This window comes from Schistocerca cancellata, chromosome 1 (assembly GCF_023864275.1).
Source record: "Schistocerca cancellata isolate TAMUIC-IGC-003103 chromosome 1, iqSchCanc2.1, whole genome shotgun sequence".
NCBI classification, from domain to species: domain Eukaryota; kingdom Metazoa; phylum Arthropoda; class Insecta; order Orthoptera; family Acrididae; genus Schistocerca; species Schistocerca cancellata.
In genome coordinates, this window is record NC_064626.1 from 1,060,925,860 (window position 1) to 1,061,214,217 (window position 288,358).

Sequence of the window (288,358 nt, forward strand, 5' to 3'; positions counted from 1 at the left end):
ACACGTGAGTAGCATCTGAATTTATGTTCAAGCACGCATTTTTTGCTGTGTTTCCTTATTTTTATCCAATTCTTCTGTAACTAAAACTCACACTGCGTGTCAATCGTCCGAATAACACCATCATTCACGTGTTCCTGATTTAGAAGTGTGATTAGGTCTTCGACTGAAGTTCTAATCTTCCTGATGAGCAAAGATTCTTTCGTAGCTATAATAATCTAGCATCAGCGCAAGTTGCGGATAATAATTCATTTAAGTGAGATATGAACGGGTGTGCGGCGTCCTACATGTCGTTGCTAGAGAAGAGCTGTAGGATAAGTGTGGTTTCAACACTTCTAAAATGAGGAGTATGAGACATGTCAAATTTAATAATGCCTAAGAAAATTAGGTTGCGCTACCGCTATTCACGCGTAAATTATGTTTGCTTCACGAACCTTTTCAGAGAGCAAATGTAATTTAAAACGAGCTCGCGGCGCCGGGTTTTTGTCACACTGCCTTTCAACTGAGCGGATACAAATTATATTTCTTTACCAGAAGACCCATGTGGCTTAAGTGTCAGCGTCAATTCATACCAATTCGTGTTCTTGCTCTTAAGCCACGATTTGTGAAGTGCTACTAATGGAATTTGCAAGAAGTAAACGATGTGTGAAACGAATTTTTTTTGGTATGAAGTGATGGGATTCATGTTGTCAAGTTTTGAAAGCTGACAAAAGCTCGACTAGTGGATTGTGCTTGTCCCGTGGCCGCGTCGTTGGCTGATTGGACAGGAACGAATAGCTTTAGACACTCAACTTTTATTTTCTTATTCTTTCAAATACTATTAAAGTTCCAATTTTAAACAATACAGTCGTCGAGCTAATGGGATTAATTTGTAAATACAGCTACGAAAATTGAAGGACTTATGCTAACAATATAGAAGTAAATGGAAAGTGGTGATTTTGACTCTTAGCTCCTTTGTTTCATTTGATGATTAAACACGTTTCTAAATGGTTTTACTCACAAGTAGTTAAAAAGGATATTATTCTTTTTCCGTTATTTCCAGAAGTGGTTGCTGTATCAGTCAGAAATCGATATCTGATGCGCTACTACAAAAATTTTTTAATTTATGGCTGAGGTTGATACTGTCACAATAATTTTTGAAGGAAGGAGTGCACATTAGATTTCAACGTCTTTCTGGCGAGAGAGGCAACAAAGATGGTGCTGAATGTCGAATTGGTGAAAGCTGAAGAGGGAATTCGGCCTTTATTGATATAGGGAAATCTCGGAAAACCTAATTCTGGATGACTGGATGAGCACCCTATCTGCCGGCTACCCGAATACTTGCAGGTTATTTTGTTACACCATCGTTCCTCTCCAAATTTTTGCGTAATTCTATGCGATACATGTGATTAGGTTAAATGTGCAATCATTTCGTGTATTAGTTCTGCTGATGATGTTCAATAGCTCAAAATTTGTACTTCTTTATAATTTCAAATCATTTTGAACATCAGAAGAAACTCTTCTATTCGTACGCGAGTATGTGGAATGACAGGTTGGAGAGGGAGTGGGGTGGGGGAAGAGGTATTTGCATATATGTATCTCTAAGGAAGTTAAAGGTACGACAGAGGCAGTTCTGACTAAGAGTTTCAGACTGAAAAAAATCCAGTAATGGGCATAGGATTTGTCAACCTAGAAAAATTAAACAACATAGAAAGGTGCAAGATGTTCCAAATTCTGAGAAAAGTAAGACTAAGCTATAGGAAAACTTTGTTAATACAATGTGTGTAAGAAACAAGAGGGAACAATAAGACTGGAAGATTAAGAACCAAATTCTCGGATTGAAACGGATGTAAGGCAGGCATGCAGTCTTTCGCGTCTGCTGTGCAGTCTACGCTGACAACCAGAACGTTACGATCACCAGCCTAATAGCCTCACTGCATCCGTGCCACCATACGTGGCTGCTGTTATCCTTGCCAAAAGTGAACCTTCGGCACGGATAACAGAGGCGACGCGCCGGGGCATGGAAGCAATGACGCCTTGGTGGATTGCCGGAGGGAGTTGGCACCACATCTGCGCACACAAGCCACCTAATTCCCGTAAATTTCGGTCGATGAGCTCTGACTCCACCTTCAGTCACATTCCAGATGTGTTCTATCGTGTTCAGATATGGCGAGTTGGGGGGCCAGCACATCAAATGCATCTCACCACTGTGTTCCTCGAACCATTCCATCACACTCCTGGCCTTGTGACATGGTGCGTTATCTTTTTGAAAAATGCCACTGCCGTCAGGAAAGGTGATCGTCATGAAGTGATGTACGTGGTCTGCAACCAGTGTACGATACTCGTTGGTCCCACTAGACCCATGGATGCCCACGTGAATGTTCACCTACTGCAGCCAGTGCCAGCTTGCCTCCGTCCCGCAGTGCAAGTGTAAGGACCTGTTTCCCTTGGTGATGAGGGATTCAGGTCCTCCCATCGGCATGATGAAGAGGGTGCTGGGATTCATCAGGCCATGCAACGCTCTGCCACTGCGCCAACGTCCAGTGCCGACGGTCTTGTGCCCATTTCAGTCGTAGTTGCCGATGTCGTGGCGTTAACATTGGCATATGCATGGATCGTCGTCTGCGGAGACCCATAGTTAGGAGTGTACGGTGCACTGTGTGTTCAGGCATAGTTGTACTCTGCCCCGCATTCTGATGTTAGTTCCCCCCGGAGTTCGTGGACTGCCCTGTTTTACAAGTCTGCCCAGCTTAGCACGTCCAACATCTGTAACGAAGGTGGCTGCCGTAATCCACGACGTCTGGACGTGGTTTAAGCCTGGATTCGCCTCGTTTGAAGACATTAACCACAGCACTCCTCGAGCACCCGAAAAGTCGTGCAGTTTAGGAAATGCTCATCGTGTCGATCCGGGCCATCATAAGCTGCCTTCGATGAACCAGGTAGACGGCGCACCTTCCCCATTCTACACACGAACAGCATACTCACTGATTCTACATGCTCCACGCGCGCGCCGCGTGTATGTGTATGTGTGTGTGTGTGTGTGTGTGTGTGTGTGTGTGACTAGCAGTCACTCCTCGCCAGGTGACGCTACTATCACCTGGACGGTCTTATATCGGTAGTAGGTCGGTGGTCATAAGATTCTGGATGATCAGTTTAAACACCGAAGAAGCAAACCGGAAACATAAAAAAGTGATGAGAAGTGGATGAACGAGAATAGCGAGAAACTTACCATCAAAATTTGTGAACGCAAAGTACTTTAAGTCAAGGAATTCTGCTACCCTGGCAGCAAGAAACCCGTGAAAGACGAAGCAATGTAGTTAAAAGTTGACTAGGACAGGCAAAGAGGATAGTCCTGGCCAAGAGAGTTATATTGGTGTCAAATACATGCCTTAATTTGAGGAAGAAATTTCTGAGAATGTACATTTGAAGTGAAGCACTGTTTGTTTGTGAATCATGTACTAAGGGAAAACTGGAATAGAAAGGACCAAAACGTTGAAATGTGGTGCTACAAAAGAACGTTGAAAATTCGCTGGACTGATATGATAAGGACTGATTGGGTTCTCCGTAGTATCGGCGAAGAAAGGAATATATGGGAAACACACATAAGAAGAAAGGACAGGATGCTAGGACGTCTGTCAAGGCACCAGGGAATAAGTTACATGGTACCGAAATCAGCTGTAGATCGTAAGAACTGTAGGGGAAGGCGGAGATTGGAATACTCATTGGGGTACCAACTAGTGGCATTGTTGTGGCTTAATATACGAGGGTAATCCCAAAAGTAAGGTCTCCTATTTTTTTATAAGTACATAGACCTGTTTATTTCTAAAATGGTTTACATCATATTACAGCTTGGACATTTAGCTAGTTTTTGACATAGTCACCATTTCTGTCGATGCATTTGTGTGGACGTTGTGGCAGTTTCTGTATGCCCATGTCATACCAGCTCGCCACCATGCTGTTCAGAAAGTTATGAACTTTTTCTATCAATCATCTCGTCGTCGGAGCTGAATCGCTTTCGGGCCAAATGTTCTTTTAACCTAGGGAACAGGTGATAGTCACTGGGCGCCAAGTCAGGACGATGGGGTGGGTGGGTGATTATGTTCCACTGAAGCTGTTGCAGGAGAGGAACGGTTGGCCGAGCGATGTGTGGGCGAGCGTTGTCGTGGAAAACTTGTACGCCCTTGCTCAAAATTCCTCTTCTCCGGTTCTGAATTGCTCGTTTGAGTTTTTTCAGAGACTCACAGTACCTGTCAGCGTTAATTATGGTCCCAGCGATTCAGCTCCGACGACGAGGTGAAAGAAGAGGTTCGTTACTTTGTGAACAGCATGGTGGCAAGCTGGTACGACATGAGCATTCAAAAACTGCCACAGCGTCTACAAAAATGCATCGACAGAAATGGTGATTATGTCGAAAAATAGCTAAATGTTCAAGCTGTAAACTGATGTAAACCATTGTAGAAATAAACAGGTCTATGTAATTATAAAATAATAGGAGACCTTACTTTTGCGATTACCATCGTATTCGTGAGGCTGAAAAGGAAAATATTCTTCGGCGGCATAGAAATACCAAATCAATATAAAGCACTGCTACCGGTATGTAGCTGAAGTAATAGACCAGGCTGGCAAAATACATATTCGCATAAAGTAAATAGTGACGTAAGAAGAACACTATCGCCTGCAAATACGACAGACAGCTACTCATAGTGTTGGGCGTCACCAGTCACATGGAAAGCAACTATCAAGAGTTCACAGTCTATGCGTAACCTAATCATGCCCAACCAATCTAAATACTTAATGGAACATAAACAAGCCAGCATCATATTCTAACTACAAAAGCTGAACTGAAAGTACGTGAGCAAACATTACCATATTTATGTATAAAATAAACCAGTAGATTAACTAGACATATAGGTAAGAGTGACAGGAAATAATAAAGCAAGCTCACATGTACACACAAAACACAAACACACATACACACACACACACACACACACACACACACACACACACACACACACACACACACACACACAGAGCGAGAGAGAGAGAGAGAGAGAGAGAGAGCGAGAGAGAGTGAGATGGGGGGAGGGAGGGAGAGAGAGATGCAATGGAGAGGAGCACAATATACGTTCAATAAAGAGATCGAAGGACATGATACAATTCACAGAGAGACACCAAACCAGTGGCGTTAAATCAGCAAACAACAAACAACAGGTAGGCTCTGATTACGTACGGTAACAACGCTGGACACAGAGAAGATATTCTACTATCAGATATGGTCTGTATACAATTAACTACTTATGATAAAGAAATCGGAGAAATAAAAGATTATTACCGATAAATGTAATCATTCTAATATTACGTCTGCAACTCTACATCTCCATCTACATCCATACTCCGCAAGCCACCTGACGGTGTGTGGCGGAGGGTACCTTGAGTACCTCTATCGGTTCTCCCTTCTATTCCAGTCTCGTATTGTTCGTGGAGAGAAGGATTGTCGGTATGCCTCTGTGTGGGCTCTAATCTCTCTGATTGTATCCTCATGGTCTCTTCGCGATATATACGTAGGAGGGAGCAATATACTGCCTGACTCCTCGGTGAAGGTATGTTCTCGAAACTTCAACAAAAGCCTGTACCGAGCTACTGAGCGTCCCTCCTGCAGAGTCTTCCACTGGAGTGTATCTGTCATCTCCGTAACGCTTTCGCGATTACTAAATGATCCTGTAACGAAGCGCGCTGCTCTCCGTTGGATCTTCTCTATCTCTTCTATCAACCCTATCTGGTACGGATCCCACACTGCTGATCAGTATTCAAGCAATGTGCGAACAAGCGTACTGTAACCTACATCCCTTGTTTTCGGATTGCATTTCCTTAGGATTCTTCCAATGAATCTCAGTCTGGCATCTGCTTTACCGACGATCAACTTTATATGATGATTCCATTTTAAATCACTCTTAATGCGTACTCCCAGATAATTTATGGAATTAGCTGCTTCCAGTTGCTGACCTGCTATATTGTAGCTAAATAATAAAGGATCTTTCTTTCTATGCATGCGCAGCACATTACACTTGTCTACATTGAGATTCAATTGCCATTCCCTGCACCATGCGTCAATTCGCTGCAGATGCTCCTTCATTTCAGTACAATTTTCCATTGTTACAACCTCTCGATATACCACAGCATCATCCGCAAAAAGCCTCAGTGAACTTCCGATGTTATCCACAAGGTAATTTATATATATTGTGAATAGCAACGCTCCTACGACACTCCCCTGCGGCACACCTGAAATCACTCTTATTTCGGAAGACTTCTCTCCATTGAGAATGACATGCTGCGTTCTGTTATCTAGGAGCTCTTCAATCCAGTCAGTCTTCACATGTTTATCAACACGTTTGAATTTTTTTCACCCAGATACACAGAGCACTTAGGATAATTTGCACTCACCAATTGCTGACCACCTGAGAGGGCAAAAGTATCACCTAACAAACAAAGAGACCTATGTAAGAGTTCTTAATATCGGGAATACCTTGTACCGCAAGGGGCAAATCAACATAAAACTGTAGGACTGAATACATCCACCTTCCAATACTACACTTCACAAGACAGAAGAACTAGGAACAAAATTTATCAACGTCTTAGTCACGCCCTGTCTTTTCCCACAATACTAAAGACTCGTTCATGATTGTTCTTCATACATACCAGTCACACATGAAAATGCAAATAACACCCAGTAAATATATGTACCTTTGGACACAGTTAAAGAAAGGAAATATCTAAACGCATAAATTCAATTCTTTCCTTCTCTTATTTCCAAACATACTTTGTTCATACTGGTTTGCCTTGGAAATCTCACCCATTAAGAGAGATTCATAAACGTAGATGCGAGTATCCTATTCTAATAAAAGGGCAGTTAAGTCGGAATACGGTTATCTACAAGAGGCTGCTCGTTATAAACTTGCAGAAACGGTGGAACTACCACCGTACGTAGCATCTAAACTACTGAGAGACTGACAACCCAATTAACTGAAACTCTGCCAGTAAACCTAAAGAGCAGTAGGAGAGATACAGTCTTAGAGACTCGTTCATTTGCAGTAAACTGATGAAGCCTTAGAGTTTATGATAATCACTTGCAGGATAGTACATTATCGAATCTATATTCTTAACGGTTGCACAAGCATTCCTGTACTTCACGAAATGTGTAGATCAAAGGCGCACCAGCAGTTTTGATAGTTAACAATGAAAGAAGTTGTCCTTCCGAAAGTAATTCCAAATGAGGTGTACTAAGCCATTCGAGGTCTGAGGGAAAGGAAAACGTGTTTAGGTGATAACGCTTTGACAGACACAGTTAAAGCTGGAGAGAAAGTTAAGTAAAATGCGTATCCGAAATCGCTTACAAAATATTTGAAGATAAACGGAAACATACGTAACATGGAACCATAGATTCCCAACTTTCTGTAAATCATGTGGATGAGATTCACTAAAACTTCCTTCAAATGAATCAAATAACATTGTATTTCAGTTATGCAAAGTAAAAATGCGGTTTCAGAAATGTATTGGGCACAATGGACCATTTTCAAGTCATAAATGCAACAGCTGTAGTTCAAGGTAAACGATAGGAATTACTCGATTGTTTCGGATGGAAGATTTTTGAAAGGTTTCACTAACTTTCATTACAATTTACATTAACAGCCCTTGACAAACCAAACATTAATTCAATTTCTCAGTCCACTGAACTAAGTACACGTTACAACTATTGGTACAGTTAGCCTTCATCTGTGAGAAATTCAGAATTCATGAGCAGGCAAGGAGATTCTACATCGCGAAAATTATTTTCATTCATACTATAGGACGTTTTCAAGTCATTAATGTGGGTAATGAAGAAAGAGTTCGTCTGAGTGGAAAAATAGATTAATGTTTACAAAAAAGTTTTCTGGGTATGGTACTGGGTCATGTTGTATAAAACTACTGCTGGATAAAAACCAACATTTCGGCCACGTTTGCAGCGGCCTTCTTCTGTGTCTCCATTGAGAAGACTCAGAAGAAGGCTGCTGCAACCGTGGCCGAATCGTTGCTTTTCTCTGGCAGTAGTTTTATTGAACATGACACAGTCACATACCCAGAAAACTTTTGTATCGACTGACTCTGGCCACGAAAGCCTGCTCAATTACATGAATGTTTATTGTTTGCCTCAAGTACAGACTGAATTCAATATCGGAGAAACTAGTAAGTATCTTCAAAAGATGGCTTCAGTGTAATTTACAAAAGACTAAAATAGTGTATAAATAATGCATAAAAATATAACTGATTAGCAATGAATTCACGTAATCAGTTCATGTGTTCTTTTGTTTTTAGGCTTCTTTAGGTTCACCACTAGAAGAAGACCAAAAGAAATAATGATAAGAGTGAAAACAGAACGGAGTGCTTTAGGTAAACTAAACAGTATTTCCGGAAGTAAAGTTTCGGACGTGTTTGTGAAAGAATGTTTGCAGTCTCTTGTGCTAGATGCCGTGACATATTGCAATAAGTTACGGACATTTCGCGCATGAACCATTCAAGAAATGACCAACCGTATATGCTGATGATGGGAATTACTAATAGAGTCAAAAAAACCATTGGACGAGATTAGGATGAAAGACTGTTTTATGACTGTAAAGAAAACGGTAGTGACGTGAGTGGGGCATATAACCAGGCAGGAGGACAGTAGATTGGTAAAGGATGTTATTTTCAGTTTTACAAGTGATAAGAAATCAACGGGACAACGATGGAAGGTGTGTAGCTATATGGCGTGTATAGCGGAAGACTATAATGCATATAACGTCTGAGGGAGGTATTTAACCAGCAGTGAATTGCAAATGGATAATTATAAAGATGTTAAAACTGTACTGGGCCACTCAGAAGGCTTGTTTCCGTTGTAGATCACCAAACAAGTTGCCATTACAAGATACACAGCCTCTAATTACAATTAAACGCTTGTTTACCAATGTTTACTCTGCGAAGCGATCTTCGCAGATCCACTGACAACACCCACTTATTTGTGAAAGTTACTGCACATGGAAATAATGGTTGAATCACTACAATATCGGAATGTGGGGATAACAGTGAAATCGAATTAAGTGATTAAGATTGCAGAAAGATGGCAGTGCCCTCTTTTGTGCGTATGGACAGCCCAATGTTATGCCACGCCAAATTGGTGGAAAACTGTCGAACAAAGTGGAAACGTGCAAGCAAGTCTAGGTATGCCTGATTAATGTCAAAGAGTGAAATATCAGAATGAGAATTCTCTCCACAGCGGAGTGTGCGCTGATATGAAACTTACTGCCAGATTAAAACTGTGTGCCGGACCAAGACTCGAACTCGGAACCTTTCACTTTCGGGGGAAAGTGCTCTACCGTCTCAGCTACCCAAGCACAGCTCACGACCTGTCCTCACAGCGTCAGTTCTGCCAGTACCTCATCTCCTGTCTTCCAGTTTTCACAGAATCTCTTCTGCGAACCTTGTAGAACCAACACTCCTGGAAGAAAGGATATTGCGGAGACATGGCTTAGCCACAGTCTGGGGGATGTTTCCTGAATGAGAATTCACCCTGCAGCGGAGTGTGTGCTGATAAGAAACTTCCAATCGTCCATGAGTGCTACTTCTGCAAGGTTCGCAGAAGAGCTTCTGTGAAGTTTGGTGGGCAGGAGCGAGGTACTGGCAGAATTGAAGCTGTGAGGACGAGTCGTGAGTCGTGCTTGGGAAGCTCAGACGGTAGAGCACTTGCCCGCAAAAGCCAAAGGTCCACAGCTCGAGTCTCGGTCCAGCACACAGTTTTAATCTGCCAGGAAGTTTCAGTGAGATAACATTAAGTGAGTGAATGCAAAATGTAGGATAGAATGATTGGTCTCAGTGAAACGGATCTGTCACACTGGGGCATTGCGGCTTGTGTTTCTACGACAGTGATATGTGTCTGGAACCAGTGGGTAGTGGGGGTCGTAAACAATGAGGAGTGGGTGCTGCTCTACACAATGTGACCATAGTCTGGGATGCCTGCCATCTTGCCTGCATGGCTTTAAGGGACACGGGAGTTTTGTCAACAGCGTTATCCACATGTTGGAGTACGTGTGTAGAGACGCCTACGTCGACGGTTGGACTGGTGCCACACAAGCCATTATGTCGGCTTTCATTGACCAGAAACTCTCATCGCCTCAGACTGAAAAGGGAAAGTGATCGCCGTTACTGGTGTTCAGAACTGCAAAAAGAAGTGTTTTTAGAAGAATCACACTTCAAGTTGTTCTAAATTGATGGCCACGTACGTGTTACGTGGTACTGTGGTGAACCAAGTGGGGCTGTCTACAAAGTTGACTGGTATAGCGGACAAGTGGGGGGCATCGTTAGCTATTACGTGCAATCTTGTCTCCTACTTATTGAGGGCAATCTGAAATGCAAACCATTACATCTGGGAAGTCTTAGTCTGAGGTATTGCTCTTCCTAAAGGCATTTTATGCCATATTTTAACACAACAAGGATTTGCCAATGTGGCGAGGAATGTGCAAGCCTTCTTGAATGACTGCAAATTTACCCTACAAGTCATCCATCGAACATTTTTGGGACATGGTTGTTCAGCAACTTGTTCATTCTGGTCCTCCTTCAATCACTGTCGACGGTTTATAAGTGCGCCTATCAACCAAGTGGCACTGAGTTGCTCAGCACTATATCTAGGCCCTCTTTGATTCCATGCCATGAAATCTAGAGGCTCTGATTGTACAACATGCAAGCTTCACACCATACTGCATTCTTACAATCAGAGTGCATGTACAGTTCTGTATTTCTAATCTGTTGTGTACTGCCGTGTCCCCAAACTGAACACTGGACTCGCATTCGGGAGGACTACGGTTCAATCCCGCGTCCGGCCATCCTGCTTTAGGTTTTCCGTGATTTCCCTAAATCGCTCCAGGCAAATGCCGGGATGGTTCCTTTCAAAGGACACAGCTGACTTCCTTCCCCATCCTTCCCCAATCCGATGAGACCGATGACCTCGCTGTCTGGTCTCCTTCCCCAAAACAACCCAACCCAACCCAAACTGTAGAAGAAATTCCATTGTAATCACAAGTCTCTTTCTTGATGTTCCATTTTTCACAAACAATGGTGTAGGTTAGCAGTTGTGTGAAAGCGGAACCATGAGGCTGACTCGTAGCTGCTGACCTCAGATACTCGGTTTTGAGCTGTGTGTATAACCAGTCTTTCCTGTCTTTCAGATTTCCATTGTAGCTCACGCTTCTTGTGTAAACGTCTGTTCGTAAGCTGTGATTATACAGTCCAGAGAATTTGAGTTTTTCTTGACGTCAAATGTCGAAGCGTCATTTGTATTTGTTTTCTTTCCAGAAAGGCTTTATCACGAGCAAGCATTCCCACTAAACGATGTAATGAATCGTCTCGGTGTACAACTACTGGAAAAAAGGGGCGATCTGTACATTTAGCAATGGAATAATGGAATAATGGAATTAGCATGTTGCTGACGTAACGAGTGAAATGATATAACAGCTAGTGGATGAATTACCAAGTGATCAGAAGTCAGTAACATGCAACATTGACCATGAATATGAAAAGATGCCATCGATTCTTTTGACTTTCTTCATGTGGCTATAGTCAATGCCGGCATAAAATTTAGCAAAATTAATGTAGAAGATACAATGAGTTTAAAGAACTTTAAGGTTTTTAATACTGCGGCCTCGTGTTGACAGCAGCTGTCGCCATTTACATACCAACAGTTAGAAATCATACGTCTTACAACTTAAATGGATAGATGAAGTAGCACATATGTCTGCAAAGGAAACATCTAGGGGTGCGCACCGTGAATTTTAAAAATTAATCAAAACTATCTTATAGTGTGTTAAACAATGCGTGGTTTACCAGTTCTGCCCGCATCTCGTGGTCGTGCGGTAGCGTTCTCGCTTCCCACGCCCGGGTTCCCGGGTTCGATTCCCGGCGGGGTCAGGGATTTTCTCTGCCTCGTGATGGCTGGGTGTTGTGTGATGTCCTTAGGTTAGTTAGGTTTAAGTAGTTCTAAGTTCTAGGGGACTTATGACCACAGCAGTTGAGTCCCATAGTGCTCAGAGCCATTTGAACCATTTTACCAGTTCTTCCGTCGTAAATCCACATCAGTAAGAGTATCGTAAATTTTTTTCTGAAAATACTTGTATCTAGATTTATGTGACGTGTACGTTATGTTGAAAAAATAATTCATACAAGATTTCACTGTCGATAAGCAAAGGAGTAATGCAACACCAGCACATATTAAAACCAACAGTAATCGAGGTTTCTATAAGGTGAGTATATCTCAGATTCTGGACGTATCCCTGTTAGAGGTGTCACATTCACACGAAGATTGCATAACGAACGGTGTGTCTTGTACTGATATTTCTTTTTTCCTGCGTAGTGCATCATGTATTTTTCTGCGAAAAGTGCTTTGCATTACGTTAGCCGTAGCCTAAGAACCTCTAAGGTGCGCTGCTTCAGCGACACGCAAAATACAATCAGGGGAACAATGAGAAACTGACAGTGCTGGTAGCGTAACAAATAATATTTTTTTTTGTTTTTCCTTGTGAAAGGACATTCTCGGAGACTGTGACTCAAATATCAACGTGCGATTGTGACGCTGCCTTTATTCGTCACGAACACGAACTACTAAATAGTTTTCAACTGCGTTGGTTTCCTCCTGAATGGCTATGCTAAACGTATGGTTCTTCAACGTATCTCCTATAAACACTTTGTCATCAGAAAGAAAGTTGCTTTTCTTTTTTCTCTTCATTATGAGGAAAAGGAAATTCTGACCGCCTTAGGGAGTGTTTGCACTTGGTGTATTCAATTTTAGGCCCCTTTAAACGTGGATAAATTGTAAATAATGTTCTTTAAAAATTAAGAAAACCTGGGCAGAGCTTCTTGTTCAAATACCTAGGGTGCACTACATGTAATGAAAACGTAAATTAAGCCGTCAAGTAGGCAATGAAAGACATATATTTCTTGCAAGGATTTTGAGAAATTGGAGTGCTTCGAGTAAGTTCAGTGATGTTTTGTTAAGGATCACAGCAGTAGAGTTGTAAGGGAGGAAGTTTGGATACTTAAAAGGTAATCTCTGAAAGCAGGGCGACGCTGGTCTCTCTCTCTCGTAAATCCGTTTCATGCTGCTGAAGATTCCTAGTCTGATAAAGATTTTTCATGAAATGTGTTGAATATATGTCTGAATCGCGGCATGCATTGAAATTCTCGAGTTACAGTACCGTAGCACACCGCTTAAGTGTTAGAGGAAAAAAATGCACCTAAACTGGGCAGCCACCGAGTGGAGGCGTATGTTGTCCGAAAAGTCTCCATTTATTCTCATTTCATGTGATGTAAGGTGCTGTGACGGCTCAGTGAGACATTTAAATCTCATCGTATGAATTCTAAATACATTCGATGAAAGCGAATAACTTGCCGTCAGTTGTGTTAGGTATGTATCTACTACCTATTGGTCACCTACACAAATCTGTGCCGAATCGGAACTTGAGTCCAGATGACCCGTTTTGAGCCTTCGCCTTAACCATTAGGCTACCTGTGCACTCCTCCGGAAAGCGAGCAAACTTCCATTAATGACAGTGTCTATAAAGCTATATCTTAGTCTCCTAGATTCTCTTACATTCTTCCGGACGAAAACAAATTTTCATATGTCACCAACAGGAGGTACATCTATACCTAACACAGCTGATGCAAAGTTATTAGCTTACAAGGAATTTATTTGGCATTAATTTCGGAAGGACGTCTATCGTGAAAGTCTGTCCATCTAGACATGCAAGTAACGATCAATGTATAGAGTTGTTAAATCAAGCTGGAAATAGTTCTGTGGTATTTTAGAGACTTTTTCAAACAATGACTTGTGCTCTCTCATTAACGTGTCCGTGAATATATACCAGGATGTTCATTTCAATATCGTGGTGATCAAGTGCCGCCCTTTCGTCGACAGCTCGGTATGCTATGGATATTCCCTCTTCTACGATGACAACAGCCGACTACACAGGGCTGTACGGAGACGTATCTCGTTTGTTGAATCAGGCAGCATATCACTTCTCGAACGGCCCGTTATACAACCAAATCCCAGAGAAAATATTTGGGACTATTTGGAACACCAAAAAAATCGTGGAAGTCACCATACCCGAAATTTCACTTCGGGATGATAATCATTAATGAGTGGCTTCATCTGATTATGACATACCTGAAGAAACTTTCGGAGTTTCTTCCTCCGCTGAACTGACTCCATTAAGAAGTATACAGGTACTAGCGTGATCTTCTAAGAGGGCGGTAATAATGTTTCTTTCAGTGTGCTTATAAGTCCAGCATTGCACTGGAACATGTCGCGGAAATCGCCCGAAGATTCTACATTTGACCAGTCAATACGCTAGCGATGGCTATCACCCACCCATATAGTCAGTGGCATTTCTGATATCTCGACGGCTGAATCCGAAGCAGAGACATGCATACCACAAGACCAATCAGCACGAAATAGTGTCGAAACGTTGGTGCAAGCAGGTTCATATCTTATTACAGTTCTCCAACGTCGATCTGGCGGTGTGGAAGAACTTTAGGGCTCGTTACAGTGCTTGTCCGATTTACAACTTGTCCAGTAAACTATAGAGTGGACCAGTATTCAACTTTACCGTCCGGATGTCAAGCAAGAATATACCAACATGGGCGCCATTCGGCTGATTTCTGGATACCTTGGACGACTACATTCCGTCTTAGTATAAGGGGCGTTCAAAAAGAAACGAGCCGGAGGCATAATACTTAAACCAGTACTTGTATGTTAGAAGCATTGACCCTGGCTGTTGAGACACTTGTCCCACTGTGAATGGCTGTCTCATAAAATTCCCGAGGCTGCGATGTTAACCACTTCCGCACACACGACTGAACGTCGTCGTCCATTTATTAGAGTGCAGGAAAGGTAATTCTGACGTTCTTCTTTGACCAAGATGGTCCCCTTCTGATTCACTTCGCCGGCCGGGGTGGCCGAGCGGTTCTAGGAGCTACAGTCTGGAACCCCGCGACCGCTACGGTCGCAGGTTCGAATCCTGCCTCGCGCATGGACGTGTGTGATGTCCTTAGGTTAGTTAGGTTTATGTAGTTCTAAGTTCTAGGGGACTGGTGACCTCAGAAGTTAAGTCCCATAGCGCTCAGAGCCATTTTGAACCATCTGATTCACTTCCTGCAGCACGGGACATCAATGAATGCCCAGCGTTACTCGCAAACCTTGACCATCCTTCGCCAAGCGATCAAATGAAAACGACCAGGCAATTTTACCCGTGGGATCATTCTGCTTCACGACAATGCAGAGCTTCATACAGCAACACAGTTTCGGCACTCCTGCGGAAATTTAAATGGGAAGTTCTCGGCCACCCACCATACAGTCCGTACCTCTCTCTCTCTCTCTGTGATTGTCATTTTTGGTCCCCTTAAAAAGGCTCTGACGGGCAAACGATTCACCTCGGACGACGACGTCCAGCTGTACGTGCGGAACTGGTTCACATCGCAGCTTCGGAAGTTTTATGAGACAGCAATTCACCGCCTTGTGTCACAGAGAGACAAGTGTTTCAACAGCCAGGGTCAGTACTTCTCACATACAGGTACTGGTTTCTGTAATTATGCCTCCGGCTCTTTTCTTTTCGAGCACCCCTTATATCTTGCTTGGATGGTAAAATTAAATACGGATCACCTCTTATCCTACAAACAGAAGCGTTCATTTGTCAAGATGAGAAGAACATATCGTCTCGCGATATTGCTGCTCGAGTTGGCTGGGATCCTACGGCTGTGACTAGCGCCCGAGAGGACCGACATATTGATCGCTCAGCCGTGCAGGATCGTACAGCCACGTCACGAATCTTTATTCAGGGAATAAACTCGTTTTCAGCAAGACAATGATCGACCCGTGCAGTGCGACGATGTATGGAGTACCAAGGACGTCAACAGGGCAATCATCGTAGCTGCTTCACTTGAGGCCGCTGCAGAGGGAGGTGTGCCCACAATGGAGCGTCCAACGACAACACTGGATGCTGGAAACGCACCATGTTGTCTTTTCAGGCTAATCATGATTCCATGTTCTACATCACAGTAGATGTGTTCATTTGTGGAAACTCCGAATGCAACGAATCTTGCCAGACAGTGCAGCTCATCGTAAAACAGAGTGTGAGTATGGGCGGCCATTGAGTTCTTCAGCTCTGCCTCCTACTGAGAACATCTGACCACGGGTTGTCTAGGGACTATTGCGCCACCACTTGTCAGGCAGTGCAACTGATGTCACTGACACCGACTTAAAGCAGTATGCCATGACATAGCCAGATTTTTCATTCAGGCTCAGGTGGGCTCGATCCTGAGCCGTGTTAGAACCGTTGTTGCTCCCAGAAATTGGACATCTATCAACAACATTTATCTCCTTGCAAATCCCACACATCACTTACTACTGCACTTTGCAAGGTGCTTAAAAAAGTATATACCTATCACAAAATATCATATTGTCAAAACTATCGACCGCTGCGGCACGACACCGGTATCGGAGGAACGAATACATTGTCTATTTTATACTCATTGCTGCCAAATGTCGCTTGTCTACCGCTTGCTTGGTTACGGTTACATGAAGTAAAATGGCTACCCGCAGCAGAAATAATTTTGTGTTCTAGAGTGTGAGAAGTGTAGGTCCCTGATCGCAGTGCAAGGGGGTTTAGGTTGGGTACCACCATGATTCACTATGGGTGGAGCATTGGTTGTCTGTTTACGAAGTACGTGTACGTAAAGGAAAAACTCCTGGCCGCCTCGTGTGTTCGACGAAAATGTCGCACTAATTCAAACCGCTTTCCAACGTAGTCCTGCAAAACCAAGTGGTCGTGCGAGTTGGGAGTTACAATTGCCTACAACAACGAGTAGACATGTTTCGAGACGTCTGTTTGTTATTAAGCCGTACGACTTGCAGCTGTTACAGGCTCTAAGTCATGACGGCAAATGCAAACGTGTGGAATTTTCTAACGAGCTTCAGAATGCTATTGACAATGATAATTCTTTCGCACAATACATCGTGTTTAGTGACGAAGCGAGAACCAGCCTACTTGGGAAAGTGAATAAACACAAACTTCGAATTTGGTGCCTACAAAAAACACATGCAAACACTGAACATGTACAAGATTCACCTGAAGTCAATGTGTTTTCTGCGATGCCCCACTTATCTGTTTAAGGTCCATTCTGCTCTGATGGAAACACGGTTAACGGCCATCAGTATCTTGCTGTGTTACAAAGCAGTTGGTTTCTGAGGCTGAAAGAGGACAACTTTATTTTTCAAATTTGAAAGAAATTCTACCGGCGACTTGGCACTTCTCAGCTGCTCTCCACCGTCAGAGGATCTCACGCCCTGTGACTATATGGTGTGCGGTTTCATTAATGACTATATTAATGTACGAACATCACCACAGAAACCAGAAGAGATGAAGAACAGGATCCGTACTTACCGGAGCATGGGAGGAATTTTAGTAGATGTGATGTTGTTCATCTCGCTCGTGAAGGACATATTGAACATCGGTAATTTAAACTTGAGACATTCGTAAATATGTGACCATAGTTTCATAGTTTGTCTCACAGTTCAGTAAAGATGTTCAATGAAAATATGTATATTCTTTTTGAAACACGCTGTATAAATAAAATAGGTTAAATTTTTAAACTCTATCGTCCATACTGTTGCAACAAATAATTGATTTTGTTGAAATCCTGAATACCTAGTACCGATTTTCCACAACAATATATATCTACTAGTTCAGTGTGAATCGACTTTCGGCATTATAGGTCATCATTAGACAACTTAATGCTAAATAGATAGCCCACACAACATCGGCGAGAGTTCATAGTTGTAGAAAGTTCAGTTGCGATTATCTATCGGTACTTAAAACACAAGAATAATCGAATTCGCAAGGAATCTCTGAACAAATAAATCTTACATTACTTTATACTCAAAGATGAAACGTATAGGAATGTATAAGCAGAAAGTTTTGTACAAATGAGTTATGGCACAGACTACAATGTTATATGGCATAGTAAACCGGCGAATGTCAAGAAGGGGCAAAAGGAAGGGGAGACGGGGGGGGGGGGGGGATTTGAATAAATAAGTCCATGCGTTCATGGAATGTGGGTTCGGATAGTTACAGCAAGCATATTATCTAAGGGTGAGAAAAATATTAATTGGCTGCTAGTACTTTATTAAGAGTGAATAATGAAACTGCGTCTGGTCATTGACGACCAGGACAGGATCCTTTGATTGATTATATTAATAATCGTAATTTCCAATAGTGCTAGATTTCTGTGTTTAGTACCTCTATCAAGAACATCACATTTAATATTGTAACAATTACAGTTGTTCAATGCTTGTTCAACAAGTGTGGAATACTTCTTTTTCAGTTTCCTTTCACGCTCAGTCGTCCTACATCACTGGCCTGCATACACTGAAGCGCCAAGAAACTGGTATAGGCATGCATATTCAAATACACAGATATATAAACAGGCAGAATACTGCGCTGCTGTCGGCAATGCCTATATAAGACAACAAGTGTCTGGCATAGTTGTTAGAACTGTAACTGCTGTTACAACGACAAGTTATCTAGATTTAAGTGAGTTTGAACGTGGTGTTATGGTCGGCGCATGAGCGATGGGACACAGCATCTCCGAGGTAGCGATGAAGTGTGGTTTTTCCCGTAGGCCTATTTTGTACCGTGAATATCAGAAATAAGGTAAAACATCAAATCTCCGACATCGCACCGGCCGGATCCTTCAAGAACTGGACGAACGATGACTGAGGAGAATCGTTCAACGTAACAGAACGCAACGCTTCCTCAAATTACTGCAGATTTCAATGCTGGGCTATCAGCAAGTGTCAGCGTGCGAACCATTCCACGAAACACCATCGGTATGAGTTTTCGGAGCCGAAGGCCTACTCCAGACTGAACGACACAGAGCTTTACGCCTTGCATGGGCCCGTCTAGACCGACATTGAACTGTTGATGACGGGGAACTTGATGTCTGGTCGGACGAGTCTCGTTTCAAATTATATCGATCGGATGGATGTGCACGGGTATGGGGACAATCTCATGGATACATGCAACCTGCATGTCAGCAGGGTACTGTTCAAGCTGGTGGGGGCTCTGTAAAGGTGTGGGGCGTGTGAAGTAGGAGTGATATGGGACCCCTGATACATCTAAATACGACTCTGATAGCTGACACCTGCACAAGCATCCTGTCTCATCATCTGCATTCATTCATGTGCATCGTACATTCCGACGGACTTGGACAATTCCCTCAGGACAATGCGACACTCCACGACACTCCATACGTCCAGAATTGCTACAAATGGCTCCAGGAACCCTCTTCTGAGTTGAAACACATCCGCTGGCCACCAAACTCCCCAGACATGAACATTATTGAGCATATCTGGGATGCCTCGTGGTGTGCTGTTCAGAAGAGATCTCCGCCCTCTCATATCCTTACGGATTTACAGACAGCCCTGCAGGATTCATGGTGTCAGTTCCCTCCAGAACGACTTCAGAAATTAGTCGAGTCCATGCCGCGTATTGTTGCGGCACCTCTGCATTCTCGCAAGGGCCCTACGCGTTATTAGGAGGTGTATCAGTTTCTTTGGCTCTTCAGTGTATAATAATTTGCTACAAAAATTGTATGAAATGTCATAAATTCCAGTCTCCTTCAGGAACATGCCAATGCAACTATCTCAATTATTTCAGTTGTGGACTGCCACTTACGGCGATGCGAAAGTAATGGCAACACAACACTCGGTCCCCGTGTGGAGAAAATGGAATCCGGACCCTTTTTTAGGTAGGTCTTCATAGGTGCTTGGCAACAAACTAAAAACCACGAAATATACTCCAGATTGTTATAATACTGTGAATACTCTTGGCCATATTCTGTTCATGATTAAAGACAAGCACGAGCTGTACAACAATGGATTTTATAGCATTTCCTGCAGTCTGCGTGGTAAATTATGAGTAGTTCATTAAAGTGGGGCTATAACTAGTAGACTGACTATGAAAGGAGACTACTCGTATAAAAGAAAGTTTCTACTACTGATGAATATGCTTTGAATGAATGTTATCATATTAAATGTGAGGTACTAAAAGCAGAAAACTTAACATTATTTGAAACTCTGGTTATTAATAAACTGCAGTCAAAGAATCCTGACCTGGACCTTATTGAGCGAACACTGAAGTAGTAGCACCCATTTAGTATTTTTCGGACCATTAGATAAAATATTTCTTATCACTGTTCCACAATCCTGTTCCATGGACTCCATTCGCCCCTATTCCTCTCCCCCCCCCCCCCAAACACACACTTTTCGGTCAGTTCATCACTTTCCCCAGCTTTTCACTAAAACGTAGTTGCTTCTACCATTACTCACTTGTACGTACGTGTTTTTGGCTCAAATGGCTCTAAGCACTATGGGACTTAACATCTGGGGTCTTCAGCCCCAAGACTTAGAACTAATTAAACCTAACTAACCTAAGGACATCACACACATCCATGCCCGAGGCAGGATTTGAACCTGCGGCCGTAGCAGCAGCGCGGTTCCGAACTGAAGCGCCTAGAACCGCTCGGCCACAACGGCCGGCACCTATTTTTGGCTTATACATTCCTGTACGTTTAATTCTTAAGTGTGAAGTAATATTAGATTTATTTGTTGACAACTTCTTTGGAAATTACATTGTGTATGGAAAAATATCACATGTCTTTGAGAAACAATCTTTGTAAAGCTTTGAACTCTCCCTGATGTTTTATGGATTATCTGTTCAGTACTAAGTTATCCGATGCTGACGTAGAAGGCCGAAAGCCGATCCATAACGAACAATTCTTTAAATATTATTGTGATACAGCAATACTGAGTATTCATGTTTTTAATATGTCTATGTTCCTACAAATACCGACAGAACAATCCATAAATATTATCAAAGAATTGCACTTTATATCGTGGAAACACACTGAAAATCATAATTTAATCCGTAAATCTATGATGGTGTTTTGTCTAGACTCCGGAACACATTTTATCTCGTTTCTCGTTAATGGTAAGACAATCGATTAGGGTCTTCTATGCAAATTTAGAGCTAGCTGCTGTGGCAAATCTGAGTTACGAACGTGCCATTGCCGTAACCTGATACAGACCGCTCGCCTCCCAGGCTGTAGAGGGATACTGATATACCAATTACGGGGGACAATGCGGGCATCGTAGCATGGGGGTGACAGTAATGACCAATTTATAAGCTGTATCAGCAGGCAAGCGACAAATCGCGACGATGCGGTACAAGAACACGCGGCTCGACTTGATATTACGTCTTATTCAGTAATAAGAATGCATTGTTGCTCTTTGTACATTCACCATATGGCTTAATGAAAGTTATAGCATATATTGGTATGTGCGTATGAAGAGGTACGGCAGGAAGGTGTGGATAACTCATCGAACGATGTGACTGACTCTGTCGCAATAGATCCATACTCTACGAAGCCGATTATGGAGTGCCAAATTCTGTGGTTGGTTATTTAAACGTGACATATTCACATTAAATGACGATAAACAGAGGCGAGAAAAAACTGTGTACTAGAGTGCAGCAATATAGCTGAAGATACAGGGTCTGCCACGAAGGGGTTAGAATAACTCACGAAGTATTAACGACAACCTGATCCAGCTGCGATTATGTAGTGTTCTCATGATTATTTTGTGCAACCACTCGTATGTTTTTCTTTTGTTTGTTGCCACTTGGTAGTAAACACATGGAAGTTAGTAGCAATGGTAGTTGGTAGTAATGACCCGGTGGATGGAGACTTGCCTTGGAGCAAAGAAAGTGGGATGTAAAGTGTTACTGGAAACGTAAAAATATGAAAGAAAGAAGTGCAGAGACGATGACGGGCAGAGTCACGTGTATCAATGAAGAAATTACGCCACAAATTTGAGAGGAAGGAAAGTGTGCGTGATCCGAACAAAGCCTGGTACGGCAGGAAGAAATCGTTAGCGTACGAAACGTGGGTGGACTTGGTGGTGCGGATTTTCACAAGATCCCCAAAGAAAATCATACTACAAGCTGCTCGTGGGTAAGATGTAACAAATCAATTGTGCACAGCATTTTAAGGAAGCAAAGTGGAAACTCTATGTTCCCAGGTTGCTTAGCGCGATAGATGAAGACAATTTGGTTAGGTGCCGAACAGTTGACTGATGTCAGTGTTTGGTGTGATGAGACGACATTTAAACTGCAGGGAACCATCAATCGCTATAACAGTGTGTACTGGCGAGAGATAATCCCCATATTAAGCTGTTAATCTTCCTTGGTCATCAGAGTAGTGTGGTATATCTGTCTGAGGACCTGTAGGGCCATTCTTTTTTGTAGGAACAGTGACAGGTCTAAAGTATCTCATCATGTTGCAGGTACGAATTGTACCAGTTGTTCACTAACTGTACCAACTTCACAACCGCTTTTTTTCAACATGACGGTGCACCGTCACATTACCATCATGAAGGATGGCAATTCCTGGCTGAAGTATTTGATGAGAGGTGAATAGGCCGACGAGGAAGTATTGAGAGTCCACCCAGATCTCCCGATCTAACGCCGTTAGACTTCTTCCTGTGGGGAACTCTGAAGGACAAAATCTACGCCACAAAGTCACATACATTGGATGACATGAGAGAGATGACTGGACTGCCTGTGAATCCATTCCAGTGGCAATCATAAAACACGTGTGTTGATCTATTCCGTTGCGTTAGAGATACTGTAATGCTGCGAACTGAGAAAATTTTGAAATTATTCTAAAGTAGAACACCATAAGTAATGTCTTGACCACATACGCGACTTAAAAATTCATAGTTTTTTTTTTCAAGTTACTAAAATTCAGACTGTGCAGAGCCCTTTGTGGGACAGCCTGTGTAAATCGGATCAGATGCAACATACACAGAAAAGGAATCATCTGTAGTGAAATTAGTATTAGATGAAAAGTACATAAGTAAAGTCGTCGGTCACAAATGTACGTGCAGCATTATGACACACAGTAAGCTTCGTCTAAGGGCAACCAAAATTATATTTTCAGCACATTAACGAACAGGACGTACATTATAAACCAAGATAACACATGTACATACTTCTTAGAAGAATAATTAGAAAGGAACCAGTTTTCGGATACATCGAGTAACAGAAGCGAATTCTGGAAAAAGACGCAGAGTCTGATGAGGAGTACTTTTTTATTATTCTAATCAACGCAAAGTTAATTTGATTGTAAAGCTTGTTCTCTTGCACTTGAACGAGGTGAGGTCTTACAATTGTGCATTCCTGTCACGAAAAGCTTTGGTGTTCTAGTCTGCACAAACGCAAATTCAGGAAAGTTATAGCCGCGCGGGGTAGCAGCGTGGTCAAAGGCGTCTTGTCACGGTTCGCACGGCTCGCCCCTCGGAGATTCGACACCTCCCTCAGGCACAAGTGTGTATGTGTTATCCTTAGCTTTACGTTAGTTTAAGTTAGATTAAGTAGTGTATAGGCTTAGGGACCAATGACCTCAACAGTTTCGTCCCATAAGACCTTACCACAAATGTGTTGAGCAAGATGTTGCTCCGGCGTCGATCAATAGAGTGGTACCATGCGGCCGTACGACCCTCCCATTAAAGTGGCGTAAGATCGTCGCATTGATCGAACATTATGTTAAAAAATACTTTTTTATAGCCAGAAGAGTGGGTAATAATGTGATGCATTGGAATCCTGAATAAAACCAACCTGCTTTCAGAAAAAATGTGTTGCTTTACTTACAGAACGCCCCTCGTATGTACTGTGATGGCGTGCTGCTTTCGCAGCTGCGGGCGCAACTCGGTGACTGTTTGGTTGTAGTGCTGCACCGTGTAATGTGCAAACATGCTCTGAGTGTAGCTTCTTGTAAAACAACGTCCTGGAAAGAAGTCTGGGACTGCTAAGATACGCCTTGTTTGTACACTCCTGGAAATTGAAATAAGAACACCGTGAATTCATTGTCCCAGGAAGGGGAAACTTTATTGACACATTCCTGGGGTCAGATACATCACACGATCACACTGACAGAACCACAGGCACATAGACACAGGCAACAGAGCATGCACAATGTCGGCACTAGTACAGTGTATATCCACCTTTCGCAGCAATGCAGGCTGCTATTCTCCCATGGAGACGATCGTAGAGATGCTGGATGTAGTCCTGTGGAACGGCTTGCCATGCCATTTCCACCTGGCGACTCAGTTGGACCAGCGTTCGTGCTGGACGTGCAGACCGCGTGAGACGACGCTTCATCCAGTCCCAAACATGCTCAATGGGGGACAGATCCGGAGATCTTGCTGGCCAGGGTAGTTGACTTACACCTTCTAGAGCACGTTGGGTGGCACGGGATACATGCGGACGTGCATTGTCCTGTTGGAACAGCAAGTTCCCTTGCCGGTCTAGGAATGGTAGAACGATGGGTTCGATGACGGTTTGGATGTACCGTGCACTATTCAGTGTCCCCTCGACGATCACCAGTGGTGTACGGCCAGTGTAGGAGATCGCTCCCCACACCATGATGCCGGGTGTTGGCCCTGTGTGCCTCGGTCGTATGCAGTCCTGATTGTGGCGCTCACCTGCACGGCGCCAAACACGCATACGACCATCATTGGCACCTAGGCAGAAACAACTCTCATCGCTGAGGACGACACGTCTCCATACGTCCCTCCATTCACGCCTGTCGCGACACCACTGGAGGCGGGCTGCACGATGTTGGGGCGTGAGCGGAAGACGGCCTAACGGTGTGCGGGACAGTAGCCCAGCTTCATGGAGACGGTTGCGAATGGTCCTCGCCGATACCCCAGGAGCAACAGTGTCCCTAATTTGCTGGGAAGTGGCGGTGCGGTCCCCTACGGCACTGCGTAGGATCCTACGGTCTTGGCGTGCATCCGTGCGTCGCTGCGGTCCGGTCCCAGGTCGACGGGCACGTGCACCTTCCGCCGACCACTGGCGACAACATCGATGTACTGTGGAGACCTCACGCCCCACGTGTTGAGCAATTCGGCGGTACGTCCACCCGGCCTCCCGCATGCCCACTATACGCCCTCGCTCAAAGTCCGTCAACTGCACATACGGTTCACGTCCACGCTGTCGCGGCATGTTACCAGTGTTAAAGACTGCGATGGAGCTCCGTATTCCACGGCAAACTGGCTGACACTGACGGCGGCGGTGCACAAATGCTGCGCAGCTAGCGCCATTCGACGGCCAACACCGCGGTTCCTGGTGTGTCCGCTGTGCCGTGCGTGTGATCATTGCTTGTACAGCCCTCTCGCAGTGTCCGGAGCAAGTATGGTGGGTCTGACACACCGGTGTCAATGTGTTCTTTTTTCCATTTCCAGGAGTGTATTTATGGGACGCAGGAGGCGTTGCAGCGTACGCTGTAATAGCTGGCGTAATTGTGTCAGTACACACCGTGGGCGTGACAAAGCAAAGTAAAAAAAAGCTTCTTTTCGCTAAGAACTGGAATAATTTTTTTATTCAGTGGTTCTTAGAGTTCGTTGGGTACTAATAAATACACAAATTCAATTGTATCGTAACACAGAGTATACATTTGAATAGGACAGTTTTCTGTTTCTAATCCATATGCAAAATATGCCTTGCCGAACAAATTAAATCGTAATTTGAAAAGAAAGACAATCATCGCGTGAAGATTTGAAACATGTGAAGTAGTTCAAGCTGCAGCTGCCAGAGGGCAACACCTAATGGTTGGGTAGCTTGCCAGTGTTGTTGGTAGATAGTGTCTTAATTCCCGGATGTCGGTAGTAATCATAGAAGAAGGTGTAATTACTAACTTTTAAAAGCGTATTTGTCTCCTGATGGCTGTTGTATGTCCAGATTCAGTTTGTTCTAAAACGGGCAGTCACATAAAAACAAGACAGACTATATAACGAGCATTGCACGGACGTTGGTAACCATTTAAGACTCTAACTACTGAAAATTAGATATTTGAATTATCTGTTTTTTGTTAGATTACTGGACATTTTTGAGACAGAATGTTACGTACGTTAACTGACACGTACTGAGTGGTTTCAAATGGAACCTCTGAGCATGAAATGTCGTTACTTTTAGTGGTAAGATAAAACACAGATCCCCCCCTGCAGGTAGGCATAGGGCTACTCGACAGCGAACAAACTTCCATCTGATTCTGTGAGGTTCCTTCTTTCTGATACAGTGTACACAGTGCCTTGAGGTGCCACGCATTAGTAGATGCTTTGCTTCTGTTGCATGTTACATTTATTTGCCAATGGTTCTGATGATGTACTTGAACGTCCAGGACTTTCTGATTAATCTGGAAAACTATTTGTTACAGAATAATATTCCCGAATCGAGATCATTGTCTTCAGCCAACACATCATCTCCACATGCACTGATGTTCTCAATCTGTGAATCTGCATCACAAAAAAATCCCGTCCAAAAGCGCGCCATAATTTCCTCTTTCTTCGTTCTGCAAGAGCACATCGTGTGAAACTGTCAGAGCGAGTCACATTGCCGTTAGAGCCGCAGTGCTTTCAAAAGGAACCCACCACAACAAATTCGAAAATAAATACACAAATTCAATTGTATCGTAACACAGAGTATTCATTTGAACAGGACAGTTTTCTGTTTCTAATCCATATGCAAAATATGCCTTACCGAGCAAATTAAATCATAATTTGAAAAGAAAGACAATCATCGCGTGAAGATTTGAAACATGTGAAGTAGTTCAAGCTGCAGCTGCCAGAGGGCAACACCTAATGGAGAAGTAAAGTGTGGATACAGATGTAGCTTCTGCGCATTACCCACGAAATGAGTAAATCCTTGGTAACTTGAAACAGAACCACGTCCTCTGAAACGGGCATCGCAAGTAAGCGTGTTTATAGGAATGTCCTCTGTTGAGTGTCAGGAAGGAACAGCACTAACATTAATCGGTGTGTCATTTGTCAGTTAGATGTGCTCGACGTGAGACAGGCGAGTCGCACGCTAAAGCGTTTGTGTGTGTGTGTGTGTGTGTGTGTGTGTGTGTCGGAGTTCACTATTGATGCCGGGAAAGATGTACACCTCGGCATAGTGCGGTTTTTGAATACGGGAAGAACGTCAGGAAATGGTATTCGTGCCAGTGTGTCTGCTACGAACGGCGAACACAATTAGAAAAGAACGAGTGTGTTTGCGTGGAATACATGATTTTAGGTCGAGTGTCACTGAAGGATATCAATCGGTGAGGTCAGGCCCATCGTGCCATTACACCTTGCTTCATGGCTGCAATTGATGCTGTCGTCAGAAATGAATGGCGGCGGTCTGTGGAAGACATTCGGCCCATCTTGGGCATCAGTCACGGTTCCGTTCACGCCATCAAGACAGACGAGGCGTGATGACAACACTGAAATGAAACTTCCTGGCAGATTAAAACTGTGAGCCCGACCGAGATTCGAACTCGGGACCTTTGCCTTTCGCGGGCAAGTGCTCTACCACTGAACTACCCAAGCACGACTCACGCCCCGTCCTCGCAGCTTTACGTCTGCCAGCACCTCGTCTCCTACCTTCCAAACTTTACAGAAGCTTTTCTGAGTCGTGCTTGGGTAGCTCAGTGGTAGAGCACTTGCCCGCAAAAGGCAAAGGTCCCGAGTTCGAGTCTCGGTCCGGCACACAGTTTTAATCTGCCAGGAAGTTTCATATCAGCACACATTCCGCTGCAGAGTGAAAATCTCATTCTGGAAACTGAGGAGCTATTTGACTGAGAAGTGGAGGCTCCGATCCCTTAAACTGACATGCCCCTCCCTATCCGAATCCAGTGACGCCTATGAACTGAGGATGACACCGCGGGTGGTCGGTATCGTTGGGCCTTCATAGCCTGTTCGGGCGGAGTTTAGTTTAATTTTTATTTTAATTATGATAAAGGTTACGGATATGAAAGTAGCTAGGATGATTGCAGGTACTAGTAGATGGGAACAATGGCAGGAGGGTGTGCACAATGAGGAAATCAAGGAAAAACTGGGAATGAACTCTATAGATGTAGCAGTCAGGGCGAACAGGCTTAGATGGTGGGGTCATGTTACACACATGGGAGAAGCAAGGTTACCCAAGAGACTCATGGATTCAGCAGTAGAGGGTAGGAAGAGTCGGGGCAGACCGAGGAGCAGGTACCTGGATTCGGTTAAGAATGATTTTGAAGTAATAGGTTTAACATCAGAAGAGGCACCAATGTTAGCACTGAACAGGGTATCATGGAGGAACTGTATAAGTGGGGCTATGCTCCAGACTGAACGCTGAAAGGCATAATCAGTCTTAAATGATGATGATGATGATGATGATGATGATATGATAAAAGTATCATCTTGATCGGAGGCATTTTCGATGTCTTTGAATAACCTAAAATTCGTCCTTGTGAACCACAAATGAAGCATGACAATCAATGTACTTTTGCCCATGCAAGTACATAGCCCACAGCACTTGGCTTTAGATGTTACTGTTATGCGATTTAGTTTGTGTAACAAGGGAGTGTGTTTTATATTCGCAGATCGACTGCGTGTTGAAGCTTCATTGCTATGTGTCGATGGAAACCCTTTGTTTAGGAACTGGTGGAGTCCTCAATCCACCTCAATAGTGGTGCAATATGATGTTTCATGCCTGTTTTGAGTAGTGTGAAAATGAAGCAGAATATTCTAACCACCCACTTCTCTCACTTTTTCGTAAGATGCGTCAGCTAGTTTCTCCTTTACAATTAGTCTCCCACCAGTATTTTTCATCATTAAGGAACAACATTCTTTATAACGTGTTCGATGTTGTCTTGTTCACGCAAAGAGGACGGTTGTATTCAATAATAAATTTCGTAAATTTATAAAATTCGTTTGTTAAGAGTAACTGTACCTGGAGCCACTTTCTCTCCTTCTTCTAACATTAGCTCCTCATTAAAAAAGTAATGGAAAAGGTCCTGAAAGCCACTAACATTGTTTAAATGATCTCGTTCAGATAATCCAAGCCAACCCCTATATGTAGTCTGGTTCGATGAAAGCTTGCCTTTCCATTGCGCATGAGTCAAATCAGGATTCTTTCCTAGTTTTAAATCCCGGTTGAACAGAAGTCTTCCGAAGTAAGAGTGATTTCAGGTGTGCCGCAGGGGAGTGTCATAGGACCGTTGCTATTCACAATATATATATATATATATATATATGTTTTTTGCGGATGATGCTGTAGTACATCGAGAGGTTGTAACAATGGAAAATTGTACTGAAATGCAGAAGAATCTGTAACGAATTGACTCATGGCGCAGGGAATGGTAACTGCTTGTCAGTGTAGACAAGTGTAATGTGCTGCGAATACACAGAAAGAAAGATCCTTTATCATTTATCTACAATACAGCAGGTTAGCAACTGAAAGCAGTTAATTCCATAAATTATCTGGGCGTAGGCATTAGGAGTGATTGAAAATGGAATGATCATATAAAATTAATCGTCGGTAAATCAGATGCCAGACTGAGATTCATTGGAAGAATCCTAAGGAAATGCAATCCGAAAACAAAGGAAGTACGTTATAGTACACTTGTTCGTCCACTGCTTGAATACTGCTCAACACTGTGGGATCCGTACCAGACAGGGTTGATAGAAGAGATAGAGAAGATCCAACGAAGAGCAGCGCGCTTCGTTACAGGATCATTTAGTAATCGCGAAAGTGTTACGGAGATGATAGATAAACTCCAGTGGAAGACTGTGCAAGAGACACGCTCAGTAGCTCGGTACGGGCTTTTGTTTAAGTTTCGAGAACATGTCTTCACCGAGGAGTCAAGTAGTATATTGCTCCCTCCTACGTATATCTCGCGAAGAGACCATGAGGATAGAACCAGAGAGATTAGAACCCACACAGAGGCATACCGACACTCTTTCTTTCCACGAACAATATGAGACTTGAATAGAAGGGAGAACCGATAGAGTTGCTCAAGGTAACCTCCACCACACACCGCCAGGTGGCTTGCGGAGGATGGATATAGATGTAGATGTACCCAAAAAACTATTTACCCTCCCCCCACTATCAAAAACAGCTGACCCCTTATATTACATCCATACGTAACTATTGAGATATATATAGAGCCCATCACGTGAAAAGCCAGCTTCATCAGTGATTAAGATACATGCTAAGGAAAATAGAAACTTGGCATAGTACCCTAATATGCGTTGACAAAGTAACGCTTAGCTGAAAGTCTGACTCGTTTAGTCCTTACAGGTGTTACAAGTACAGAAGATTTCCATGCAGAAGGTTCCAGATCTACATGTGATTGACGTCTTTCTTTCCAACAGTTCTCCTTGTACTAGATGATGAAGTTTCATCCACAGTACACTGAGCTCTCAAGCTCAGGCGTTATCAAATAAACCTTCTCTCGCAAGTGTCGGCGGAGTCGTATAAACGTCCTTCCACAAAGTAACTGCCTCCAAGGTTAACGCTCAGCATAAAGATAACGTGCTGAGTCTACTTTCCCAACTGCTCGGCATATCTGTCTCATCGGGCATTGAATATATTATTGTGCACTGCTGTAATGGAAGCTGCTGTAAAACGAACCAATTGCAGTGAGAAGGAACAAAACAGCCCATGACTGATTTTAAATAATAGAGTGAGTGAAAATACGTATTTTACGGAAATTACACAATCGGTTGTTATTTTACTGTTTTCTTTAGATGTGACTAATGTTACTGTTTTATCTACTTCGACTAAAATTTAAATATTCCTTTATGGGAGACCGTGTCCTGATTAATTAAAACCACTTCATTTCATTATAGCGAGTCAACCATTTTTAGATCATTTTTTGTAAACATCAAATGTGCTGACTCTCACATAGCTGCTTTGAGTGCCACCTATATGCGCCCTCTGCAGACAATGTATGCAAGGCTCATACCACTGCTCGCCCGTATACCGCTGTAAACTCCTTCCGTGAACTTAAGGAGGCAACACGAGGTGTTACGTTTAAATTTGTACACTTCTTTGGTGTGCACGGTCCTACCATTGCACCATCCTGCCCTGCTGTTACGAATTTATTAAGGCATATCTCGTTCAGTTTGCTAATTTATTCGCCATTCTATCCCGCAATTACACAATATTATATTTTCTTTGACCAAGATTGATCTGACTCTATGCTTCAGTGTAGCACAGAGTTCTTTTATGATTTTAATTCGTTGTAGCAGGAAAATTGTAACGTCAGTAACAATTCCTAATTCACATTTCGAATCGTCCAAGCTACGAACATTCCTTAAATTTTGTTTATTTTGGTATCCCATAAATAATATGAAGATTCCCAATGAAAGCGAACACTGGCCGAGCGGTTCTAGGCGCTACAGTCTGGAACCGCGCGATCGCTACGGTCGCAGGTTCGAATCCTGCCTCGGGCATGGATGTGTGTGATGTCCTTAGGTTAGTTAGGTTTAAGTAGTTCTAAGTTCTAGTGGACTGATGACCTCAGAAGTTAAGTCCCATAGCGCTCAGAGCCATCTGAGCCAAAGCGAACACCATTATTAATGAATAAATTGCAACTAAGACTGTTCTTACATATCGAATTTATATGACGGTACTCCAGACATGTAATCCATTTGTATGTCCATGCTTGCACATTTGACACTTCTTCCATGCCGCCTTCTTGGTGTTGTAATTTTAATGGCCAAAAGTGTGAATGCCTTATACATACGAAAACACATACTGGGAAGATAGAGCAGCGGGAGCAATGGAAACCAAATTTTCGATTGTGCTGCATGTTTGTTCCTTTATGTTATACGAGAATAGTGTTAACTTTATCTAGCTTTCAGGCAATACATAATTATTATTTGTGGTACGACAATGAAGTGGTTATTGAAATTCAGATTTACTTAAATGTTGTACATGTGAAAGGATTTTATTTAATTTTTAGTGTGATACGTGAAAGATTTTCATTAAAAGTTTGAAATAGTTGTAGAAGTATTTTTTAAAATAATATTATTGTGTTTTTCAATATCTGATGTTTGACTAACTTTCCAAAGTATGTTTATTACATGTTAGTCTCTTATCTGTTATTTTGTTAAGTTTTCAAAGAAAAAAATGTTAACTCATTCTGTGGACTGGAACATAAAGGCAGTTTTTATTTTGTTGTTTCTGTTTAGTTGTTAATATAATTCCCTAAAGAAGGAAAACGAAATTTCTTGCAGAATAAAAATTTATCACTAGTTTAAGTAAAGGCATTTGACAGATTTTCATCCCTTGAAATGGAATGTGAACATGTAAATATAATGAGATTTTATATAAAAAAATGTGTATACCCAATTCCTGTAGAAAAAATAGTGGTTAAGAGGACAAAAATAAAACAACGGTTAAGGCGACAGATCGCTATAAGTGAGAAGTCCATATTCCAATACAAGTCAGGCACAAAGTTTTTTATTTCCCAGTAGGTCGTACATCCATACCTAATACAGTGGAAGCCAAGTTATTCGCCTTCAGCGAATTTATTTCCAAATATTTCAGACGCCTGCCTTTCTTCAACAATGTCTGTTGACCCAGACATGTAACTAAATATTTCTGAACATGAACTGTAATGACGTTCAGTAGCAAGCTAAGTTTGTGTTTTCTGAATCCCCTCCTTTGTCTTTTATATATACGTATGTGCAGGGCGCAGAGAACTACTGCCAAAGACAATCGTACCTGCGAGCCCACGATGAACTGTTTGCTAAACACGTTTCTCGAGGCAGCGTCTGAATTTGCTGTCTCTACGAGCGGCAGTTGGCGCGAGCTAATATGATCTGCCGCTTCAGCGAACCGTGTTTTCGCTACAGGGAGTTAACTCGTCGTCGCCTGGTGACCGCCGACTGCGTCAGCTCACGGATTACGTCATATTAACTCTAAGACACGAGAGACGCCTTGAATTACACTGCCGTGCCGTTTTGAGTGACCGAGTCACCATTATACACTGAATTATCCCTTTGCTCTTAAGGCGATTTCAGACGTCAAGAGTGCACAGCGCGTAATAGATCAGCTCCGGTGTTGTCTGTTCCCACTAAAAGGCTCACCTGACATACAGCTTTCTGTGATATTCGTGATAAATATGTGAGCTTCGCTTCGTACGTGAAGGCACAATTTAGCTCGACAACTTGCTCAGGCACTGTGGTCGATCTGTTGACAGAAATTAAGGACAGTTTGGGAGATTAAAAAAGCTACGTGAAAGTTTCCCAAGTAAACAGTACTATTCATGGAAGTCTTCAAGTACAGAAACGAGAAGTTCGCTTGTTCGCTTGATCAGTTAACGTAATAGCACTGAAATGTGTAGCAAAACGTCACCTAGACAAGAGGACGCTGTGGTTGCTGGTCGTACGCTCGTAAGACGCTGTAAATGACAAAGTACTTAGAAAGAAAATAAAACTCGAACTAAGACTTAAAGAATTTAGATGGATTGTGGACTATAGAGGTTCTGTAAACAGAAACCCATAGGTCACCAGCTCGCATCCTGCCCGGAATACATTTTTACAGCTGTAGCTCGGAAGGACAGCTGATAGACAAAGCAAACGATTGTTCTTCGTGCGAAATTCTCCTTCACCGTATTGAATCTTCACCTGGGCGACGGTCAACGCAAGGAAGAGCTCGAAGCCTTTACGTGCCATGAGATGATTATGATGAATGACTGAATATTATTACAGTAATTAGTTATACTTTGGTCACGATACAATTTACATGTATGTTTTGCACTACTGGAAGTTTCTAATACATGGCACTATATTGTACTCTGTGGTGACAAATAAATCACATTGAAAAAAATGCGCTTGTTTGACTTAGGTGTGACCTCCTATGACTGACTGACCCGACCACGACACATTTATGTTCCCGTAATTATTTGGTGGCACACGCTGATAAAGCTCTATACCTCGAATCCGGTCGTGCAATAAATTGTGAAATTACTGGCAACTGAAGCAGATTTTTATCCTATAAATAAGTTCTTAAATTGCGGATGTACCCCAGATTAAATGTTTTGTATAGAATGGAAGCGATCACGTTTCTCTGCCCACATTGTGTAGTAAATTGTATGACAAGGCATGGAGAATAACAAGGGATGGTTTCCCAACGGATGAGGGAGACGCTGAGACACAGGACACTCATTCGGGATGCATGCTGACCAAATAAAGCCTTTAAGATAGAACTATGGCTCAGGAAAGCCTCGTGTTCGAGTGGTGGAATTCTCCTCCTCGATCAGAATTATTTAATGGTACTAGCGGTGTCAAGCACATACATCGACTCTCCATCTTCCTGACGTATTTCGGTTACCTAGTAACGAAGCCATTTTGATAATAAAATCGCCAAGTTATCAATTTATTTTAAGGAAAGAAGTTCTTTGGATTTGGAACGAGCTTCTCACGACACCAGGCCGGTATGATGGGTGGATGAAATCATAATTTACATTCCGCGCGAAATTTTCAATTGTCTTTTTTTACAATTTTTCGATTGTGCAACATCAATGCTCAGCGAGGGTTGGGAGATGACAAATGATACCTAATTTCAGCAGTCTTCGTAGTTATACAGGAAATGCCAGTAACAGTTTCGTAAATAGGAGGGTGGTTTGAAAACTTCTCGGAGCGGAATAGAAAAAAAAAACTTACTTCCATGAAAATTTTTTTATTTTGCATTCTCCTTGTAGATTAACGCACTTGGTCCAGTGATGTTTTAGTACCTTGATCCCATCTCGAAAACGACCTTCCTCCAGGCCTGCAAAATAGTTGTCAACTCCTGTTGTCAGATCGTCGTTTGAAGTGAATCTTCGTTCACCAAGAAAAATTTTCAGTTTTTTGAAATGATGGAAGTGTGTCGGAGCCATATCAGGTGAATAAGGCGGGTATGACAACAATTCATACCTTAGTTCGTCTAATTTTCCATGGCGACGGCACATGTGTGCTGGCGTGCACTGTCTTGATGGAAGATGACTTTCTTCCCTGCTAAACCTCGCCTTTTGTCGCGTATCTTTTGTTGCAATTGGTCGAGGAGGTTAGCATAGCATTCTCCAGTAATTGTTTGCCCAGTGGAGAGATAATCTACAAACAGAATCCCCTTTGCATCCCAGAACACCCATGCCTTTCCCGCCAAAGGAAATGTCTTTGCTTTCTTTGGTGGCGGAGAGTCAGCATATGTCCACTGCTTTGACTGTGTTTTGCCTCTGGGGTATAGTAGTGCACCCAAGTTTCATCTGTGGTCACAAACCGGCGCAAAAAATCTTAATAATGCGTTTTTGATCCAGTGTCAAGGGTCGTTCAAAATGGTTCATATGGCTGTGAGCATTATGGGACTTAACATCTGAGGTCATGAATCCCCTAGAACTTAGGACTACTGAAATCTAAGTAACGTAAGGACATCACACACATCCATGCCGGAGGCAGGATTCGAACCTGCGACCGAGCGAGGTGGTGCAGTGGTAGCACACTGGACTCGCATTTGGGAGGACGACGGTTCACTCCTGCGTCCGGCCATCCTGATTTAGGTTTTCCGTGATTTCCCTAAATTGCTCCAGGCAAATGATGGGATGGTTCCTTTGAAAGGGTACGGCCGACTTCCTTCTCCATCCTTCCCTAATCCGATGAGACTGATGACCTCGCTGTTTTGTCTCTTCCCCCAAACAATCCCAACCCCGAACCTGCGACCGTAGCAGTCGCGCGGTTCCGGACTGAAGCGCCCAGGACCGCTCGGCCATCGCGGCCGGCCCAAGAGTCGTGGGACCCATCTTGCAGATAATTTTTTCATTTCTAATTCTTCAGTTAAAATGAGATATACCCTTTCAGATGACATCTGGCAAGCATGATAAATTTCATACACTTTCAATCGGCAATCCTCCATGACCATTTTGTGCAGTTTTGCAATGATTTCTGGAGCTGTGACACATCTTGGCCGACCACTGCGCGGATCATCATCTAAACTCTCCCGACCAAATTAAAATTGGCTTGTCCACCAGGCAACAGTTGAATACGAAGGACCGGAGTCCCCCAGTGTATTCTGGAATTCGGCATGAATGTTCTTTGCTCTCATGCCTTTCTTCACCAACTACTTAATCACTGCTTGAATCTCGATTTTTACCATCTTGGCAAATCACTACGCGGCAACAACAACAGAGCCACGTCACCGTCACAGCTCCCTTCCTAGAGCACTGATGTGGCGCATGTTTACAGGCAACAGTCCAATGAATATCACGTGAACAACTCGTTGCTCTAGCGCTGACCTCTTGTGGTGATTCCGAGAACTTTTCAAACCACCCTCGTATTTCGTACATTGAGTTCTGCATTGTTACTGTTAAGGCATTATCAAAACCAGTTTCGTTACGAAACTTGTTTTCTGTACTTCTGCTCGAAAACGGCTAGAGCTCTTTATTCCAATTAGTAGGAATATCTGAGATTAGTGGAAAAATTATAAATTTTACCAAAGTAAAAACCCTACCTCGTTTGCATGCATTTCCATCAACACAGTCAAGGGGCTTGATATTATTATGTAGATTTTCTTGGCGAACTGACTCTTCTCGAGTATGCAACCAGATAATGTAGTCATCATCAAACATTGTTTCAGTGGCCCGACTGCCCGCCTTCTTCAGGTGAGTATAGTGATGCACAATCTCGCCAAAACGAAGTCACGCACAGAATCGGCGGCCCCCTTGTATACTGCGGCTGTCCTACAGCGCCTGTGCGAGCAGCAGTTCTGCTGCCATGAACACAAGTGAACTAATGGAGCACCGGTGGAAGAAATACGCAAAACCATATATTGCTAGCAGAACACTTATTAAAAGAATCCACTCATCGAAATGCAGAGCGTTGTTGTTTCATATCACATAAAATTGGATCCAAGTCTTACTTAAAAGGAAACCCTTATCCCTATTAATAATATTATCAGGTACTTGAATTTCAATAGATTTCTTTAAAACACATTTCCAATAGTGGGAAGAAGGAGCAATAATTCGTGTCTTATGATGCGGCAACGTACCTCCGTCTTTAAGACAGTGTTTTTGCCACTGCAGTTTTCTCTGGCTGGAGCAGACGAGTGTAACGATGGTGCTCTACATATAGTCATGAGTAGCACAGTCTAAATAAGCCATCCCATAATGACAAGAAATTTTGTATACTCTGGATTTTCTCTGTCCCAGATCTTACTTAACTGATACAGGAAGGGCTCTAACCTTAGCCGGCGGCGTAAATACACATTTGATGTCATACCTTCTCAAAATTCTTGAAATTTTCAAGGATACACTCCTAGAAATATTTTTAAAAAAAGCGGTAATTTTCCAGTATCCTCTGATGCTTTCGCTGGCAGTCTGAGCTGAAAAACACGACGTACTTGTTAGTCAGGATAACACCGCCGCTTATAAGTAATTTTAACCTGGTCCAGTTCCAGTACCAAATTTCCTGCATCAGAAATGGAACAGTCTAGCTTCACAGAAGGGCGCTAGCCCCCGAGCGTTAGAGTGGAGGATGACAAGCTAGCCACATGAACATACTAATCAGTATGTTTAAGTTTACAATATACACTGTGTCCCAAAGTCCCTTCGCCATTTCTGGGGACAAAAATATCAAAAATGGGAAGTTTTCATCCTGTTCAACTTGCATCGTGTTTGATGCTAGGATGGAGACAGTTAAAATCATCTAAGAGACGATTCAAAACATCTGCCCCAATAGGACAAACCATGAAAGAATGACCAACTTCCCTCCAAAAAATATCATCCTCCATAACAGTGCACGGGAGCAATGCGGAGTTAGGCGAAGAGAGGCTGCGCCATTTCCGACACGTGAAATTTGGTACAGGAATTGGGCCTCGTAGAAGTTGCTTCTGTGTGGAAGAGTTATACTGATGAAAAACATGTGCTGTTTTTCAGTTCAGCCCATAGGGAAAACCATCACAGGAAACTTGTATAGCTGCCGCTTTTCACCTTTTTCTGGCAGTGTATCCTCGAAAATTTCAGGAATTTTAATAAGATGTGACATCAGGAGTGTATTTATGCCACTGGCTAAGAGTCAGGCCCTTTTTGGATCAGTAAAGGATTATTTTTGACAAACCATCTCTGCTATATCAGGACCGACGTGTAGAACACAAACCTTACCCTCGTTTGCTACAGCCAGAGAACTCAGCAATGGCACAAAACTGCTTTAATGACAGATACAATTATATAATGAGACACAAATGATCATCCTGATTTCCACTACTGGAACTGTGTTCTAATGAATCTACTGAAATTCGATCATTTGATAATATTATTAATAGGGACAAGAGTTTCCTTTTAAGTAGCGTGTGGAATCTGATTTTATCTGATGTCAAGCAACAACGTTCTTCACATCGACCAGCGGATTCCTTTAATTAGTGTTCTACTAGCGATATATCGTTTTGCCTATTTCTTCTACCGGAACACTACTAGTTCCTTACTGCTTGAGGTCAACAGCACTGTTCTCGCACATGCATGGTGGTCCAGCCGCAGTGTATAATGGAGCACTCGATTCTGTTGAAATCTCAGTCCCAGAGAGATTATGCGTCAATACACACACCTGAAGGTGACAGGCAGCTGGTCTCCTGAAATATTGTGTCAAGATGACTGCATTATCAGGCTGCATACAACAGAAAAGTATCAGGGGGCTTGATAGGTACACAGGTGCCAGACAACAAATCCAGGTTATGGGTTCGAATCTCCGGTTCGTTCTACAAGTTTTTTACTGTCACCATTACTTTCATCTCTGCTAATATCTTGACAATTTGGAACAAGTGATGGCGTAGGTTTGCTATATGAATCGATTCCTGTACGATTAAGCCATTCTCGCCTTTCAGGGAGCTCCATTAGTCAAAGTAGTTGTAATCATCATCAGTTCTTTCGTACAACTATTTATTCCCCCCCCCCCCCCCCCCCAAGCGCTGAAATCACAGTGCTTTTCTTACGGGTGACTGAGAAAAGGATTTCACACAAACTTCTGCTCAGAATCGACAGGAAAAGGAAACAACCCTTTTCCTTCAGGCGTTGTATCCTGCACAATTCGCGGTAGAAAATGACAGTTCTTAGTGCAACGATCAAAAGGACTAGTTTAGTGACCAACATGGACGCTGCTTACTCCGACAGTTGATTCGACCCCTCTCAAAGGTCATTGTGGGGCTACTTCCGCAATGAAAGTGATCGCACCCTTTTGCAATGTAGCGCGGGTGCAATTTTTGCACTCACGGACAGTTTTGTACCACTAGTGCAATCACATCGACGAAATCTGAACGTGATCCGAAACAACAAAGGGGTACTTACGCTTTTTTAGCCATCATATTTTGCGCACAACTGTGGCATAATGAACGTGGAGGTCGGTAGGTGGTGCGACATTGACACAAGCGTTAATAAAAAGGCCAAATACTTTCGGTGACTCCCACGCACTTTTCTGAGAAGAAAATAATCTTAGGAATCTAAGGGGTGTCAATGGGTTATCTGCCTGCAGGCGCATAGGACTGCTTCACAGGTTCCCATGCCACAGGAGTGCGCGAATTATGAGGGCTGAAAAAGCATAAGTAGCCTTTGGTGCTTTGGGTCACGTTCAAATAGATTCTGTAACTGAACATTAGAGTATTGCTTCACGACAGTGAGGTCATTTACATACCTTGCAACTGCATACACTACCTGGTTAACTGTGTTTCACACGGCACAGTATGTGTTCTTTTCTCTCGCTGTTGTAAGGAAGGAAGTGTAAGATGTATTCTTAACAGACTCCCATACTGGGAACGTGGACGTAAGGGAACAGATTCACAAATCCTTCTTCGACATCCTGGGCAACCTCCTAGTGGAGGTGGTCGGCCATTCATTCCCTTCCTCCGACCTCTTGTAAAGTGGCAAGAATGTATCTGTACCGTTTGGACGGCTGTGATGAGTGTTTGCACAGAGTTGCGGTATGTTTTGTTGTGGATGAAGGAAAGGGACATAGCCTGCTTCTCTTGCGTAACACCAATGTGGCCGCAGAGATTAACGTTCCCATTTGACGGACGGATCACCATCAAAACTGTCGCATGCACCCATTTCATGAGACAGTGCTGAGATTTTCGATATTTAATCCAGAACTTTGCTGCAAAGTCTGGTGATCAGGATCTCTACATCTTTTCCCCCTACCAGACAAGAACCAGCAGTGAACAATTTCTAATTCCAGGGTTCGAACCCGCACCTCTCCCAAAAAAGTTCCATCGCATAAGCGTGCGTTAAAGACCTCATTATGGTACAAGGTGGATGTAAGAAGACACTAAACTGTATCTAAGCACTCAATAAACTGGTTTACCACATTGACCATATGTAAAACGCAGGTCACCAGGATCAGAATACAAACTCAAATGTCCATTGGTTTAGTTGCATTGAGAATCTACACGTAACGCAGTGACCAGTACAGAGATTGCTGTAGTTCGAAGGTAACACTTGACGCTTCGATAAACTCGAAGAAATTGTAACTAACTCTGGTGATATCAAGTAGCGTACTGTGTCTGTCGATACTACGCTGATAAATGCTTTTGTGAGAAAGATACTAGGCAGCAATCATCACAGCGGAACTGATTTTAGGAATACATATAAAAAATTGATGGTATGATATTGTTTTTCTCGCACACTTACTTCAGCCCAGGCATAAATACGTGTGTGTTTTCTCACATGCTCTCTCTCTCTCTCTCTCTCTCTCTCTCTCTCTCTCTCTCTCTCTCTATCTTCGCGTTTGTGTGTTATATATATCACCTCACATATTAAAGCTTCCTGCGATGCAGTTATACGCCGCATTTACAGGGTCAGTAAACTCAACTCATTTATATTACAATTCGATAAAAGACCAAGCAAAGTAAGGTTATAACATTTATTTTTCCAATTTCTTGTTTACATGATTTATGTCGTTATCCATGGGAGGGGGGTAAACAGTTCCAGCATTCGCCTTACAACCAAGGAAAACCTCCCGAAAACCTTGGTCGGAACTGAGGTTCCAGCTGTTCGTAGTCGCCTAGGCACACTGCGCGGTGTCGCGACGCTAATCAGCCGTCACGTAGAAGCGTCGCACAGCGGTGCGTTACAGACATGCGTATTTGGTAGAGTCGTCACCGATCCATAGCGTAGTATCGCGCTGTCCAGTTCACTTCAGCGGGAAAACGCAACACGGGGCAAAGGCAGCTAGATTTACACGAGGAGAATCTTTTACATGAATATAGGCAAGTTAAATCCAGAAGCTCTGTTTGAGAGCACTCGTCCGCCGATTTTCACATTCGAGGCTCATCAGATCTGCGGTTCCTCACATCTGCGGTTCACACGCCTGCACGACTACACATTGGCAGCTTTCCGCATCCTTTGTTCGACACACTTGTCTGGGACTATTGTTCTGTGACGCCGACATGCCTGGTGACTCTCCAGCACATGTAGTGAATCTACAGTACCCGGCCTGCGCTTCATGCCCGCGAGACTACGCTATCCGTCCATTCCCCAATGGGCAGCCCCATCAGTGTGAACTGCAAAAGACTCTCCTGTGAAAGTCCGACGAGCCGTTCACCATGGCGGCGCAAGGTATTCTGCAACTAGTCACATAGTCATATAAGCACATGGAGAAGTGTCGCGCTATATTTATAGGCTTATGCCATTGCTGTGCAGCGCTCTTCTCCGGGCCAAAACAACACACAAGCTCGTAGACACAGAGTAGGCTCTTGGGCGTTTAGCGTAGGCTCGTGGATGCTTTGCGCAGCGTATAGTCTCGGCTGCGTAAACTCGTGGATGCGTATTGCACATTCGCAGACCGCGGACCACTGGCAAAGATTCTCAGACGCGATGCGTGGAGTCCCCGAACTCTTGATTCACAGACATATAGCGCATAGAAACATAAGTGCGCCAGATGTGCAGTCCTAGATATGTCTGAGTCACAGGCCTCTAGACACAAAGGTAAAGATTCACTGACATACTCTACCGCACTCGTATGAGTCACAAAATAGTAGTGCCAGACAGATGTGTTAAACCTTAGACACGTGAGGTCGCCAACGAGTAGTCATGAGACGTACATATGAAGGGCCGCAGATATGAGGAGCTGCAGAAGCGAATTCGCCTACGAACTCGTTGAGCCACAGATAGGTACACTCACGTTAGAACTCGCAGTCGCCGTCACCCCGTCTTGCGCTTTGCTGCTGCTGAACTGGACTGAATTTCAGTGGCACCGCGTCTACTTATATAGACACTGCGCCTCTGTTGACCGACCGTTTCCGAGGAAACCGCATGCGATATTGTTGCTTTGCCGTCCTGGTTGCGATATTATAATAGAGTGTAATTTGTTTCACGTGTATCCTCCTTATAACACCTTTTAACACATAACTATCCCAATATTTCCGAGAACGCGGATTTTAGCTGTTCAGAAGGTTTAATTGTCAGTAGCGATTTACAGTCCCAAAGCAATGGCGAAAACAGCTTATTTAATCTTGATCTTCTTTGCGATTTTGCTACAGCCACTAGGTTTTTCACGCCGAAAACAACACATCTTCACCCGCGCTGTTCTCAAATACTTATTATGTGATTGTTTTGAACGAGGAGGCGGCCATGACTCGGTTACTACTGTTTGTGAAGTAGGATATCCTGTCATTATTAAGAATATTCCTACAATCTAGCACTCCGCTACACGCACAAAATGAACAATCATCTTTTAGTTACATTGAAGTCGGTAGCTCGTTACAGGACGAACACACTGTAAACGTAGACACGGATTTATGTCTAATCGTGGAAAACTTTTATAGAAATTTTCCGTATGTGAGATAGTAGTGTATAATAAGTCAGAATGTTAAGTCCAACTCTCTACTATCGAAACAAATATATTTAGTTCACACGCAATGAATGGGACGAAGGATAGTGTTTGCATCAAATCGCCAGAGATGAAGGCTAATCATTAGGCAGATTACCTGCCCAGAATACGGGATATTTGGTTTTTTACATAATTTTTCCTGAGTTAGGTCCTGTATTTTTGTACGGCCCTGCAGGAGTAACGAGAATATCGTCAGTTACTGTCATATGTTTTGGAAAATTGAAAATTTGTGGTAAGGTAAAATTGCTGAGGTCATCGATCCGTAAGCTTACGCACCACTTAATTTAACTTAAACAAACTTACGCTAAGGACAACCGACACACCCATGCCCGAGGGAGGACTCGAACCTACGACGGTGGGGTGGGGGGGGGGGGGGAGCTGCCCAGACCGCGACAAGACGCCCTAGACAGTGCGGCTATTGTCATATGATTTCTTTGATGTCTTACGGAAGTGGTATAATAGCTGTGAAATAAATAACGTCGTACGCGTAGGTTGTCCACAACCCGTCGACGACAATTTACGTCGCAATTATGAGCGTTGTGTGACAGAAGGCGTGGTAATGTGATGCAGAACTGACAGAGAATAATAATTGTCGGGGCCGAAAAACCGATTTCTAATAGTAAATCATGTTACCTATTATATGACATTATTGGTGTGCCAGTATACCACGTCTTCCAGGAGGATGCCTGCTCAAGAACTGTATCATGCCACAGACGCAGGTGGCTGCAATGTTACCACGAGGAAATCTCTGAATTGGTTGACACTGGCTCCTGTGGTACTTCCAGAACTCATCATGGAAGATAATACATGATAATGTTCCAACCGAGCGTTGCATTTTCCAACAACTACAGTCCATGTTTCGGCTTCAGGATTTGAGGAGCGTCTGCAACATCCAGTAAGTCTAGGGCGCCGTAAATTGCTACCACAGAATTGGCAAACTAGCATTTAGTAGTCTGTAGGAAGTGAGTGACCTGTGTGTAAGTTTATAGTACCGTGTATCTTCTCATACATTCCAAAGACCTGAGAATCCCCTGCCAAACAGCTTAATGTCTTTTGAACACCCGACTGGGGGAAACATGCAGTCTAGTCTCTGGTCATAGAATTGTGGCAGAACACTATGCAGAGTAAAGAGTTTATCTGTTTACAGCAAGGAACGCAATGTTAGATCAGCATTCTGATATTAATCCAAATGGGTCGAATAACCTTACCCACATTCTGAACAGTTGTGGAAAGTAATCGAGACATGGTGGCAGAACTAAACTGTGAGCCTTGATGTACAACATGTTTGGATAGCTGATTCTGGAAGAACAAAGCCCACCAAAGGCAAAGTTCTGGTTCGAGACCCAGTCTAGCACACGATTTCAATCTGTAATAATATTTCATATCTGTTAACAGAATCTTCCGTCGGTTCTTGGTAGAACAACATTGTAATAATAAATGAAAAGCACCAGTTTGCTTTTGTTCTACAATATTATTTTTATTGTTAACCGGTTTTCAGCTTACAAGGCCATCTTCAGACATTTACTGAGTATTATCACCAAAGAAGTGATAATATTCAGTAAATGTCTGAAGATGGCCTTGTAAGCTGAAAACCGGTTAAAAATAAAAATAGTATTGTAGAACAAAAGCAAACTTGTGCTTTTCATTTATTATTATTTCATATCTGTTCTATGAAGTGCAAGATTGTTTCCTAACGTGACGAAAAAAGTATTTCTGAAATTAATGGGTAACAAAGAACGGCAAATTATAGTTTTCACCTGATAAATTGCCTAAATTGTACTTTTGTTCTTATTTAGTAGCCCGCACATGTCAACAAACGTTCTGACTTTAACGAGAACCGATATGTCAAAACATTTATAGATGGCCACGTATATTAGGAAAGTTACCTAGCTATTTTAGCTGTAAACGAGTCTGACATATCAACGGCGTCAGTGTAGAAGTTAGAGATCATGATGTCATCATAGCGAAGATGGATACTGAAGTTAATACATACATCAAACAGTAGTTTTTCTGGAAAGAGCAGATGTGCAGTTATTAGCATCCCATTTAGATACTGAATGGGCATCATTTAGTTCCAATATGAAGGAATTATGGTCAAATTTTAAACGAATACAAAATCGAATTTTGAAGAAGTATGTGCAAAGAAAGTGGATTAAGGGCGGGAAAGATCCACCGTGACTTAAAAGAATCGAAGAATGTGGAAACAACGACTAATGCACTATTTGTTTAAAAAATCAAAAACAAATAAACGCGCAAATAACGGTTGACACAAAGTTGTAGTAGGAACTCGTTCTAGCCGGCCGCGGTGGTCTAGCGGTTCCAGGCGCGCAGTCCGGAACCGCGCGACTGCTACGGTCGCAGGTTCGAATCCTGCCTCGGGCATGGATGTGTGTGATGTCCTTAGGTTAGTTAGGTTTAAGTAGTTCTAAGTTCTAGGGGACTGTTGACCACAGATGTTAAGTCCCATAGTACTCAGAGCCATTTGAACCATTTTTGAACTCGTTCTCGGTAAAATGATCGACGCGCGATACATACAACTGTTGCCGGCGTACCTGTATTACTCCGAATTACGATGCAGTATCTCCGCGGACAGGCTGGTTGGCGACATAGGGAAGTTTGGGACTGGCTGAGAGTCGTGCGCGGATAGCAATACGGTAAGGCAACCGCTCGCGAATTTTCACTGTCGTCATTCCTCTATACAGCGGATGGTTGTCCATATTCGCAACTGAGAATACATTTCACGTATACTTTAGAGGACCTGAGAAAATTCTGGGCCTACGTAAAATCGCTAAGCGGGTCTAAGACTTCTCTCCAGTCTAGACGGTACGTCCCGAGACGTTATCTGGAAATTTATATCTTTTGACTGATGTAAGGTATTCCTCCTCTACATGGCTTTCGACCTTTTCCATCGTTATTGGAATGTCACTTTCGTAAGTACTGGTACAGCTATAAATTGACAGAATTCGAGTTGTGTTTCCAGTCTCTTTTCACTTTACAGGTTGGGTTTAATTGTTCCAGATATAGCTGCGAACTTGTTTAATTGTTTATCGTTGTCATAGTAATAACTGATATCACATCATAATTGAAAAACTTGTTCAGCTGGATTATTTAGAACAATTATCTTTGATCTGTTAGACTGCTGCCCTAGAAATGCTTAGCCTTACTTTATCTTTTGAAACAAGTAAGTTTCACAAATAGTTCAATGGCTCTGAGCACTATGGGTCCCTTAGAACTTAGAACTACTTAAGCCTCACTAACCTAAGGACATCACACACATCCATGCCCGAGGCAGGATTCGAACCTGCGACCGTAGCGGTCGCGTGGTTCCAGACTATAGCACCTAGAACCGCTCGGCCACCCCGGCCGGCTAAGTTTTACAGCTAATTCAATTTGTTAGCAGCGAATATTAGCCTATCTTCTGTCTCGTCCCTAATTGAAACATAATAAGTCTCAGCATTGGTCTGCCGTCGTCAGTTTTGACTCCTTTGCGTTCATAGGAATTTACACTTCTTTTAAGTTCTCATTTATGCAGGATGTCCCAGCAGGCACAGTCAATATTCAGGAATATGACAGGAACGTTAACTTGAAGCAAGGAAACTTCATATGGGCATATGCACCATTATGAAACGTTTCCGAGGTAGAACACCTTCAAGGTACATTTGTGTTTCTGGATAGTTGCACTCACGAAAGTCTCGCTCGATTGGTTGGGATACTAACAACATCATCAGACCTTATGCCATTAGATTTTTCTTTATCGAGTTGAATGAGGTCTGAGATCTACAAAGGATGGCGAAAACGTGTAGTGAACTGCTTGGTCACATCACGAATGCTGCTACCATCGTTATGGTACGTCCAGAGGCACTCACACAAAAACACGTTCTGCCTGAGTCGACAAATGCAATGAAGCTGACGGTGAGACATTCGAATATTTACTGTGAACTATATAACAACTACAAATTGACGCATATGATAGTGCTTAGGGGTGAATATGTTAAAAATACGTATTTTTCGGTTGATAAAGTGCATGCTGCGATGTCTAAAAACTGTTCTATGTGTGTAAACCTTGCTATGTGTTGAATAATGCGGGAGATAAATAAATACTAACGTAAAGAAGTGTTCTGTTTCGGTAACCGACCGTTGTGGCCGAGCAGTTCTAGGCACTTCAGTCCGGAACCGCGCTGCTGCTAACGTCGCAGGTTCGAATCCTGCCTTGGGCATGGATGTGTGTGATGTCCTTAGGTTAGTTTGGTTAATGTAGTTCTAAGTCTATGGGACTGATGACCTCATATGATAATCCCATAGTACTCAGAGCCATTTTTAACCATTTAATTGTGAAGAATAAGGCATACTTCGATATGAAGTTTTTTTCTTCATAGTTCCTGTCACATCCCTGAATATTGACCATTCCTGACAAAGAAATGAATATAGTATCAGAAAAATTGGATGATTTATTCAAGAGAAAGAGCTTCACAGACCGAGCAAGACAATAACGCGTCGGTCCACCTCTGCGACTTATGCAAGCAGTTAATAGGCTTCGCACTGATTGACACAGTTGGTGGTAGCCCCTCCTGAGAGATGTAGTGCCCAATTCATCCAATAAGCGCGTTAGGCTTTCAGAATCACGAGTTGGTTGAAAGGCCTCGCCCATAATGCTCCAAAGTTTCTCAACTGGGGAGAGATACGGTGATCTTACTGTCAAAGCTAGATTTGGCAAACACAAAGATAACCAGTAGAAACTCTCTCCGTATGTTGGCGTTCAGCTCTTACTGAAACGTAAGTCAGAACAGCTTCCCATGAAGAGCAAGAAAACCGCAAGTAGAATATCGTCGACGTATGGCTAAGTTCTAAGGGCGCCATGGATGACATCCGAAGGGGTCCTGCTATGAAAATAAGTGGTTCCCCAGTCCATGTCTCCTCGTTGTCTGGCCGTATGGCTGGAGACGGTCAACTTGGTATCCTACCGTTTCCCAGGGCGGCTACAGAAACCTTTTTGGTCAAGAATCCCATTTAGTGGAGTAAATTGTCTTCAGTGACGAGTCCCACTTCGTACTGAGCGCCAATGGCCAGCGAAGATGTGTCTGGAGACGCTCCGGACACCGATGGGATACCAGCCTGACTTTTGTCCACCATACGTCCCGAAACCGTGAGTGATTGTCTGGGGTGCCACTTATTCCACAGTACCCCTTCGGTTGTCATCAGCGGCACCCTTACTGCACAGCGGTACGTTGAAGATATTCTACGCCCCATTTTGTTGCCCTTCATAGCAAGCTATCCTGGGTGCACATTTCAACAAGATAACGTCCGCCCGAACACGGCTGAGTTTCTACTGCTCGTCTTCGTACTTGCCAAACCCGACCGTGGCCGGATCTCCCCCCAATTGAGAACGTCTCGAACGTCTTTAATCAGCTCTGCATTTTGATTGTGTAACGTGCCAACTGGAATCAACTTAGCGCAACGTCCCTTAGCTTAAAGTGTGTACTGTGTTGATCAACTACGACTTGAGTCACAAATATTACGGAAATGGAAAGTGCTATTGAGGTGTGGTTTCACAGAATACGTTGGTATTTAGGGGATCGTGTTGTTAGCAAACACAGATTGTAATAATACTTCGGAAGAGATTTTTTTTTACAAACATATATTTTTAAATGAAAAAATGTCTCTTCACATTCAAAAACAAAAAGTAGCATTTGTGCATTCAACCTGTGTAGTTGTTACGTTTGCTTACAGTGTGCTAGTGTGTACACTGAGTACATTGCAACTTGCTAGTCAGTTAGTGTGCGACAGTCATAAATGGCTCTGAGCACTATGGGACTTAACATTTGAGGTCATCAGTCCCCTAGAGCTTAGAACTACTTAAACCTAACTAACCTAAGGAACCGGCCGGTGTGGCCGAGCGGTTCTAGGCGCTTCAGTCTGAAACCACGCGACCACTACGGTCGCAGGTTCGAATCCTGCCTGGGGCATGGCTGTGTGTGATGTCCTTAGGTTAGTTAGGTTTAAGTAGTTTTAAGTTCTAGGGGACTGATGACCTCACATGTTAAGTCCCAAAGTGCTCAGAGCCATTTTAACCATTTAACCTAAGGACATCACACACATCCATGCCCAAGGCAGGATTCGAACCTGCGACCGTAGCGGTCGAGCGGTTCCAGACTGAAACGCCTAGAGCCGCTCGGCCACACCGGCCGGGTGTGCGACAGTCCAAGCAGTACAACCTAAGTGGACGATGGGATTTTCCAATGTAAAAAAAACCGTTATGTTCATGATACATGGAAAGAGTAGGAAGATTGCAGTTCGTTCTTGTACGGCGCGTGCGGCATATTATCCCAATAGACGTCAACCATCTAGGCAGTTATTTGTCTGCTTCTTCAAATAGTTACGTGAAAGTGGTAGCGTGACACCAACACAACGCAACAATAGGAAACAGTGACGACGGAAGAGGAGAAATTAATGTTCTTGCTGCCGTTGCAGTTGATCCACACGTTAGCTCCCACTCAATCCCATGAGGAAGTGGCATGAGTCGGGAAAATGGCTTACACATTCTCCATCAACATAGCTTCCATCCCTACCATATCTCTCTCCTCTACAGCTGCATGGAAAAGATTATGGAAATCGTGTTAACTTCAGTCCATGGGCATTACGACAGGATACTCCAGATGTATCATATATACTGTTTAGTGATGAAGCCACTATATCAATCATGGCCAGGTAAACAGCTGAAATGTGCACAAATATTCTGTTGGCAATCCCCGTTGGATTCGTCAGGTGGAACGTCAACGTCCGTGGAGTGCAAACGTCTAGTATGGGATAGTGAACCATCAGCGCATAGGCCCGTTTTCCATAGACAGAACACTGGACGCGCACAGGTATCGCAGCCTCCTAACGTACCATCTTCCACGTGTACTAGAAGATGTTTCTCTGCATATTAAGAGGAACCTGTGATAGCAACATGATGGCCTACCTCGGCCGGGCGTTCCTAGGATTTGATGCCTGTAGACTTTTTTCTGTGAGGAGAGCTGAAAGACTCTGTTAACAAGGGCATGTCAACTGCACCCGCTATTATGCAACGACGTATTACTGCAGCCTACTCTCACATCTCCGATGAAATGCTAGCCGTGCACGCTGTTGTTCCGTAACAGACTGCAAGCGCGTATTGCCTGTGACAGAGGTCATTTTGAACACAACCTTAATGGTCAATTGTCTTGTTACTGGTCTATGCACTTGTGTTGTTGTTTAGTGTATGCTACCACGGTTATTGTAAAAGTGTCGACGTCAGAAGTTTTCAAAATAAGTTGTATATTCTCACAGGAATCCTGCAATAAACACTATTGACATCCAAAATTACCTTACATTTACAGTATTTTTTTCGTGTCAGTAGGCATTGTTGTGTTTTAAAAAGTGTATGCTTTCACAAAAAATAACTTCCTATATGTTATTGCAATCTGTTGATTGGCTAACAATACGAGCCCCTGACTACCAAGTCATTAAGTGAAAACCGCACATCAATAGCACTTTCATTTCCGCAATATTTGCAGTGCAAGTTTCAGAAGATTCACTCCGTATAACGCGTCAAATACTCAGGCCTGTGAGGCTACGCAAAGCCATATACGAGGTTCCACTGGTTCCATGGGATATGTGGTATCACCCAAAGGCACCAAAGACTACGTGAACATCATTGCCGAACGCTTGCATCTGATCATGCTTTATGTTTCCCCGAAGATATTGCCCCCAGGATAATTATTAGTCCCACAAAGTCACATTCGTGCAACGTGGTTTCACCAGCGTGATACTGAACTCAGGTTGATGTTTTGACCATCAAGTTTGCTAGATTTGAACGCGATGGATCACATCTGGGACGTTATAGAACGGTAACTGCGGTCATACAGTATACTGGTCCTTAATTTACGTACCTCCTTGACTTGCGCGTCCACACATTGTGCCAAATAGCTCCGGAAACCTGTGAAGGCGTTATCGAATCCACGGCATGTCGATTCGCTGTTATATTGTGTTCGAGATGTAGACCAACACTCTATTACGCGAATGGTCTCCTTGTTCTGATTTATCAGCACATACAGGTTGAGATGGAGGAAAGTCAAATCCTTTGAGCTGTAATTGTATTGGTGATTCTCAACAAAAACTTCAAATGAAAGTATGCCCTTTTCTTCATCGTATCCTACATAAAGCAGTTTGGAAACGATGGGCTTCTGCCGCATGCCTATCTTCACCCGCACTCACAAGAAACTTCAGCCAAAGCGACTTTAGCCGACGTACATAGTGTTGTCTTTACTGACTATTTCAATGCGCACTTCACTTGAGCATAATGGGGCGACGAGTCCTACAAGAGTTGTTTCTCTTGGGGTTTGAATCGGTCGCTGTGGAATCACTTCTTTACCAACGAGGTCATTCGAACTTACTCCATTACATTACAGTTTGTGGGGTTGACTTAAGAGTGAAGTCTGCAAAGCGTCAAGTGGACGCAAAGGCCGGCCGGAGTGGCCGAGTGGTTCTAGGCGCTACAGTCTGGAGCTGCGCGACCGCTACGGTCGCAGGTTCGGATCCTGCCTCAGGTGTGGATGTGTGTGGGACTGATGACCTCAGAAGTTAAGTCCCATAGTGCCCAGCGCCATTTGAACCATTTTTTGGGACACAAAGGAGGAACTTCTAGCTCGTATTTTACAACCGTTTCCTCAAGGAAAGGTCCGTATGAATGAGCTCAGATTGGCATCACAACAACTCTCTACAACAGCTTCAAAATGCCACGCTGCTTACGGTGTACATTTAGAACATCTTTTGTGAGTAAGAGTACATAATCAAAGAAAACAGTAGATCATAAAATTTCATTCACTATCACCTGCATTTGTCCTGTTCCCCGTTGTTTTCATTAGTTTCCTCCGAAAGTATTAAGAACAGAACATTTATTTTAAATGACGTCCTTAAAACTAAGTACCTTTCCTCCTGACTCATCCTTTCTAAGTTGAATAGGTGGGAGGCTGCAGCGCTATCGGTCACGTTGATCGGTAAATATTACTTTACCTCCAGATTTTGATAGATCAGTCTTTATGTGGCAGTTTATTAAGTAAAATAAATGTTGTGCAACTAGGGCCTCTCGTCGGGTAGACCGTTCGCCGGATGCAAGTCTTTTGATTTGACGCCACTGCGGTGACTTGCGCGTCGATGGGGACGAAATGGTGATGATTAGGACAACAGAACAGCCAGTGCCTGAGCGGAGAAAATCTCCAACCCAGCCGGGAATCGAACCCGGGCCCTTAGGATTGACATTCCGTCGCGCTGACCACTTTTTTTTTTTAAATTATCTTCATTTTGTTCGGTATTGTTGCTTGCGCTTGGTCTGGGCGGACGTCACAAGAGTTCTGCTCAAGTTGATCGTTGATTCCTTGACTTAGTTTTTTTACATTGAGCACGCAGCCCTCTGACCGAACACGCTGAGCTACCGTGTCGGCTGTCCCAGTCCCTGAGCGGAGAAAATCTCCGACCCAGTCGGGAATCGAACCCGGGCCCTTAGGATTAACATTCTGTCGCGCTGACCACTCAGCTACCGGAGGGGGGGGGGCAGTTTATTAAGTGATGAAGGAGCGGAATCTTGAACTGAAGCCGACACTGTAGAAATTTTCGTACGAGTTAAACCGTCGAGAAGAAACAGTTCAGATAACGTGTGCCATTCCAGTCCATACGGTTAACATCTCTAGCACTACAGTACTGCTTTCTAACGAAGCATGAATTAAATTATTCCGCAGATCAAACTCAGCATCAGGCACGTGGAAGACCACAAGCACAAGCTATCTTAAATGTCAACGCTATCTGTGTACTGTGTGGGTCTACAGCCCTCTTTCAGCGTGCAGCGCCCGAGCGGTGGCGGCTGGAACTGTGCTAGTGTGGGGGAGATTACACACGTGGCCGCAGCGCGCGCAAACAGCGGCCGTGTGGTGTGGCGAGGCCTGGCGGCACGCGGTGTTTGCTGAGCGGTCTTTACGGGGCTGTTGATGCCGCCCGCACCTGTGCGTGCCGCGCGGCTTTGTAGCGCTGCCGTGCCGCTCCGTGTAAACAGGACGCGCGTCGCCGCCAGCAGTCTTTCTCTGCTGTGTTAATGATAAGGTAAAGACAGAGAATGAAGGGTCTCTCTCTGAATACACGAGTAATTCACGACTGTTGCACCGCAGCTCTGCCTCTACCAGCAGAAACTTCCCGTGTCCGACTTAGCAGGAGAATTCGTTGCATGCTGATGCAAGGAACTGCAGTACAGGAGTAGGTCTGATGTTGCTTGAGTTACAGCTATAAGCAAATTACGCTGACACAGAACAGAAATCGCTACACCGGTACGTCACAGCCAAGAATGTGAAACTGTTTGTACAGAGGTTTCGGCAGTGATGTGTTGGTTGGCCAACGACAAAGCCTTGGGTCTGGGTTCCGTCGTGATTTGGGAGAGAGAAGTGCCACCGTTTCAGAACCAAAATCTCCTAAGTATCGGTTGGTTATCATTAAGATGCAGTTACTGACAGGTATCCAGTGTGGGCTGTAATTTTCGTAGGGCTGCAGAACGTTGTACGTATTGTAATGCATTAAAGCGGAACGGATTTACGCTGGAAAAAAAATAGTTCCAATTTTGGCCACCAGGTGCAAATCCGGCACGTTGACTCCAAGAAAGAATGCAAGAAAGACACACAGATAGTTCCCTCGTGTAATAGATTAGGAACGGAACGTGAGATGAAGAAGTCAAAAAAGTGGGAAAGGCATATTGTTGATTTTATTATTAACCGCCACTAACACAATCTGATCAATATAAGCACTGGAGACGTCGACGAGATGATGCATCCATAAAACGACGCGATGAAAAGTTACTTGCAGCAGTTCCGGTGGAACCGAGCAACCTGATGCTCTTACTGGCCTTCAGATAAGGCAGGAACCAAATGTTCCCGTTGTCGTTCTTTTAAGTATCACCAGAGCAAAACGTCACGTGGATTGAGATCAAGTGATCTTGCAGGCCACGCATATGGGAAACCTCTGAGGATAACATATTCGTGGAAGCTTGAATTAAGCAGATCATGCACTGGACGAGCGACATGAGGCGTTCCTCGATCTGGCGTGAAAACTGGTTCGCACACAGTTGCGCTCTCCGAACGCAGGAATCACATCTTGCACAAGGAAGTTTCGATAACGTGGACACGTCACAGTGCACCTCCACATTACCTCTGGGAGTATTCTCTTAAAATAAGAACGGACCGAGAGTAAAAATGCTTCTCGATCCATAGCACACAGTCACGTAAGGCGAGTGCAACAGCTCTTCGTACACGACACGCAGTTTAAGAGGAGCCGGAGGTGGTAAAATCCAAAAAATTACGATTTGTTTTCCTACTAAAAATTAATTGGAACATTCCTCTTTAATGTAAACTTTGAATTATTGTTCTACTCGCCCTAGAAGTGGAGTTATTACCATTTTCCCCCACGCCTGCAGAGGAAAAGGGCGGCCACTGAATGCATCTAACACCCTCTCGTGACTTCCTGGCGCACTGCTTGGGATTTTCTCGGCCTGTTACGCATACAGCGCCTTATGTTACGCATACAACGAGTGTGCAAGGGATGGCTACATTGTTTTCTGTGACAAATATTACCCGTATTTCCTTACAGCTTACTCCTATTTTCCTGAGAATTTCGAACATCTTGCAACATTTAATATTGTCGTACACTTTTGTTCTGGTTACGATGCCACGTTTTAGTAACCGTGTATATACGAAGAGGAAGAACGTAGGGAAAAGAAAATTAACACTAATACTAAGTTGCGATACTACAATGAATAAGAGCGCGGAACATCGTCTCTTTGCTGTTTACCGTTTCGAATTAGTTCAGTGTTGCGCCTGTTGTTGGTAGTATTATACTTCTTGTGTAAAGCGGGTAATATGCAGTATGTACAAGAATCAGGAGGGAACAATAAAACCAATTTTTCATGTCTTAGCACAGCCAGAATTGTTACACAAATGTCTACACGGAAAGACGCACAATCCTAATGAGAGCGTAAACAATTTGATTTGGAAAGTGATTCCTAAAAGGGTGTTTGTAAGCGTAAAAACACTGCACTTTGGCATTTATGATGCAATAGCAACCTACAACCAAGGGAACAGTGTGAAGTGTGAAGTTCTGAAGGCATTAGCATTTACAGCTGGGGTGAACACTGTACGAGCACTAAGAAATATTGACAGAGAAAGGATAAGTGGAGCAGAAAGAAGAGAAAGGCATACAATGCATGATGGAACAACAGGCCAGAAAAGAAGACAGAAGAGGAAGCTTTTGGAGGATGAAGAAGAAGACCCTGATAATCCATCCTATAGTGCAGGAATGTATTGAGAAACTTTGATAGCCATTTCCCGTAAATTAGAATTTTTCGAATATAAGGAACATTTTCTCAAAATCCACTCAAGCTAGAGAGATGAAATTTTTATACAGCACTCCTAGTGGTCAAACTTACATTGTAACACAGACATTTGGCAATATGTTCAGTAGTTTAATATCAGTTTAATTATAAAGCAATTATTTGTAAAAAAATTGGGTCATTAATAAAATAATAATTGGAAGGAAACTAGAAAAGATACTCCAAAATCCGTCTGTCATAACCGCAATACTAAACCACTCTATATGTAAAAAAAATTCCAATTTTTCTATTTTGTAGTTTATTCGTAAATGTTCCTCAAACTTAGTGATTTTAACATGGGCAGCATAGGCACCTCCGGCTCCCCTTAACGGTACCAAAAATTTCGCAGTGGTGTAAAATGGGCCTCGTCGCTCCATAGAATATTGGCCGACCACATGTCATCAGCTTCGATCTGTGCCAGAAACCGAAGAGCCAATTCATAACATTGTTAAGGTTCGTGAGGTTCCAGTTGCTGCGTTATCTGGACCATGTATGGTTAACCATGGGATGGACAACTCCGTGGCTCTGCACGAGGACTACCAATATGCGCGGCAGTTGCTGCCTGATCAGTCACAACAGCAACTTCGTCAATGATTTACACCAGGATAGGACACCTTGCTCTTCTAGGTGCCACACCAAGCTCACCCTCATTTTCAAATTTGATTCTCATCTTTTTCAAACCATTTAACGACACGTGGCCTCTCCTCAGACCTTTAAGTCAGCAATACTCTCTACCGTTCACATAAAACAGTTTCACTATAAAAAATGCACTGTCTCTCTTCTCGATAGGCACACGTTCACTCACATTATGACTTGTCAAATGACAGTGAGGTTGTCGTACCATCATACAAACAGTGTACAGACCCAGATTTGTACCTGGTGACCAAAATTTGAAGTAATTTTTACCAGAGTGGCCAAAATTTGAAGTAATTTTTGCCAGCGTAAATCGGTTCCACATTAACACTTTAGCATAAATACCAAATTTCACTACCATACGATGATTACAACCTATACTGGACATCCATGAGCAGTTGCACTTTAAATGTGACTACCCGTTACAACCAAGTTTAGAAAGGCTATTTCAGCTGCCCCAACGGGAGTTCTACGCCAGTCTACAACTAAAAACGGATCAAAAAGCCGCCATCGCTGGACACTGTGGTTCTGTTAGCTGCGATAAATGTGAATGTTGGTGGCTTGGTACCTTTTAACCAGCAGGCCATTTGCTGGCTAGCGTCCACATTCTTCTGGCCATGTGAATCCACAGTTGTGTCTACTTTCCTGACATCATCACCCGTGCGGGTGAACTGTGTTGCTCTCCCGCATCACCTATGAATGAGGGCAATCTCTGGTCTCCATCGTTGCGTGGTGGAGAGAGTTGGGGGGGGGGGGGGGCGGAAGAACTCTCTCTAGTTTATATTTTTAATATAAATGTGTTACTTTCGAAACGCTATGCCACAATACTAACGTTTTATAGGTGACAAAAACAATTCATTATATCCCTGAAATCTGAGGATTATCTATTCTATGTATGAATAAGAACTTCGTAACCAAGATTCTAGAGGAGGGGGGTCAGGGATGGCGCCCCCCTCCCTGTGCCACCTTGCAGACGCCTATAGCCACAGACGAGTTCTGGACGTTTCTCTATAAAAAGAGCACAGCAAGAAGTGGAAACATGTTGATTTGTATCCAGGAAAAACACCAAAGGCAAGGTGGTAATGCTGAGTGTTTTTGTGACTTCCAAAGTATGGTGTCAACAAATAATGTTCGTAAGGCGCAAATCTTTACGGGAACATGCTGCCGGATCTTCTGAGCAAGTTACAGGAGACTGTCAAGACGAGGCGTCCGCTGAACCTGTCCAAATTGATGCTTTGGCCCCACTATAACGCTCGAGGTTACGCTGCACAGCATACAGTCACAAGTGCTGCTTCTTTGGGCTTCCAAATTTGATCTCATCTCTATATTCGGCTGACATAGCACTTAGTGACATCTTCTTGCGATGGATGAAGAAACAATTGTGTGGCAGCCATTTCCGGGAAGACGACGATGTGATGTTCAAGGCCGAACTTCTACAGCCAAGACCTCCGACAATCTATACATCTTTTGGAAAGATGTGTAACATTGTAGGGTGAATACGAAAAAAAAAATTGAGACTATCGCCAAATTTCCTGGTCACAGCTCAATTTTTCGAGTTGGTTATTGAAACTTTATGACCACTCCCATAGTGCACGCAAAGAATGTATTAGCAAGTATCAAAAGTGCAAGTAACGAAGTGCTTTTTGTATGGGGAAAATTATTACATCCAAATTCTACTGTGTGAACTCAGGTACAAGACAGCTGATGTTAGGTATTTTCTTAGATACGATTTAACCTGAACTTAGAGTTTCCTTTTTTTTATCCCATCGCAGTAAATACGTAAACAACACTATGAACTACAAAAGGGTAAAGGTAAGTAATCAGTGAATTCGCTGTACATGCTTTCGATAGCCGACCATTTCTAAGAAATTTTTCTACTTTCAGAACTATTATACATGTGGAACTGAAACATTCACAGGGTCTAGAACGTATGACTTTATTGGGTGCGGTCAGAGTGTTTTCCTTACTGGAGGGACAGGAACGGAGTTCTGTTACCCTGTATCTTTTCCTATCTCGTGCTGATGTTTTCATATTCCCTTAAATATTGCACCTAACATGCCCTGTAACCTGCTCTACATATTCCAGTCCTTTTCTGCACCGACTTCGTTTATCTTCTACTGCTCCTTTCAACACCAAGTGAAATTTTTGTTGGTGCCGCAGCAGCTGTCTCACAATCCGGTCTCTTCTTCTGTAAGAATGTTCCGTGGACTACGTTTCTTATGTATACTCTTCAGTATTACGTCTGCCCACATGAAAAATGCTTTCAGTTTCGTCTTCTGGTTTCCTACGGCTCACTATTATTTTGTGTAAATGATGTTCTCCAGTTGTATATATATATATATATATATATATATATATATATATATATATATATATATATATATATATATAAAACTGGAGAACGTATATATAGCCGGCCGCGGTGGCCGTGCGGTTCTGGCGCTACAGTCCGGAACCGCGGGACTGCTACGGTCGCAGGTTCGAATCTTGCCTCGGGCATGGATGTGTGTGATGTCCTTAGGTTAGTTAAGTTTAAGTAGTTCTAAGTTCTAGGGGACTGATGACCTAAGATGTTAAGTCCCATGGTGCTCAGAGCCATTTGAACCATTTTTTTGAACATTTATATAAATAAACCAAGAATTCCTCTCTTGTGACAAACTTGTCATCTTAGAGTCGGAACAACACCATATACTACCAAGTATTTGTTGCATAAATTCCAATTTCTCTCTTGCCCTACAGTTTTTGTCTTCTACAATTCCCTCTACAACCACGGATGATACTTCCTGAGGTCTTAACAAATATCCTACCATTCTGTTCCTTATTTTCGTGTTTTCCATATGTTTCTGTCTTCGCCTTAAGAGGAGGCGTAATTTTCAACGTCCATCTACAGCACCATATCTTAAACTCTTCAGTTATCTTTTTTTCTACTCCCCCACTGTCCATGATCCACTATTATACAGCGCTACGTTCCAAACGCGTACTCTCAGAAATTTCTTGCTTAGATCAAGGCCTGTGCTTGATACTAGTAGACTTCTTTTGGACAGGATCACCTATATTTTTCTTCTTGTGTTCTTCTGTTGTACTGTTTTTATTGGGCCCTTCCTGGTGCTTTAGTTTTAATGGCCAGCAGTGTAATTCTTCAACATAATCTCCATACACTTTCTGTACTACATTTCAGGACAGATACTGTCTATCCTACAAGCCCTCGACATCCCTTGAAACGTGTCCTCTTTTCCTTTTACGTGTATGAGGTTTTCCATTTGCAACTTGCACAGTTTTACAGCATACCTTTGCCATAGACAGATAATGGAAACATTCTCTTACCGGTTCAACAGAATTGACATGTGTAATGATGCAGAATGAAATGTATTATTTTAATTATTGTTTCAATAATAGTTATGACCTCATATTAATTAGTTGGTTTGCTCAATAAACGTGTCGTATGAGTGAATGAACCGTATGTACTAATGAATGGTAAGACTAAAGCCAACGACAATGTTCATGTAACTGTTTCGTTACATTACACTTTTCTTTTATACTTTGTTACATTTACTTCATTTAGTCAAAGATGTAACATTCCTTTCAATTATTTTTCACTTTTTATCAATAAGGCAAAGTGTCTTTGTGTTGATCCTTAAATCCATTTCAAACTACATGAAATGATTTTACAATTCGTCTCGATGTTCGAACTAGAAATTTCTATGGCCGATTTATCTAATAAGGCTTTCTAGACGATATTTGCAGCAAGAGTAGGTGTAATCAAGAACAATATTTCGGAAATTGCCATCTTGAGTGCTTTCAGACTTGGCTGAATAATTTCACCCATGAAAGAGAATACAATCACGTTCCAGGAAACGTAAGTAGAGCAGACACTCGTCAGTTTATTAGATTTATGCTTTTATCTACGGTTTCAAAATAGAGAAGTAAAAAAATAAATGCTGGAGAGGTAGCTGAAACTCCCATTCTTTAGTACATACAGTACACCTTGCAATGTCCTGTCGTAGCTGCCCTTGGCGCCCGTCTCAGAGTCAGTGAGAAAAAAATGTTAGCTCAGCGAGAAAAGCTGTATGCGATACCATAAATTTAATACATCAGATTAATAATATTATATGTAATTCAATTAATTCTTTTATTATTTTAATTTATTAGTACGGAATCTTTTTTGTTACTTTGTATTTCTTTTTATTTGTCTGTTCATCTCATCCTGTAGATTAAATGCCAAAAACATCCTAAGATATCTGTCTCTCTTTTGCAGTTCCGTGACGCGTCAACGACGCCGCCACCTGTAGCAGCCGAGTAAGTGAGAACTATTAATTACTAATTTCTTTGAAAATATTGATGCACTAATGTTCTGCTTCACAGAATGTCTAATCTTCTAATATTCTGGGTTGAATATCGAATAAAATTAAATAAATGAAGATGCAAAGAGTAGTCATCGCCTTATCCATGTAAATTACGCATTAGAGGACTCACTTTCACAGTACCTTTGCTGTGCGATTACTATATACAGGATATTTGTTGGAACTATGTCTTCCAAGTAGTGATTTGAACAAGTACACCATATATTCTCAGTAAGTTCAATTATTTTTTTCAATCTGAAATGCAACGAATGGCGAAATGTAACAATCCGTAATGCTGCTAGATCTCACATTTTTATCTTTCGTAGTTTCTTCGTTTGACATACACATGGCCAGGGTCTGCTGAAATTCTTCTTTTAATCCCATCACGGGAAAGTGCAACATCAGTCTCGTCCAGCAGACGACAGCGTATACGCACGTTTCTACGCAAAGTACAGGGCGGTCAGAAACAGTCTGAAAAATGTGCGTGTTGCAAGATAGATTCTGCTGAGAAATAATTGCTTATAAAATAATTCGACACGTTGCGTTTCAAAGTTATTTATCACTGAAGTTAGCCATTCTGGCCCTTGCCTGCGCAAATTCAAACGATCCGCCACCACGTACAGTGAGAGTCAGTTGTTCTGATTGTATAGATGATAACGGACGAGACTGCTCAGCCTTTGGCACGGGTTCGATCTTTAGCGCTGTCCCATGACTAACTTACCTATCGCTCTCTTGTTGGGTTTTAGGAAACCGAAAGAAGAATACGTTTGGCGGCACTGTCTTTGGAAGGCAGATTGAATTTGCATGCGCAACACCCTGATTGGCTGATATGGATACTAACTCGTAAACGATACAACGTATAGAATTTTTTTCCTGACATTTGTTTCTCAGCACAACCCGCCAGCAACACCCTTACAAACATTTCATCTTGTTTCTGACCACACTTTATATTGTGCGTTAATGAAATAGAAAACAGGTTAGTGACTATTAGTTTCTGAAATATATAATAAAAACGTATATATTATTTTCCATGTTTCTGGTGAATATTATCGCTCGTTAAAACCTTGACACAAATGTTGCTAATAATAATAATAGTCATAATAATAATAATAATAATAATAATAATAATAATCTATTAAGATTCAAAAACATGAGGATACTTCTAGCCCTGTAGACACGTTCAGAGTACCAGGTGGAAGGACTACTCATAAACACGTTTAGAGCCAACAGGGACAGGTACAAAGGCGCTCGCGTTAACACGTCCAGAGCAGTTAAAGGGTTAGATAGCACCAATAGCCATGCCTTTTCATTTGACATTTTACTTGACTGTATTTACTTACATTAAGAATGAACTGTCTGCTCTACCAATCGTAATCAGTCACAAGTATCAAACTAAGACATATTTCAGCTAGAAGTCTCTGAGAGTGTTCGTCTAGACCTCAGCATTTTAAGGACGTGAATCATGGAGTTTAGGAAAACCAGAAAAGAAGGAAACAGAGGCGTTTTACGTGTAACATTAGACAAGAAAAAATAAGTGAACTGGTAAAATAGGAAATGAAGAAGATGTCCTCAGAATCGGCAAGAGAAGAAATATCTAGAGACTAGGAGACAGATGGGGCTAAAGGGAGACTTAGAGGTCAAGGATTGTAGGGGGAGAACAAATAGTGAAGGACTTTGCATATACACGTACGTACTACTTTGAGATGAAGAAATAGACATAGGAAAATAAATATTGGCTTGCGCAAACTGCAGGTTTATTTCATAAAATCTGATCGCAGAATAACATAAATCTATATTTAAAGTTGTAGGAGTCTGCTCAGCTTATTATTTCGGATGCTGACCACAGTGACACGATCGTCACTGTGCAGTATGCCAAAGAACCAGTATATGGCGCCGTTAATTTCAATGTATACAAAAGAACCAATAGATTTCCTTGTTACTGTGCGTTACTTCAGTGACACAGATGTTTTCGCAACTTTATGTCATGACAGAATTAAGTGTTGCAATTTAACCTTTACAAATACATACTTACATTAAATTTACTTAGCCAAGATATATCGATTTACTGATTTCACTTTTTGTATTAAAACCTTAACCGAACTGCTATGCTTCTTTCGAGAGATTATACTTATATTTCAATTCTTGGCTGGGAAAAACGAATTCATTGATTTTGCTTTGTGGTTGGGTACTCATTACGTTTTAATTTGTTTCGTTTATGAATAAAATGTCTAGAATATGGCCGTCATTAGAGTAGGACGGCTAAAAGAATGAAGATTATGCAGTCTCAAGAATCCGATGACGTTTTGGGGTGAGATTTTCTGCTGCTCAATAACATCAGATTTTAACTTACTCTTTGGAAACTACTTCCGAAAGCAAGACGCCTAACTCTGATTGTCAGCGTCATGCATTATTTCGCTCCTCACAACATATTCTAAACAAGTCATTCAAGCATATACAGGGTGGTCCATTGATCGTGACCGGGCCAAATATCTCACGAAATAAGTGTCAAACCAAAAAATTACGAAGAACGAAAATTGTCTAGCTTCAAGGGCGAAACTAAATGGCGCTATAAGGCCCTGCCATAGTTCAAACGGATATCGACTGCTTTTTTATAAATACTAACCCCTATTTTTTATTACATATTCGTGTATTGCGTAAAGAAATATGAATGTTATAGTTGGACCACTTTTTCCGCTTTGTGATAGATGACGCTGTAATAGTCACAAACATACGGCTCACAATTTTAGACGAGCAGTTGGTAACAGGTACGTTTTTTATATTAAAATACAGAACGTAGGTATGTCTAAACATTTTATTTCAGTTGTTCCAATGTGATACAGGTACCATCGTGAACTTATCACTTCTGAGAACGCATGATGTTACAGCGTGATTACTTGTAAACACCACATTAATGCAATAAATGCTCAAATGATGTCATTCAACCGCAATGCATTGGGCAATATGTGTAACGACATTACTCTCAACAGCGAGTAGTTCGCCTTTCGTAATGTTCGCACGTGAATTGACAGTGCGCTGATGCATGTTGTCAGGCGTTGTCGGTGGTTCACCATAGCAAATACCCTTCAGCTTTCCCCACAGAAGGAAATCCGGGGACGTCAGACCCGGTGAACGTGCGGGCCATTGTATGGCGCTTCGACGACCAATCCGCCTGTCATGAAATATGCTATTCGATACCGCTTCAACCGGGCGCTAGCTATGTGCCGGACATCCATCATGTTGGAAGTACATCGCCATTCTGTCATGCAGTGAAACATCTTGTAGTAACATCGGTAGAACATCACCTAGAAAATCAGCATACATTGCACCATTCAGATTGCCATCGATAAAATGGGGACCAATGATCCTTCCTCCCATAGTGCCGCACCATAAATTAACCCGCCAAGGTCGCTGATGTCCCACTTGTTGCAACCATCGTGGATTTTCCGTTGTCGAATAGTGCATATTATGCCGGTTTACGTTACCGCTGTTGGGAAATGACGCTTCGTCGCTAAATAGAGCGCGTTCAAAAAATCTGTCATCGTCCCGTAATTTCTCTTGTACTTAGTGGTAGAACTGTACACGACGCTCATAGTCGTCGCCATGCCATTCCTGGTGCATAGAAATATGGAACGGGTGAGTTGATGTTGATTTAGCATTCTCAACATCGACGTTTTTGAGATTCCCCATTCTCGCGCAATTTGTCTGCTACTGATGTGCAGATTAGCCACGACAGCAGCTAAAACACCTTCTTGGGCATCATCATTGTTGCAGGTCGTGGTTGACGTTTCGCATGTGGCAGAACACTTCCTGTTTCCCTATATAACACAACTATCCGGCGAACGGTCCGGAAACTTGGATGATGTCGTCCCAGATACAGAGCAGCTTACATAGCACTAGCATTCTCAACATCGACGTTTTTGAGATTCCCCATTCTCGCACAGTTTGTCTGCTACTGATGTGCAGATTAGCCACGACAGCAGCTAAAACACCTCCTTGGGCATCATCATTGTTGCAGGTCGTGGTTGACGTTTCGCATGTGGCAGAAAACTTCCTGTTTCCTTAAATGACGTAACTATCCTCCGAACGGTCCGGGAAATTGGATGATGTCGTCCCGGATACAGAGCAGCTTACATACCACACGCCCGTTGGGCATTTTGATCACAATAGCCATACCTTTTCCGCAATTGGTAAACGGTCCATTTTAACACGGGTGATGTATCACGAAGCAAATACCGTCCGCACTGGCGGAATGTTACGTGATACCACGTACTTATACGTTTCGACTATTACAGCGCCATCTATCACAAAGCGAAAAAAGTGGTCCAACTAAAACATTCATGTTTCTTTACGAACTACACGAATATTTAATAAAAAATAGGGGTTCATATTTTTGAAAAACGCAGTTGATATCCGTCTTACCTATGGCCATCTAGCGGGCCAACCATAGCGCCATCTGGTTTCCCCCTTCAAGCTAGACAAGTTTCGTTGTTTGTAGTTTTTTCGTTTGAAGATTATTTTGTGAGATATTTGTCCAGTCCACTATTAATGGACCACCCTCTATACTTAATACTACCCGTGCGAAACTGAGGCTGGTCGCTAGTAAATAATAAATTTCTACAGCTAATGACAAACAGTTAATTCTGTAATATTGTTGGCCGGCCGCGGTGGTCTCGCGGTTCTAGGCGCTCAGTCCGGAACCGCGCGACTGCTACGGTCGCAGGTTCGAATCCTGCCTCGGGCATGGATGTGTGTGATGTCCTTAGGTTAGTTAGGTTTAAGTAGTTCTAAGTTCTAGGGGACTGATGACCGCAGCTGTTAAGTCCCATAGTGCTCAGAGCCATTTGAACCATTTTTTAATATTGTTGTTTCAGTCTTAGCACAAAATATAAACCAAAAGCGGTACACTGACTTCATGCAAGGATTCTCGTTTTGTGTTGGCTGTAGCCACAGTATGCTATGCACTTTCGATAGATATTAACATTCTGCATAAGTCGCAATTTGTTTCGTCTGTGGTAGTACCATTCAGTTATCACCTGAATGTGTCCTAATTTGGGTTCTTGTTAAAATAAAGAATATTTTGCAGAACGTTAGGAAAATGCCATTTACTATGAAAATGGAAAATGTGAGAAATATAGTTATGATGTTTCGTTTGTGGATCATGAAAACTTTTGGAAATACATTATTCAAAAATTCAAGTCGCTGTACCCAGATAATGCTCTCAGTTGGGAAACATTTGTATACGATAAATTCTGAACTGGAGTGTCATTACACTGTGAAGAAGAAAGAGGTGCAGGAACTGGCGAAGGTACAGAAGGATGCATGTAGAGAAAGCATTTTCTGTGAATGTTAAGTGTCCGAAACTGCGTGTTGTGGCAAAAGGCGGGAGCACAGGAGAGCGGGGTCGCCGCGGGAATTGCTTGCAAAGCAGCCGCAGAGCGCAGGCAGGGCCCGCAGAAGCCATCTCGGAGAATGGAAATATTCCCAGCCGCCCCGGACACAATAGCGTGCACAGCCGCAGTCGGCCGCAGCCCGGCCGCATCGGCAGCAATCGTCCGCCGCCCGCCCCACCTTTGCAGAGGTAAGGCTGGCCGGCAGGCAGATAGGCCGCGGGCAGATTTCAGCGAAACGGTGCCCGGCCGCAGGGACCACTCCAGTCCCAGTACAGAATAAACATGCATGCTGGAAAGGCAAGATGATACGTTTAAGAAATAAGATACGCCATTTCTGTTGTGCATATGACCTTAAAAAAGAACACTGAGGTAATCGAAGCTGTTATATACAGGACGATTCAATGTGAGACATTAACTTTTCCCGGCAAATTGAATGTTTAAATAACCTACGGGTTTGCTGCCGCGTGACGTCGTCGAACACCGCCGATAATTGGTGTCGAGTTAAGAGATTTGTTTCGACATGTGCTGAGTTCCACTTACTTTTTATTCAATGGTCAGTACTACGAACAGACTGATGGACTTGCAATAGGAAGCCCGTTGTCATCTATTGTGGCCAATTACTTTATGGAGGACTTTGAGGAACGTGCATTGGAGTCAGCGACCTTGAAACCTGCACGATTTTTCAAAAATGTAGACGATAATTTTGTAGTTTGGCCTCATGGTAGTGAGAATTTAAACCTGTTTTTGGAACATCTGAATTCAATCCACCCAAATATTCACTTCACTATAGAGGTGGAAAAGAATGGATACCTTCCCTTCCTTGATGTGTTGGTCAAAGGGAAGACTGATGGTACGTTGAGACATTCTATTTATAGGAAGCCTACTCACACTGACTTGTATCTGCGAGCTGATAGTTGTTACCATCCAGCTCAGGGTGAAGCAGTACTTCGTACCTTGGTTCACAGGGCCAACGTTATCTCAGACCCTGTAAGTTTGGCAGCTGAGCTATCACATCTCCAAGTCACTTTTCGTCAGAATGGTTATAGTGAGTGGCAGATCAAACGTGCGTTGCGCTATCAGCCTTCTGTGCAACGGGTGAGTGACGATAGCAACGAAGTGGCACCTAACTCTACGGCCTTTTTGCCTTACGCAGGAAGCATTTCCAACAGGATTGGCCGTACTTTGCGGAAATATGACGTGAAATGTGTTTTTCGACCACCTTCTAAGATTAAGGCCCTGTTGGCGTCCGTAAAAGATGATCTTGGTTTGCGTAAGGCTGGGGTCTATCGTATTCCTCGCAGTTCTGGCATGTCTTATATTGCTCCGACAATCAGGACTGTGGAAGACCGGTGTATTGAACATAAGCGTCACATACGCTTACAACAGTCGAGCAAATTCGCTATTGCAAAACATTGCCTTGACACCGGTCATCCTATGGAATACAACAACACGGAGATTCTGACTTGCACGTCCAGCTATAGGGATAGTGTTATTAAGGGAGCTGTTGAAATCAAACTATCAAGCAACCTTATTAACAAAGATGCAGGATTTTGTTTAAATGCTGCTTGGAATCCGGCTCTGTCTCTCATCAAAAACAGAGGGACACAATTAGTGCTACCTCACTTGTTGATTAACAGTAAATATCGATATTTCTGATGTTGGTTATCTTTGTTTGTGTTGACAATTGTTCTGTGTGTGGTATCTTCCTTTTTTCTCCAATGTGAACCGGGGTATTAAATTTCCTTGTACAATTCTTCCTCCTTGCAGTTGTGCCTTGTGAATGGCAGGGTGTGCTCCGGTAGAAATATCGGCGGTGTTCGACGACGTCATCCGGCAGCAAACCCGTAAGTTATTTGAACGGGACGATTCAGTTGCCCCTACTGATTGGTTCTATGCAACCAGCGACGCCTTCAGAAGCCACGCACGAGATTTTCTTATTCTCGCAGTTGCTACGCACTAACTATTAGTCCTACACAAAAAGTTAACTGGACTTTTCATGTAGGAAATAAAATGAAGCTGAATTTTGTATTGGGTTACGTATTTGCTGGAAGCCTCGGTATTCTGGATTATTAAAAAAACTCGCCTTTCGATGAAGCTTTCGTTTGTTTCTCTTGAATGAGTCGTAAACTGGCGACAAAAGTATCCCATAATAAAATTTAACAAAATTACCTTTCCTAAGAAAAAGTCTTGTTCATTTTTTTCTCTAGGACTAATAGTTTGCATATGCTGAGTGAGAGAATATGAAAATCTAGCACTTGGTTTTTGAAGGCAATATGGGTTCCATACGACTCACTGGTACGAACACCAGAATCACCCTGCATGGATCTCTCCATATAGTCAAGAGTATTTACGTTAGTTACTGCACGTTCTGTCAATCATACTTGCTACTTCTAGCTGTGATGTCAATTTTACGATCACAGTACAGTTTATCAGTAAAAATTATGGCAACATTTTGAACACTTATATGTTATTAATCAGAACACAGCAAGGAGTTCGTTGGTGTGATATCATCAGCTGCTACTCACTGTTATGAACGCTATCGTTATTTTGACTGCGATATTTCGAGTTTCATACTGAAAATCTGCACCTGTGGTGTAGGGGTAGTAAGTGAAACATTTTCTGTCAGAGCTTCGAGCACTACCAATGCTTAAATTTTACATAAAAATTTGCAGCAAAGCGGCCGAAGACTTCCGGCATAAGAAATCACCCTCATTCAGTCAACGCCCTTGTCAAAGAAGGCGGAGGAGCGGACAGAAGTTCAGGGCACTCGCTTCCCCTTGCGGTGGAAAAGTGCTCCTCAAAGCGGAAGAAACAGCAATGATCAATTGCATGAGGACGCAGTAGACAATGGAATCCAGTACATTAGAGGTACATAACGTGTATTCACATGAAAGAGTGTCCACAGGACATGTGACAAAAGATTCTGGACTAGACCCCATTCAGATCTCCACAAAGGGACTAAGGGGGAGGTGATCATGACAAAAAGATTAAAAAACCAACGAAAGGATAACGTTCTGCGAGGTGGGTCTTGGAATGGCAGAAGCTTGAAAGTAGCAAGGAAACTAGAAAATCTGAAAAGGGAAATACTAAGGCTCAGTCTAGATATCACGGGTATCGGTGAAAAGAAATGGAAACAAGACAAGAATTTATGGCCAGATGAGTATAGGGTAATATCAATAGCAGCATATATCCGTTATAAATAGGAAGGTCGCATAGCAGGTGAGTTACTGTGAACGGTTTAGCGAAAGGGTTGTTCTCATCAGACTCGATGGCAAACCGACACCGATAGTTCCGGTATATACGCCGACGTCGCTAACCGAAGTGAAAAGATAGAAAAAAATTATGAGTATATTGGACGGGTATTCCAGTACCAGAAGGGAGACCAATATCTAACAGTCGTTGGGGACTGGAATGCGGTTGTAGGGGAAGGAATACAAGGAATGGTTACAGGTGAATGTGGGTTTTTAGTAGGAGGAGAATGTGAACTTGGTAGCAGGAATGATGGAGGAGGAACACTAATTGAGTTCTCCAGTAAATTTCAGCTAGCAGTAGCGAATCACAAGAGGTATACTTGGAAAAGACCGGGAGATAAGGGAAGACTCCTGCGAGCTTACATCGTGGTCAGAGAAAGATTCAGTAATCAGATACTGGATTGTGAAATGTACCCAGAAGCAGATATAGACTCAGATCATAATTCATTAGTGATGAAGAGTAGGCTGAAGTTTAACACGAATGAGGAAGAATCACTGGCAAAGAAATGGGAAAGACAAGCACAAAGGAATGAAGGGACATAGTTCTGCTTCTTCTTCTTTTGTTAGTGACGTTGTCCTGCATCGTGTGCAGGGTCGACATGGTTAAGTTCGGATTTGGCATGGTTAATTTTAAGGGGTGGCTGGGTGCCTTTCCTGCCTCCACCCCATACCCCCCCAGGATGGAATTAGTGTACCCCAGCTGTCTGCATGTAGTGTAACCATGGAATAGTGCGAACGTTTTTCAAATGTCTGCGAGGCCTGTAGCTGAGGCGGGACGTGACGACCAGCCCGGTATTCACCTAGTGGTATGTGGAAAACCGCCTAAAAACCACATCCAGGCTGTCCAGCACACCGGCCCTCGTCGTTCATCCGCCAGGCGGATTCGATCCGGGGCCAGCGCACCTACCTGAGTCCAGGAAGCAGCGCATTAGCGCTCTCACCTAACCTGGTGGGTAATGAAGGGATATAGTTCTGTGATGATATAAATACGGCGTTTATAAAGAGGTTAGTAGGTAGTTATGCTGAAGTACAATGGGTATCTCTAAAAAGGGCAGTCACAGAAACCAGAAAGAGAAACATACGTACAGGGAAAGTAGCTGCAAAGAATCCACGGGTAACATAAGAAACACTTCAGGTGATCGACGAAAGACGGTAGTGTAAAAATACAGAAACTTAGGAAATCAATAAATAGGATGTGCAGAGAAGCTAAGGCGAAATGGCTGCATGAAAAATGTGAGCAAATCGGAAAGGAAATGATTGTAGGAAGGACTGGTTCAGTATATAGAAAAGTCAACAGAAGCTTCGGTAAAATTAAAAGTAAATGCGGTAACATTAAGAGTGCAACGGGAATTCCTCTGTGAAACGCAGAGGAGAGAGCGGATATGTGGAAAGAACACGTTGAGGATCTCTATTAGGCGGAGGACTTACCTGATAACCTGACAGGAGAAGGAACAGGAATCGATTGGGGAAGAGAAAGAAGATCCAGTATTAGAATCAGAATTTAAAAGAGCTCTTGCAGACTTAAAATCAAATAAGGCAGAAGAGATTGGTAATATTCCATGAGAGTTTCGAAAATCATTAGGAAAATGGCAACAAAAACGTCATTTCATATTGGTGTGTAGTACGTATGAGACTGAGACATACTATCAAACTTTCGGAAAGACGTCATCACACAATTCAGAAGATTGTAAGAGGCGACACGTACGACAATTATCACAAATCAGCTTATAACTCAAGCATCCAAATTGTTGGCAAGATTAATATACAGAGGAATGGGGGAGAAAGTTGAACATCCGTTACATGGCGATCAGTTTAGATTTAGGAAAGGTAAAGGCACCAGAAAGACAGTTCTGCCGCTATGGTTGGTAATGGAAGCAAGACTGAAGAAAAATAAAGGCACGTTTGTAGGATCGGTGGATGGGCAGAAACCGTTCGACAATGTAAAATGGTGCAAGATATTCGAAATTCTGAGAAAAATAGAGGTTATCTGTAGGGAAAGACAGTATTATACAATATATACAAGAACCACGGCGCGATAATAAGTGTGGCAGATCAAGAACGAAGAGCACGGATTAAAAAGTGTGTTAGACAAGGATGGGGTCTTTCGCCAGTTTTGTTCACCCTATTCATCGAAGAGGCAATGACGGAAATAAAAGAAAAGTTCAAGAGTGGGATTACAATTCAAGGTGAAAGGATAGCAATGTTAAAATTCCCTGATGGCACTGCTATCCTCGCTGAAAGAGAAGAAATATAACAGCATCTTTCGAATGGTATGTCCAGTCTGAACATTGCATAATCTGGATTGAGAGTAAATCGAAGAAAGATGAGAATAATGAAAAGTACCACATTGAGAGCAGCGAGAAACGTAATATCCAGAGTGCTGATCACGAAGTAGATGAAGTTACGGAATTCTGCTACCAAGGTATCAAAATCACCCGTGACGGACGGAGTAAGGAGGACACCAAAAGCAGACCAGCACTGGAAAAGCAGACATTCCTGGCCAAGACAAATCTACAAGTATTAAAATAGGTCTTAATTTGAGGATAAATTTCTGAGAATCTACATTTGGAGCACAAAGCTGTATGGCAGTGAGACATGGAATGTGGGAAAACACGTACGTATTAGAGTTATTTGAGATGCAGTGCTGCAGAATAATGTGGAAAATTTGATGGAATGGTACGATAAGGAATGTGGTGGTACTCCGCAGAATCTATGATGAAAGTAATTTATGGAAAACACTGGAAAGAAGAAGGGAGAGGATAATAGGACGTATGTTAAAACATTAGTAAATAATTACCAAGATACGGTAGAGGGAGCTGTAGATGGCAAAACCTGTAAAACTGTAGAGGAATTTAGAATTTGGGGTACATCCAGCAAATAATCGCGGACGTAGGTTGCAAGTCTTCGCTGAGGTGAAGAGGTTTGCATAGTAGAGGAATTCGTGGTGGGCCATATTAATCCAAAAATAGAAGAAGCTAAGCTACCCATTGACAGCTATCGTGTTTTTAGTAAGATAAGATATGCCGTTTTCTGGAAGTTTCGCGCACTGCAGTTTACGGAGTGGTTTTGGATATGCGACGTTTCCCGTTACTTCATTCTATTTGTTCCAAGAATTGTAAAATATTACCATGAGTGCAAACATTGTCGTAGTTGTGGACTGCGTTATGAATTGTACAGCGAATGACTTCACAGGTGTGAATGTCACAGGGAAACTAGTGGGGAATCTAGCGAGGCCCTCTTCTTCAGCCGAAGGACATGTAGTAGGAAGAGACCAGGCTCGGCCACGGTGTGATAATGTCAGGAGCGTGTGTTGGCCTAGGCACGGTCTGTTTCGGCCTAGCTCGGTACTTCTCGGAAGTAATCAGTCCAACGCGGAATTTCATTTAGCACTGCGGCGCGGCCTTTTTCCGTCGCGCGCAGAATCGTGGTGTTAGCGCCATTTAACTTCCCCTATTTGTTCGTAGAATAAAGGAAGTTTACAGATCCTATTACTGTTTGCACAACAGACGCATTCTGCAATCTACCGTCACAAGCCATTAAAAATTAATGGGAATGACAGAGAAAAGATTTGAGTATTCACAGTATCTGTCATTCAGGCGCATAATCTACGGATAGTTCAAAAATTTAAATTTAAAGATTTAGTTGACGAAGAAAGAGCAAAAAATTAAAAGGACCGACAGATGGGGCACATTGTTCTATATGTCAAAAATCTCTTTGTGTAATTTTGTACGTACAGAGCATGAAATGAAGTTGGTGGAACGGATAGCATATTTTCTGAAGTTGTATTCACTGTCAACTGCAACAGGTTTCGACCAAGTTTGGCGAAGTATATGGAGATTTCAAACATTACTGTAATGGACGTTGGTGAAGTCAAGCGACATGCCCGCTATTGTTGAATTTATGTGGCAAAAGAGAAAGTAAGAATGAAAATTACAGCCCTCACTGGAATGCAGAGCTCACGTTTTAAGTGGCCTTCACTGCACACTGGTGACAGTAAGACATTGCAGGGTGAGGGAGAGTTTATTTCCGTTATAATGGGATGCATTTAAAAAGTAAACTGCCTGATAAAAAGAGCCGTTTATGTCCCGAAGCTCACTGAAATTAACTAAAACGACAGATTTGAAGAATTCATTGTGGCCTTGAAATAATTACAAGGCAACCTGAGAGCGAAAATCTGTGAAACTGCCTACGTCTGTCCAAATACCAACAGCTTGTACCAGATGAAGACTACGTCATGTCTTCAGTGCACTAAAAATAACTACATAATACGGAAATTTTGTTTGTTTGTGATCTGTTTCGTTTATAAAAATGAAGTATAAAAACAAGTCAACTGCTTTGTCACTTCAATGCATCGGGTTCGCAGTTTCTCCTTATTCCCGTTCCCACCCTCAGACACTATAGTGTGGTGGTGAGGGGAAGTGTGCAGCTAGAAAAAGAGAACTGTAGCACTAATGCCAGCACATGACTACGTGCTGCAATCATGGTCGTCCGTGGAGTGGACTAATAGTGGACCAGGAAGTAACAATATGCGCCCTTCAGGCACAGTTAGAGGATGGCAGACAACAACTGCAGAATCGAGTGGAGAAGAGGTAAGTGACAGTTAGTAGCAACCGCATTAGGAAGAAGACTCGCTCTGGTAGTTTTATTTTGAATGATCAGGTTTAACAGTCAGAGACATATGGAGACGAGTATTCAGTAGTTGTAGGAGCAGGCAACATGAAGCAAACACCCAAAGTTGTTAGGAAGTCCTAGTTATTCCGGGAAAAGAAGCGAGTAGGATTCCAATGCTAGGTAGAAGTCATGGGCGCAGTGCGGAACAGCAGTTACAGGAGGCATTAGGTAGGAAATACCAAGCCACCAGCATTCGTAAACCAATGGCTGGGCTCAATAAGGCGACAAAAGTGTTAGGCGCTTTGTGTAAGGGCTTAGTTACAGTTAGTGGGAGGGGATGAGATTACTCTCGTTAGCGGCTAGCGTCGCGATATAGAAGGTCACTTGGATAGGATTGCTACTCAGACTTGGCCTACAATTTTTCGATTTGTACAGCTGTTCCATCGTTATTATCAGCATCATGTTGTCAGTGATGTGAGGCGAGATAATGTGGACTGCTGATTACTGTTGACAAGACAACAATTGATGATCCCAATACAGAGTGATAATGGGTTGGGCTGTACTGGCTACTCAATACAACTGAATGGGATTGGGAAAATAATGTTGGTGAAGCTTATAAGTGACAGTGAAATAGGTGGCTCTGCGTTCAATCAAAACGAAATTCCTGTCATAACGTGTATAAGTGGAAGGCAGTTTTAGGATGAAGTCATAATGATTAAAAGAGAAGTTACATTGTCCCAAGGTGGTCACGTAGTCGGTGAACTGGACCATTTTGAATTCTAGCGGCTGACGGTCGTTAGAAAAAAAGTAATCATTTGGCGTGTGTGAAAATTATGCTGCACACAGTACTTTTCTGCCTACCTCCATTTCTAATACACGTGACCAGAGTATATATTGAAAGAATAAATGGAGCAAACCAACAAATGAAATAAACATCATTAAAGTTTATAATAGATAAATTAAAATTTACAGCCGGCCGATGTGACTGAGCGGTTCTAGGCGCTACAGCCTGGAACCACGCGACCGCTACGGTGCTCAGAGGCATTTGAACCATAAAATTTACACAGATCCCATGCAGACGACTAGCTGCTGATTATACAGGGTGTTACAAAAAGGTACGGCCAAACTTTCAGGAAACATTCCTCACACACAAATTAAGAAAAGATGTTATGTGGACATGTGTCCGGAAACCCTTAGTTTCCATGTTAGAGCTCATTTTAGTTTCTTCCGCCTACGCTCAATGGAGCACGTTATCATGATTTCATACTGGATACTCTACCTGTGCTGCCAGAACATGTGCCTTTACAAGTACGACACAACATGTGGTTCGTGCACGATGGAGCTCCTGTACATTTCAGTCGAAGTGTTCGTACGCATCTCAACAGATTCGGTGACCGATGGATTGGTAAAGGCGGACCAATTCCATGGCCTCCACGCACTCCTGACCTCAACCCTCTTGACTTTCATTTATGAGGGCATTTGAAAGCTCTTGTCTACGCAACCCCGGTAACAAATGTAGAGACTCTTCGTGCTCGTATTGTGGACGGCTGTGATATAATACGCCATTCTCCAGGGCTGCATCAGCGCATCAGGGATTCCATGCAACGGAGGGTGGATGCATGTATCCTCGCTAACGGAGGACATTTTGAACATTTCCTGTAACAAAGTGTTTCAAGTCACGCTGGTACGTTCTGTTGCTGCGTGTTTCCATTCCATGATTAACGTGATTTGAAGAGAAGTAATAAAATGAGCTCTAAATTGGAAAGTAAGCGTTTCCGGACACATGTCCACATAACATATTTTCTTTCTTTGTGTGTGAGGGATGTTTCCTGAAAGTTTGGCCGTACCTTTTTGTAACACCTTTTATACTAGCATAATGAACAATATAATAAAAGAACATCCTTAATTCTCTTTCCAGAAGCTCCCCACCTGAATAGGAGTTGGCGTGAAGAAAATTCTTCAGTTTCGGCATGAAAGTGCGTGGCTTACAGATGAGACATTTTATTTCTTATGGTATCAACGAAGTGGAATACTGTGAGCCTTCTGCACAAGAGATAAGCAGGTGCGATTCAAATGCAGATTGAATTCCCGCATAGTATTAACTCAATGTGAGGCATTGGAGGGAGTAAACAAAAGGTTAGAACGCTAGGAATAATTTTTTATTTAACTGAGACTTTTGACGGCGTTCATCACAAAAATGTTACTGCAGAAGTTGGACCGTAAGGGAATAATAGTGGTGGTTCACCATTGGTTCGTCTCATACTGTAACAACAGACAGCATAAGGTCATTCACCACAGTGTGGAGAATGGCTATGACGTCGAGTCCGTGGTATCTGATTTGGGGCACAATTAAGTAAGGAGAGTGTGCCTTAAATGTTCCAAATGGCTCTGAGCACTATGGGACTTAACTTCTGAGGTCATCAGTGCCCTAGAACTTAGAACTACTTAAACCTAACTAACCTAAGGACATCACACACATCCATGTCCGAGGCAGGATTCGAACCTGCGACCGTAGCAGTCGCGCGGTTCCGGACTGAAGCGCCTAGAATCGCTCAGCCACCGCGGCCGGCGGTATGCCTTAAAGATCAGTGTTGGAACCACTACTGGTATTTACGTACTACCATTTAGAGGTTTCCAATTCAATTCAGTCAAGTTTTATTGGTGCTACTGTGTATATGGAACACACGAAATGATTACATTTACATGCCTGTAGCACAAGCTGTGCTGAAGTACCAGGCATCAGACCATGTTGAAACACTCATATTAGTACATAGTGTAGCTTCCGCAGGCGGGAAAGTTGGTACTGATTCTGGCATCCAGTCGATCGTACTATCCTGGAATACATTATTCCACTCCTGTTTGACCATTCCAAGTAGTTCTGTAAGTGTTGTTGGTTGATGAGTCACTTCTCATGATTGGAGACAAGTCCAGAGATCATTCTGACCACGGCATCTGTGGCACGGCCTTCAGAGCACAATTATTTTCACAGGCATTGTGTGGGTGAGCATTATCCTGTTGGAACAACACGTCACCTTCATGCTGTAAGAACGGCAAAAGAATGGGTCTCATAACATTCTGCAGGCAGGATCTGCTTTCATCGCTGAAGACCACGGCTCCACATTCCCATTCCTAAGGGATACTTTGACTGAACCAGACGTGTCGTGCACATCAATGCTGTGACGTCAGTGGAAGACGGGCTAGAGGTATGCGTGCCTGTAGATCCAATGTTACTAACTGGCTCGCAGCAGTTCATGGCTGGCCGCTGTGGCCGAGCGGTTCTAGGCGCTTCAGTCCGGAACCGCGCGACTGCTACGGTCTGGCATGGATATGTGTGATAGGTTAGTTAGGTTTAAGTAGCTCTAAGTTCTAGGGGACTGATGACCTCAGCAGTTAAGTCCCGTTGTGCTCAGAGCCATTTGAACCATTTTGAACAGTTCATGTTGACACGTCTGGACTGACGACCCCTCTTACGTGTGCTGTCATAGGTGCGTGTAGGACCTGCCGCTGCTGCCCTAACGACGATCCTGGCGTGAGTCTGTACCGCGTGGGCGTGCGTAAACTCGTGTACGGGTGTGAGGATGTTCATGTGACCTCTGATCCAGCATAGCTGCACATGTGACTCAGGACACCCAGCTTGTGTGGCAGTTCCCGGGAAGACCATCCCGCCACTGGGAAGGCTACTATTTCAATCCTTTCAAACTCGTTCAGTTGGCTGCAAGAAGCATGAGTGCGTCTCCAGGGCAAGGTTGCCTGCTTGTTTCGAATGTTTGCACCACACTGAACCTTCTAGTTGTGACCATTTTATATTAAAGGGTATAAACAGATAGCACTGGTAGACATACCACTACGCCTTCTGTTGGTGGACGACGTTGAAATCATTATCAGTACGTCTGCTGTATCCCAGGTGGTATATGCCGTCACTGGATCAACATGGATGTCGTCTTTCCAGGTGCAAATTTTTTTCCGGCAGTGTATATAAATAAATGATAATTAGTTGAAACCCTCAGCTGCCGACAGGTGTTGCTGATATACCTCGATGGGGAGAGCTGAAAATGTATGCCCCGATCGGGACTCGAACCCGGGATCTCCTGCTTACATGGCAGACGCTCTATTTATTTTAGCTGTCCCCATTGAGGTATACCAGCAACACCTGTCGGCAGCTGAGGGTTTAAACTAATTATCAATTATTCTAGAGAAGCTGCACGGTCATCAATGGTATCTGTTCTTTCGAGAACAGATACTATCTTCTTATATAGTGTATATAAATGATGTGCCTTGTAATCTGACAGTTGAAGCTGCAATATTTCTGCTTAGTGACGGCAATAACTTGTTAATGAAGGGCGTTGAATGAAATATAGGGAATGCATCAAATAGTGCAGTTCAAGACTTAAGTTCCTGGATTGTTGAAAATAAATTGACACTAATCACTGTTAGATTCATTACTTCCAATTTTGTAATACACAGTTCATCTAAAACTGACATTTTGATTACGCAAAATGGGTATATGAGTAATGAATATGAACAATACAAAATCTTAAATGTTGAGAAACATGGTAAGCTGTCATGCGAAGCCCTTGTCCAGGATCTTGTTCAAAACCTGAAGTCTACTACGTTTACCATAAGAGAAGTGTCTGCACAAGTGAGAGTCAAGCATGGAAATTTATCTACTTCTGCCTTTCACATTCGATTATGACATATGCTATTTTACTTTTGGGTAACTCCTGACATTCACAAAAGCTATTTTTGGCCCAGAAACGGGTATCCCGAGCAGTAAATGGTGTAAATTCACATACCTCTTGGTCACTCTTTTTCAGCAGTCTAGGAATTCTTTCACTTTCATCTCAGTATCTGTTTCCTTTGATGTTATTTGTTGATACCAACGTTTGACGCAAATTATGTGAACTGAAATAATCAACTATTATGTATAAAGCCTTGTCAAATAACTATATCAAACGCCGATGGAATAGAAATGAGTCCAAAATTTTCTACATTATCTCCTCCTCCTTTTCTTCTAAAGCGATTTTGCTATTGAGTGCTTTAATGTATCTGGAAACGTATTCTGAAAGCTAAAACTACAAATATGGCTAAATACTGTGCTGACAAATGCATCACAGTGATTTAATATTCTGCTAGATACCCCATCATATTCGTGGGAGTCCTTAGCCTTGAGCGATTTAATTGTTGATTCATTCTCCCCCTTCTCAGTATCACGGAGGTGTATTTAGCTAGCAGTTTTCGAAAGTCGTTTTCTAAGAGACTTATATGATTCCCTGAAGAAAGTAAGTTTTTATTTAAGTCGCCTATTCAGAACGTGACTGATGAATACTGTACGTATATCTGTCTTATCAGTAACAAACACATCCGTACTACGTACAGAGAATAAACCATGAACTGGTACTGTTTTGCCGACAGTTCCTTCCCGACTGACTATGTATTTTCCATTTAATATTGAGAGTTAGCTCTTCTACTAACATGCTACATATTTTTTGCCTCTCGAATAACAGTAACAATTTTAAACACAGTACCGTACTGCTTGTAATGGGCTACTGTAGCACAGTTGTGACTTCCTAACGGTTTGACCGCCCAGGTTGCCTTTTAATGCTATGTCTCTGTTTCAAACGTTTTAATGAAAGTAACGTTCAAAGAACGTGAGAAGAAACATAAGCAACATCTAAGTCATCAACACCATAAAAATTCCGCCACATTTTATGACGAATTCCTTTTGGTGTTGAAATTAGTGTATCATGGTCTGAAAGGGCATTTACCGTCTTACTAACGGAATATGCTGCGGATGTGTTGCAAGCGGCTCTACTCAATGTAGCCCACTCTATAAATTCCAGCAGTTCCTGATTGGAAAATATGTACGCAGTCTACCAGTAACACAGTTAATGTTGAGAGCAGTGCATAACTTTCTGGCCATTCATTATTTCATCACCAAGTGATTGCAACAGAATTACACGCTTTGTAATACGTTGTGAACGATACAATGCAGCAGGTGTACATCTAGCAATCCAGTCCTTTTCCAACGAACACTACAAATGTCACTGACAATATCGCACTTACAAATTAGACACTTGAAAGCACTGTTTGTGAGAATCTATTTTACATAAAAGCTCACTTAACAACTGCAAATAAGTGCTCACTAAATGAACTAAAAATAATTTCAATTTACAAAATGGCTCAAAAGGCTTTGATCACTATGGAACATCTGAGGTCATCAGTTCCCTCGAACTTAGATCTACTTAAACCTAACTAACGTAAGGACATCACACACATCCATGCTCGAGGCAGGATTCGAACCTGCGGCCGTAGCCGTCGCGCGGTGCCCGACTGTAGCACCTAGAACCACGCTGCCACATCGGGCGGCTTCAATTTACAAAAAAGGGTCCACTGATTTTGTCCAAGTACATAACAGAACTGGACAGGACATGCTGGGGAGCGCTCATGGTGGACCATTTGCCTTTACGTGAGGAACACTGCAGCTGCTTTACAGAATGAGGAAGAATCAGTTTCCCATCTAGCAGTATAGAACAGTTTTCAGAGAATTACGTACACTGTGTCCATATGCGTTAGTGTTATTAGTGACTCATATATGGATCCCATTTAGTGTTCACCCATTTTTCGGTAAATAAACACACCGCGGGCATGTCTGCTGAGTGCGTCGCCAGTGATTCGTAAAGCTCGCTATGGAAGGTCGGGATAACTTTGTGAAACAGCCTTTAGCTGCTTCTTGGAAAGTAGTGGGTTAAACAGAGTAGGAAATCACCTGCTCGATCTTCAGTTTCCAGACCTAAGAGGGAGGGAACACAGTCTGGCAACCTACCTTGCCTCGAGTTTCTACCCTACACATATCTCCTACGCACCCTCGGCCAAACCCCCACCACCGAACAACCCAACACCCTGTTACACCGCCTGAAATTCGATTTATCTCTTAATACGGGTCTACTGTACTGAGACTTGGTACACACATTTAATATTTGTTTTAACTCACTTCTTTTAAAGATACACATCAATGTTACACAGTTAAAACAAAATTTTTATAATCTGCGATTTTTCGGTCCCCCGCAAAGCAGAAACTATGCGTCCTAGACAAAAGGAACGTTTTGAGGGAAATTTAATGTAGTTTAATTTTGTACTGGGAAACATGACATCCACGGTTTACGAGTTATTGAAGAAATGATTCAAATGGCTCTGACCACTGTGGGACTTAACATCTGAGGTCATCAGTCCCCTAGAACATAGAACTACTTAAACCTAACTAACCTAAGGACATCACACACATCCATGCCCGAGGCAAGATTCGAACCTGCGACCGTAGCAGTCGCGCGGTTCCGGACTGAAGCGGCTAGAACTGCTCGGCCACCGCGGCCGGCTTGTTATTGAAGAAAAACAATAAAAAGTGGCCTTTAAATGCACCGCCCTTTCCCATTTGCGACCACATGAATTTGTTTTCCCAGTCGACATCTTTTTGTCTTCGTAGACAGGGCTGACATGGAATACCGTTTTTACCTACATGTAACCCCCTACTCCGCAAAGAGCTCCTTAAAAATATCCAGCTAATCTGTGTGCCGTGCAGGACTCCTCTGAATTGTCGCACTGTTTAATTGTTGCTGTGATATACCGACAGTGTCACAGTTAACACCTAAGTGCAGGTACCAGAAAATGTCTTGTATTTCGAGGAAATATGCTAAGCCTTTCGTTACCTAGATGCTCGAACTATTTTGAAGGTTTTACGATTTTGAGACAGTTCCCTTAAGCGGAGATTTCTGTCACCTGGCTTCAGTCTGATAAAGCTGCTACTCTAACCCCAACTGATCCCACCAACCCCTACGTCGTCACACAAAATCTTTGCCAGCCTCCACTTCCCGTACCTAGTGAGGTGATGGCCATGCCTAGTGAAACGCGATGTATCGATACATTCAGCTGGCACTAATACAGTGAGAGTAATACCACCGTCTGCCATCAGTGCCTTCTCAGGTCCCATGTTAATACGCCTAACGGATGTATCAAGATGACGTTGACATGACGCTAAAGCAGCAGCATGAGGTACATGTTCGTGCCGCCAGTTTGAGTAGCCATGAGCTGCACTAGGAATGTTTTATTTGGCAAAACCTGCTTTCCAGTTTATGTAGAATATTATGCACTTCTATAGCAATGACATGCTCGTCGGTTAATACGACAGGGTGCGGAAAACGTCCTATAACATAGTACACAGTTTGTCATGTGTGTTACTGCCGTCAGACTTTTAGGCAGTGCTAGTAGTTGATAATATTCGTCACACCTGTCAAATAGAATGCTCTGGTTACTTGAAACATCAAATATGAGAAGTTCAGTTACTTATAAACCACCCGCTATTGTTAACCATTATTTGTCGTTGTCTATTATAACGCCATTTCATTAATAGCTTCCTATGAATATTTCTTCATTAATAACATTAATTAATATCTTTCTCTTTCTCCATGGTTTCCGTTTTACTCACAATCTTCATCGTACCTATATTTCATAATATTTACTACAGCACACAGCTCCACTCTTCTAACTCTTGTTTATATAGTCATCATAATCTGATATCTCGCTCATAGAACATACCACATGCAATCTATATTTCCCCAGTTTTTATCCTCTACAGACTTTCTAACATCATGGAAGCTATTCTCTAATATCTTAACAGGCATCCTAATCATTTTCTCTCTTCTTCTTGTCAGTGTCTTCCATATGTTCCTTTGCTCGCCTATTCTGCCCAGAAATTCTACATTCCTTCTTTATCAGTCCAACTAATTTTCAATATTCATCTGTAGCACCACACCGCAAATGCATCCAGGTTCTTCAGTTCCAGTTTTTGCACAGTCCGTGTTACATTACAGCACAATGCTGCGTTACAAAGATACATTCAGAGAAATGTTTTCCTCAAATTAAGGCCTATGTTTAATCCTGGCAGATTTCTCTTAGCCAGTAAAGTCCGTTTCCCAGTGCTAATCTTCTTTTTATGTCCTACTTGCTCCGCAAGTCGTTGCTTATTTCCTGCCTCGGTAGCAAAATACTTTCACCTATTAGTTGATCACCAATTTTAATGTTAAGTTTCTCGCTGTTTTTATCTGTGCTATTTCTCCTTACTTCCGTCTTCCTTCGAGTTGCTGTCAATCCATACTCTGTATTTATTAGACTGTTCATTGCATTCATCAGATCCTGTAATTATTCATCGCTTTCACTGTCTTCAACAAATCGTATTGATATCCTTTCATCCTGAACTGAATCTCACTCTTGAACCATTCTTTTACTTCCGTCATGTTTATGTCGATGTATAGATTGAACACTGGGGACGAAAAATTACATCCCTGCCCGAACTCTTTCCTTTGCAATCCGTGCACTACCTTCTCGTTCTTCTTGTCTTATTTTTCCCTCTTGGTCCCTATATGTAATTCATTTCACCCTTCTTTCTCTATAGGTTAAACATTTATTTCTCTGAATTTCGAACATTTTGTATTTTTTTTACATTTTGGAACGCTTTTTCCATGTCAACAAATCCAACTAAAGTGTCTTGATATTTCTTCAGTCTTGCTTCCATTACTAACTGCAACGTCATAACTACTGCTTTCGAGCCTTCACCTTTCCTAAAGCCGAACTGATCGTCATATAACAGATTCGCAGTTCTCTTTTGCAGTCTTCTGCATATCATTCCTGTCAGCAACTTGGATTGCTGATGTGCGATGATTCTGGCAGTTGTTGACTCTTGCAACCTCCAGAATAGTGTGGATGACTTTTTTCCGAAAGTCTAAAGGTAAATTGTCAGTCTCATACGTTCTACACACCAACGTGAATAGTTTTTTGTTGCCATTTCCCCCAGTGATTTTAAAATTCCGATGTAAAGTCATCCAGCCCTTCCACTATTTGAAATTAAGTCTTCCGAAGATTTTTTAAATTACAATTCAAATACTGGATTCCCTATCACTTCCCCCTTGATTCGTGTTTCTTCTTCTATCACTTCACAAGAAAGGTCCCCATGCTCATAGACGGCTTCATTGTACTCCTTCCACATATCTGGTCTTTCCTCTGTGTTTAACAGTGGACAGTGGAACTCCCGTTGCACTCTAACTCCCTTAGGTTTAACTTCACCGTGCAGTGTATTGACTATAAGCTTGTCAGTTTCTTCGACAATTTTATTTTTTTTTTATTTTTGCGGACATTTTGCCTTAGCTTCTCTGCAGTTCTTATTTACTTCATTCCTAAGCAACTTGTATTGCTGAGTTTCCCTCAACATTTTTTACTTCCTTCTCTCGTCTGTCAACTGACGTATTTCCTGTGTTAGTGTCGGAGGTCCTCCCATTTACCTTCCTGGTGCCTCTGTTTTTCTTCCGAACTCCTGTGACTTCGTTCGTTAGAGACGTCTATTCCTCTTCAAATGAACTGCCTACTGATCTATTCATTATTTCGGTATCTGTATCCTCAGACAACATAAGTGTGTCTCTTCATTCCTTAGTATTTCCGTATTCCACTTCTTTGCACGTTGATTCTTCTTAATTACTCTCTTAAACTTGACTACTATTCATCATTACTAAATTGTGGTTTGGGTCTATATCTGCTCCTGGGTACGCCTTACAATCCTGTATGGGAATTCCAGAATTCATTTAGTCTTTCTCCTCTCTCATTCCTAGTACCGCATTTTCTCGTAACCCTTTCTTCTATTCATTCCACTACAACCGTGGGTCAATACCACTTGAGTATTAGATTTTCATCTCCCTTTACGTACTGAATTACCTGTTCAGTATCCTTATACACTATCTCTATTTCTTCATCTTCGGCTTGCGACGTCGGTAGTTATACCTGAACTGTAGTTGTCGGCGTTGGTTTGCTGCCGATTCTGATGAGAACAACGATTGCTGAACTGTTCACAGTAACTCTCTCTCTCTGCCCTACCTTCCTATTCATAACGAATCCTAGTCCCGTTACACATTCTTGTCTTCTTTCTATTTCACTTCACCGACGCCCACTATATCTAGACTTAATCTTAGCATTTAATTTACAGATTTTGTAGTTTCTGTACCACATTCAAATTCCTGACATTCGCACCCCGACTTGTAGAATGTTATCATTTCGTTGATTATTCAATCATTCTATTATAGTGACCTCCCTGTTTGCAGTTCTCTCCCGGAGATCTAACTGTGAGGCTAGTCATAATATTTTCCCAGTGGAGAAATCGTCGTTTCACTTTATTTCAGTCCACATGTTCTGTGAATACACAATACGCTTCTTTAATGTAGTGGTTTCCATTGCCTTCTGGATGCTCATGCAGTTGATCATTACTGATTCTTTCGGCTTCTAGGTTCTGTTTCCAGCCCAGAGTTCAAGAAAGTGCCCTGAACCTCATTCCACTCCTCCGCCATATATGACTACGTTGTTGGCAGAACGAGGGTGACTCCTTATGCCAGAAGTGTAGGACTGACATTGATGATGGCTCTGAGAACTATGGGACTTAACATCTAAGGTCATCAGTCCCCTAGAACTTAGAACTACATAAACCTAACTAACCTAAGGACATCACACACATTCATGACCGTGGCAGGATTTGAACCTGCGACCTTAGCGCAAGCGCGGTTCCATCGGCCGGCGGAGGTTACCACAAATATTGTGCTAAATGGGTTCCCAGAATCATGACGGAAGCCCACAAAAAACGAAGGCTGTCTGCAGCGCTAACCTTCCTTGAAGATTGCAAGAAAATTGATGACAAAGCTTCGGTGGTATAGTAACTGAGGGTGAGACTTGGGGACAAGCGTGTCAACTTTGAAACAGAGTCAGTACGTGTAATGAAAGGGGACACATAAATTCTCCAAAGAAACCAAGGAAGTATGTGAGCCGAGGTTTTCCTGGATTACGAAAATCTTGAAAATTTTTCGGGTATTCACCCGGGTGGCATTGTCCAACAGGAGCGTTATTTCGGCAAGCCGGCTTCTTGCCATCTTCAGGCGTTCCCTGGAGTCTGATCTCTGATGGACGCCGGTTTCATATGATCTTACACCACCCCCAACGCAGCCACCATCTTGACCGCACGGAAGCGCGAAGACTGTGGCTGCGGAAGGGGAGGGCAGTTGTTGTTGTTGTGGTCTTCAGTCCTGAGACTGGTTTGATGCAGCTCTCCATGCTACTCTATCCTGTGCAAGCTTCTTCATCTCCCAGTACCTACTGCAACCTACATCCTTCTGAATCTGCTTAATGTGTTCATCTCTTGGTCTCCCTCTACGGTTTTTACCCTCCACGCTACCCTCCAATACTAAATTGGTGATCCCTTCATGCCTCAGAATATATTCTACCAACAGATCCCTTCTTCTAGTCAAGTTGTGCCACAAACATTCTTCTGTAGCACCGCATTTCGAAAGCTTCTATTCTCTTCTTGTCCAAACTAGTTATCGTCCATGTTCCACTTCCATACATGGCTACACTCCATACAAATACTTGCAGAAACGACTCCCTGACACTTAAATCTATACTCGATGTTAATAAATTTCTCTTCTTCAGAAACGCTTTCCTTGCCATTCCCAGTCTACATTATATATATATATATATATATATATATATATATATATATATACATATATATATATATATATATATATATATATATATATATATATATATATATACAGGGTTATTACAAATTATTGAAGCGATTTCACAGCTCTACAATAACTTTATTATTTGAGATACACTCCTGGAAATGGAAAAAAGAACACATTGACACCGGTGTGTCAGACCCACCATACTTGCTCCGGACACTGCGAGAGGGCTGTACAAGCAATGATCACACGCATGGCACAGCGGACACACCAGGAACCGCGGTGTTGGCCGTCGAATGGCGCTAGCTGCGCAGCATTTGTGCACCGCCGCCGTCAGTGTCAGCCAGTTTGCCGTGGCATACGGAGCTCCATCGCAGTCTTTAACACTGGTAGCATGCCGCGACAGCGTGGACGTGAACCGTATGTGCAGTTGACGGACTTTGAGCGAGGGCGTATAGTGGGCAAGCGGGAGGCCGGGTGGACGTACCGCCGAATTGCTCAACACGTGGGGCGTGAGGTCTCCACAGTACATCGATGTTGTCGCCAGTGGTCGGCGGAAGGTGCACGTGCCCGTCGACCTGGGACCGGACCGCAGCGACGCACGGATGCACGCCAAGACCGTAGGATCTTACGCAGTGCCGTAGGGGACCGCACCGCCACTTCTCAGCAAATTAGGGACACTGTTGCTCCTGGGGTATCGGCGAGGACCATTCGCAACCGTCTCCATGAAGCTGGGCTACGGTTCCGCACACCGTTAGGCCGTCTTCCGCTCACACCCCAACATTGTGCAGCCCGCCTCCAGTGGTGTCGCGACAGGCGTGAATTGAGGGACGAATGGAGACGTGTCGTCTTCAGCGATGAGAGTCGCTTCTGCCTTGGTGCCAATGATGGTCGTATGCGTGTTTGGCGCCGTGCAGGTGAGCGCCACAATCAGGACTGCATACGACCGAGGCACACAGGGCCAACACCCGGCATCATGGTGTGGGGAGCGATCTCCTACACTGGCCGTACACCACTGGTGATCGTCGAGGGGACACTGAATAGTGCACGGTACATCCAAACCGTCATCGAACCCATCGTTCTACCATTCCTAGACCGGCAAGGGAACTTGCTGTTCCAACAGGACAATGCACGTCCGCATGTATCCCGTGCCACCCAACGTGCTCTAGAAGGTGTAAGTCAACTACCCTGGCCAGCAAGATCTCCGGATCTGTCCCCCATTGAGCATGTTTGGGACTGGATGAAGCGTCGTCTCACGCGGTCTGCACGTCCAGCACGAACGCTGGTCCAACTGAGGCGCCAGGTGGAAATGGCATGGCAAGCCGTTCCACAGGACTACATCCAGCTTCTCTACGATCGTCTCCATGGGAGAATAGCAGCCTGCATTGCTGCGAAAGTTGGATATACACTGTACTAGTGCCGACATTGTACATGCTCTGTTGCCTGTGTCTATGTGCCTGTGGTTCTGTCAGTGTGATCATGTGATGTATCTGACCCCAGGAATGTGTCAATAAAGTTTCCCCTTCCTGGGACAATGAATTCACGGTGTTCTTATTTCAATTTCCAGGAGTGTATTTTCACAATGCTTTGCACACACATACAAAAACTCAAAAAGTTTTTTTAGGCATTCACAAATGTTCGATATGTGCCCCTTTAGTGATTTGGCAGACATCAAGCCGATAATCAAGTTCCTCCCACACTCGGCGCAGCATGTCCCCATCAATGAGTTCGAAAGCATCGTTGATGCGAGGTCGCAGTTCTGGCACGTTTCTTGGTAGAGAAGGTTTAAACACTGAATCTTTCACATAACCCCACAGAAAGAAATCGCATGGGGTTAAGTCGGGAGAGACATGAATTGCTGATCATGATCTCCACCACGACCGATCCATCGGTTTTCCAATCTCCTGTTTAAGAAATGCCGAACATCATGATGGAAGTGCGGTGGAGCACCATCCAGTTGAAAGATGAAGTCGGCGCTGTCGGTCTCCAGTTGTGGCATGAGCCGATTTTCCGCGGGCTACGCGTGAAACTTGCTCGCACGCGTTCAACCGTTTCTTCGCTCACTGTAGGCCGACCCGTTGATTTCCCCTTACAGAGGCATCCAGAAGCTTTAAACTGCGCATACCATCGCCGAATGGAGTTAGCAGTTGGTGGATCTTTGTTGAACTTCGTCCTGAAGTGTCGTTGCACTGTTATGACTGACTGATGTGAGTGCATTTCAAGCACGACATACTCTTTCTCGGCTCTTGTCGCCATTTTGTCTCACTGCCCTCTCGAGCGCTCTGATGGCACAAACCTGAAGTGCGGCTTCAGCCGAACAAAACTTTATGAGTTTTTCTACATATCTGTAGTGTGTCGTGACCATATGTCAATGAATGGGGCTACAGTGAATTTATGAAATCGCTTCAATCATTTGTAATAGCCCTGTATATATATATATATATATATATATATATATATATATATATATATATATATATATAGTATAAAGTTGACGTCCATCAGAGATCAATCAGACTCCAGGAACGCCAGAAGATGGAAGATGGCAACTAGTCTGGTTGTCGAAATATCGCGCCTGTTGGACGACGCCACGAGACTGAATACCCGAGAAATTTTCAGGAACAACCAAGGAAGTGTCTGCAAACGCTGTCGATAAGAAATATCAAGCCAACTGTGCTTTGGCACTCTAAGGGTGTGATTCTCGGTGATTTCTTTGAACGTGGTTCAACAATTACATCAGAGATGGATTATCAAACACAGATGAAGTTAAAGCAGGCGATAAAAAACAAGAGTCATGGAAAACTTAGCACAAAAGCTTTACTTTTTCACGACAACACACATCCATACAAGGCCAAACGTGCCTGAGAGCTCCTGCAGGGTTCTGGATTGGGGGCCGTTTGATCATCCACCACACAGCCCGTCCACCTCTTCTAGCAATGAATACATGGCTCGCTACATAACGCTTTGCTACCAACGCCGAAATACATGCTGGTATAAACCAGTGGTTGCAACCGCAGACGGCAGTTTTGTACAGAGACAGTATTGAAAACCTTATGCCATGGTATGATAAGTGTCTGAATCTCAGTGCGATTATGTATAAAAATAGCTTAACAGGATTTTATTTCAAAGCGTCTGTTACTTTCTGGATACCCCTCGTATTATACCGTGAGTCTCAGAAATGACTCAGCGAAGTTCTTGAGCAGGTGCGGCTAGCTACGAAACTGGAAATAATAATAGATGTTTAGGCAAATGAAATATACGATAATTTGAAAACATGCGTATATGAAAGTGTAAATAAAGCCACGAGAGAAAAACAGTGGTCCCTAAAGGTACAGGAAATGTACACCATTGTGGAGTGAAGAAACAGGAAATATTGTAGATAAGAAGAGAGCTGCTTATGATGAACTTGTAGTAGCACAAAATACAAGGAACTATTTACACTGCTGGCCATTTTTCACCTAATTTGGGTGAACAGTCCTGAGAAATCAGTACCCAGAACAACCACCTCTGGCCGTAATAACGGTCTTGATACGCCTGGGCATTGAGTCAAACAGAGCTTGGACGGCGTGTACAGATACAGCTGCTCATGCAGCTTCAACATGATACCACAGTTCATCAAGAGTAGTGACTGGCGTATTGTGACGAGCCACTTGCTCGGCCACCACTGCCCAGACGTTTTTAATTGGTGAGAGATCTGGAGAATGTGCTGGCCAGGGCAGCAGTCGAACTTTTTCTGTATCCAGAAAGGGCCGTACAGAACCTGCAACATGCGGTCGTGCATTATCCTGCTGAAATGTAGGGCTTCGTAGGGATCGAATGAAGGGTAGACCCACGGATCGTAACACATCTGAAATGTAACGCCCACTGTTCAAAGTGCTGTCATTGCGAACAAGAGGTGACCGATACATGTAACCAATGGTACCCCGTACCATCACGCCTGGTGATACGCCAGTATGGCTATGACGAATACACGCTTACAATGTGCGTTCACCGCGATGTCGGCAAACACGGATGTGACTATGATGATGCTGTAAACAGAACCTGGATTCGTCCGAAAAAATTTCGTTTTGCCATTCATACACCCGGGTTCGTCGTTGACTACAGTATCGCAGGCGCTCCTGTCTGTGATGCAGCTTCAATCGTAACCGTAGCCATGGTCTCCGAGCTAATAGTCCATGCTGCTGCAAACGACGTCTAACTGTTCGTGCAGATGGTTGTTGTCTTGCAAACGGCTCTGAGCACTATGGGACTTAACATCTGAGGTCATCAGTCCCCTAGAACTTAGAACTACTTAAACCTAACTAACCTAAGGACAGCACACAACACCCAGCCATCACGAGGCAGAGATAATCCCTGACCCCGCCGGGAATCGAACCCGGGAACCCGGGCTGTGTTGCAAACGTCCCCATCTGTTGACACAGCGATCGAGACGTGCCTGCACGATCCGTTACAGCCATGCCGATAAGATGCCTATCATCTCAACTACTAGTGATACGAGGCCGTTGGGATCCAGCACGGCGTTCCGTATTACCCTCCTGAACACGCCGATTCCATATTCTGCTAACAGTCATTGGACCTCGACCAACGCGAGCAGCAATGTCGCGATACGATAAACCGCAAACGAGATAGGCTACAATCTGACCTTTATCAAAGTCGAAAACGTGATGGTACGAGTTTCTCCTCCTTAAACGAGGCATCACAACAATGTTTCACCAGGCAACGCCGGTCAACAGCTGTTTGCGTATGAGAAAACGATTAGAAAATTTCCTCATGTGAGCACGTTGTGGGTGTCGCCACCGGCGCCAGCCTTGTCTAAATGTTCTGAAAAGTTAATCATTTGCATATCACAGCATCGTCTTCCTGTCGGTTAAATTTCGCGTCTGTAGCACGTCATCTTCGTGGTGTAGCAATTTTAATGGCCAGTAGGGTAGAATTAGTTCTGGGAAGAGACAGGGCACCATATCAACCTAGAAGCAGGCGAAAGTTAATAAAGCATGGAAAGTATTCTTACAAAAGCGAATACAACATTGAGACGTTGCTGGAATGCCGTACTACTACGGAAGAGTGGAAAACCTATTTTTGAAACGTCCTGACTGAAAGAAGGACAGGATTCACAGCCGACCTTTTAAGTCACCTTTGCTTTATTAACACACGCTTACTCTGCGAGGGACGCTGCGGCAGTACCTGCGACTGGAATGCGCCCTGTAAAGTGAGCAGACGGAGCCGAACAGTGGACTGCCGTTAATTTGAATGCAGGCGGGGGAGAGAAGTGGAGGGCCCTTTGCAGCTGCAGATTGCTGCGCTGACGGTTAATTGCTTCCGGGTCCGCTGACCATCAGCTGAGCTGTGAGCCGGCCATGAGCCCTTCGCCATTTGTAGCGTAAATGCAGGTTGCTCGCCAAGTCAATGGGTCAATGGGCGGAATGCTGAGCACGCAACGTGCATTGTTTGCACAAGCGAATACAATACCCGCTGCGGGCAACCGGACAGAGAATATTAATTTGTCTGCGCGTTCCCAATCGTTCGACTGTGTGACTACCCATGACATGTCTGATATCCAACATCAGAAGTCCGAAAAACATATGGAGGGATATTTGGTTAACAATACGAATTTGCCTCGGGCTGTAGTTAATAGCCTTCATTTTGTATACCATGATCGATTTCGAGGCTTCTAGCCACACCATCAGATTCACCTGATCATTCATGTCCAAACGATTTGCGGTATGCTCGTCCAAGGATCATTTCTTATTAACACTACTTCTCCATCACCAATGTTACTGAATGACAATTACTGGCCGGCCGGAGTGGCCGTGCGGTTCTAGGCGCTACAGTCTGGAACCGCGTGACCGCTACGGTCGCAGGTTCGAATCCTGCCTCGGGCATGGATGTGTGTGATGTCCTTAGGTTACTTAGGTTTAAGTAGTTCTAAGTTCTAGGCGACTGATGACCTCAGAAGTTAATTTGCATAGTGCTCAGAGCCATTTGAACCATTTGACAATTACTGCCAGTACTGCTCAATTACGCTACTGAAGGAAAATAAATGTCACTAAGACACAGCTCTGAGATGAAAATTCCGCATTTAGCTTCGACATATGTGTATCTTGTACATCTGATAATTATGCCGAAAGCCTCAAAATCGGTCACGATATAATATTACGAGGAATATTTAATGGCAATCAGTGTCTATTTGTGTGTACCTCTAAATTATCATTTTACTGCGTTCCCTGTTGTCTCATCAAGAATGAAAATTTTAGTATGGAATAATTGGCTTCTGCTCGACCTGATACTTATCTCTGTGTGTAAAAAAAAATCGTTATAGACCTACATTTGCAAGAAAGGGACACTAGTATTTTCAAGAACCTATGTCTGTCAGTTGCCTGCGTGGCGCCATACTCCCTTTTTATGCTGTTATTTAAACATACATTATGAGTAAGCGTTGTACCTGACACCCAGTTGACAGAAACGTTGAGTCAGCTAAATATAGTAATTCAATTCGACCGTTTCAGTGCTCCTTTACAGACGGGTGCCAGTTGAATTAGTTCAGTGAAACAAATAGATCAACTTTCTGCAAGGATGAAAGTAGAAAGGGACAAAATTTCAGTTGTTCTACGTAGCACCAGTTCCATAAAAGTAATGTTTGAGAACATTGCTCGTGGATAACAGCGGTTTTTCGTAGTACTTTAAAATATCTATAAACAATCTCGACCGCAGGAAGTATTTTTTTGTGGTTACCAGTTTCGGTCAGTTACTGACCGCCTTCAGAGCTGACACCATGTCCACATTCGCTGAGTTCGTAACGTGTCCTCCGTTCAGCACCACCGACTTCCAACGTGATATGAGGTCTGAAGACGGTGAGTAACTGACTGAAACTGATTACAACAAAAATAAAGGTATCTTGCTGTCTAGACTGTTTATGTTCATTTTAAAGTTCCACGAAAGTTCGGTGTCTTCCCAAAAATTAGCAGTTGGGGTATTATCTACAGTATTGCCTTTAGCTAACGGATTCACTTCAAGCTGCGTGAACTCCAAAATTCTGAACAAGACTTCAGCATAAAAAAATCTGTCTTCTTGTAATGAAAACAGATTCAAATGCAAATTATTATTCTACATATGTACTCAGTTCAGGAAAATCATGACGGATAAATAAGTAACTTCTCACTTCCAAGGATGTATTTCATTACAGCGTAAATTTTACATTAACATCGATGTAAATCGTATGAGGTCAAGACAAGAACTAATTAATCATTATTACGTTTGCCATTTACAACATTGATCATGCTTTATTAGATTTGTTAAAGACAGTTAAAGTAGTTTAATCTGATGTAAAACCACAGGGCGATAACATATGCTGACAAAATCCTCTTCCGCGTGATGGGTTTCGCTTGGTGGACAACTGGGGTCAGCTTTCAGGTTGGCGGTAGCACCGAAGATGCTCCCGACACCGTGTTACGGTTCTGTCCCTCGCCGTGAACAGATATAAGAAAGCCCATCTAAATGTAGAGTTAAAACTTTACAACCACACAAATAACGTTGACAATTATCCTACTAATCATTTACCGTCACTGTAGTTGATTTGGGTGGCACATCTTGTCTGATATTGTAGTCGATCACTATAAAACCGATGTTATTTGGGCTGCGATTGTGGTTCGTTACAGCATTGTCCTTTTAGCTGTGTCTCTTCCGTCATGTTTGTGTCATTCCTTGCATTGGGCTAGTGTTGCCTTCTTGAGTGAGTTTGAGTACTTATTAAACTGCTTATGTAAGTGCATTGGTCTTTAGTGTAAGTGTGGGGCTTGTTTTGTTGCCAAGATTTTTTCTCTTTCGTCCTCTATTTAACAGTTGTGTTTATTTTGGCTTATCTTTTGCGTACAAATGACTGTAACCCTGCGTCTTTTAAGTGCTGCTTGAAATGTTTTATTGCGAGGTTAATTTATCAAGTTTACCGCCACCTGATTGCTTGTAAATATCTAATACGCTGGGAGCGCCGAGGCTGTGCAACAGACAGTTAGATGTATGTGACAGCTATTTATGTAAGGTTGTCATCAACTGTGTGAAGCTTAGTCCACAGTCACTACATGGTTATTTGAAGAGGACAATGTTTACCAAACCAACTGATATATGAGTTCTCACGTATACTTTCAGAGGGTTTTGTGTCAAAGCTTTATTTTTAATGAAACCGCAAACTACTTGTAAACGACATGGGTGATTCTTAAGGAAAAAAATGCCACTGGACGCGAAGCTCCTGTTGTTGTTCTTTTACATATTCGTCATAACATTTGCTATTTTGTAATTGATCGTCATAGTAAGTTTTTTTATCATTTTTCGTGAGTGGTGGAGCCTTAGTAGTATGTATATGGCTAAGTGTTGTTTTCTTCTTTTTATCACTTGCCTGAAAGATTACTGCAAAATGTATTTTTATTCGTAGGTGTAAGATAAAAGATTTGTTTTCTTATTACCAAATGTGAGCCGGCCGGAGTGGCCGAGCGGTTCTAGGCGCTTCAGTCTGGAACCACGCTGCTGCTACGGTCGCAGGTTCGAATCCTGCCTCGGGCATGGATGTGTGTGATGTCCTTAGGTTAGTTAGGTTTAAGTAGTTCTAAGTTCCAGGGGACTGATGACCTCAGTCACTCATAGTGCTCAGAGCCATTTTTGAACCAAATGTGATTTAATGTATCTGGTGACTAAGCTGTACAATAGTCAGCTATGCTGAAACCGCTCTTACAATGAACTATAATGTTCAGACTGTTTTCATTAACAAATAATGAAAATACATTAGTTCAGTTAAACCACCAATATACGTCGCTCCTACACTCCATACCTGCTCAGTAGCAGTTATAATGGAGATGTGAGAAGCCAACCTGCACAATTCATATTCTGAAGTCATAAACCAGCTAAAACCACAATCGCAGGCTGACCTTGGTACGAGACAAATGGTCACAAATTCGGTTCATATAAGTATTGGGTCTGATTGTGAAATAACTTTATCTTCCTCTCGCAGCCACGATTTTCATTTTAAATATGGTCTCCATTTCGACCCCTAGAGACAATCTGTATTACTCTCCACTAAATAGGTTTCTGGATACTTTGAATCAGGTGGTGAGAGCACAACGTAGGTCACTCAGCAGCCTACAAGCAAATAAGTGGGTGCAACTTCGCGATTGCAAACTGTCTGAGAGGCAGGAGGTATGCGTGGCCCCTAGTCGAAAACTAGTATCAAAGTCAGGCGTATCAGCCACTCACTCTCGAATAGCATGTAGGAAAAATGAGCAATGGATGTGTTAAACACGAAATCTTACCATACATAGCTCTGCATTGTGTGAAGCCATCTCAAGGAAAAATGATGTTCCACGAAATAATGCTGATCTGTGGGTGTCACACTAAGCAATGTATAATTATTACGAAGTATCTATATAATTTGGGGTTGACATACTCTTAATGGAACAGATAAAATCTGTGTTATACGGGCGCGTCAACATAAAAGATAGACTTGTGAAAATTGTTGAATATGGAACCAGGCGCTGTGAGTCTAATTTGCTAAAAGAAACGATTCTACACCTCCACAGTATAACTGGTATGTAGCAAAGGTGTACTTCGTTTAAAAAAACACCTCTCATTAAATGGCTCGATGTGCTACTTTGCACCAAAACGGTCCTAAATGTTTCAAATAAATAGACCATGCACTCGGCAAGATACCTTTTTTTTATTTTCTTATTTTCTGACTGTTGTACACTGGGCTAAACTCACTGTAACGTCACAGGGGTCACCTATGGTGGTATCATTCAGCACTGTACGTGTCCAACGTGAGGGTGACTACATAGACCCTCCGCCATATTGGACTCTACCTTCGGTAAAAGTTACAGCGTTAACGATAACAAATTGGATAATAAAAGATAGCAATTATGAAAAGGGTAGTCCAACTGGATAATACATTACAGCAATAAGGATAATAAATTGGATAATAAATTATAGCAATAAGGAAAAGAGTAATCCTAATAAGGTAATAACCAATGGGCTTGTAGCAGTGGTGCCATCGGTCCCCATCGAATCACTGAAATTAAGTGCTGTCGGTCTTTGCTAGCACTATGATGGGAGACTGTCCGGGCACTGTTGGCATGTGATGTACAGTCAACCCTTGTGAGGCCAATTGAGGAGCTACTTGGCTGGTAAGTGGCGGCTGTGGTCACGAAAACTGACAAGAGCCGGGAGAGCGGTGTGCTAACCACATCTGCATCCAGTGACGCCTGCCGGATGAGGATGACGCGGTGGTCGGACGGTACTGATGGGCATTCCGAGGCCTCTTCGGATGGAGTTTACTTACGTAACAAATTATAGGGGCAAGGATAAGAAATCAGATCTTAAATAAACACTGGATAATAGCCCAAGCGTGGTACAGGGATAACGGAGGGTAGCTGTGGGAGAGGGGTGGGGTGACCGTGAAAGTGATAGGTGGGAAATGGTGCTGATACATCACTGACACTTGGGAGATAACAATGATAGATCATAAATCACTGGGCCACAACGTAGTTCCATTACTCTTGTTTTATACTAAGACTGATGATGAAGACTGAAGATGAGGCAGCATGGAATGGCGCACCCATGCCTGTCATTAAAGCTCATTTCGATGCCCAACCAGATTGGAACTGCTGTTGCTACAAGAGGTGGCAGCTGCAAGTAATAAACTTCACACCGTATACACAATCCATCCTGAATCTGTAGTAAATACAGACAATACGTAGAATTTCGTTATTAGTTAACCTACCTCGTGTTTTAATATTCATGACCTAAAGTGTGCCTTATCATTGGTTTCTAAACAAAGCATATGGAAGGGAACCACCTGCACGAAGCTTTAGTCGCCATCTGTGTATTGCAGACAAGAAAACCATACACGGAAGTGAGAGGATGTGCCCTGATTTCGCGACACAGCTCTAGCCCCGCCCTAGCAGGTGGCGCCGAAACTGCAGTCGTCTGCTGACAGCTGCAGAGAGTTTGTGGAGCATCATGGCAACCGTGGACAGCGCCACAGGTGTCGACGAGAGAGCGACAGTGGCAACAGCTACTAAGTCTTGGAGTCAGGGATTTTCTCTGCCTCGTGATGACTGGGTGTTGTGTGCTGTCCTTAGGTTAGTTAGGTTTAAGTAGTTCTAAGTTCTAGGGGACTGATGACCACAGCTGTTAAGTCCCATAGTGCTCAGAGCCATTTCAACCAGCCATTTGAACCATTTTACTTGTCTCCGGCAGCGCACGAGCTAGAGTTTGTTTCCAGGGGCTGGGAAAGGTGACTGTAGGCTGTTGGGTAACAACACACCAATAACAGCTTCAAGTGAACGGGGGGACGTGCCGTCCGGTCTGTTGCTGGAGTCGTGTGGTGAGCAGTGGAACAGCTCGAGGTTGGAGCCAGGGGCATGGCCAGCTGCTGCCCACATGGATAGTGGCGTCGCGTGCACGGAGGACGAGCCGTTTGATGTTGTCTTTCGTTTCCGAGAAGGCGATCCTAGAAACTGTCAAGGAGGTGTTGAGTAGCCTGTACTTGGAGCGCGCATCTCTGGAGACGAGTGGCGGGTGGTGGCTGGCGGCTAGCAACATGAGATACTGGTCCAAAATGCAAAGAGGACAGTCCAGTCAGTGTTGTTTACCGCCTGAGAAGTCGATTCCTAGAGAGCAATGGCGTTTTGTGCTCGTGTTGTACATAATGGTTTCCACAAGGGACTGTGCAAGTCTGCCTGCTGCAAGTCCGATGTATACTTACAGGAGATACAATAGGCATTAGTGGCAGACGGTATATAGCGGATTTTCCACAAATTTGACAATGTCCTTACACTACCTTTGACTGATTGTATGAAGGGGTGATTATGAGTCCCCTGGTTAACATTTCGTGAAGTCCTGGATGCAGAAGATTCTGTGTATGTCTTTAATGGTGCACTTGCATCTAGATAATAAATTTGTTTTGGAGTAAAAATTAATCTAAAAGTTACGGTTATATTCTTGATTGTAGTTATCACTTCGTTGAAATGAAATGAAATGATAATATGGCATTGTTGGCCGGGAGGTCCCATTCAGGTTCGGCCCAAGTTCAAGTCTTATTTCAGTCGGCGCCACATTGGGCGACTTGCGGCTGGTGATGATGATGAAATGATAATGAGGATAACACAGCACCCAGTCCCCAAGGGGAGAAAATCTCCAACCCGGCCGGGAATCGAATCAGGGCCCAGTGCATAGGAGGCAAGCAGGTTACTACCCAGCTAAGCAGGCTGACATCACTTCGTTGTTTCATTTTAGCTATCCAGAGATTTTGAGCAAGACGAGATAATAGCTCATTTATTCTATGGATTGTGTGACCTGTGTTTTAAGTATATATTTATTCCGTTGATTTTCGGTATCGCTAACATCGGCTCCGCCCTCTACAAGTTTTGGTCTGTTCACTGTGTGTTAATTCAGAAAAACTTAATCACTTTCAGGGGGGGGGGGGAAATCATATACATGCAACTTTTCTCGTAAGTTTGTGCAGTACTTACCGCGGATTCAATAACAGAGGTTTTAAAAACTGTTGAGTGAAGCACAGATTTTGTCCGTTCACTTACAGGAATATGTTGTATTCATTTTGCATCATTAATCTTAGGCTTAAGTTTCCTCTCACAAAACGTTTCCTTTTCGTGATTGTGAAAACATTTGAAATATTTTATTTATGGTTCTGTTAATGTAATGCACATTTTTAAAAGATGATTGTCTTCTTTGGAATGGTTCGTATCTGCGTTGTCAATCAATCATGTGTTCTACTAGAAAACGTATACTCCCCCACAATCCCCAATCACTCCTGAGGTTATGATGCTGTAAACGTTACCATATTAGGAGTTTCGAGAGTATTTCCGGCTGCAAAGACGAGAAAAGAAGACAGGAATGTTTGTGAGAATGTTGGTTAAGGAATTACGGCAAGAGAACACTAAGGAATTCTGAAACTTCCCTAGAATGTGTATATGGAAACAGCAACATTATGAGCTGATAAACCTGCTGGACAGGCCCCACTCTTCACTCTCTGTTGTATATTTAAAAATTCTGCCCTTTAGTGTGGAAAAAGGTTGGAAAATTTAGCTTCGTAGTCTTCAGCGGCCATTCCCTGCAAAACGTACCTGAACTTTCTCGCCATAAAACTGCACTTCCGTTTCTTGCAATTTTCCAGGACGTTTCTTTCATACTTTGATATTTCCGCATGCTTGCACTGCAAAATTGCATTTTTGTGGTAAAATCTTTTATATACATCTATCAACGTATTCTCTTACTGATGTGCACAGTCCATTTGTTCGTAACACCATATAACTGTAAAACACAAAATGCTATACATCTATTTCAATTTTACCAATAAATGCAGCAAATATATCTACATATACCTATCAAAACTCCTTACCTCGCTTGCTCAATATAAAGAACGGTAGCAACGATATGTCTTATGTTGGAGTACAGACTGCGAAATGAAAATTGTGTTTCTTGTGGCGAACGCTATACTTTTTCGTTGCTGCGTTTGCGCAGCCTATCGCGTTCTCAGGGTTTATGTCGCTTTCCGCACCATCTGTGTCAGACAAATATCATCGTTCCCTGTTTGAGTATGGAGGATGTACTGAATGTAGTAATTCTCGAGAGCCACGACGTAATTCCGCTACGAAAAGAAACACCGTATTCAACAGATTATTCAACTATAAACATCGGCAATTCACAATAACTATAAATCAACGCAACATGCACTCTGTCAGGTGCTTCTCCGTATTAGGTACCCATCTGCTCATTACGGCTTAACTGCAACAGATAAGCAGTGTTTCGTAGTACAGTAACTCATATTACTTTCGACGTCTCATGTTCGTTTAATCGTCTATGAAATGTGGCCAAACAGTTGTTTGTATGCTCTAAATCTTAGTGTGTCTTTGCACTATAATACCGCTGGGTTGACCCGTGAAACTGGTTGTAGTATTACACAGGATTAAAAAAAATTTTTGTTAAGCTAACTCAGACATAAACTTTCTAATGTTCGAATGTTGTTAGCATCCCACTTAGTAAATGAATCGACTTCATTTACTTTCGGTACGATGGACGTGGAAGAATTATGGGCAAAGTTTAAACACATTGTAAATCACGCATTGGACAAGTATGTGCCGTAAAAGTGGGTTACGGACGGAAAAGACCCACCGTGGTTTAACAGCGCAATTCGGAGAGTGCTCAGGATGCAAAGGCTGTTGCACTCGCGGTACAAGAAAGATCGGGAGAATGAGGACAGGCAAAAGTTAGTAGAGATTCGTGTTGCTGTAAAAAGAGCGATGCGCGAAGCATTCAACCACTACCACCGTCATACCTTAGCAAAAGATCTTGCTGAACACATAAGGAAATTCTGGTCTTACGTAAAATCGGTATGCGGGTCGAAGGCTTCCATCCAGTCACTCACTGATCAGTCTGGCCTGGCAACGGAAGACAGCAAAAAGAAAGCTGGAATTTTAAATTTAGCATTTGAGAAATCTTTCGCGCAGGAGGATCGTACAAACATACGACCGTTTGAGTCTCGTACAGATTCCCGTATGGAGGACATAGTGATAGACGTCCCTGGGGTTGTGAATCAGCTGAATGGGTTGAAAATAAATAACTCGCCAGGTCCTGATGGGATTCCAATTCGGTTTTACAGAGAGTACTCTACTGCATTGGCTCCTTACTTAGCTTGCATTTATTGCGAATCTCTTGCCCAACGTAAAGTCCCGAGCGACTGGAAAAAAGCGCAGGTGACGCCTGTGTATAAGAAGGGTAGAAGAACGGATCCTCAAAATTACAGACCAATATTCTTAACATCGGTTTCTTACAGGATTCTCGAACATATTCTCAATTCGAATATAATGAATTTCCTTGAGACAGAGAAGTAGCTGCCTTAGAAAGCATCGCTCCTGCGAAACGCAACTCGCCATTTTTTCAAATGATATCTTGCGAACCATGGATGAAGGGTATCAGACGGATGCCATATTCCTTGACTTCCGGAGAGCATTTGACTCGGTGCCTCACTGCAGACTCCTAACTAAGGCACTAGCTTATGGCATTGGTTCCCAAGTATGTGAGTGTCTCGAAGATTTCTTATGTAATACAACCCAGTACGTTGTCCCCGATGGTGAGTGTTCATCGGAGGTGAAGGCATCATCTGGAGTGCCCCAGATTTTCTATCTACAGACATGATCTTTTGGATAGGGTGGATAGCAATGTGCGGCTGTTTGCTGATGATGCTGTGGTGTACGGGAAGGTGTCGTCGTTGAGTGACTGTAGGAGGATACAAGATGACTTGGACAGGATTTGTGATTGGTGTAAAGAATGGCAGCTAACTCTAAATATAGATAAATGTAAATTAATGCAGGTGAATAGGAAAAAGAATCCTGTAATGTTTGAATACTACATTAGTAGTGTAGCGCTTGACACAGTCACGTCGATTAAATATTTGGACGTTACGTTGCAGAGCGATATGAAGTGGGACAAGTATGTAATGGCAGTTGTGGGGAAGGCGGATAGTCGTCTTCGGTTCATTGGTAGAGTTTTGGGAAGATGTGGTTCATCTGTAAAGGAGACCGCTTATAAAACACTAATACGGCCCATTCTTGAGCACTGCTCGAGCGTTTGGGATCCCTATCAGATCGGATTGCGGAATGACATAGAAGCAATTCAGAGGCGGGCTGCTAGATTTGTTACTGGTAGGTTTGATCATCACGCGAGTGTTACGGAAATGCTTCAGGAACTTGGGTGAGAGTCTCTAGAGAAAAGGAGGAGTTCTTTTCGTGAATCGCTACTAAGTAAATTTAGGGAACTAGCATTTGAGGCTGACTGCAGTACAATTTTACTGCCGCCGACTTACATTTCGCGGAAAGACCACAAAGATAAGATAAGAGAGATTAGGGCTCATAGAGAGGCATATAGGCAGTCATTTTTCCCTCGTTCTGTTTGGGAGTGGAACAGGGAGAGAAGATGCTAGTTGTGGTACGAGGTACTCTCCGCCACGCACTGTATGGTCGATTGCGGAGTGTGTATGTAGATGTAGATGTAGATGTTACTCAAACTGAGTCACCACTATTATGAGAAAATTCCTAAGGAATAAACGACAACAATTATTTTTTCTTCGCCGGCCGAGGTCGCCGAGCGTTTCCGGGAGCTACAGTCTGGAACCGCGCGACCGCTATGGTCGCAGGTTCGAATCGTGCCTCAGGCATGGATGTGTGTGATGTCCTTAGGTTAGTTAGGTTTAAGTAGTTCTGATTTCTAGGGGACTGATGAGCTCAGAAGTTAAGTCCCATAGTGCTCAGAGCCATTTCAACCATTTTTTTTTTATTTTTGCTTCATTTAGAGATAGGAAATGAAAAGGTTTTTATTTGCAGTGCTATATTTATTGTAATTACACATATCAGCTTAGAAGTGAAAGTTAAAGCGCAAACCGAGGTAAAATACTAGAATGCGCAGCAAAAACAGACCGATGACGCGCATAAATAAGATGCTACATTAGGAGTGAAAATAGAGGGACTAACTCAGTTACTAGAACCAGTTACTTTGAACCACTGTCTTTCCTAATATGAATCCAGTGGGCTAACACGACGTCGAAGAGTGCTTCATCAAGTTACAATCAGAAAACTACGTTGACTTGAAATTGATAGTTTACGGCGTAGAATTCCATTGAACGACAGGAATGGCAACATCCATTCATTTGTACTACCGGCTCGACCCAAATAACTCAGTATCAAAGTGCAACAGTTGGAGACTGCAGGTGGTGATCAGACATGTAGTCGCGTGGGCACAAGCTGTGGCTCTATGCCGCAAATCCAAACACTTGACAACACCTGCAAGTTCAACACTTATTATGTAAATTAAGGATAGAAGGGAAGGGGAGAAGGGAAGGGAAAAGGAAGGGACTAATGTTATCAGCTCATCAGGACTTTATACGGAATCATATGAGTCCCAGATAGTGATTCGAACCTGGGATGTTCTGCTTACTATTCAGCTGCGTTGACCACCCCGCCTACCGGACACAGTGTTTATCTCAAAAGCGTGGACCAGCTCGGCACACTCCCAACTAGCTCCACCTGTCCGCAGTCCGTGCCGAATGCGCTGGAGGTCGAACGCAAACGCGGGAATCCAGAATTGGCGAGCCTGGAGGACATGGAGGTCGACTTTCACTGTGTGTTGACTTCCGCCGTGAAGCCGCCAACGTCCTATCACCAAGGTTGAGCCGCAGCCTGGATGGGCCAGAGATCGACTTAATGTTGTTCTCTCAGTTCCGAGCCACTAGGCTCCGTACGTCTGCTACCGATACCGAATTACCAGTCTCGGGATCGACTTTTCCCATCGTCATCCACTGCTGGGGCCGCATGCTTGCCCGTTAAGACGACAGTTACGAGAGGAAAAGCGTGCCTCCTGGCTCTGCAAAGACCGAAAAATGTACGACTAGCAAGGCCGCCGTTGTGTCACACTGACAAAAGCAATGACGCCGACGCTTCCTCGCCTACTTGCTCCGGCCTGGTTGCACCCGAACGCCCCCCACCTCTTGTGGACGTTGTGTCTACCTATGTCGAACTCAGTAGCAAATAAATTGTGTGTCACCACTGGCTGCCTGCATCTTCTGCACCTACTCTCCACCACCAAGAGTAGCATATACCCACACCCAGTCCACACTCCACTTCAGATGTTACGGCGCAAGTGCTACAAAACTGCATGTCAGACAAAGTATTAATACAGTCAGCTTTCCGACATACGATCGAAGTGGTGATACAGTGCAAGTAGCTCTCACTTCCCAACACGGATTGCTTCACTTGCTCGCGTGCTAAAATTTGTCCTGAGACAGCTGCATATTGTAGCGGCACCACCGTTTAGGATAGGGAAAGTTAGTTTTGTGCGATATTCTGAGTACAAGCTACAGCCAGGTGCTGGCCAAACTGCAGTAAGTCACGCTGACCGGCGGTTGCGAAGTGGAATGGAGGCCACAGGGCCGTCGAACCGCTGAAAAGAGTAAATGCAGAGGTTTACAAGGTGCAAGCTACAGGCAGAAGTGGCCCACTGGCGCAACCGTGGTGTATTGCATACATGACTCGGAGTGAAGCGTTAGCGAAACAGAGGCACGCAGCCGAGTATAAATAGGTGTTGTTTTCTAATGAGATTCATTGAAGTGTGTCAGCTCTGCTGGACAGCGGGGCGTGTCACACCACCAGCTACACACGGCAACAGTTGGGGCGCCAGCATTCCAGTCCACGGTGGGTCACTGGATCAACCCTCTGAGGCCAATGTGGGGCTTTCAAGTGTGGCAGCACTCTTAGACAGCAGGGCGTGTCCGTCCGCTGGGCTACACGCAGCAACAGATGGGGCGACAGCATCCCTTTCCACGGCGGGTCGTTGGTTCGACCCTCTGTTGCCGACATGGGGTCTGCAGCCAGCCAGGGCGGGCCAATATTCGGCTCGCTACTGTGGGCAGTCGTCTCGGCTCCCGACACACGCCGGAGACTTCCGAGGCGAGGGACCTCATATTCATACGCTGGATCGTGGGCAGTCGTTACGCCACGTTCCCAGCTACGCCAGCCAAGGAAGAAGCAGCAACAGGCCAGCCTACGGCTCCCAGTAGAGCAGCGCGGAGACAAGGACAGTGGTCGCAGAGTGGGCTGCTGGCGCAGCCATCCTGACGTAATCGGAACTCTAAAGCTGGCGAACAAGGCCGTCACGACACAGCGTTGCGTCGCACAGGTCGCCGGGGCAGTGGCCTCAGCATTGTGGGGCCTGTGACGCGGACCGAGGTGAACGGGGCACTGTAGTGGAAACGAATAAACCATTTGGAAAGTTCTCGCTGAGTTTTATACAGCACCTCCTGGCACCCACCCACTACGTTTGGTGTCTTCACGCCACATTTGGCGTCAGATACCACAACAATACAGTGATTGCTGAAGTGTCTGGAGGATCCGTCACAGTATTCACCTGATCTATTGAGGTCCACCATAGGTGAAAGTGAAACTATGCATCTGGTAATACACTACACATGTAACATGACTCCCTCATCCTACAGTACGTCCGTGGAGATTATTTCGATAGTATGGAAATACGCTGGTACGTTCTGCAGCTACGAGGTTTGTCTCAGTACCAGAGTCATATCCCCGCGTCCTCGAGATGACGTGTTCTGCTCAAATATGAGAGACCTTTGATCTGGGAAAGCCAACACCAACAGAGAATGTTGTCAAATTACTGCTGACAATTCAACCACTGCATCTCGATGTGCTGTCGATCATGAGTGACAGTTAACTATTTTAAGAGCTCTCTTCATTTGTAGTGGAGGCTGACAGCAAAAAGCCCAAAATGGTGACATTTTAAACTTTTTTATTGGCTGAGGTCCAGCAACCATGCGTTAACTTAATTACAGGATGTGGCTGTACATAAATCCTGTAATTACCTAAAGTAGTGCTTGTTACACAGATCAGTGGTAAAATAGTTATCGACGGTCAAATTCATCTTCTGATAACACTTTTACCCGTTGCTGGTTACATCATATTTCATTCATTCATCTCATTTCTGTGTCCGGTCAGCATTTAGGAAGGTTACTACTTCTGTGTTGACCTGTGGTGGAAGAATCAGCCACTGCTAATGTGCAACGTTGTCCAGGGTGTGCCCGACTGTACTGATTATGTCAGAATTATTTTTCATATAGGATTCAGAACATAGTATCTTTGCTTGCACCTGGTTGATGAGTTCTGTCTTCACATCCTTTAGGCAGCCACTTCGTAGATCAGTTGAAATATTTCTGTTCATTTTCCATTATATCCATTCGTAGACTTTCGGTATACGAACGTCTCTTCGCGTATGGCATTCCCACCAACAAATCAAATCTAGAACATACGTCCAAAAATGGTTACAAATATTGTATGATGGTGCTGTACACTGATGCTTCTATTTCCTTCATTGCAAACTGATGAATGTATGCTTTCTTGTCGGATTTTCCGCAGGACGTAACATTAAACTAAACGTGCTTCAGTACGACGTTTAGATACTGAAAACATGTCACATGCACGAAGCGACATTTCTGCAGACAGTGTTAAATGAAGTGACGCAGATCGGAAATGCGGTTTCATTAGAGCCAGACGATAGTGTAATCGATGACTAAACCACTTGCCAACCACACATAAACCTCGTACGTCTGCTGACGACATTTCAGGTGCATCGCATTTACGGTGTGACATGGACAGAATAATTTCAGTATTGGTGGTAGAAACACATCAGAATAGAATTGGTGTTACTGCAGCTTTCGCAATTTCCCTCTCTCCTCTCCGTTGTGACATTCCTTGTGTGAGTACAAAGAGAAACTCAAACACACACAAACACACACACACACACACACACACACACACACACACACACACACACACACAAACGCGCGCACGCGCTCGCAAATATGTGTACAGAATGTAAATGATAAATGTTTACAATGTACCCCAATGGTGTAGAGGAAGTAGATACTAACTATTTGATTCAGGACACTTGTGGTCCCGGACGCTGGGAAAACTGGTTTACAAAAACCACCAAGTTACAGAGAATTTGCGTCGCGCGAGATTTTTATTTCCTCTCGTTTCTTCACGTGGACTATTAATCCCAGAAAAATAAATTAGTACGACCTTTTTTTGTAGGAAACGGAATATAGTTTAATTTTGTACTAGACTACTTTTCCGCCACAGGCCACACTTTTCGAGTTAAAAGTATGAAAGTACCCTTCAAATGCACCCCCAACCTCCACACTCACCACCCTCCGATCATAGCACTCCCTTCTTTCACAGTAAAAAGTTTTCGGCTACTGAATAATTTCCCATATTCGACCTTTTTTGATCTTCGTTTACCGGGATATTACTCCACGGGTTTAGTAGTGCACTGAAACATTGTAAAATTAGCATTTGTGTAAATTTTACCTCGCAATTAATTGTATAAGAATTGCGTGAAGCAAATTAAATCGTTCTATTTTTCTTGACTTCATACTACGAAACTTCTGTGTTAGTGACGATTAAGTTTACTTTGAACTGTAAACATAATTTGTTTTTTTACCAAAGTCTTCTTTCTTTCATTACCCACACGGTAAAGTTCAGCTAATATTAGTCAAACAGCCGATAACTCCCTGGTGTAATAGCGCAGTCAATTAAGATCTCAAACAGTCGAGCACGGGAAATAAATCCTATAGTCGTAAAATTATTATAGTGGTAGGACAGGGGCAGCGCCATGAAAAACGTAATAAAAGTCCTGAAGGAGGGAGGGAGGACGAAGTAGGAGTGTGGTGATGGGGTTGCGCTTTAAGGTCACTTTTGAACGTACTTTTGTATAACTCGAAAACTGCAGCCGCTTGTGATAACGTATTCCACTAAAATAATGAAATATTTTAAATTTGTAGAAAGGTTCGATTCATTTTTTCTCTAAGACCCGTATTTTGCGCGAAAATAGTGAGAGAATACTAAAACTCTAGCGCGACATGCATGCGCTGTACCTTAGGTAACCTCTGTGGGGTATATAAATGCACTGATAAGTCAAAATATTATGACCACTGCCAATCGCCATGATGGATACCGGGCATTGCGGGCACGTGACGCGGTAAAAAAGGTATGTAAGTGGAGCAGAAACTGAGGGGTAGATATAGGCTCTAAACTGAGAAATCCATTTAGATAAGCGACTTTGACAAGGGGCTGATTATTACGCACAGCCTGTGAACGAGAACCTTGAAAACGGGGGATCTGGTCGAATGCTGACGTGCTACTGCCGTGAGCATCTATGGAAAGAGGTAAAAGAACCATGAAACTACCACTAGGCGCAAAATGGTTGGACATCCACGACTCTACACAGAACATCGGGTTCCGAGGCTTGTCTGCCCTGTAAAGTAGGATGGATCTGTGGCATATCAGTCGAAAGAGCACAGTGCTGGTACACGCACAAGTGTTTCGGAGCACATTGTTTATCGTACATTGTTCAACATGGAACTCTGTAACAAACTATAAATTACGATTCTAGTGGTCACGGATTCGATTCGACCGTCCATCAATGGAGACGTGTTGGCTCTTCAGGTGAAGCACATCTTTGCTACACTAGGTAGATGGTCGTCTCCACAAACGCCATCATCGAGGTGAGCGACGGCTCGAAACGTGCAGGGCTCCACGGACGCAGGCTTGTCGGAGCAGTATTATGCTATGGAAGACATTGTCCTGCGCTTGTACGGGACCTGTGATACTAATCAAAGACACACTACACTGGCAGGCGATGTCCTGGTTCAGCAGTTTAATTGTCCGTGTCTCGATGCCAGAAACGTCCTACAGTAGTTTGAGGAGCATTATAGTGAAGTCACATGGATGCCTCGATGACCAAATGCACCTGTATGACACCCGATAGCGACCAAAGTGGGTCGCTAACGGGCGCCATCACAGCGTAAGCAAATCAATGGCCCATAGTTAACGCGGAATACATGACTTTTGCGTAGACGTCCATTGCTACATACAGGGCTATTACAAGTGATTGAAACGATTTCATAAATTCACTGTAGCTCCAGTCACTGACATATGGTCACGACACACTACAGATACGTAGCAAAACTCATAAAGTTTTGTTCGGCTGAAGCCGCACTTCAGGTTTCTGCCGCCAGAGCGCTCGAGAGCTCAGTGAGACAAAATGGCGACAGGAGCCGAGAGAGCGTATGTCGTGCTTGAAATGCACTCACATCAGTCAGTCATAACAGTGCAACGACACTTCAGGACGAAGTTCAACAAAGATCCACCAACTGCTAACTCCATTCGGCGTTGGTATGCGCAGTTTAAAGCTTCTGGATGCCTCTGTAAGGAGAAATCAACGGGTCGGCCTGCAGTGAGCGAAGAAACGGTTGAACGCGTGCGGGCAAGTTTCACGCGTAGCCCGCGGAAATCGACGAATAAAGCAAGCAGGGAGCTAAACGTACCGCAGCCGACGGTTTGGAAAATCTTACGGAAAAGGCTAAAGCAGAAGCCTTACTGTTTACAATTGGTACAAGCCCTGACACCCGACGACAAAGTCAAACGCTCTGAATTTTCGGCGCGGTTGCAACAGCTCATGGAAGAGGATGCGTTCAGTGCGAAACTTGTTTTCAGTGATGAAGCAACATTTTTTTTTAATGGTGAAGTGAACAGACACAATGTGCGAATCTGGGCGGTAGAGAATCCTCACGCATTCGTGCAGCAAATTCACAATTCACCAAAAGTTAACGTGTTTTGTGCAATCTCACGGTTTAAAGTTTACGGTCCCTTTTTCTTCTGCGAAAAAAACGTTACAGGACTCGTGTATCTGGACATGCTGGAAAATTGGCTCATGCCACAACTGGAGACCGACAGCGCCGACTTCATCTTTCAACAGGATGGTGCTCCACCGCACTTCCATCATGATGTTCGGCATTTCTTAAACAGGAGATTGGAAAACCGATGGATCGGTCGTGGTGGAGATCACGATCAGCAATTCCTGTCATGGCCTCCACGCTTTCCCGACTTAACCCCATGCGATTTCTTTCTGTGGGGTTATGTGAAAGATTCAGTGTTTAAACCTCCTCTCCCAAGAAACGTGCCAGAACTGCGAGCTCGCATCAACGATGCTTTCGAACCCATTGATGGGGACATGCTGCGCCGAGTGTGGGAGGAACTTGATTATCGGCTTGATATCTGCCGAATCACTAAAGGGGCACATATCGAACATTTGTGAATGCTTAAAAAAACTTTTTGAGTTTTTGTATGTGTGTGCAAAGCATTGTGAAAATATCTCAAATAATAAAGTTATTGTAGAGCTGTGAAATCGCTTCAATCATTTGTAATAACTCTGTACTTCCGCAAACCTACCGACAAACTGTCGGATACCTGATTCGCAGAATCGGAGATGTATTTCGTTCCGAAGACTGACAAACAAGCTGTTAAGCAGGTGATTATAATGGTTTGGCCTATCAGTGTACAGGCGCGTATGTGTGCCCAAAGAGAGAGTGGATACGGAAGGAGAAAGCAGGGGAATCAGAGAAAAATAGGCGAGTATGGAAAGAAAATAGTCAAAGAAATATAATAATATCAAGAGAGATGACTATACTTATTACAGACAAATTTAAATGTAGGAGATCCTCAAGGTACGTGTGATCAAATGTGCGTGATTTCGTAAGGGACAAAACTGCAGAGGTCATCGGTCCTTAGACTTACACACTACGTAAACTAACCTATGCTAAGAACCAAACACACACCCATGCCCGAGGGAGGACTCGAACCTCCGGCGGGAGGCGCTGAGCAGTCAGTGACATGGCGCCCCTAACCGCGCGGCCACACCGCGTGACTTCGAGGTAAGTTGCCCATGCAGAACACTCCCTGCTTATGAGAATGAGGATAAAGAAGAAAGAAATCAGGAAAACAATGATACAACCCAAGAGCCATTCCTGTCAGGTAGTACGATCAAATAATTCACTGTGCATAAAATCAAAATGGTAGAAATGCATCGTCGACGTACTAATAAAGACAATCAATTTGCTGTAGGAGTCCGCGATCATTGTGAATGTTTTGTGAACAAAAACGTCTAGCTTCCTGTAAAATTTTCTGTCTTTATTACGTCGTTTCGGCTACTGCCATCATCAGATATCAAAAAGCTTGGCAGTTGCAAATATTACAAAATATTAAAAGGAACAATAATCCTTACAAAAATCTGAACAACAACATTTAGCATAAGGGCTACGTGTATCTGGTTACAGTCCTGTCGGTAACCACAAGTACAGCGAAGATATTCCTATACCAAATACAATGGGTAACCAGTTTACTAATGTAACGATACTACGTATACACACACGGGAGGCAACCTATTACAAAATGCCGCGGAGGCGGCAGTCACTTGCCACCTCTCTGGCAAACGTAGTACTGTGGACGACCTGAGAAATAGTATTCTAGCTACCCGACCCGCACCAGTCCTGACACAACCAAAGTTAACACGAGTCTTCAGTCCCATGCAGTACTACACTCCACACACAGTCTGGCATTATCTAAATCAATTTAGCTAACGAAGATAACATGCAGCTCCGTTTAATCTTGGACGGAGTATCATTTAAATATGCACAATTATTTATTCCCCTGGCACTTCAGCATTTAGTCTCGATTTCCACGTGTCGCCAACAAATACTTTCCATTCAGGGTAGGCGTTAATGCAGATTACACTGTCACCATGAAGCGGGGCACCTAGCACAGTTGATCTTTTACTCGGAGTCCGCTACTACGTAATCAAGGACAGGCGTATTCTCGAGTCAGTATTTGCTCACGACTAGACACTGACTGCCTCGCTGCTCGTGGCCCAACACTCCGCAACCACCCCATGTGGCCCTCGTGTCGCGTCAACGATGTACCGACACCAGGATTTGCGGCCTAGCAGCAGAGTACCTTAAAAATAAATGGAACAATGTTCGGGAAATGGATTGTGCTATCTACACTCAGGCACCTGAGAAACAGGTATCGGCATGCGTATCCAAATAGAGAGATAAGTAAACGCCTGTATAAGACAATAACTGTCTGGCGCAGTCGTCAAATCGGTTACTGCTGCTACCATGGCAGGTTATCACGATTTAAGTGAGTTTGAAAGTGGTGCTACAGTTGGCGCACGAGAGATGGTACACAGCATCCCCGAGGTAGCGATGATTGGGGATTTACCCGTACGAATGTTTCACGAGTGTACCATGAATATCATGAATCCGGTAAAATATCAAATTTGCGGCATGGTTGCGACCGGAGAAACCGAAGAACGGAACCAACGACAACTGAAGAAATCGATCTACGTGACAGAAGTGCAGACATTTCGCAAATTGCTAAAGATTTCAATAATGGGCCATCAACATGTGTCAGCGTTCCAAACATTCAACGAAACATCATAGATATGGGCTTTCGGAGCCGGACGCCCCCTTGATGACTGCACAACACAAAGCTTCGCTCTAACCTGGGCCCGTAAACATCGCCAATGGACTGTTAAACATGTTACCTAGTCGTACGAGTGTCGCTTCAAATTGTATCGAGTGGGTGGAGGTGTACAGATATGGAGACAATCTCATGAATCCGTGGGCCCTGCATGTCAGATTAGAACTGTTCAAACTGATGCAGGCTCTGCAATGGCGTGGGGGCGTGTACAGTAGGAGTTACATTGGACCTCTGATACGTCTAGATACGAATCTGATAGGTGACACGTACGTAAGCATCCTGTCTGATCACCTGCATCCATTCATGTCCATTGTGCATTCCTATGGACTTGGGCAATTCCAGAATGACAATGCGACACTCCACACTTCCAGAATTGCTACAGAGTGGCTCCAGGAACACTCTTCTGAGTTTAAACACTCTCGCTGGCTAACAAACTCCCCAGACATGAAAACTATTGACCATATCTGAGATGCCTTGAAACGTGCTGTTCAGAACAGATCTCCACTCAGTAGTAGTCTTACGGATTTATATACACCTTCATGGTGTCAGTTCCCTCCACCACTACTTCAGAAATTAGTCGAGTCCATGCCACGTCGTGTTGCGGCACTGCATGCACGCGGGGGCCCTACACGATATTAGGCAGCTGTACCAGTTTCTTTGGCTCTTCAGAGTATCTCTCTCGCGCAAACACAAACATACCCTTCCAACAGAACACGTAGGAAGAACACATTACTTTTTCGCAGCTAGTTATCCCAAGATGTATCAGGGGCGCAACGAGAGCTAAGAGGATGGAGAATGCAGCAACGAAATGTGATAAGGAAGCGAGCTCTCCCAAGTGGAGAAACTGCTCTCGTGTTGGCGCAGATCTTCTCATTCTTCCAGGGGTAGGCTAAGAGGAAATGAGTAACATACCGTTTCATAGCTAGATTTTGGCGGCCTTGTAGCTGCACCGTTCATATTTGTCTGCTGGATGACTCTCCCACCATCTGGCTCAGGATACCAACTCAGGTTGGGCAGATCTAAAGGAACGATTTCCGATTGTTTCTAAGCACAAGCCTAGGGTAAGCACCTCAGACAGTTGGCGAGACGCGACCATATCGAGCCGAAAACATTGGACGCGCTTTGTGTGCTGTACGGGAGAACTTTGATGCCACAATGGTACGCCAGAGTCAACATGCGTCTTCGTGTGTTTCCTCTCACACAAGGCGTTGCAACTTCTGTGCTTGACAATGTTCATCTCTGCACTGTACTTGTCTCTATGTATTGTCTGCGTGGGCAGTGGTCAGCAGGATTCTCAAATCCGTCCCATAGAACATTTGTTGGACCACCTTGGATGTCTACTCCATCCCAGAGCCAGTGTCTGATCTACCAAGGCGCAGTTGAAACATTTGCGGGCAGCCTGCCTCAGCAGAGGACACAACGGCTTCATGAAGCCCTACCCAATCGAATCACTGTATGCATCCAGGCAGGGGTGGAACAACGTCATAAGTGGACTCATGCTGTCCAGTTTTTTTGTAAAGTTGACCTAACTTAGTAATAACTGAAATGATGTCACGTACCCGTTCAACCAGTGAAGTTCCAAAAAAAAAAAAAAATGGTTCAAATGGCCCTGAACACTATGGGACTTAACATCTGAGGTCATCACTCCCCTATAACTTAGAACTACGTAAATCTAACTAACCTAAGGAAATCACACACCTCCATGCCAGAGGCAGGATTCGAACCTGCGACCGTATAGGTCGTGCGGTTCCACACTAAAGCGCCTAGAACCGCTCGGCCACAGCGGCCGGCATGAAGTTCCATTTCGTTTCCTTCTTCTCTTCTGGTTACTTCTCCTTTTTGTCAGGCAGTGTACTTTGGCAGATTTTCTCGTCAGACGCGAGCATCCTCAGCATTTCAGTATGATTTTCACTCTGCAGCGGAGTTTGCGATGCAACGCAGCTTCTTGGCAGATTAAAACTTTGTGCTAGACCAGGATTCGAACGCGGGACCTTTGCCAATTGCGGGCAACTGCTTCGCCAACTGAGCTACCCGAGTACTACTCACAGTCCTTCCTCACTGTATCACTTCCGCCAGTACCTCATCCCCTACACCTCAAACTTTACTGCTCACCTGCCTAACAAGCGGAACTAGCACTCCTGGAAAAAAGAATATTGCGGAGAAATTGCTCAGTCGCGGTCCGGCAGACTTTTTCAAGGATGAATTTTGGCTCTCCAGTGGAGTGTGCGCACATACAAAACTCTGCGGCACATCAAAATTATGTGCCGGCCCGGGGCTCGATGGCGGGACGTTTGCCTTTCGAGGGCAAGTGTTCTACGAACGGTGTTACACCGCTCTTGTTCTCATATACATAAAGGGTCCGAAGAATAGACTGAGCATCAGTCTACAGCTCGTTGCTGGATAGCGCTCTAGGATACCGGAAGGTGTCGGCTGCGAGTGAATGATGGAGGCTACAGGATAACCTAGAGAGAATTCCTTCTTGGCGTGATGAGTGGCAGTTTTCTCCAAATTATGAAAAAATGTGCTTTAATAGGTTATCTGACTAGAAGAAATCATCCTGTAATGTTCGAATGCAGCATTAGCGGTGCACTGCTTAACAGTATCAATCGGTTAAATATCTAGGCGAAACGATCCGTAGCGATATGGAATGGAACGAGCACGTAAGGTCGGTAATAGGGTAGGTGAGTAACTGAGCTTTCTTTACTGGGAGAATTCCACGAAACTGTAGATCACCTGTAATCGAGACCGCTTGCGGAAAATTAGTGCCATCTATTTCGGGGTAGCTTCGATCAATAAGCGAATATTACGGAGATGCATCGCGAACTCAGAACAAAATCCCTGGAAGGCAAACAGTGTTTCTCTTTGTTTTTTTTTTTTCTTTTGCAATATACTTTTGAGAAATTTAGGTAAACAACATTTGATGCTGCTTTCAGAACGATTCAACTGCTACCAAGGTACACTACCTGAACTGAAGTACCCGGACACTCCTATGTAATGCCGCATTGATAACTAGATACAACGAGAGCCAGACCTGTTGCCAGTATAGAAGCAATAACAGCAGAATGGGTCGGTCAGTAGAGCTCAGCGAATTCGAAAAATTCAAATGTTCAAATGTGTGTCAAATCTTATGGGACTTAACTGCTAAGGTCATCAGTCCCTAAGCTTACACACTACTGAACCAAAAAATTATCCTAAGAACAAACACACAGACCCATGCCCGAGGGAGGACTCGAACCTCCGCCGGGACGAGCCGCACAGTCCAAGACTGTAGCGCCCTAGACCGCTCGTCTAATCCTTCGCGGCTCAGCGAATTCGAACGTGGACTGAGTATCATACCCAACAGGGATCTTTCAAAAATAGGAAAGCTGACATGTCGATAGCTGGCGATGTAATTGTGAAGTGGAAACGCGAAGGAACGAGCACGGTTGAGCAAAGGCCAGCCAGACCTCATGTATTATCGTACTGGGGCCATCTAGCATTGCGAAGGGTAATTGTACAAAATCGCGTAAAATTAGCGGATGGCGCCAGTAGCGACTTCCAAAGTGATATCAGCAGTCCACTTAGCACAATTACTGTGCGCACAGAATTAAAAACATACAAATGAATTAAAAACATTAGCTGTCAATGGGCGCTGAATTAAATCATTGCCCACTGGCAGCTGTCTTTAATTCTTTTGAGTCTTGATTTGTAGTGGCTACGGGATCAAAATGGTGTCTGTTCTTGCAGACAGTTTGAGAGAGTAGACGCCACATATACTGAGTTAAAAAAGAATGTGGTACAATGATCGAGTAGCTCCTTATAATCCACAATTTTTGTTGCCAGCGCTAAAACACTTTGAGGTGGTGTAAACAGTGACGTTAATGGACATTGGATGAATGGAAACGTGTGATTTTGACCGGGCGCTACATCATGTGGATATCCGTTCGGAAGATTTCGGTTTTTTGAATATTTGGTGTTTTTCAATACCTTACGAATTTTATCTGCCATCGTGTTCAGTGCCAACACAGAAGTACGGAGGAGGAAGTGTTTCCGTTTTTTTTTTTTTTTTCGTCTGACTGGTTTGATGCGGCCCTCCACGAATTCCTCCCCTGTACCAAACTCTTCATACATCTCAGAGAAGCACTTGCAACCTACATCCCCAATTATTTGCTGGATGTATTCCCACCTCTGTGTTTCTCTACAGTTTTTCCCTCTACAGCTCCTCTATTACCATGGAAGTCTTTACCTGATGTCCTGTCAACTTGTCCCTTCTCCTTGTCAGTTTTCCACGTATTCCTATCCTCTCCGATTCTACGCAGAGCCTCCTCGTTCCTCACGTTATGAGTTCACCTAATTTTCGACATTCGTCTGTAGCAACACATCTCAAATGCTTCGAATCTCTTCTTTTCCGGATTTCCGACAATCCATATCTCACAACCATACAATGCTGTGCTCCTAACGTACAGTCTCAGATATTTATTCCTTCGATTAAGACCTATGTTTGACACTAGCAGACTTCTCTTTTCCAGGAATGCCATTGTTGCCGGTGCTATTCTGCTTTTGATGTCGTCCTTGCTCCGTACATCAATGGCTATTTTGCTGCCTAGGTAGCAGAATACCTTAACTTCATTTACTTCGTGGCCATCAATCCTGAGGTTACGTTTCTCGCTGCTCTCATTTCTGCTACATCCCTTTTCTTTAGTCTTTTTTCGCTTTACTCTCAATCCATATCTGTAGTCATTAGACTGCTCAATATATTCAACAGATCATGTAATTCTTCTTCGCTTTCACTCAAGAGAGCAATGTCATCAGCGAATCACATGATCGATACCCTTAAACTTTGAGCTTAATTCCACTTCTGAACCTTTCTTTTATTTCCATAATTGCTTCTTCGATGTGCAGGTTGAACAGTAGGGGCGAAAGACTACCTCCCTATCTGATACCCTTTTTAGTCCGAGCACTTCGTTCTTGATGGCGCACTCTTACTATTCTCTGTTGATTCTTGTACATATTGTATATTACCAGTCTCTCCCTATAGCTTACCCCTACTTTTTTCAGAATTTCGAACATCTTGCGCTACTTTACATTGTCGAACGCTTTTCCCAGGTCGACAAATCCTGTGAAAGTGTCTTGATTTTTCTCTACTCATGCTTCCGTTATCAACGGCAACGTCAGAATCGCCTCTCTGGTACCTTTAACGTTTTTAAAGCCAAACTGTTGGTTATCTAGCACATCCTAGATTTTTTTCCATTCTTCACTATATTATTCTTGCCAGCAACTTGAATGCGTGAACTGTTAAGCTGATTGTGCGATAATTCTCACACTTGGCAGCTCTTGCAGTATTTGGAATTGTGTGGATGTATTTTCCCGAAAGTCACATGGTAAGTCGCCATACATGCTTCACACCAACGTGAAAGTCGTTTTGTTGCCACTTCTGCAATGATTTTAGAAATTCTGTTGGAATGTTATGTATCCCTTCTGCCTTATTTCATCTTAAGTGGTCCAAAGCTTCCTTAATTTCTGACTCTGATACTGGACCCCCTATCACTTCTATATCGACTCCTGTTTCTTCTTCTATCACACCAGACAAATCTCCCCCCCCCCCCCCGCCCCCCACATAGAGGCCTTCAGAGTGCTCTTTCCACCTATCCGCTCTCTCCTGTGCATTTGACAGTGGAATTCCCGTTGCACTCCTAGTGTTACTAGCCTTACTTTTAATTTCACCGAAGGTTGTTTTGGCTTTCCTATATGCTGAGTCAGTCTTTCCGACTACCGTTTCTTTCTCGATTTCTTCACATTTCTCATGCAGCCATTTTTGTCTTAGCTTCCCTGCACTTCCTTTTTATTTCATTCCGCAACGACTTTTACTTCTGTATGGCCGAATTTCCCTGCAGATTTCTGTATTTCCTTGTTTCATCAATTAACTGTTATATTTCTTCTATGTACGGGTTTTTCAGAGTTACCTTCTTTGTACGTATGTTTTTCTTTCCAACTTCTGTGATTGCCCTTTTTAGAGATGTCCATTCCTCATCAACTGTACTTCCTACCGAACTATTTCTTATTGCAGTATCTATGGAGTTAGAGAATTTCAAGTGTATCTTGTCATTCGTTATTACTTCCGTACCCCACTTCGTGTTAACGGTATGGGGTGTTTTTTGTGGTTAGGCTCTGACCTTCGTACTACGCGTAAGAAAACGCTTCAGCACTGTGTACTGTGTACAGTTGAGAAACATTTCAGAGGCGACTGTTGTTTGTATCGACATGACAATGTACCCTGTCGTAAATCAGCGTCTTTGAGACATTGGTTCACAGGCAATAACACAGCTGAAAATGACTTGTTTGACCAGAGACCCGACTTGAACCCAGTGAAACATCATTAGGATGAGTTCGAATGATGTCTTCGCTCCAACCACCAGCGTTTAACAGCTCTACCTTCTCTCGTTGTGGCTGTTGATGAGGAACGGGGTACCATTCCTCCGTAGATATTCAGGTACCTCACTCAAACCGTCTGCATCAGTCTTCAATCCGTCGTAAAGAAAAGGCAATAAGTCTACTCTGATCAAATGGTTCAAATGGCTCTGAGCACTATGGGACTTAACTGCTGTGGTCATCAGTCCCCTAGAACTTAGAACTACTTAAACCTAACTAACCTAAGGACATCACACACATCCATGCCCGAGGCAGGATTCGAACCTGCGACCGTAGAGGTCACGCGGTTCCAGACTGTAGCGCCTAGAAACGCACGGCCATGTCCGCTCAAAAGTGTCAACACACATTAGTAGACACTCATACAGGGAAGCATACAGACAGTCGTGTTTCCCTTGGTCCACTAGTGAGTGGGCGAGGGATGGGAAGCGAGTAGCAATGATGGAAGATACCCCCCCGTCGTGCACCGTACGGTGGTTGGCGCTGAGTGTAAATGTAGAAAATATGCTGATATGAAGGAATGGCCTCATGGACGAGATCGACCATGTGCTACAAAACAACATCAGCTTTATTATCTTGCGGGTTCCATGGAGACTGACAATCTCGAGAGTTGGCTGTAGCATACATCTGTTACCCACCATTCTGCTGGCGTTAATGGACCGATAGCCACAGTCTTATGAAAAACCGTGGACACACTGCGTTGGCGGAGAGATATTTTTACACAAGAGACAAGAGACAATAGGTTGGCAAGAATACTCTGAGGCACTAAAAGCCTGACTACTTGGACTTTGCGGTAAATAAAAATGGCAATAAATTAAAGATATTTATAAAATTTAATTTTCAAATTCTGTTCCCTTCGCTGCACCTCATTTCCTATGTCGTTGCTGGGACACAGTGGAAAAAAAGCGTTACGTCAGTCTTTTGATAGCGAGGCTTCATTGTGCGTTGACGTGTGGATGAGGAGTGATCCGCGCAGCGAAACAGGCTCCCCGCTCCGGCCTACATTAAGCGTTCATTAATAATGAAAGTGGAGCCGCACGGCAGTCAGTTGACGAGATTGAAAGGCGTGGCGTCGGTCGCCCGACTGACACGCGAGGTCAGCATCAATCACAATCAGCCGACCGTACTTTATTCATCAGATAAAACGTATCATCTGAAGCACTATTCTTATCTCGTGTTCAGAACAATAATGCTGCACCCAGGACTATTACGGAATCAGCCCACATACGAAAGGTATGTTCATCGTGAGTTTATTACATCGCAGCACAGTTTCACGTATCCAAACAGTTTTAGAATACCCACCATTCATTTAAGCTCCTTATACGTTTAATTTGGTAAAAAATCTGAAGAAAATAAGAGTGTGACAAAGACTGTCATGATACGAGGACTGGACAGACAAAGTAACGAATCTGAATTACTGTGGCCGGCCGGGGTGACCGAGCGGTTCTAGGCGCTACAGTCTGGAACCGCGCGAACGCTACGGTCGCAGGTTCGAATCCTGCCTCGGGCATGGATGTGTGTGCTGTCCTTAGGTTAGTTAGGTTTAAGTAGTTCTAGGGGACTGATGATCTCAGAAGTTAAGTCCCATAGTGTTCAGAGCCATTTGAACCATTTTTTTTCAGTTAATGTGGCCTGACTCATGATACGGTTTCCGCTACATTATCTGGATTATACGGAAAGTAAAAGGACTAACACTAGCAGCTGGAGAGACACTTCGTGATACCGATTTACAAAAATACGGTCTCTTTGTTTTATTTGGCGCAAGGAATAATGTTTGTTGTCATACTATCCTGCGTAAAGAATGGCCGCGGAAGCATTGCCTGTACGAAGTGACGACATCAAGAAATATAGGAAATAAGAAATTTTACTTATTTTGCTTGTACATTATATTATGAAGAACACATGATAAAAATTTCAGGTAATATGGAGGTGTTTAGGATTTACGAAAGGAAAAGGTGCAGAGAGGCAATTCTGACGTAGCGCTTGATAGTGGAGGCAAAACTGAAGAAAAATCAGAACACGCTCATAGGATTTGTCGATTTAGTAAAGGCATTCGACAGTACAAGACGTTCAAAATTCTAAGAAAAAATAGGCAATTATGGGTAAAATACAAGAAGGAACAATAAAACTGGTGGTCCTCCGATTGAAAATGGAGTAAGACAGACACGCAATCCTTAACAGTTGCTGTTCTATCTGAACATCGAACAAGCAATAATGGAAATAAAATAATGGTTTAGGAATGGGATTTTGTAAGCAGCATCTTGAAATTAACTCGTCTCATCCGCATAGTAAATATGGTCCTTAGAGTAGCTTGGCTGTAATCTTCAAACTCTGTTTTGAAAACATCAACTGCGGGTGGGTCTGCAGATAACTGATCTCCACTTACGTTCAACTGCCGAATGCCGTATCTGCTTTTAACCTAACCATCCATAGCTTGAAGAAAAATCTTTTCCGTCCTCACCGAACAACCAGGCAAACATTTCAGTTTTTCCATCCAGTATACTGCCGGTCAGAGACATGCCCCTTCTTCGTTGTTTTGTGAACCAAGGACAAAGACCTTCGCCTATTTCCTTTATCAACTTCGTTTATAGCAGCTAATTTATCAGCGAAAGTAATCACAATATGCTTTTGCTTAGTCGCCACAGCACAAAACTACGCACGTAACGGACAGAAACAACCGTTGAAATGCACTATTTTATGAAGTATAGCTTCGTTTAAACTGGTAAATCATTGGGTTGTGAACCAATTGAAGGTCAGGCGTTCATCTCTCCCCAATAACCGTGCACCGCAGCTTTTTTATTTGAGATTTTTGGAGGCGTTTTGGTTAGGCTGAGTTCAGTGAACCGGGATTTTAATGTATGTGTAAAGAAATTTTAATAACAATATTATAATTACAGTTCACGTCGAACAGTAAAAATATTCGTAATTGTCATTGACATTGATGCACCGATCCCACCACGTAGGAAGAGAGTGGATTGCTTCAGTGTAGAAACTCCTGGGTTGCTGGGGGATGCTGTTCTCCATAGTCCTTTGCATTTCTTTACAAGGATGAACCTCTGATATTTCAGGGACTATTTTAATGGGCCGAGGATATGCGAGTCACACTGGGACATACCGGTTCTGTAAGAAGGTTGTCCCAGAACTTGCAATCGAAATTTTTGAATGATCTCGAGGGTCTTTTCGCGATATGTAGCCTAGAGTTGTCGTCCCATTCGAGAGCTTGTCTACACGCTTGTTCGTCAAGTCACAACACAGGTCAGCATTAACTTCTGCACCCCTTGTTAGCCAGTCGATGAGAAGAAGTCCTTCTCCATCGAAAAACAAACTATGACTTTCCTGGCCTTCGGGGCAGAGTGGACCATTTTTACACGACGGGACCCGGGGTACCACTACCTGCTCACTACCTTTCATGACATGCCGCAATCTGACCAATGAATTCTGTTCCTTGACCAGCGTATCTCAACAGATGTGTCTTCTGACTCTCTGAAGGACGCTTTTGCACACAACATACGCAGCATTTGCCGTAACGGTGCTCGTTGTGAATTTTTTGATGCACTGTTCCTATGCTTATCAATAGTTCAACAGCGACGTTACGTGCGGTGATTCGACGATTGGTCTGGATGAGCTCCTCCATAGTGGTAGCAGCTTGCGCAAGCCCCGCCTCAGAACGATGGCATCAACGCAGTATTGTACATCATGCGAGACCCTGCTCTCCACACTCTTTCATACTGCGATAAATTGATTAAACACGCTCCCTTTGTATATGCAGAAACTGTATAATCGCCCTTTGTGCTGAACGGGAGAAATCCATGCTGCGAACTGCGGGAACGACCTTCCACAGGCGAGGAAACTGCTGCGAAGACGCTAACTCTACTTCAGCAAGTAAGAATACCACTATATCTCTTGGTAAACACAGTAACTTACTGTAATTACATGCAGTACGAAGGTGTTCATTTCAGTTGCGCATATCTTATACACTGATGAGCCAAATCATTATGACAACCTGCTTAATAGATTGTTTATCTGTCTTTGGAACGAAATACACCACTGATTCTGCGTATCAGGGATCCGGCAGTTTGTTGACAGGTTCGTGGAGGTATGTGGCATTAGATGTCTACGCACACGTCATGTAATTCGCGTAGATAACAGGCTTCCTTGGCTCAACATGCGAACACGTAGAGGTTGTCTCTTGCGGAGTTCCATGTTCAACAGAGTACAATGTACGGTGTGCTCCAAAACACTTGTATGTGTACCATCATTGTGCTCTTTCATCACAGATGCCAAAGATCACCATTTATCCTACTTTGCAGAGAGAGAAGATTCAAAAATGGTTCAAATGGCTCTGAGCACTATGGGACTTAACTTCTGAGGTCATCAGTCCCCTAGAACTTAGAACTACTTAAACGTAACTAACCTAAGGTCATCACAAATATCCATGCCCGAGGAAGGATTCAAACCTGCGACCGTAGCGGTCGCGCAGTTCCAGACTGTAGCGCCTAGAACCGCTCGGCCACTATGGCCGGCAGAGAAGATTCCGGGCCCCATCTTTTCTTAAAAGCCGTGGACGTACAAATATTTAGAGTCTACTGGTAGTTTAATTGCCCTTCTACCTCATTCCGTAGATGCTCACAACAGTAGCACGTGAACATTCGACCACCTTCACCGTTTTCGAGATACTCATTCACAGAGTGTGAGTACTAACAAACTGCCTTTGTCAGAGTCGCTTATCTCAATGGATTTCCCCATCTGTAGCTTATATCTTCGCTCGGGTGATCCAGCCGGCCGGAGTTGCCGAGCGGTTCTAGGCGCTCAGTCCAGAACCGCGCGACTGCTACGGTCGCAGATTCGAATCCTGCCTCGGGCATGGATGTGTGTGATGTTCTTAGGTTAGTTAGGTTTAAGTAGTTCTAAGTTCCAGGGGACTGATGACCTCAGATGTTAAGCCCATTAGTGCTCACAGCCATTTGAACCATTTCTTTCGGGTGATCCCCAGTCCTTGTCGGCTCGTCTTACATACTTTTATTACCTCGTCACATGTCCGCAACGCCACCATGCGGTATCCAACGTCACCGTATGCAATGGTCATAAAAATGCCGCGCGGGATTAGCCGAGCGGTCTAGGGCGCAGCAGTCATGGGCTGTGCGGCTGGTCCCCGCGGAGGTTCGAGTGCTCCCTGCGTCATGGGTGTGTGTTTTTGTCCTTAGGATAATTTAGGTTAAGTAGTGTGTAAGCTTAGGGACTGATGACCTTAGCAATTAAGTCCCATAAGATTTCACACACATTTGAACATTTTTAATGGTCATAATGTTTTCGTTTACGTGTGTATAGCGCCTCGGAGATCTTGAAGGTTAGCCACAGTCCCCAAACTTAACACTTTGACAACGTAACAGCCGCTATGTAATTTAGCAGTTAATGGCTATGAGAGTGGTTCATGGTGTGAGTTCCTGTAGTCATGTCCTAGTTCATGAACCACGGGCAACGTATGAGTGGCCAAGTAAGTGGTCCCGACTGTCGGGATACCAGTTACTGTGGAATAAGGCTGGGCATCTCGGACATATTCTGAGTCGTGGTCACCTTTGTGCTCATACGGCAAAGACTACCAAATCCACCGGTTAGTCCCTCTGCCGTTACGGGTAAAACCCAATGGGTCTCGGGGCAAGTAAGGCTAGCAACCTGCTTCCCTGGTACTTTAAATATGATGCTGGCAACAATCAGAGCAAAATGCCTTGGACCTTTGGAGGTGACGGAGTCCCACCTCTAACTGACAAACCAGGGACTCCTAAGATACGACTTGGCAAACAAATGGTAATGAGATGCGGAGCTATTAATATCAATGGGGGCTACTCTGGGAAGAAGGTAGAGCTGGCAGAGGCTGCAAGTAAGATGGGGCTGGACGTTTTAGCTGTTAGTGACATTCGGGTAAGGGGTGAGAAAGAAGAGGAAGTGGGAGAATACAAGGTCTACCAGTCAGGAGTCAAAGCAGGAATAGAACTGGTAGCGAGGTGTAGCAAAGCTAATGCAGTGAGCGCTCAGCTACGATCTAGTCTCTTCTGCAAGAAGGAAGTCAGTACCAAGACTAAGTTATCTGTGCACCATTCAATCTTTCGACCAACTTTGTTGTATGGGAGCGAAATCTGGGTGGATTCAGGTTACCTTACCAACAAGGTTGAGGTTACGGATATGAAAGTAGCTAGGATGATTGCAGGTACTAGTAGATGGGAACAATGGCAGGAGAGTGTCCACAATGAGAATATCAAAGAAAAACTGGGAATGAACTCTATAGATGTAGCAGTCAGTTCGAACAGACTTAGATGGTGGGGTCATGTTACACGCATGGGAGAAGCAAGGTTACCCAAGAGACTCATGGATTCAGCAGTAGAGGGTAGGAGAAATCGGGGCAGACCGAGGAGACGGTACCTGGATTCGGTTAAGAATGATTTTGAAGTAATAGGTTTAATATCAGAAGAGGCACCAATGTTAGCACTGAATAGGGGATCATGGAGGAACTGTATAAGGGGACCTATGCTCCAGACTCAACGCTGAAAGGCATAATCAATCTTAAATGATGATGATGATGATGATGATGATGATGGCTATGAGAACTATGGGACTTAACATCTGAGGGCATCAGTCCCCTAGAACTTAGAACTACTTAAACCTAACTAACCTAAGGACATCACACACAACCATGCCCGAGGCAGGATTCGAACCTGCAACCGTAGCGGTCGCGCGGTTCCAGACTGAAGCGCCTTGAACCGCTCGGCCACATCGGCGAATTTGAGGTAACTGTGTTGCGTATCCATCTGTACTCCACGCAGTGACCCGAAGTGCTGAGCCAGGATGACGGCGATGAATGTAATCTAGTGACAACGCTCGCTCTGCTCTGAGCATCCACACACGGGTATTTCCATCATTATGTTGAACACGGAACCAGAGCTCTCCTGAGAAAATCAGGTGGAACCACTCTCGCGTGCGGTGTTGACGCCCGGCCTACTGCCGTCGGCGCGCTTCTCTCTGCTGCCGCTTGATTGCCGTGCCGACACACTGTTGTTCTCCATATGTCGTCGCACTGTCCGTGTGGATATTTGTCTTACTACGAACGAGACCGACTCGGGACTCAAGGTACATGACGTGGCAGCACAATCGAATGGACACGATGTATACCCGCTGCGGCCGTTAACGGCGGGGTTCCCTTGAGGTGATGCATGACACTGCCTACGTTCCTCCTAAACCGACTGATTATGTACTGTCAGAAAAACTACAGCATCCTGAAGTACTGCCTTCAATGGCAAAGGGATGTAATAGGAGCTTTTTTAGGGATTACAGTGCCAGTGATTCATCTGGGAAGCGTAACAGCTATCAGATGGCTCTCACGAGGCATGTCTGTGAAGCCACTGTTCCGACTTATCGGGCAGTAGCTGTGCTCAGTTTAGAGCTTTACAACATTAATCCTAGAGTACAACCATATCTGACGGAAGAGTACACACTCCTGTTGAATAGTTTCAGTCATTTAAAAGGTGTCATATTTTGGGCCTGCGGTAAGCTCGATGGATGTATCGATGGGATGCTGCACACGCTGGAGAAAGTGTATAGTTGGCGTGTCGCTGCTTTCAACAGCGGGCTGTGTAACATTCCGTCACCTGCAGACCAGGTTCTGGAAGTCGAGATCGACGCATTGTGGAGGCAGCCGTAGCCGACTGAAGTCCCGGCAAATGTTGCGCTTTTCGTATCGTAAGGGACAACTGCGAAGTGTCTGCTTGCAACAGAAGGTGCAAGACACCTTTACTTTCGTTTGCATGCGAAGATACAAGTCTGCATTGTAGCCAGAAGGCTGTACACTGCACTGAAGCGACTGCTTGGGCAGTCTTTGCTGTGACATGTGTGTTTCATTAGCTCTGATGTGATCACGTGCTCTTACAGTAGTGAGCTATCCTATACGTCACTTGTCGGTCAAATAACTTTGTCCTTGAGGGTGTTGCATTTTTTTCCGGCTGTGTATACTCTTTTGGGTACCCGACCAACGCTAGAAGCAATATCATGGAACGAAAAACCACAGTGGCGAAATTCCGACACGTGCTCCTTCTTTCACGCGACATAACATGGTCATCCCGCGAAGAAACACGATTCAAATGCAACTTCTGAACGAGAATCCTATCGTGAAACTCACAATGTAGATAGCTTCACTCGTATATATTCTGTGGAGGTTGAGCTGAAATGCTAGTTATTTGCACACCACACGTCACACCAATCTGACATTTACTGAATTGCGCCATCGTGATGTTGAAATTCTGAATGGTCAGTAGAGCAGTAGGAAGATATTTGCTCCATCAACAGAAAATGTGTCTCAATAGGTTCCAACATAGATGCCCATTTCTTTCGTATCCTATAACGTCATCATGAAGTGTCATTCTGAGAATGAATATCCAGTAATTTGTAATGGAGGGATCAACTGTGCCGGTAGATAAAGGTTCCTTTAGAATGTTCTTACTTTTCGTATAACGGGTTCACAGCGTGATTTCTACTTCTGATTTGAAAAGTTAATAGTAAAACAGTTAATGAAATCAGGTATCAACAATTAAACCAAGTAAGCTTGAGTTGTCTAGGAATGACATGTAACAGAACATTGTGAAAAAAAAAAACAAGAATCCACAGCCCTCTAAGAGGATGCAGGAATTTTAGTTACGGTTTTGTTTTAAAACAACTGACATGTCTAGTTCAGATAATCCTGTATCATTCACTTACTTCTTAGCACCTTTTCTGTCGGCACGGAAAGCAGAAGAGCCCGCTGGTGTACAATCTAGATTAAATATATATAATTCAAATCTATGTTACTTTTGTTTACTATTATTAACATCTCCTACACTAACATGGCTCTATAACGGTGGGCGCTTAATGAAGGTGGGTGTTACTATGCGGGCTATTCGGAAAGAAAGATCCGATCGGTCGTGAAATGGAAACCACGGTGAAAATCAAAAACGTTTCATTTGCAGCAGGTAACCTTTTAGCTACTTCTTTACACAGTCGTCGCTCCGTTTGAAATATTTGGTGCAGCGTTGACCAACTTTCCAACACCCTCGCTACAGAAGACAGCCGCCTATGCTTTCCGCCACATCTCTAGGCTGGTATGCAGTTAGTTGTCTGTGCCAATTCATTGTCTTTACAGCCAGCGGTTCATGTCAGCAGAGATGAGAGGGAGCCAAGTCCGGGGTGTGTGTTGGTAAATCAAACATCTGACGTCGAAAACGCTCCAAGAGCATTCTCATTGCACCTACTATGTGCATCCGAGAACTGTCATGAAGAAGGAAATGCGTGAGTAGTACCTTATGTGGAGTTGCTCAAATCAAGCGAAACCTCGTAGCGACCACCTATGCCTGGCGGCAGACACCATTGTTCTAGAAATCGTTATGTGATCACTTTGTGCTCAGAACTGAAAGAAGCGGCATAACGCGGACGACGGGCATACTAAAGACACCGCCCAACACATCTGGGCAAACATTCATCGTATTTCCACTGCTGTCTGCATTTCGTGACCTATCAGGCCTCGCTCTCCGAACTGTCTTCGTAATACAGTGACGCTATTATTCAGCCACCATTGCTGCAACCTCAAATTCATACTACAGAATCAATAAAGAACCTATATTTATTTAAAATTCATTTCACAAACTCCGATCCTTTTGAAAGACGCATTTTTATGCAGTGCAGTTACTAGCTTTGAAATATTTCTCTCGCGCTACTGCACCAATCTGTTAGTAGCGGACGAACGATCATTAATTATGCCTATTTTATTGCCTCTCCTTTCATTGAGATAACTCCGCTTTCTCTCCTTGCTCATCGCATAAGACAAATAGTATTTAAACTTTCACTGAAGAGAAGGAGGAATAGATGCGCCCGTATTATTCATATGGAAATTGGTATGATTCTCAGAAAAGAGCTGTAAGTGTAATTGTGACAAAGTGAACACAAGTTGATGCTCGGTAAATTTCAGTAGTGATTTAACCTCGCCACCTGGTACTGTTCCTAAGGGCGTACGAATGACTTCCCAATTAATCTCTGTCTAAGGCCTACATCTGCATCAGTGTTCTGCGAGCAATCTGGCGGCATGTGGCGGAGGGAGCTACTGGTACCATTATTTGATCCCTTCCTCAATGTTACACTCGCCAGTGGATCGAGGGAAGGATAAATGTCGGTGAATCTCTGTATTAGCTCCAATTTCTCGAAATTCTAGAAACATTTACATTATGTCGATACCTGGAGGCGATTTGAGTTGTTGCATTATTCGGAGGTACCGTGCACGTCAAGATCGGTTGTAAATCTTCAGACTGATTACTGGTTTCCACAGATCCGATTATGAGAATACAGATCTGTCGAAACCAGTAATCAACAAAAAGATTTACAAGTAATCTTGGCGTACCTGAAAGCCGCGCGGTATTAGCCGAGCGGTCTGAGGCACTGCAGTCATGCACTGTGCGGCTGGTCCCGGCGGAGATTCGAGTCCTCCCTCGGGCATGGATGTGTGGGTGTGTGTGTTTGTCCTTAGGATAATTAAGGTTAAGTAGTGTGTAAGCTTAGGGACTGATGACCTTAGTAGTTAAGTCCCATAAGACACACATTTGAACATGGTACCTGAAATTTCAGAATAATATTCTCGAAATTTCTCGTTGTAGGCATTTGAAGAGACATATATGGAAGGAAGTGATATCTTGTTTGACACTTCCTGGAAAGTAATATTTCAGAATTTCGATAGCAAACCTCTCCGTGTGCACGCCTCCGTCGTAGCAGCCATACTCGGCATTTGTAAAAACACGCGGCATGCTTATAATGGAATTGGCCCAAAAAATTATTATCACAGTTGCACTTGAATAATTCAGTTATCTAGATTTAAGAAGACCGTTAAACTTAGTGACAACCATAAAAATTGTTGTGTAAAGTCATAGTAACTGGAGTGTCAACAAGTGAAGTGAAAACTTATTTTTGTTCTTATTATTTCGGTAACCACCAAAAACGGGACACATGTAGAATGGAATGTTTTATTCGAGTTCATCTTTACTACCACCCCGTGCTGAAATACTCTGTGTATATATTGAAACATTTGACGTGCTTCATTAAAATCATATTACATACCCAGTGACGATTATGTACTCCAGCATTTAGCTTATGATCTATTTTCTCGTCGCTACGGTGCATAGCGTCTTAACATAATTTCTAAAATGAACATAATAACTTGGTACATAGAAATATGCACATTAGTACTTCTTATCTTAATACTGTAACCTCCCCACACGTAAAATTATTCACCACAACCTCTCGACAGAAAATGTGAACATAAATGATATTCACGCCAAGTATAACCTTCACACAAAATTAAATTGAAATTAAAAATTAATTATTATTATGGATAGCGATTGTCATTTTTGTTTGACCTCAGAACAAAACTGGTTACCATTTAATGTACCCACAAAATTCTTTTCTCATTTAATGTAAGCACGAAACAGGAAAATTCCTAACCCTCATAATAAAAAATAAATTCAGTAACCTGGTAAAATTTGGACGACAGCAGTGCTGCGTCGTGGCCCTGTAAGATCATTCTGAATAAAAGCTAAAATTCTTACCTCAATAAAAACGGCGAATTTATCTGCTCTTACCTAAAATTTATTTTTTCGGCACAGCTCCGTGCAATGCTGGCTTATACATTTGTGATTTGTGAAAAGAAGCTTCTTTTTTTTTAAAAAATTACTCTATATTACCAAAATTATTATTAGGACATTTTTAAAACATTTGGATGACAGTTCAGATACATTACTAGATATGCGCGACGCTGCTTCTTTACCTTATAACACAATACTCCATCTCCAGATTCCCGACCAGAGCAGACTGCAGACAAGCGCAGACCACCTCAGACAAACAACTAGCAACAACTAACTGCTACAGATACACAGTTTTTACTGCAGTCAACACTGCTCTCTGGTCAGCGATTCTATATCGCAGACAGCGCATACCTCTTACATAACCCTCCACTGGGGGAGGGGGGGGGGGCAAAAATTTGGCAGCAATGGTGAGTCAATTGGACTTGCTATGAGCAACAAATTTTTCTTAATTAACTAAGTTTACCGTCACAGAATATATACATATACAGGGTTATTACAAATGATTGAAGCGATTTCACAGCTCTACAATAACTTTATTATTTGAGATATTTTCACAATGCTTTGCACACACATACACAAACTCAAAAAGTTTTTTAAGCATTCACATATGTTCGATATGTGCCCCTTTAGTGATTCGGCAGACATCAAGCCGGTAATAAAGTTCCTCCCACACTCGGCGCAGCATGACCCCATCAATGAGTTCGAAAGCATCGTTGATGCGAGCTCGCAGTTCTGGCACGTTTCTTGGTAGAGGAGGTTTAAACACTGAATCTTTCACATAACACCACAGAAAGAAATCGCATGGGGTTCACTCGGGAGAGCGTGGAGGCCATGACACGAATTGCTGACCATGATCTCCACCACGACCGATCCATCGGTTTTCCAATTTCCTGTTTAAGAAATGCTGAACATCATGATGGAAGTGCGGTGGAGCACCATCCTGTTGAAAGACGAGGTCGGCGCTGTCGGTCTCCAGTTGTGGCATGAGACAATTTTCCGCGGGCTACGCGTGAAACTTGCCGGCACGCGTTCAACCGTTTCTTCGCTCACTGCAGGCCGACCCGTTGATTTCCCCTTACAGAGACATCCAGAAGCTTTAAACTGCGCATACCATCGCCGAATGGAGTTAGCAGTTAGTGGATCTTTGTTGAACTTCGTCCTAAAGTGTCGTTGCACTGTTACGACTACTGATGTGAATGTATTTCAAGCACGACATACGCTTTCTCGGCTCCTGTCGCCATTTTGTCTCACTGCGCTCTCGAGCGCTCCGGCGGCAGGAACCTGAAGTGCGGCTTCAGCCGAACAAAACTTTATGAGTTTTTCTACGTATCTGTAGTGTGTCGTGACCATATGTCAATGAATGGAGCTACAGTGAATTTATGAAATCGCTTCAATCATTTGTAATAGCCCTGTATATAAGTGCAGAACATGAAATAAAATATAGTGCACATGCACTGAGCGTAGAACATATCAAGCAATGACAAAATGTATACGAAATGAGTACAAAACATATTAACAAATGACATAAAGTGCACACGCACTGTAGTATTTTTTTTACCATTTTACAAGAACTAGGATAGGAAAGGGAAGGATTGCATCATGGTTGTAGCACAGTAGGTTGCACGTAGCTGCACTGAAAGTCCATATCTTTCTACAGAAGCACAACACCAAGTGCGACAATCTGAAGTTCTCTTCCCTGAAGAATTAATCAGTGTAGCCAAGACACTGAAATGTCGTATTAATATTCAATGTTATCATTTTGGAGGTACATTAGGTACACCAAACAGTGGGACCATAATAACTTCTCCATCGCTCAAGGTGGTGGACAGCATGTCGTGTCAACACCACGTTCTTGTAAGGTACACCAACGTAGAATTAGAGCAAAAACCAAATATAGTGCTCCATGATCGTGAGGATAGACAGGACAAACGGATATTGCAGTAATTCCTGGTAATTAGGTCAGAAGGTGAAGGACATTAAGTCTTATGCCAGTCATCATTGAGAATTACACTAGTCTATCAACTGATCTGAGTAATTGGTGGCACTCATCGCCTAGTTACTGAACATTTCTGTACCATGTATGAAGTATTACAGAATAATGTTCATAAGTCATCTGATTATAGTGAACATTGACACTCATTGCCCAGTTACAAACCATTTTATGCATTATTCAAAAGAGATCATTCAACAAGAGTTAATTAATGGCATACTATTTACATAATTCAGCTAGTTATAGTAATCATTGGCCAGTTACGAATCATCAGAAGTCATCCTTCAAAACAGGAGCTAATGAGTGTAGCATCACGCTACTAGTATTCATATATATAGCATGTAAGTGACATAATACAAATATAAGAAACAGTGGCATTCATTGGCCAGTTACTAAACATATAGCAAGTATTGATTATTACAAAACATTTTTCATCATTCAAGTGACATACGACATATTTAAAATAATTATTGGCACTCATTGGCCAGTTACAAAACATCAGAAGTCATCCTTCGAAACAGGAGTCAAAGAGTGTAGAGTATGTATGCATTATTACAAAATATCATTCACTATTACTCAGAACTCATCATTCAAGTGGCATATGACATATTTAAGATGTAACACACTGTAACTATTACTCAAGGTCTGTGATTAGAAAAACATCATTCAGTATTACTCAGAACTCTCTTAAACTGGTAGCATTATTTGGGACTGTTAATACATTTTTTTAAATTTTTTCTTATTCTAGCAATGCATTGCCTTGGGATCGATAATTAATTTGCTGGGGCATAACAATATTTACTCTTGGCTTATTGCTGCAAATGAGGATAGGTAACGTCATTCATCATGAGTCAGCTGTAGCAAGGTTATGAAACAAATAGAGTATATGTGATCACATTCATGAATAACACATACAAATGGGTAAAAAAAATTCAAGTACTAGACCAGGTTTAATGACCAACTGCTTATAGCACATTAATTTCATGAATAGCTTCTCCTGAAAAAAAATACAAAATGGACTATTAAGCTGAAAGAAGAAACGCATATTGCGCTGAACAGTAGTGAACTTCGAATTAACAGGTAATGAAATGTTATTAAATATATATGTTCTCTAGCTGTCCTTTCCAAAACCATCAGTCATCATACCATGCGACATAAGACATACTGTCAAAACGAACTGTAACAAATACTTAAATAACTATATAACATAAATACATAAACTTCATCATTGTCCTCATCTGCAAAGAAAAACTTAAAAGCGGTGCGTTTAGTGGCCATATAAAGTTTATCACTATCAACACCTGTAAACAAAAACTTCATTATTCATATCACCATAACTCCATTATTATCATCACCTGTAAAGAAAAACTTCATTATTCATATTACTATATTCTTCATCACTATTCATCACCATTCATTATCATCTGCAAAAAGACACTTCATCATACAACTATTCGTAGTAAAGTGTTCCTTATTTCTAGCATATTTCATCACTAAAACTAAGATGTGTAGTTCTGTCTGACAGCCTGCATCAATCGCCTCGTATTCTGAAAGAAAAAATTAGTTAAGACCGCTATCATACGATGTGTATAGTATATTCTTGTTAATGCTTGTTAATTCTGATCCATTTACTCTTCGTGACGAGGTATTGCATCTTCTTTATTCCGAAGGTGAAATTCCTATTTAATTTATTTCTTTTACACGTTATTGCTTTCTGAAAATGATGAACAGTGATTAATGTCTTGCATTTAAATCATATACCCATTAAATAAAAACTGGTTTCTAGTGATATAATTGAGCATACAGCATAGCATGACAGAAAACGTAATATGTCAAAAACATAGACAGTGTGCAGGTGCAAAAATGTACACAGAGTATCACAATGTAGCAGCAAAAAAAAAAAAAAAAAAAAAAAAAAAAGTAAAATAGTCACGATGTTGAGATATCATAAGGCAAAATGTCAAAGTCAACTGGTGTTTGTTATATCTTAAATATTTCATAGTGCATTCAAACAAAACAGGAAAACAATCATACATACATGAAGAATGGAAAATATGCACGGTCTGATGTGTAACGACAAGAAAAGCGACCTGCTAACCTTACCTTGCCGGGCACTTCACAAGAAAAATACGATAACCATCAGTAAGTGTTCATATAAATATAATTGCATAAGTAGTCATAAAATATGTAAGTTTATCCGGAAAAATGTGCACGGTCTGATGTGTAACGACAAGAAAAGCGATCTGCTAACCTTACCTTGCCGGGCACTTGCCGAGAAAAAATACGATAATCATCAGTAAGTAGTCACATAAATATAATTGCATCATTGGTCATATAAAAATCAGGAAATGGCATTCATTTAATAAAGGGTTTAATATTGGAGACATGGTGTTTGCCTTTACTTTTTCTGGTTCTCAAAGTTTCGACGTGTACTACATTGGGGTGAGGAATGCTGTGAATTCGATATGGACCTGCGTACAGAAGCTCAAATTTACTACACCTATTCTTTCCTCTGTTGGATAAATAATGTGTGCGTACTAATATCTTCTGTCCAATGAGAAAGTCACGGCGTGTACAAACCTGTTTTTGCTGTCTTCTCCGGCGCTCTGCGGCACGTTTGATGTTGTTCAGCGCAATGTCGATTATTTCATGGTGTCGTAGTCGACGAGATGTAGGAAAGGTTACCAATTCTTTAATTTTGTTAGGTGGTTCAACATTTTTCAGTATAACAGTCGGAGATATCATAGTAGATTCATTTGGTATGGAATTAATTACATCTTGGAATGAGAGTATGTGTGTGTCCCAATCAATATGTTTTTTATGGCAGTATATTCTACACAGTTTACCAATTTCTTTCATTAATCGTTCACAAGGGTTCGAAGAAGCGTGGTATCTGGATATATAGATCGGAGAAATGTTTCTAGCTCGTAACATACGTGTCCATGTAACAGATCGAAACTGTGATCCATTGTCGGAAATTACTTTCAATACATGCCCTACATGGAATAGAAAATGTTTTACAAATGCTTTCGAAACAGTTTTAGCAGTAGCTTTGCGTAACGGAGTGAAGGTAACAAATTCTGAAGTGAGTTCAACAGTGACAAAGATGTAGCAAAAACCTCTATTAGTTCTGGGAATCGTACCAAAAATATCTACAGCACCCATGTGTCTCAATTTAACAGGTACAATGGGATGTAACGGAGGAATATGTGAAGTCGTATCTGACTTAGCTTTCTGGCAGATTTTACATGACGCTAAAACTCGTCGAATACGTTTCTCCATGTTGGTAAAATAACAGTTCTGTCTTAGTATAAGAAAACAATTTCTGGCTCCGTAATGAGCGTAACCTAAATGAGTATGCCAAATTAATTTGTTAACAAGCTCGTCAGGAATACATAATAACCAATTGTTGCTGTCAGGGTGAGAGCGGCGAAACAGAATATTACTCCGTACAATGTAATGGTTTCTAATGGTAACATTATTCCTATCTTGCCAAAGGTGTTTAATTTCTTTCCATACGTTGTCTTTACTCTGCTCTTGTGCTATGTCCTGTAATGACGACGAAATGAAATTTTCAAATGCAACTTGTTGATTGTACATGACGCTGAAATTTGCTTTGCAGAAGTTGGTTGCGATGTCTTGCTGATTGTTGCTGAGAGAACGGGATAGTGCATCTGCTACAATATTTTGTGTGCCGGGAATGTGAACAATTGTAAAATTAAATTCCTGTAAATAAAGTTTCCATCTGCTTAATCTGTCGTGTGTAAATTTAACGGAAAGTAAAAACTGTATAGCTCTATGATCTGTGTAATCGGTAGTGTGTCTTCCATAAAGAAAATGCCGAAATCTCGTAAATGCCCATACAACACATAATGTTTCAAGCTCTGTGACAGAATAATTGCGTTCAGCAGGTGACAGAATGCGACTTGCAAACGCGATGTTTTTAATTATTGTAGTGCCATCTTCTTTAATTTCCTGAAAAATGTGTACGACTAAAGCGGTGTTAGAACTGTCGGTGGCAATGGAAAAATTTCTAGTAAGATCTGGATGTGATAAAAGTGGTGCATTCAACAAAGCTTCTTTCAGCTTCATAAATTCAGAATGTGCTTGCCTATCCCAGGACCAAATAGTGTTTTTACCCGTCAATTGTCATAATCTAGGGGTATCTAAAGCAGATTAATGAATAAATTTACGAAAAAAGGCAATTAAACCCAAAAAGCTGCGTAGTTGTTTCTTCGTCGTAGGAACAGTAATGTCACGTAAAGCTTGAAGTTTTTCCGGGTCAGGCGCAATGCCTTGTGCTGAAATTACATGTCCAAGAAATTTTATAGAAGTTTTGCCAAAGTGCGATTTACTGAGATTAACTGTGAGTGCTTGAGCGATCTTGGCTTCTGAATTATTTCTACAACAGAGTAATCGCCCAACTACGCATAATTCAGAGAGTGAGCGGGTAAGGATTCAACTCTGTGGCTACCATCCCGACTTCGGAACTTTGCGCTACGAGTTCGAAACCCCCCCCCCCCCCCCACGGAACACTCTCTGAATTATGCGTAGTGGGGCAATCACTCTGTTGTAGAAATAATTCAGAAGCCAAGATCGCTTAAATACTGTTTGCTGGATAACTGGTTTCAACACATAAAAGGTGCCATCATCGGATCTGAATGTAGATTAACATTTATAAACCATTTGGATATAACGATACATGAGGCAGACCAGATGATTTTAGATTAGCTTGTCTCATTCTTTTATTTTTTTTAATTCATTAATTACACATAAAGTTAATTGGCGAATAACGACAACATTATTTCAACATAAATTAGAAAAAAAAAACATTCGTGGATAATTCTGATAGAGGGGCAGGAAAAAATAATAATAAAAAAAACCAAAATGGTCTCGAACACGGGAATCAAAGTTATGAAGGAACGACGGTAGCCATGAGCCACCGCTTCAATTGCGTTCTCAGCTGCAGAAGGTATCTACACTATAGCAACAGCGCGTTTATAACTTTGACCGTCGCTTTCTCGGAAACGGTCGAGTGTTTGCATATAAGCCGAACCACAGGTTCGCTTATTTTGTCCTCTCCTTCACTGAGCAAAGTTTCTGGACAATCAGCCTGTGACACCTGGCGAGTTCCCCTCGTTAGTTGAGTCGCTTCTTTCGCCCGGCGAGAACTATGTATGCCTCAGAGTAAACTGCGCCGCTTGGAAACACGGCGAGCGAGGATAAACACATTTTCCTTCCTATAAGGCAACCTTCTACAGCTAAAATTCACGAAGTGTTCCTCAGGTTGCCTCAGATATTTCAGAAATGTTTCTTGCGTTTGGCCTGCCGCATATACAAAACGTAAACATTTCATTTCATGTAATATTTATCAGGATAAGACATGACAAGAGTGGACCAGTCCCTTCTGAGAAAAATTACAGATTCTAAGTTGCTCCACTATGTAATACCACGGGTACGGGCTTGCGATCTATCGTTTATGCCATCGATTTCCGTGTTACACATACTTGGCCACTGTGTTGTGGCTGCCGTCGTGGAGGAGGCAGTCTGTTTCCTGCTAGCGCTGTTTCCGCAGCAGATACTAACCGCGACGAATCATTCAGTCAACGCAAAATGGCCCATCTGGCTGAGGCAGACAAGGGCGCTATAATAGCACTCCATGCAGAGGGATTTTCAAATGGCTATATAGCAAGAACTATGGGTCTTCACAAGTGGACGGTAGCCAGGTGGATTAGACAAAAGGAAGAGAGTGGTAACCTGAATGGGAGGCCTCATGGCCGTCGCCGCAAAACAACAGCATCTCAGGATCAGCAGATACGCCGTTTCAGTGTGAACCACATATTTATCAACGCACGACAAATTCAGCAGACTTTGGGTCTCAATGTTAGCAGTAAGACCGTCACTCGTCATCTAAGGGAAGGTGGACTGAGAGCAAGAAGCGCTGCTGTGAAAGAGACATTGACAGTTTCCTACAGAGAAGCTCGCCTTGCTTTTGCTGCTGAATATGTTCACAGACCTGTCCAGTTTTGGAGGCGAGTGATTTTCACGGACGAAAAAGTTTTCTCTACGGCATCAACCGGAAAAGTACTTGTTTACCGTCCTAAAGGTGCTAGGTATAATCGAAAATATATTTACAGTTGCCGAAGGAGTGGCAGGGAGTCGGTAACGGTATGGGCATGGATATCGGCCGAAGGGTGTGGGCCCCTGTGGGAAGTGGAAGGAAGATTCGATACGCGCAATTACATCTCAACTCTGGAGAACGTGATGTTGCCTTGTGTGACAGCAAGATTTGGCGATGATCAGATAATGTTCCAACAAAATCGCTCGCCTATTCATATGGCACGTGTGGTTAAGAAGTGGTTCGACGACCATAGTAATATTACTGTGATGGATTGGCCACCTAAAGCAGCTGACATGAATCCCATTGAGATTATTTGGGCAGAAATGGTCAGAGTAATACTGGAAAAGGGGCAGGCACCGTCGACTCGCCGACAGCTTTCTGATGTGATTCATGACGCTTGGAATGAGTTACTTGAATCTCCTAGTTATGTGGCTCGAGTTGTGGGCTCAATGGAAGCCGAAGGAGGCTATACGCGATACTAAGCAGCATCCGTAAAGGTGTTTTTTTTTTTCAGCCCTTCACCAATCAGCTGCAACAGATGTTTCAAGGTTTTTTTTGTTTTGTTCTTTTTTTCTTTTTTTACAGACGTATATTTTATATTATTTAAGGGAAACGCAGTAAGTGGAATGTGGACAAACAAATTAATTCACAGCAAGATATGTAATATTTAATTTGCTAAGAGAAGAAATACTCACCTTATATATTCATGCAGTCTCTAAAAATTATGAGACACGTGTATATGCAAGAAGGGTACAAAACAATTCACACAAATGAAAAATATTGAGGAGAAGCTCGCCGATGAAGGCGTAATTGGAGAACAAAGGTTGGGCTAGAAGGAGAGGTAAGGAAGCCCGAAAAAGCAGAGAAAAATCGAATACCCAGTAGACTTTGAGTAGTTGTCGCAGCAGAGGGCGGTTGGTATATGCGATTCGGAGCAACAGTAGAACAGTAGTTTTATTTACTGATTTTTGAGGCTTTATTTTGTGGCAGCTAAACAGTGCTGCATCATGAGACCCACTATTTGTACACATGTGGCTAAACATCAGAGGTGTAAAAACTTTTGAGAGGTGCCGTAGTTCTCTGGAACAGTAACGTGTTTTAGACAAGAAGATGATTTTTAGTTCATTTCATTTTAACCATTCACACTATGCTTTGACATTCCAATCTTTGATTTCATTTTATTATTATGTATCTTTTCTTCAGTGAAAGTGAACGGTAGTAAGTTTCAAGATATGAAGAATAACTCGAAGTTTTTAATTTGTGGAATAACGTATTTAACAGTTAATATTTTCAACAAAACTTGTAGTTATAGGACCTATTAAAAAGCAAGTCAAAAATGGCATTGTGGGAAGATCAGGTGGGTCTCTAAAGGGTAACGACGGTCAAATAGCAAATACGAAACTATGGGTAACAACTATTGTTGATGGTGAAGAGCCATAATCGATATGCCACTATTCTGTAATTGTATTTCTGAAGTTTATCGTCAATCCTCGGACTGAAACCGATACTCTGTTTTACGTAAAGAATATAACCTCCAAAATTTATTTAGCAGCGCAGAATATTAAATCATAGTTTATAGATCAGGAACCTAATACAACTGCCTTTAATTTTATTCTCACGGATGACATTGAGACAGTAAATAACAAGAGAAATAACAAAACCCTCACAATCAATATAGAGAATTCAAGTGTCCAGTGGATTCAAAAGTTTGTATAATAGCGAATAATTGCTTTGACTGACTTCTTCATGCCTACGTTTTCTGTCAGACAATGTTTGAAACTAGGACTAGCAAGATAAACAAAGCCTAAAGAGTCACAATTTTTCCACAAATTGTCAAATTGGAAGTCAAGAGCCAGTTACATAAATTACGATGACAAAAAACGTTTTTCAAGTGAACTGATCACAGGAGGCATCCAACGCATTTATAGTGTGTTACATGCACAGTATGTAAACTGGCAACGCCACCAACACACAATACCACTAACAAGGGAACCTCCCTATCGTACTCCCCTCAGATTTAGTTATAAGTTGGCACAGTGGATAGGCCTTGAAAAACTGAACACAGATCAATCGAGAAAACAGGAAGAAGTTGTGTGGAACTATGAGAAATATAAGTGAAATATACAAACTGAGTAGTCCATGTGGAAGATAGGCAACATCAAGCTCAGGAGTGCCGTGGTCGCGTGGTTAGCGTGAGCAGCTGCGGAACGATATGACATTGTTTAAGTCTTCCCTCGAGTGAATAGTTTAATTTTTTATTTTCAGACAATCATCACCACACGTACTGTTTATCAAAAAATGTAGGAAATAATCATACAAATGTTCGACAATCGTTCGATCCCTTAAGGAACTTTCCGATTCCTAACAGTTCGGAAAATATTCATTGACCTTGTTATTGAAGTCGCGAGCTATATTTTCTGGATTCATATTGCCCACGGAATACATCTCACGTATTTAAAGCTCTCTCGTCCAAAGTAGCGAACAGTCAACTGCCAGCCAGGGAGCCTCGTTAGCAGGAGTACTCTCTCTTCCGTGCGCTGTAGTCGACTGACGTCCTGTGTTTCGACGTTTGTTTAGGTGTAGCGTCCCCATACTACGGCGCAGTTACGTCGCATCGGACGGACGGACGGACAGATAATAGTTGTATGAAAATAAAAAATTAAACTTTTCACACGAGGAAAGACTTACATCAAGGACCTCTCGTTCCGCAGTTGCTCACGCTAACCCCGCGACCACGGCGCTCGTGAGTATACACCCTCCTTGATGTTGCTTATCTTGCTCATGGACTACTCAGGTTGTATAATTTGCTTATTTTTTTCATAGTTCCATACAACTTCTTCCTGTTTTCTCGATTGATCTGTGTTCAGTTTTTCAAGGCCTATTCACTGTGCCAACTTATAACTAAATCTGAGGGGGGGGGGGGGTGCAATGGGAAGGTTCCCTTGTAAGCTACGAAACAACTGTATCAAAACGGAGCATCCTCGTTATCCATGTGATGGATAAGACTAATAATTCGCAACATAAATGCCAATGTAAGCTTCAATTTCAATTGGAACGAGCTCCCTGGACCAAATAACATACATTTCCTACGTCTTCAATGCGAATCATGTAGCAAATGTAATTTAAAGAACATAAAAATATCGAGTGAATTTACTAACATAATTATGAACGACTCACGCTTCGAAGACGCCACAGCATCGTCTGCCACCACTTCATGGGAAACGAAATATCTCAAGTGTACGTCAATGTGTTGCAATCACATATCTATGTGGCGCTAAGGTGTGGTTTTGGATAATACATATGCTCAGATTACGAATGTAACATCATAAATAAAGTGAGGGAAATGAATTAGGCGTCCTTCGTTTTCCGTAACATGAAATATATTGTAGTTATTCTATCTTAAATGAACTGCGCATAAAATCGTTCACCAGAAGTAAATTACTTCTTAGCAACATCAGAAGATATTAACAGCTTGCCGGCGCGGGTTAGCCGTGCTTTCAACGACGTCATATCGCGGAACGCGCGGCTGCTTGCGCCGTCAGTTCGAATCCTTCCCCGGGCGTGGATGTGTGTTAGGTTAGGTTGGTTTAAGTAGTTCTATGTCTAGGGGCTGATGACCTAAGCAGTTTGATCGCACATTTCTTGGAGCCATTTTTTGACCTTTCACGTAACCTTTCTTTACATAAACGTGTCTTTAGATTGCGTTGACATAGAAGCTCACTTTTTTTACACCACCAAGTGACCGGTTACCGCAAGAAGTGCGATACATCTCCGCTTCTAATGTCTACCCGTTCTCGAGGTAAACACGTTTTAAGGGTTGGGTAGACCGGTAGACGGTCAAGAAAGTGAGACTAGTAGGGTTCCGTTTTTACCGGTTTAGGTCACGAAATCCTAACAACGAAATCAGCTACGACAGCTACTGAAGATGAGGGCCGCATAAATAACACCCCCTAATCTTTGTTCTATATGTTCTAGTTGCAGTCGATACATCAGCATATTAATCGTAGCTACGCTTTCGATCCAAATCACGTTTACAGGAAAGCAAATAAAATCCATTTGCCTATACACGTGGTAAATCACATCCCAGTATTAATGCCACCACGTTTTAGACGTGCGAACATTCCCATTGCTAGCTAGCTTAAGAAACACTTCGCTAATGAACATTATCTGGCTGTGGCGAGCCTAGTGGAGAATTCTAAACAGTGTAGAATACGTTTGGCAGCTATGTAACCGTTTATTTCCTAGGGTGGTGCAGAATTATCCTACTAAATTTTCTCGCTAATAACAGTATTTTGTTATTTCGATAAACATCCCGAATGACTGTCACATAAGCGGTGACATAAAGGTAGAAAATTCATGTTTTTGAGTCCAGAAAGCTCTATGCAACAAAAACTGCAGTTCATTTTGCCATTTTGATTGCGACATTGCCGGCTTATTCATGTCAGGGGTAATAATAGAAGGCTGTTTGCCTGGGTTGTCTACTAGTGTAGTGAAAGGAAGGTCTGGCTTGTTTTCGGTTCTAATCTCGATGGAGGCAGGTAGAATATCAGTAAAGCAATTTTAATAAATTCTCGCGCCCCCAATACGTTTTATCGCTACCTTTATTCTATACTGTGGATGTCAATATGACACTTTTGTAGAATTTAATACATGTTACTGCCTACTTATTCCGCTTCTGTCAATAATGGAATTGCCTTAAGTGTGGCACTGAATGATTTTTAACTGAATTTCGTTATCAATCTTCACTTATTGCTAAATTTGCACACTTTCGTGGTAGGTCAGCAACAGTAATCCAGTATGACTGGTCTGAACGTTGACACAGACCGTTTCGCGGCCGAATGCGGATAATATTTTGCTAATTCGTAACGATCTGGGGTTCTTTGTCTTACTAAAACAGTTATGTTTTCTCGATAAGTTGAAATTCATTTTTATTGGTACAGTTCATACCAATTAGCGTTTCATCTTACATTTCTGTCTATTATTTATGTGTTGTGTTTAACACATTAATCAGCATTAATATAGTCTTACAAATTATGGAAAACAGTCTAAAAAAGTTCAGATAGTTTGTCAATTTCGCGCCTGTGCATGGTATGTTGGTAGCACTTCGTCGCCTTGCCTGTTATGCTGTGTAGCAGACTTTAAAGCCGTGCGGATCAGCATAACGAAAAGGCGAGGTGTCTCGCTCGTTTTGTCCACGACTGTACATTAGAAAAAAATTGGTTCAAATGGCTCTGAGCACTATGGGACTTATTATCTGTGGTCATCAGTCCCCTAGAACTTAGAGCTATTTAAACCTAACTAACCTAAGGACATCACAGACATCCATGCCCGAGGCAGGATTCGAACCTGCGACCGTCGTGGTTCTGCGGTTCCAGACTGAAGCGCCTAGAACCGCACGGCCACACTGGCCAGCCGTACATTAGATTCCTGGACACGGCAAGCTACGTACTTATAATAGATTGTGAATACTATGAAAATTTACCGCATCAAATAAGTAATTGTTAGCTTTCAACTGATCGACTATGCCGAAATACGAATCAAGCCAGTACAGAGTGACATTATTACAACAGACACTGATCTGAATATGTTAAATTAATTTCATCTTTTCTTTGATTTGCAATTACCAGAAATACTTTAATTTTAAGTTCCTTTACTTTGTTTTCACTCAATTGCCAAGAATGACTTTGCCTTTAAATGTTATCGAAAAACATTGTTAACTTATTGAGACTTCGCTATTAATTTGTTTCGATTAGCTTTTAGCAGACAAACAAAACTGGCAACAACAGTCTTTTAATAATTTTCTTTTAACTGCTTAAACGATACCCGGGTATTCGATAATCTGCAGCGAATTGACGCATGGTGCAGGGAATGGCAATTGAATCTCAATGTAGACAAGTGTAATGTGCTGCGAATACACAGAAAGATAGATCCTTTATCATTTAGCTACAAAATAGCGGGTCAGCAACTGGAAGCAGTTAATATCATAAATTATCTGGGAGTACGCTCTAGGAGTGATTTAAAATGGAATGATCATATAATGTTGATCGTCGGTAAAGCAGATGCCAGACTGAGATTCATTGGAAGAATCCTAAGGAAATGGAATCCGAAAATAAAGGAAGTAGGTTACAGTACGCTTGTTCGCCCACTGCTTGAATACTGCTCAGCAGTGTGGGATCCGTACCAGATAGGGTTGATATAAGATATAGAGAAGATCCAACGGAGAGCAGCGCGCTTCGTTACAGGATCATTTAGTAATCGCGAAAGTGTTACGGAGATGATAGATAAACTCCAGTGGAAGACTCTGCAGGAGAGACGCTCAGTAGCTCGGTACGGGCTTTTGTCAAAGTTTCGAGAACATACCTTCACCGAAGAGTCAAGCAGTATATTGCTCCCTCCTACGTATATCTCGCGAAGAGACCATGAGGATAAAATCAGAGAGATTAGAGCCCACATAGAGGCATACCGACAATCCTTCTTTCCACGAACAATACGAGATTGGAATAGAAGGGAGAACCGATAGAGGTACTCAAGGTACCCTCCGCCACACACCGTCAGGTGGCTTGCGGAGTATGTAGATGTAGATGTAGAACTGGAAAGGAATGGGACCACAAGTTGGTGACAATGACTGTGCATAGTGCCAAGATCATGTACATACAGTTTTTGGGTGCCACACTTATCATTGAAATTTCAAGGTTCTCTGAGAATGTCACTGGGTAATGCCTCACAAAGTTTAAAGCGTGAACGTAAATAAACAACCTTACACTTCGCAGCAGATGTTAAGCCGTTTTCTTCGTGGTCGTCCGCAGTGCTCCCACTGCTCCACGTTATATTGTGGGCACACCTTGACTCTCACAGCCCGGTTATGGTGCAGGTTCTTGACGTTATCGGAGCCTCTAGCATGTGTCTGTACTCGTCATAGTCCTGGTGCCTCGCTAGTAACAGCTGCGCCTCACAGAGGCCAACCAGTGCACGCCACTTGCTTGTGTTCGCTTTTAGGTCTCACAACGAAGTAGCTCTCCCCGTGCGCTCTGCTCTGACTTCACACTCGGATGCTCCTAGGCAAGTACTTATCCCTTGCCAACGATATTGATTTTCGTAACATTCTTTAACGGCCTTAACCCAGAATAAATACATCGTAATATATGTCACAACACGTACCGTATCATTAACTAACACACAGTATCTAAATACACTCCTGGAAATGGAAAAAAGAACACATTGACACCGGTGTGTCAGACCCACCATACTTGCACCGGACACTGCGAGAGGGCTGTACAAGCAATGATCACACGCACGGCACAGCGGACACACCAGGAACCGCGGTGTTGGCCGTCGAATGGCGCTAGCTGCGCAGCATTTGTGCACCGCCGCCGTCAGTGTCAGCCAGTTTGCCGTGGCATACGGAGCTCCATCGCAGTCTTTAACACTGGTAGCATGCCGCGACAGCGTGGACGTGAACCGTATGTGCAGTTGACGGACTTTGAGCGAGGGCGTATAGTGGGCATGCGGGAGGCCGGGTGGACGTACCGCCGAATTGCTCAACACGTGGGGCGTGAGGTCTCCACAGTACATCGATGTTGTCGCCAGTGGTCGGCGGAAGGTGCACGTGCCCGTCGACCTGGGACCGGACCGCAGCGACGCACGGATGCACGCCAAGACCGTAGGATCCTACGCAGTGCCGTAGGGGACCGCACCGCCACTTCCCAGCAAATTAGGGACACTGTTGCTCCTGGTGTATCGGCGAGGACCATTCGCAACCGTCTCCATGAAGCTGGGCTACGGTCCCGCACACCGTTAGGCCGTCTTCCGCTCACGCCCCACCATCGTGCAGACCGCCTCCAGTGGTGTCGCGACAGGCGTGAATGGAGGGACGAATGGAGACGTGTCGTCTTCAGCGATGAGAGTCGCTTCTGCCTTGGTGCCAATGTTGGTCGTATGCGTGTTTGGCGCCGTGCAGGTGAGCGCCACAATCAGGACTGCATACGACCGAGGCACACAGGGCCAACACCCGGCATCATGGTGTGGGGAGCGATCTCCTACACTGGCCGTCCACCACTGGTGATCGTCGAGGGGACACGGAATAGTGCACGGTACATCCAAACCGTCATCGAACCCATCGTTCTACCATTCCTAGACCGGCAAGGGAACTTGCTGTTCCAACAGGACAATGCACGTCCGCATGTATCCCGTGCCACCCAACGTGCTCTAGAAGGTGTAAGTCAACTACCCTGGCCAGCAAGATCTCCGGATCTGTCCCCCATTGAGCATGTTTGGGACTGGATGAAGCGTCGTCTCACGCGGTCTGCACGTCCAACACGAACGCTGGTCCAACTGAGGCGCCAGGTGGAAATGGCATGGCAAGCCGTTCCACAGGACTACATCCAGCATCTCTACGATCGTCTCCATGGGAGAATAGCAGCCTGCATTGCTGCGAAAGGTGGATATACACTGTACTAGTGCCGACATTGTGCATGCTCTGTTGCCTGTGTCTATGTGCCTGTGGTTCTGTCAGTGTGATCATGTAATGTATCTGACCCCAGGAATGTGTCAATAAAGTTTCCCCTTCCTGGGACAATGAATTCACGATGTTCTTATTTCAATTTCCAGGAGTGTATGTCACAACACGTACCGTATCATTAACTAACACACAGGATCTAAATATTTACAGAATAAAACAAATGCATCACATTTACAATAAACATAATGGGCAAACATTTTGGGTAAGGCATCTTTTTTATAGTTTCACAGGCTACAGTTACTCTACCGTTATACCTAAGTGCGTTTTAGAAGTTAATGACAAGACCGTGTGAGCAGCTTTTATTTCTCACTGCCCATAATTACCAAATAAGATAGCAGTCGTAGGAACTGGGTAGTATCTGGCTGAACTGCCCACACACAGTTAGCAGCAACGGGGCGGTAAGTTACGGACGTCGACTTGCGGACGTCGGACATCGTGGAGTGACGGCAGCTGGTCTCTAAAGAGATTGGCTTCGCTCGACGTCACGGTAGCGGCTGGTGGAACAAGTGAATGAACCGCGCACCGCTACCATGTCCCATCCATCACAGACCCGACAAGCGCGTCTTAGGAGCACTTTGCAAATAATCAAGATTGATTAACAGAAAAAAGCGACAGCGACGATCGCCATGCCACCAGCTATCAGCGGCAGTAGATTAAGTCTTCTAGTGAAAGCAGACTGTAACTGACTTCAAAACTTTGTTAAGTTGTGTTCTCCCTCCGTCTTTTGATTCCATAGCAAAAAACTGAAACTTAGTGCTAAAGAGTAATCGCCTCTGAAGAGAAATCACAACACTCAAGGCAGCTAAACGCAGCAAAATGTCATGGCTCATGCCAATCTTAGCCACATCAGAATTCGAATCTGGAGTTCTTTCTCCTCACGAGGAAAGGCGTTAACCATTAAGCTGTCTGAGCGCGTATGTGAAACTGCCCCAATCCTTCATTGTCACAGACCTGTGAGTACGACTCTTGGTTTTGGCGGCTTTCCCTTTAGTTATTTTTGCATTACATCGTAAGTTGAGCATTTTCTAATTTCATTCACAACCTTCCACCAATTTTTTTTAACACGCCCTCTATTTGTCGGATAGATGTGGGTGTTAAAGTTTCGTTTCAAGGGTCAGGAAGTGTGCCGGCCCTCGATCGAAACCGCCTGACGAATTAACTAAGTGGGGTGCCTTGACAGCCAGCATGGATGTGGTTTTTAGGCGATTTCTCACAACCAACTAGGAGATAGACTAATCATTAATATGAAAGGTTAACGCAATACTGTACTCCCGATCCATTAACCAACAGATGGTCTATTGTGGCGATCTTTAATTCGTCTCGTCGAAAGCTGACTGAGACCTATGTGCTACAGACATTCAGACTTATCGTTCTAAATACAAGTATCAAAAGAAGGTTTAAATCACCTAGGTTCCGAGAGTTCCGGAGTCTGGAGAGAAAACTGGAACAGATATCAACATAAATATCATTTCCGCCCTTTTTATTGCAATGCAATGAGGCACAAAAAATGTCTCGACATGAATTCTTGGTTCTTGTTGTGGTCCCGTCCTAAGACTGGTTTGATGCATCGCTCCATCCTAATTCGTCCTGCGCCAGTCTCTTCACGTCGGAATTACCAATGTAATCTACATCTATTTGAACCTGCTCAGTGTATTCATGTGTGTACATCTACAGCTACAACTGAGTCTTCACCGGTGCTCCGCAAGTCACATAATGGGGTGTGGAGGATGGTACATCTGGTACAGATCACCCCTTCCTTGTTCCACTGTATTAGCTCTAATTTCTCGTAGGTCTACCTTTAAAACTTGGTCCTTCTCCCCGCACTTTTCTCTATGACCAAAATTCCTGGTGTCATTGTTCTCCTGACTTGTCCGCATCCAAAGATTCAAATAACGGACTATTTTACTCAAGAAGATGCTATGACCATTAATCTTTGTAGCCACAGCCTACGGGTATGACAACACCTGTAGTTTCTGCTTGCTTTCAGCTGTAAGCAGTATCATCGCAGCAAGGTCAGTCACGTATACAGTCTGTTGCCCCTGCAACTACGGAAAAGCCTGCTTCTATTCTTCAGAAATTACTGGATATTCTAGCCTCTCCGACAGAGAGCCCTCTAGAGTGGTTCCATCTACGTACAGCTTCTGTACCGTTGAAGCTCGCAAACCACCCATCTTCGGATCTTCGGTAACGTCTATGGTTCATCTTCATATTAGCTAAGGGAACTCCGGTTTTTCGGTGCGTAGGCGATGATGTCACGTTCAGCTCGGAAACAGTTAGCCAAAGTAGACCTTTGGCCAGCTCTGACGGCTGCGGACGCCCCATGAGTAATCGTGAAGACACCTGCAGACTGCAGACTCTACACCCATGCAGTCCCATAACAGAACAATGTTGTATGGCAAGCATTTCTCGGAAGCTGTGCGGGTTGTGTCAGATTGTGACGCTTAACAGGTCAGGAGTCCACCACACACAGGAGGCGGCTACACGTGTAGCGGCAGCTGTGTGGAAGTGATTGGACAGTTTTTTAGGTTAGAGGTTATCAAGGAACCACAGGAGGGGCGTCCCTCTAAAAGTGGGCAGGTGAAACACAGTAAGATAGTTGTAGAAACGATTTGTATTGTAGATGTAAATTGCCGTAGCTATGTTGTGAAAGAACCAGAGCTCCAAGCCCTAATAGAAGGCACTGAAGCCCAAATAGTTATAAGTAGAGAAAGCTGGCTAAAGCCGGAAATTAGTTCAGCCGAAATTTTTTCAAACGACCTAACAGTGTCCTGAAAGGTAGAAGAGATTATACCTGACAATCGAACTGAACTATTAATTCGATCGTTTTACCGACGCTCCGACTCAGAAGATATAGTTGCTGAACAGTTCAATGACAACTTGAGTCTCATTTCAAATAAGTACCCCGCTCATACAATTATAGTCGGTGGTGACTTTAATCTACCCTCGATATGCTGGAAAAATTAAACGTTTAAAGACGGCGGCAGGCATAAAACGTCATCCGAAATTTCTCAGAAAATTATTTTGAATAATTAGTTCATGAGCCCACTCGAAGAGTGAAAGGGTGCGAAAGCATACTTGATCTTTTAGCAACAAATAATCCTGGACAAATAGTGAGTATTGTGACGAATACAGGGATTAGCAACCACAAAGAAATTGCTGCTAGGATGAATACCGTAACACCTACAACCATAAAAAAGAAACGCAAAGTATATCTGTTTAAAAGAGCTTATAAAAATGCACTTAAAGCCTTTTTAAGAGACAGTCTTCACTCTTTCCGATTTAATCATGTAAGTGTAGAAAAGTTGTGGAATGTTTTCAAAGATATAGTATCGATAGCAATTGAGAGATATATACCACATAAATTAATAAGTGATGGTACACAAAACGGGTCAGACCGTTGTTGCAAAAGCAACGTAAAAAGCATGCCAAATTTAAAATAACGCGAAATCCCCATGATTGGCAAAAATTTACAGAAATTCGAAATATGGCGCGTACGTCAATGCGAGATGCTTTTAATAATTTCCACAACGAAATTCTGTCTCTAAATCTGGCAGAAAACCCAAAGAGGTTCTGGTCATCCATCAACCACAGCAGTGGCAAGACGCAATCAATACCCTCACTGCGCGCTAAGAACGGTGAAGTCACTGATGACAATGCCACAAAGGCAGGATTAATAAATACGGTTTTCCCAAACAACTTCACCAAAGGAGACGAAGTAAATATTCATGAATTCCAATCAAGAACAACTTCCAAGATGAGAAACATAGAAGTAGACATCCTCGGAGTAACGAAGCGGCTTAAATGACTTAATAAAGCAAGGCCTCCGGATCAGATTGTGTATCAGTCAGGTTCCTCTCAGAGTATACTGATAAAATAGCTCCATATTTAGCAATTATATACAACCACTCGCTCACAGAAAGATCCGTACCTAAAGACTGGAAAATTGCTCAAGTCACACCAATACCGAAAAAGGGAAGTAGAAGTAATCCGCTGGATTACAGGCGTATATCACTACCGTCGATTTGCAGTAGAGTTTTGGATCATATCCTGGATTCGAACATTATAAAGTACCTCGTAGAACAAGATTTATTGACACACAGTCAGCACGGATTCAGAAAATATGGTTCTTGTGAAAGACTACTAGCCCTTTATACTCATGAATTAATAAGTGATATCGACAGGGGATGTCAAATAGGATCCATATTTTTAGATATCCAGAAGGCTGTCGACACCGTTCTCACAAGCGTCTTCTAACCAGACTACTTGCCTACGGAGTATCGCCTCAGTTGTGCGACTGGATTCGTAATTTCCTGTTAGAAAGGTCACAGTTCGTAGTAATAGATGGGAAGTCATCGAGTAAAACAGAAGTAATATCCGGCGTTCCCCAAGGAAGTGTTATAGGACCTCTACTGTTCCTGATCTACACTCCTGGAAATGGAAAAAAGAACACATTGACACCGGTGTGTCAGACCCACCATACTTGCTCCGGACACTGCGAGAGGGCTGTACAAGCAATGATCACACGCACGGCACAGCGGACACACCAGGAACCGCGGTGTTGGCGGTCGAATGGCGCTAGCTGCGCAGCATTTGTGCACCGCCGCCGTCAGTGTCAGCCAGTTTGCCGTGGCATACGGATATCCATCGCAGTCTTTAACACTGGTAGCATGCCGCGACAGCGTGGACGTGAACCGTATGTGCAGTTGACGGACTTTGAGCGAGGGCGTATAGTGGGCATGCGGGAGGCCGGGTGGACGTACCGCCGAATTGCTCAACACGTGGGGCGTGAGGTCTCCACAGTACATCGATATTGTCGCCAGTGGTCGGCGGAAGGTGCACGTGCCCGTCGACCTGGGACCGGACCGCAGCGACGCACGTATGCACGCCAAGACCGTAGGATCCTACGCAGTGCCGTAGGGGACCGCACCGCCACTTCCCAGCAAATTAGGGACACTGTTGCTCCTGGGGTATCGGCGAGGACCATTCGCAACCGTCTCCATGAAGCTGGGCTACGGTCCCGCACACCGTTAGGCCATCTTCCGCTCACACCCCAACATCGTGCAGCCCGCCTCCAGTGGTGTCGCGACAGGCGTGAATGGAGGGACGGATGGAGACGTGTCGTCTTCAGCGATGAGAGTCGCTTCTGCGTTGGTGCCAATGATGGTCGTATGCGTGTTTGGCGCCGTGCAGGTGAGCGCCACAATCAGGACTGCATACGACCGAAGCACACAGGGCCAACACCCGGCATCATGGTGTGGGGAGCGATCTCCTACACTGGCCGTACACCACTGGTGATCGTCGAGGGGACACTGAATAATGCACGGTACATCCAAACCGTCATCGAACCCATCGTTCTACCATTCCTAGACCGGCAAGGGAACTTGCTGTTCCAACAGGACAATGCACGTCCGCATGTATCCCGTGCCACCCAACGTGCTCTAGAAGGTGTAAGTCAACTACCCTGGCCAGCAAGATCTCCGGATCTGTCCCCCATTGAGCATGTTTGGGACTGGATGAAGCGTCGTCTCACGCGGTCTGCACGTCCAGCACGAACGCTGGTCCAGCTGAGGCGCCAGGTGGAAATGGCATGGCAAGCCGTTCCACAGGACTACATCCAGCATCTCTACGATCGTCTCCATGGGAGAATAGCAGCCTGCATTGCTGCGAAAGGTGGATATACACTGTACTAGTGCCGACATTGTGCATGCTCTGTTGCCTGTGTCTATGTGCCTGTGGTTCTGTCAGTGTGATCATGTGATGTATCTGACCCCAGGAATGTGTCAATAAAGTTTCCTCTTCCTGGGACAATGAATTCACGGTGTTCTTATTTCAGTTTCCAGGAGTGTATATTAAGGACATATGAGACAATCTGAGCAGTTGTCTTAGATTGTTTGCAGATGATGCTGTCATTTACCGTCATGTAAAGTCATCAGATGATCAAAACGACTTGCAAAATGATTTAGGTAAGATATCTGTATGGTGCGAAAAGTGGCAATTGACCCTAAATAACGAAAATTGTGAAGTCATTCACATTAGTACTAAAAGAAATCAGCTAAATTTAGATTACGCGATGAGTCACTCAAATCAGAAGGCTGTAAATTCAGATAAATACTTGTGTTGTTGTTGTTGTTGTTGTTGTGGTCTTCAGTCCTGAGACTGGTTTGATACAGCTCTTCGTTCTACTCTATCCTGTGCAAGTTTCTTCATCTAAAAGTACTTACTGCAAAATACATTCTTCTGAATCTGCTTACTGTATTCTTCTCTTGGTCCCCCTCTACGATTTTTACCCTCCAGCTGCCCTCCAATGCTAAATTTGTGATCCCTTAATGCCACAGAATATGTCCTACCAACCGGACCCTACTTCTTGTCAAGTTGTGCCACAAACTCCTCTTCCCCCCAATTCTATTTAATACCGCTTCATTAGTTATGTGATCTACCCATCTAATCATCAGCATTCTACTGTAGCACCACATTTCGAAAGCTTCTATTCTCTTCTTTGCCAAACTATTTATCGTCCATGTTTCACTTCCATACATGGCTACTCTCGACACAAATACTTTCAAAAACGACTTCCTGACACTTAAATCTATACTCGACGTTAACAAATTTCTCTTCTTCAGAATCGCTTTCCTTGCCATTGCCAGTCTACATTTTATATCCTCTCTACGTCGACCATCATCAGTTATTTTGCTCCCCAAATAGAAAACCTCCTTCACTATTTGAAGTGTCTCGTTTCCTAATCTAATTCCCTCAGCATCACCCGACATAATTCGACTACATTCCATTATCCTCGTTTTGCTTTTGTTGACGTTCATCTTATATCCTCTTTTAAAGACACTGTCCATTCCGTTCAACTACTCTTCCAAATCCTTTGGTGTCTCTGACAGAATTTCAATGTCATCGGCGAACCTCAAAGTTTTTATTTCTTCTCCAGGGATTTTAACACCTTTTCCGAATTTTTCTTTGTTTCCTTTACTGCTTGCTGAATATACAGATTGAATAACATCAGGGAGAGGCTACAACCCTGTCTCACTCCCTTCCCAACCACTGCTTCCCTTTCATGCCCCTCGACTCTTATAACTGCCATTTAGCCTCAGTACAAATTGTAAGTTGCCTTTCGATCCCTGTATTTTACCCCTGCGACCTCTAGAATTTGAAAGCAAATATTCCAGTCAACATTGTCAAAAGCTTTCTCTAAGTCTACAAATGCTAGAAACGTAGGTTTGCCTTTCCTTAATCTTTCTTCCAAGATACGTCGTAAGGTCAGTATTGCCTGACGTGTTCCATCATTTCTACGGAATCCAATTTTGTATTCCCCGAGGTCGGCTTCTACCAGTTTTTCCATTCGTCTGTATAGAATTCGCGTTAGTATTTTGCAGCTGTGACTTATTAAACTGATAGATCGGTAATTCTCACATATGTCAACACCTGCTTTCTTTGGGATTGGAATTATTATACTCTTCTTGAAGTTTGTGGGTATTTTGCCTGTCTCATGCATCTTGCTCACCAGATGGTAGAGTTTTGTCATGACTGGCTCTATCAAGGCCGTTAGTAGTTTTAATGGAATGTTGTATACTCCTGGGACCATATTTCGACTCAGGTCTTTCAGTGCTCTGTCAAACTCTTCACCCAGTATCGTATCTCCCACTTCATCTTCATCTACATCCTCTTCCATTTCCATAATATTGTCCTCAAGTACATCGCCCTTGTATAGACCCTCTATAAACTCCTTCCACCTTTCTGCTTTCCCTTCTTTGCTTAGAACTGGGTTTCCATCTGAGCCCTTGATATTCATACAAGTGGTTCTCTTTTATCCAAAGGTCTCTTTAATTTTCCTGTAGGCAGTATCTATCTTACCCCTAGTGAGATAAGCCTCAACATCCTTACATTTGTCCTCTAGCCATCCCTGCTTAGCCATTTTGCACTTCCTGTCGATCTCCTTTTTGAGACGTTTGTATTCCTTTTTGCCTGCTTCATTTACTGCTTTTTTATATTTTATCCTATCATCAATTAAATTCAATATTTCTTCTGTTACCCAAGGTTTTCTACTAGCACTCGTCTTTTTACCTACTTGATCCTCTGCTTCCTTCACTACTTCATCCCTCAGAGCTATCCATTCTTCTTCTACTGTATTTCTTTCCACCATTCCTGTCAATTGTTCCCTTATGCTCTACCTGAAACTCTGAACAACCTCTGGTTTAGTCAGTTTATCCAGGTCCCATCTCCTTAAATTCTCACCTTTTTGCAGTTTCTTCAGTTTTAATCTACAGTTCATAACCAATAGATTGTGGTCAGAGTCCACATCTGCCCCTGGAAATGTCTTACAGTTTCAAACATGGTTCCTGAATCTCTGTCTTACAATTATATAATCTATCTGATACCTTCTAGTATCTCCAGGATTCTTCCATGTATACAACCTTCTTTTATGATTCTTGAACCAAGTGTTAACTATGATTAAGTTATGCTGTGTGCAAAGTTCTACCACACGGCTTCCCTCTTTCATTGCTTATCCCCAATCTATATTAACCTACTATGTTTCCTTCTATCCCTTTTCCTACTCTCGAATTCCAGTCACCCATGACTGTTAAATTTAGATCTCCCTTCACTACCTGAATAATTTATTTTATCTCAACTAAATACTTAGGGTTTACAATTACAAATAACCTAAATTGGAAAGATCACATAGATAATATTGTGGGTAGAGCAAACAAAAGACTGCGATTCATTGGCAGAACACTTAGAAGGTGCAACAGGTCTACTAAAGAGACTGCTTACACCTCGCTTGTCCGCCGTATTCTGGAGTATTGCTGTGCGGTGTGGGATCTGCATCAGGTGGGACTGACGGATGACATCGAAAAAGTACAAGAAAGGCAGCTCGTTTTGTATTATCGCGAAATAGGGGAGCTAGTGTCTCAGACATGATACGTGAATTGGAGTGGCAATCATTAAAACAAATCAGTTTTTCGTTGCGACGGGATATTCTCATGTAATTTCAATCACCAGTTTTCTCCTCCGTTTGCGGAAACACTGTGTTGGCACCCACCTACAAAGGGATAAGTGATCATCACGATAAAATAAGAGAAATCATTGCTCGTACAGAAAAATTTGAGTGCTCCTTTTTTCCCGCGTGCCGTTCGAGAGTGAAACGGCAGAGAGGCAGCTTGAATGTGGTTCATTGAATCGTCTGCCAGGCACTTTATTGTGAATAGCAGAGTAATCACGTAGATGTAGATGTAGGTAATCTGGCCTACTACGCCACTAACATGGTGGGCGGGCGGCCGAGCCTGAGACATTCAGGGTGCAAATCCCGACATCGACGTCTGGCTAGCGCCAGTTGGCTTTAGTGGATGCCCAGTGGACTGGCAGCTGGGGTGGCGTCCGTTTGAGGCTGGCCCTTTGGTGCATTGAGTCGACCCTCAAGAGGATGGTCCCTATAGGATGGAGAACGGAGATAGCTACTCCAGTGAATGGCAGATGAGCGACGACGGCCTCTCACGGCAACATCCAGCTATACTGGTCGTAGATTCAACGCCAGCTACCAACTGAGCAGCACGGCCGGATTGTTGATGAGTCACATACGCATCTTGCTTCAACGCCACCGATTTGTCAGGGTTTGGACAGTATTGTTGGGCGCTAAAGAAGCAGTTGTGCCAGTGTGCTGAGTAAGTGAGGTGGCGATATGCTATACTTGCCTATTATGGCAAGCAGAGTGATTACGATAGCGGTCATTTTCACAGGTCCACGCCACTACACTCTTTGGAAAATTCCTTGGAATTCCTTGCTTCAATTGGAGCTGTAAACAGTCTACGTTTTACGCATTTCATACTAGGCACATTTTTATTGAGCATTTGCTTAAAAAAAACACACTTGTAAATTTCTTTGCTGCTTTTTGAGTGCTGACTGTAGTCCAGGATGCTCAAACAAGTCCTCATAGCTTTTTCATCATCTCCTTATATCTTGTAAATGTTCCACATTTCCCACAGTGTGGCTAGATTCGCAGACTATCCCGCTTGTGTGTACCTCATATTCAAATGTCTATCAACTGTTAGTACATCTAAGTTGCATATCAATATGCCTCATGACAGTTCTACTTCCATTGAACCAAAATTGTCCGTGCTAACGGGTAACAACTGATTTTCGTCAACACCTTCATATGATTATCTATGGCGCCTAAAACAACACGTTTTATCCAATTTCTCGTATGTATACCACACACAAAATATTGACTAATAAATCTGCTTGTACGTCCACCCAAACAAATTCCCTTGCAGCCTGCGATATTTTATCATCCTGTTTAAGATGTTGCCCTTGCACCAGAGATGAACCTTTTGGCAGTAAAGTATACAAGGCATCAGTGCCTAAACTGAACAACGTACCGTCTAGGTCAGTGAACCTCCGTTCCATATCGCCATTTGCGTGATGATTGCTCAGAAAATCTAGTCCAAGTATGACATCATATCTGCTGTCAAGCCGCGAAAGTACTCAGAGGAAAGTCTCTAATAATTTCCCTCCCACATGTAAATTCTTTAATGCCGAACCGACATTACCCTCTCCTGAGTTACTGTGTCCACAACGAGACGTATTCAAATTCTGTACCCCAGATACACCTTGTCTTTCTATGGATTCCTATGAGCCTGTATACAGTAAAATCTTAAATGCTCTTACTCATACACAGCCGGTAATACAAAATTTAGGTGTTCTTTTTTTTGTGTTCATTTCCTCCACGCGCTGTTCGAGATTGGAATAATAGAGAGTTATTGTGAAGGTGGTTCGATGAACCCTCTACCGAGCACCTAAGTGTGATTTGCAGAGTATCCATGTAGATGTAGTGTAGAATCCGCCAATGATTCTGCACACGAATCTCCTGTGCTATCATTTACTGGGAACGCTGCACAGTGACCACAACGCACACGTTTCGTTTAATGCCAGAGTGCGAGCTCTTTCCTCCGAATACTTTCCCCTTGATTGTGAAAACCCGCTCCAAATGTCCAATCCATTTACATCTTCAACACTGAGGTTTCCTACAGCTGTGCCGTAGATGACCAAGTTGAACAAACTGACAACTTGTGATTTCCGCTTTAATAGCCACCCTCCTTTCAGCGGGTCCGTTCTTTGCATCTATTTCTGCCAAATCCGTAGAAGCTGTCACAATTTCGTTAAACAACTTCCGAAATTCTCCTCGCACCTTACGGGAAATCTCAGCTGCCAAACCCTGTAGGAGTGCCTCTGGCAACCCTGCAGTACCTCATGAAGAGTACATCAGTAGGAATTACAATTACCTTTCAGTTCATAAGTATTAATGTTCCACTTCCTACTTCAGTTTACAAAACATTCCACGGCTTACCTTTCATCGGCATTATACTACTGAGCTGCTCTCGATAATGTTGTTAACTTTAGCCAACTTACCGTCATTCCATCGACATAACTTCGCGACTGTGAATATTAGTCTCAAAAGTCAAAAAGTTCTCCCTTGATCTGCGCAAAAAAGGAGTCGGTAATATGGCGTTGCTACCACAGGTACTGGCATACTCCCATAACTTTTCTAGTTCCGTAAGTAGCTATATGTCATCGGCTCGCATCTGAGTGATTTGCGTAAGTGCTAAATTGCCTCTTGAGCAGAAATTCCTCACCTGATAAAGTTAAAAAGTTAAATATTAGTGAGTTCAGAGAGGAAAAGAAACAAATGACCGTATAAACCAACACCACACTTATAGTCGGCAGTTACTCCTAGTCTGCTGAACAACTTCGTTGAAGACCTGCGCCGTTGTTGCAACCGCTCGCTTTTCTGCCGCCAACCATAAGGAGATCGGGTATTTTAGTGAGTAGGTAAGATAATTCCAGCCACGTTAAGATGCTTGGATACAACTGATTAGCATATTTATTCACAGAAGTTTACTACACACGACTCGGTGACCACATTTGGCAGGTGTTTTTTTTTGGGTGGGGGGGCGAGTGGAGGGGGTTGGTTTTGGTGCCGAACCAATGGTCGTCAGTCGGCCACCCGTGAGGGGACCTTGCATGGCGAGAGAACTTTCTGCAGGCAATGCGGGCCATTTCGTATATTGTTGACGCTGAGTCGTGGCCCTGCTATGCTGATAGCAATGTGTGCGAGTAGCCTGTGTAGCTATGGTGGGCGACTAAAGCGTAGGCATCGAGAATGTATACCCCACTGGCTGGCAGCGTCTGGTACCAGTCAGCGCCCTGTGGACTGCTGGTGTGGAAGATTTCAGTGATGTGGATGGACCCCCAAGATGACAGTCTAGTAGAATGGAGAAATCTCCTGCAGTGGGTGAGCGACAACAGCCTCATAGTGATACCACAATCAACATTGGTCTTATAGTCAATGCAGTTTCGCAGCTGGACGTCCAGAATTTGTCAGTGCCAAGATGGGCTTATTGATGAGCAAATGGTCCAATGTCACGAACTCCACTTGCAGCAACGCCGCCGAAATATCCCGGTTTTCGACAATATTGTTGGTCATTGACAAAGTGTTTATGGCAGCGTTCCAAGATGGCTGTGGTGGCTAAATGATGCGCTGGCGTACTACGGAAAGCAGCACACTTACGAAAAAGAGCACTTGCGCAGGTCTGCCTCACTACACTGTTCCACACTTTCAAGAATTCCATCAAATTCCTTCCTGTTACTAAATTTGCAACTGTACTTTTTACACAGTTTATACTAGACAGGAGTTCACACACCTACATTTTATTAAATATAGCGCTTTACAGTTCCGAACATAAAGGTTCATCGTAGGTAGGCCATATCTGTTTGTTTCATTTTTGATTTTTATGTAGTGTTTATGAAGTATTTCTTTCAGTTAACTATTATATATAATAGTGGACTTTCAGCATCATAGTCAGTACGGATCACACACACACTTCACATTATTTCCGGAAATAGTGCTCTACAGGAAATGTTTTTCCAAAAGTGGAAAAGCTTAAAAATCAGTGTTACATCTTTCTAAACCGACTTAGAATATTCGAAGGCCCCTCTACTGCAAGTAACCACGAAATGACACTGCCGACGGCCCACTGTCAGCCCTATATAAAACACACTAAGATTGTTAAAATTAATTCGTAAAGGACATAAAATGAAAGATTATAGGCAATGGAAATCAAGTTTTATTGCTGTCCATTTTCGTTTCTTCAGGATGAGTTCATCTTAATTCTATCACAAATTTCCAGGACTATGGAAGTCGTTATACAGTAACTGATGTGTGTGTAGTTGTATGAAGTTCCGCTTTATCTCTTCTCTGTGTAGAATCACAATGTTCGTAATTTTAGTGGGGAGAAAAAAAATTCGCTGATGCATTTGCAAAGAGGAGAGGATGAAAAGAGTGGAGTACAATGCACAGCGAGGCGTTTCAGCGGGACGTCTTTTTTGTGGTTAAGCTACGATCTGCATTTTCGCCGTGTCGTTAATCGTTGTTCTCGTGACGAGCGAGCGTCCGCACACTGATTCATTTGGGACAATGTGTTGCGGGTGTCACGCTATCGATGTTGATGGCAGCTTTAAATCCTGTCACCCGTTCCACCCATGCTGCGGCGCGCCAGAGCGCTGAACTGGACGGTTCGCGAACTCCCTGCTCTCTATGTAACAACTGGCACAGACCTTAAACTTTAGTTTCCTTTTTGATTGACCTGTTGATGAGACACCTCGGTCTTCACACTAAGACACTTGCCCAGGCATTTTCTTGCATATGGCAGGTAAACTTAGAAATCAGGCCTTTAACTGTGATCGTTTACGGATTTTAATTTTTGCTTTGCTTTACTTTCCTTATACCCAATCTAGAATGGCAGTGCCATGCACTGCCCATACCCTTAAAGTCTGAAGGAATCCCAGATGCTTTTGGGTCGGTTTCACATCGGGTGAGGTGAGTGGCCAGAACACCAAATGGAACTCGCCACTGTATTCTTCGGACCTCTTCTTAACACTTCTGGCCGTGCGTAATGCACATTATCTTGATGAAAAATACCACTACCGTCGGGAAAACATCAAAAATGTTCAAACGTGTGTGAAATCGTATGGGACCTAACTGCTAAGGTCGTCAGTCCCTAAGCTTACACACTACGTAACCTAAATTATCCTAAGGACAAACATACACACCCATGCCCGAGGGAGGACTCGGACTTCCGCCGGGATCAGCCGCACAGGGGAAACATCATCGTCATGAAGAGGTGTACGTAGTCTGGAAACAGTGTACGATATTCCTTGGCGGTCATGGTGCCTTTCACGAGGTTCACCGACCCATGTGTGCTCCCGTGAATCTTCCCCAGAGCATGATGGAGCCGCTGGCAGCTTGTCTCCGTCCTGCAGTTGAGATCTCAAGGAGCTGTTCTCCTGGAGGACGACGGATTCGCAGCCTCCCGCTGGCATGATGAAGAAGGTATCTGGATTCATCACACCATGCAACGCTCTGCCACTGTGCCGATGGTCACGTGCCCATTTCAATCGTAGCTGAAGATTTAGTGAACAGTGTTACATATATGAGTCGCCGACTGCGGCTAACGCGGCTCATCGTTAGGGGTGTTCGGTGCACTGTCTGTAGAGACACATTTGTGCTCTTCCCAGCATTAATATCTGATATTAGTTCCGCAACAGTTCTCAGCCTGTCCTGTTATGCCAGTACGCTCAGCCTGTTATGAGCGCTGGCTTCCCAGCACCACGAGGTCTGGAAATGGTTTCACCTTCGTTTCGTCACGTGTTGAAGACACTCACCACAACACTCTTCGAAGAAATCGTGCAGTTTCCGAAACGCTCGTGCCGAACCTTCAAACCGTCAAAATCTACCCTCGGTCAAACTCAGATAGATCGACCACCTTCCCCATTCTACACACGGACAGCACGCCAACTGATACTACACGCACTGCGCCTGTGTCGGACTAGCAGTCATTCCTCGTCAGGTGGTGCTGCTATGGCCAGGACTGATCTATATCAGAGTACGTCGGTTGTCGTAATGTTCTGGTTGATGAGTGTGTTTCAGTTTGTAAGTTCTATTTTTTCTGTTGCCTGATTTGGCAATAGTTGTCTTAGGATTATATTTGTTAGACTCTGAGAGAGTAGATAAGGTCTTCCAACTGGTTGTGTACCCTCAAGAAGTTCTCTGACAGCAGAACCTGAGGGTTTGGATAATCCATTCGTATATTCGTCTGACAAGAGCTACTCATCGAAGACATTGGTGGCCAAGTAATGTGCGCTTACTAGATTTACAGAATATGGGTGGAAGGTTAACTCCTTGTGAGAGATCTGAAGAAATCTCTTGATAAAATTGTATTTAAGGATTTTCAGTTTTGGTCCATGTCTCACGGCAATTTGCGAATTTGCTTCAGGATGAGCAGATGCTCAACAGTGCTTTTTTGTTTTCGTTTGTTTGTCTTATTACTTTATTTATTTATTCGTTTATTGAACAAATGTCGCATACCTACCTGCAGCACCCGTCAATGGTAACGGACGAAGAGTTGTCCAAAATTGCTGATTTTGCTTTTATTTAGCAGAAACGAGTATGTAACTCAAAAGGTTGGTATGACTATTAAGTAATGTAACAGAATTGCGTGTGGTCAGAAAATGAAATGCATCGAGTTTTCTCCCTGCTTTCAATCGTCGCACTACAAAGATAGCAAGGTCGTGTTAGGTAATGTTAGGCCATATAGCATAGCCGCCAGAAAAGAAAGAGTACAAAATTAACTTATCGATATTCAGCAATAAAGAAGCGCTTTATGAGCTCTTGGAATCGTATTAATTGTAATCTTTGTCTCGTGGTATAAAAGAAAAGCACGTTTTCTGTTTCGTTGTCTTCTGTATGTTCTTGGTTCTGATGACCTAGCTGACGGACGCATGTAAATCACGGTCTGTAATTAATACAATTATCTGTAGCGTTATTATAATTTTTGTTAAATGTATATGCAAATAATTACTGTAGAGTGAGTTTCTGTTAGTACCAAGAATGTGCCTTCCCTATCCAACATTTAGTTAAGTAATAATTAAATGTTGCCCTGGCCATTTTGTGTAAGTACATTGTTGAAGCGACGGCATTAATGATAAAACGATAAAAACCTCCTTAACAGTCATTTAATTCTGAAAATATTGAAGTCATTAATCTCAATAAACACAAAACGGCGTCTTGTAACATTTTCCAACTCAATTTTTAGGCCAGAGGTACAGTTTTATTAAAAAATATTTTTTATAAATGTATACGCTGCCATTGCACATACTGGAGCATCAAGCCTCACGAAAAAGGAAATATTTAGCGTTGTGTTTAATTGGCTTATCGCCTAACAATAAAGAAAGATGTTTTTTGCATCCATCGTGAGTAAGACGAATGGCTTCACGTTGGAATACATGTATTTCTGGCAATAGCGCTATGAGAAAATATAGTTGTGGCTTTTAACAAACATAAAAGATAATTTTTAACACAACATTTCATCGCAAATTTAACAGAATAATTTATTTCATTCACTTTTCAAAAAGTTACGAGATTGCCAGATAATTCAGTATACACACAGTTGCTCTGGAAACTACTTAAAAGAGCGCTTTCCCTCTTCGCGAATCTCATTTTAGTATAGACTCTTACCACTGGTACTCTACTAATATCAAAGCTATATTAGGAAGTAATCAAGAACTAAGGCTTCTGTGGACCTACTTCCATCGCAAAGAAGAATTTTTGTTCACTAACTTGAGCCTACACATTACAAAAATATAAACAACGTACATTTATTATTAAACCAAATACTGTTTTTGTTATACGAACGCATCAATTAATGGTCAATATGTATCAATTTTTCAGTAAAAATTAATTTGGTAATCTGTAAACTGATCCATATCATTACGATGTAAAGTACTAGCGATTCCTGGAGCATGTAATTGGCTAACATACAGACTAAAGCTCTTTTAAACTACTAACAAAGGCGTGACCGTCAGTCATAAATGCTCAAAGAAACATGTAACACATCGGTCTTACACCATCGCCCCTGGGTGCATGCGCTAAGATAAGGATACCATCCTCAGCCGCTTGAGATGCCTTAACTGGAGTGGGTCCATCTGTTATCTAGTTTTATTTGTACTGAAACTGAACTGTCCCCTACCGACTTCAATAAAGCCACGCTAAGAGTCACTGTAAAATATACGTGGATAAAGACTTCATGGAGCTCTTGGCGCATTTGGTTTATAATATCTCCCCAAGCTCTCGATAACTTTCTCCGTCGACATGATTTGAAAATTAGATTTCAGTAGGCCGTTTGGCATTTTAGCTGGCCACGTTACGTCATGAAGACGTCGCGGAACTTCCATATACTACCAGACAATGTCACTGTGCTTTACTGCAGAACACTGAGTGATGCTGATTTAGTTACTAGGTGGAAGACTCAATTTACTTCCTAGAAGCCATACAGCACCAACTGCCTGTTTCCACACACTACTAGGGGTGTAGCCACTATACCGGCTAAATTTATTGTTACAAATTCTGATTTCTCTTGGATGACAGCCGAAAAAATAAAGCATCACGATGGAATTACATGAATGGACGGAATGCGGTAGTTTTGGCTTATATGTACAGACAAGAAACAATTACAATTTCAGAAAAAACTTTACGATTTATTTAAGATAAATAGCTTCACAAACACGTCTTCATTGGTCACCGTGGCTCAGTTCGAGGTGCGACTCATCACTTGAGATAAATCTACTCCAGTCAATGAGGTTTCAGGCCGAAGACGTGTCTGGAGTCGCCCCAGACAGTTGTGGGTTACCGACGTAACTGGAGTCCGACACACGGACGACATCAAGGAGTGGTAGTCTGGGCTGCCATTTCTTTTCAAACCGGGACTCCTGTTGGTTATCCTCCACACCGTCTCGTTGCCCTTCACAGCAAGCCAGTCTCGTCTTTTATTTCAGCAAGATACTACTCTCCCCCAAACGGCGAGAGTTTGTACTGGTTGTCTTCGTGCTTATCAAACCATGTGTTAGGCCGAAAGATCGCCGGATCCGTCCCCAGTTGAGAACTTGAATATTTTGTTCTTCTTCAATTCTGGTTGGTTTTTTTCTTCTCACAGAGTTGAGAAAGAACCTCTGGATAGTGAAGCAGATTAATAATAGTGTGACCTTTAGGAACCCAGTGAAGATCTGCATTTCCATGAATATCTAAAAAGACAATTTATTATCGCTCCCACAAGCTCTTCTTTTTCTTATGAAATTGATGATTCCTTCATGCCAGAACCTGCCGCATCAATTGAAACATTCATTATGTCAATATTAGCAATAAATTTCTTTTTTGGTTCAATACCTCCTCATTATTACTCGATTTATTCATCAAACTATTAGCATTGGTCTGTAGCACCACATTCCACAAACCTCCGATCTGTTATTGCCTGAACTGCAAACCGTTCAAATTTCCCTTCACTTCCAAATACTTCAAGAAAACACTAATACTTAAATTTATTGCAGACGTTAAAAAAAGTTCCCTTTATCAAAACTGCTTCTCATGCCATAGCCACTCTGCATTTTATATCCGCCTTACTTCGATCCCAGTCAGTTATTTTGCTGCCCGGATAAAAATACATATCGTCTACTGTTAAGTGTCTAATTTCCTAATATACTTAGCAATGTGTGATTCACTTCGACTCCACTCCCTTACCTTTGTTTTACTTTTTTACTTTTACTGATATTCGTCGTACGTAACACTAGAAGCAAACGTAAGGGGTACACGATTTCGTTACTGATGGAGGGCCGTCAGGGCGTGATGTCGACGTGATGTTCAACCAACACCATTAACACTGACAACTGCCAGATTAATATGCCGATACCGTCTAGATACGGGGTAAATGCCAGGATAACGAAGAGGTATTTCCTTGTATAGTCTGTTTTAGATGCCGTTCAACTAACATTTCAAGAAATACTTTATCATTTTTTATAGCTTTATGATGTTACAGGTAAATCCCAATGAATTTATTTTCCTCTCTGTTCTTTAATTCCCTTTTTCCTTCACGGTCTGAATATTGTGTAGATTGAATACCATTGGACGTAGGCACAAAACCTATCTCAATCCCTTTTCTGCCACAGCTTCCCTTCCATATCCTCTGACACTTATAACAGCAGTCTGGTTTTTGTACTGTATTAGTATTCAATTTCTGTCCTTGGATCTTGTGCCTAGAACGAATAGTGCACTGTGCCGTTAAAATCGAAGAACAGAGTTACGACAACTTGCACGTCTGGCCGCACTTCTCGATGTATTTTCCGTTTCTCTGAACCGAAATGCTTCCAAAGGGACGAATGAACCACAGTGTTGACGTCATATCCGTAAACCCATGTTTCATTATGTGTTATGACATGTTTCAGTACTTCTGCATGGATGTTGACATGCAGCGACTCCTATGTAACTTTCATATTCTTTTTGTGGATTTCTATTTAAGGCGTTTTGACGAGAGGACTTTTATTTGCAATTTTATCGCTGTATTCTTTTCACATCAAAAACTTCATTTAATATCTGTGAAACTGTAGATTTCAGTTTTTTATTTACACTAAATTACAGCTTTTGTACACTAAATTTTTGTTCCAAGTTCATTTCATCACAAACAGTCAATAAATTTCGATCTCGTACGAGCTTTAGCTTACCACTTAAATAATTTTAAAGAATCTTCCCTAAGCGCCACAGATAATAAACGATTTGACGAACATGGGTAGTTTCTATAACCTTTCGCTCCTTTTATTTAATTTCAAAGAGTGCAGTCCAGTCAATATTATTGGAAGCTTTCTCTGAGCTACAACTTCTATAAAATGTAGATCTGTCTTTGTTCACTTTCTTGTGAGACACATCGTAAGGTCAGTATCGTTCCTGTATTTCTCTGGAGCCAAAACGCGACCAGCCAGAGGTTGGCAGTAGGCCAGTCTTTCCATTCGTCATCATCATCTCCTTCCAAGGATTAAGTATTGTAGTCCCCCACGTCTTCCAGTCTCTATCATCCATCAATGCATCTCTTACGAGATCTACCTAGTTCTTTCTAGTGTTGTAGTTCCCCACGTCTTCCAGTTTCTCAGCGATCAATCCATCTCCTACGAGATCTACCTAGTTCTATCTTTCTATTAGGCCGATAATTCATTACCTTTTTTTAGCAATCAATTTTCTATCACTCTACCAACACGACCCTTCCATTTTATTCTGTTCTCTTCTATTTACTTATTTTATCCATTTTATTACAGCCTCTTTTATATCTCATGAACTATAACTCTGCTTCTTGTACATATGGTATTCCTTTTTTGCGTCCATGATTAGAAAACATAAACATAAGTAGGTAAAACCATAGCTTCACATTTGTGTTTCCTTTTTTGTTTTTCTTGTCAAAGTTTTTCCAATTGTTCCACCGGTAGCTCAATGTATTTTCCATAATTAAAACTTATATCACATCCTAGATAACTGAAGTGGAATACTTGTTCTATTATTATTTTCGATCTAGTTGTGTTATTATTCTATTAATATTTTCGATCTGACTCGATTATTCTCTTTGAAAGACATTAAATTCGTCTTATTTGCAAATGTGGTTAAGTTGTAATATATTGCGTTTTGGCCCATGGTCCTTCGTAAATTGTCTTCTGTTTCCTGTATAGCTATCTGTCCATCAGCATATAACAGAGTATACGCTAGATCCTATTTTTGTTCCTAAATCTATTTCACCTTTCCACTTCATAGCTAGATGGTCAATATATTGATTAAATGTAGCGGGCGACAGGTTGTACCCTTGTTGAACAGCTTGATTTATTAAAATTTCATCAGACATTTTCGAACTGGACCTATTTTTCTATTTACTTACAGACTTTTTATGGTATTAATAAGGTATTTAGGAAACCCTTTTATTCCCAACATTTTCCACAAAAGGGGTCTCTTTAGCTTATAATAGGTTTTCCTCTTAATCAATTAATGCTAAATGCGTTTTAAGCCAAATTCCCGATGTTTTTCAATAACGTGTCTTATTATAAATATATTATTATTGCACTAACGTCCCTTTCCGAAGCCTGGTTGTTCTTCTGAGATTATTGCATAAGTGATAGCTTGTTATTTTTATTCATAATTTTCGCATATACTTTATTTAATGCATTTAGTAAAGTTATAAATCCTGTGTGTTTCCTATTGGTTTCTTAAAGTGCAGAAATAACTTTAGCTGCGTTCCATTCATCAGATATGGAACAATTGTTCCAAAACATATTTAAGAAATGGGGGAATCAAAATTCTAAAGTAATTCATTCCTATCTGATTTAGTCAGCATTAATTCTATCTAACTAAATTTTCTATTTTTTGTTACATTTAAGTGTGCTTTTAATTCTTTTATGTCTATTTCACCTACAGACTTGTCATCGACTTTTAGGAAAACTTTCTTCAGTATCTTCATCATGCAATAATTTTTTTTGGCATATCCGTTGATATTAATGTTTACAGTAACGTCTTCTGTTTTATTTATATTCTTCTAATGTTTAAACGCTGCATTCTGTCTTCCGTGAATGTCATGTCCAACATTAGCAATTAAACTTTCCTAGGATTATCTTCGGCATTGTTTTATTAAATTATTTGTTTAGTTCCTAGGTAGGGTCTGGCAAGTATGAAGACATGATGTAGAAACTCTAAAGTGTGCGGGCCCATATTATCTTTCTGATATGTGAGCCCAGTTTAGCTTGCCATGAACGGCAACAAAACTGTGAGTAGAATATCGTCGAGATACCGCTGCGTTTAAGGTTCAAATGGCTCTGAGCACTATGGGACTTAACTTCTGAGGTCATCAGTCCCCTAGAACTTAGAACTACTTACACCTAACTAACGTAAGGACATGACACACATTCAAGCCCGAGGCAGGATTCGAACCTGCGACCGTAGCGGTCGCGCGGTTGCAGACTGTAGCGCCTAGAAGCGCTCGGCCACCGCGGCCGGCTGCGTGTAAGGGTGCCGCAGACGTCAACCAAAGGGTCCTGCTATGAAAGGAAATGTCAGCACAGACCCACTTTCCCGCTTGTCGAGCTGTACGGAGGGTGACAGTCAGGATGGAAATCCCATCGCTGCCTGGCGCATGTCCAGATACAGTTTCGACATTAAATCTCATTGACTTGAGTACAATTGTCTTCAGAGATGAGTCCCACTTCGAGGTGAGTCCTCATGACATGCGGAGACGTGTCTGGTTACTTCACAGACAGCGGTGAGATACAAACCTGTTTTCACCCGCCGAACGGTGTGACAGCCAGGAGTGAGCGTCTGGTGTTTTATTTCCTTTTATAGCTGGACCCGTTCGGTTGTCATCTGCTGCATCCTTACAGCCCAGCAGTCTGTCAATGGTATTCCATGCCCTATTTTGTTACCTTCACGGCAAGTCATCCTGGGTTTAAATTTCAACAGAATAATCCTGATCCATAGACGATGAGAATTTCTATTCCTTGTTTTGGTGCTTGCCAAACCCTACCTTGGTCAGCAGGGTCAACAGATCTGACCCCAACTGAGAACGTTGGGAGCATCATTGGCAGGGCCCTCCAACGATCTCGGGATTTTGACAGTGTAACGCGCCAGTTGGACAAGATTTGGCACGATATACCTGAGGAGGGAATTAAACAACTCTGACAAAGCCAAACCGAATAAATGCTCGGTATGGGTCACAGGTGACCAATGCGTTACTGCCTTGATTAATTTGTGAATCTCTTTCCCTTGAGTAATTCATCAGTTCCTTCTGAAACTATATTCACTTATTTGTCTGTAAACATAAGTAAATCTACATATTTCCATCCCATTCTGATTATTCCTTCGTGGTTCGTCCTTTTTATTCCATCAAACGTAATTGTAAGTTCCTTCATAAGGCTATGTATGGCAACAGCAGATCTGTCGAATTCGTGATATTTAGTTTGGCATCGATGCCGTTCCATGTTCTGAAATTGTCTGACCAACTTAACTGCAACCACACTCACAAGGTATTTTATAAATTCCAGTAACACCAAGAAGAGGACTGTCTTTTACTGGTCTCGGTGCTACTGGAATTCCGTGAAAGCTAGGATGTTATCTAACGTACACAAAATTGCCTTCCACCAATTTGAAACTGACGTGGATCTCCACCTGTAACATGAAACTAGTTGCGAAGCGTATAAAATGTTTTGTTTAATTATTGGGATATTGTGTTTTAATTATTTTACGCTTCATACAGTGCCTGTGAAAGCCTGTACATCAAAACATCGGTTTATTATTTGTTATAAAAACATTTGTTCCAGTTACGTTCTTTTATTTACCACGCACACAGCGGCTTTATGGAAATAATTGCCTCTGTTCGGCTACTTTTTTAACACGTTCTACGACTTAATTACGATAGCTACAATATGTATGTCACTTCGCCGTTTTCAAATCTGCACCGTGATGTAGAAGTTCTTGCTTTTACTTTCCTTTTCGCATCTTTGCTGGAAGATTTTAAAGTAATTTTACTTGCTGATCTATGTTATTACACGATGCACAAAATTAGCACATTCCATGATATACGAATTTAGCACGTACGTTCTTAAGGTATTAAACGTTTATTATCACCCAGGAAATATAATCTGTACCGCAAGGTGAGAGAAAATTCATTGTATTGTCCAGAACAATAAAATTAAAAACTACAGAGCAGAAAGTGTCTTACACATTACCTTATTCAGACTCAGTGGTGTAAATGCAATATAACCTGGCTATAATAGTTGGCAAAAGTACTTAAATATAGTATCTTACCGCATGTAAACAATTCGAAACAAAAATCATGTTTGCAGTATTATTAATCAAATCAGTAAAACACTGCCAATAGTGACGTGTTATAAAGGGTACCATAGCAAGCAAGTCCTTCCTTTTTTAGCGGACAGTCGTAAAATATTTTGCACTAATGAAAGCTGTGTATGAAAGAAAACGCGAAATGTTTTACCGTTCTTTAGGATGTTTAGGATTTCGTACTGTTGAATGTCACTGATTGTCCTTCTGATATCCACTATTCCGTGAGGTGTGATTTTAATTCGTGCAACAAAATTCGAGTGTAGCTTTGTTGGGTGGCTGACTTTATCAGCAGCATTCTGGAAGTCAATAAAATCCTCTTCCTTCTTTCTGATTGTGTTGAATGGCAGAGAAAGGCGTGCTGCAGTAATTACGTACTGTAAATCATCGGGACATAATGGTATTCTCTTGTCCTTTTCAATCTTTTTTATCACAAGATTTGAAACTATGGTCTCAAACTGAATATTTATATGTAATCATGTAATCAAATAGGCCACAAGACACTACGACCGTTACATTGACGATATTATAGTGCAACTCTGAGCTTGGAATAGACGAGGTGCTATGTAGTCAGCTCCAAGAGGCGCTTCTCCTCTGTGGCACAGCTATATTAGTTCATAACTGTTGTCATGAGCATGTAATATGAAAGCTAGCGTATGTAGAACTTATTCGATTGTGTAAGAGTTGGAACAAACAGTATTTACTTGTTGCAGAGCGATTGCTAATGTATAAGTGTTACCACCGCAAAAGGACAAACAATATAGCAACTACTATGTTCGCGCGTTGAGCTGATATAATTCAACACTGACTGCTAGGAACGTTTAGAATGAAGAGGACCGTGGACGTTGCACCAGCGCTTTCATCGTCACCATAACGACTCGTTACCTCCGCCATATGATGAAGCGCTTATAGTATAATATACTCGTCTGGATGTAGAGACTTAGAGCGAATAAAATCGATTTCGAAAAAAATAGTACTTAGCACGTTTATAAAGTTATGATTCATATATCAAAACAATACCATCCCATGCCGCTGAGGGTGCGTTATTCGTAAAAGAATCGAATTCATAGAGGTTCCAGGTTCGACTCCTTGCCCAGCACACAGTTCTAAACTGTCAGGAAATTTAAAATAAGGGCACCCTCTCGGAGGACAATCCCCTAGGCTGTGTTTAAGCCATTTCTCCACTACATCGTCTTTTCATGATTGCTAATCCAGCTAGATACGCTGGAGAATTCCTGTGAAGTTTGGAAGATGCTAGAGAGGTGTTGGTGAAAGTAAAGCAGTTCCATTTCCTATGGGCCACAAAGTTTTAATCTGATAGTACTTTTCAGTGTGTGGGGGATTTTTCGCTAATTCATTAATTGTACTCCACGTCCTTGACTTTTCCATAGTCGTTTATACATCGGACACGCTTTATCTTGCCACATGTGCAGTGATCAGTGGATACTCTGATGTGCCAAAATTGTTTAACGGTCTGTCGGTTTACCTTTCGAACGCAATATAGGTGTGTTTCAGTGTGACATGGATGCGACAAGTTCTTGGTAGTTTTCGCGAAATGATTTCTGTCAGCAAATGTCTCCGCACAGGTTCTGCCATTCCCTTAAATTACATGCGTGTGGATTCCTGACAATGGAGATGATGCCCCAAAACGTCCCAGATTTGTTACATCACTTTCATATCAGACGAATATGGTTGCCTAGATATCAACGTGAGTTCAGTGTCATGTTCCTTAAATCATTGTAGCACGATTCTAACATCGTTTTAAAGCTTGAAGATGCCGCCTTTAATTCTTAACCGAAGATTAAAAACTATCGGTCATGTCATAATCTCAGAAGTACAATCAAGCTTTAGACAGGGACGTTAGAGTAGTGTAATTTGTTTACAAGACAACTTATTGTAAAACATCGGGAATTTGGAGTAGAAATACATTTGGCATTTATTCACTGTGAGAAAGCCTTTGATAAGGTAAAAAGACTCCTTTTGTAGAAAATAATGGAAATAAAACGTTTTCCTAAAAACGTTATCAACATCATAAAGTGTCTATATGTAAATGCAAAAATAGTTATAAGTTCAGGTTCGAAAATGTCAAATGAAATTTTAATAAATCAGGGTGTTCGACAAGGGTGCAGTCTATCATCCACTTTATTTATTATACATTCTGACGATGTAATTATGATGTGGTAAGATGGAATACAGTTAGCAATTAAAATATGATATAGAGTAACATTAAATACTCTGCTACATGCTGATGACCAGATAGTCATACAGGAAACACAAGATAATTTACAAAGAGCAGCGTATACACTGAGCCAAAACGCAATATATTACAACTGTATTTGCACTTGAGACAAAGGGAAAGAATCGAGTTAAATCGAAAATAGTAGTAAATAAGAACATTTTAGAACAAGTATTCCACTTCAGCTGTCTAGGATATAGTATTAGTTTTAACTATGACAAAGATATTGAGGAGAAAGTTTATAAATATCAGGCTATTTGCGGAACAATTGGAAGACCTGTGGGAAGAAAACCGAGGAAAGAAACAGAAACGAAATTCTGTAAAGTTATGGCTGTTCTCACTCTTCTATATGGTTCTGAATCATGGAAAGTATGCATGGAGAAGAGACGAAGATCATGAACCATGTAGGAGGCTGCAATAAAAAGGGTAAAATAAAGAATCAACCAATAAGATCAGATTTAAAAATCTTTTCAATTAATGCAACATAAAGAGAGTAGAGTGACTGGAAGGATCATGTTGATAGAATGACAGAAAACACAATACCAAAAAACATAATTAATCATCGGCCGAGTGGAAAAAGAGGACTAGGTAGACCTCCTAAGCGATGGATGGATGGATCTGTGGACGGATCTGTGGACGGATGGATAACAGAGAACGGAACGGGTGACCACTACAGCTAATCCTTGGAAGGAGACGATGATGAACATGGCGCCGCAGCAGGTAGGGACGCAGGCATCCAGACTAATGTTCACGTAGACCACAGCTGTCATGGTGCCTCCAGTTACTACTACAGGTCTAATGTAGACCCAGATCAGCGTAGCACTGCCTCCAACGGCATCTCTCCATGGTGCGGCGCACATTTACAGCAGCTGTACCCGGAATGATGGTGTATCTACAGACGACAATCGACGTTTGATTCTTTCGACCGGGAGACAGATTTCCATTGATCCATTGTGCACTCTCGATCACTCCGGGCCCATTGCAATTGTAATGACGATACTGCTGCCCCCACAAGGATGCAAGTGGGGATCATGTGCTACGGTGCTACTTGTTGAACTACACACATCACAAAGAGTTTTGCATCATCCCAGTTTCCAGAACTCCTGAAGATAGACATTGACTGTGGATACTGTATCACAGACACAGTTCCTTTGAGATGTTACTAAAGCACCCAAAGATGCAAACAACCATGCACGAGCAGCGTCTAATAGACGAAGGGGGTCCGACAGCCGGTCAGTTCCAGTCATTCCACTATGAAGGAGGTACGCGGCTCGTGTTGTCTGCAGTTGAGCCATGCCTAGGCGGTCGGTACTGCGCTTCGATCGCGTCCGCATTCTTACACTACTGGCCATTAAAATTGCTACACCACGAAGGTGACGTACTACAGACGCGAAATTTAACCGACAGGAAGAAGATGCAGTGATATGCAAATGATTAGCTCTTCAGAGCATAGGTTGGCGCCGGTGGCGACACCTACAACGTGCTGACATGAGGAAAGTTTCCAACCGATTTCCCACACACAAACAGCAGTTGACCGGCCTTGCCTGGTGAAACGTTGTTGTGATGCCTCGTGTAAGGAGGAGAAATGCTCACCATCACGTTTCCGACTTTGATAAAGGTCGGATTGTAGCCTATTGCGATTGCGGTTTCTCGTATCGCGACATTGCCGCTCGCGTTGGTCGAGATCCAATGACTGTCAGCAGAATTTGGAATCGGTGGGTTTAGGACGGTAATACGGAACGCCGTGCTGGATCCCAACGGCCTCGTGTAGACATCTCATAAAGGAGTTCGGCATTCTGACTACTTCTCCACAGTTTATCTCAAGAAGTTCGTTGTAAATAGTCCCCTACAGTTCAAAAGGAACAATGATGTATATAATTACAAAAGTATAAGGAAAGGTACATTAATATCACTAGCAGTCGAGATGACAGGCATCTTATCCGCATGGCTGTAACGGATCGTGCAGCCACGTCTCCATCCCTGAGTCGATAGATGGAGACGTTTGCAAGACAACCACCATCTGCACGAACAGATCGACGACGTTTGCAACAGCATGGACCATCGCTGCGGTTACACTTGACGCTGCATCACAGACAGGAGATCCAGCGATGGTGTACTCATCGACGAACCTAGGTGCACGAATGGCAAAACGTCATTTTTTCGGATGAATCCAGGTTTTGGTTTGCCATAGGTTACACGTCTCGGACACCTCTTGTTCGCATTTACGGCACTTTTAACAGTGGACGTTACATTTCAGATGTGTTACTACCCGTGGCTCTACCCTTCATTCGATCCCTGCTAAACCCTACATTTCAGCAGGATAATGCACGACAGCATGTTGCAGGTCCTGTAGGGGCCTTTCTGGATACAGAAAATGTTCGACTGCTGCCCTGGCCAGCACATTCTCCAGATCTCACACCTACTGAAAACGTCTGGTCAATGGTGGCCGAGCAACTGGCTTGACACAATACGCCAGTCACTACTCTTGATGAACTGTGGTATCGTGTTGAAGCTGCGTGGGCAGCTGTACCTGAACACGCCATCCAAGCTCTGTTTGACTCAATGCCCAGGCGTCGAAATGGCTCTGAGCACTATGAGACTTAACTGCTGAGGTCATCAGTCCCTAATCTAACCAACCCAAGGACATCACACATGCCCAGGCGTATCAAGACCCTTATTAAGGCCAGAGGTGGTTGTTCTGTGTACTGATTTGCCGGCCTGTGTGGCCGACGGGTTCTAGGCGCTTCAGTCTGGAACTGCGCGATCGCTACGGTCGCAGGTTCGACTCCTGCCTCGGGCTTGGATGTGTGTGACGCCCTTACGTTGGTTAGGTTTCAGTAGATCTATGTTCTAGGGGCCTCATGACCTCAGATGTTAAGTTCCATAGTGCTTAAAGCCATTTGAACCATTTTTGGGTACTGATTTCCCAAGATCTATGCACCCAAATTGCGTGAAAATGTAATAACATGTCAGTTATAATATAATATATTTGTCTAATGAATACTCGTTTATCATCTGCATTTCTTATTGGTGTAGCAATTTTAATGGCCATTAGTCCCAGGAAGGGCTCTCAACAAGGGGGGAGTCCAGACGTCTCGGAGCGAAAAGTGTTTCAAATGGCTCTAAGCTCTATGGGACTTAACATCTGAGGTCATAAGTCTGTTAGAACTACTTAAACCTAACTAACCTAAGGACATGACACACATCCATGCCCGAGTCAGGATTCGAACTTGCGACCATAGCAGCAGCGCGGATCCAGGCTGAAGCGCCTAGAACCGCTCGGCCACTATGCCCAGGCGTCTCGGAGTGAACCAAAGCGATATTGTTCGGACATGCAGGAGATACAGAGGGACAGGAACTGTCGATGACATGCCTCGCTCAGGCCGCCCAAGGTCTTCCATTGCAATGGATAACCGCTACCTAAGGATTATGGCTTGGAGGAACATTGACAGCAACGTCACCATGATGAAGAATGCTTTTCGTGCAGCCACAGGACGTCGTGGTACTACTCAAACTGTGTGCAATAGGCTACGCGATGCGCAAATTCACTCCCAACGACCATGGCGAGGTTATCCTGGCCACCAAACCATGCAGCGCGGTACAGATGGGCCCAACAACATGACGAATGGTCAGCTCAGGACTGGCATCACGCTCTCTTCACTGATGACTGTCGCATATACCTTCAACCCGACAATAGTCGGAGACGTGTTTGGAGGCAACCCGGTCAGGCTAAACGCCTTAGACGCACTGTCCAGCGAGTGCAGCAAGGTGGAGGTTCCCTGCTGCTTTGGTGTGGCATTATGTGGGACCGACGTATGCCGCTAGTGGTTATGGAAGGCGCTGTAACGACTGTACGATACGTGAATGCCATCCTCCGACTGATATTGGAACCATATCAGCAGCATATTGGCAAGGCATTTATCTTCATGGACGACAATTCACGCCCCCATCGTGCACATCTTGTGAATGACTTCCTCCAGGATAATGACATTGCTCGATTATAGTGGCCAGCTTGTTCTCCAGGCATGAACCCTATCGAACATGCCTGCGATGTATTGAAAAGGGCTATTCATAAACGACGTGACCCACCTACCACTATGTGGGATCTAAGCCGAATCGTCGTTGAAGAGGAAGTCAATCTGGACCAACAGTGCCTTGAAGAAAAAGTGGACAGTATGCCACGACGGTTATAGGTATGCATCAATGTAAGAGGACGTGCTACTGGGTATTAGACGTACCGGTGTGTACAGCAATCTGGAGCACCACCTCTGAAGATCTCGCGTTATGGTGGTACAACATGCAAAGTGTGTTTTTCATGAGCAACTGAAAGGGCGGAAATGATGTTTATGTTGATCTCTGGCCCAATTTTCTGTACAAGTTCCGGAACTCTCGGAACCGAGGTGATGCAAAACATTTTTTGATGTGTGTATGTGTATTGATCGGTGTGTGCACCAGCTTAGTGCTCTGTCGTCGGAACCACTACGACAACCACCTTTTCTACTTGATATAGTCGGGAAGCATTCAACCCCTACGTTGTGTAATGACTAGTGGACGTCTAACAGCCTTTACCTAGTGTCAATCACATTCCATAACTTTTCAAGATAGCAGCAAACAAACACCGACCAGCGTCTCATTGCAGTTATTCCAGCGTCGAGGGTCGGCGTAACCTGCTCCACGGAGTCCGCCCATCGTTCTGGTCTGGAGATGGTTCTTAAATAGAATCGAAACCGGTCACTCCAATAAATATGAAAAGTTACTATCAAGACTGTTTTTATTCTTTAAAAGTTCAGAGACAGGCTGCTAGCTTTGCTACCGGTAGGTTCCAACAACAAGTAAGTATTACGGAGGTGTTTCGGAAATTACTGGAGGGAGAGCGACCTGATTCTCGGGGAACGCTACTGAAAAAAATTAGAGGACCGGTATTTGAAGCTGCCCCCAACATACATCACATCTAAGCACAAATAAGATAAGATACGAGAAATTAGGACTAATATGGAGGCATATAGACAGTCTTTTTCCCCTGCGAGTGGAACAGCGGAAGGGGATGACTAGTAATGGCATATTGTACCGTCCGCCACGCAAAGTGCGACGGCTTTCGGAGTATCTATGTAGATCTAGAAGTACTTGTTGCATCTACGCCTTCCCCCTCTCTGTCTGTACATAGACTCCTCCCGATTCTCTCTGCGCGGTATCACCATTACCCCAATAAGAAGTTGATGTTTCTTACCCCGACACAATGAGTAGTTTGTGTACTAAATTTGGATGAAATCGATCCATGGGTTTAGGAGGAGCTTGTTTCTCGTGTTTTTTCCGTGTTCGCATATGTCACATATATTTCACATTTATTTAACAGAGTTCACATACATTTGTACCCCTATTTCTTATGTTGTAACGCCGGAAATGCATATCCTCCTATTTCCATCTATTCCAATATAATTTCTTTTCCTTTACTTTGTTACCTGAAGATATGACGTTTCTGTGTCTTTATATATTGTGATTGTTTTACTATTTGTATACATATGCATTTATGTCGATGTATAATTGGTTTGTTTTGTGAATGTTATTTGTATTTATACGCTGGGTCTGGCCTAGCGAAAACTATGCTATCGAACGAATACATCGATAGGTCGTGTGGAGAATCAAAGTGTTTAGCATCTTTGGTAGGGTTAACTCTGTCCCGTGGAGCGCGGGCAGAAGGGGAGTCTGGCTGGGGTAGTGCGGTGGAGCAGGTGTGTTTTGTGACGCTCCCGCGAGTTGCCGCGCTTTCGGGGTTGGGCAGCATGTAATTGCGCTCGACTTGCTATGATAGTTTCTGACACGGTGTCGCGGACGGGAAGCATTAGCTGGCGCACATCAAGAGCCCGTTTCGCCTGGTGACCGTGTCAAGAAGAAGGCGCACCAACATCCAGCTTCTGCAACAGCGACGGCCGACAATGAGTGACTGTCGTCACCTCCTCGATCGACGACTTGAAGCCTTCAATCAACCAACAAGGAAGACTGGAAGCACGTAAAGTTTTAGAACTGTATGGCAGACCTCTGCTTTTCAAACTGTTCAAATCACAAAATTACAGCAATGTAGCATGAACCTTTGTTGCTCATTGTCCCAATTCCATTACCAAGCAGGGTCCCTTCCGTTTCCGGAATGAACCCGAGTGTCGTTGAAATTCAAACGCCAGCATCATTCCATTACACTGCTTTAATTTCGAAGTTCAGTTAAGGTATTCATAGCTGGCTACAATATTTAGATTACATAAGCACAAATTAAGAGTGCGAGTTTTGTTACCGTATTTTAGCTTACCTGTGACTGCAGCTCAGCTTGGTACGTACTAAATTTTACTATTCTTAATTGTTCAGAATCATTTAATTCAAGTTCACAGTTAAATCTCTTATTTCTAAATTGCGTAGATTCAAGTAGGTTTTGAAGTGATTGTTGAGGTAGCCCAAGAGTACCCGTATTTTACTGAATTTCGATGTGCTTCAGAAACAAAGCTCACTATTAATTTCAGTCACTAAATTAACTTTCAATTTTCCGGTTTTATTAATTATTTTGCTAAATTAAGTCAAAGTGTAGCGAAATTTATTACTTCTGACAAACTTTCAGTTTTCACACTACACGTGTCAACCTTCAGTTGCGACGCTTCTAGTGCTATTTATATGTGTAATATCCTTTCTTTTTCAGTTACTATAGTAATTGTCCTTAGGACTGGCGACCGTAATTTCCCCCAAAATCTCAAATATCTAATTAGCGCCAATTAATTGTTAATGTGACGACCGCACATTTACTTTCTTTATTAACTTTACCCATTTTCAAAATTAATTTCCACCAGTTTCATTTGCTTTTATCCTTTAATTTAGATGTAACCCTTTCCTCCCTCTTTACCGACAGATTAACTTCGGTGACGATTGCTTTTCCCAAATTTCCATTAGGTACACGCGGTTTAATTTTTCACTGTCATTGAGGTCGATAAGTGAGGGGGCGGTTACACGTGGCGACCTGGTGACAGGACAATCTTCGGATCTGACGTTGTTCTGGACACGAATTTTGCACTGTGCAAATCTCGTAACAAAGTACCGGTTACGAAATGGTCTATACGTCAGCGAGAATATTAGTGTGAGGAATCCTAATTAGATTTGAGATTTGGCATTTATATTGAAAATGATTAAAATGAGTGAAGGCAACAATTACCAAAGTTTGGTAGACTTGGATACGGAACAATCGGTCGAACAGAAGGGAAACGCTCACCGCGGTACCCATTGTTCAGGGGCAGGCGGCTAGCATAAAAGACGCGACCGCCGAAACGCAACAAAGAGCAGAAATGGAATTCCAAACTTTAGAAAATGTTTCGGAATCGGAAGTGAAAATCAAATGTGAATCCCTTGATGACGAATACGGGGGGACAATTAAAGAGGAAGCCGCTACGGAAGTAAAACCGGTAGTTTCCGGGAATTTAACTGATTTATTGAATGTTTTGATTAACGAAATCACGAGTCAGTCTGAAAAAATTGAACGGAAGCTAGACAATCAGAACAAAGCTATTAATGTTGTTAACAACAATGTTGGAGTTCTTAACACAAAAGTTGATAAAATCAAAGAAGATATTGTTGTGATCAATTCCAAAATCGGCAATCTTAAACAGGAAATGATAGGCGTTCAGGCGGAAATTGCGAGCATAAATACTCGTTTTTATTCCGAAATTAGCAGAATCGAGAAAAGTGTAGGAGAAGCAGTTGTTCCGATCATCGAGAATAAGGTGACGCAACAAATTCAATTAGTGAGAAAAGAGGATCAAAAGAAGGTGGAAACTGTAAAGGGTTTAGTATCCGAAGTAGATACCAAAGTGACAGAGCAGGCTAATACCTGCGAAGAAAAAAAAAGGGAAGTAGAAACGCTTGCGACAACTACTTGCCAAATAATTACGAGAGTTTCGGAATTGGAAAAGAAACTTGACGAAAAACAGAGCTATGTGCCAATTTGTGCACATAGTTCGGAATTGTTGACGAAAGAGGAGCGGTTCGACCCCTTGAAAAATGGCGGTATACACCCGACGGATTTCATTAAAAATTGTGAAAGAGATCATGGACTAAAGAGAGAAAAATTAATGCGGTTATTGATGTGTTGGCTGATGGTGCCAAGCGTTGGGGCTTAAACCTCAACATTACCAACCTGACTTTTGACGAGTTTAAAAATTTGTTTCTGGCTGAAGACTGGTCAGAGCAAAAACAGCAAAGTGTCTGGCGCGAATTTGTCGTATCGAGGCCTTTCGATGCGAATTCGCGCGGCTCGATGAAGGAGTTTTGTGAGGGCTGGATCCGCAAGTTGGAATATTTGAGTGATCGCCGTACGGAATCCGAAATAGTCTGGGAACTCTACAAGAAGTTTCCAGATGATACAAAACGCTACACAGGAAGCAATTACAGGACAATCAATGATTTCCTGGAAAGAGTTGAGGACGAGGACAATTGGCGCAATAATCGCGGTAGTGGTAGAGGCCGTGGTAACAACAACGGGTACCACAGCAACCACAAGAACGATAACCATGGGAATAATGCATACCGCAACCTTGGCAGCAATAGCAATAATGATTCTGACCGTAATAACAATCGGTACAATGCAAATAATAACAGGAATGACGGAAACCAGTATCATACTAACGTGATACTGGATTCACAGGATAGTAATAACGCCGGAGGGTGCGATAAGCCGTCTCAGCAGGATCTGGGGAGCAAATCTGCTGGGACGGGACAGGGAAACTATTAGCCGCGCCGGTGAGGGGCCCACCGGGCGTGGAGAAATTTTGGAGGCCCAATAACAGGAGAAAACCCAGGTGTCGTCGTTATGAAAATTCCGTATGGAATATTCGACGGCGGGAGAGTGTGCCAGTGTTAGGAGAAAGGGGTGCGCCCACAAGTAGTAGATAAGCTGTAGACACGGCGGTAGAAAATACATTCACTGTCAGTGAGAACAAATTAAGTAGTGTTCGGAAAACAATTATAAAGTGGCAGTTGTAACACCCACAGCGGAAATGAAGACTGAGTTAAAGAATGATTCGCAATTGTTGAGAGAAGATCAGATGTCGGATAACACGTTCGTCATTGAGCGAGGGGATGCAGAGAGGGATGAGGTCTGGTTAAGGCAGTTCGGTCGCCTATACGACGAACTAAGAGATTATAGGGGCCTGTACGGGAGAAGTGTTTATGGGGAGCGCGGGCAGGATTTGCCGCGTCTCGTCCCACAGGAAGATAGTATTTGTGAAGTGATAGAAAGTTCTGGCCCTAACCGGCAGACTTTACTAGAAACAGTTGATGTTAATGGGGAGCACGAGCAAGATCCGTCGTGTTTCGTCCCGCAGGAGTTGGATGTTGAAGTAGTAACGGAAAGTTCTGGCCCTAACCGGCAGACTTTACCGAAAGTTATTGTGGTAGAAGTAGCCGGCCCATCCGACGCAAACCTCCAGTTTAAACATTGCGAGAGTATTAAGGAGAAAGATTGCGAAAATTTTAGTGATAGCCGGACACGATTGGTAGAAAAGCACATAGATTACAGCGTGTATGAGGTTAGAGCTGACATTATACGGTCAGACGATATCAGTGTGGGTTGCGCAGATCTAGAGGAAGTAATTGCAGATACTACTGGGCACATTCCTCCAGGTAGATTGGCAGATGAGATCAATCTGACCAAAGAGGAATCAATGAAGGTGACAATTAGTGAATTGATAGCAAAGCAACACTCACTATTTGACGAGTTACAGGAAAAGGTTTCGGTATTGGAGGAGAAGCTACAGACTAAGCCTCAGGACAAACGTGTTGAAATTAAAACTGTATGTGAACAGAGGATGAAAAGGCCGCCTGATAAGCCGGATTTAGGATCAAACCCGGATGGTGTTTTCTGGAATGAATATAGACGAGGATTTATTGTGGGAAAATAAATAAACAGTCGAGGACAAGTGTAGACAGATAGTAGTGTCTGTTAATATGCACGACCTACAACTAAACGTGTTGATTGATACCGGTGCAGAATTTAGTGCTGTATCTGGGAAAATATTTGAGTTATTGAAGGACAAACCTGGTATCGTAGTTATGCCAGTAACAGGAGTGAAAATTATCGATGCAACTGGGAAGGCCAGTAAACCGGTCACAAAACAGATTTTTATCAACTTCGAGATATGTGGGGCACGATGTGAACAAGAGTTTGTCGTCGTGATAGACTTCGCTACGGAAGTAATTATAGGGTTAGATTGGCTATTAAAGTACCATGCTGTGATTAATTGCGAAAGCAAATCTTTGACATGTACGTCACAAGATAAAACAATAGTAGTTAGTTTTGACGAGGCTGGAGACAGTGTGCATAGGCAATACCAGCCTATACACATTGTTAACTGGCCGGATGCTATTGACGTAGGTATGAATTTGAACTACTGTAATGTGAGGAATCTCGGCATTGACAATATTGTAGAAAGTGAATTGGAAAGTATTGTAGATGGTGTGTCAAACGTAACACACGAACAAAGACGAGGCCTGTATGAAGTAATAATGAGGAATAAGAGTGTGTTTCCAGACAAACCGAGTATTGGTGTGAAAAAAGATCGTTTGCCAGAAATAATGAAGCTAAAAGCCGATGCTCGTATACGTCGTCATGACGCTAAAGCGCGTTTTGCTAAGTTTGCAATCGGAGATTTAGTACTTGTAAAAGCTCATGAGAAATCGAGCGAGATAGACAATGAAATCTCTAAATTTAAGTTTGTTCATAATGGACCATATAAAGTCATTAGTATACCTCACACAAATGCTTATTGCTTAGAGTATCCAAGCTCTGGAAAACTATTAGGTATACGGAGCATTGTAGACTTGAAATTGTACCAACCTAGGATTGATTAATACCACAGAATGGGTAATTTGTACAGTATGTAAATATAGAGTGTAAGATTTAAACGATTTGCTAGATTGCCATGCTTTTGCCTGACCAAGAGGACATTAAAGAAGTTGTAATTAATAAGTAATTAATTTAACTAAATGATTTAAGAGAGAGTCATTATAAATCAATTGAAAAATCCAAGTTGCTAGTTTAAGTTTTCAGCTGAGTCGCAGTAGATTAAGGAATGTAAATATGATTTTGTAACTAGCTGTAAGATTTCATGAATGTGTGATTTAGTAGTCATTGCCGATTTACTTAGACGCTGTTTTAAGTTTCAGGCTAGTACATGCGTGTGATGATGGACAGTGTCGAGTTATCCACTGTGATAGTGTTAATGGACTCCTTGAGATTACTCTTGAGTGAGTTTTTCCGAAAGAATTCAGTGAAACGGACGTTCTGGAAATCCCGTTACACAGGCGAGTGAGATCAAGCGTGCCGAACAGGCGGGCGCAACAATACTGGCGAGGCGGAGCCGCTGTTGGCTCTTGTGCCGCTGTCGGCATTCTTTGTACTTGCGGGTACGGAAGGCGGAGTTGTTTTTCTTCCCGGACAGCTGATGTGAAAGAATTCTGTTGTCAATATTTATGTTTTTGTCGATCTGCTGTATATTATTTTCTTGTTTAGCGTTAAGTGGACTCTCATGACGAGAATATTAGTTATGAAAAGGTTATATAAAATGTGTATTCTATGTAATTAATTATTAATTTGTGTCTTTTATGACCATGTACCCTAATTAATTTTGTAAATAGTATTCCATTTCTTGATACTGTTAGGACTTTTAACGATTTTAGAATAGCTAAACCATTTTGTGTGTTTTCTATGAATTTTGATATGTTGTCAACCTGTTTTATTTTGTGCAAGATGACAGAGTGGAATAAGATTAGGAGTGTCTCCACTCAATTATTATGGTCTAAAAATTGATTTATGCTTCATTAGACGAATGCTAAATTTTGTTGATGTTTTGAGCATATGCATTTCCGCTGTTTCTTTTTTGGGACATTTTCTGAGTCTGTTTAGGTTACACGAACATCCTCAGACAATGTGGGGCACGTGTAACGCCAGAAATGCGTATCCTCCTATTTCCTATTGCACTATAGTTTCTTTTCCTTTGTTTTGTTACCTGAAGATTTGACGTTTCTGTGTCTTTATATATTCTAATTGTTTTACTATTTGTATACATATGCATTTATGTCGATGTATAATTGGTTTGTTTTGTGAATGTTATTTGTATTTATACGCTGGGCCTGGCCTAGCGAAAACTATGCTATCGAACGAATACATCGATAGGTCGTGTGGAGAACCAAAGTGTTTAGCATCTTTGGTAGGGTTAACTCTGTCGCGTGGAGCGCGGGCAGAAGGGGAGTCTGGCTGGGGTAGTGTGGTGGGGCAGGTGTGTTTTGTGATGCTCCGGCGAGCTGCCGCGCTTTTGGGGTTGGCAGCGTGTAATTGCGCTCGACTTGCTATGATAGTTTCTGACACAATGTAGCGGACGGGAAGCATCAGCTGGCGCACATCAACAGCCCGTTTCACCTGTTGACCGTGTCGAGAAGAAGGCGCGCCAACATCCAGCTTCTGCAACAGCGACGGCCGACAATGAGTGACTGTCGACACCTCCTCGATCGACGGCTTGAAGCCTTCAATCAACCAACAAGGAAGACTGGAAGCACGTAAAGTTTTAGAACTGTATGGCAGACCTCTGCTTTTCAAACTGTTCAAATCACAAAATTACAGCAATGTAGCATGAACCTTTGTTGCTCATTGTCCCAATTCCATTACCAAGCAGGGTCCCTTCCGTTTCCGGAATGAACCCGAGTGTCATTGAAATTCAAACGCCAGCATCATTCCATTTCACTGCTTTAATTTCAAAGTTCAGTTAAGGTATTCATAGCTGGCTACATTATTTAGATTACACAAGCACAAATTAAGAGTGCGAGTTTTGTACCGTATTTTAGCTTACCTGTGACTGCAGCTCAGCTTGGTACGTACTAAATTTTACTATTGTTAATTGTTCAGAATCATTTAATTCAAGTTCAAAGTTAAATCTCTTATTTCTAAATTGTGTAGATTCAAGTAGGTTTTGAAGTGATTGTTGAGGTAGCCCAAGAGTACCCGTATTTTACTGAATTTCGATGTGCTTCAGAAAGAAAGCTCACTATTAACTTTAGTCACTAAATTAATTTTAGATTTTCCGGTTTTATTAATTCTTTTGCTAAATTAAGTCAGAGTGTAGCGAAATTTATTACTTCTGACAAACTTTCAGTTTTCACACTACATGTGTCAACCTTCAGTTGCCATGCTTCTAGTGCTAATTATACGTGTAATAACCTTTCTTTTTCAGTTACTATAGTAATTGTCCTTAGGACTGGCGACCGTAATTTACCCCAAATCTCAAATATCTAGTTAGCGCCAATTAATTGTTAATGTGACGACTGCACAATTACTTTCTTTATTAACTTTACTCCTTTTCAAAATTAATTTCCACCAGTTACATTTGCATTTTTCCTTTAATTTAGATGTAACCCTTTCCTCCCTCTTTACCGACAGATTAACTTCGGTGACGATTGCTTTTCCCAAATTTCCATTAGGTACACGCGGTTGAATATTTCACTGTCATTAAGGTCGATAAGTGAGGGGGAGGTTACAAGTTATCTCTAGCGAATTTTGCCGTGGAATTTCGTTTGCGCGCAGTTCAATATTTACGATATCTCCTGAACTATGATTCGCTCAATGATGTAACTGTGTAGGTAATTTAACGGCATTTTCGGATGCTGTCTGAAAATTGTTAGCAGGAAAGAAGTTAGTAGGAAAGAAGTAATACATTGAAGCGTCATTCCCAGTTCAGTCATTTTACTGCACGAACAGCGAAAATGTAGTAAGAGATAAACTTATTTCTTTTCATTATTCTGTGGTGTTTGTCGGTGAGAAAAAATTTCGAAAAATTTTAAATTATGTGTAAGGTTTGTTGCAACTCATTAAGCCCTCTAACTCTCAAATACTTAGTGAAGAAAGTGTGGGTATTCGCGTATCGTGGACTTCACATTTTTGTAACCCCACCCTCATCTAATAGAGAGTTAGGTAGTTCTAATTCCCATAGCGTTTCTTTCCAGACAGTGGGTGGTTTGAGATGTGGAATATGCTTACATAGAAATAAACGTACATAAATACTTCGATTCTTATAATATGTGTGGATTCTACCATTCACAGCACCATCTAATAGTATAAATCTTCGGTAATCGTTTTGGTTTCCGTAAATTTTCACTTTTCTTCGATAATATTCCCTTCAAATTTGACGACATTCTTAGCAGTGGTTGCTTTTCTTCAGCGTTTAGAAACTGGAACTTTAATTATAATCTCTCTGTAGTTTCTTAACTTTGTACTGTGCCCGCAGCACATCCAAGCGATATTTATTCTGGCGGAAAGCAACGGTCATAATTTTATGACTCTTCAGCGGATTCGTCGTGGACGTCAGAATAGTGGGAAAACCATTATACGATTGCTGGGGACTTTGTTAAATCCTCCATGAGTGCCTCAGGAAGCAGTCAACCGTTTTCTTCGCGTGAACCTCCCAGTAGCGTCATACTGTACCGCATTTGGTAATATTGTTGGCTGTGAGGAGAGCAAACGATGTTTTGCGCTTGAGCTTCCACGCTCGGGACAAACAGATTTGCGTGAAATTTCGGAATCAGGCCTTGGCGCACCCTCCGCATCGAAATTTCATTATTGTCTCCCCGTTAAGGCATGCTCAACAGCCAATCTACCCGCTGTCTGGTATCTTCTGTCCGGCCCTCACAGAAGGACTTTCTTCAATCTGTTCGATGTCAGTTAAAAGCAATAAATCTACTTTCATTACTTAGAGTACCTGCAATTAGATTACGTTTCCGGGTGTCATGCTATTGTTAAAATTTCTCTCGAAGACAGGAATCCGAAACAACGTACGTGGAGTCATGAAGTACCCATATCTGTAATTAGAAGGATTAAATCGAGCTTGAGGTTTCATATCATATACGGGTATTTATGTTTCCTGTAACTTCCTTTTCACCATCAGGAATTTAATTACTAAATTATTGAACGAAAATAATATGGGTGTTCGATATCTAATGCAACACTTTTTTTCTCGGCCGATTTCGGTTGATAAAACGCGGAATTTGTTGTGCGACATCGTTAAATTTTTCCGCTTCAGCCCCTAAAGTTTCTTGAAGGTCCAGTGGGTGGTGCGCAAAACGTAGACTTCAAAATGGCGTCTGTAACGGAAGTGCATTCCAATGAGAGAGCTGTCACTGCATTTCTTTTGGTGGAAAACCACAGCATCGCAGATATTCATAGGCCTTGCAGAATATCTACGGTGACAAGACATTGAACAAAAGCACGGTGAGTGATTGGGATAGGCGTCTGTCATCAATGCAACAATGTCGCGCAAACCTGTCCAGTTTCCCGTGTGCCGGACGGTCACACACTGCTGTGCCTCCTGCTACACTGGAGCGTCTGGACACACTCATCTGGGGTGACTGACTGATCACAGTCCAACACCACATTGAAAAACTGGAAGTCTCTGTTGGTAGTGCTATCAAACTCATTGACAAGTTGGGGAACTGAAAGATGTGTGCCTACCGGGTTTCTCGCCGCTTAACAGAATATTTCCATCGGTTTGGCCGATGGGAGGATGCCATCCGTGAGAATCAGTACGGTGTGGCCGTGCGGTTCTAGGTGCTTCAGTCTGGAACCGCGTGAACGCTACCGTCGCAGGTTGGAATCCTGCCTCGGGCATGGGTGTGTGATGTCCTTAGGTTAGTTAGGTTTTAGTAGTTCTAAGTTCTATGGGACTGTTGACCTCAGATGTTAAGTCCCATGGTGCTCAGAGCCATCAGAATCAGTACGTGGATGATGGGAGTTTATTGATGCAGCATGACGTTGGGTCGGACGTTGACCAGTAGAGTGCTACCATGCGGGCATACAGGCCCTCCCAGTAAGGTGGCGTAAGGCCGCCTCATTGAACGGAGATCGTGTAGAAAAAGAGGGCTCTTTAGTGAAAAGAGTGGGGCGTAATATAGTCTGTTGGGATCATGAATGAAACCAGCCAGTTTTAGAAAATAAAGTGTTACTTTACTTATTGAACGCCCCTCCCACCAGCAAGTAACGCTCTGAATATTCGAGGTAATTGTCTTGGACAAGTTTCAGAATGTACAACATTTTGCAGTTATCATTTCGGGATGAGCCGTCCTTTCTGTTTTGCAAAATCCTCTAGGATGTCATCAGAGCGTGTTCAGGAAATTGTCTTGAGGTAAACCACATTTTAGAAAGGGATCAGTGCGGCATTCGTGTTTTTCCGACGTGCGTGCTGTACGTACAGAAACTTGAACTACAGCGACGTTTTTACCAAATGCGTCCAAAAAGGACCAACGGGCTGCTGCGCATATCTTGGCTGTCGAATACTAATACCAGAACTCTTCCATCGCAGGAAGAAGAATGTGTACAATTAAGGTGAATAGTCTGGGAAAAATGCGACAAGGCGTGCTACTGAATGTAATGATGAGCTATAGAACAAATTGAGTAATCACTCGTAAGGGCTTCGTGTAGCAGTAGATAAAAATGGTTATTCTTGAAGAAAATAATAATTTCTTTATCAACTGCTGGTACAAATAAGCTTTGTTTGAGATAGCTTTATTTGTAACTTACATGAAGGCATTCCATTAGTACGTAATATAATTCTATGAAGTATTGTCAAGTTTGAGAAAGATGAAAATTTTGTAGCTGGAATTCATGTAATTTAATTCAGTTTATTTTGTCCGTGAAAATTACTTTCCTGGAATGCGAAAGCAACAGCGATCCAGATTACCTTCGTGAAAAGACCTGTTTGCGTCTGCAGAACACGGCTAATGAGAAATGCATCATTTATATTACGAAGTAGACGGGAGAATACATAGAGCTGTGTTATTTTTTGTAGCTCATAAACGGCGGACGAGGTAACAAGTACAGCTGTCTGGCAGATTTGGACCAAAGAATAGATATATAAAGGGCATATCAAGGAGTTTCCGCTTAATGGCGTTGCAGCGTAACGCGACTCCGATGGCGGTGCATAATCGCCGACATCTTAGGAAGGGATCAGTGCCGCATTCGTGTCTTTCAAACTTGCGCGCTGTAAATACAGAAACTTGAACTATAGCGACGTTATTACCAAATGCGTCCAAAAGGGACCAACGGGCAGCTGTGCTTATCTGGGCTGCCGAATTCTAACAACAGAAATCTTCCATCGGAGAAAGAAGAATGTGTACAATTAAGGCGAAACGTCTGGGAAAAATGCGACAAAGCGTGCTACTGCTTCATGATAACGCAAATTCGCAACGCAGAAGTTACGCCAACTCAAGTAGGAGAAACTCGAGCACCCGCTACATAGTCCTTATCTCTTCCCATGTCGTTATCACGCCTTCGGTTCTTTAAAAGACCTCGAAGGGTCAACCATTGTTTCAGACGGGGATGTGTAGCACGCAGTTAAGAATTTCTTCACGCAGCAGGGTGCGGTTTTTCGCCAAATAAGCACCTTCAGCCTGGTGCGTCGTTAGGATGCTCGTGGGGTTTTGTGTTATTGGCCTAATGACCTAGACCGTACGGCTTTGGAACAAAAACTTCCTGATCACGTCTTATAGTGGCGGGTAATATACACAGATATAGAGGGCTATTCAAAAAGAAGCAACAAATTTCAAACATTTATTGCCTCCAAAGTACAAAAGGCAGGAACATAATTCCAACGTTCCTGGAAAGAGAAGAGCACAATTTTTTATGCACTCAATGTGATCACCAGGTGTTACACGACAAATATCAATACAGTGTGAAACATCCCCTTAGAACAAATTATACAAGACTGTGCTTAAACTGACATACAATATTTTTAGCGCAACGCAATCTGACTTTCAAAAATCCCTACAAAAGAATGGCCCTGACTAACATTAACCTATACCTTTCACAAATCACCTACCTCACAAAAATTCTCGTTACTCAAGCTACAGCAAAACAGCGAGCGCCACTACTGCCAGCTAAATAACAGATTCAAACTACGGAAGGCACTAACTACTAGTAGGCATAGTTAGCAAATGAAAGATTTTAATAGAGAACAAACAATGTATTTACCTTAATATTCATCAAAAGTCATAATATATATATATCAGTTCATGCCAACCAGTCTTACAAATTTCACAACTCCGCCATCTCTCTCCCCACATCCACCACTGCTCTCGGCTCACCTCCAAATGCGCAACGCTACGCGCTGTTAACATCCAGCTGCCCAACACTACAATGGCAGACAACAATGCAAACTAGCCACAGACTGCACACAGCACAGCCAGTGATTTTCATACAGAGAGCTACGTAACGTTGCCAATAAGAAAACATAAAAAGCCTACTTACAAGTGGCTCATATCCTGCCACACACGAAGCAGCTGGTCTCTCATTATCCAATTCACAGCTTGAAAAATTACATGTTGCAGACTTTTAAAATTGTCAGGCTAAGGGGGGATAAAAACGGCGTCTTTTAAGAAACTCCACAGATAAAAGTCGCAAGGTGTGAGGTCTGGAGACCTAGGAAGTCAGCGGTGATGAAGTTCCCTTCTGCTCCTCACCTTCCAATTTATCGTCCTGGAATGGTGTCATTCTGGTAACGTCGGACATGCTTAGTGAAGTCGTTGGCGCATGCCTTAAACATCGACAGTTGATGGACGTACCGTCATTAATTATTTACCACGTCGTTAGGGCCATCGGACAGAACAATGCTACTTTCTCAAATAACATTGGTTGAGAACCCTATGAATAACATTATCATTAAAAACCAATTGATTCACCAATTCATACAATATAACAGATAGATATAATAGATATAATAGCTCTTATGTTTTATTAATTATTTAATTAGTTATCTATCATTACTTTAGCTATGGCTGCCCTCGATTTCAAATTATCTGTAATATTAAAAAAAAAAAAAAAGAAAACATTAAATGTCACAACAGGTAGGAGTTATTTTGCATACAGTAAAGCGAATTAAGATCAAACTGAAGCTGATTACTTTACATTTGAACAATACAGAGAATTTGATTTAGTGCCAGGACAACTTCAGTACCTACCCTGAAGCTACTTAGCAAATCCTAATGAGAACGAAATCATCATGGACAGTCCACACGTCGGAATGGACGTCCGTGGTGCTTAGCACCGAGGGACTCTTCAAGCCTGTTGAATAACTTCGTATGAATGTGACATCGCGCTGACAAATTAAAATGTAGAATTCTCTTAAGGACACAACGCCTTTTCTATATGAATGCCTCACCACTTAGGACTTTTACAATGTATACCGATGCCGTCCTTGCAGTAGTGGATCTGGAGCCGTTATTACTATCGCGTAGGTTCCTCAGAAGCAGAAGGCCATGACCTATATAAGCCTCTGTGGACCATCTGTGGACTTCGTTGCAGCAGACGTCGCCGGAGAATTTAGCTGACACCTGTAAGGGATCTGCTTATGCGGGGCATGGCAGGTTAAGAAACACGGCATTAAAGCAGTTAATGACCAATACAAAAATCAATATATGCACGCCACTGTCAGGTCCCTGAAATCCTATGGAATGACTAAACGCAAAGTTCAATAGCAAGAGGCGCCGTGGAACTACAAATTTATTCATCTATTACATGTTACATAAGCAAGTTTCAGCAGTTTTTGCCATCACCAGCAGGATTCTTATTTCGTTGAAATATTAAGTGTCTTTTCATAGCAGCACAAACGCGTTGTAATGAAAGAAGAATTTTTCCATTTATATGAGCAGGCGGAATGCAATTTGTTCTACAAACACAGCTGCTGTTACAACATTAAAAAAAACAATGGATGATTAAAGATTCGTCAGTACGAATAACCTGTAATCCTCAACTTACATGGAGATGTTTACCGTCATATACGACACACTTGACTTAAAGTTGCTTCTTCAGTCTTCTGGCTATTCCGATGCTGCGTGGCTCGAATTCCACTCTTGTGCTAAAATCTTCATCTCAGGAAAACACTTGCACCATACGCCCTTAGTTATGCTTTGGATGCATTCGAATCTCTTTATATCCTACAGTTATTAAAACCTCTCCAGGTGCCTCTAGTGCCAAGGAAACTACCCCCTGAAGTCGTAAAAGATGTCTAAAACCCAGTCCCTTCCTCTTGTCAATATTTTCCACATGTTTCTTTCTTCAACGTTTCTACGGAGAACCTCCTCATTCCTTAAGTCCATCTAATTTTCAGCTTCCTTATGTAGCACCACATCTCAGACGCTTCGATACTCATCTTTTCCTATTTTCCTACGATTCATGATTCACTAATTCACTACCATACAATTCTGTGCTCCAAGACGACATTCTCTGAAATTCCATACTGAAATTCAGGGCCGGCCGGAGTGGCCGTGCGGCTCTAGGCACTACAGTCTGGAGCCGAGCGATCGCTACGGTCGCAGGTTCTAATCCTGCCTCAGGCATGGATGTGTGTGAAGTCCTTAGGTTAGTTAGGTTTAATTAGTTCAAAGTTCTAGGCGACTGATGACCTCAAAAGTTAAGTCGCATAGTTCTCAGAGCTATTTGAACAATTTTTTTTTTTAAATTAAGGGCTGTATCTCATACTAGTAGATTTATTTTGGCCAAGAATTCTCTTTCGTCTGCACTAGTCTACTTTTATGCCTGCCTTTATCGTCCGTCAGCGTTTTACATGATGATGCAATAAATTAAGAAAAAATCAAAATGAAGGCACCAATTACATGTTACTTTAAAGCTGTCGTTAAACTTCCTTAACGTCGTTTCCTTTTTACTTCGCAGAAAGTATAGTAAAGAAGGCAGATCTCCCCCGTGACACCTCCACACAATTCTGAAAGGCAAGCAGGCAGAATGTAGTTTCAAATGCTGCTGAAATGAATAAAGAATGGCAGTAAAACATTCTGAGCACAGGAAAGTTTCCCTTTGTACATAGTAAAGAATTTATTAAATCTTCCGAAAGCATAAAGTAGCACGCAAATACTAAAAGCCTGAGCACAGGAAAGTTTCCATCTTTGTACATAGTAAAGAATTTATTAAATCTCCCGAAAGCTTGGTATTTAATCCGGCCAAGTTACAAAAGTTGCTTTAAATATTTAAAAGCAACAGTATTGTCTGAGATGCTTGGGTGTGGGAAGTTTTCGACGAGCTTTAATGAAATCTTTTGAATATACTAAGAATAGACTTACTGAGCCCAAATGCCATTATATTACTTTGCAGAATTTTCGCAATGCATATTGAATACACACGGCAACGTATAGTCAATAAGTTTAAATTATGATTTCGAAATAACCTAGCTTCTGTCAGTGTTAGGAAGCAGTTATTAACAGAAACTAGAACAATGCATGGGAGACACAATACGTATCTGTCCCAATACAAAGTGTGTGTGAAATGAAGCTTTCGGCAAGCGGAGCTGACGTCAATTCACTTGTCAGGCGTGATAATAATAGAAACAGTTTGATTGGAGCTCTGACTACGTAATTTATTGGGGCCCATATCATTTGTTAGTACACTCTGTTGTAAAGACGTTAGTTTCACAATTTCAGTTCTGGCACCTAAAGGAAAAGTCGGAGCAAACTATTTCTGATTTCCATCCGTTTGTAATTCAAGACAAATGTAGTCCGTAAGAGTGTCGATTTGAAGTGGTTTCATACGTGGACCTTGATGTGCACTATCACACTGGAGATTCATTTTCTTTCCCCCGTTGCTTTGTCAAAACCACTGTTACATTTCTTCCGACTTTACGCCTTGCTGCACTATTTCGTATCATCAATCTTCTGGGCAGGAGGCCTCCTCGAGTTTTAAGTTACAGCATGTTTGTAAGACGTCGGTCTTTCTCCAGGAATCCTACAAACAGTGCTGAGCTGTGCAATTCATCTTCGGACAGGCGCAGGTGCACCTAGCGTCAGAACCTCTGCTGGGAACAGCGGCACCTCTGACACGCACCTGAGACTTCACACTTCAAGCTCCTGTCTACGAAGAGAGGATACAGGAGACGAGAAAATCTTTGCTGCAGTAGCCGTAGCAGCCGAGATATTCAAAACGAAACAGAAAGCCAGCGCCGCAACGAAAATATTTTTATTTCGCTTTATATTATATTTTTGATAAAAATAATTTAAAAGATCTCCTCCAAACTATAATACTCCTTTGCAGTGTAATGACTAGACAAACAAACGCTTGCTGAGCTTTGGAAAGAAATGAGAAAACTAATTATCGGTTTTCCTGAAAAAAATTATGTATTGTAAGTGGCTTATAGAGATAATACTGTGGAAGAACCGACCACTCAGTACAACATCGCTGCAAATCTTTAACGCAGTCCACAATCGCAGCAACTTACAGTTACTGTACAGCTCCACACCGGCACATCAAGAGTGCTCATCACCGAAACCGACGGTTTTGTTCCAGTTGGAGATTTGACGACTTCAATAAGAGCCAAAGAACCCTGGATTTATCCACACCATGAACTGAGATGGGAATGTTCAACATCAGCTGGATGGGTTTATTGATCCGTCACATTTATAGGGCGAACCAGAAACACCAACAATATTTCAGAGTTTCTTGAGCACATTTTCCTGACTACACTATCCGATAAAAAGTATCTGGACACCTGTTACTGAACATTAATGTGGGGTGTATCCACCGTTCGCCTTTATGACGGTTTAACCTTTCCTGGGGACATATCCTGCGCACATGTGAATTCTTGAGGAGGAATGGTGACCCATTCTCCTCGAGAGCCCAACGAGACAAGGTAGTGATGACGCACTCTGCAGTCTGGAGCGAAGTAGACGTTCTAACTAATTCCAAAATTATTCCGTTGAATTCAGGTCGGGACTCTGGGCCGGAGACACCTTTCCAGTACGTCGAATCTTGCAGTTCTTAAATATTGAAGAAATTACATTATTAATTGCTTGCATCAAAACAAAAAATGGTTCAAATGGCTCTGAGCACTATGGGACTTAAAATCTGAGGTCATTAGTCCCCTAGGACTTAGAACCACTTAAACCTAACTAACCTAACGACATCACACACATCCATGCCCGAGGCAGGATTCGATCCTGCGACCGTAGCAGTCACGCCGTTCCAGACTGAAGCGCCTAGAACCGCTCGGCCTCACCGGCCGGCTTGCACCAAAGCAGCTACTTGTTTATTGGCTAACCAATTTCGAGGTTCGCCCGATTTTCACAAACCACCTATTGCAGAGAACAAAACTTTAAGAGTAGATGCGTCGAATTAGGTAATAAAGGTAACAGCAATAATATGGGTCAGACCGTAACTACTTTCGTATTTTGTATTTGATATACACTTCGTGTGGACAGTGTTATGTATGTCATCACATTTGAGATGAATCTCAGATATGCGTTAAGACATGTCATAATTGCATTTTCAATTACACTTTATTGTGGTGTATCAACTTATTTCAGTTGTAGTATCTTCATTATCCGGTATGATCTCTTCCATGTGACAACGATGTTTTATATGTAACACCGAAATTTCCTCGTTAGAGTTCACTGTATGCCACGCTGGCTTATTTTTCGTAGGCGTTTTTATAAATTTGACACATTTGGAAGCAAATTATCATGATTTTGTACAGTGTAACACAGAGTGTTCCATCACATTACAATTGGACAATAACTTTGTTTTTTACTTCTACCATTATATAAGAGGAGACATGAAACTCATTTGCATTTCAAGCATTGTGTAGGATAAGTGATGTTACTTCATTTGTATGTCTTGCGCTATGTAAGAGGAGTCATAGTATACCATTTATATTTCTGTCCGGCTGAGTGGTCAGCGCATCTGACTCCAACGCAAGGACCCGTGTTCGATTCCCGGCCCGGTTGGAGATTTTCTCCGCTCTGGTGCTGGGTGTTGTGTTGTACTCATCATAATTTCATCCTTATCGAGACGCAAGTTGCCCAATGTGGCGTCAACTGAAAAGAATTGAAACTCGGCGGCCGAACTTCCTTAAGTGGGGACTCCCAGTCATCAGTGTCATACGTCCGCAGCCTCGTGGTCTAGTGTACAGCGAGATCGGTCAGAGGGTTAACTACCCTCTGTAATAGAAAAGTGAGTGAACGGATCAGCAAAGAACCTAAACGCGTGTCATCAGATGTGCGCCCCGAACAAATTCAACGATTAATATATAGAACAAAAAGAAATCCAAAAAAAAAAAGAAGTGGCTAGCGTTGCTGCCTCTGGATCGCGGAATCCCGGGTTCGATTCCCGGCCTTGTTGGGGATTTTCTCTGTTCGGGGACTGGGTGTTTGTGTTGTCCGTATGATTTCATCATCATTCGTGAAAGTGGCGACTCTGGACTGTGTGAAGGCTGGGGAATTGTACGGGCGCTGATAACCGCGCAGCTGTGCGCCCAGGAAACAAAAATCATCATCATCAAAGTCGTGCGATCATTTTAATTTCCAATATGATCTAAAAGGTGGCATTTTATTTTATTTGCATTGTGAGCATTATACACTGATAGTAAGCACTGAAATATTACAGTAAAGTGTAATTACAGTTGTGACATTTTAATGCAGATCAGAGCTACAGTGAAAGTACGTTGACATAAAAAGAACTGTCTACACCAAGCCCACGGACCAGTCACATTAATGTAACCGCACAGTCTTCGACGGGCTGCGCGGGATTAGCCGAGCGGTCTAGGGCGCTGCAGGCATGGACTGTGCGGCTGGTCCCGGCGGAGGTTCGAGTCCTCCCTCGGGCATGGGTGTATGTGTTTGTCCTTAGGATAATTTAGGTTAAGTAGTGTGTAAGCTTAGGGACTGATGACCTTAGCAGATAAGTCCCATAAGATTTCACACATACAGTCTTCGACGTCAACGTGCAGCGACCACTCACGGATGTTAGGAGGCAGCACAAGCAGTGGACAGTAAGTAAAGCGTGTCGGAGGGACGGCGAAAACAACGCAGTCGTTGTAGTAATGTGGAAACGGAGAGATTTATCTGAGGCTCGAAAGTGCACGGTCAATGGCTTTCGGGCCACGGTTGAGAGTTTCCGAAATGATTAAATTTGTAAACTTTTCACGTACGGCCGTGGTTAAAGAACACCGTGCACGGCAAAATGGCGCTATCCAAAACCGGCGCCAGGCGGCTGTGGTCCACCATGGAGTATTGGTGATGTGAACGGTTGCCGTGGAGATGTGTACGGGCGAATAGATGCGCACCTGTTGAGCAATTGACCACCCAAGTGAACAATGGTCTACCAAATGGTCAAATAGCTCTGAGCCTAGAACTTAGAACTACTTAAACCAAACTAACCTAAGGACTTCGTCGGCCGGTGTGGCCGTGCGGTTCTAAGCGCTTCAGTTTGAAACCGCGTGACCGCTACAGTCGCAGGTTCGAATCCTGCCTCGGGCATTGATGTGTGTTATGTCCTTAGGTTAGTTAGATTTAATTAGTTCTACGTTCTAGGCGACTGATGACCTCAGAAGTTAAGTCGCATAGTGCTCAGAGCCATTTGAACCATTTTGAACCTAAGGACTTCACACACATCCATGCCCGAGGCAGGATTCGAACCTGCGACCGTAGCAGTCGCGCGGTTCCGGACTGAAGCGCCTAGAACCGCTTGGCCACAGCGGCCGGCAATGGTCTACCAACAATGGTCTACCAACAATGTCTTCATAACCACCATTCACCGGACTTTACTCCATATTGGCCTCCGCACAGGCGCCTGGTTCATGAACCCTTGCTGACTGCTGTTCATAGGCGACGAAGGCTTGAATTTGCCAATACTGCAACGGGACGTCTACTGAGTGCCGACAAGTGGCTACTTTACTGAATCACGTTTTATGCTCCATCGGACAGATATCATACATTGCGGGGTAACATTTGGAGACAAACAATCATCGGAAGGTGTCGCCGGAGGATGGATCGTTATGGTGTGGAAAATGTTTCCATGGAATTTCATCGGTGATCTCGACATTGTAGAAGGCGCAATGGATCAACAAAAGTACACGTCTATCCTCGGGGCCATGTCCACCATGTACTTTATCTTTCCTCGGCACGATATCAACGTGTCACACAGCTCGTAGTGTACGCGCCTGGTTCGAAGGGCACCAGGTTGAATTTAGCCCCGGGTTCCCGGGTTCGATTCCCGGCGGGGTCAGGGATTTTCTCTGCCTCGTGATGACTGGGTGTCGTGTGATGTCCTTAGGTTAGTTAGGTTTAAGTAGTTCTAAGTTCTAGGGGACTGATGACCATAGATGTTAAGTCCCATAGTGCTCAGAGCCATTTGAACCATTTGTTTTAATTTAGCGCACTCCCTTCACCACCAAAGTCCACGTATTTAAACCGAATAGACAATCTGTGGGACGACCTCGATACGGACCATTTCGATCGGGCTGTAAGCGCCATGGATCCTCAATCCAGAAACCTGGCGCAGCTGGCCACGCTACTGTCAGTACCTTCCACAACATCACTGACTCCCTTCCTGTATGTCCAGCAGAAGTCCGCGCAGCAAAAGGTGGTTATTCAGGATTTTGACAGGTAGTTACATTGCAGTGAATAGGCACTGTATATCCCATATAAGAAATATGCAATTAGCTACCATATGGACCGTACTATTACTGGTACCTTTATTATCACCATTCGACTCATCCATTCATAAACTATTTTCTCTGTAATAAGTGGATAGTGAAAACGGGAAAAGCACGAAGCTAGTCAGCCAATAAACAAGTAGCAGCGTTGAGTGCAAACAATTAAAAATACCTTTTCTTCGGCATTTCAGAAATGTTATTGGCCAGAAACCATTGCCTCAAAGGCATTGCCTTATGACAGGGCCCACTGTCACGCTGATACAGTCAGTATCTCCAAACTGTTCCTCTATTGTACGCGTTACACAATACTACAAAATGTCTCCATAATCTACTGCACTTAGCATTTTTAAGCGCAATAAAGGGGACACATCTGAATTATGGAACATAGTTATAAAGTAGTACCACCTCCTCCGAACATTGCTGTTGGCACTACAGATGATGAAGGTGGCGTTCTACAGGCATTCGCTAAACCAAACGCTTCCATCTGATTGCTACAGCGTATAACGTGATTTATCATTCCAAATTACTTATTTCCACTCATCCGCTGTCCAGTGGCTCTTTACACCACCTCATGCGTCACTGAGCATCGACTGCAAAACGTGTGGCTTATGAGGTTCTAACAACCCTACCACAACAAAGGTCGAAACTTAATAACGCTTGTGGTGTTGCTCACGCTGCTGAATACAGCATTTTCGGGCAACAACAAAGTTATTATGGGGCAGGTGTCATTAGAGCATGTAATAATGAATAAACTGGGCATTCATCTTTTCGTGTTTCGCACGCTGGTCTCGTGGTAAAATCATGGCTCAATCGTCGAAAATCTAGGTGGTGATGATTCCATGCTCTGATGCAAAGAGGCCTAGGTTTTATTCCGCTATATTCAAAAGTTTTATAGATGTATTTCGCAAACCATTCTTGAAGATTACACTTTTGCAGGACAATGGTGATGTAAAAAAAGGAATCAGCACTCCGAATTTAAGTTACACTTCCTTTTAATTGCTTTTATTGCAATATCACGTAACACACAAAACATCACTTCACAATACAAAACATACTTGAAAACATCTTCCTCACTGTTAAAGTTCACATTTTATAAGCTGACTACGATATGCGTCTTTCCAACATGACGTCCAAGACTTCACTTTACCAAGGTCCTACTCTCTAACTAACTAACTAACTAACTAACTAATAATCGCTTACGCCCCCAAAGATCAGGAGTTACAAGTACGTCAAAGATCATAGTGACACAAGAAAGAATACACATAAGAAATAATATCATTGCAATACAAACATATCGATGTATCAAAGTACCTCTACATTAATGACATCAAATCTGAATGTTGTCTCAGAAATGTGTCAACTACTTTACAGAAACACAGTAGAATATTGTTGGTATCGAGAGGTTGAGTTGAGGCGTCGTAATGGTTACGTAATTCAAGTACTATTACAAGGTGCTGCTCGACCATTCTGTCACATTCTTTTGAACTCATTATGGACAATCATTATGCTACCTCGACAGTTGGTAGCACTTTGGATATAACGAGTGGTTCCATCCGCTGATTTGGTTCGATTATTTACAAACATCCTCAGCAAGGCTCGACAGTCCTATCTGCCAATACATGAAGCCTGTCTGTTCTTGGTTTGCTGTATTCCTTCCTTCGCGTTTTCACTTACCAGTCACATCATCAACGGTCGACTTGGACACCGTAGAAAGGATGAATTGTCTGTAATGGATTTGTTACTCAGGTGAGATCCAATGACTAGCCTACGTTCTAAGTCAGCGAGCAGTCTTATTCTCTACTGGAGACACAGTACTCCTCGCCTCCTTTAATAATGCCGGACTCATGTCGTCACTTCTTGTGTTCAGTGTTTTTGTGCAAGGGTCTCGTGACCACGGTTGGCTCATTGCAGACTAATGGCTTTTCGTGTGATTTCACACCCTCATTTATCCTTGGATCTGTGCCCTGAAAATATCTCCACAACAGCGTCAAATCGACAGTATGCGCCATGATTCTTGTTGTTTACAACAGCATCTATTCGCTTTCAACTTTGCTGAAAGTACTGCTCGATTTTGTCTTGGGTTTGATTTCCAAGCAGTATTAGTTGCACGTTAACAGTTACGCACACAGCATGGATAGCTGTACTGATGGGGAGTTGCACGATTCGTGTATGGATTCAGTGAATGGAATGGAAGGGAACAACAACGACCCTATGCCGAGATGTTCCTTAGTGGCAGAGTACGCGTTTAGTCTGAAGGGCATTGGGTTACCCTGTGTTTTGTATTGTACGTCTTGGTGATGGCCTATAACAGGATACGCGCATATGCTTTCACTGAATGAAAGGTCACTGCGGATAACAAACCGAAAAAGTAATAATTACACTATTACTCTGTACCGAGCCGTCGAATACAGTGAGTTCCTTACAACAAAATATTCAGCAAATATCAATGGAAAACCTCAGAAGTTTTGTCGATGGAGGTCAGGATCACCCTGCGTTGCCGACATTGCAAGGTAAAATCTGCTGTTGCATATGATGTTCTGAGTCCTGAAGAGAACCCTGCTAGCTTTTGTTGCAGAAATTTTAATCACAATAACGTAATACCAGTTGCTTTATTTCATTTTAGAGAATTTGTAACAAATTCCTCGAATAATTTCGGTTATGTCTACCTTGAGGTGAGTCCCTGTCTCGGTGACACGACTTTGTGAAATTAATTGCAAATATTGACTTAAATGTCAAATCACAGAGTGAGGCATTCAAAGAGGAGGTAGCAGTCTACGCTTTCAGAAAACAGGTTTCTTCTGCAACTGTCCAACGTAAAATTTATACTACGAGATACAATCCATACATCTACACTTCTCTACTCATTAAAAATTTCTTTCGTGTCATATTGTTTCTTTAAAATTAGTCCAAGATTGCTCCTAAAACTAGTGCCACTTTTATAAAAGCTGCCTTCCTTGTTAGGAAATACGAGAGAATGTTGTATTACGACTCCCTAGTTGGACTTCAGATTTATATAGTCACTATAACGATGCAATTTTCCCCTCTTGTAAAGGTTTTTTGAGGACCACGTGCCAATTTCAGTGCTTCACACTCTGCTGTTATGCTTTCTTTTCACTTACAACCCTCCTTATTGGTTGCATAGCATTGCTCCATTGCCCCACAGGTGTATTTTCTACTTTCTTTTTCCCTTCCTCCGTTGGAATCCATCCAGTGGTAACAGTTTTAATGTAAGACTGGCCCCATGTGATTTTTCGTCCTCTCTTACGTTGTTTCCTTATAAATCTCTTTTTGCCTCTTGAATCTATCTTCTATCTGTTTAGTGAAAGGTATTTGAGGGTCTGTTTAAACCGATTTCATCCACTGTGTGTAAATGACGAGAGGTACCCAGTTTACTCTTTCTAGTTTTTTATTCGTTAGCCTCAGGTGTTATAATAGGAGGAAGAATAATCGGATGTATAAGATTTGCTGATGACATAGTATAACTAAATGAAACGTAGAGGGGATTTATTATACGTCAATAGAATTGAACAATAGTTGCGGCGAATGTTGATTGAAGATAAGTGTGAAAAAAAAGTAAGATACCTGCTTATATATAGAAACCAGGGATATCAAAAGTGAATATTTATGATGAGTTAGGGGAAGAAATAGATAACGTCAGATACCTAGGATACAAAATGACGGGTAATCAACATATAGTAACAAGGATTACTACTGAAAAACAAAAGATATTACAGAAGGAGCAACATTTTCCGTGCTCCATGTAATAAAAGAGGAAAAGATTAGTAAAATGTTTTAGTCTGCAGTGTCGCTGTAAATGGTGTCGAAACGCAAACACTGTAACGAAGACAGGAGAACAGCTTAGGGAGTTTTGAGATGTGATATTGTGGAAATGGATACATAATGTCAAATGTGTGTTTCGCTCGCTCCTTAAGACCTTTACACTACCACATTCTACAAGGAATGATCTAGACGTTCAGAGGCGCTACCAAATCGTCTGCCATTTTGGAAACACATATATTGGCGAAATTCTACACATGCTAAGAGAGAGGCGCTGTGAACATAGAAGTCACCCTAAATCAAACCAGGCCACCAAATCAGCCGCGGCTGGCCATAGTATAATAAGCGGCAGTACTACGGATTACAATCAAGATACTGAGGTTGTTCTCCACCTTATGGGATTAATAGATTAGAGATGCCATTGGAATTATTGTTTAAGACAGCGCAATTAGCAAAGATAGGTGCAATCAACTGAGTCACACGTGGAACCGTTCATTGAACTGAGGAGAAACAAACGCTCCAGTATAGTGAGGCCTGCGTCCGATGGCGATATTACGGGGACTGGGAACCACAGTCCACATCTGGGCGTCACCAAGCCTACCACCGCCACCCCCTCCAAAGAAGTAACTGCAAGGACAGTGGCAGGAGGGGAGTGGTGGAGGGTAACGGCCAAGGTACATAAGACGGAGAACAGCAGTACTCAACAACCACCTGAAGATGGAAACAAGACAGGCTGCCGAAATATCGTGAAGACCTTGAGATCTGACCGGGTCCAAGTGAATTCTACAAGCTACACAGTGGCAGTGAGAATAGCGAATCAGTTATTAAAGAACTGCTTAGTCATAAACTTATCGCTCTTCAGCTATAGTCAGTTTTAGGCAAACATAGTTACAATATTATTTATTTAGTTATGTTCGAAAATATACAACTTCCCATTAAAATTGCTACACCAAGAAGAAATGCAGATGATAAACGGGTATTCATTGGACAGATATGTTATACTACAACTGACATGTGATTACATTTTCACGCAATTTGGGTGCATAAATCCTGAGAAATCAGTACCCAGAACAACCACCTCTAGCCGTAATAACGGCCTTGATACGCCTGGGCATTGAGTCAAATAGAGCTTGGATGGCGTGTACAGGTACAGCTGCAGATGCAGCTTCAACACGATACCACAGTTCAACAAGATTAGTGACTGGCGTATTGTGACGAGCCAGTTGCTCGGCCACCATTGACCACAGGTTTTCAGTTGGTCAATGATCTGGAGAATGTGCTGGCTAGGGCAGTAGGCGAACATTTTCTGTATCCAGAAAGGTCCGTACAGGTCCTGCAACATGCGGTCGTGCATTATCCTGCTGAAATGTAGGGTTTCGCAGGGGTCGAATGAAGGGTAGAGCCACGGGTCGTAACACATCTGAAATGTAACGTCCACTGTTCAAATTACCTTCCATGCAAACAAGAGGTGACCGAGACGTGTAGCCAATGGCACTCTATATCATCACGCCGGGTGATACGACAGTATGGCGGTGACGAATACACTCTTCCAACGTGCGTTCACCGCGATGTCGCCCAACATGGATGCGACCATAATGATGCTGTACACAGAGCCTGGATTCATCCGAAAAAAATTACGTTTTGCCATTCGTGCACCCAGGTTCGTCTTTGAGTACACCATCGCAGGCGTTCCTGTCTGTGATGCAGCGTCAAGGGTACCCGCAGCCATGGTCTCCGAGCTGATAGTCCATGCTGCTGCAAACGCCCCCATCTGTTGACTCAGGGGTCGAGACGAGGCTGCACGATCCGTTACAGCCATGCGGATAAGATGCCTGTCATCTCGACTGTTAGTGATACGATGCCGTTGTGATCCAGCACGGCGTTCCGTATTACACTTCTGAAGCCACCGATTCTATATTCTGCTAACAGTCATTGGATCTCGACCAACGCTAGCAGCAGTGTCGCGATGCGATAAACCGCAATCGCGATAGGCTACACTCCGACCTTTATCAATGTCGGAAACGTGATGGTACGCATTTCTCCTTCTTACACGAGGCATCACAACAACGTTTCACAAGGCAACGCCGGTCAACTGCTGTTTGTGTATGAGAAATCGGTTGGACACTTTCCTCATGTCAGCACGTTGTAGTTGTCGCCACCGGCGCGAACCTTATGTGAATGTTCTGAAAAGCTAATCATTTGCATGTCACATCATCTTCCTGTTGGTTTAACTGCCCGTCTGTAGCACGTCATCTTCGTGGTGTAGCAATTTTAATGGCCAATAGTGTATATAACATCAGAATATATCCTACAGCGGAACATTTGTTTCAAAATTCCATTTTGTTGCCGCTGAGACTGATATGTCTCTTCCTTGGGTGATATCACTCTAGACGTTCGCTAGGTGTAGCGATGAAATAGACTTGTTTGCGACAGAAGAACCACATTACAGTTTTAGGTGAACGCAATGACTAACTATTGAAGAACAGGAAAGAAAATTCTTGATTATGTGAATGTTGCAATAATCTACGTTCCAGATAGCATCACTCGCAGGTACATTCCCTTTAGAGTTTTCGAAGTGTAGGAGATGTAGCAAAACAGAATACCAAGGCCTCTACACTCGGCGGCGTCCCGTTTGTCCAGTCCCACTTCATGATCACGCCGAAGAGTTCATCGTGATAGCGCCTCGTTCAGGCGGCTGGCTGCGCTGTAACTGCCGGTTGCAATAGCTGCGCGGGCCTAATAGTCGTCTCGCGGAGCAACGCATTCCTTTGATTGGCTCGAACTTAGGTTCGGTAGAAGTACGAAGTAGGTCGGAATGCGTGCGTTGACCGGGGGTGCGCCCGCGCCTTGGAGCTGTTACTGCAACCACTACTAATGTCGCCCTCTGTAGATCCACTTCCAATCTGGCGGGTTTGAATTTCTGCCTCGCGCGTACTGGGGCATTGTCGCCGTGATCTATGTTGTGGAAGTTATTGTTGGCGCCTGTTGCACTTGTTGCCAAGCAGAGATTACCGCAAGACATGTGCGAAAATATGGAACAAGTACTTGGTACTACCCTTTTCGACGGAATTATTTCACTTGGACACACAGCACATAGAGGTCCCTTCTTTCGTATTTGGATTATAACAGTGCTCTCCGTTTAAATTCTGGATGTTGTATGCACGAACTCAACAAAGTCATGAAATATCGTAAACGGTACTCGAATAAATGGAATTTTTGAATGTCGGAGAGGTGGTTTATTAAAAATTTCTCACTGGAACATTCTATCAGACACACCGTTACGTATGCTGAGGTGACAGAGGCCATCGGATGGCGATATGCACATATATAGTCGCCGGTAGTATGGCTCGCCGGTAGTATGGCGTAGTGCACAAAGTACAGGGCTATTACAAATGATTGAAGCGATTTCATAAATTCACTGTAGCTCCATTCATTGACATATGGTCATGACACACTACAGATAGGTAGAAAAACTCATAAAGTTTTGTTCGGTTGAAGCCGCACTTCAGGTTTCTGCCGCCACAGCGCTCGAGAGCGCAGTGAGACAAAATGGCGACAGGAGACGAGAAAGCGTATGTCGTGCTTGAAATGCACTCACATCAGTCAGTCATAACAGTGCAACGTCACTTCAGGACGAAGTTCAACAAAGATCCACCAACTGCTAACTCCATTCGGCGATAGTATGCGCAGTTTAAAGCTTCTGGATGCCTCTGTAAGGGGAAATCAACGGGTCGGCCTGCAGTGAGCGAAGAAACGGTTGAACGCGTGCGGGCAAGTTTCACGCGTAGCCCGCGGAAGTCGACGAACAAATTGGCTCATGCCACAATTGGAGACCGACAGCGCCGACTTCATCTTTCAAAAGGATGGTGCTTCACCGCACTTCCATCTTGATGTTCGGCATTTCTTAAACAGGAGATTGGAAAACCGATGGATCGATCGTGGTGGAGATCATGATCAGCAATTCATGTCATGGTTGTACAATGAAGGCTTTCACGACCGGGTGACATGGCTGTTGACATACTTTCCGGGATGTGAGGTCGTGGTCCAAGAACTTTTTGCTCCTTACGTTTCGTCCAGGACTACGCTGGACTTCCTCAGAGGCGCTGCTACGCTGAGTCTTGCCGACTGACGTAAGGAGCAGAAAAGTTCTTGGACCACGACCTCACATCCCGGAAAGTATATCAACAGCCAATTCATGTCATGGCCTCCACGCTCTCCCGACTTAACCCCAGGCGATTTGTTTCTGTGGGGTTATGTGAAAGATTCAGTGTTTAAACCTCCTCTACCAAGAAACGTGCCAGAACTGCGAGCTCGCATCAACGATGCTTTCGAACTTATTGATGGGGACATGCTGCGCCGAGAGTGGGAGGAACTTGATTGTGGGCTTGATGTCTGCCGAATCACTAAAGGGGCACATATCGAACATTTGTGAATGCCTAAAGAAACTTTTTGAGTTTTTGTATGTGTGTGCAAAGCATTGTGAAAATATCTCAAATAATAAAGTTATTGTAGAGCTGTGAAATCGCTTCAATAATTTGTAATAACCCTGTATAAAAGGGCAGAGCATTGGTGGAGCTGTCATTTGGACTCATTGAGCAAGACACATGGGAAATTCCACTTCGTAAATCATTAGGAAACACAGTATTTTGCGATCCACAGTGTGAAGAGTGTGCCTCTCATCACAGACAACACAGCGATTGACGGCCTGCATTTAACGGCCGAGAGCAGCGAGCGTAGTTGTCAGAGCTAACAGACAAGCAACACTGTGTGGAATAGCCACATAAATCAACGTGGGACATACGAAGGACGTATGTGTTAGAACAGTGTGGCGAAATTTGGCGTTAACAGGCTATTTCAGCTGAAGACCGGCGCAAATGCCTTTGTTAGCAGCACGAAATAGCTTGTAGTGCCTCTCCTGCCCTCGTGACCATAGCGGTTGGACCCTACATAATAAGACCACCTTCGACTGGTCAGATGTGTTCCGATAACTCTTGGTAAGAGCTGATGGTAGTGTTTGAATGTGGCGTAGAACCCACTAAGCCATGGGCTCAAACTGTCAACAGGGTTCAATAGCTGCTGGTGGCTCTATAATGGTGTGGGCTGTCTTTAGAACAGAATGGATAGGGTGTCTGGGCGTATGGCTACTTCGAGATCATTTACAGCCGTTCATGGGTGTCATTTTCCAAAAACATGGAATTTTTATGGATGGCAATGCGCAATGTCACTGGGCCACAATTGTTGGCGAGAGGTAGAAGAACATTATGGAGTTCTGAGCGAATGGTTTAGCCACCCAGATAGCTCGACATGGATGCCATCGAGCATTTATTGGACACGCAAAAAATCCTACACCGGCAACACTTTCGCGGTTACGGACGGCTGTAGATGCAGCATGGCTTACCGTTTCTGCAGTGGAGTTCTAACGTCTTCTAGAGTCCCCGGCATGTCAAGTAGATTAGCATGCTTACCCCTCTGCTCTAGGTTGGAGACATTTCTCTGTATGGCAAGTACATTCTTCAGCATCCTTGATGTAAGCATGTTCCATCTTTCTGACACTTACGTGGTTCTGTCAGTGTAAGAATCTCGATGGCCAACTGCAGCAGACCTTGTGAGTTCCACGCAATAATAATTTTATTAACAAGCCTAACGAATTGCTATTCTCGTGGGCTTTGTCATGGTTAACAAATAATCACATGGCCGGGGAAGGAAGGCGGAGAATGGGCAGAGAATATTTTTCTCTAAATGACAGATTTCCAACCACGGACAAGCAAAATCCTTGCATGTAGGCATATGAGGAAAAATACGGTTTCTACTGACATAATTTCAAAGAGTCAGTCAGAGATCCCTTCACTTGGATCCAAACGAACATACCCACACAGTGTAGTTGCTTCCAAGGGCCGGTCCCATGGTCTCAAGCTTCAATTTTTTCACCTGGCTTTCGGTCTTTATCCCACCAAAATGTATTCCTTCTAGTATCTCCATAAGCCTAATGCAGTTTTCATGGAACGCATCCTGCCCTCCTATAGCCTGCTGTGTGAAAACGGTACACTCTGAGCCCTGTTCTTACATCTGCTAGGGGCTGCTTTCAGCGCTGAAAAGGTTTACGACGCTCCGGTTCTTCTCAATTAACCTCCGAGCAAAAAATAACAGCTCCTCTTCACTGCATTAAGAGGAAATGACTATTGGGATCTGCATATCACATTGTAAATAGGTTGCATGACTTTGGGGATAAAATGCCATGTAACCATAAGTGGAAGTTGGTTTTCCTGTGGCATCAACTGTATACACGCGTAACATACAGGTATTTCACACATGTAGACATTTTGTAGTCGATGGTGTCGTTGATAATCTGTTTCTTCACAATAGTTGCACTTTTTCCTTTCTCTTTAAAATGACTAATAGACTTCTGTTTCGTTTCAGATATACTGACAAGGGTAAATAACTGTCGTTTAGAGAAAAGTGACTGTTAACGACAAACGTCTGATATTAAAGGTATTTTATCTGAGGTATTCAGATGTATGCCATTATCTTCAGCCATAATACAAGCTGACATTATTATTGACTCACTACAGTGGTATTATGCACGTTGTGGTTGACGCACTGAACCCCACAGATAAAAGATCGATCGTGCTTCATGTATTCCAGGTCAACAAAATACTGAAAAGAAATATCAACTGGTCGTTTTCGAAGATTTGTACGTGTCAGACCTTATCCTCACCTTCGCCTGTACAGGTACCAACACGATTTCTGTGCATACGAACATCAGATGTTATGGAAACTGTTGCAAGCGTTCTGGATTACGTTTTTATGTCACCTCTTCTCACCCTCAATCCTCAGTCATAGGGGTGAAATGGGTGTCTTCGAGTCACACTAACTTTTTCCAGATAAAAGTGATATATGTACCAACTTGGTACAAGCTGTGTCAGGATGTTAAAAGTAAACTGGATTGTCACCAAAAAACTGTCTGCCCCTAGTATCTGAGTGGGCAGCCCGACGGAATGTCACACCTAACGGCCCGGGTTCGATTCCCGGCTTGGTCGGAGATTTTCTCCGCTCAGGGATTAGGTGTTGTGTTGTCCTTATCACAATTTCATCCCCAACGACACGCAAGTCAGCGAAGTGGCGTCCACTCGAAAGACTTGCACCAGACGAACGGTCTACCGGACAAGAGGCCCAAGCCATACGGCATTTCCGCCAAAAAAACTGTGGATTCGATATTAATATAGGTCGTTAAGGAATATCTTGAGATGGCTTCTCCCTCCCACCACAACTTCCCGGAGTCGTAGGCGAAAAACCCACAGTATTTCTATACATATACATTTAAAACACCACACTAATAACGAAAATGTGTGTACAAAATATGGATGAGAATTCTCTAGATGTTCCTGAGTTATGAGTTGGCAACCATTCTTCACCCACACCCATATGGGAAGTACATCATTGTGAACTCAAAAAAGCGTCTTTCCAGATAGTGATATACACTCCTGGAAATTGAAATAAGAACACCGTGAATTCATTGTCCCAGGAAGGGAAACTTTATTGACACATTCCTGGGGTCAGATACATCACATGATCACACTGACAGAACCACAGGCACATAGACACAGGCAACAGAGCATGCACAATGTCGGCACTAGTACAGTGTATATCCACCTTTCGCAGCAATGCAGGCTGCTATTCTCCCATGGAGACGATCGTAGAGATGCTGGATGTAGTCCTGTGGAACGGCTTGCCATGCCATTTCCACCTGGCGCCTCAGCTGGACCAGCGTTCGTGCTGGACGTGCAGACCGCGTGAGACGACGCTTCATCCAGTCCCAAACATGCTCAATGGGGAACAGATCCGGAGATCTTGCTGGCCAGGGTAGTTGACTTACACCTTCTAGAGCACGTTGGGTGGCACGGGATACATGCGGACGTGCATTGTCCTGTTGGAACAGCAAGTTCCCTTGCCGGTCTAGGAATGGTAGAACGATGGGTTCGATGACGGTTTGGATGTACCGTGCACTATTCAGTGTCCCCTCGACGATCACCAGTGGTGTACGGCCAGTGTAGGAGATCGCTCCCCACACCATGATGCCGGGTGTTGGCCCTGTGTGCCTCGGTCGTATGCAGTCCTGATTGTGGCGCTCACCTGCACGGCGCCAAACACGCATACGACCATCATTGGCACCAAGGCAGAAGCGACTCTCATCGCTGAAGACGACACGTCTCCATTCGTCCCTCCATTCACGCCTGTCGCGACACCACTGGAGGCGGGCTGCACGATGTTGGGGCGTGAGCGGAAGACGGCCTAACGGTGTGCGGGACCGTAGCCCAGCTTCATGGAGACGGTTGCGAATGGTCCTCGCCGATACCCCAGGAGCAACAGTGTCCCTAATTTGCTGGGAAGTGGCGGTGCGGTCCCCTACGGGACTGCGTAGGATCCTACGGTCTTGGCGTGCATCCGTGCGTCGCTGCGGTCCGGTCCCAGGTCGACGGGCACGTGCACCTTCCGCCGACCACTGGCGACAACATCGATGTACTGTGGAGACCTCACGTCCCACGTGTTGAGCAATTCGGCGGTACGTCCACCCGGCCTCCCGCATGCCCACTATACGCCCTCGCTCAAAGTCCGTCAACTGCACATACGGTTCACGTCCACGCTGTCACGGCATGCTACCAGTGTTAAAGACTGCGATGGAGCTCCGTATGCCACGGCAAACTGGCTGACACTGACGGCGGCGGTGCACAAATGCTGCGCAGCTAGCGCCATTCGACGGCCAACACCGCGGTTCCTGGTGTGTCCGCTGTGCCGTGCGTGTGATCATTGCTTGTACAGCCCTCTCGCAGTGTCCGGAGCAAGTATGGTGGGTCTGACACACCGGTGTCAATGCGTTCTTTTTTCCATTTCCAGGAGTGTATGTACGAAGTTTGACTGAAACCAGTCAAGTGGCTTAGGTGGAGATATAGAAGTTACAAAATGACAATGATATCTGTATAGAAGTAGACGGAAGAAAAGGCTAAATCTCATTTGTATCCGGTGGTATCTCTCTCTTTACTCTAGTTTACAATACAGCATTCGAATATCAAATTGCACGTAAACCAAAATAAATCCTGCAACTTGTTAAGCGATTTGTAAAGCGCTGAAGGAGGAATATGTGAAGGTAAATACATGTTTGGGTAAGATAACTATATTTTTGAATAATTTAATTAATGGAACTAGTGTTCCAACAATTACAAAACTAGTAGAAAGTGCGGAACAAATGAAGCGCTTTTTAACTTGTGGTATCCAGAGTTAAAAAATAGACAAAGTAGAGTGGAAAGCAGAGAAAGAAATTTTATTTTGGAGTGTGACCACATAATCTATTCCGGCTTGATGAAAAGCTGCCTGGATATTTCCAAATGTAGAGGAGAATGGGGGTGTAGCTGTGATTGTGGATGCGAAGTCGTCTGCAGCAAGTCCACCTGCCCAACAACATACAATTAATAGCATGCACTCTGCCCCTTTCTTACTCCCACCCAAGTCGGAGCTTTGTGGGGAGTGGAAAAAGGCTCCCGCTATTGAGAGACGACGGAGAAAGTGTCAGAAGTGTTAACGTTCCAACGAGAGTGGTTGCGCCGCTAATGTACCTCTATCTGAGTACATTATGTACACTGATACTTTGTGTTAAGATATTTCAAATGAACCATATTTCCTTCCTTCTAACTTACTGGGAATGTACAATTTATTTATTTATTCGTTTGGCATTTACAAAGGTATTCATCACATAATGCATTCTCTGTAACAATCTAATAGCTCTACACCGACTAACAATATTCTTTACATACGGTCTTATAATACTATACAATATTACGAATATTACCGATCAGCTCTTTGACTGAGTCGGAGAGTCTGTGTATGACCTTCAGATCAACCTCATAGCCAAGCACTTCACACACAAGAAAATGGTTCACTGTTTAGGTTTCCCCCCCTCACATTTAGGACTGCTGGATAGCCCAAATTTGTTCATTAGTTGCTTAAACCTACCAGCACTCGTCCTGAAACGATTCATAGTTTTCCACAATTTTCTCAGGAGGCTAATCCATCGATCTTCTTTCTGAGGTCGTCCACCATGTTTCGATTCTTGTCTCCACTTACAACCCATAGTTATTTCCAAGCTCCTTACGCGTGGATGCCTTGCAGTTCTTTGCTGATTTTCCATAAATGTATCCTGGATTTGAGTTTGTTTAGAGGTGCTAGATTCTGGGTTGTCTAGGATTTTATGTATGATTTCGTGTCTAACTGTGATCACCTAATTTCGGGGAGTTCGATGCATGCTAGGACTGGGAGCAAGGCACATAGGTGGTCCTGAGTGTTAAAAGAATATCCACATTGTCTCCTTCAGTTGAGCGTCCAGTTTAGCTACATGTGCACTTTGCATCCAGGATAACATTATGGGAGCTTAGTTTCTGTCTTGTAGCTTCCGGATGTGAATTATACATGAGAGAGTGGTATAACTTCACTCCCAAATATCTGGGCTTATTCTTATGACTGATGCTTTGGCGACTCGAAATGGTTCAAATGGCTCTGAGCACTATGGGACTCAACTGCTGTGGTCATCAGTCCCCTAGAACTTAAAACTACTTAAACCTAACTAACCTAAGGACATCACACACACCCATGCCCGAGGCAGGATTCGAACCTGCGACCGTAGCAGCAGCGCGGCTCCGGACTGGAGCGCCTAGAACCGCACGGCCACCGCGGCCGGCTTTGGCGACTCGTAGAGAGTTGTAATATTTTATTTGAGTCTGTTGCTAAGGTGCATTACGGTGCTGATCTTTTTGCAATATGATGCTGGTTTGTATGTAGGTGCCACTTGAGAAGTAAGTGTTCAGTACTTCAAGGTCTGCATGCAACAATTTATCGAGGTCGCTAAAATTTTTACTTTGATAAGCCATGGCCAGGTCTTCAGTTTACGTAGATTTACTTGGTTTTGTGTCCGACATGTCGGCAATATACAGACTGAAAAGAATGGGAGCTAGTGCCAAACCCCGTGGCAGGACATTTTTGAGAACCGTGCTCTTGATGTTCATCCCATGAAGAGAAACCTAGATTTTCCTGTTGTTACATGTTTTTGGGTAAGGTGTAAGTCTAGCTGCATCTGATGATTCTAGTTAATTTAAGCAGCAGCCTTTCAACCCACACTGCATGCGAGGCTGATGTAAGATCTATGAGAACCCTGCCATTTTTCCTCTTGTTCCGGAAGCCTGTCTCAACAGAGGTTCTGGGGGACACTACTTGATCTCAACAATTTCTGCTTGGTCGAAAACTCGCTTGGTATGTATGAAGTTTGGCTTCGATGCGTGGGGTTAATTTAGTCAGTAAAATTCACACGAATAGTTTATAGGAGGTACGTAGCAGTGACATCAGTCTGAAATTCTTTGAGTTATCTCCACATTTTCCGAGTTTCAGCACCACCGCGATGACTTTTGCTTGTTTCCAGAAGCGAGAGCGCCCTTTCTGATACTTTCCGTGCAGAGTTTGGCCAGTCACGTCCTTCCTAAAATACCTAGTTTATTCAAGAATTCTGCCAGGATATCGTCAAGTCCAGCTGATTTTCTGTCTTCATTAGCTTCAATGCCTGTGAACTTTCTTCTGTCTACATTTCTTGCTCAATGTCCAAGTTAATTGGAGTATTAAGTAATATACTTTTTCAAATTTATGGAAGTCTTTCTTTTCAGCTGTCTTCAGTTGGATTTTGGAGGTCTGTTTCAGGACAGTCACAATCTCGGATGAGGCAGATCCAAGAGATCGCCAGTGAAGCGCCGTGGCATCACCTCATTTTCGCAGCTGGCCCAAGTTCACGATGCTGGAATGGGTAAAATCTATACCTTCCACTGCTTCCAACCATCTTCTCCTGCGCTCCTCGTTCGTAGTATTGACCAATTCCAATTTTTCCGCCGCCTCGTTGTCCCTGCCCTTCTGAAATTGCTTCGTTGTAGAATGTACAACAGTGTAGTTCCATCATTTTGTTGGAAAACTGGTTTTCATAGTTCTTTACTTAAAATTTATATCACAGTTGCGAGCATTTTATACTGGTGACTGGTTTCTAACGTAGTCATTCATTTTCAGACCAGACCTACACTAGAGCAAAGGGCGAAGCAAAACGTCCCCGAAATACTCTGGCATCATAATACATACTTACAGGAGATACGTTGGAGATCATATTACACCGTGATACTTTCAGCAGGTGAAACATTATATCTCTGCAGATCTGGTTTAAAAATGAACGATACGTTCGCAACCATTCACTATTACAAATTATATGAAACTGTGACAGAAATTTTAAATGAAGAGTTAGGCATCTGTTTGGGGCCTCATGCTATTCTTAAGACTCTAACGTAAGAGGAGGACATTTTTAGCTACTGGCAAAGACTCTGCAAAAATAATCAAAGTTCCATAGAGTGCTGTAGGTGCAGGATAATATGAACCTTCGGATGGGCGTTAACCGCGCGACAGCTACGGTTGCAGGATCGAATCCTGCCTCGGGCATGGATGTGTGTGATGTACTTAGGTTAGTTAGGTTTAAGTAGTTGTAAGTTCTAGGGGACTGATGACCTTAGATGTTAAGTCCCATAGTGCTCAGAGCCATTTGAACCATTTTGATGGGCGTCATTGCGGTGGTAAGAGCCTGGTAAGATGAAGTTTATTGTGGCTTGCAGGGTCACAGATCGAACAGTATATATTTGCTGGTGGATACAAACGCTATTTGTTAGTCGTAACTGTGCTGTGTACACATTCCAGTGCACGCGGGAAAAGTGGTGATGAGTTGTGGAGTGTTTAATTGATCGCATAAATTCAGGAAAGGAAGTAATATTACCTTTCACAGACACGTGGATGTGTTTACATGTTTTTTTTATTATGAACTGTCAGTCATAACACTGTCCGCCCCCGGTAGCTGAGTGGTCAGCGTGTCAAAACGTCAATCCTAAGGCCATGGGTTCGATTCACGGCTGGGTCGGAGATTTTCTCCGCTCAGGGACTGTATGTTGTGTTGTCCTAATCATCATCATTTCATCCCCATCGACGCGCAAGTCACCGAAGTGGCGTCAAATCGAAAGACGTGTACCCGGCGAACGGTCTACCCGACGGGAGGCCTTAGTCACCCGACAGTCATAACACTTAGACTTTCAGAAGTGATACATTATTGACTTCTTTTTTTTCAGTAGCTGTTATTTCTAAAGGTAGCTGTCATTTTCGAAAGTACCTGTTATTTGTGACAGTATCTGTTACTTTTTTGAGAGTAGCTGTTACTTTTGACAGTGGATAACTGCTATTTCTGACAGCAGCAGTTATTTTTTACTAGTCGTAGACACGAGGATCAAAATATTTTATTTTGTGGGTACTGTAAAATCCTTAGATTTTGGTGAGAACTCAACAGAGTGACGTAACAGGATTTACCGCGTACAGCATAATATTGAACGAAACGGTAATAACATAGTATAACTGATAGCGGAAAAATTAGGTGATGCTAAATACACTTCAGAAATCTGGCGCACTAAACATAGAAATCTACTATTCGTGCTCGTGCTAACGGGTAGCCGTGCGGTCTATGGGCGTCTTCGCGTGGCTCCCCCGTCGGAGGTTCGAGTCCTTCCTCTAGCGTGGGTGTGTGTGTTGTTCTTAGCGTAAGTTATAGTTAGATTATGTAGTGTGTAAGCCTAGGGACCGATGACCTCAGCAGTTTGCTCGCATATTCCTTACCACAAATTTCCAATAGTATGAAGAAACAGTTGCGGAAAATCTCATTTAATGACCTCAGCAGTTTGGTCGCATATTCCTTACCACAAATTTCCAATAGTGTGAAGAAACAGTTGCGGAAAATCTCATTTAATGCATAAAATTTCGGTAGACCGTAGCCCGTTCATGAATTAAATTGCTGTTTGATGGTTACATACTTAAATGAGACATTACGTTTGTGATATAAGTGAAAGAAAGATGTGTTATTACGAAAGCCGCTTAGTTTATCACCTCAATGCCCGCCGAGGTGCTTTCAAACTGTCCGCTGTTCATAGTAGACCCCTTACACGACTGTGGGGCCTTGGCAATAGGGGGGAAATCGTTTCGAATAGGACCCTCTTGACGGCAGCCGAGAGAAGACCGTGGCGCAGACGCAGCAGTGGCAGGGTGGGGTGGGGTGGGGTGGTTTGGATGCCACCCGGCGCCGCCTCCAAGCGCACAGGTAGTCGGCGGGCCAGCGGCACAGGCGCAGCCAACAGCTGACTGCAGCGCACCTCCTGCAGAGGTAAGCCGTCTGTCTAGGGCAGCCCACGATCCAAAGCTGTACCAGTAGCAGCTGCGTCACAATGCCACTAGACTTTCCCACCATGCTGTTCTTGTTGCTCTGCTTGCTTGCAGACTTCCTTTGGAGCAAATTCGGGAAGGAGAACATATTTAAAAAAAATAGCAATATTAGTCCCCTGACGACACACGTAGAAATAATGTGCTTGAAAATTTGCACCTTACATCTACAATATACTAAGCACAAAATTATACAGTTTGTTGTGGAAGTGCAGATATTCCAATATCAATAACACTTCTACCAATGAGAGTCGCTATCGTGTAGAATTGCTTCAGTGATAACAGTTTCGTCATTTGATTGTTAAAATGTAGTCCGGTCGGTCTCGAGCTTTCACCCTTCATCTGATGCGATACTGTGATTTATCATCAGTCCTTCTACGTTATTAATGCGGAATATAAGTCAGATAAAATTGCATGTAATCCATTTCTGTCACTAATAGGGTAAAACGCTGCTGTGGCCTCTTTCAGTAACCCAGGAGACTTATATAGGTCTTACACCCAGATGAAGAAACTGGAGAACATTTGTGCAGTGACATCTTGTGATGGCCAATGGCTGATTGATTTCTTGCCTGTGAAATTAAACAATTACATCTATTCATTTCTTGTACTTATTACGAAGTGAAACAAAATGAAATGCAGCAAGGAAATGCTCAGACGGAAAGATGAGTATGCCATTACAATCAGGCATAAAGTAGAATATTCTGGGTCCCCACTAGTTATTTCTTGTTTATTTCGTTGAATAGAAAGCTGTCTCTGAATAGAAAGCTCTGAAATATATCTGTTATCCGCTGAGAGGTTGGTTTCAAGCGTTTTATTGTAGTAATTTCAGCGCTCTTGCCCCTCACTGAACTTTAACCTGTTGCCCTACTGATGGAGGACCTTTAGTTTAAAGAACAAACGAAACCAATGTAATGCGACCAATGCTTTTAGTCAAATAAACAAAGGGTAACAGACGATTCCTCTAGTTTTTTAGGCTACCCAAACAGCAGTTTTGGGCGTATCTGTTCCACAATTTTGAAAGGACGTTGGAAGACTAAAACAAAATGAAGCTCCATGGCTAACAAATGCCATTCATAGCCCATCAACCTCCGCTTCGAAGTTCTTTTCAAATAAATCGTACAAATTAGCTTCTAATAGGTATCTCCACCAGCAACGAAAAACGATGTATAAATCATTTTTTTCCCGTAAGTCCACATGACTATGAGTCAGATAGCTGTGAAATAAACATCAGTTTATAAACTGGTAGGAAGATACTTTTCTCCTTATGTACTTCTATATTCGAAAACCAAGTTACATTACTTCGTTAAATTTCCTCAAGATTTTGCATTCACAATAAGATTTTGTACATTACCACAATTATCACCACCATCACAATCGCAAACATCGTCGCCATCATCTCCATTTTCATCATCGATACCATCGTCACCAACATTATCTTAATTATCATCGTCAGAATTAGAATACCCGGAATTACCACTTCCTTCAGGATACGAATATATGTACTTCATCTTGAATCTTATTTTCCCATTCTTTACGAATAACATTTGCCTTGATACGAGACGTTCGTCTTTCGCCTTACTGCAAATTTATTGTCAACTGTAATTACCATCATTTTGTAACACTCAGCCTAATTTTTATTACTTCGACTACAGGTCCAACTATTTGAGTTTATATGCGCCAAAAATCCGGTGAGAGACATTCTATAGCGATTTTAACCCTAGAACTCTTGGTGGGCGGGGGGGAGGGCGGATGTTACATTGCTGCTACATCATTGTAAACATTACCATCTAAATTTTAGTCAAATGAAGACATGATTTATAGGTTATGCATTACATAATTTTAGTTATTAGATGTGCTATGGTACGTTATATACGAAATTAAGTACAAGACGTTCTACGCTCTATTACAATCGTAAATTTTTCGAGGGTTTAGTAGTCTAGAGTTACTAGGTGCTTTGCCTATTGAAAGAGATGGAGCGAAAGGAAGTTTTGAGATAGATTATATAATGATACGACAGAGATTTCGAAACTAGATTTTAAACTACAAAACATATCCAGATGCTGATGTCGACACTTCTTCTTCTTCTATAGCTGTCACCGCACATCACACATCTATCCCTACTGGTTTCTATATTTCCATGGTGCCTTTTCTCGCCCTATTTCTTTGTTTGTCATGAGTTCCTTTACCTCTCTAACGAGACAACCTCCGGTCTTCCTCTTCACCAACTTCTCTGGGAATGGTACATCGAGGTTCTCTTTGGCCCTCTGTAATCTGTCATTCGCTTTACATGTCCATGCTAGGCGAGCTGCCGTTCCTCTTTGCAGTGTTGCTTTTTTGAGCCTGGATCGTATCCCAAATGCATTTCTTATGTGCTCCCGTCAAGGTATTCCACACGGTCTTCTGAGGTTCTACAACCCTCCGTTTGCATTTTATTTTCCCACTGAGTCCCAGCACTCGCATTCATAAGTTGTTACAGGCTCTACAATACTTCTACCGAGGATCTTCTTTACTTTCCAGCTCATCTTGGAAGACCTTACCAGAAGGCTTAGCTTCTGGATTCTTGCTTTTCCATGGGCTACGTGCCGATGTATTTCCCAATGGCTTGTTCCGTCTTCCGATATGATGCTGCCCAAACATTTAAATTTTTACATGCCTTGAAGTGCTAGCCACCTACCATTTTGCTTCCCGCATTTTTACACCGCATAGCTATTCCGTCTTTCGAAAATATTTTTCAGCCAACATTTGTCATGTTCTTCTAATAACTTTCTTAGCAAAAAAAGATATCTGGTCTTTTGCGGAGGACAACGTGTACACACATTGATAATTTGTTATCTGAGTACCCATTCCTGTTCATTTTTTACTCCCGTAAGTCTAATAATATATGCATGCATATTTGAAACAATATAGAGGACAAGCAGCATCCCTGTTTCAAGACTACTGTAAGTTTGAAAGGCTTTGACGAAATTTCATAACTCACTGTGATTAGACAATTTGCACACTTGCGAAGGTTGCATGTACTTCGAGATCACTCACAGCAGTACCTCAGATCCTTCAGATATAGTATGTCATACGCATTTTCAGATTCTATGAATTCAGATTCCTTTCCAGCCTCTTTTCCATTAGCAGTCTTAAAGTAAAAATATTGCCATTACGGGATCGTTCTTTCCGGCATCCATTCATCTCTTCAACGTCCATCAACACCCCCCCCCCCCCACCTTTCCCTGCCTTTTAGGACCCTACTGTACAATCTACTAATAGGGTTTGTATCACTGATGCCACGATACCTTATTACTATGTTTTAGTAAATTAGACTTAAATATGCCAAATTCTATTCCTTGGGCTCTTCATTCTCCTGTCACATGCATGAAATAAAAACTTACTCAAACACTCCCATAACACCTTCAGCATATACTTCAATAGCTCTGCTGGTATGCTTTCTGGTCTGGGGGACTTTTCATTTTCCATTTCTTTTACAAATCTTCCAACTTCTGCTGTAGTTTCTGGATCTCAATTTTCCACAGATAATTCATTCCAGAATAATATTTTCACTCTGCAGCGTAGTGTACGCTGTTATGAAACTTCCTGGAAGATTAAAACTGTGCGCCGGACCGAGACTCGAACTCGGGACCTTTGCCCTTCGCGGGCAAGTGCTCTACCTACTGATACACCCAAGCACGACTCACGACCCAGTCCCACAGCTTCAATTCCGCCAGTACTTCGTCCCCTACTTTCCAAACCTCACAGAAGCTCTCTTGCGAATATGCGGAACTAGCACTCCTGGAAGAAAGGATATTACGGAGAAACGGCTTAGCAACAGCCTGGGGGATGTTTTCAGAATGTCGGAATGTGCTCCACCGACAGAGCACTTGCCCGTGGAAGACAAGGGTCCCGAGTTGAAGTCTCGGTCTAGCACACAGTTTTAATCTATCAGAAAGTTTCAGAAAATTCATTCTTCGAATCGTGTCTTATGTAATTATACGCAGCTGGTTCTCTCTTCCCTGAACAGGGTTTTGAAATCATTTTCCCATTCCCTAATGAAAATGACCTATTTCTCCCTTATTTCGTATCTGTTTATGAATTTGTCACTGTTTTCCCAATTTCTGCTGGATTTACAACTGCCCCCTTCCCTATACATCTACTATTTCCTCGCATCGCTTTCCCCGCTTCATATTACAAGTAACAGAAATGAGAATAGCGTGAAACTTAACGTCAGAATTTGGGATCAAGAAGTAGACGAATTTAAGGAATTCTGGTACCCAGTCAGCAAAATAAATCATGACGGACGGAGCAAGGATGACATAAAAAGCAGACTAGTACTGGAAAAAAGGGCAACCTAAGTCTGCTGGAACCAAACATAGGTCTTAATCTGAGGAGTAAATTTCTGATACTGTACGTTTGGAGCCCAGAATTGTATAGTAATGAGATAAGGACTGTGGGAAAATTGGAAGAGAAGAGGATGGAAGCCTTTAAGATGTGATGCTAAGGAAGAATGTTGAAAAGTAGGTCGACTGGTGAGATAAGGCATAAGGACGTTTCCGCAGGCTCAGCGAGGAATGGCACATATGGAAAACACTGACCGTAAGAAGGTACAGGATGATAGGACTTCTGTCAAGACATCAGGGAATAACCCCCATAGTACTGGAGGAAGCTGTATAAGATAGAAACTGTTGAGGAGGACAGGGACTGGAATACATCCAGCAATTAGCTGAGGACATAGTTTTCAATTGCTACTCTGAAATGAAAAGATTGTCAACGGAGAGGAATCCGTGGCAGACCTCATAAAACAAACCGAGAGATTGATAACTCAAAAGAATTTATTTTTCAGCCTCACTGTTCATTTCCTGATACTCTTCCCTATTATCCTGGTCTTTCGTCCCCAGTCAAGTGTTGTACGTTTTGCTAGCCACTTTTTTCTTTTCTCCTATGTTTTCTGTCCACCACTTTGGTACTTTTCTTTTTACGCTTTGTTGATTTAGTGTCTCAGTTGATGCCTCACGGCTGCATCTCTTAATTAGTTGGTAGTTTTCCTCAACATTTCCGCCTTTAACAAAATTTAGCAAGTTGCTTGAGAGTCTCAGTATATATGGAAATTTACCACTTTCATCTTTGAGACTATTTATATTATATTTAACAGTATCCAGAATTTTAATAGGAATACAATTTCTTGATGTACCTTTTTCCACCATGTGGAAAAGACAATCTTTGGGCTAAGTAGAAAGTGGTGGCGGCCACATTACGGGTCTCTGTATGGCCTTACGTCATTTACCCTAACCCTAGAAATTTTAATTTGTTCGATGTCATATATCACTATTCTCAAATCTCTTGAATGACTGCCACTTGTGTTTATGTATCCACTTCTAAGGCGAGAGAGCATTTACGAGGGTGAGTCAAATGAAAATCTTAAATACTTTTTAAATATTATTTATTGTGCAGAAGCGGTACAAAGCTGTAGCACGTTTCAACATAATCTCCCCAACGCTCAGTGCAAGTCCTCCAGCGCTTACAAAGTGAAAAAAATCCTTTAGAAAAAATTCTCTTAGTAGTCCGCGCAACCACGCATGCACTGCGTGGCGTACCTCTTCATCAGAACGGAACTTCTTTCCTCCCATTGCGTCTTTGAGTGGTCCAAACATATAGAAATCACTTGGGGCAAGGTCTTATATGGTGGATGAGGAAGACACTCGTTTCCGGTTGGTGGAAGTGAACACAGGTTTCGTCCCCAGTAACGATTCTTGCTAGGAAGCCATCACCTTCTCGTTCAAAGCGCCCAAGAAGTTCTTCACAGGCATCAACACGTCATCCTCTCATTTCAGGAGTCATCTGCCGTGGCACCTATCTTGCAGACACTTTGTGAAACTGGAGCACATCATGCACAATGTGGTGTGCTGACCCATGACTAATCTGTAAACATGTTGCAATGCCATTCAATGTCACTCGGCGGTTTTTCTTCACAATGACTTCAAAACAATGTTCTGTGGAGTGACAACTCGTTGTGCCTGACCTGGACGAGGAGCATCTTCCACTGAAGTCACAGCATTGGCGAACGTCCTACTCCATTTGTAGACTCTCAGCTGTGAGAAACATGCATCACCGTACTGAACCTTCATTCGTCGATGAATTTCAATAGGTATCACACCTTCACTACGCAAAAACCGAATAACAGAACGCTGTTCTTCCCTGGTGCTAGTCGCAAGTGGGACGGCCATCTTTATACTGATACTGCGACGGAATGTGTGCATCTGCACTATGCTGCCACCTGCAGGCCATTCTGCACGCTGTTTGTAGCACGCTTACCAACTTACAGGATAACGGCGCGAAATTTAGATTTGTTATTACAAATTTAAGGTTTTCATTTGACTCACCTTCGTACTAGCGTTTCGTCATTTTCGTTTACGACTCCCTCTCCATATATTCCTACTATTTCAACAGGCTCCTTTGAACCCATTCTCCCATTAAAATTTCTCATAAGGACTGTTTCCATTTTACGCATTATTTTCCTCATGACAGTTGTCATTTCCTCATAAAATCCATTTTTGGTTTAGCTACCAGTGGCTTTTGTTGGAGAATATACTCTCACTAATGTGTAGTCATGTCCATATTTAAAAACTCGAAAGTCAAGTAAACGTTCATATGTGTGTGAATTCCTAAGGGACCAAACTGCTGAGGTCATCGGTCCCTAGATTTACACACTACTTAAACTAATTTACGCTAAGATAAACACATACACCCATGCCCGAGGGAGGACTAGAACTAGAACTTCCGGCAGGAGCGGTCGCACAATCCGTGACATGGCGCCTCAAACCGTGCGGCCACTTAGCGCGGCAAAAGACGCCACAGTCGTTTCACACATGGACTACTCTAGCACGCCTCTCGTCAAACCCAAATTCTCAAGTTATCCACACACTACCAATGTAGTGACCTCTGCCCATTCTCCTTAGCCGGCCGAAGTGGCCGCGCGGTTCTGGCGCTGCAGTCTGGAACCGCGAGACCGCTACGGTCGCAGGTTCGAATCCTGCCTCGGGCATGGATGTGTGTGATGTCCTTAGGTTAGTTAGGTTTAACTAGTTCTAAGTTCTAGGGGACTAATGACCTCAGCAGTTGAGTCCCATAGTGCTCAGAGCCATTTGAACCATTCTCCTTATTACTTGTGGCATTTCACCGATTTCGGTAGGAGTTCTAAACTGTTGTGCCTCTGTACTGAAGAAGTCATATATATGATTCTATTGCTTCGAAAATGTCCGAAAGAACAGAAACTATTTTGATCCATCAGCCATCATGAATTAAGACACTAACGAATTACATTCGCCGCAAGCAGGCATTGATTGAAATCAATGGGGAAAGTTGAATGTAATGGGGATAATGGGCGTGGGGCACTACATTAGTAATGTGTGTGGGTAAGTTGAGAATTTGGGTCTGACAGAAGGCGTCCTGGGGTACTATGTGCGGTTGCAATAACCACTGTGTCCGGATGGCTTAGTGTCACAGCATCTGCCTCGTAAGCAGGATGCCAAGGTTCGATTTCCGCTCTGGCTCAAATTTTCTACTTTCCTCATTCATTTCAATCAATGCCATGTCGCAGCCAATGTCTGAAATTCCCTCGTGTCTCATTTAATGTCTTGCTTATCCTTTCTGTGTATCACTATTGACACAATCGGTCATCTGCTCCTTGTAGACACCACTGCAGAAATGAGTGTAGTCTCCCACCATTTCATTTCCTTTCCCCCCATTTTGTTTTAAACTTTAACGTTTCCAGCTCTTAGAAACGTCGTTTTTCTTGGTAATTAAGTCCTTTGTATTCCATGTTACTACAAGAAATTCCCTTTCCATAGCCACGTTCGTCTGCGTGATATTCCATTGTTCGTCGGAGGCCTTTGACAGATATCTCGAGCCATATATCTGTACTTTACGAATGCTGGGGAGCTGGGCGAACGATTCGACCCTCGCGTTGGAGAATCGGACAGTACTTCGGGTTTCCATGCTCTAGGTAGATTCTGTGGGCTTTTACGCTCTGTCTACCTAACCAGAAAGAGATTATAAACGGGACAGAATAATGGAAAGATGTGGCGATGTGAGATACATTTGGCCTCGTTCCTTCGCAGACACCATCGCGACTTGGGTTACCCTGCCAATTGCTACGCTACCGCCTTCCTTAGCGTCCGCTTCATCAGAACACAAACCATCTCGTCCGCAGGGAAGTTCTCCGGTAAATCTGTGCCGTTTGTGAGGGAGATGTGGATTCCGTCTCTAATCTTTTGACTATGTCCTGCAGGTTAAAATGGAAGAAAATGCAGATAAGTAGGAAATTACAGGAATGGGATTTTTATAAATTAAAACAACTAGGGCTTGTCAAGAATTTCAAAGGGAGGATTAGGAAACGACTTAAAAGGCGGGAGGAAGACAATACAAGACGAATGGGTAACTTTGAGAGATGAAATAGTGAGGCAACAGAGCGTTAAATGGGCAAAACAGGCAAGGCCCAGGATATTGGTCAGCACACGAAATATGGTTTTTAATTGATGAATGAGGCAAATATAAAAATTCAGCAAATGAAGCACGCAAAACGGAATACACATGTCTAAAAATAGGAGTGACGTCAGATGCAGAAACAAAAAACAAGACCGTAGAAGCGTGTATAACTGAGGGAAAGATATGTGCCATCTAGACCGTTGGAGAAGGGAAAAGCAGCTGTATGAATATCAAGAGCTAAGATAGCAAACAGGTATTAAGCAGATAAGGAAAAAGTGAAACGAATATAAAGGAGGCCTGCATAATGGAAATGGAACCAATACAGAAAAGGAAGCTGAAGTAAGTGAAGATGAGATGGGAGATACGATATTGGAAGTAAAATTTGACATATCGGTGGAATGCTCAAGTCAAAACAGTACCCCTGGAGTAGACGGAATTCTCTCTGAAATCCATGTGGGAAGCGTAGATAAGAAATCGGTGGACAAGAAATATGAGGTAGGCCAAATAACCTCAGACTTTAAGAATAGCGTGTTGATTCCAATTCAAAAACTAACAAGTGCTGGCATGTGTGAATGTTACCGAAATATCAGCATAGTAAGTCTGTATGCAAAATACTGTCACTAATTATTTACAGACGAATGGTAAACTGGGAAGATCAGTTTGGGTTCCGGAGACACGCCAGCACCGTTGAGCAACACCGGCCCCTATGACGTACCTTGCAAGGAAGGTTAAAGAAAGACAAACATACGCTTATAGCATATGGAGCTTTAGAAACAGCTTTTACTCGCAGTAATGACTGAACTGCGCTCATTGAAATTCCGAAGATATCAGGACTAAAATATAGGAAGCGAAAGCTTACGTACAACTTCGCCGGAAACTATAGTGCCGCTGTAAGAATCTAACGACACAAAGGGAAGTAGTAGTAGAGAAAAGAATGAAACACACTTGTTCCCAATTCCAATGTTACACATTTTGTACAGTGAGCAAGTGTGAAGCAAAAGGAAAGATAAATTGGGAAACTGAATTAAAGTTTCAGGAGAAGAATGTTTGGCTGACAATTTTGACAGTCCGAGACGATATAGGTCTTAGAAGGACAGATAAACGGAACGGATAGTGTCTTAAGAAAAAAGGCAGTAGAAGAGTTTTATCACTTGGGCGGCAAAATAATCGATGGCAACCAAAGTAGAGAGGATAGAGAATGTTAGTAGTATGAGAAGTATTTATGACCAAGGGGAATTAGCTCTAGGACATTAATTTTAATTCTAAGTAATAGAATCCAGTATATTTTCATCAACGGCTACTGTTCATCATAGACAACGGTATCGTCAGGAGTACCCCAAGGAAGTGTGATAGGATCGCTATTATTCTCTATATACACTCCTGGAAATTGAAATAAGAACACCGTGAATTCATTGTCCCAGGAAGGGGAAGCTTTATTGACACTTTCCTGGGGTCAGATACATCACATGATCACACTGACAGAACCACAGGCACGTAGACACAGGCAACAGAGCATGCACAATGTCGGCACTGGTACAGTGTATATCCACCTTTCGCAGCAATGCAGGCTGCTATTCTCCCATGGAGACGATCGTAGAGATGCTGGATGTAGTCCTGTGGAACGGCTTGCCATGCCATTTCCACCTGGCGCCTCAGTTGGACCAGCGTTCGTGCTGGACGTGCAGACCGCGTGAGACGACGCTTCATCCAGTCCCAAACATGCTCAATGGGGGACAGATTCGGAGATCTTGCTGGCCAGGGTAGTTGACTTACACCTTCTAGAGCACGTTGGGTGGCACGGGATACATGCGGACGTGCATTGTCCTGTTGGAACAGCAAGTTCCCTTGCCGGTCTAGGAATGGTAGAACGATGGGTTCGATGACGGTTTGGATGTACCGTGCACTATTCAGTGTCCCCTCGACGATCACCAGTGGTGTACGGCCAGTGTAGGAGATCGCTCCCCACACCATGATGCCGGGTGTTGGCCCTGTGTGCCTCGGTCGTATGCAGTCCTGATTGTGGCGCTCACCTGCACGGCGCCAAACACGCATACGACCATCATTGGCACCAAGGCAGAAGCGACTCTCATCGCTGAAGACGACACGTCTCCATTCGTCCCTCCATTCACGCCTGTCGCGACACCACTGGAGGCGGGCTGCACGATGTTGGGGCGTGAGCGGAAGACGGCCTAACGGTGTGCGGGACCGTAGCCCAGCTTCATGGAGACGGTTGCGAATGGTCCTCGCCGATACCTCAGGAGCAACAGTGTCCCTAATTTGCTGGGAAGTGGCGGTGCGGTCCCCTACGGCACTGCGTAGGATCCTACGGTCTTGGCGTGCATCCGTGCGTCGCTGCGGTCCGGTCCCAGGTCGACGGGCACGTGCACCTTCCGCCGACCACTGGCGACAACATCGATGTACTGTGGAGACCTCACGCCCCACGTGTTGAGCAATTCGGCGGTACGTCCACCCGGGCTCCCGCATGCCCACTATACGCCCTCGCTCAAAGTCCGTCAACTGCACATACGGTTCACGTCCACGCTGTCGCGGCATGCTACCAGTGTTAAAGACTGCGATGGAGCTCCGTATGCCACGGCAAACTGGCTGACACTGACGGCGGCGGTGCACAAATGCTGCGCAGCTAGCGCCATTCGACGGCCAACACCGCGGTTCCTGGTGTGTCCGCTGTGCCGTGCGTGTGATCATTGATTGTACAGCCCTCTCGCAGTGTCCGGAGCAAGTATGGCTGGTCTGACACACCGGTGTCAATGTGTTCTTTTTTCCATTTCCAGGAGTGTACATAAATGATTTAGCGGACAGGGTGGGCAGAAATCTGCGGTTGTTTCTACATCTGCATCTGCATCTACATCTACATGGTTGCTCTGCAATTGACACTTATGTGCCTGGCGGAGGATTCATCGAACCATTTTCATACTACTTCTCTACCATTCTACTCTCGAATGGCGAGTGAGAAAAAGGAACACATACATTTTTCCGTTCGAGCTCTGATTTCTCTTATTTTATTATGATGACAACTTCTCCCTACGTAGGTGGGTTTCAACAAAATATTTTCGCATTCGGAAGAGAAAGTGGGGGATAGAAATTTCGTAAATAGATCTCGCCGAAAAGAAAACCGCCTTTGTTTCAGTGATTGCCACGCCAATCGCGTATCATATCAGGGACACTCTCACCCCTGTTGCGCTATAACACGAAACGGGCTGCCCTTCTTTGAACTTTTTCGATGTCATCCCACCTGAAGCGGATCCCACACCGCACAGCAATACGCCAGAATAGTGCGGACAAGCGTGGTGTAAGCAGTATCTCTAGTAGACCTGTTGCTCCTTCTGAGTGTTCTGCCAATGAATCGCAATCTTTGGTTTGCTCTACCCACAACATTATCTATGAGATCGTTCCAATTTAGGTTATTTGTAATTGTAGTCCCTAAGTATTTCGTTGAATTTACAGCCTTCAGATATGTGTGACTTATCGCGTAATCTAAATTTAGTTGATTTCTTTTAGTACTCATGTGAATAACTTCACACTTTTCTTTATTCAGGATCAACTAACACTTTTAGCACCATACAGATATCTTATCTAAATCATTTTGCAACTCATTTTGATTATCTGATGACTTTACAAGACGGTAAATGACAGCATCACCTGCAAACAATCTAAGACGGCTACTCAGATTGACTCCTATGTCGTCAATATAGATCAGGAACAATAGAGAGCCTATAACATTTCCTTGGTGAACGCCAGATATTACTTTTGTTTTACTCGATGACTTTCCGTCTATTACTACGAACTGTGACCTTTCTGACAGGAAACTGAAGCGATAGTCCGTAGGCACGTAGTTTGGTTAGAAGACGCTTGTGAGGAACGGTGTCGACAGTCTTCTGGAAATCTAAAAATATGGAATCAGTTTGACATTTCCTGTCGATAGCACTTATTACCTCATGAGTATAAAGAGCTAGATGTGTTTCACAAGAACGATATTTTCTGAATCCGTTCTGACTATGTGTCAATAAATTGTTTTCTTCGAGGTACTTCATAATGTTCGAATACAGTTTATGTTCCGAACTGCTAATCGACGTTAGTGTTACAGGCCTGTAATTCAGCGGATGACTCCTACTTCCCTTCTTGGGTGTTAGTGTGACTTGAGCAATTTCCCAGTCTTTAGGTACGTATCTCTCTGTGAGCGAGTGGTTGTATATAATTGCTAAATTGGAGCTATTTTATCAGCATACTCTGAGAGGATCCTGACTGGTATACAATATGAACCGGAGGCCTTGCCTCTATTAAGTGATTTAAGCTGCTTCGTTACATCAAGGATACCTAATTTTATGTTTCTCATCTTGGCCGTTGTTCTTGTTTGGAATTCAGGAATATTTACTTCGTCTTCTTTGGTGAAGGAGTTTCGGAAAACCGTGTTTAATAACTCTGCCTTAGTGGCATTGTCATCAGTGACTTCACCGTTGTTATCGCGCAGTGAAGGTATTGATTGTGTCTTGCCACTGGGGTGCTATACGTATGACCAGAATCTCTTTTGGCTTTCTGCCAGATTTCGGGACAGAATTTCCTTGTGGAAATTATTAAAAGCATCTCGCATTGAAGTACGCCCCATATTTCGAACTTCCGTAAAACTTTGCCTTTCTTGGAGATTTTGCTTTCTTTTAAATTTGGCATGCTTTTTTCGTTGCTTCTGCAACAACGATCTGACCCGTTTTGTGTACCATGGGGGAACAGTACCATCACTTATTAATTTATGTGGTATATACCTCTCAATTGCTGTCGATACTAAATCTCTTTGAAAACATTCCACAACTTTTCTACACTTATATGATCAGATCGGAAGGAGTGAAGATTGTCTCTTAAAAAGGCGTTAAGAGCATTTTTATCACCTTTTTAAATAGATACCCTTTGCATTTCTTTTTGATGGTTGTAGGTGTTACGGTATTCAGCCTAGGAGCAACTGCCTTGTGGTCGCTAATCCCTGTATTCGTCACAATACTAACTATCTGTCCAGGATTATTCGTTGCTAAAAAGTCAAGTCTGCTTTCGCAACCATTTACGCTTCGAGTGGGCTCATGAAGTAATTGTTCAAAATAATTTTCTGAGAAATCATTCAGTACAATTTCGGATGATGTTTTACGCCTGCCGCCGGCTTTAAACGTATAATTTTTCCAGCACATCGAGTGTAGACTGAAGTCACCACCGACTGAGCGGGGTACTTATTTGAAATGAGACTCAAGTTTTCTTTGAACTGTTCAGCAACTATATCTTCTGAGTCGGGGGTCGGTAAAACGATCCAGTTAATAGTTTAGCCCGATTGTCAGGTATAAACTCTCTCCATACTATTTCGCAGGAAATATCTGCTTCAATTTCACTACAAGGCAAACTACTTCTGACAGCAATAAATCCTCCACCACCAACTGTATTTAATCTATCCTTTCTGAACATTTCGGCTGAACTTATTTCCGGCTTTAGCCAGCTCTCTGTCCGTACAACTATTTGAGCTTCAGTGCTTTCTATTATGGCTTGGAGCTCTGGTTCTTTCCCAACATAGCTACGACAATTTACAACTACAATACCAATAGTTTCTACAACTAACTTACTGTGTTTTACCTGCCCACTTTTAGACGGACGTCCCTTCTGTGGTTCCCTGAGACCCTCTAATCTAAGAAACCGCCACAAACCCCCCGCTACCCGTGTAGCCGCCTCCTGTGTGTAGTGCACTCCTGACCTATTAAGTGGAACCCGGAAACCCATCACCCGATGGCGCAGGTCAAGGAATCTGCAGCCTACACGGTCACAGAACCGCCTGAGCCTCTGATTCAGACCCTCCACTCGGCTCTGCACCAAAGGACCACAGTCGGTTCTATCGACGATGCTGCAGATGGTGAGCTACGCCTTAATCTCGGAAGCAAGATTGGCAGTCTTTACTATTTCCGCTAACCGCCCGAAAACAGACAGATTCTGCTCCAATCCAAAGCGACACACGTCATTGGTATCGACATGAGCCACCAGCTGCCGTTGGCTGCACCCTGTACTCTTCATGGCACCCGGAAGCACTCTTTCCACATCCTGAATGGCTACCCCCCGGAATGCACACAGAGTGCTCGCTGGCTTCCTTCCCCTCCTTGGCAGCCATGTTCCTGAGGGGCTCCATTAAGCGCCTAACGTTGGAGCTCCCAACTACCATTTATGTAAATCAGGAACAGCAGAGGGCCTATGACACTACCTAGCGGAACGCCAGTCATCACTTCTCTTCTATCGATGATTTATCGTCTATCACTACAAGCTGTGACCTCTCTGAGAGCCAGCCAGTGTGGCCGAGCGGTTCTAGGCGCTTCAGTTTGGAACCGGGACACCGCTTCGGTCGCAGGTGCGAATCCTGCCTCGGGCATGGATATGTGTGGTGTCCTTAGGTTAGTTAGGTTTAAATAGTTCTAAGTTCTAGGGGACTGATGACCTCAGACGTTAAGTCCCATAGTGCTCAGAGCCATTTTGAACCATTTTTGAACCTCTCTGAGAGAAAATGACGAATCCAGTAACACAACTTAGGCGATACTCCATGTGCATGCAATTTGATTAATAGTCGCTTGTGAGGAACGGTATCAAAAGCTTTCTGGATATCTAGGAATATGGAATCATCCGAGATCTCTTGTCGACAGCACTCATTACTTCATGGTAATAAAGAGCCAGCTGCGTTGCACAAGAACGATATTTTCTGAATCCGTGTTGGTTATGTATCAATAAGTCATTTTCTTCAAGGTGATTCATAATGTTCGAGTACAGTATATGCTCCAAAATCCTGCTGCATATTGAGGTCAGTGATATTGGTCTGTAATTCAGTGGGTTACTCCTATGTCCTTTCTTGAATATTGGTGTGGCCTGTGCTACTTTCCAATCTTTAGGAACAGACCTTTCGCCAAGTGAGCGGTTGTACATGATGATGCCGTGGGGTACGGTAAGGTATCGAAGTTGAGTGACTGTTGGGAGACACAAGACGACTTAGAGAAAATTTCCAGTGAGTGTGATGAATGGCAGCTAGCTCTAAATGTGGGAAAATGGAAGTTAATGCGGGTGAGTGGGACGATAAAACCTATAATATTCCGATACATCATTACTAGTGTCCTGCTTTACTCATTCAAGTTGTTTAACTGACTGGACGGTATGAAATGGAACGAGCAGGTGAGAACTGTGTTAGGGAAGGTGAATGGTGGACTTCGATTTATTGGGAGAATTTTAGGGAAGAGTGGTTCACATGTAAAGGAGACGCTGCTGCCATCTGTTCTTTGGCCCCCCAAGTGACAAAACTCATCTACTGCTCGAGTTTTTGGGTTCTGTACAAGGTAGGTTTTTAGGAAAACATCGAAGCAATTCAGAGGCGGGCTGCTAGATTTGTTACCCTTAGGTTCGAACAACACGTAAGTGTTACGGAGATGCTTCGGGAACTCAAATGGGGTCTCTGGAGCGGAGACAACGTTCTTTTCGAGAAGCACTATTGAGAAAATTTGAGTATCGGCATCTGAATCTGACTGTCGAACGATTGTACTGCTGCCAACATGATTTAAATATCGTTGTGGTTCTGTAATGTGTTAATTCTTGTACAGGTCACCTGATGATACATCTCTACTAATGCGAAGCCGGTTGTGACGTTTTAATAAAAGTATTCAGCCAGTGCGGAAGATTTTATTCATCCCGTAATATATAGTAAACTAGGATTAGCGTTATGTCTCGGAAGAAAATTAAAGACATGTTCTAATCCCTTCTTTTGCCAGAATTTTACAGCTCTCAGAATTTTTGTGAAAATACTCGTACGTACCAAATCTTAGAGCTTTTGTCTTACATAAATGCCTTACTATTACAGTGAACGAAAATTACTTCCACACATCGTTTCACTATAGTATTGACTAATTGTTAGCCCGCATCTCGTGGTCGTGCGGTAGCGTTCTCGCTTCCCACGCCCGGGTTCCCGGGTTCGATTCCCGGCGGGGTCAGGGATTTTCTCTGCCTCGTGATGGCTGGGTGTTGTGTGCTGTCCTTAGGTTAGTTAGGTTTAAGTAGTTCTAAGTTCTAGGGGACTTATGACCACAGCAGTTGAGTCCCATAGTGCTCAGAGCCATTTGAGCCAATACTTATCATCTGGGTTAATTAGTGCAAACCATATGCATTCCCCTCTTCATCCATAAACAGTCTTTTCTTTGGTTGTGCTGTTAGGTTAACCTGATTTTCAAACTGAGTAACAATAATGTCAGCTGCATAAATTCCGCTGTTATCGATTTCCTTCAAAATCAACAATATGAAAGGTCCTCGATCAAATCGTAGCCTCTACAGAGTCCATATTCTGCCAAGATTAGCATCATATACTCCAACCGCAGTTATGGAAACAAATGTTGTCTTGGAACATGGTTTTCCTGTCAGAGAGTTGTAAGTTTTATTAGGATTTTGAGTTCTTCCACTACACCTTTGCAGAAGTTATGGACTTGCAAAATAGCGAAATATTCCCCACTTGGTGACTGCATAAAATCGGAAGTAAACTCCGCAGGAATAAATAACATGAGGAAATACACAACAACAAATGGGCCTGGTTCCGTGCAAGCTTTTGTTAACTATTATTTTTGTCACACATAGGAGCGGAATTGGAACGTAATATTCAGGAATTGGAATTTAAATACCATACATTAAATGAAGATCCATTAAAAAAACTCATATTTTGGTCACTTTCATCAAGTTTACCGCTAAACTGTACCAGAAGAGGTGCTTGTCGTATCACACTGTGGTATTGAGCAAATGTCGCTTATCAGAATCTCTTCTAGGCAGATGGAATGCTTGGCGTGCTAACTGGACAATGTATGGTTTGGAGAAGCCAGTGTCCTGGTCGTCTTCTTATTGGCTGCTGTTTCCAGACCAGATGGTCCCACGCAAGCTAAGCCGCAGAATGTCCAGTGGAGCGAGATAACCTGTGACAGTCACGTCTTATGGATTTACTCGTAACCTACACGAGCTGTTGCCGGCAGAGTAACAACGAAGAAGAACAGATGCCTGCACTGTTCGCTTGTTGTCCTTGGTAGATTTTGTCAGTTCTTTGTTTCATAAGTGTTGCTTGTAACTGAGATCGAACATCAGACACAGCACTCCGGACTGGAGAGTGTCGGAAGAGTAAATTCGATCTAACCTGCTTGTAAAGTGTCTGTGGCCGGGTTCGTCGCTGTGGACCTTCTTCCATGCGTTATCAAGGCGAAGTTCCACCATTGTACGTAGGGCCTGGCACGGTGAGTAATCGGGGGTCTGTCGGATGCAGTCTGCAATTAAAATCACCTCGAGCTATAGAGTGGTCGAAACGCCAAGGAATGGGGACCAGTGTCTATGGAGTAAGAAACAGAACTATGGAGTCGGTATGATGTGCCGACTCAGCATATAGATTGATTATACACGCCCTGAATGTGGTAAGGGCCATACCCCATACATAGAGGAGGATAGTCACGTCCATGATTGGTAACCCTTCTTGGACCTAGATCACCATGCCACATCCGACCGGATCTCCAGCGCAGTGTTATAAGCCACGTCCGTAAATATTCTGAATCGTCGCAATATGCTCCTCTTGTAATAGGGCAATGTCGACTTCCAATGTGAAAATTATATCTCGCAGTAATTGTACCTCCAATGTGCTGCAAATCGTATTGATGTTAACTGTGGCCACTCTGTACGCTTGCTGCGGGGTCGCTGAAAGTTGATCCATAATCTCTGGGAGAGGGTGACTTCACTCTGACCTGTCCATTGCAGGGGACACACTTGTAAGTCATTGGTGGAAGGGGCTAACTGGATGCGTCGCCTCCAGTGGGATCGCGAATGCGTCTTCTTCGTCGGTTCCCCATGTCGCTGTGGCGGGGGAGTTTTTAGTGTCCACGGTATCCTTCCCCCTGGGAGGGTTGGTTGTACGATGCCAGCGGGCAGACAACTATCTTCAACCGTGCGTTGTTCATTACACCGTCCACAGAGGGACCGGACGCTGGCGTTATCACTGGACAACGTTGTCCTCATTGTCACTGTCAGCTGACAGGGGCTGAGCACTATCTGCGTGTGTGAGGTCACCACCTTCGTGCGTGAGATTGTTACTGGTTCCTGGTATTAACCTGTGCCTTCGCTAGCGTCGCTGTGGCGAATGGCTTTAGCAGACACATCCTTTTGCCTCAGACGACAGCAACGAGTCCCTTCGTCCAGATTTGAAAGCTTCTATCTGCACCATAAGAGAACCAACTGCTGATACTGTGGCGACGCCGGTCGTGATGTTGGGTGGAAATTGGCCCCTACATATTGTCCAAATTATCGCTTTGTGGTAGCTGTTGCGGGCTGCGGTGGCTAAGCAGCAGGCTTCGTGAAATCGTGGCGGCGGTAAGCGCCGACGGTCGGCTTGGGTGGGGGCGTCACGTCCTTAGCCGGTAATCGTGCGATCCTCTGCTGTATACATGTCGACCGAAGTTATCCTTTCATTCCACACGTCGAGCACGTGCAGGGTTGGCCATAGTACACCATAATGACTCTGCAGATCCTGATTCGGGGGTAGGAGAGCACGTGTCTATCCAAATTGACACGCTCCTGTCGGACACCGTTCAGGACAGGATATTTCTTGAAATGCGCCCATTTCTCGGCTACGCTACCGAGAACCGTGCTGCAGGGGCGGAAGGCGGTTATCACAGTTTCAGCAGAGTTCAAAAAGCTCGAAAACTCTAATTGTTCGGATGCCTGAGCCCACCTGATCGACGGGCATGGTGTCTACCTTATCATCGGAGTGACACAAGCGGAATCCTCGACTGGCCTACCCGATTGTCTTATCGCACATGGCGTCACTGATAATCTTCATGTGCTGTACTGTTGACGATGGGAAAATGTGAGTTGGTGCCAATGCCATACAGACTCGCCAGTCGTGCGAATTAAACTAGCGCCACGGGCGGCGCTGAGGATGAAAATATCGACTCCGCCTTGGTCGGTTGCCGGCCGAGTACAACAAACCAATGACCGGACGGCGACGGACAGAAGCCTGATCTGAAGACAGAAGAGCAGCTCTCGCCCACTTGGTTACAGATCATCGTCCAGGGCTGATTTAGACATGGAACGTCGTTTAGGGAACTCTTAGTAGTGAACATACACTCCTGGAAATGGAAAAAAGAACACATTGACACCGGTGTGTCAGACCCACCATACTTGCTCCGGACACTGCGAGAGGGCTGTACAAGCAATGATCACACGCACGGCACAGCGGACACACCAGGAACCGCGGTGTTGGCCGTCGAATGGCGCTAGCTGCGCAGCATTTGTGCACCGCCGCCGTCAGTGCCAGCCAGTTTGCCGTCGCATTCGGAGCTCCATCGCAGTCTTTAACACTGGTAGTATGCCGCGACAGCGTGGACGTGAACCGTATGTGCAGTTGACGGACTTTGAGCGAGGGCGTATAGTGGGCATGCGGGAGGCCGGGTGGACGTACCGCCGAATCGCTCAACACGTGGGGCGTGAGGTCTCCACAGTACATCGATGTTGTCGCCAGTGGTCGGCGGAAGGTGCACGTGCCCATCGACCTGGGACCGGACCGCAGCGACGCACGGATGCACGCCAAGACCGTAGGATCCTACGCAGTGCCATAGGGGACTGCACCGCCACTTCCCAGCAAATTAGGGACACTGTTGCTCCTGGGGTATCGGCGAGGACCATTCGCAACCGTCTCCATGAAGCTGGGCTACAGTCCCGCACACCGTTAGGCCGTCTTCCGCTCACGCCCCAACATCGTGCAGCCCGCCTCCAGTGGTATCGCGACAGGCGTGAATGGAGGGACGAATGGAGACGTGTCGTCTTCAACGATGAGAGTCGCTTCTGCCTTGGTGCCAATGATGGTCGTATGCGTGTTTGGCGCCGTGCAGGTGAGCGCCACAATCAGGACTGCATACGACCGAGGCACACAGGGCCAACACCCGGCATCATGGTGTGGGGAGCGATCTCCTACACTGGCCGTACACCACTGGTGATCGTCGAGGGGACACTGAATAGTGCACGGTACATCCAAACCGTCATCGAACCGATCGTTCTACCATTCCTAGACCGGCAAGGGAACTTGCTGTTCCAACAGGACAATGCACGTCCGCATGTATCCCGAGCCACCCAACGTGCTCTAGAAGGTGTAAGTCAACTACCCTGGCCAGCAAGATCTCCGGATCTGTCCCCCATTGAGCATGTTTGGGACTGGATGAAGCGTCGTCTCACGCGGTCTGCACGTCCAGCACGAACGCTGGTCCAACTGAGGCGCCAGGTGGAAATGGCATGGCAAGCCGTTCCACAGGACTACATCCAGCATCTCTACGATCGTCTCCATGGGAGAATAGCAGCCTGCATTGCTGCGAAAGGTGGATATACACTGTACTAGTGCCGACATTGTGCATGCTGTGTTGCCTGTGTCTATGTGCCTGTGGTTCTGTCAGTGTGATCATGTGATGTATCTGACCCCAGGAATCTGTCAATAAAGTTTCCCCTTCCTCGGACAATGAATTCACGGTGTTCTTATTTCAATTTCCAGGAGTGTAGATTTGCTACATAATGTGGAATTTACTTACGATTATTTACAATAAGCCATTGAGGGCCTTTTTTGTGTTATATTGCATGCAGTGTTGCAGGCTTCATTAATCGACAAGCCACAAAAATAAGTAAACCCTTTTATCTCCTTTGTGTTACTTTGTTACTAATTTGTTGGAATATTATAGAACCTTCGTTCTCGTAACCTGTTTCCTGATTCTGGGGCATGGCTGTGTAATAGTGCAGGGAGAAATTGTCTTAGCGGTGTATTACACCAGAAGACATTTCACGAACTCACAAATTCGGCCTCCACAGCAGTAGGCGCGAGGCCTTCACCAAATTGACAATGAGGGTTTACAAAGTATGCCTGTGATGTTCGATGCTGGTTACTTTACTTCATCCCTTAAGAACCATTCCACATCGAGTTCTTTGGGTCGTGCAAAGTCAGTGCATAAGATTAATCATAGCGTTGCTTTACGATATTGGTTCGCCATGTTGTCTTTCTAGTACAACTGGCGCGCATGTAATGGCCGATATAAACACAAACACAGGGGAGCGTTGCCCCGCGCACGGAACACAGGCATCTGACCATACAGTAACACTTCCAAATGCGGACTGACCACTCAGCTGTAGAGGCAAATGCTGAAGTACAGTGACACGCATGGATGGGTACATACAGTCTCCCGCCAGTTCATTTACGTTTTGTGATAATAACGTTATTTAAATTTCATGTCAATGAATGTTTGGTGTGCCTCGTGGTACGAAAGTATCATTATAACTTGGAAGATCCTCCAGTGGATAATATACAGTGTTGAGAAAATTGATTCGCTGCTCTGACTCAGATATAAAGGGCAGCAGAACTTTATTTTTTAGGTAGTAAAGCCTAGCGATGACCATGTTGTAACATATTTTATTTATTCTTGACACATCCTAGAATTACCAGTTGACTTGCTACAGGGCTTTAGTTAAACCGTAATTTAACAAGGTGTACTGCAGTGTGAAATGAAATAGAGGTGCTAAGTTAATAGAGAAGCTGGAACTATGAATGCCAATACTTAAGCAACCACTAAAAAAGATCTCATGACTCCAGAATACGAGTTCCTCAGACGACCAACGGTAAACTACATCTTCACTTTAGTAAACGCGTATTTAGAGTCTATGCGCGACGGCGTTCACTGTGGTTATCCGTACTATCACCCTCGTTAAGGCAATTTTTCTTTAATGTATATGAATCTTCCCGTGCGGCAACGTCTTTTCCACGGTGAATACACCGGTTTCCGCCAGATCACCGAAGTTAAGCACTGTCGGGCGTGGTCGGCACCTAGATGGGTGACCATCCGAGCCGCCATGCGCTGTTGCCAATTTTCGGGGAGCACTTAGCCTCATGATGCCAATAGAGGAGCTACTCGACCGAATAGTAGCGGCTCTGGTCAAAGAAACCCATCATAAGGACCGGGAGAGCGGTGTGCCCACCACGCACCCCTCCTATCCGCATCCTCAGCTGAGGATGACACGGCGGTCGGATGGTCCCGATGAGACACTTGTGACCTGAAGACGCCGTGGATACTGATGCTGAATAAACAACTCCAGATGTCCTTAAACAACGCATAAAAGAATCTTGTCACTCCATAATACTAGCAGCTTGATATCTCATGCTGGCCGCTGTGGCCGAGCGGTTCTAGGTGTTGTAGACTGGCAAAACAGCCAATCCACTAGGAGGAAGCCGAAAGGCAGGCGTTAAGCTCACGCAGGCTAGCGTGAGGTCTGGAACAGGTCAAGGAATTTATAGTAGCAAAAATAGTACGTAGCAGCTGGAATACTTAACTTTAATCCATAATTCGTGAACATCGCTCTTGACGGTACATGTTTTACAGCATCAATAGTAACTGGTAATGGCGCATTGCTAGGTCGTAGCAAATGACGTAGCTGAAGGCTAAGCTAACTATCGTCTCGGCAAATGAGAGCGTAACTTGTCAGTGAACCCTCGCTAGCAAAGTCGGCTGTACAACTGGGGCGAGTGCTAGGAAGTGTCTCTAGACCTGCCGTGTGGCGGTGCTCGGTCTGCAATCAGTGATAGTGGCGACACGCGGGTCCGACGTATACTAACCGACCGCGGCCGATTTAAAGGCTATCACCTAGCAAGTGTGGTGTCTGGCGGTGACACCACACTAGGTGCTTTAGTTCCGAGCCCACTAGGCTGCTACGGTCGTAGGTTCGAATCCTACCTCGGGCCTGGATGTGTGGGATGTCCTTAGGTTAGTTAGGTTTAAGTAGTTCCAAGTTATAGGGGACTAATGACCTCAGAAGGTAAGTCCCATAGTGCTTAGAGCCAATCTGATATCACATTCGCAGGTCGTTTAAAACGCGCATTCAGTTTTGTATTCAGGAAAGTCGGCACTCTTGCGAATACTTTACCTAATTAACGTTCCGACACAACATTCATGTGAACACAGTTAATTATGCACATCGTGTTGCATTCACCCCTAAAACTCTGAACGTTTGTAGTTCCCTAACTAAAAATGACAAATTTGATACGAACTGATTTGCACACGGCTACGTGATAAAAAAGAGAATACTGTACTTAAAAATTAAAGCTTGTCGCTGTAAGTCTGGAATGTAACTAAATAAACTATATTCATAACTGTGCAGAAATAATAACTTTTCTTCCGTTTCCATATCTAGATTAATAAACCTTTTACTTTTCATTTTGTAAGTTACAGAGAAAAACACCTTACCTGGAACGCTTTGTATGCTGTGACTCGAGGTAAAGGTGTGTTTAGGGGAACTATAAATGGGCATTTTGTTAAAGATTTTTAATTTTTGTTTTGATTCACGCAGAATTTGCTCATTAATTTGGTCCATGATTTATTAAATTTGGTTGACTGGATGTGTATTTAATTCAATTTAATTACTTAATTGCACATTTTTCCTAATTCACTAACAATTTTTGAGCTAAAAATTAATATCTCGAAAACCGTAATGTCTAGAAGACTGTCGCATGATTAAAAATTCTAGTGGAAAAAACGGGCTACATTAATTGATAGGACTGGCATAACAGTTGTGTTTGTTGTTTCTGTTGTGCATGCGATGTTCTTGGCATAAAACAAGAAGGAGGAACTGTTGTAGACAGCACAGTCTGACGGCAAGGCTACTTCGAGTCGCCTGCAAGACAATATCATCAGTTAACTATTCAAATACTACGGTGAAGCCAAGCTTGAAAAAGGCTGTGTGGGCAGCCTTTTCCCATAAAATGTGAACAGGTGATTAACTGATCCACAACTTGGCTCAGGCGAAAACGTTTACGTATGAATATAAAGAAAATTGAATCAACTATAGCTTTAGACAAGTTTAATCACAAGAATTTGTTACCGGAAACTATTAGAGTTTGTAGAGGTTTGGAAAATCCAGAGCTATTGAAGAAATATCTGACAGGGAAAGCACAAAATGTGAATGGGGGAATGGGTGATTCAACAATGCAGTTTTGATAAGAGTACCAAAAAGATATTTGTGGGATTCTGTACACTGAGACTTGGTGCGTGTAACTCTGTCATTACATTTAATAATGGTAATGTTGTTAGACCGAATGTCTAGAGGAGCCGGGAGTGAAGACTGGTAGGAGTACAAGAACCATATTGGAGGAACTGCAGAGGGAGTGAGTCGACAAAGCTGAGCTACAAGCTCAAAAAGCGTCCAAGGGGGCAAGATCTTTGAGGAGGAGGAAGATAATGTATTCAAAAATGGTTCAAATGGCTCTGAGCAGTATGCGACGTAACTTCTGAGGTCATCAGTCGCCTAGAACATAGAACTAATTAAACCTAACTAACCTAAGGACATCACACACATCCATGCCCGAGGCAGGATTCGAACCTGCGACCGTAGCGGTCGCTCGGCTCCAGACTGTAGCGCCTAGAACCGCACGGCCTATCCGGTCGGCAATGTATTCAAACACTGTAGGCGATGAAGATTACAGAGCTCCGTTGTTAACTGCTGCAGTTAGTAAAATGCGAGTTTTAATTTAAATTAATGTGTAATTATAGTTTCGAAAAACAACATTTTCTCCTACAAATGACCCATTTGCTCAGGAACTACTGTGATATGGTGCAGAGATCATGGTGCCATATCAAAATCGGCAACGCACATCGACATTACAGACCTTAGCGATGACTGGCTGCAATCCGCAACCACGAACCGGAGGTGCTTCTGACAGTCAGGCCTCCCTCCCGTCTCACTACGGCACCGCCCTCGTACTGAGGTCAACATAGAGCCGACCTACGAAGAGCTCTGACGAATTTGTGACCTCAGCTAAAGCAGCCGACGTCATCATATAGGGCTGACGAGTTCTTAAAGTTTCAGATAAAGGTGTATAGTTGCACCTCAAGAAAGATGCTTTTTTAGCCAGTGATAGTTGCAAATTACCAGCAATCGTGTGCCAAATATAGGTGTTAAAGTTTAGTAAACCTTTCATTCATTTGTGTAATAAATCTTATTAATATTTCCTTTTTCTGCTTCATGTCCCTTGGCACTGAGCAGTCAGAGAAAACAGTCTCATCTGGTCTCAGCAACTAAAAAAAGATAGACTCATGATTTTTTACAGTTTCTTTACACTCGAGCGCCAAAGAATCTATTATACGCATGCTTATTCAAATACAGAGATATGTAAACAGGCAGAACACAGGGTATCGTTCGGCAACGCCTATATAAAACAAGTGTCTGGAACAGTTGTTAGAACAGTTACTGCTGCTGCAACTGCAGGTTATCAAGATTTAAGTGAGTTTGAACATGGCGTTAAAGTCGGCTCACAAGCGATGGACACAGCATCTACGAGATACCGATGAAGCGGGGTTTTCTGCGTACCATCATTTCACGAATGTACGTATCAGAATCCGGCAAAACATTAAATCTCCGATATCGCTGCCGCCGGAAAAAGATCGTGCGTGAACGGGACCAACGACGACGGAAGAAAATCCTTCAGCGTGACAGAAGTGTAACCCTTCCGCCAACTGCTGCAGATTTCAGTGAAGGGAAGTCAACAAGTGTCAGCGTGCGAACCATTCAACGAAATATAATCGATATGGGCTTTCGGAGCCGAAGGCACTCTCGTGTACCCTTGATGACTGCACGACACAAAGCTTTACACCTCACCTGGGCCCATCAACACCGATATTAGAGTGTTGATGACTGGAAACATGTTGCCTGTTCGGAAGAATCTCGTTTCAGATTTTATCGAGCGGATGGATGTGTACGGATATGGAGACAATCTCATGAATCCCTGGACCCTGCATGTCAGCAGGAGACTATTCAAGCAGGTAGAGGCTCTGTAATGCGGTGAGGCGTGTGCAGTTGGAATGATATGGGACCCCTGATACGTCTAGATACCACTCTGACAGGTGACACGTAAGAGTCCTGTCTGATCACCTGCCTTCATTCAAGTCCGTTGTGCATTCCGACAATCTTGGACAATTCCAGCAAGGCAATGCAACACTCCACGCATCCAGAGTTGCTACAGAGTGGCTCCAGGGACACTCTTCTGAGTCTAAACACGTCGGCCGGCCACCATACTCCCGAGACACGAAGATTATTGAGCATATCTGGGATGAATTGCAACGTGCTGTGCTCCACCCCGTCGTACTCTACGGATTTATGGGCAGCCCTGCACGACTCATGGTCAATTCAGTCTAGCACTACTTCAGGCATTAGTCGAGTCCATGCCACGTCGTGTTGTGGCACTTCTATGTGCTCTCGGGGGCCGTATACGATATTAGGCAGGATTACCAGTTTCTTTGGCTCTACAGTGTATAATACACTTAAGATATTGCACTTCTAGAATGGGAAACTGCACAAAAATTGAAGGTAAATGTAACAAAAAAGATGTATCAGAAAAAATTCTGTTCTAACTCGTAGAATACAAACTTCATCCAATGTAGAGGAGTAAGTGCACAAGGCACCTACATGTAACCTGCGAGAATTTCATTAAGTTGCACGCAGCAGAGCAATAAAAAATGGATGATTTAGCGTTAGCAGGATAGGCCATTTATAGCCAACTTAATACAAGCAGTAAATTTCCAACTTTGAACATGATATCGCCAAATTTCATCAGGGGTTATTCTAAATACAAGGGATACTTGCAGCTGAAAAATTCTACCTTAGGTTGACACTGCCCCTGCAGAATGCAATAAAATATCTTTGGGCGTCTGAAAAACACGGAGAGACAGAAAGAGGTACAATCCATCATCCGTCACCGCTATCTGAACGTGTAGCCATAAAACTGAATGCAGGCGTGTAGCGGGGAATTTCGAGTCGTAATGATGAGCGCTCGGTTAAGGTGCGCTAAGTGCCAATAAAAGCGCGCCGCCCGATCCGCAATGGGCGCTCAATATCGCTCGCCGCACCTGGCGCCAGCCATTCAAAAAATACCCACGGTCTCCCCAACCCATCCTACAACCGCCCGTGGTACGTCCGTACCTGGTATACGGTAACGCTGTAACGATACTGCACTACCCGTACGTTATTTCCTTCGTTATATCTCTCTGAATTCTCTGTTCGTGCCTGTGTATCTGTGCATCCTGGTAGCCACGGAAAGCTCTAGGGGTGTAAGAATAATTTTGATATTTCATACCGAGAGATGCACAGTTGTTTTTTTTTCGTAAACGTGACCAGTAGCAGAAGTGAAACATAACTAAAGCAGTAACGAAACATTAAACAGAGCTTACGACCGGTGTTCATCTTACAGTCTGTTTCACGGAAAAATGACTAACAAAAAGAAATTAAGACACGTGGAAAGCAGTGTGCGATGTGGACACCATTCTAAATCTCTCCATGTCCTCAGGTGGAATGAAAGAAATACGAGGGACAACCATCTGTAATGGCTAGCACGGTCGTCAGAATGCGTTGATATTGGTGACATGTGAGCATCTCATCAATTTTGGCGGAGTATATGTTGTGCGTGCAATGCATCTATACTCATCAAGCATCTTAGGATGTCTGGCGGAGGATACTTTGTGCACAACTTTCATTCACTCCCGTCCTTTCCTGATACATTTGCGAATGATTCGCGGGAAGAACGATTGCTGGTAAGACTTTGTTGGAGTTCGAATCCTGACTTTTCTTCATAGTATTTACGTGAGATATACAAGGAGGGAACGAATATATTGTTTGACTCTTCTAGGGGCGTACACTCTCAGAATTTTAACAGTAGAACTCATGGTGATGTACAAGGTCTCTCTTGCAGCGTCTGCGTTTGGACTTGGCTGAGCATCTCCGGCAGGTTTCCGCGCTTACAAAATGAACCTATAACAACACGTGCTACTTGTGCTTGGATCTTCTTTATTTCCTCTATGAAATCTATCTGGTGCTGATCCCAGGAGGATGAGCGATTTTCAAGTATTGGTCAATAGAGGATTTTGTAAGCTACCACCTTTGTGGGAGGACTAAACCTCCTGAATATTCCTCCAATGAGCCTCACTCTGGCATTTACCTTACCTACAATTAGTTTAATGCGGTCGTTTGACTTTAAATTACACCATAAACACACTTCTAGATATATGATATATTTGACTACTTTCACTGATCTTGACAAAAATTAAAAACACCTACAGCCGTCCTTATGATTTTATTTTATTTTGTTGCTACCAGTTTCGACGCTTCATTGCGTCATCTCCAGGCTGTTTTGATGCGACACAGGTGGATACGATCCCCATGCACAACCCACCAGTCGCCAGCCTAACTGGATACGCAGATAAAGTGTCAGCACTCTTAGTTGATTGTTGAAGTACTGACATTATCTGCGTATCCTGTAAGGCTGGCAACTGATGGGCTATACATGGGAATCGTATCCACTTGTACCGCATCAAAACAGCCTGAAGATGTCACAAAGAAGCGTCGAAACTGGTAGCGACAAAATAAAATAAAATCAGGCTGAAGATGGAGCAATGAGGGGTCGAAACTGGTAGCGACAATATAAAATAAAATCATAAGGACGGCTGTAGGTGATTTTATTTTTTTATCAAGATTGTAAACGGCCGTCGTCCCAGAGACGTCCTGCTAAAAGGATAGACATACAAAATCTTTCACTGATGGTTCTGTAATCCTGTGCTCATATAATAATATGTCTTTCTGCTTATTTATGGGCAATAACTTTTATTTGTTTTGTATGAGGGTCAGATGTCAAAACAGGATCAGATGTCAATCCTTACACCAAGTGTCTATCTTCTGAAAACCTTGCTGCATTACTCTATAATTTTCTAACGTTATGATTTCTCTGTTTGCAACAGCATCATCCGTAAAAAAGCCTCGAGGAACTTCCGACCTTATCCACTAGGTCGTTTACATATAATACTGTGAGCAGTAATGATCCTTTAGCAATAATTCAATACACCCGAAGCTACTTTGAATTTATCTGCGTTGAGAATGACATGCTGTGTTTTGTTTGCTAGAAGTTCTTCAACTCATTCAGGCAGCTGGTCGGCTATTCTGTACGCTCTTAATTTGTTCACTAGGAGTCAGTGCGGAACAACATAAAAGACCTTCCGAAAGTCGCAGAATCAAATTGTGATCCAATAACCATTACTTTCTGGGTCTTGTGGATGAAAAACGCGAGCTGGGTTTTGCAAGAGCCTTGTTTTCGGAACATAAGTTGGTTTCTAAAGAGGAGATTTTCAATCTCAAGACGTGTTATACGCCAATACAAAATATCTTCCAAAATTCTACAATGGACCGCTGTCAGAGATATAGGCCTATAATCTTTTGCCTATCTTCAACGACTTCTGTTTAAAACTAGAATGACCTGGCTTTTTTTCCAATCATTAAAGAGCGCCTAGCTCCTCCAGCGAATTAAGGTACGCTGCTGCTAGAAGAGGGCTAGTTAAAATGGCTCTGAGCACTATGGGACTTAACATCTGTGGTCATCAGTCCCCTAGAACTTAGAACTACTTAAACCTAACTGACCTAAGGATATCACACACATCCACGTCCGAGGCAGGATTTGAACCTGCGACCGTAGTGGTCACGCGGTTCCAGATTGAGGCGCCTAGAACCGCACGGCCACACCGGCCGGCCTAGAAGAGGGGTAAGTTCCTTCGCGCACCCTGCAGTGAAATGGCAGAAATCATGGATTGGAATAGGCGCATATACAGATGGCGGTAGTATTGCGTACACAAGGTATTAAAGGGCCGTGCATTGAGGAAGCTATAATCTGTATTCAGGTGATTCACGTGAACTGGTTTCCGACTCCCTTATGGCCGCACGAGAGGAATTAACAGACTTTGGACGCCGAATGGCAGTTGTAGCTAGACGCATGGGACATTCCATTACGAAAATTGTCAGGGAATTCAGTATTCCGGGATCCACAGTATGAAGAGTTGGGCTGGGTTGTTTGGTGAAGGAGACCAGACAGCGAGGTCATCGGTCTCATCGGATTAGGGAATGATGGGGAAGGAAGTCGGCCGTGCCCTATCAAAGGAACCATCACGGCATTTGCCTGGAGCGATTTAGGGAAATCACGGAAAACCTAAATCAGGATGGTCGGACTCGGGATTGAACCGCTGTCCTCCCGAATGCGATTTCAGTGTCTAACCACTGCGCCACCTCGCTCGGTCACAGTATGAAGATCAGTAGCGAGCCAGTGGGTGTGTTGGACCTTCCATCGAGCTACGGACCCCCTTGAAGATGTCTCCCGCAGTCGGAGACGAAACGTTGGCAATTGACACAGAATTCATCAACCGATTACGGCATAACAGCCCGGATAATTATAATGGACTTGGACCCATGTTGTCAACAAGCTTGTGGTGGCTCCAAAACAGGTCCTCTCGTACAACGTAAACGATCATTGTCTGGAAATGGTTACGTTCAGCTACCTGGAGACCATTTGTAACCATGCGAGCATTTCTCATTCTCAAGCAACGATGGAATTTGTACCGATGACAATGCGCTATGTCACTGGGCCACAGTTGTCCGCAATTGATTTGAAGAACATTCTGGACAATGGGAGCGAATAATTTGGCCATTCAGATCGCCCGACATGAATCCCATCGAACATTTGTGGGACATAATCCAGAGGTCATTTCGCGCACAAAATCCTTTATCGGCAAAACTTCCGCAACTGTATATAGCGATAGAGGAAGCATTTCTCAGTATTTCTGCAAAGAGCTTCCAAAAATTTGTTGAACCGATGCCACGTAGAGTTGCTTTTCCGTGCCGGGCAAAAGGAGGTCCGACATTAAAATAGCAGGTATTCCATGATTTTCGTCACCTCAGTTAATACGCTGTCCCGTCAGGTCCAGTGACCGTTCCTGTGTTGAGTGTTTTGAACTGCTTTTCTATCTCATCGTCTCCTATTTCGATATCCGTCATAACCATGCTCATACGACAATTTAAGAGTAATTAGACTGTGATCTTCCTCAATGAAAAAAAATTGGAAAAATAAGTGCAATATTTCTACCTTGTCTCTGTCAACATCCGTTTTGGTGTCATTACGGTCTCAGAGTGCCTAGATCGGTGGTTTCGAAACATTTAGTTATTTAACGTAAGACGAAAACTTCTTAGGATTTTTTGTCTAGTGGACCCCTGACGAACGACGCTTCCTCGTTTGAAACAATTTACGAGTACTTGACGGATACTGAAGGAGGCAACATTGCTGGTACATGTAAGCGGCTGTTCGAATTTGGGCGTGAGTACGATACAGTGGTCTGCTGTTGGATGGGAATTTTCGATTGAAAATATGCGTCAACTAAGATCTGACTGAGACCAAACCATGAGGGGATTGCCCCAATGTGCACTAAACAAATTGTAACCCCTTCACTTTACTTGTCATCCGTTTACAAATACTCGACTAACAACATCCCGTGACGTCTCGACTCATTGGTTGGAGGTATGCTGAAATCGACATTTCAGAAGTATTCTTCCATTGACGTCACAACACAAATGAATGTTTTTGCAGTGCTACAGTATCTGGGAAGCAGAGAATGCCGAGGGGTTAGGTCGCATCATTTTAACCAACGAAGACCGGTCCTGCTCTACCTCGGGTAATCATTATGTGCGAGTATGACTGCAAAAGTTATAGGTTGTGTTGTGAGGGGAGATACATTCACCCAAATGTTTTGTGGGACGCACTGATGTATGCTCAGTAGTACGTCACAGACTTTCCTTGTCCCTATATGTTAACGAAAACGAGACAAACAGAGGGGCGAGAAGTTATGGAAAGATGTGTCCCATTTGAAGATGTGCCCCGCATGACACTCGAACGATGCAGCTAGTTGCAGCGTATGGCGAGAGTGTAGACGTGGTATGTGAAGACTCTGTGAAGGACGTCTGTGTAGTGAAGCACGATTTAACCGGTTTTGAACGTGGGTTGATAAACGTTGCAAGATGTGAGGACTATCACACCATTTAAGGTTACATAACGATCTGGGTTTCCGAGAGCAAAAGGATCTCTATCATCGCAGAGAAGGAGTTTCCACATGCGAAAACCTCACGACAATCACAGGCTATGATGTACGTGCTTTACGTTACCCAAGCAGACCAGTGGGAGGTGAACGATAGTCTATGATGAGTCAGTACGCCGCAGATTAGAAAGCGGAACAACAGCAATCCATTCTGTTACAACGGTACAGAGATATGGACTGCTTGGGCTTCAAATATCCGATGAGTGGCGTGGCACCCATGGTGTTCTCAGAACTTGGCCACGTGACGTAGTACCCTGGTACAGTCTCTCAACAGGACAGAAACCCAAGTCTGTATGACGTACCTGTTTTATGGTGAACCCTTCGACCATCTGGATTACCCGATCTGTACAAGCTAAAACTACACTCCTGGAAATGGAAAAAAGAACACATTGACACCGGTGTGTCAGACCCACCATACTTGCTCCGGACACTGCGACAGGGCTGTACAAGCAATAATCACACGCACGGCACAGCGGACACACCAGGAACCGCGGTGTTGGCCGTCGAATGGCGCTAGCTGCGCAGCATTTGTGCACCGCCGCCGTCAGTGTCAGCCAGTTTGCCGTGGCATACGGAGCTCCATCGCAGTCTTTAACACTGGTAGCATGCCGCGACAGCGTGGACGTGAACCGTATGTGCAGTTGACGGACTTTGAGCGAGGGCGTATAGTGGGCATGCGGGAGGACGGGTGGACGTACCGCCGAATTGCTCCACACGTGGGGCGTGAGGTCTCCACAGTACATCGATGTTGTCGCCAGTCGACCTGGGACCGGACCGCAGCGACGCACGGATGCACGCCAAGACCGTAGGATCCTACGCAGTGCCGTAGGGGTCGCACCGCCACTTCCCAACAAATTAGGGACACTGTTGCTCCTGGGGTATCGGCGAGGACCATTCGCAACCGTCTCCATGAAGCTGGGCTACGGTCCCGCACACCGTTAGGCCGTCTACCGATCACGCCCCAACAGCGTGCAGCCCGCCTCCAGTGGTGTCGCGACAGGCGTGAATGGAGGGACGAATGGAGACGTGTCGTCTTCAGCGATGAGAGTCGCTTCTGCCTTCGTGCCAATGATGGTCGTATGCGTGTTTGGCGCCGTGCAGGTGAGCGCCACAATCAGGACTGCATACGACCGAGACACACAGGGCCAACACCCGGCATCATGGTGTGGGGAGCGATCTCCTACACTGGCCGTACACCACTGGTGATCGTCGAGGGGACACTGAATAGTGCACGGTACATCCAAACCGTCATCGAACCCATCGTTCTACCATTCCTAGACCGGCAATGGAACTTGCTGTTCCAACAGGACAATGCACGTCCGCATGTATCCCGTGCCACCCAACGCGCTCTAGAAGGTGTAAGTCAACTACCCTGGCCAGCAAGATCTCCGGATCTGTCCCCCATTGAGCATGTTTGGGACTGGATGAAGCGTCGTCTCACGCGGTCTGCATGTCCAGCACGAACGCTGGTCCAACTGAGGCGCCAGGTGGAAATGGCATGGCAAGCCGTTCCACAGGACTACATCCAGCATCTCTACGATCGTCTCCATGGGAGAATAGCAGCCTGCATTGCTGCGAAAGGTGGATATACACTGTACTAGTGCCGACATTGTGCATGCTCTGTTGCCTGTGTCTATGTGCCTGTGGTTCTGTCAGTGTGATCATGTGATGTATCTGACCCCAGGAATGTGTCAATAAAGTTTCCCCTTCCTGGGACAATGAATTCACGATGTTCCTATTTCAATTTCCAGGAGTGTATGTGGGATTAGCTTCGACGTTAGTTCCATCCGAGAACCGATATCTAGGGTATCGATTGCTAGTTAAAATAATATCTCAGAATGGCTGTTTGTCTCAATTCCCAACAAAATCATTGTATCCATCCAGGCACAATGGGGTGCTACATCCTTCTGTCGAGGTACAAGATTTGTGCTCCTGTTACAATTTTGTTTCATTTTGTACTCTGTAAAATAAAGCTACCTAGCCTCCCAAAGTTTAAAGTGTCGTTTTAAAAACTGAAACATCTTTTGTTTCTCCCAGAATGAGATTTTCATTCTTCAGCGGGGAGAGCACTGATATGAAACTTCCTGGCAGATTAAATATGTGTGTCGGACCGAGACTCGAACTCGGGACCTTTGTCTTTCGCGGGCAAGTGCTCTGCCAACTGAGCTACCCAAACACGACTCATGCCCTGTCCTCACAGCTGTACTTCTGCCAGTACCTCGTCTCCTACCTTCTAAACTTTACAGAAGCACCCCTGCGAACCTTGCAGAACGAGTACTCCTGAAAGAAAGGATATTCTCATTCTGGAAACATCCCCCAAGGCTGTGGATAAGCCATGTCTCCGCAATATCCTTTCTTTCAGGAGTGATAGTTCTGCAAGGTTCGCAGGAGAACTTCTGTAAATCTTGGAAGGTAAGAGACGCGGTCATGGCAGAAGTAAAGCTGTTAGGACGGGCCGTGAGTCGTGCTTGGATAGCTCAGTTGGTAGAGCACCTGCCTCGGAAAGTCAAACGCCCCGAGTTCGAGTCTCGGTGCGGCACGCAGTTTTAATCTGCCAGGAAGTTTAATTTTTTGTTTTTGCAATGTTTATTTTGGATAGGTTTCGCCCTTTTTCATTAAGGCGTCTTTAGTAGATTTTAACTGGAATAATGGTTTTATTTTTATATGTGATATTTATAGATTAGTCAACAGTCAACATCATACGAGTAATTTTTATGCGAACAAATTGTATATTACACTGATCTGTCTGTTCGGAAAAATTCTGTGTTATTTCTCATTTGGTTATACGCTGGACATTTCAGTTTCAGTTCAGTTATAAAACATCGATTTACTATCACGTCGTTGTCTTTATGTTATGTATTTTTCATATTTCACAACGTAGCTTCTGTGGCAAACCACTACTGATGCGGCAAGCACTGCAGGTTTTTATTACAAGAACTGTGTGCGAACACCGTCCTAACACGGGTTACTGACTTGGTATCCTTTTGCTTACGTTTTGTACGCGAATGTTGAGAGCGAACCAACAGGAGCAGTCGTTACATTGTCAGGACTTACATAAAGAAATCAGCAAAGAGATACCAAGTGCACATACGGTGTTACTGTGAAGTTTGCTTACAGTTTGTGTAATAAAATTCTGCGGTGTTTACCAGGTCCATTGTGGTCTTCCATAAGTCAACTTACGAAAGACGAACGCTACGGAGCAACAAGACCCCGACGTGAAAATAAGCGATGTTTTAGAACCGAAGTGACAGTGAGATTTCTAATATAGACAACTGTATGACGTATTAAAATATTCCCCCCCCCCTTCCCCATTTCTCCCCAAAGACACTCCGATGTAGATGTTCCATCGTCAGTAACATAAAAATAAGAAATTCGAACGCTTCACGAGACTTTGTCGCAGGAATACGACCCTTTATATGCCTTAGAACATGGTACCAGTAGAGGAAGTTTCAAATCAGCTGAAGCTAACAGACGCTCCGACACTCCATGGCGAAGCGAGACCACGGCTGGGCGCAGGACGTGTTCAAGTGCTGGCGCTTTGACTACGTCGAGTGGCGTCATTCATTCAGAAGGGCGTCCCGGCCGGCGGAGCCGATTTCTCGGCAGCGGAGGACGAGAAGGTGCGCGCTACTGCCAAACGCCTCCTAACAAGACGCAGAACAAGAAAGGCGGTAACTGTGTAGTCGCAGTTTTAACCGAATTTCCCACACAGTCTAATAATGCTACATAAAGTGACTTTTCTCTCGTTACAGCGGATGGCACGGTTATTGCTTTCATCTTCGGGAACACTATGTCACCGTGCACTGCTACGAATGTGTCTTTTTGGTGGATTAGAACTGACCGACGGACTGAAACTCGAATACCATCGCTGTAGTTGTGCTCTGTCAGAACTGCTGTTGCGTAGGATACGCTAGAAATCATCTGTGGATGTCCATGGAGTAGCAGTGAGGTCCTGGTAGGCACCAGCTGTGATTCATCTACATTCATACTACCTAAATCACTGTTTTATTATTAACGTTAAAATGCGCTCAGATTGAGCATTAATATACCAGTTTTTAGTGCGTTATAATTTTTCACTCTTTATACACATTATACTGTGGTATTTTTACACGCCTGTCCACATAACACACATTTGCAATCTTCTTTCGTTTCGTGGGAGATTTTATGTAGAAATCCATGTATTGCGGGTGTTATTGTTGATTGCCTCTGGTTGCTACATTCTCTGCTGCAGCTCTCTTACAGCGTAGCTTTTGTGCCGTATAACTCCAGTCGTATCTCCTTCTTCCGGTCGCAGATGTCGATCAGTTTGTGGTATGGTTCTCTGGAATGTAGTGTTAAAATCTGATGTCCTCCATGAAACAAGTCTCATGGGTCGGGATAGCGCTGTTTTTCCCACTCCTAAGATCTGTTTTATGAACATCGTCTGAAATTTTTCTGTTCTTTCATATAGCCGACCTTAAGTTCTTCCCAGATGATCTCTATTCAGTATGTTACGACTGGTACCACTGCAGCTTTGAATAGTGTCATCATGCTGCTTGTCGTCCGCCCCGATAGCTGAATGGTGAGCGTGACGGACTGCCGTCCTAAGGGGTCCGGGTTCGATACCAGGCTGGGTCAGGGATTTTCTCCGCTCGGGGACAAGGTGTTCTGTTGTCTTAATCATCATTTCATCCCCATCCGGCTCGCAGGTCGCCCAATTTGGCGTCGAATGTAGTAAGACCTGCACCAAGGCGGCCGGACCTGCCCCGTAAGAGGCTTCCCGGCCAATGACGCCAAACGCTCATTTCACTGTGCTTATCGATAGGTCCGTTATGTTTGAGATATAGTTCGGAGCTTTGATGACTGCTGCTGTTTTTCCTGAATATGCATCTTGAAAGATTTTGATGTTGTCTGTAAAACACAAGTATCTATATTTCCATATTATCTGCAGTGGTTAATTGTATTTAGTTACATGGCCTTTGGGTATGGTCTTCCTCCCTTCCTAAAAGTCATTTTCCACCGTCTTCTCTTGGTTTACCTTTAGGTCATTTTTCATTTTCCCGTGTTTCTAGGCTTTCTAGTGTCTTCTCTACGTCATCTCTTACTGCTGATTCTATCTTCGTGTGGTCTGCGAACAGAATCATTTCTGCTTTTGAGTCTTCCTCTCCTATGTTTGTCATACCTGTTGTATCGATGTTCAACAGCGTTGGACACATGAGGTTCCCTTGGGGAACTCCATTCGTCTGTATAATTTTCTCTGAGACCTTATCATTGCAATCTTTTTGGATCACATTTCTTTGCCATGCCTTGGTTGTTCTCACTAGTGGGTCTCCCTCTCTGGTCATTCTTTACGGTTTCTCTATTAGTTTTGCTGTATTTATTTTGAAGTGCCTGACAGCAGGCACTTTCCATTGCAGACGCCTTAGGGTTTCCTCTTGTTCCGTTCACACACAGAAGTCGGGAAGACAAACTCTTAAATACCGCTCCGCGGACTGGAGTCTTGTAGGGGCGTTAATATATTCGGTGGTTTCTCTTAATACTGGTTCTCGAATCTTTATTATAAGCCTTTCATAACACCTGCCTGTTTAGGATTTCCATATTCGTGACGTTGTCCCGTGGAGTCCAATGAACTTTTGATCGTTTTCATTGGCCCTATTATTATATTTCCCCTGTTTCTGTCATCTGTTTGGTGTGGATCCATTCACTTGAGCAATACTCTACGGTAGACTGCACGAGCGCCATGTAGACATTGTTCCTATTCCCAGTATCGTACCAAAGAATGCAAGCTCCCACATTCTTTACCCTGTATTGAGCCGATTGGATCATTTCATTTAATTTCCCTACACGCTGTTACATGCATATGAGTTGACTGATTTCAGCTGTGACACACGGATTTTGTAGTCATAGCACACTATGTTTTTGAATGCTCTGAATACCTTATGTACATAATTTTACGGGTTTGAACATTGAAGGCAACTTACCAATAAATGCTTTATTTTCAAATCTTACGAATATCTGTTAGATCATTGGGTACAGTATTTTTAAGAAGTACTTAGTTATATAACAGCATCGTCTGAAAAAAGTCTGAAGTTACTTTTATTATTGTCTGTCACGTGATTAACGCACAACACTGACAGGAAGGATGTCAACAAATTTTCTGGGGCACACATGGAGTTCCTTCTATATCTGTCTATGAGCTTCCGTCAGATGCAATTTGTTCCTGTACCCTACCAACAACTTCTCAGTACAGTCACAAATTTCATTCGATACTCTGCGTAATGGTACCATCGCCGTTTTGTTGTGTCAGTGCCATTAGGAGAACAAGAATTCAAGGTTTCTTTGTTTTTTCTCGCAATCCTATCTATGATGAGGTGAGTACATACAGAGTGTGAGCTACTGTAACGATACAGGAAGAAATGGACTTTGTTCACCTCAAGCGAAAACTTTCTTCTACTCAATGAACGCCGGCCGCTGTGGCCGAGCGGTCCTAGGCACTTCTGTCCGGAACCACGCTGCTGCTACAGTCGCAGTTTCGAATCCTGCCTCGGGAATGGATGAGTGTGATGTCCTTAGGTTAGTTAGGTTTAAGTAGCTCTAAGTCTAGGGGAATGATGACCTCAGATGTTAAGTCCCATAGTGCTTAGAGCCATTTGAACCATTTTACTCAATGAACCGAGCGAGGTGGCGCAGAGATTAGCAAACTGGGCTCGCATTTGGAAGGACGGCGGTTCATCCACAAATAGGTTTCCCATAACTTCCCAGAATCCTTCCAGGCAAATGCCGGGCTTGTTCTTTGAAAACCTCACGTATGATTTCCTTCCTCGTTCTAGTGCTCCAATTACGGCGCTGTCAATGGGACCTCTAATATTCCTTCCGTCCTCGAATGAATAAAGGAAGCTGGTTTCAGAATTCTTGGTTGGGATTTGCTACTATCTACTACCGAAAGCGAGTCTAGTGTAAGTCACCTAACCACCTCGCTCGTTGAACACGGTCGACGATTAAGTGCCGGTAGTATACGCTGAACTAGTAACACAATAGTATAATGTTTTCGAGGCTTGGTGGTAAGAATCAGCTAGTTTGTGTGATTAACGCACGGTCTCAGAGGCCTGTTAAGTAATCGGGCACACACGAGCGTTCTGAATTACGTTCGTACTTATCCGGGATTGCGTTGGCTATTCAGGTGTTGAGTATCTAAATAAAACATATTATTATAAATCCTTACGTAATAAAACTACGTTTATGGAGAAAGTGCACCAGAGCAAATTTTCGTGCATCGAAACAGATATTATTCATTGTGTAACAATCTTTCCCACTTAACCTCTGTAGTGCATGAGAGCAGAAATCATCATTCGGTTTCTGACAAATTCAGCTCACATGGTTTAATTCATCTGTAACGTAATAAAACACAAAGTCATGTGTGGAAATGACAGATTTTTGGCTAATTGCGGATCAGTTTCAGAATGGAACTCAGCTACAGATACTGGAATGTAGGCATCTCTCTGTCTCTATCTCTGTCTCTCTCTCTCTCTCTCTCTCTCTCCCTCTCTCTCTCTCTCGTGTGCTATGGAATAATAGCGTACATATAACTAATAGAAGATAAGTCCGACTCGTCACTGACTCTTTGCAAAGTATCGAAGATAGCTAAAGTAGATCCCTCCAGTCGTACAAAGTTCTGTAATGTAGCGTAATACGGTAAGATGTATTTTTCGCAAGCATAATTTATCTCTCTGAAGATTGATCAGTGCAGTATTTTACACACGCGTCGAAACTACGGGGCTGTAAAACAACTCTTAGTACTAATTCTTTTATTTATTTCAGTGTGTAGAAGCATTAGTCTGATGAACTGGGAACTTGATAACTGTGAGTGGTACATAAGTGAACCACCACTCGGTACTAAATCTCTTAAATTATTGTGACGCAGTTTGTATGGATTACGCATTATTTGAGCTGGAAACTAGAGAACTTTGAGTGGGGCATAATTCATCTATCGAACAGAATGTCTTCATAAAATCTGTGAGACGCTTGTGGTGAAGTACTGTCAAAAAAGAGATGAGACGTAAGTCTGCGAGTGGCGGTTGGATGTTAAGGTAGGAGGAAGGGAAGGAAGAGGTACATTCATTTATGTGGCTGCATGTGTTCATGCTTGAATATGTGGGTTTGTAAAAAAAGTTAACTGACAGGTGATAGACAAGACATGCAGTTATAGTTGACATCAAATACAAACATGTGAAACACCTTTTATGTCCTTACATGACAGTCAGTTAAGTGCAGCTACAGTAAACACTGCACATGCCTGGCAATGAGATTAGCGTCTGATTCGCTGTCCTCGGAAACGACGAGATTTAGCTACTTGTTCACTCGGTGCATGTGAAAGTGTAACACAAAACACAACATTTTACCTGACTGTCCGGGAAATCAATGCAAGAAGTAACGTCAACGATTCTTGTATAAGATAAGCTTCACATTTTTCTGAAATTCACAACTAAATCGCCAGCAACAAATTTCGCTGAACGCAACGACTCAGCAGAAGCAATAAACGGATTCTTTCACGTGATTGATCTCTTTGACGCAAAGCGTATGATGCAAATAATGCAGTGGCAGCATATTGAATTAATCCATTTCTAGTATGTTTCTCGATGAGACACTTTTTGGTTGTGTAAAGGGAAAGAGAAGACCAGAATACTGTGGACCATGCACTTCGAGAAAGGCGAGAACCATACCAGGAAACGCGTTACGGTACATATGACCACTTGTCCACAGTGGATGACATTTTGTTACCATGAACACGTCAATATAAGCACTGCAGTATCAGAACTAAAGGGCATAAAATGCAAGCAGTACTTCTGTTTGGAAACGGAAAGGACTATTTCAAATTCTTACAAAAGGAACTGAAGATTTCCGCGCCATGTTTTTGTAGCAAAAAAGCTATCGGTTTGTTGTGATTGTTAAAGTTTTTTGTCGTAAAACGTATGCTGTAAACTGTGTATAGTTTTGCTGGTATTTCTATGAAATGAAAATAAAACGATAACAAACTTTTATCCATTACTGATGTGTGTTAGTCTAACTCAGAAGAAGTTAATTACGACGAAATGAAAACCTGACACTCACGATCCTGCTTTTCCAATTAAATTCTAGTAAAAAAATTTTGGAAAAATATTATCTTACGTAGTTACAATATGCCAAAATATTTTATAGAACCTGATTCACCATTTTCTTAAAAAATGTCTTCAGGCTGGAAGGGGATAGGTCGACAAAAATTTTTTTCATGTGGACATCACAAAACAGCACTTCCAGAAGACGAGCACCGGTACATTACAGGGGAATCATTTCAACAGCCTGCACCAACAGTTGACTGTAGTGCCGTGATGACATATGCAAGGATACCGAAGGTAGTAGGGAGATGGGGGTGCTGGCACAATTTTGATATCAAATTGATATGGAAATTAATTTAATTGATCAGTTAAATCCTCACACACAGACACACACACACACACACACACACACACACACACACACACAGGCGTAGAGAGCACTGTACAGGCGTAGCGATGAACTGCTGCATACGGCTCGGCTGCCGGTGGTTGAACTTTGTAAGCCCTGTCCAATGTCTCTGGCATAACTTCGTTAGTAGCCAATAAATGGTTCAAATGGCTCTGAGCACTATGGGACCTAACATCTATGGTCATCAGTCCGCTAGAACTTAGAACTACTTGAACCTAACTAACCTAAGGATATCACACACACACACACACACACACACACACACACACACACACACACACCAGCTACAGATGACGTCATGTGTATTTCTCAGCCAGCATGTTGATCCCTGCTCCTCCCCTCCACCCCCCCCCCACCCACCACCTCCCCCAACTATCCTATTGCCGGCAATTCGAGTTTTGGCTGTAATTTCTAGTTTTGGCGGAAATTTATTTGTCCCAGGGCTGTGCTGAAGTCCCATCACATTCCCCACTCGGAAAAGGGTGGGGAATGAAAAGTGGCAGTGCCCTTTCCAAGACTCTAACACTGCTACTTCATGCCAGAAAGCTGATGTGCATCACCAAACATATGGATACATGGAAGGAAAGTTAGATTAGTGTGCTTTATTTATTTTCGTTGGGAAACCAAAGTAAAGATCTGTCCTAATCACGCTATTAATCATAATTACACAACTACATACATAGCGCCACACAAGGAATGCTTGAAATCGCAATAGTGCTCAAAAGTTGATGGTGTTATCCAGCTGGGAAGAAGTTTCACAATACCACTCAAAACTAGTAGCAGATGCACTCAGACTCTATCTTTCACCTACAGTTGTTGTTGTTGTGGTCTTCAGTCCTGAGATTGGTTTGATGCAGCTCTCCATGCTACTCTATCCTGTGCAAGCTTCTTCATCTCCCAGTACTTACTGCAACCTACATCCTTCTGAATCTGCTTAGTGTATTCATCTCTTGGCTCCCTCTACGGTTTGTACCCTTCACGCTGCCCTCCAATGCTAAATTTGTGATCCCTTGATGCCTCAGAACGTGTCCTAGCAACCGGTCCCTTCTTCTTGTCAAGTTGTGCCACAAACTCCTCTTCTCCCCTATTCTATTCAATACCTCCTCATTAATTACGTGATCTATCCATCTAATCTCCAGCATTCTACTGTAGCACCACATTTCGAAAGCTTCTATTCTCTTCTTGTCCAAACTATTTATCGTCCACGTTTGACTTCCATACATGGCTACACTCCATACAAATACTTTCAGAAACGACTTCCTGACACTTAAATCTATACTCGATGTCAACAAATTTCTCTTCTTCAAAAACGCTTTCCTTGACATTGCACAGTCTACATTTTAAATCGTCTCTACTTCGACCATCATCAGTTATTTTGCTCCCCAAATAGCAAAACTCCTTTACTACTATAAGTGTCTCTTTTCCTAATCTAATCCCCTCACCATCACCCGACTTAATTCGACTACATTCCATTATCCTCGTTTTTCTTTTGTTGATGCTCATATCCTCCTCTCAAGACACTGCTCTTCCAAGTCCTTTACTGTCTCTGACAGAATTACAATGTTATCGGCGAACCTCAAAGTTTTTATTTCTTCTCCATGTATTTTAATACTTACTCCAAATTTTTCTTTTGTTTCCTTTACTGCTTGCTCAATATACAGATTGAATAACATCGGGGAGAGGCTACAAGCCTGTCTCACTCCCTTCCCAACCACTGCTTCCCTTCCATGCCCCTCGACTCTTATAACTGCCCTCTGGTTTCCGTACAAATTGTGAATAGCCTTTCGCTCCCTGTATTTTACCCCTGACACCTTTAGAATTTGAAAGAGAGTATTCCCGTCACCTATAGATTGGTGGGAAAGAAAATCTGGAGTGGAAGGTACCATCCTTATTTCCTGTTTGGCTGGAAATATGGTCAACTGACGAGATGCTGGCGTTGAAAAGAGACGAATTTAATAACCGTGTTACCTGCAAGCAAACAGCTGAGGACTGTATCTATTGCTGTTTGATGTCAGATTTCGCTACGTACTACTGCTCGACCACATGCTACCAAAACTGATGAAAAATGCTTCACTGTTCTAATTACACATCTAAATTGTGATGAAAGCAAAACCAGCGCTCATAATCAATGGGTCACAATGCAGCACATGTATTAAAGAAAATTGTTGTTGCAAAAGATTGCAGACAAAGCTGTAGTCGAATGTGCAATCACCACAATGTATAGCTGAGAACAAATTAAATTCCATGCACTCCTACTTCCCCTCATACCTCCCCCCCCCCTCCCTGCCTTCCTCTCTCTATCTACTGTAGGGACATAGGCAATTTCAAATGGCCAGCTGCTACCACTTCTGCACACCACGTCCTGCTTTGTGGCCTACTGCCATCGCCCTGGAGGATGAGCCTGCGGTCGCTCGCCACCTTGAGGCGATAGTCAAAGCGTTAGTCCTTCGCCAACACAGAAGGATGTGAAGGCAACTAAACAATGAGACAAATAAGAGAATCTCTTGCATTCAAATCAGTGTCTGTAAATAAACTGTCATGGAATTATACACTCCTGGAAATGGAAAAAAATGAACAGTCGCCAGCCTAACTAGGCACATTAATTTTGGAAATATAAATTTGAGAAAACTGGGTATTAGTTATTGAAGTTACATTTGTTGAGATTACCTTTTGAATAGCAAAGAGAATACAAACTGTACTGTGTGTAGCAGGAGTTGCCAATAACACACACACCAGTAAATTATGGGGGGCAACATTGCACAAAGCTCATACTAATGATGGCCACACTCAAGAGCATCACTCAATCAAATACTGAAACATCACTGCATGAAGTGCAGAACTAATTTTGGACATGAGGGGCTTCCATTTTGACTGACGCGAAAACACATATAAACATGAGTAACATCATAAACACACTTTCTAAGCTCCTCTGCATACACCAGTTTTCCTTAGTATCGGTAATAGTTAAATCGTGAGTAGGTGGAGAATATGTTGGGGACCAATAAACTGGTATAGTTTCACTAGCCAAGGATCTTTGGTTAAGGCAATAGTAAAATCTACCTCTAAAAGCTAATCATTCACTTAAATTACTTTGCAAGGTAATAAAATACACCACTGGGCTTAATTAACTTCTAAACGAACCACTCATGATGAGTACCAAAACTACACTACGTTTGAAAATGTGCATAACTTCATTTCTAACAATACTACCGGAAATCTGCTCATTAAATATTTAAATGTACTTGAGCTTTAATCACCTGTGAAGCAGGTACTCTTGGCAATACTATTTACACAATCTTGCACTGTAATCCTACAAAACTATATTTTATAATAAACTAAGGATACTTGAGCAAAAGCCTATCCAACTTCACTTTTGTGGTTTGAGCTTTTAAAGAATTAAGATTTTCCCTTTCCTATTAATTGATCTTTGAATGTTTGTAATTAAACTTCCTACCTTAACAATTCCACTAGGAGTAGTTCATCAATAAAGCATCCAAATGTTACTCTTAGTGTAATTTTCGCTACTCGTTTTACTTGAGACAAAAATATCATTTTTGGACACATGACTGCAAGAATTGTTCTTATGTGAGGACCCTACGTAGGTTCGTCGTCAGGATTGAAGCTATGGTTTTGAACACGAATTGACGTTTTATGTGATTATCATTGAAACAACACGCAGATTAACTGGTCAATGCCCATGTACTTAACTGCAAAGTAAGGCGAAATGGTGGCTAACTGTACTCACGGCTCTTAAGGTGTGAATGCTCTATAAAATCTTTTCTTAACAACGGATTGCCAACATATTAGAGCCATTCCATTATTTCGTGAATACGAAATAATAGCCAGAAGGCAAATCCCTTCTAATGCAGCTTCCAGTTGCCTCTCTTAGCACCGTCGAGCTGTACCGTGCTAAGGCTAGCCAGACACTGCTTGCCGTTCACACAACGGTGCTGTTCAGTGCGACCGCCAAATCCACCTTTTACTTCACGCCATGCCACTTTCTTTGCGGAGGGACTTCCATACAACGTTTACATGTAACAAACGCAAGTGCCCTAAGCATGAACCAGCTTTTTTCATATTCTTATTACAATAATTTAAAATTTAAACATATTCTTTCCCCTTTTCACACACACACACACACACACACACACACATATATATATATATATATATATATATATATATATATATATATATATACACTCCTGGAAATGGAAAAAAGAACACATTGACACCGGTGTGCCAGACCCACCATACTTGCTCCGGACACTGCGAGAGGGCTGTACAAGCAATGATCACACGCATGGCACAGCGGACACACCAGGAACCGCGGTGTTGGCCGTCGAATGGCGCTAGCTGCGCAGCATTTGTACACCGCCGCCGTCAGTGTCAGCCAGTTTGCCGTGGCATACGGAGCTCCATCGCAGTCTTTACCACTGGTAGCATGCCGCGACAGCGTGGACGTGAACCGTATGTGCAGTTGACGGACTTTGAGCGAGGGCGTATAGTGGGCATGCGGGAGGCCGGGTGGACGTACCGCCGAATTGCTCAACACGTGGGGCGTGAGGTCTCCCCAGTACATCGATGTTGTCGCCAGTGGTCGGCGGAAGGTGCACGTGCCCGTCGACCTGGGACCGGACCGCAGCGACGCACGGATGCACGCCAAGACCGTAGGATCCTACGCAGTGCCGTAGGGGACCGCACCTCCACTTCCCAGCAAATTAGGGACACTGTTGCTCCTGGGGTATCGGCGAGGACCATTCGCAACCGTCTCCATGAAGCTGGGCTACGGTCCCGCACACCGTTAGGCCGTCTTCCGCTCACGCCCCAACATCGTGCAGTCCGCCTCCAGTGGTGTCGCGACAGGCGTGAATGGAGGGACGAATGGAGACGTGTCGTCTTCAGCGATGAGAGTCGCTTCTGCCTTCGTGCCAATGATGGTCGTATGCGTGTTTGGCGCCGTGCAGGTGAGCGCCACAATCAGGACTGCATACGTCCGAGGCACACAGGGCCAACACCCGGCATCATGGTGTGGGGAGCGATCTCCTACACTGGCCGTACACCACTGGTGATCGTCGAGGGGACACTGAATAGTGCACGGTACATCCAAACCGTCATCGAACCCATCGTTCTACCATTCCTAGACCGGCAAGGGAACGTGCTGTTCCAACATGACAATGCACGTCCGCATGTATCCCGTGCCACCCAACGTGCTCTAGAAGGTGTAAGTCAACTACCCTGGCCAGCAAGATCTCCGGAGCTGTCCCCCATTGAGCATGTTTGGGACTGGATGAAGCGTCGTCTCACGCGGTCTGCATGTCCAGCACGAACGCTGGTCCAACTGAGGCGCCAGGTGGAAATGGCATGGCAAGCCGTTCCACAGGACTACATCCAGCATCTCTACGATCGTCTCCATGGGAGAATAGCAGCCTGCATTGCTGCGAAAGGTGGATATACACTGTACTAGTGCCGACATTGTGCATGCTCTGTTGCCTGTGTCTATGTGCCTGTGGTTCTGTCAGTGTGATCATGTGATGTATCTGACCCCAGGAATGTGTCAATAAAGTTTCCCCTTCCTGGGACAATGAATTCACGGTGTTCTTATTTCAATTTCCAGGAGTGTATATTACAAACAGTTAGGCACATGAATACCATTATACAATACTGCTTTTCAAGCCATTTGCTCACATGTCAGAAAAAACACAATCATTTTATGTACAACAACAAGAAGCTATAGTTCAACAGGATGTTGCTGCTTTGTACACTATGGCAGATTCCGTATTACCAGTGCAATGCTATAACACATTTGCATTTACAAAACAAATTGTGAGAACCTGTCTTGTAACAGATACTCTCAAAAAATTTTATGGTGTCTCTCTCTTCTGATACAATGAAAAATTAGTACTGTCTGCGTGATGACATCGAGAATATTACTTACACACTCATCGCTTCTTTAGATGTGGCACCCAGTGGTCGAAGTCACTTGATCAGACTTGCAAAAAGTTTTGTCGACTGTACTGGAGGATGACCATATCCAACGGACTACCAATCACAAAAGAGGGTTCCTATATTGTTTCTTCATATGCAGTTTAATACACTGTTTTCTTGAGCTGTGACACATCCAAACAATGTATGACAACAGCTTTGTACACTGCTGTACACTTCGTTTTCCTGTCATGACTTAGAGGTCTGTGTCAGGTGGTAAAGTGACATTAACGCGTTTCGATCCCTTGGCTTTCACAGAAAGCTGAACAATAGTTTGTATTAACTATGCATCTCCTATAACACACAGGTTGGTAGAAAGAAAACAAAAGAACAAATTTTCTCAATGACAAAAATGTGGAAGGCACCGCAACATATGGAAAATGGAAAAGAGTTTTTGGGATTGTAGAGAGTTTACAACAGCTATCCTATACAGGTTATCTCATCTTCCACAGCAACAGGATAGCAGATGTCTCTGTTCCATTTTTAAAAGCGTTGTTTCCTCGTTTTGCAGTCATTACATGGTTACAGTTCCGGTTCTGGTCATCACCAGAAAGTGCTCTTCACAACAGGTGCGAGGTAGTAGAAATAAAAAGATGTACTTTAACTTATTGGTGAAAAAAATGGAGTGCATCGCAGCATATGGAAGTAGGATGAGTCTGCAGCATTGAGAAATGCTTGCAAACAACTGTCCAAAGGGACGACATCTACATTTAATCTCGTGCTTCACAGTGGCAAGTAGCATATCCAGTGTCCTGCCAAGGGTCTCTCCATCTCAACCAACTGATGTCATTCAATCATTATGTGGTAATCAACAGTATGCCAGTGCACAGATGGGATGGGAAAGACTCTGTTGTTACGAGGCGATATACTTTAATACACACCACAGTTGATAGCATGATCTGTTTTAGCAACTTTACCAGTTGTCTGAAATTTCAGTGCCAGCCAATGACACAGCAAATTCCTATTCAGTTTCTCTATCATCACTAAATCACCTCTCCACTGCTTTGCAATTGCAGAAAGACTACTGTGCAATATGTTCATTTGGCCACATACACCAAAGTATACCAGATGGCGTCCTAAACCGTTGCAGTTAGGTTAGCTACATATTTCCAGCACATCGATCACAGTGTAGAATTTACGATTACGACTGTCCATCTTTCTGTGTCTGGATGAGTGTCACAGAGTATTCTGGTATTCGTACGATAAAGTCAGAGATTGACAGATCCCTCCCACATTGTCCTTGACCAATCCTCCCTGCAATATGGTCGCCAATTTAGTCTGTAACTGACCAGAAGTATATGGTCCTACACCCACTACATTCCACATCTCATGAAGGAACAGCCCGAGCTTTGTCTGTAACTGTTCAGAAAACACTGTTCCGCATCAATCCTACTCACGGCACATACTTATGTCCACAAGATCTCTCCAGATATATACATGTCGAGTAGGGTAGCACTTCTTTACGGTGTATTGTAGACATGATAGTGATATAACAGACATTTAAGAAGAAATGTGTGGTTTATACATGATGGAGCTCCATATGGAATAATTTCACATGAATTATTGTTGTTGTGGTCTTCAGTCCTGAGACTGGTCTGATGCAGCTCTCCATGCTACCCTATCCTGTGCAAGCTTCTTCATCTCCCAGTACTTACTGCAACTTACATCCTTCTGAATCTGCTTAGTGTATTCATCTCTTGGTCTCCCTCTACGATTTTTACCCTCCACGCTGCCCTCCAATGCTAAATTTGTGATCCCTTGATGCCTCAGAACATGTCCTACTAACCGGTCCCTTCTTTTTGTCAAGTTGTGCCACATACTCCTCTTCTCCCCAATTCTATTTAATACTTCATCATTAGTTATGTGATCTACCAATCTAATCTTTAGCATTCTTCTGTAGCACCACATTTCGAAAGCTTCTATTCTCTTTGTGGTGTCACCGCCAGACACCACACTTGCTAGGTGGTAGCCTTTAAATCGGCCGCGGTCCGGTACTATACGTCGGCCCCGCGTGTCGCCACTGTCAATGATTGCAGACCGAGCGCCGCTACACGGCAGGTATAGAGAGACGTCCTAGCACTCGACCCAGTTGTACAGCCGACTTTGCTAGCGAAGCTACACTGACAAATACGCTCTCATTTGCTGAGACAGTAGTTAGCATAGCCTTCAGCTACGTCATTAGCTACGACCTAGCAAGGCGCCATTCACATTTGTTATTTATCTATGGATGCCTGTACCGTCAGACCGATGTTCACCAATTACGAATTAAAGTTAAGTATTCCAGAAGCTATGTACTATTTTTGGCTACTATAATTCCTTGTCATTTTCCAGATCTCACGCCAGCCTGCGTGCCCTTAAACGCGTGCCTTTCGGCTACCCGTCCTAGTGGATTGGCTGTCGGGTCAGTCCACTACACTCTTCTTGTCCAAACTAGTTGTCATCCACGTTTCACTTCCATACATGGCTACACTCCATACAAATACTTTCAGAAACGACTTCCTGACACTTAAATCTGTACTCGATGTCAACAAATTTCTCTTCTTCAGAAACGCTTTCCTTGACATTGTCAGTCTACATTTTATATCCTCTCTACTTCGACCATCATCAGTTATTTTGCTCCCCAAATAGCAAAACTCCTTTACTACTTTAAGTGTCTCTTTTCCTAATCTAATCCCCTCACCATCGCCCGACTTAATTCGACTACATTCCATTATACTCGTTTTGATTTTGTTGATGTTCATCTTATATCCTTCTTTCAAGACACTGTCCATTCCGTTCAACTGCTCTTCCAAGTCCTTTGCTGACTCTGATAGAATTACAATGTCATCGGCGAACCTCAAAGTTTTTATTTCTTCTCCATGTATTTTAATACCTACTCCGAATTTTTCTTTTGTTTCCTTTACTGCTTGCTCAATATACTGATTGAATAACATCGGGGAGAGGCTACAACCCTGTCTCACTCCCATCCCAACCGCTGCTTCCCTTTCATGCCCCTCAACTCTTATTACTGATATCTGGTTTCTGTACGAATTGTAAATAGCCTTTCGCTCCCTGTATTTTATCCCTGCCACCTTTAGAATTTGAAAGAGAGTAATCCAGTCAACATTGTCAAAAGCTTTCTCTAAGTCTACAAATGCTAGAAACGTAGGTTTGCCTTTCCTTAATGTTTCTTCTAAGACAAGTCCAAACTGATCTTCCCCGAGGTCGGCTTCTACCAGTTTTTCCATTCGTTTGTAATGAATTCGCGTCAGTATTTTGCAGCTGTGACTTATTAAACTGCTAGTTCGGTAATTTTCACATCTGTCAACACCTGCTTTCTTTGGGATTGCAATTATTATATTCTTCTTGAAGTCTAAGGGTATTTCGCCTGTCTCATACATCTTGCTCACTAGATGGCAGAGTTTTGTCAGGACTGGCTCTCCCAAGGCCACCAGTAGTTCTAATGGAATGTTGTCTACTCCTTGGGCCTTGGTTCGACTCAGGTCTTTCAGTGCCCTGTCAAACTCTTCACGCAGTATCGTATCTCCCATTTAATCTTCTTCTACATCCTCTTCTATTTCCATATTATTGTCCACAAGTGCATCGCCCTTGTATAGACTCTCTATATACTCCTTCCACCTTTCTGCTTTCCCTTCTTTGCTTAGAACTGGGTTTCTATCTCAGCTCTTGATATTCATACAAGTTGTTCTCTTTTCTCCAAATGTTTCCTTAATTTTCCTGTAGGCAGTATCTATCTTACCCCTAGTGAGATAAGCCTCTACTTCCTTACATTTGTCCTCTAGCCATCCCTGCTTAACAATTTTGCACATCCTGTCGATCTCATTTTTGAGACGTCTGTATTCCTTTCTGACTGCTTCATTTACAGCATTTTTATATTTTCTACCTACGTCAATTAAGTTCAATATTTCTTCTGTTACCCAAGGATTTCTACTAGCCCTCGTCTTTTTACCTACTTGATCCTCTGCTGCCTTCACTACTTCATCCCTCAAAGCTACCCACTCTTCTTCTACTGTACTTCTTTCCACCATTCGTGTCAATTGCTCCCTTATGCTCTCCCTGAAATTCTGTACAACCTCCGGTTCTTTCAGTTTATCCAGGTCCCATCTCCTTAAATTCTCACCTTTTTGCATTTCTTCAGTTTTAATCTACAGTTCATAACCAATAGATTGTGGTCAGAGTCCACATCTGCTCCTGGAAATGTCTCACAATTTAAAACCTGGTTCCTAAATCTCTGTCTTACCATTATATAATCTGATATCTTGTAGTATCTCTAGGATTGTTCCATGTATACAACCTTCTTTCATGATTCTTGAACCAAGTGTTAGCTATGATTAAGTAATGCTCTGTGCGAAACTCTACCAGGCGGCTTCCTCTTTCATTTCTTAGCCCCAATCCACATTCACCTACTATGTTTCCTTCTCTCCCTTTTCCTACTCTCGAAGTCCAGTCACCCATGACTATTAAATTTTCGTCTCCCTTCACTACCTGAATAATTTCTTTTATCTCATCATACATTTCTTAAATTTCTTCATCATCTGCAGAGGTAGTTGGCATATAAACTTGTACTACTGTAGTAGGCATGGGCTTCGTGTCTATCTGGGCCACAATAATGCGTTCACTATGCTGTTTGTAGTAGCTTACCCGCAAACCTATTTTTTCATTCATTATTAAATCTACTCCTGCATTACCCCAATTTGATTGTGTGTATATAACCCTGTATTCACCTGACCAAAAGTCTGCTTCCTCTTGCCACCGAACTTCACTAATTCCCACTATATCTAAATTTAATCTATCCGTTTCCCTTTTTAAATTTTCTAATCTACCTGCCCGGTTAAGGGATCTGACATTCCACGCTCCGATCCGTAGAACGCCAGTTTCTTTCTCCCGATAACGACGTTCTCCTGAGTAGTTCCCGCCCGGAGATCCGAATGGGGGACTATTTTACCTCCGGAATATTTTACCCAAGATGACGCTATCATCATTTATCCATATAGTAAAGCTGCATGCGTTCGGGAAAAATTACGGCCGTATTTTCCCCTTGCTTTCACCCGTCCGCAGTACCAGCCTAGCAAGGCCGTTTTGGTTAATGTTGCAAGTCCAGGTCAGTCAATCATCCCAACTGTTGCCCCTGCAACTACTGAAAAGGCTGCTGCCCCTCTTCAGGAACCACACGTTTGTCTGGCTTCTCAACAGATACCCCTCCGTTGTGGTTGCACCTACGGTACGGCCATCTGTATCGCTGAGACACGCAAGCCTCCCCACCAACGGCAAGGTCCATGGTTCATAGGGCAGGCACATAAATTAACTGTGATTAAATTCTGAAGTACTTTTCCACTGTATGCAGTCAGTAGCAGGAAGATACCGATATGAGAGAAATGATCATAGAGCATAAGCTTACACCCCTATGGCTACGTGGTTCTTCACCTGAAAAGTCATTTATCTGCATTCACAATCTAATATTTGGTACCTGCAAAGTAGTGGAGGGGTGATGTAGTAATGATACGGAACCTGGGAAGCAATCTGCTGTGTCACTGGTTGGCACTGAAATTATGTAACACCTGGTACACTTTGGTGTATACAGCTGAATAGACTTACTACACAGTCATCTATCTGCACTCGTAATCTAGTGCATGGCAGTTTCGAAGTAGCAGAGGGGTGATTTAGCGATGGTACAGAAACTGGGAAGCAATCTGCTGTTGCTCTGGCTATTTTTTATGTTATGGAATAATTGGTAAATTTGCTTGATTGTGCTATCAACTGTGCTGCCAACGGCCTTGCAGCAGTGGTAACACTGGTTTCTATCAGATCACCAAATTTAAGCGCCGCCCGGTTTGTCCAATACTTGGGTTGGTGACCATCTGGGCTGCTAAGCACTGTGGACTGGAGGGGTGCACTCAGCCATTGTGAGGCAATTTGGGGAAGTACTTTAGTGAGACATGGCGGTTCCGGTCTCGTAAACTGACCTACGGCTCGGAGAGTAGTGTGCTGACAACATGCCCCTACATACCGACATCCAGTCACGCCGAGGAGCTGAGGCCGGCCGCGGTGGTCTCGCGGTTCTAGGCGCGCAGTCCGGAACCGCGCGACTGCTACGGTCGCAGGTTCGAATCCTGCCTCGGGCATGGATGTGTGTGATGTCCTTAGGTTAGTTAGGTTTCAGTAGTTCTAAGTTCTAGGGGACTGATGACCACAGCTGTTAAGTCCCATAGCGCTCAGAGCCATTTTTTGAGGAGCTGAGGATGACACGGCGGCCGATCGGTACTTTTGGGTACTCACAGTCTGTTTGGGTGGAGTTCAATTTTTATCAACTGTGGTGCATATCAGTACATCATCCCATATGAATATTTCCCATCCCGTATGTCCAATGGTATGCTTTTGATTACCACATAATGATTAACTGACACAACCTGGTTCAGATATCGAGAGCTACGCAGAACACTGGGTATCTGCTGCTTGTCGCTGGGGAGAATTTGATAAACAATAGGGACATAACCTTTGGACAGTTGTTAGGAAAAATTCCTCAATGCTGGAGACTCGTCTTATTTCCATATGCTGCAAAACCATTGGCATGTTTCCTTTATCCACCAATAAGATAACAGTACATCCTCTTATTTTTACTACCTCATGCGTGTTGTGAACAGCGCCTTCCCTTCATGGTCTACACCGGAACAGTAATCATGTACATTAGTGCAAAATGAGGAAACAATGTTCTTTGAAACAGAAATCCACTACCATGCCATTTTGGAGGATGAGGTAAAACGTATGACTCATCACCTTTGGAGAGGCTCTCACGATTTGTTTCATAAACACCAGTGTGAACAGCACTACACTGGTAAAATGCGACCTGCCACAATGTGCAAAACAGCAACGTCCTCTTAAATTATACCTTGTTATCGTAGAACATAAAATGGTTGTGTTCTATCCGACATGTGAGTAAATGGCGAGAAAGGCTGTATTATGTAATGTTACTTCATGTGTCTCAAACTTTTCTAATACACGCTTCGATGACAGTTTGTTTACGGACACTTATTTGACGCAAGAGACGCTCCCAGGTCGTCGAATTTGCCCATCAAACTGAAAGACATTGCTTAACGTAGACGTCTTTTCTTCGGAGTTGAAATTCTCACTTTATCTTTACTCCGATGACGGTTTCGAAGTACCGAGTACATTCTGCCATGATCCCTGGTTTTCGCAACAAAAATGTTTTCCCCTTTTTATGCAGGGTGGACATGTTTCTGCAGTCTGGTCATCTGTAATCAGAGGGGGTGCTGTAGTTTGCCGTCACTTTGTTAGATGTCGCAAAGAAAGGGGTGAGAATTGTATCCTGCAGTCAAACATAAAATCTATACATATTCTACTCACAAAACTAAAAGAAAATGGAATGCACCTATTTTTGTGGAAAGACGACATTCATTGTTGCAGCGATTGTGTTTTCCTTTTTAGTAAATGCTCAATTATTAGTGATGTGTTGATAAAATGGCGGGCACTTGTGGGTGAGGGTGAGAAGGTATTCTTGTGTGATTCTGTGTGTGTGTGTGTGTGTGTGTGTGTGTGTGTGTGTGTGTCTGAGTGTGGTCACTTGAGACAACTGTGCTTCAGTCAGGCCATGGCGTGTGGGGCAAAGCAGTGCAAAGCAGGCAAATACAAAGTTGTTAAGGCTTTTGGGGCCACTTGTGCCAGTTGTTGACAAACTGTCTGCAAGAGAGGAACCCCACCGGCAATGACCGCGGAGAAGCCCTCGGAGTTGGCGCGCCAGGCACATACAGGTATAGTCTACGGCCTCGATCTCGGCTCCACTCCACCACCAGCAATGGAGGGTGAAGCCTTGAAAATGCCAGCCACTCGTGCTGGCAAAACGTCAGTAATTTCGTCAGACGAACGTCGGCCGAAGAGCCCGAGACAGAACCCAATAGCCAGTTTGGAAATGAAGTCCCACGCTGCTTGACAGAGCGTATGGGAACGATGCGAGAGATCCGCACCACCGTACAAGGCAAGGTCCTAATGGAGGTGGTTTGCCGTTGCCTCCCTCCGACCGTAATGGGAATGAATGATGATGATGAAGACAACAGAACACCCAGTCATCTCGGGGTAGGTGAAAATCCCTGACCCCGTCGGGAATCGAAACAGGGACCCCGCGCTCGGGAAGCGAGAACGCTACCTCGAGACCACGAGCTGCGGACTTTGCTATTTTACACAAACAAAAAAAGGTGCACTTGAGGATGCCCTCATTTATCTCCTATTGTTTAGTTGCCTTCACATCCTTTCATGTTGGTGAAGGGCCGATGCATGGACCATCCTCACAAGGCGGCCAGCGACTGTCAGCTCATCTGCCAGGGGGGAATGGCGTTAGGCTGCAAAGCAGGGTGCGGTGCGCCGATGCAGTAGAAGCTGGCCTGTGTCCCACCGTAGGTGAAGGAAGGGAGGGAGGGAGGGAATGGGGTATCAGTGCGTGTAGTTTCGTTAGTTTTCAGGTATACATCGAGGGGAATTCACGTTCTACTGCCGTCCCCCCTGCAATCTTTTGGGGCAACGATTTTCCCCATTCGATTAGTAATTAGAACTGTAAAGCTGTTATAGTAGCGTGTATTGACTTCGATTACATGGGCTGCAGGATGATTGTTGAGCAGGAGTCTGCAGAAAACTCTGAAGTAAAACAGTGATAAATACAGCCCTCAGCTGTGAGCTTACAGCTTACATATTAATTCCCTCTATGTCCAACACCAGCATCTCATCAGTTGAACATATTTCTCACCAAAAAATAGTACCATCCAATCCAGCCCTTTTTCCCCGCCAGTTTGTACGTGTAGGATCAAGTTTGAGTGTGTCTGCCACATGTTTTGAATGGTAATGTGAATTTCTTCCCAGCTGGATAACACCAGGTGTATGGCATCGTCAATTTTTGAGCTGTATTGAGATTTTAGGCACTCCTCGTGTATCGCTGTGCATATAGTTCTGTAACGGATACCGACCCTTATGATTAATTACGTAATTATGACTGATGTTTACTTCAGTTTCCCAACAAAAGTAATTAAAGTGCACTAACCTAACCTTCCTCTCCTGTATCTGGGTAGTTTCCATGTGTTGGTGGGTGCACTTCTGGCTTTCCATCCAGTATGAACAGGGTTCGAGTCCCACAAAGGGCACTGCCGTTTTTAAGTTCCCGGCAGTTCTCGGGAGCGGGGTGGAGTGGGAAGTCAGCACAGCCCTGGGATAAAGTAGTGCCCACCAAAATTCGAAATTCCATCCACAATTGGAAATCCTCACCAAAATTTGAAATTCCGTGAAAAAATTACTGCCAATAGGGTAGGTAGAGGAGGGAGAGGGGTGGATGGATGAAGAGGGAGAGCGGCATGGATCGACGTGCAAGCAAAGGAAACCACATGTCATCATCCACGGGTTGGGTTGAGTATGGGGGTGTGGAGGATAATTAATTGATCAATTTAACTATTTTGCATGTGAATTTGATATCAAAATTGCGCCAGCACCTTCATCTCCCTACTAGCACCGTGATCGAGATCCTTCCCAGCGAGCAACGTATGCTAGCTGCCGAGCCTTAGCTTCTAGAGCGTACTGTCGTTCCGCGCCTTTTCCGACTGACAGAGCATTGTTGTGTCGTGCCGACAACGCTAGTCAGTAATGATCGCGCGTAGCCAGTAACGGCCTGGAGTGAGAATCTGTTGAAGTAACGTGGTGGGAGAAATACACAAATTTAAAGTGGAGGATGTTTAAAAGTCGTATTGAGAGGCATAATTAATTGTTATAGAAAGGCAGAACAGTTTGTGGCTTTTCGGATTGAAGGTAATTTGAATATGCATACCTTATCAGTGTGAGTCCGAGGCTCGTGATCTAGTGGCCAGCGTTGTTGCCTCTGGATCACTCGGTCCCAGGTTCTACTCCCAGCCGGGTTGGAGATTTTCTATGCCCAGGGGCTGGGTGTTTGTGTTGTCCTCATCTTTTCATCATCATAGTCATCATCATCATGATCATCATTCGTGACAGTGGCTTGATTGGACTGTTTAAAGATTGGACTGTTTAAAATATGGACTGTGTAAAAATTTGGACTTTGTAAGGGCGCTGATGACCACGCAATTGAGCGCCCCACAAGCACAACATCATCATCATCTTATAAGTATAAATGAGTGACATACGGTTACATGTGGTTTTTTTCGTTGGAAGGTGAATAAAGTACGTACAACGACGTAATGTTATTGTAGAACACTCTTACGTTCCTTAGTATCATTTATTATTAATTATTGTGGCATATAATTACAGGCACGTCACACATACTTTATTTTTCATTTTAATTCGTGTTTCGATATAAGCCATCTTCCTGAAAGGCCTAGTAGCCAAAACCTTAAGAGTACAACATTTTGAGCTACAATTGCTAAGATATAGCTTACACAGAATGAATGGCGACGAGATAGACTCAGAACAACAGGTTGACAAGAGCAGTTGGCAGGTTTCTTTCCATGAACACTGTGGCACAAAAAACGCCTAGGATTGATCGATTGCCTTTCTGTGACGAATAGATGGACGACGAATAGCGTAAGTCGGTGAAGAGTCTGCAGGCAGAACGACAGTGCGTCCTGGGTGGTGCAGAACCGCAATTAATCGCTCAATGGGACGCCATTTATTAGCAGACTATTCTTCCCAGTCACGGCACTACCGAAACAAGTGTTCCTAAATCTGTAGTTACATCAGTCTGCATTCAGAGAGCTAAGTCTGCATTCATCAGAATCTTGCAAGTAGGTGTATCATTAGAAATTCGTAGTTGGGTAAGTGATTTTGACCACTCTGCAACCAACACATCACAACGCCCTCATTAAAGGAGCGATGCATTTATGCACTTCGTAGTGAGGTCGGAAGAGCGAACATAACGTATTCATAGACTAACTGGCCTTTGAACTTATTTGTGTTGCTACAGCTACGACTAGAAAGTGATACAAAAGGCAAAAATCGGTAGCATGGTAAATAGATAATTTATAATCCAGTCAAAAATGTTATAATTTATTTCAATATACATAGTCGGCATCGCATTTAAGTTGTTTAGTTTTGTTTCCAGATGCCCCTTTTCGATCTAGTAGGAGATCATCCTGAGATCTTACATTCCGTGAAGAGGAATAAAAAATAATGCTTCAGTTTCAATCGAAACGGACACTAAAATAAAAGAAGGTAGTAAAAAAGGGCAGCTGATGTATCCTTGATGAACGTAGGAACCGTCGGCGTGGAAAAAGGAAGCTGTCCAGGCGTAGAGAGCACTGCTGCATACAGCTCGGCTGCCGGTGGTTAAACTCTGTAAGCCCTGTCCAATGTCTCTGGCATAACTTCGTTAGTAGCCAATAAATGGTTCAAATGGCTCTGAGCACTATGGGACTTAATATCTGAGATCATCAGTCCCCTAGAACTTAGAACTACTTAAACCTAACTAACCTAAGGACATCTCACACATTCACGCCGGAGGCAGGATTCGAACCTCCAACCGTAGCAGGCGCGCAGTTCCGGGCTGAAGCGCCTGGAACCGCTCGGCCACCGCGGCCTGCTAGTAGCAAAGGCCGTGAGATTTAATTACATTGTGCGAGGAACAAGTATTGAATGTATAATTATAAGGAGTTTGGTGTTTGAGAAAAGAACGAAGAATACTTCGTTATAAAGAAGATCATGCCTTATAAAAAGTGACGAAATGTAGAAACAGTTACTACCCAATGGTGACAAAACAGCTAATTAACGTAAAATCGCATTACATAAGGGTACTAAAAGTGGTTCAAATGGCTCTGAACACTATGGGACTTTACATCTGAGGTCATCAGTCCCCTAGAACGTCGAACTACTTAAACCTAACTAAACTAAGGACATCACACACATCCATGCCCGAGGTAGGATTCGAACGTGCGACCGTAGCGGTCACGCGGTTCCAGACTGAAGCGCCTAGACCCACTCGGCCACTCCGGCCGGCAAAGTTATTACACTAGCTGCAGATGGTTACGTACACCTGTTGGCAGATGATAGTACTTATCGGTTCCACATCTTTTCCAAGAGGTTACTAGCTGGCGTCCTATTTGCGACAGGGATTCACAACATCTTTTAATGGTGGGTCGTATTTCGTCTCCATGGATACCAATCTGGCTTCGTACGGACCGTCATGGCTACGTTTACCTACTGACCGTCTTTGCTACGTTTATCTGTAGCGACCCTTCAGACGACACGTACAAATGAGCCCTGTCACTGGATAATGATTGTTCATCTATTTCGTTGCTTTTTATAACGTATGTTGTTCTTTGTGTTGTTGTTGTGTGGTCTTCAGTCCAGAGACTGATTTGATGCAACTCTCCATGCTACTCTATCCTGTGTAAGCTTCTTCATCTCCCGGTACCTACTGCAACCTACATCCCTCTGAATCTGTTTATTGTATTCATCTCTTGGTCTCCCTATACGATTTTGACCCTCCACGCTGCCCTCCAATACTAAATTAGTGAGCCCTTGACGCCTCAGAATATGTCCTACCAAGAGATCCCTTCTTCTAGTCAAGTTGTGCCACAAAGTTCTCTTCTCCCCAATTCTGTTCAATACCCCCTCATTAGTTACATCATCTACCCATCTAATCTTCAGCATTCTTCTGTAGCACCACATTTCGAAAGCTTATATTCTCTTCTTGTCCAAACTATTTATCGTCCATGTTTCACATCCATACATGGCTACACTCGATACAAATACTTTCAGAAACGACTTCCTGATACTTAAATCTATACTCGATGTTAACAAATTTCTCTTCTTCGGAAACGCTTTCCTTCCCATTGCTATTCTACGTTTTATATCCTTTCTACTTCGTCTTCTTTCCAGCATTAAAATATTCTTCGTTGTTTTCCGAAGGACTAAACTCATAATAATTATACATCTAATATGTTCTTCGCACAGTGTTATCATGCCCTGCGGCCATTACTACCAAGGATGTTAGGCCAGCGGCTCTTCCAGCAAGCGAGCCGTATATAGCAGTTTTCTCCAAGCCTACACTGATGGATCTGCTCCACGCCACCAGCTCCTATGGTTATCAATGGTATATCACGATGCCTCTACACCAACGTAAGATCTGAAGATGATCTCTTAGAAGATCGAAACCGATTATCTAAAGATTAAAATAAACAACTTAAATGCGATCTCGACTGTGTATATTGAAATGAGTTATAATATTATAAAGATCGCTGTTTTTCCTGGAAAGAGGATCCCAAAAATTGAAAGCGCAGTCCTTTCTAAAAAGAAAGAGTGATTTGCAAAATATTGATGATGTAAGAGGCTGAGCGTACAAAGGAATGAATAAACTGAAGTTTTGCTGCGAAGACGGAAGACCCTTACAAGAAAAAATTGGTGGTGGTGGTGCTGCTGATGGAGATGACTTTGTTGACTCTGTCACAGCCCACAGTATATTGACAATACGTAACGTGTTGCAGACTTCCGCAACAGATTTGTAACAGCAATGTGTCCTCCGTCACCAACCGGCACTGCCCCTTTAGCCCAGCTATCCCGCAACGCTGCCTGAAGACCGCTCCACCTGCCAGGGGAAGGGACGCGAGGCGTCGTTACTCGGCGCCCGTCACGTCACGCCACGCCCCGCCTGCCCCGGGTCCCCAGATAGGCATCGCGACGCCCACGCCGTCGACGCCGTAGCTGCCCTGTAACGGCCCACCTGCTGCGACCCTAATGGTGAGCATCCCCCTAACAGGGCGCGGCCAGCTCCTCCCAGCCCATTAAAAAAGGGGCCGTCGCGTACTATTCGCGGGACCCTCAGCGCTCATTACCCGATAGCTTTACGTGCCGTGGGAAATTATCGAGCGTCGTAATGACTTCCGCGCGGTGGAACATCGAGCGTGAAAAGTCAGAAGTTAGTGCGGTGGGCCGGAAGAAAGTTCGTCCTTCTCGTGCTCCTTCGGCTAACGCTTCCTCCTCTAAGAAGCCGTGAGATCGAACCGACGTGCAACGAGCGAACGTGGAAAGTCAACGCCCGTGACAAATTTTCGGACACATTTAACGTCAGGAACCTATGGCCACGTCTGTCAGCGCGTTAATTTTTCTCATTCTTTTTCAGATTGGATACATGTAATTTGTCTTTTTTATTCAGCTCTATAATATTTTTTTGTATTGGATAAAAGTAAAATGAACCGTAAGGGAGCTGCAGTTGGTGATTTGTCACAGCCATCTTCGCTGTATTAAAACAACATCAACAAGTTAACTGCATAAGAATGATACGAATCCATGTAATAAATGTGGTCAAAATACTTCAAGAATCTTAAAATTTTAAACATTTTTGAGAATTTTAAGAAAAAAGGTTTTAATATTTTTATAAATCCTTTGTAAAGGATTTAAACAGGTAGAAATAATCCAGACTGAAACGAACTTCCAACAGTGTCACGTAGCGCACCAAGACGCCCGCAACGTTAGCAGTAAAAAGTCAACCGGCCGAAGTGGCCGTGTGGTTAAAGGCGCTGCAGTCTGGAACCGCAAGTCCGCTACGGTCGCAGGTTCGAATCCTGCCTCGGGCACGGATGTTTGTGATGTCCTTAGGTTAGTTAGGTTTAACTAGTTCTAAGTTCTAGGGGACTAATGACCTCAGCAGTTGAGTCCCATAGTGCTCAGAGCCATTTAAACCATTTTAAGTAAAAAGTCAAACCCCTGAAGACGGAAAATTATCAAAATAAATAAAACTGGACATCGTGGCAAATAGTCTGGTAGTTCACTACCAGAAAAGACCACATATCAGTACAATGACTGAAACAATAAAAAAAAAGGAAAAATGGGTCCCCGAGAGAGCTAAATAACATTCCTCCCGCCCCACACCATTGTGAATAAATGCTAAGAGCAGAAGACTGACTGAGCTACAAGCCGATAATCGTATACGTGTGGAATCTACGAAATGAAGCAAACTAAATTCATACCGCAAATTACTGACATAGCTTCTGGCACGTTAAACTTTTTTGTGAGACACGCTATGTTAAGTACAAGGACGCCTAACCATGACAGAAATTTAAGCTAATAAGAAAGTAAAGGACTAAGATAACGTGAAGGAACATAAAAAGAGAATCTTTACGTACACTGTGACGGTTGCTAGAGCAGGGCGCAGGGCACGCAACGCAGTCATGTGTGTACTAAGGGGGAAAGTTGAAGTAGGAAGGAAGGCACTTGAGAGCGGCTGTAGGATCGCGTTATCTTCATTTTTTTACGTAATTCACCTTGATGCTGTTTTAATGCAGCGAGACCGGTTGTGACAATCAAAAAAATCACAATTTAAAGCTGTTTAGCGGCCAATTTTAGTTCCATTCGTTATGATATTTGACGATTGCCGGCTACTCGAATTACAGATTTCTATTCTTTCTTACGTTAGGCATTTACATTTAACGTTCTCAATTACATAATTGATATAACTCGATTTCTATCTTTACCCACAGCTTTTATTTTCTTGTAGCATGGAAGTTGTACCCTGGTATCTTGATGTCCTACCTTCTTCTTGTCAATATTCTCCACATGGTCCTTTGCGATTCTGCGGTCAAATTTCTAATTCCTTACCTTATGCCCACCTAATTTTCAACATTCTTCTAAAGCACCCACCCTTACGATTCTCTTCTTTCAGGTTTTTTTCTTGTCCTAGTCACTTCCACACAATGCTGTGCTCCAAACAAACATTCTTAGAAATTCCTTCCACAAATTAACGCTTACGTTAGGAATTACGTAGGAACACCAGAAAGTAAGTTGCACATGATCTACACTACCGCCATTTCGCAACAAGAGTGACGCATTGCCAGAAGAGAGTGTATGTTCCGGCTTCCCTGCAGACACGGTTGTGCTGCTGTACGGATAGCATACGCATCAGCTTGTGGGACAGAAATGAGACAGTAACTGGAAATATACTCCAAAATTGAAGTACGTTGGACAACACAGTTCCTCTATATAAAATGTCTGCACTGCACACAGAATTTTCCGGCATATGCATCAAACGCAGTATCACGTCGAGCCTTAGTAAAAACGTACCAATAATTGGACCAAGGCCGCACAGCCGTCGCTAAGCAAAGTCATAAAAATCGACTACAGAAGACAATGCCCATGCGTCTAAGACGAACATTATGGAGTCTAGGGGAAAAGGTTTTCCGTTCATACACCGGTTTTCGAATGTCCGTTAACAAAGATCGGATCTCTGTCAAAGAGAAACTGAACAGCAGATAGAATGTTCCAGCTGGTGCCTATGTTGAAAACCATTGTAACGTATGTGTGTAACATTTGCAGTGTAGTCCATCATTGATCTTACCTAATAGTGTGCTGGTTACACATTCAAGTCCACTCAAAGAAGAATTCCCTTGGCCTGAAACACCCTTTTATCCTATATTTATGTCCTCCTTGCTTTGTCAATCATATATTATTTTGATTCCAAGATAAAACAGTACCTTCACTTCATCTAGCTCTCAGTCATCAATTCTGAAGTTAAGTTTATTGCTCACCTCGTTTCTGCTACTCCTCATTACTTTCATCTTAATTCAGTTTACCCTCGGCCCATATTCTGCACTCATTACACAGTTCTTTCTGTTCAACTAGGCCTGTAAGTCTTCTTTACTTTCGCTGACAGAAAAGTCATCAGTGAATCTTGTCGGTGATATCTTTTCACTTTCCATTTTAATCCTACTCTGTCGTTGTAGAAAGCGTTGCGTGGCATCTTTTTCCAATAACTGTCACATAACCTGTTTAGCAGGCCAGTATGCATATCCGACCACTAAATGAAGTCGCTGATACGACATGAATACTGAAAGCAATAATAACAACTGCCAATGATTACAGTTTTAATTAACCCTAAGTCATTTCCTTCCGCTACGTTGAAGCAGCCATGTAGTTACAACAGCCTCAGGGTTTTAGCTGGCTGGTGAAATTGAAGACTCGCTATCGGGAACATCATGAACTAAAACTGTTTCTGCTTAAGGGCAGTATAGCGCAGGTAAACCTCAAATGCGGGCAGTCCGCTGAGCGGGCACACCAAAAGTGGCTAGCAATGGCTGAGAGCCCGTTGTATAGCTTGTTGTGAGCAAAGCAAAAAGACCCCCTTTTAGCAGAGACGTAAATCTGTAGGTCAAGAGGAAACACTTGGTCACAGGCGTGAGACAAAACGCTATGCCAAGAGGAAGTCAGCTGCAATGTTTGTTCAAATTTTAGTAAGAAGTTTTGTGATTGGTCCAAAGTATTAATTATTTTGGTATCAGGGAGAGTTGATACATGTTTGTGCGTGGACACATTCTCGTTACCCCTTACATGAAATCTGTTACGTAGCGCTGGCCGGACTGGCCGAGTAGTTCTAGGCGCTACAGTCTGGAACCGCGCGACCGCTACGTTCGCTGGTTCGAATCCTGCCTCGGACATCGATGTCTGTGTGATGTCCTTAGGTTAGTTAGGTTTAAGTAGTTCTAAGTTCTAGGGGTTTGATGACCTCAGAAATTAAGTCTATTAAGTCTCTTAGTGCTCAGAGCCATTTGAACCTTTTTTTTTAACGTAGCGGGGGGCAGTTAATGTCTTCTTGGCCATATCAAGGGAGTCTCGGGCGCCTTCCACGGTTCGCATGGCTCCCCCTATCCGAGGTTCGAGTCCTCCTTCGAGCATGGGTTTGTGTGCTGTCAGCGTAAGTGAGTTTAAGTTATATTAAGTAGATTAAGTAGTGTGTAAGCCTAGGTAGCGATGACCTCAGCAGTTTGGTGCTATAGAAACTTACCACCACCCTAACAAGGCAAATATTTACTTCATTGGTTAACGAGCAAAATCCATAAAAGTAGGGAATTTGTTTGCATGTTTATTAAACGATAATTGGTCTCTGCTGCAATAGGCCGGCGACATTTCATCACTGACCGAACTAGCTAAAGTTCGTAAAGAAGATAAGAGGACTCTTCCCTTTAGAGCGCAGTAGAGAACTGTTGCTGGAGGGACGTCACTGAGGCAGTACGCTTGGTCTTAGGCTTGCAAAGTGAGGTGTCTTCGCCTTAGAACAGAAGAGAGATATTGGTCCTGTACGTTGAATTCTCAGCCACTATTGCAGTCGTCTTCAGCTGTTGTACATCTGTACAGTCATAAGCATGGGCAGTATTTGCATCCACCGAGGCAAGACAAATAACAACGTTTTCTTATTTTGTATAGGGGTTTCGATTTCCTGATCTAATCTTCACAGCCAGCTAGCTGCACACACCGTGCGCTTAGACGAAACTATTGGTGTTTGTTCAAACATCACGAGGTCCTTTCTGTAACTCATTAGCTTTTTCACAGTCGTTGGACATTTACGCGTCACAGTGGTATATCATTCCTTTCAGGTAACGAACCATCCGTCGGAAGGCTGTGGTGTGTTTTTTTTTTTTTTTTTCGTGCGTGCGTGCGCGCATGTGTGTGTGTGTGTGTGTGTGTGTGTGTGTGTGTGTGTTTATTTGAATCTTATGGGCACTCAACGGCGAGGTCCTCAGCGTCCTTACACTCATTAAGACAGACAAATGTGGAGATGAACTCTAAAGCTGTTGCATACTCATGCACTCGAAATGACTACGCACTCACTCTATCTCCCATGCCCTAAAATAACTTAGAAAAAGGGAATATAGCTATACATGAAATTAACACACAGAGAAAACAAAACACAGATGAGCTAAAAGAACTGCACGGGAAAATGTGACAATTACAAAATTCTTGGGTGAGCCAGTCACCTTAACACATTAAAATCATCACCCTAAAAAACTTGGGAAGACGTTAGATAATTCAAAATCTTTAAAACTTGAACCGCATTGAATAGAGGGCAGATTCGTCGGCTAATGCGCCGCAGCCTGCTGTTCGGAAAATAAAACACAGTCCAACGAAGTGTGGTGCACAGTGATCTGCACGCCACAAGCACCACACATTGGATGGTCCTCTCGCCAGAGTAAAAAGGCATGCGTCATAGGACTGTGGACTATGCACAGACGAGTAATAAGGATCTCGTCCTGTCGACGTAGCTGGAAGGAGGTACGCCACTGCGAGTTGTGGGCTTTCCTATGCGGAACTTGTTATTGGTCACTTCCAGCCACTCGTCTTCCCATCGACGCATAACTTCGTAGCTTAACAGCGAGGTGATAGCATGTAGAGGGATGGCACACTGAAATAACTGAGGACGACGATAAGCTTACTTGGCTGCTGGATCCGCTCATCCGTTTCCCGCAATATCCATGTACCCTAGTACCCAGCAGAAGTTCACCTCCTTCCCAAGTCGCTGTAGCTGGAGGAGGGCATCTTGGATATTCTGGCGTACTTTGTGCTACGTACAAACGCCGGAGAGAGTGAAAGATTTTCAGATAATGGGAACAGATAAGAAATTTAGCAACGGAAGAACGTCTCATCTGCTCCATTGCCCGCAAGACCGCATATAATTATGCGTCGAAGACAGCAAATTGTTGAGGCAATCGGACGTTGATGACACAATCGAGGAAAACGATAGAGCAACCAACAGAGTCCCCCTGCTTAGACCCATCCTCAAAGACAGCTACATAGTTGTGGTGCCCATATAAAATGTCAGAAAATATCGCATTAAAAACGTCGTGGGAGTGCAATCCCTCCTGAACTGCATTAAATCAAAAATTAAGCTTCGCCTCCGAAGTAACCAGGGCGGCAGACGGTCAAAACCCTTGATTTGGTGCTGTACTCACTCCACTTGGAGTGACTCCAGCACGCGCTAAACGACAGCTAAACGACATTGTGGCTCGTGGACGAATGGAGAAAAAGCGTTCCAGAGGTGGACGGGCACGAATATCGTATGGGGATGAAGTCGGAGCTGCGAGGAATTTAAATACCTGATACACCATGAGAAGTTGCCGCCGGATCGCGAGTGGCGGTCCCTCGGCCTCAGCACAGAGACTGTGTATGGGACTGGTCCTATAAGCACCTATGGCCAGCCAAATCCCCTCACGGTAGACGGCGTCAGCGATCTCCAGATGAGATGTCCTCGCCGAGCCATACACTGTGCACCCATAGTCCATCCGCGAACGCACCAAAGACTTGTAAATCTGGAGCATACGCCCCCTTTTCCGCTTCCCAAGACCTGTGGCTAAGGCAGTTTAAGATATTCCGGCCTTCAGGGTTCTGGCTGCAGTTTCCGAGCGGTGCGGAGCAAATGCAGAAAGCCAAATTCCCTGTGAAGGCAGGCAAATGACTTGGATATCACCAAACACTGTCACAGATCACGTGCGAGAGATGCGGATATTGGGACTCGACAGGACAATTAACACTACTTATTTGCGATCAGACTAGCTAATACTCTGAAGATGAATTCTAAACACTAGAAAAGGTAAAGGAGGCAACCGGTGGCACAATATAAATCAGCAACGAACACTAGCACCACAAACTTGAGAGCAGCACGCCAAGTCAGGATATGCACATTTCGGAACTTACCGCGTCTGGCCACGAGCGACACGGATTTGACGCCCTAGCAATCTGGCTGAGAACTCCACCTGAATAGAAAACTATGTGTTTTTTTTAGGAATAGTGGCGGCGCATGATTTCCCCCATCCTGTAGTCGACTCACCAATCCACCGGCACTTAACTAGCTTCCTCCAGTCTGGCTAGTCGATCTGCACCTTAAGGGAGGCCCTGACCAATCACAGACCACAGATTCGTCCCCAGATCCCACTTGGTAGGTATGGATATTTCTGGACTTTATATTAAAAATCTCCAAGTTTGGTATCAACAGCGTTCAGCTGAAAGCTAAATGTCACTGCTGCTCTTGTTATGACCAGCAACAACAGTGTTTAACGTTACTTGGACCCGTCCTCCGCTCTGTGGGAGGGAACTGCTGTAGTAGCACTCTAAACTGTGTAAACCGACTGATGTTGCAGTTCTCAGCAGCAAGTATCAAGCTTGCTGCCTCCGTTTAGACCTGTCTTTCCGAGGCAATCTTCTACAGTGACGCCTTACAACAGCCTCTAGGCTGTGGATCGACTTACCTGTTAATTTTCTGAAGTGAAACTTCACCCCTGGGACTTCTGCCCAGAGCGTCTGCAATTTGTGGGGCTCTAGTGTTACTATTTATCTCTGGTAAACTAAACACTACTACTTTTGCCTCCTCTCTGCATTGTGTCTCTGATTTTCTACCTTGGAGTGCCCTTGATGGTTCTCAACAGCCATAAGCGGAACAATGTACTTGTCATTATGTCGTCAATACATAACAACCACAACAAGTCGAATCTCCAGACTAATGTAAAATTTTACAATTAGGGTGCGTGGGATAACCGCAAGAGTGCTCCTTCACGGTACAGGGCGTCTGGCTCAGAGGTGTCCGTGAAATAATCGATATGCTACAGTTCGTTCAGTGACTGCGGTGCCAATAGCTGCTCAGGTTGCTGTGCAGATGCAGTACGATGCGAGAAAGCCATACTCTAAACACGATGGTCTTTCGTCTCGATAGTACCACGTTAACGTCGGCAGCCCGGTATTCTTCCGAACGTACATTCTCCTGATCACCGCTGCTGGCAATCATGTACAGTGGCTACATTCCTACAAAGTCTTTCTGTAATATCGCAGAAGGAACATCCAGTTTTTCGTAGCCATATTACGCGACTTCGTACAAACTCAGTGAGGTGTTGACACGGACGCCTGCGTTGCCTTAAAGGCAATGTTGACTAACATCGACTCACCACGTCCAGTATCAATTGTAACTAACGCACACTCCCATTGCAGCGTTTATTTAAAGTATACCTGATTTTCATCCACATAGTGGCGCTACAACAGCCATTCGCGTGACATTTTATTACACGCCTACCAACTTTGCTTTATATTCCTCAACTCCATCTTGGTGTTTCGATTTTTTTTTCTATCAGTATATTTTTACCCTAAATCTGATTCTCATTATGAATCCTTCCTTTACCGTCTTAACTGCTTCTCAGTATTTGCAGAACAGATAAAAATTTACCGATTTTTTTAGATTCAGTCCATATGAGCAGTACTCGGACTACGAGTCACAATATTAAGCCTACATCACATTGCACTTAATGTGCTTGGAGAAATTTCATCATCGCTCGCATGAGAATACATAGAATAAAACTGGACAACCGGCGTACCAAATCTGTTTTCTCTAAGAATGCAATGCCAGTGTCATCGAGACGTCAATAATCAAACATGGGTTTGCGTGGAGTGATGCCAGAATCTAATATCACCAAGGAAACCGTGCACGTAAAACTTCAGAATGAACAACATAAAATTGGAAGACGACGTAAATTTTATAATGATTTTCTGAAACGCATCATGAAGACGTGTGTGATCATCATTAAAATCTGGGAGATGACGGCAACTAATTAAAATATTTAGCTTCGTCTTTTTTATGATATCCGTCAGCACATTAAATAGGGTTGTCGAAAAGTCAATCCTCAGACAAGCAAGGAACAAATATCAAAAATGGCTCTGAGCACTATGGGACTTAACATCTGAGGTCATCAGTCCCCTAGAACTTAGAGCTACTTAAGCCTAACCAACCTAAGGACATCACACACACCCATGCCCGAGGCAGGATTCGAACCTGCGACCGTAGCGGTCTCGCGGTTCCAGACTGAAGCACCTAGAACCGCTCGGCCACTGCGGCCGGCGAACAAATATCCAATCGAAGAAATGACTCTCAACGTCTGCGGTGGAAAGAAACGCTTTTCAACACCGCGAGACAGTTGGCAATTTCAGGATTACCCATCAGTGGAAACACAAGCGATCAGTTCCAAAAGCAGTCGTTAGCGAGTTCAAGTATAAGATCTTATGTGATAGGATATATGAAAAACACGTGGTCGTCGTGTGCTACCATTCCAAGAAGAAACATTCTTGGTTTGGATATAAGAAATTGTATGATTTACCTGAAATTCGTAGCTCTGATGATAATTACAGCGACAAAATTTGAAAGCTGATGATGTTTTTACTAGGTCCCTGAAGTTAAAAAAAAACGTTTTATAGGTTAAATGAATTTCTATGTCTCAGTGGAAAATAGCGAATGTGAGATAGTTTCATCGATGCAGAAAATAAATATTTCGGGCACATGTGAAGATAAACCCTAAGTGCGCTTTTATTTCTTAGTTTGTCTGGGACACTTTTCTCTTAAGACATTCATGTATTGCTTGGTGATGAATTGATGGTGATGTACTAAAACAAACTTAAACAGGAACATGGAAGTGCTGTAACTGAAGGTAGACCTAACCTAGAATTTAGTACTAGTGGCCGAGTAGATAAACTGCTTTTGATGGTCAACAATG